The 288,358-nt window shown below is 44.0% G+C and overlaps 1 protein-coding gene across 8 annotated transcripts; it reads right to left on the bottom strand.

The window, feature by feature from the left end:
* Positions 1 to 71,201: 71,201 nt before the first annotated feature.
* On the bottom strand, positions 71,202 to 275,832 carry ZNF462 (zinc finger protein 462). Of its 8 annotated transcripts, XM_085641289.1 has the most exons (15): positions 275,439 to 275,752; positions 175,206 to 175,366; positions 168,290 to 168,544; positions 160,298 to 165,660; positions 135,422 to 135,580; positions 118,779 to 119,038; positions 117,982 to 118,100; positions 115,875 to 116,060; positions 108,103 to 108,174; positions 91,082 to 91,331; positions 89,084 to 89,220; positions 82,390 to 82,613; positions 79,358 to 79,544; positions 75,789 to 75,903; positions 71,202 to 73,212 (listed from the first exon to the last, which is right to left on the bottom strand). In XM_085641289.1, exons 3-15 carry the CDS (start codon positions 168,510 to 168,512, stop codon positions 73,005 to 73,007), a joined length of 7,503 nt encoding a protein of 2,500 aa, XP_085497415.1. In that variant the 5' UTR covers positions 168,513 to 168,544; positions 175,206 to 175,366; positions 275,439 to 275,752; the 3' UTR covers positions 71,202 to 73,004. The 8 variants fall into 8 exon arrangements, with proteins under 8 accessions (XP_085497415.1, XP_085497412.1, XP_085497413.1 ...); XM_085641286.1 differs by lacking the exon at positions 175,206 to 175,366 and having other exon boundaries at positions 275,439 to 275,832; XM_085641287.1 differs by lacking the exons at positions 175,206 to 175,366; positions 275,439 to 275,752 and adding an exon at positions 274,265 to 274,948.
* Between the last annotated feature and the right edge of the window lie 12,526 nt (positions 275,833 to 288,358).

Below are 288,358 nucleotides of genomic sequence, written 5' to 3'. Positions count from 1 at the left end.
CATACATAGTGTGAGTTCAAGTATAGTGGAGTAGTAAGGCTAGACTAGGTGGATAATACTCCAATGAGACCCTCCCCTTATGTGAGTTACTATTTGGAACAGCTGATCTAGCTGTGGCTCTTTTTCTTCTTTTTTTCCTTGTGTGTACACATAACACTATTCTATATTTGCTTATCTGAGAATTTCTCCTGGATTTGAACTGTTTGACTCACCATAACTGACAATACGGGCTTAGCCTTCGATGAGGAAATGGTACAGGGTATTTTACAAACACCATCATGCTAGACACTCATATTACACAAACATTATCACAAACAGAGGAATGGACAAAACTTAATAATCTAAAGAAACATATTAGGACAGCTTTATATGCTGCAATACTTACTGAGTATTTGAGAGGGGACATTGCTCCAAAGGAACTGATTGTCTCTAATGTCCCCAAAACTCTTCTAGACAATAACGTCTTAAAAATAAATTGGTCTAAAATTGCCTGGAAGTGCACAAGAGATTGGTTGATCTTATTGATCAATACAGCTAAGGAAACAGAAGCGATTCGAATTGTGGAGATCCAGACTCTAAAGAACCAACCTAAATGTTCTATACAGATTACAGCTTATAAGAAGAAACTAGAAGAGATCACTAGAACTCTCAACGAGACAAAAGAAGATCTTATCCGGTATAAAGTAAGCAAACTTAAGAAAGACCTACAAAGGTTTTCCCTTGAAAAAGTATACCCGTGTACATCTGAGGATTACTAAGCTGAACAACCAAAGAGAAACAGTCGAAGAGAAGCAAGAGGCTGGCGATGCGAAACAGATGAATGGACATCTAACTCGGATGAATGGAGTGACTCCAATGACTCGACATCAAGTGATCCTGATATCTCATCCATGAATAAAACATGAACAGCCAGAGGACGAGTAGGACCACACTTATTTTCACAGCAAACACCTTGGTGGACCCCACAACCGTGGGGTTATCCATCACACCATTTCCATACTGTCCCCTATGGCGGCCATGGATGCCAACTTTTTGTTGGACAGGACAGTGGCCAAAGAGGTCAGAGAAGAGGGAACAGAGGCCGTACAAATGAGAACTGTATGGATCAACAAAGACCCCATGTACAATGGGATCCGACTCTGGAACAACGCATCACCAGGAGCATGACACGGGACCTGATGGCATCTACAAGCAAAATGATGACCTTGTAGGTAATTTGAGTAGTAAAATCTTGACCAACATGGAAATCAGAGTCTTAGACAAAGGCCTAGGTTTTGTTCCAACTCATTTAGGTGATGATTTTACAACATACAAGGAGCTAGCCCAGTTTTTTCGGAAGATAAGGTTATCCTTTTGCTTTGAGAAACAGAATACGAATGCAGTCGATACAACAAGTACAGGCCTTAAAAACAAGTACAAATCCATCCCTTCCCTCCAACAAGTCCCTTCAGAGGGGACTACATTTGAAAAGACAGTACTAAAAGATTTTAAAGCCCACAAGAATCAAGGTAGACAACCTTTTTTAATCTAACAAAAGAGGAGAAACTGTGTCTGGAAGAACTTGGCTCTGATCCCACCATCATTATTAAACCAGCAGATAAGGGTAGGGGCCAATGGATTTTTGACACCTTGACTTAAAGTACAAAGTGTCTGCAACAATTGACTGATACGAAATACTATAGACCCATACAGCGAGACCCCACATGAAGATTACAGAGGGAGATTACAGCCTTAGTAGACAGAGGAAAGGAATCGGATTGGATTACTAAGGGTGAAGTTAATTTTCTCATTAAAAAACATCAGAGAACTCCTGCTATTTACATCTTTCCCAAAATCCATAAAGCACAGAGACCACCACCAGGTAGACCTATTGTCTAGGTTCAGTACTTGAGCCTCTGTCTCAATTTGTGACTGTTTCCTCCGACTGCCCGTAGCAGTGATGCCATCTTATCTACATGATACTAAACATGTCCTGCCATTTCTTAGTACGGTTGATTTTGATCCTGACAAACATCTATTGGTCACGTTCGATGTGGAAGCTTTATATACAAATATTCCGCAGGATGACACATTGAGTATGATTAAACATCTGCTGGAACAACACCCTTGAGATGATCCCACTCCTATTTCCTTCACCATGGAATGTGCCACGCTTGCAATGAAAGGGAATTTTTTCTCCTTTGAAGATCAATTGTATTGGCAAGTGACTGGCACATCAATGGGCAGTACCTGTGCTCCCAGGATGGCAAATATATACATGCAATGGTTTGAGACTACATACATTTACCTGGTAGCTAATCCCTTCCAGGTGAATCTAAAACTATGGAAGAGATATATTGATGGCATCCTGTTCATCTGGGAGGGGGACCGCATATCTATGGACACATTTTACACAAGGCTTAATACTCTCAATGCTAACCTAAAATTCACATGTGAATACAGCAAGAGACAACTTCCATTCCTTGACCTTTTCCTTTAACTTAAGGATGCAAAATTTACACCAAATTGACCAAAAACCCATGTCACGAAACTCACTACTCGTTATAAGAGCTTCCATCTATGCGACAACCTTCCTGTGGGTCAATTTCTTAGATTGTGAAGAAACTGCACAGAGATACATAAGTACAAACAACACGCTGACAATCTTAATGAATATCTGTTAGCACACCAATACCAGTAGGGCGTCTAAACAGGCACGTAACAATAATTGACATGTCCTTTTGGAAACATACACAAAATAAAAAACTGGGAGATTGGTTTGTGTGAGGACATTTAGTCATCTTACTGATACAGTTAAAAAAGCCATTAACAAGAACTGGCACATTCTCAATAAAGGGAATAAGTTTTGTGATAAATCATTGTTTTCTCAAAAACGTAGTAGCAATCTAAGTGACATCCTGATCCACACAAGACCTAGAGGTACTAGGAATCACGCATCCCATCTGACATTGTGGAGAGGTAAGGCAGTTGTGGGCCACTTTCCATGTGGATTTTGTTCGGTGTGTGGGCTCTCACAATAGGCGAAACAGTTGGATCTAGGGATGAAGACCCCGTGGTTACTGACAAACCACACGAATTGTAATTCATGGGCACTATCTATTTAATCAGGTGTCCTTGTAATTTAGTATATGGTGGCATGACCACTCGTACGGTGAGAAGTAGGATTATCGAACACAGGAGTTCAATTAGATGTAAAAAGTCTAACACTAAACTCACTAGACACTTCTTAGAAGCAGAACATACTGAGCATGACATCAACTGGGACGTTCTTGACAAACCCCATTACTCTACAGAAATGGGTCCTCTTGACAAAACTCTGTTCCGGAGGGAACATCGATGGGTGTTTAGATTGTGAGGTCACCAAAGAGGCCTTAATGATGACATTCCTTGGTGTTCCCTCTGAATGAGAACATATATGGGATCTGGATAATCACATTTTGCTGCTCATACTTCACTCATGACAATTAATCACTGTAGCACCTTTTTGACTTTACTGAGATTGAGGATGAAGGTGTTACCACTAAGAAGCATTGTGACTTTATCATTTAACTTCTTTGCAATATATTGGATCTGAAACAGTTAGTCACTACGTCCCCATGTAATTTTTGACATTATGTTTATGCTACACAATGTGAACCGTCACAGGTGTTGTTAGATTTATACACTTCTAGTCTCACTATTACATATAAATTATGTATATCTTGTTGACCTCCATATATATTTGACACTATCATCAATAGGTTAATGATATCAAGTATGCTTCATTCATTTCCTTAGATGCATATTTACCAATCACGTTCTCAGAATCAATACAATGAGAACTACAACTCCCATGAATACCTGGGTTGTAGTTCCGAGTTACAGAAGTATACGCGGAATGTGCCTCCGGTACGGCATTGTCACCAACCTGACGGGTCCAACACTCCGGAGATCGAAGCCGGGTCGATTTTCCATGTCTGCCCCGGATGTCAGGCGGAAAGGAGGAATTTGCCTCTTGAAAATAAAGTACAAAGACAACAACGTACTCGCCGAGTGGTTGGTTGGACGCTAATACTTTCGGTTGGTCACAGGCATACACAAATGGACCCCATTGATTAGGTCATCCCCAGGGGTCATTCCCACCCACTAGCTCATGCCAGGCATACATCTGGTATCTTCATGCACCCACTTCGGCACTCCTGGACCTGAGGAAGACCAGGAAAGGACAGAACCTTCTGTCTATGACCTCAGAACAGCCCTAAAGGACTGGACCTGCTCTCCCTCTTGCATTCAGGACAAAGAAATGTACCTCAAGGGTCCTAAGGGTGACCTCCTCTTCAAGCTACAGGCATATAAATAGCTACAAAAGGCTTTTCCTTCAAGTACCCAGGTGGTCAGTGGAAACTGGACCTGGACAAGACTCTGCTTGCCAACCTGTGGGTCTCTAACGGGAGACATCATTTACAACAAATGCACTACAACGCATTCCACTACAAATGACTGCATTGTTACAAAGCAAACTATTACATTGCAAGTTATTACAACGACTTGCTGTAGGGGGCAGAAGGTGTTGGATTTACAATCCAACACCTTCCCTGCTGTTGCACAAACTGGAGTAGGAATAGTAAGTTATACTATTCCTAAGTCCAGCGCGCCCCCTACAGCAAGTCGTTACGACTTGCGATGTAATGGTTCGCGTTGTAACAACACGGTCGTTGTAACAACTGCGTTGTAATGGAATGCGTCGAAGCACATTCATTGTAAAGAGATATATTCATCTCTAACTGCCTCCCCTGAGGTTCTGGGGGCTTTGAAAGTGTACTCCTGTGGAGGATTGGGACTTAAAGTACTAAAGTCGGTGAGTAAAATCTTTGACAAGGACAAGCCTGGTTGGTGAACGCGACCCATGCTCCATCGTAGCCAGTGTCAAATTGAACGTAGGTCCCGAGCTACTGCAACCATTGACTATAATTGGCACTTTGTGCTTCTTGGCACTAGTTCTGACTAAAACTTATATTTCCGGTTCCCTTAGGTTATATTTGGGGATGGACCACCCCATGTTGAAAGACCACGCAGAGGTGTTCACGACGTGCAACCTGTGAATAGTTGTCTGGGGTTCAAGGCCATGACGTGACAGCCGTAATCAATAAAAATGGTCCGGACCTAACCTTATGGTCTTTGGCCAGGCCAGGGTATTACTAAACCAAGCCTGTGCTTTTTTTTCATTTTACCAGGCGTGTGGCGTAGCACCTACACTCTGTGGCCACACAGCACCTTTATTGGATTTTTTGTCATTTTGGTATCATTTTGTTTAGTAAATGTTTCTCTATTCCTCTCAATTCATTTTGGGATTTTTATTGTTTTCCATTTTGTCTTTATTACTGTTTCAGCACTGCATAAACACTTTGCACATTGCCTCTAAGATAAGTCTGTATGCTGTGTGCCACAGCTAACAGGGGGTTAAACTAAGGTTTATTTATTGACTTTAGTGTTTTTACCCTAACAAGGACTGTAATCATTACTTAAGACAGGTTTTTACCCCCCCCCAACTAATAATCCAATTTCTTACAGATTTAGCTTATCTTGAACACCAACTAACTGTGAAGTCAAAGAATTGTATTAGAAGCAAAGTGTGGCACCCTTAGTTGGTTTAACTGGTGGAAACGCCTGTGAAACCATGCCACATGTGCAAGGCCACAGGAAATCAGAATCCTCCCGTTCCCATCATAGTTAAGCCTGGCATGAGAAGTCCCTGGGTCTCTGCGAGAGCAGGTTTTGGGAGTCTTTCTGGTGGGTGAAAAAAGCTGTTGGTGGCAGCTGATTATTTAAAGTTCCCGGAAGTTGAATTCATGTCTTCTACTTCTGCAAGTGACGTTTTCCTGAAGCTGGAGAAAGTAGCGGGGCTCATGGCCTGTTCAAATAACTAAGAACGGACAATAGCCATTGTTTCAAGCCCAGGAAATGGCAGAGAATGACGATTCTTATAGGTTAACTGATTGAAGAATCGAGATTTTATTAAAGACAAGGAGGCTAGCATTATGCATTAAATCTTTTATTACTTCTCCTGAGCAGCAGCAACAAATTCAAACCTTCCCAGAATGGAACTCAAAATGTCCTAAACACAAAAGAATGTTCATGCCCTATAAAGAGTCTGCATCCACCATTTGCTTCCTCTTTTGTTCAGCTTCCTCAATAACATAGTATAAGCCATCCATCTCTTGTGAATAAACCTTTAATCTGTAAGAAAAATAAACAAACTAAAATGAATCTTATTCACTACGAATAACATTTAAATAAACTTAAATGACAAATCATCTCAAAATGATCGATATACAAAAATACAATAAAATAACTCTTTCCAAACCCTCACCTCATCCCATGGGAAGTGTGGGTGGGATAATTCTAGCCTCCCTGTCTTTAATAAAATCTTGATTCTTTAATCAGTTAACCTATAAGAATAGTCAGTTTATGGCAAGACAGAAGGCTAGCATTATGCATGTTCAAAGCTTCTCAAAACACATTTTGAAACATGATCAACTTTTCTAAAATAAAACTTCCTAAACGTCTCTGCAGAAGACCAATCTGCTGCCCTCAAAATATCTTCCATCCTACCTCCCAATATGCAAACCTTACTAGCCATCGCCCCCCTTGCACTATGAGCAGTAAATTTAGACATGTCAACACCTGCCTCTTTCATAGTTGCTTTAACCCATCTAGCAATAGTCACATTACTAACCGGTTTAAAGGGTTTCCATACAAAATCAAGAGTTAATCCAATCCATCACTTCTTTTTTCCAGCATTCGTGCCCCATACTCTTTCATACAATGTACCACACAAAGCTTAGATGAATTATCAAACCTTGGATAAAAAATTGATTCTGTCATAGTCTTGGTTCTCCTGTATACTTCAAGACCACACCATCCGGTTGATACAAACGTCTAGACCACTCAAGAGCCTTAACATCTGACACCCTCCTGAAAGATATTAAACAGAACAGAGTTGCTAGCTTCCGAGACAACTGCTTTGTCTCCATATCCCTATTAGGTGGCCAATTCTGAAATCATTTCAAAACTAAATCCACATCCCATAAAGACTTATACTTAGCCAAAGGTGGCCTCTTTAAACGAATACCCTTCATAACTCTACATACTAAAGGACTTCTACCTACTGAATGAACTAAAGAGTTTCCTGCTGCCACAGTCGATTTATAACAATTTACTGTTCTAGAAGATATTCCTTTCTCAAATAAACTTGCTAAAATCTTTGCAACTTTTACATCAACCGCCTCCAGTGGATCCAAATCCCTTTCCATGCACCAACCACTCCAAATTCTCCATCCACCTCTGTACCTCTTCTTTGTCCCAGGCCCTCATGACTCATTGAGTAATTCTGTAGCTGACTCCGAAAGTCCTGACACTCCTCCTGAACACCTGATATCCTCCAAACTAGAAGGTTGAGAAAACCTGAATCCACCATAGGATGCTCCATCCCATCTACTCCCACCAGAAGACTTTCTTCCGCTTCTATCAGAAAAGAATCGTCAACAGTCAATTCCATAACTGATGGGAACCAAGGTTGACATTTCCAGAATGGAGTCACCAACACTATTTGACACCTCACTTGGACCAAAACCTTTTGAATCATTGCAAATGGGGGAAATGCATACCCCCTTCATACCCTACCAATTCTGATGAAATGCGTCTACCGCTATTGCTCCTGGATCTGGCCTCCAGCTCACATATTTCTTCAACTGGTGCGTCAAACGAGACGCAAACAAATCTACTTCCAACAGTCCAAAAACCTCTACAATTTTCTTGAACACATCATTGTTCAGCATCCAGTCGCTGTAATCTACTACATTCCTTGAATACCAATCTGCATTCATATTCATCCTCCCTGGTTAATATTCCACCTTAAAATCTTGCTTGTGCTCCAAACAAAAATACTAAATTTCTTTCGCCAATTCCGTCAATCTTTTTGACCTGCTTCCTTCCAACTTGTTTACTTATGTGACCACTGTAACATTGTCCATACGCAAAAAAGAACTGAATTTCCCATAAAATCCTTCTGAAAGCTTTGTAAAGCCAACAAACCTGCCAGCATCTCTAAACAATTCATATGTTCTACTCTCTCGTCCAAAGACCAGACACCGTCTGTCCGTTCTGTCAAAAAAGATGCACCCCAACCTAGATTGCTTGCATCGCTCTCTAGCACAAAATCTGGCTGTGATCCAAAAATTGCTTTCCCGTTCCATGCCTCCAAATTCACCTTCCTCCAAATTAACTCTACCTACAAAAGAGGATTATTACCTCAGCGAAGGGAGCTCCCGCTGCTTTGCTGGATGAGCCTGTCGTCACGCTGACTCTTCGCTTCAAATAACGTTATAAGATGACTGCCAACCTTTGACTCTCGCAGCAAAACACAGCCCAGCACTGGCGTGGAGCCGCGAGGCGAAGCTCCGGACCTAGGAAGCGGCGGTTCCCCCAACGCTGAGCGGCAGTCGGGGGACATTCTGTGGAACTGGCCTTCCCCATTAAATTTCGACAGTATATCGACAGCATATCAGCGCGAAATCACGCCTTGGTGACTTTAACTGCCTTGTGAGGATCGTGCCGCTGGATTGTTGCTGCTGCCTTCCTCCCCCATCTCTCACCCATTTCTCACCCCATTTCTCACCCACGGCTCGCCGGACCTGGGTCCCGCAGCACACTTACCATCAGCGGGAGCCGGAATACGGAGAGGGGCCGTGACCTGTAGGAGGACCTGGGGTGTGTCGTGTGGAAGCTGGGCTGCGAGCGTGGAAGCAGGGACTCCATCTCCCAGGAGCCCCTGTGAGCCCAATCTGTTCCACCCGGGCCGCTCTCCCTGCTTCCCCCGCCCACCAGCCCATTTTCCTTCCTACTTTAACAAGCCCTTACCCCCGCGTGCGGGAGAAGCGCGAAGTCCGGGCCAAGGGCGGGCCCGTTTCTGACCGGTCAAGACCGGACCGGGCCATCCCTCTTTGCCTCTGGGCTCCAGGTCTCTCATCTCCATCTGAACTATGTCTGGCAGGGAACTTAGAAGTAAGTCCTCGATTGTTGGGGGTTCCATTGCGGGAGGCATGGAAAAATTCCTAACTAGAGCAAATTCAATAGTGTCCAAAGAAATCTTAGTACTGGAAAAACGCATGTCGCAAGAACTTACTGCAACTAAAAGATCTTCACTGGGACCAATCGCTAATGCCATAACGCCGGATAGACACTTGCCTACGGCGGATAATGCACCCTGTATAAACGAGCAAGATAGCACCCCTGGCGGGGAGGAGAATAACTCTCAGGATCTGGACCTTTTGGTTAACGAAATAATGCCAGAAATTGATTTAATCCTCGACAACGTTGTGAGCTCACCCATCACTCCAGGGGCTGCCCCCAATAATATTATGCATCTAGGGCCTAGAGAAGGGACTATCCCAAAAAGGAAAAGAGTATATAACAAGAAAGAGGGAAGTCTAGCGAAGGTTGCCAGGCAAAAGAGTAGTAATATCAAACCAGTAAGGCCTGCTGCTGGGCTACAAGATTTGGGCAGTGGATTGGTAGACTTGACTTTGCCCCCTCCCGTTACCCATATCCCAGGCCAGCATGGTACTGCACTGACCCTTGAAAATCTGGGAGCGCTATTTAAATCTATTTTATATCCCCTAGAGGCCAAATTGGAACAGATTGAAACTAGATTGGCTAACATTGAGAGAGTAACGTCCACTTTAGTAGGAAGACCTACTCATGCCAATATTTCCAGTACAATTATTCCTGAGGGTGCTCTCCCCCCCTCAGCTAGTAGTATGCCTATCCCCAGCTGCAGATTGTCTGGACCACTGGGCTCTAACCCTCTTCCCTTGGTACCTCCTAGGCAGTCGCCGGCCTGCTCCCTGGCAGGTGCCAGAGGCAATAACAACCCGGGGGTTACAGTTACAGACAGGGGTAATAGTGCACCTCCAACGTCAGTGAAAGATATCAGGGCTAGTAAACCCCGAACCCCGGACCTTCCCCCTGAAGCTAACCGCTTTATGGTGGTCTTGGCGGGTGTCCCAGCCCTAGAAGAAGGGGAAGATGAATCATTTACCTCACTTAAAAGCAAGGTTGTCAAATGGCTTAATTGGAACAGACCCCTGCCAACCCAGCTGTCTAGTGAGATTGTAATGCTAAGAAGGGTACCTTGGGTGGGAAAGCTGGCAAAAACTATAAATGGGGACTGTATAACAATTAATTTTAGGGACCCCAGAACAGTCCACCATATTTGTGCCGGTTTTAATAGGTCTTTTGACTCCACTATCCAGACCCTGCCGGTTTCTTTCTTTTACCCCCCATCCCCGACGACCTATGGGAGTGGCAAAAACGAGTGGACCAGGGTCAACTATAGGGGCAGATACAGGAGATATCATGGCGTTCCAGGCCCTATGCCATCTAGAGCCATGTTTTGCGATTACAACCGTTTTAGCTGCCTTGATACAGTCGACTGACTACCCCAGGAAACACAGCCATCTCTTGGGGAGGGGAGCACACCCCTGAGTGTAGAAGCTTTAATAGGAAGTACCGATCAGTTAGAATTGGCCCGTGCGGAGTATCTGCCAACGGCTGGTGCTCGGCTAGGGCCAAACACCCAGTCCCAATTTCCCTCCGTGTGTGCCAGTCAACTTAGTAGCTTGGCGGCCACTAAGGATTTGACATCCCTCAGTAGTTCCGTGGGGGATATCCTTGGATCTGATGCTGTGGATTATGGTGCAGGGTTTATAATCTTGAGTTGGAATATCGCAGGTTGGCGTAAAAAGGAGGAGGCCCTGGGGTGGAGGGAGACTGTTAACAGCCAGGACATACTCTGCCTCCAAGAGACCTGGTCCACAGAAGAGATTCTCTTTGATGGCTTTGTCTCTTTTAACTGCCCGGTGCAGGCATCAACCATGGGTAGGGCCAAAGGCGGTCTTGTGATCCTTTTGTCCGTAAGCTTCCCGGTGCAAGTTAAATCTCATACCATTGTAGGATCCCATTCACAGGTCCTCTGGCTGCAGCAAAGTGGGGGCCGTGATGTCCTGCTGATTAACCACTATAACAACATGTTTGATTCCTCGAGCTCATTTGTTGTCAATGAACTTGCAACTGTAATTGATAAACTATGTAGGGCTAACCCGGTTCCATTTGTTATTATCTGGGGGGGTGATTTTAATATTCCTACATGTACTTTCTCTTTTTCTAATGCCTGCGGATTTAATGGGGACCGAGGGGCCGACCGGGCTCATTTTGTACATACACCTTACGGAGAGTTATTAAATGCCTTATTGCTAAAATTGGATCTACTTGTTCATGTGCCCGCTAATTATAGGGAGGGCAACCCGGTCCCAACTTTCGTAGGGAGGAACTCAGCCTCTGTTATTGACCACCTGTTGGTTTCGGAGAACATCAGCTCCCTCTGTTCTGTCCCGCAAATTGTAGACCTGTCCCTTAGTGATCATAACGGAATTACTTTTACCACCTTGATTTGGGTGAGGAAGGTCCAAGTTGCCCGTAGGACAGTTGCTGAATTAATCCCTCATAGGCCTAATGGATGTAGAATAAAATGGTGCAGTGGCAATTCTGAGAAGCTGATGTCAAAAATTGTGGCTGTAAGTCTCCCTGAGCTGCAGCGCTGTTTAGATGATAATACAAGTGCGGCAAGCATTATCGTTGACTTCGAGGAAATTAATGCCATAACTAAAAAACATACTTACTGCCCCCAACAGGCCCAGGGCTAACGTGGGATGGTTTGATAGGGCTTGTACGAAGTCCTTGCAGGAACTAAAGAAAGCCCTATGCAATCACCCCAGGGACAAGTGTGTTGTTAAATCCCTCAGAGCAAACTATAAGGACCAGCTGTCCCGTAGGAAGCATGAATTACGGGAGGAAGCCTGGGATAATTTCTCCAAAGCAGCCGAATTGCGGGACAGCAAACTCTTCTGGAGCACTGTGAATAGTCCTTTTCTGCATCAGAAGGAGGCTTACCCAGTATTGTCAGCCCAGGTTAGTGAAGAAAACTGGGTTGTGTTTTATAATAGTATTTTTAATCCAGGGGGGGGGAACTAGTACGTGCCCTAGAGCAGCAGCCCTTGGTCCAACCCTTCCCCTAAATATTACAACTGACGAGGTAGTTACTGCCATCCAAAACAGCAAGGGAGGAAAGGCCCCAGGGCCTGATGGGGTGCCGATAGACCTTTACAAAGCTGACACTCTTTTGTGGGGCCCCCTTCTGACCAAAGTCTTCAACGCGGCAGTTATGGTAAGCACCCCTCTTACATGGGGTAAATCAATCATTATACCAATCTACAAGAAGGGCGATAGGAGCGAGGGAAAGAACTACCGCCCTATCTCCCTTCTGGACTCCTCCCTAAAAATTATGAGTAGGGTTCTCCTACAGCGTCTGGAGGAATGGGCAGAGGTCAATGGTATCTTGGCTGACTCCCAATTTGGGTTCCGTAGGGGCCTTGGTACCGTTGAGCAGTGTGTTAATTTAGATCTTATCATAGGTAAATACACCCGAGCAAAACAGGGCTCCTTATTCCTCTGCTTTGCTGACTTGTCCAGCGCTTTCGATTTGGTGAACCATGCCCTTCTGTGGACCACGTTATTAAACATGGGTGCCCCACCCGCAATTATTTATTTTCTGGCCAGACTATACAGTAAATTATCGGCCAGGATTCGTTATGGCCAAGCGGGTGAATACACTGATGATATTGAGGTCAAATCAGGTGTCAGACAAGGCTGCGTCCTTGCCCCACTGCTCTTCTCTCTTTTTATTAATGACATGGACTCTGAATTGAGATTGGTCTCCGCTGATGCACCACAAGCCGAGGGCCAAGCCATTCCTGTACTGCTCTACGCAGACGATACTGCTTTATTGTCTAGAACTCCAGTCGGTCTGCAGAGATTAATGGATAGTTTTTATAGTTTTATCCAGGGGAGGAAATTAAAAATTAATAACTCCAAGATGTTTATTATGGCTTGTGGCAAGAAAATAAAAAACCTGAGATCTTTCCAGTTTGTGGACCAAAAGATACAAGTGGTGGATACATTTTGCTATTTAGGCATCACTCTCAGTAGTAATGGCATGTGGACACAGGAGATTTGTAACGTTAAGGCCAAGATGGGCAAAGCCATTTCTGGTGTTTTTAAATTTGCCTCAAAATTAGGAAGCCGGCGTCTTTGTGATATGTTGCACATTTACCGCCTTAGATGTGCTTCTGTGGCCCTCTATGGATCAGGGGTTTGGGGTCATTGTCGCCATGGAGACCTCCAGGTGGAGGAAAATAGCTTTTTAAAGAGGCTTCTCTGTCTTCCAACTTCAGCCTCCACTGGACTGTCTCACCTTGCGGTTGGGCTGGAATACCTGACTGACCTTACGGGGCTAGGCCCACTAATGACCTGGAGATCGATTTGGGAAAAGGAGGAAACTGGCTTCACTAGGAAAATTATCCAAGACTGCCTCCGTTTGGATAAACATAACCAGATCCCATGGCTTAATTACGTGATCTTATCCTATAGAGAGATATTCGATATGAATGTTTTGGTGGACCCTGCCAAGGCTGTAGATTCCTCAAAAAAGGAGTTAAAACTTATTTACTTGGGGATTAAATCCAAAGTGCGTAGAGACATAACCCGCCCGATGGCTACTCACCAATTTCACTACTCGCTTAACCAGGCAAGTTTAGGTTTCGCCAAGTACCTCAAAGTGGTCACCAAACAATCTCATCAGTTTGTCCTCACCAGACTACGTCTAGGTATTGCCCACATTTTAGTGGCCTTTCCGTTGATTAATAATTACACGGCAATGCCCTGTCCCTGTGATGGGACTTCGAAGCAGAGTACCGAGCACTTTTTGCTTCTTTGCCCTCTGTATTTATATCTCCGAATTGCCTACCTCAAACCACTTTTTAAAAAATATTCAGTGTCTAATGTCAGATCTGCGATGAGCCTTCTTTTTGCACTTGACGAACCGGATGTACGCTTTTTTACAGCGACCTTTATTTTGCAATCTGTGTCTGTCAGGAAAAGTATGATCTACTGAATTTACATGTGAAATGATATTCGTAGATGTTGTCCATCTGGCTCACCCCCCCCTTCCTGCCCCATTTTTCTTATCGTTAACCGAATGTATTGTTATTTTATCATTTTATGTATTGTATTGTATTACTGATGCTATGTGCTTTTATGACTGTTTTTAAACAATCGAATAAAGTTTTGAAATGAATGAACTCTACCTTCCCTTCTTTGTTCAAATAAACTACATCCCCGTACCAAGAACCTTCTGCCAACCTCTGGGGCTTCAAACGCTAAAGTGACCTATAATGAAGAGGTCCTGGAAAAACAGCCTGGATCGAAGATGACAAACGTCCAATTACGCGAGCCAAATCTCGTAATTTTACTGATTCCTTCTTTGCCATAGATGCCACCTCTTGCTTTATCTTCTTTATCTTCTTCTCTGGTAAACGTAAACAATTCTCCCTCGTGTCCACCTCAAACCATAGAAACTCCATGTTCTGTGACGGACACATCACAGACTTTTCCACATTTATCACAAAACCTAACTTCCTCAACAAAACTGTTATCACTTCCAACTCTTCCAGAAAATTCTCCACATCTTGATTCATCAGCAAAATATCGTCCAAATAAATAATTATCCTCATTCCTCTCTCTCTCAGATAACCAACCACTGGCTGCATCACCTTTGTGAAACACCATGGTGCCGTCGACAAACCAAAAGGTAGGCATTGAAATTTAAACAATTGGTTCTTCCTTCTGAACTGTAAATAACGCTGAATTTCCCTTGCCATAGGAATGGTGAAATAAGCATCTTTTAAATCTATCTTCACCATCCAATCCAGATCCTGTTACAAATCTTTCAGAAAATGAATTCCCTCCATTTAGAGATGTCGGTAAGGTACAAAATAATTTAGATTTCTGAGATTTATCACTGGTCTCCATCCCTTTTCCTTTTTTTCCACTATAAACAATATACTCACAAACCCTTTGTCTTTTTCCTCCACTTGAATAATCATATTCTTTTCCAACATCTGTTTTACCTCCTCTTGAATTACCTTTTGCAATTCCTCCTGAAATAGGAACTCTTTTGGCACTTCTAATTGGAATGGATCTGCATCGAACTCTATCACATATCCTGACACCGTCTGTAGAACCCATGCGTCTGATGTTATTTCTCTCCAAATCGTTTTGTAATACTTCGATCATCCCCCTACCCTTATAGGGGTAAAACCAAAAACATTCCTCGTACTCACCTTGAATTGGTCCTTGTCCATGACCAAATTACTGTCCTCTAGAGCGAACTCCTCTCCTTCCCTGACTTCTTCCTCTCGGAGGATAGAATTAGCTATATTCAGGTTGTCCTCTGTATCCACCGTTTCCTTGATATGTAGTGTTCTGATACTAGGCTCTAAATCCTGCTCGGCCAGTAGTTTGCCCTCTCCTACTGGCCCTACCATAAAAACTATTATTTTGAAACACTCTTCTCATAGAAGATTCCGTCTTATCCAGACTTGTACAAGTCTTTACGCATTTTGATAAGGATCTCACCAGACCCTCTCCAAATAATAAACCCTTTGCTTCTTCGGTTGACTCCTTCTTAGCTAACTCGCTCAGCTTAGGGTTAATACGCATCAATAATGTTCTTCTCCTTTCTGCAAGAAGGGCAGCATTTGCGTTGCCCAGAAAACAAATTGCCCTCTGACACCATCCTCTCAATAATAACAAATCCACCTCTTTTCCCTTCAAAAAACACTCCTAAACAGTATCAAAAATTCTAGCCAAAGGCCCCAGTACATCCAGCCAATTTGTCTTGGCAAATTTTAAGCGACTTCTCCAACCTTTTCTTGGATCCTTGCCCATTTTAAACATGTAAGTTATCAAATCTGGATCCATAGAGTTACGGTCACTTTGCCGTCAATTACTGGTCTTGAGCATTCTGCTCTGATCAAATTGCATTCCTCTCTCTCAAGAGGCTGTCGCAATCTTAATTTAATATATTCTGACACATGCTTCATGGACCACCAATACTCACCCCTTGGATGCCTTATCTCTTTTGGATCAAATAAATTTTCCCCAAAAGGGTCTTTTATACATATTTTTGGCTTATCTTCCGAACCTGTATTAAACACACTTTCCTCCATCTCATATTCATCCTTGTACTCCAAATCAAGTGCATATTCATCCAGATTTATACTCGATCTTCCCGTTTGATTTTCTATATCATCATAATTTTCTTCCATCTCAGCGTAACGCTGACTCTTACTTGTGCCGCCAAGGACACCTTAACTCTGCAAGGCGCCTTTTTTTCTCCAAATGTCTTTTCTTTTGAATACATTTTCCTCCTGGGCATCTACTCTCAGATTCATTGTCTGAGACTGCAAAATATTCTTCATCATCTACTGCTTTCCTATCTCTTTTACCCAAACACTGTTTAAAAGTCTCCTGTACTACAGCTTTAACTTCCTCACTTACCATCTTTCTCAATTTCTCTTCTCTTGCCTCCTCAGAAATCAGACTATTCTCCATCTTCCTTAAAATTAACTTGAATTTATTCTAAATATTTTACCCTGCTTCAGACTCCTTCTTTCTTGTCTTTCCAAAAAATTCCAATCTTTATTCACAAACGATACCTCCAATTCTATATTGCTTTTATTTTCCTTTTGGTTAACTACTCTTTCCCAAACTAACGACACCTATTATAACTCTTTTGCCTCAAAATCTCCTTTCTACCTCACACTTAACTAACGACCGCAACCAGATCGGTAACGATCCTCCGAAGCCAAACTACGTTGCTTAGCAACCCTGCGCACACCGCCCTTTGAAAAAGGCTTCATTGTTTCTTTTACTACAATTTCCTCTCGAAATAAACGTGTACCACACATAACGATGTGGATCAAAGACCAAGGTCGACTACCTCAAGCCTCCATTTTCTAACCAACTCTTCCAACTGACGCTCGCGTGCTTTTTAATCTCTTTATTCATTTTAAGCACTTTTAATAAAAAAATTACAATCGTACTTCACACGGTTTCACTCTTAATCTTATTTCTATTCAACAAAACTCTCCCTTACTTGAATGTTCAAACCTAAAAGGAAAAAAATATTATAACTCATTCACACGAGTCCATAAACAATTACTCTATCTGTAAATTGGGTTAAACACACACTTTCATCATTCATATTTACATTCATCTTAAACACAAAAACATATACTTAACTTGCTCAGAAGCAGCAACAAAAGAGGAAGGAAATGGTGAATGCAGACTCTTTATAGGGCATGAACATTCTTTTTTGTTTGTGATGTTTTGAGTTCCATTCTGGGAAGCTTTTAAGGTGTTGTTACTGCTTAGAAGAGGTTATAAAAGATTTAATGCATAATGCTAGCCTCCTGTCTTGCCATAAAATCTCTGATCGTGCAACATTGTGCAATTAAAAAATGACTTCTCATTGGTCCCAAGGTAATGGGGAAGTAGAATGGTTCATGTCAATCATAAAAAATGTATTCTGGATTGCGCATGCCAGTCACCAGCCATTGAAGTGGGCCATGAATGGCCGCCCCTGCTTCCCTCTTCATTTCGTGTTAAAAGACATTATCAGTGCGCACTGTCATTCAAGTCAATAGGCTTAATAATGAAAGCATATTCACGGAGGTCAAGTCCGAATAGCACTACATAAACTGACAAGGGGATGGTATAATGGTGGGATCACCCTTCCTCTTGTAAATAAAGGGACCCCCTCAAAGGCACTTAAGGTCTAGGAGTAAGAGGGGAAGGTAAACAATATGACAAAGCTATAACTCCTCTCAGACCTCTATTTCTTTTACCTCAGATTGAATCTGTGCATGGGTTGACCATTACTAGTATTGCATAGTCATTTTACATTTGAATTCATTAATACATAAACTTTTTGTTTTTTATAAAAATATTCATTTTTTTTTAGATGGGGACAGTGGCCGGGATTAACAAGGTTGATGTCTTCGGAACCGGACTGACTCGTTTTGACTCCAGTTAATGACTTGAACAGAATGCAGTAAATACGGAGGGTTGTGGGAGGACGAGGGGAGCTCTTTCCTCCCTTAGGGTACTTTTTGTAGATTTTGGGTTCGGTAGGGCGACAGGCACACTGCAAGTTGGGTGGGCTTTGTAAGCTGCAGCAGGGGTGCAGGGTGGGGGGGATAGTTGGGATTTTGGGTTCGTTGTTGGGGGGTTTGTTTATGCAAGGCGTATTGACTATTTTCAGGGCTGTTCCATGGTGGCTCTTCGGGTGTGGGGTGGGCCTCCTTATGTTTGGGGATGGGGGGTAGGGGTTTAAGTGTTATTAGCTGGAATGTTAATGGTTTGGGGGATCGCATTAAGCGCGGGATTGTTTTGCAATTCTTGAAACGGTCATTACCGGATGTCGCCCTACTGCAGGAGACGCACCTTATAGGTAACATGTGCTATGCTCTTAATAGGAAGGGTTATAAATTCGTAGCACATTCGGGATTTTCCTCTGGGTCCAGGGGTGTGGGCATCCTAGTCAGAGCCTCGCTACCATTTGAGGTGGACTCCACCATTGTAGACGATAGGGGGAGGTTTGTGGCGGTGGCGGGGCGGTGGGAAGGAAGGAAGAACTTTGGTTTTAGTTTCGGTTTATGTCCCGCCGGCCCTGCAGGCCTCCACGTTTACAGATCTGGGTAGGGCTTTGCTGGATCTCCCGGGGGGTATGCTTGTGGTGGGGGGTGACTTCAATGCTGTCGGCTCTGGGCTGCTGGATAGATACCCGCCCAGAGACACGGGGGGGGGGCTCAGAAGTGGCTTCCAGACTTTCTTGACACACTTGGCCTGATAGACTGCTGGAGGCTCCTGCACCCCACACAGAGCCAATACACCTTCCACTCCGGAGCGCATGGTAGCCTCTCTAGGATTGATTACCTGCTCACTCTGGCTGCGCACGCCTCAATGGTGTCCGAGGCCAGGCACATGGCGCGTGGTATATCGGACCATTCGCCAGTGTGGGTCAGGCTGGATGTTGGCCGTGAGGGAGGGGGAAGAGTGGCTCCTATTAACCCTTGGTACTTCCGAGACCCCAAGATGCGCAGCGCACTGGTGAAGACAGTTAAAAAAATTTTCAAGGATAATCAGGGATCCGTGGATTCGGCAGTGTCGCTGTGGGAAGCGTTCAAGACCGTGCTGCGCGGGGAGGCTCTCTCCCTTGTAGTGGCGGCCAAGCGGCGGAGAGATGGCGAGGTATTGCAGGTTGAGGAGGAGATTGTGGCTTTGGAGGGAGCGCTAGAGGAGGAGGTTACAGAGGCCTCACTGCATGAGCTCAGCTTGAAGCAAGCCGAGTATAAGGACCTGGTGACGAATGTCGCTAAGACCCTCAGTAGGGAACAGCAGGGCCGTTTGTATGATGTTGGTGACAAGGCCGGGAAACTCCTAGCTTGGCTGGACAAAAAAGAACGGGTTAATAGAGTAGTGCCGGAGTTGACGGGAGAGGGGGGAGAGGTGATTGTGGAACCTGAGAGGATTGTGCAGTGCTTCATGGACTATTTCCGTATGGTTTATACCTCAGTGTCGAATAGGCCGCCCGAGGACTCGCGTGACCTCTTGCGTGATATTGCTATGCCCTGTCTTTCCGATGTAGATAGGGACGATTTGGACGGAGACATAACGGTCGATGAGGTGGCGGGAGCTATCCGCGCGCTGAACTCGGGCAAGGCCTCGGGCCCGAACGGCTTGCCAATTGACCTGTATAAGCTGTTTCCGGATATGGTTGCCCCTCACCTGCGCGCCATGTTCGTGGAGGCGCGGGGGAGTGGGACACTCCCGTTGGATCAGCGACTGGCGACGATTGTTGTTATACACAAAGATGGTAAACCCCGAGATAAGTGTGCCTCATATAGGCCTATCTCCCTTCTTAACGCCGAGCCGAAGATTCTGGCTAAAGTCCTGGCGGCCCGATTGGTCCGGGTGATTGGAGACTTGGTCCACCCTGATCAATCCGGTTTTATTCCGCATCGTAACACCGCGTTAAACCTTCGGCGCCTTCATGGCGTGATCGCCAGGGCGGGCACGCTGCGTGAACCAGCCGTTGTGGCGTCTCTCGATGCCACGATGGCCTTTGATACGGTGGAATGGGCATATTTGTGGGCGGTGCTGGCCAAGTTCGGCTTTGGCCATGGCTTTGTGAGCTGGGTGAGGTTGCTGTATGAGGGACCCCTTGCGAGTGTGGTGGTAAATGGCCGGGCGTCGACTCCGTTTCAGCTTGGGAGGGGCACTCGGCAAGGTTGCCCCCTGTCGCCATTGTTGTTCGCCCTCGCCCTTGAGCCATTGGCGGCGTGGATACGCTGGAACCCGGATATACGGGGACTTAGATGGTCGCCCGAACACGAGGACCGCATTTCGCTATATGCTGATGACATCCTGTTGTATCTTGCCTCGCCCAAGAAATCACTGATAGTGGTCTGTGACGTTCTTACATCTTTCGGTAGGAATTCGGGTCTCGTCATCAACTGGAGTAAATCGTATTTATATGTTCTGAGTGGCGAGGTTCCACCGATCCCGCGAACTTGTTCAATCCAGATCGCTCAGCAGGGCTTCGTGTATTTGGGGATCTTTATCTCCACGGACTCCGCTTTGCGGTATGAGAGGAACCTGTTCCCTCCCTTGGCGCGACTGCGGCGGGATGTAGAGGGCTGGCGGAGGCTGCCGCTCTCCCTCGTTGGGCGCGCTGCCTTGTTCAAAATGATGTCTCTTCCCCGGTTCCTCTACGCATTGCAGAATACTTTAGATTGGGTACCGGCCAAATACTTTCGGGAGATCGAAAGCCTCCAACGAACGTTGTTGTGGGACGGGCGGCCTCGAATAGCGATTGCTAAGTTGACGCTACCATGGTATGATGGGGGTATTGCGCTTCCAGACATCCGACGCTACTATTGGGCCACCCAGCTGAGCGCGATTAATCATGGTCTCTATGGCCCTGCCCTCAGCCCTGGTTATGCCATGGATAGGTGGTTGCTGCGTGGTGGTAACTATCACAGGGCGTTGTACTCGCGGTCTCTGGACTCGTCCCTCACGGGGCCTACTGGGGTGGCGGTGCGTGTGTGGAAGATGGCAACTGACTCGCTGGGCTGGAAGGATAGGCTCACCCTCGCTACCCCGTTGTTTGAATCTGAAAGATTGGGCAGGCTTTGGCATACGAAAGGTTTTGACAAATGGGACCTGATCGGCATCTCCAGGGTTGGAGATGTGCTGATTAAGGGGAGGGTGAAGTCCTTTGAAGAGTTGCAGAAGGAGTATGAGCTGGGGGCTTCCGAGTTTTTCCGCTATGTTCAGGTGCGTCATGCCCTCCGGTCAGTCCTCGTGGAGGGTGAGAAGGTGCCTGAGTTTTCTCCTTTGGAGGACCGGATCCTTGATGGCCATATGCCTGAGAGCACGATCTCGCTCATCTACAAGAAATTGATAAACGTCCGGGCGGATGCGCTTCTGGGGCTGCGGGACCAGTGGACTAGGGATGGACTCGAGTTGGATGATGAGGATTGGCAGTCTGCTGTTTCCTCTCCCAAGGAGGTCGCGATCCCGTCGCGTCTGAGGTTGGTGCAGCTCAAAATACTGCATCGAGTGTATGTGACGGGGCCAAGGCTGGTTCATATGGGTTTCTCTGAGGAAGGCCTATGTAGGAGGGGATGCGGTATGGTGGGTACCTTCCTGCATATCATCTGGGAATGTGGTGTCATCGCGGAATTCTGGAGGAGAGTCCATGCAGTGATGGGGGAGGTGACGGGCATTGCTATGCAGCCGGAAGCGCGGTGTTGTCTCCTGAATGTCTGGGGGCCCACTGATCACAATGCGGCGCAGACCCAATGGGTGACTCTGGGTAACATGGTCGCTAAGAGAGATATAGCGCGATTGTGGGGAACCGTGGGGCCCCCCACATTGACCGCGTGGAAAGAAAATATGGATTGGAGTATGCTCAGGGAGAAGACAGTGTATTGCGCTAGAGGCCGCCCTCGGAAGTGGCACGCCATCTGGGGGAGGTGGAATCAATATAGGGGGGGAATATGTCTTGCCCCTGATTTGGATCCCCCCGAGGAACAACTTTCTTCTTGATATTCTTTCCAGCTCAGTATATAAGATGTGATGATTAATTGACTGCTTGGGCCTCTGCTGTCCCCCTTCTTTCTCTTATCATAGAACTGTGACTGTTAGATGATTGGGGTCTGACCTCCCCTGTGGGGCTTTCACCATGGGCACTCAGTGTTTTTGCCTTGCTGGGGTTTGTTGTGTGTTTGTGTGTTTATTTAAAAATGGAATCTTTTCACTGCTCCTTTAATGCAATGTGGACGCTTCTTTGTCCTTCTCTGTCGAAGCTGCCGAACCTCCGGGTTGTCGGCTGAATAGCTGTGTCCAGACTCTTGACGAAATAAAGGTTTTTTAAAAAAAAAAAAAAAAAAAAAAAAATATTCATTTTATTTATTTATTCTCAAGAATTCAAATTTTTGTAATAATTGTCCACCAGATAACGTCATTTACTGATGCCTAACATTTCATTTTCTATGTTGATAAACGTACAATTTTTGAGACAAATTTTTTTTTATATCACTGTTATATAAAATCAAAACAACCCTACTCAGCCAAGACTACAACAGCACTCACAAACACACTCATAACTCAGTTATACTTTCATTCGTACATGACACTTATACTATGTGGGTGTCAGGAATATCAGAATGATAAGACATCTCCAATAGTTGATAGTGATGACAAAACTCTTAATGGGGCTGGGCGCACGTGGTCTACGCGCGTTTCGGTGGGATAGCATGGAATGAAACCACCTTCATCAGGACCTCGCCCACCTAGGGTATGGTGTCAACAGACTTGTACTAGGTAGGGATACCTAAAAACACAACAAAAGGATATACATTTATTTTTAAATCTACTCATGCTTGGACATTAGACTTATAGTTTTAGGTGATGTATCAATACGATGTGGGTGAAAGCCTCGAAGTAGAGGAAAGAAAAACCTGCATAGCTACACCCATCATACTGTGCATTATAGTCATAATTCAGGTGACCAGGTAACCTTTTTGTGTCCCTAGAGAGAAGACATAGCTGTGCACTATCGATTACTTATAGAAGATATCTATTCTATAATGAACTATGACAGTACACTGTCCCTTACTGTGCAATGGTCAAATGTGTTAACCATTGGACTACTACCATGCAAAACGTATGCGTGGCATCCCCTTTTCATATTTTTAGATCAATTCTGCGCTGATGTACAACAAGTTTCTGGTCTTCTTATGAAATTATACCAGCTCAATCGACATCAAGTCTTGCAACTTGCTTAGGTATCATTACCTTCTTACCTCGATACTTCTCTCCTGAGTATGTCTACCAATGTAAGGTGTCTTTATGACAAATAGACTGCATACAAACTGTTTTTTACGTTCATACCTATTTTTTCAGCATTGACGCTTGCCTTTGCCGCTCTAGACACTACGTGCCATATTGCTGCAGTTGAAATTTCGATTAGGAACATCCTATTTGACCATTGCACAGTAAGGGACAGTGTACTGTCATAGTTCATTATAGAATAGATATCTTCTATAAGTAATCGATAGTGCACAGCTATGTCTTCTCTCTAGGGACACAAAAAGGTTACCTGGCAAAATAACTCTTGCTTTCAAATCTTATTTTCCACGGTTCACTCATTTTTAAATGCATGGATCACCTGAATTATGACTATAATGCACAGTATGATGGGTGTAGCTATGCAGGTTTTTCTTTACTCTACTTCGAGGCTTTCACCCACATCGTATTGATACATCACCTAAAACTATAAGTCTAATGTCCAAGCATGGGTAGATTTAAAAATAAATGTATATCCTTTTGTTGTGTTTTTAGGTATCCCTACCCAGTACAAGTCTGTTGACACCATACCCTAGGTGGGCGAGGTCCTGATGAAGGTGGTTTCATTCCATGCTATCCCACCGAAACGCGCGTAGACCACGTGCGCCCAGCCCCATTAAGATTTTTGTCATCACTATCAACTATTGGAGATGTCTTATCATTCTGATATTCCTGACACCCACATAGTATAAGTGTCATGTATGAATGAAAGTATAACTGAGTTATGAATGTGTTTGTGAGTGCTGTTGTAGTCTTGGCTGAGTAGGGTTGTTTTGATTTTATATAACAGTGATATAAGAAATAAATTGTCTCAAAAATTGTACGTTTATCAACATAGAAAATGAAATGTTTGGCATCAGTAAATGACGTTATCTGGTGGACAATTATTACAAAAATTTGAATTTTTGAGAATAAATAAATAAAATTAATATCTTTATAAAAAACAAAAAGTTTATGTATTAATGAATTCAAATGTAAAATGACTATGCAATACTAGTAATGGTCAACCCATGCACAGATTCAATCTGAGGTAAAAGAAATAGAGGTCTGGGATCGTCCTTCCTGACATTCAAAAATAATACTGGGCGGCGCAACTGACTATAAAAAATGGCTGGGTTTTTCCGCCCCTAGATGAGCACACATCCAATGGACAGACTGAGGATGCACCCAAGGGGACACCTTGGTGCTCTTTATGGTGCTATTCAAAAGCACAAGTTCCACAATCCAATGACTGTGGTGGTACACCTTTGGCACACAAAACCATGAAAGTGTTGGGCAGGAAGGGCAAAATCCCGAAAGCGACGCCCCTCTGGGATACAGCAGTATTGGGCTATTTAGGAACGCAAGCAAGGTTTGACAGGTGGGATCTCATCGGCCTCTCCTAGGTTTGAGATCTATGGACTCAGGGGGGATGTCATCCCCTTTGTGGACCTACAGTGTGAGTACGAACTAGCCCCCTCTGAGACCTACCAGTACTTACAAATACAACATGCACTTAAAACAATGCTGCCGAGGGGGGCAGAACTCCCTGAGTTCTCGCCCTTGAAAGACAGATTGCTGGACAAATGTATGCCCCTCAGAGCCATAACCCTGACATATAGAAAACTGATTAACAAGTTCGCTGGTGCCTTGATACCTACAGGAACAATCGACTCAAGATTTACATGGCCTGGATGATGAAGAGTGGATGGAGGCCTTAGGGGACCCAAGGGAGGTGGCCATACATGCAGGGTCTTGCCTTGTCCAACTAAAAATACTACATCACTCCTACTAAGCACAGCACACCATGTTCAAAATGGGTAGAGAGATGGATGAAGGTTGTAGGCATGGTTGTAAGCAAACTGGTACCTTTAGTCACATACTTTAAGACTGTCCACTGGTACAACAATTTTGGGACTCGATTGTGAGAAATAGGGGTTCCCTGTGCAAATACGGTGTTACTACCTCTGCTAAATGGTGTCTACTTAACGTCGGAGGGAAACTGACCTCACTCGTATGAAAGGAATATGGGCTACATTGGAACTGAGAGCGAACAAAAGAAACATTGCACGCCTCTTGGGGTGGACCAAACAGGTGCCACAACTACTGGATTTGAAGAGGGATATGGACTGGTGTATACTAGCAGAGAAAGTGGTGTATGAGGGTCGGGAAGGCCCCGGAAATGAACTAATGTTTGGGGACGCTGGAACGAATATCGAGATTTTATATGTGACTCATCTGGTCCAAGCACTGAGGAAAGGTCTATGTATGAAAACTTTCGATTTACAACTATTGTCCACGTAGTGGATGAGGTGGGAGGAAACGTTCCTACTGATGTTTTCTGAGATGTTGTTTTCGTTTTTTGACTGTCAATGCACAACCAGATTTACTTTGTGCTTCCTACAATAATAACAAGAAAAAGATCTATTAATAACATAAAAGCATATTCATTATTAATATTTTGTCTGTGCAAGGTATACCCTTTCTCGACTTGGTTCTCTTTCATTGCCAGACTAGTGAAAATAAATTAAGGAACTGAAAGCCACATGGCTTGCTTCAAATGCATGTAGGAAGGCGTGTCCTTACAAGTAGCAATTTCTACAGTTATTAGCAAGATTTGTCTGAAAATAGTGCCTTTGGTCTGAAGATGATCTTTTCTGTAACAGTTCTGAGTCCCACTTGCTAGACTACAGCCTGGCCTTGTTATAAAATAAGATCATGGTAAACAATTAACCATGATCAGATAGCAGAAAGTCGCCTTTAATATGAATTCATTCGCTATTGTTTTCAAAGTTTCAAGTTAATTATTTCCACTAAAGAAACCTTCATTTGTAATTCTTGGCCATGCTCGTTTCGACTACATCTTTTACACATTTAAAGTGTTGCTACAAGTTATCAAAGCAGCACAACTTATTTTTCTCAAGTTAATATTCCATAACTTATTGGTATTCGTTTTGCAAACCGGAGAAGGAAGAAAAGCAGAGGAGAGTTTAGACCACTGAAATCCTAAGACTTGACTGTCTGAACTATTTTTCCTAAGACTTGACTCCCTGAACTATTTTCCGAAGACTTGACTCCCTGAACTATTTTTCCTAAGACTTGACTCCCTGAACTATTTTCCTAAGACTTGACTCCCTGAACTATTTTCCTAAGACTTGACTCCCTGAACTATTTTGCTATCTCGAGTAATTTAGCAAGATACAGTGAACAGTACACAAAACACTGCAGGTAAAGCAAGAAACAGGATATATTTTTTTTTGTCACAGGCCTGAAGCTCACCAGCATTTTAATTAGTTCACATTTCTGTCATCCAGCACTATGTTATCACTTGCAGAAGGATAAAAGACTTTGCCAGACCTGCCAGAATTCTAATAGAAGATCTGAAGAGTAGTACGATGAACACATTTCCAGGAGAGGCCGGTGCAGGTAAGAGCGGTGGGGTGGTAGGGCCGGGTTGGGATTTCAACAAACGACCAAGAGGGAAAATCAATTGTTTATTTAATTTTCATTCGTGGTCAGCTGTCGAATTACCAACAACCCGGCCCCACCGCTCTTACCTGCATGGGCAGCTCCTGCACATTTCCCGGGAGAAGTTGGTTCCAGTACCTTTCAAGCATTACCAAGGCTGAACGAGAAACCCACTGCTTTGGATCATGCAATCCAGTGGAAAGCAATACGAGACAGACATGTTGATCCCAGTTACAGTAATGCAAGTTAGGAAATGTGTATTGTCTGTGCAGTGGCTATATAAATATAACATTGCCAGTGCCATCTTTGTAGATTTCCAATACAGTACCTAGGAGCGAGTGACAAGTTCAAAAAGCAATTGCCTCTGGAAAGCAGTGAAGTTGGGCAGAGTCAACAACATGTCAGGCATCCCAGACACTTTACTAGTCCTATTTACATTTCAGAAACCCCCTGGCCTGCTGTGGAACTTCTCAATGAGAACCATGGTGAGCCCAGACGACACCAAAGGCACTCATTTCTGTTTAAATGTCCACAGAGTGAGGAAGTGTCCCTTGTCAGGTGAGAGGGGCACATCCAGGTCTGTTTTTCTGGTGTTAGTAGTTCTGCTTTTCCTATTACAAATCCATACCTAAAAGTAGCACATTGCAAAGCTCAAACAGACATGTACGAGTCTGCAGACACATCTGTACGGCTAAGTTAAGGTTGATGCATCTTATGGTACTCTTTGTAAACCAACCTCTTGTTCATCCACAGTGAGCCATAGCTGTTCACTGCTCTTTTGTTACTCTTTTGGAAGCAGAGCTACCATGATGCCCCTTTGTTTTGGCTTCTTTAGAGATGGGCAAGCCTGTTTATTCATATAGGTGGCTGAGCCACAGCCATAGGAAACCATTGACAACTTTGGCATGCAAAATGATGGAAAATATAGGAAGACTCCTTAAAATTAAAAAAAAAAAATCTTCAATATCTGTATATGTTTCACATCAATACATTAGATAAGATCACTGGTGTGACATTTAAAGTTTCTGAATATGAAATGAGAAACATTCAAGAATACCTTTTTGCCCTAATGACATTATCATGAGTCAACTAACAAAGGTATTGGTTTGTCATGTGCCCTGTATATACGTCCAATGTTGTAGTTATATGTGTTTATGTTACTATCGCTGCTTTCCCCTGCCTTACCAGACTCATTTTCAGATGGCATTCCCAAATTATACCATTTTGTGCACAATTTGTCTTTATCTCGGACAGTACTGAAGGTTTTCAAACTATGCATTATGGTTCATAAGCGTATTTCCATTCCCTTTTGCCAATAACCTCTGTTCGCTCTTAAGTTAGTTTTAATGCTCCAAGTCAAGGCCGTTCAAGCCATTTCAGAATATGGTGAAGAGAAAGAGGGGTGGCTGGTGAGAATGGAGAAGTGCTGTCTGGGAGCCTTAGGGCCAATCAGGGGTGCCGGAGAGGTGCATCGTTTTGCACCCTAGATTGAACACCCAATGTACTCTTAATATCAACTTTCCCATATTCCTTATCTCCCAGTTTCTTGGGGAAATAATGTCGAATTTCCTTGTTCACCTTTCTCATATTCTATAAGGAATAACATAGCGTATACCATCCTTCTGTTCTTTAGGGAATAATGCAACTACCCTATTAGTCTGTTATGGTGAAAGAAGCAATCTTTTGCTACTCAACCTTTCTCCGGTAGGGTATAATTATGCCTTTCACTTTTTGACTTTTCTGCTTTGTAGGGAATAATACAGCCCTTCCTTTTCACTGAAAAATTCCAGATTAAACCTTGTGGAGGCCCCTAGGTAGTTGACATTTCGCCCCCCTGCAAATTATCTCCTAATATCTTTTTAATTTTACCAAGATCAAACCAATATTATTTTCATCCATTGTGGCGGGGCCCCTAAAAGGAGTGGGGCCTATAGGCCGGTGCCTACTTTGCCTATTTGCGAATCCGGAACTGCTTTTCAGCCACACAATATCAGTTCTCTCCTAGAAAAAACATTGCTTATATTAATGACTTAGAAACAGAACACAGTACTGTAGCTTCTACACACACATTGCCTAGCAAAACTTCTAATGTAATTACAAGCAACATATTTTTAGGATCCATCACTTTTAACTCCTCTGATTCAAAGATATTTTAAATGTTATTTGTACACTAGTGGCCAAAATATCTTCTTGGAGGTCATTGAAAGACCTTAGTCCGAAATACTCTTTCAGGGTTACATGTTTATTGGATGTTAATTTAATACCAAATTATTCCAGTGTGTTTTCTCTCACACTCTGCATAAATAATTGACCATTTTTGGGTGACAACAACACATTTGTATACCCACAAAGTGCAGGATATCTACACAGATATGCTACAGAGGTGGTCAGCATCTACTTTAAACTCATTTAGCGTTGACCGTCGATGCAGTGCAAGTCAGAGATGAATATTCGGACAGCATGTTTCTACTGCCATGTGAACTGAGCCCCTGAAAGGTAATTCGTAGGCGAGGTACCATGATAACTGCCCAGTGTAAGGGAGAGGTATGTGCATGGAATGTGTTGTTTTTAAAACGTTTTAAGCAGGGCACAAGTCCTTAAAAAAGAAGAGAGGGGACTAACCAGGTTAGGCAGTATGCAAGTGAAATCATGATGCGTGCTATCACAGTGCATGATGTCACGATGCGTGACATTGCACGTGATATCACAGGAAGTGATCTCACTGGAAGTGACATTACAAGAAGTGACATCAGGTATTAAGGCCTCACACATATGTTTATCAGTTATATCATGCATACATTTAAGTGCATTATGAGATTTAACAAATTAGATTTGTCGTTGGGGTTGTGCCAAAAAAGTGGCGCAATCCCGAAGCAAAATCTGGGCTCAACTAATACATTTCTTTTTCGAACCCTGCCACAAAGGAATTGGCAACAAGGAGAAGCATGGTAGTAAATCTGTTATGCTTAATTGGTTGCAAAGTCTACATTTTAAAATATTTGATTGAGTTAAGGCATCTGCTGTGAAGGTACCCAGTAAATCTCAGGGAATAGTAATAATGGTGCGATAACTCTGGTGGTTAATGCACTTGATGGAGAGATCTGTGTTTTGTGAAGTTGCAGATTTGAATCGAAGTAGTAGAGAAGGAAAATGTGTTTCCTGCAAAGCATATCATCTAACACGCAGATGACAGATTTTTATTTTATGTAAATAGTAAAGTGGGTCACTGCTTTTAACACAGAGATCCTTTTGTTACCTGCAGTTCATATATTGCAATCCTTCTAAAACAAACACAGTGAAGTATGAAGGACATGCGACTCCTACACCTTTTAACCCTCACTGTCTCATATAACCCATCTTGTACATTGATTTACACATGTACATGATTTATTGTCAATGTATAATGTGTATGTTGCGTAAAGAGATCTTACACCCTGCATTGGGTTGTATAGCACTATAAAAGAAACAAAATAGTGCTATTGAAATTGTTATTTGTGTAAATACAGGGACAGACAAACACACCTGACATTCTTACAGTGCATCCATCTATTATATACAGGGACTGAACAAAGGCAAAAAAAAGCATGCCTCGCTTTAGTATTTGTGCAGAGATAACAAGCTGTGTGCCTTTGTTTTCCCTCCATGGGATTTACATTTATGTGTGAGGTTCCAGGCTGCCTCCAGTCAGGATATTCCAAAAGGAGGCCTGATGGCCCCAAAACTTCGGACCAGCTGGAGGTGAAAAAAAGCTCCCTCGCTGCCTGCACATTGCTGCTGGGAATCGAAAGCAGAAAACGTGCAGACACTGCTGAACTTGTCCTGGTGTCTGAAAATGACACCGGGACAAGTTCAGCATATTTCCATGGGGCCTAAGTTCTTGGCAGGGGGGACGGCGTCCATCCACTCTTTTTACAGGGTACCTGCATGTACCACCGACTTGTGCCCTGTTTAGAGGTCTGCCAGCCAGAACCATAACAGAAGTTGAGCTCCCACCAGCTGGGAAGAACCCTATACCCGAGTTGATGAACCTGGCGGATGCAGGTCCCTAGAGGGGAAAGCAGTGGCTAAGCGAGACCTATTGCAGGCCCGGGGTAGTCCCTGAGTTTGCGGGGGGGGGCAGATACGGTCGACAGAAGACTTGCTATCGGGGAGGGAGGCAGTGTTAGTTGACAAACGACTTGCTCACCTCTGCCGCCACCAAAAAGAGTGTGGTGTGGTCCGCCCCCCTCCCCCCCCGTTACGCCACAGGGGGAAAGACGAGCTAGCACTAGTACTGCCAGTCAGAGTGAATGTCTGACTGTGAAGTGTCTGGTTGGTCTGGAAACTGTTGCATGGGCATCGCCCTCAGTATAATTTGAGAGCAGAACCTGTGCCTTCTACCCACTATCGTGATTTTGAAATGTGAATGGAGATTTGTTGCCTGATATGGTGCAGTGTATCAGCGTGATTATATTGTACTGATATTTTGGAAACAATATAATTCCTGCTACATCACCAGCACCCTGCCACGGGGCAAGCAGTGTATTGGAATATTTACTTTGTGCTGGGTGATGTAGAGGCAGATAATAAAAGGGGTGACCTTGGTGAATCCTGGGGTCTCACAATGCAAACAGCACTGTGGGTGTTATTTATTGCAGGGCTATAAGGCCGGACACGACCGGATCCAAGAAGTCCCCATCGCAAAACGTTTTCAGGTTACGTCCCTTTCAATATCCAGCCTTGCCTTTCACCCACCATAAAACCATAGTTGTGTGCTGCCCCTTTTTCGACCCTTCACTCTATGCTTATAAATGATTCCATTGTTTAGCTTCACTAATTCCAAGCATCACTAGCTAACATGACAGTACCCATTGTATTTCCATGCAGTTTCTGCATTGAAACACATTTTTGGCTGCTACTGAATCTCTGGTATGTAACTCATGCTGGGCATAAATCTGCCATCTAGGGTAAGAAGATTGAACATTTTCTAATGTGGATGTTAACTATAGGTGTATACTATAAAGGGACTACTGTATGATATTGGAAGGGTAGCCACAATGTCAGCACAAAGATCAGACAGTTTTTGAAACTTCCTGTTTGGTTGATCAAAAAATGGCAGTGCTGCTTTCTTCAGGATTCCTCACCAAGAGAAGGAACTCGCTTTATGTTTTTTCACGCGTGTAACAACATTGTCTAATGAGGGTTGACAAATACATGTTTTTGGAAGCAGACTCTGTATATGTTAGCCAGTATGTGGTTATACCGTACACAGAGTTCAGGGGGTTCCCCAAAAGTGTACAGGGCTTAATGTAAAACTCAAAGTGCTCTATTAGTGGTAGTGTGGGCGAGCAGCTGTAGGCCTAACACAGAGGATTGTAAGATATTTATTGCACAACAACATTGACTAATAATGGACACATAACTCGAAAAGGAGATCCACACCAATTTTAGAAAAATATACTTTGTATTTTAATTTAAGACCAAAATCTTCACAATAAGGTAAGGGCGTTTTTAAAATTAAATACTTTTCACTTTCAAAAGTTGACACTAAGAACAATTTCTGAACAGTTCAATGTTATCCTATGGGGAAAACAATATTGCGGTTAAACAGGTAAGCATCACACTTACAATACCAGTCTTCGGGACCAAAGGTAGGCAAGGGGCAAGGGTCAGGTGAGTACCAAAACTCCACCACAAATGGCACAGGGGTGGCAGTGTGCAGAGGTCAAAACCGGAGTTCAGCCCAATACGTTTCAGTGGAGGCGGGGTGCTCGAAGCCACACTGCTTTGCAGGTAAGGAGATTGGGTGCAGGGGCCAAGCATTGGGGGTTAGAGCAAGCACCGGGCGGGGAAAACAAAGCAGCACCAAACATACACCACCAGTGGCACAGGGGCAGCCGGGTGCAGGCTGCAAATTCAGCGTCGGGCGGCCAATGCTCTTCAATGAGCATTCAGTTGTTCACTTGAGCAGGCATCATGTTTAGATTCTTTGATACAGTCATTGTACACAGAGACAAAGAGAACAGTGTACGAGACAATCACTTTAGAGCTGCAGATATGGACTGTATGTCTATATGTCACAACTTGTTATTTGTACAAAAGCATAACCTGCAGAGTTTTCAATACTGTTGGTACATATTTGTTGTGATGCAAAACAAATTTATAATATGTTGATTGTAACTAAAATGAAAAACTTCAATAAAAAGATGTTTTAAAAAAAAAAAATGAGCATTCGGCTGTTGGCAAGTAGGCTGCAGTTGTGGCACTGGAGGTTGCAGGGGGGGGACCACGGACAGCAGAGGTAAATAGAGGTGTAGGGGGTCATAGGGACACCATTGGTTCAGCTCACAAAGGCCCAGGGGCTTTGGGTGCAGGGGAGCCTTTTGGCGTCAGAGTCTTCTTACCGGAGCCGATTGCGTTCAGGGGGAGCCTCTGGATTCACACTGCGGGTGCCGTCGTGGGGATCAGGAGGGGTCATCCAATGCTGGACTACAGGTCAGGATCCCTGGGAAGACTTCAATGCACAGGTGAGCCACTAAGACTCGGGATGTGGGCGTCGGGTACATAGTGGGCAGGAAGCCGCTGTCCTCGGGAGATTGTTTTTTTTTTTTTAAGGCAGCGTCCTCTCAGGGTTTTCGGAGTTTGCTGGCTGCAAAACAGGTCGCAGGTTCATCTAAGCTGGAGGCAGGCCGGTACGGCATGGGCCAAGGTAGTCATCGTTTTCAGTATTATCTGCAGGGATGTCTTAGGTCACAGCAGATCTAGTTTCCAGGTCTGGGGAGCCACCTAAATACTAAATTTAGGGGCATTTTAGGGGAGTAGCCGGTAGGGCCAATGTGCACCTTGCCTGGGGTGACTACACCCACTAATATGCCACCCTCCTGTGGGAGGGGGCATAGACCTAGCCCTGATTGGATGGGTCCCAACAACTTCAAGATGGCAGGGACTAAAGATGTGCTTCACCTCGCCTCCCCCACCTTATGAGTACAGTTTGCTCCACCTCCTATTCTTCTAGGTTTTACAGACGGTTTTCCCACCCAAAGTGGGGGGGTAAACCGGGGGCTGCCGTCTGCTTCTACCAGCAGAGGTTAGGGGTTGCATTACAAAGATGGCAGGGCTTTGAAGCTTCCACTTCGAGCACTGGTCCATATTAGGAGAGGAGGTGTGACTCCTCTGCCCAGGATGTGCATTGTTTCTGGTCCCAGAGAGCAGAGGCTCTCCACCCAGGGGTCCAGAAACATGGCTTGGTGTGGCAGGCTGCCTAAAGCCAGTCAGTGCCAACACAAGGGGTTGGTAGGTTTTCAGGGGGCACCTCTGAGTTGCCATACAAGTACATTGTGCAATAAATCTCACCCTGGCATCAGAGTTGATTTATTGCAAGGAGTTGTTTGGTACCAAACACTCCTAGTTCCAGTGAACCCATCATGGGACTCTGAAACTCGAGTAGTCGAGTTTCCAGCCTATGTACTCCTCATAGCTTCCCTGGCACTTACAATATTTAAGAATTTACTTAAGTATTGTAGGAGTATATCTACTCATGCAGATATGCCTTCACCTTGGGTATAGTGCACCCGCCTATAGGGCTGTGAGGCCTGCTAGAGGGGTGAATTACCTATACCAACAGGCAGTGCTGCCTGGCATGGCACCTAGGCAGGGTGCCATGTCGACTTTGTCGTTTTCCCCTCAGAAGGGCATGCAAGCTGCAATGACAGTGGCTTGGTTCTAGTGAGGGTGATCCCAGGGGACCTTATTTAGCTACCAGGATCTAGGTACTCAGGGCACCATTTACTAGTGATTTACAGGGAGGCAGCAGTACCAATTGTGGATATGTTTTAGGGAAGAAGCACTGGCATAGGGGAACTGTTTAGCAGGGTTCCTGTGCACCAAGAACAGTGAATTTAACCCAAATCTCTTAACTGGGGGGAGAATGTATGATTTATTCAGCATTCTATCCATCATTTGTTTGCGTAGCACTTTTCGCCTTAAGTGGGATGGGTATACCCAGACGTGGGTCACTTACTCACTGTGCCACTGGAATCAAGCTAGCCTGGCTGATGAGGAGTAATACCCCGAAACCAGCCCCAGGATGCTTGTTTCTGGTCCAGGGAGGACCTGGCTTGGCAGTTCGGGCTGGACTGTTCCAATGAGGAACAGGGTCAAGACTGATTTACATAAGGCTGGGTCTAAACTGGGGTGGCATGGTGAGCAAAATAATTTATCATTTATTCAGCATTCCATTCATCATTTGTTTGCGTAACACAACTTTCTAAAGGTGGCATTTTCAAAACAGTAACTAAACATCTACTCATTTCCAAACTGAAGTTTTGCATTATAAGGTGTTATAATGTAATCCAGTGCTTTTTTATGGGAGGGACAGTCATGCCACAGTGAAAACTACCTTGGAGATTTATCACTGCCTGGGCATGTAAATCTTAAGTACACCTGTCCTACTTAATACTATCCATCCTGCTCTATGTGCATTTAGGGGGTCTACCGTAGGGGTGGCTTATAAGTATTAAAGTGGCAGGTTTGGGGTCTGGTAAAAGGTTTAGTGTGCCAGGTCGAATTTACAGTTTTAGAACTGCACACAATGGGTACAGGGACAGGTCTGAAGACATGCTTTACATTGTCAGTTTAGTGGTTGCACAATAAGTGCTCCAGTCCACTAGTGATATTTAACTTACAGGCCTCTGGGTACCATATATTAGGGACTTATAAGCAAGTTAAATGTGCCAGTTAGGTTTATGAACTACTTCGACAAGATTTTAGGGGTCAGAGCGCACGTGCTGGGGCCAGGTTTGCAAGGAACTAGTGGACAGAGGCCAAAAACGAACAGCATCAATTAAAGAAACGGGGGTGATCATGCAAAAAAGAGGTGGTTTCTAACAAGTGTATATCATTTTTACCATGTTGAAAGGAGCAGCACAAGCACTTTATCACTGATTAGCAGGGAAAAAGTGCTAAGAATTCTATAGCCACGAATATTGGGTTTGGCAAATAGAATCTAGGGTGACCCTGTAGATAGGGCAAATTTCCACATATTCACTTGGGGGAACCGGCTCTGCCGAATTATCAGTGTGTGACCTCGAAAAAGGTGCCAATCATGTACAATGGTAAGCTCATGTCGGACATCATACAATGCATCTAAGATCTACCATCGAGCTGTGTTCACAGCAGCGACTATTTGCAAGCCAACATTATAGCTGGTGGCCTCTGCAATAGTATCAAATAACATGGGTAAGGGTTGTGACCTTTCCACCCCATATCTAACATACCGTTTGGTCTCTTGAGCTACCTTCTCTTCGTCGAGGTTGACATGACAAATAGTCTGCTGGATACAGAGAACCAGGCTTACATATTATTTGAAAGAGTACTCTTGTAATTGAAGCACACACTTTTGAATGCAAGCATGGCGTTTTGATAAGGAACCCTGGAACAATTGGACCAGTGGTGTTTGTAGTCGATGTGTACCAAAAACCAATGACCATATAGCTATAAATGGAAATGTCAGCATCCCTAGTTTGTCTCTGTCAATCTCGAACTATCTGTGAATACCTTTGTTCCGTAGGCGTGTGTGCACTGCTGGCATAGGGAACATGAACCCACTGCCCACACTCCTGTTTTTGCTGCAACACAGCTACTAACCCAGTGTGACTGGCATCCACTCGAAGTTCTGTGTCTCTAGAAGCATCTGATGACAGGGCCTCTTTAGTGCCCTGGAAGGCAGCATCATGGGTGTCGGTCCATGCCTACAATGTGGATGCCTTGGTAAGGACTCCGAGTAAGGGACGTCAAATCTTTAATGAAATCACCATAGTGATGAACCATTTCAAAAAAGTATCTGACTTCAAAGAGCAGGTCATGTCTGCCTAATATCCAAGACTTTAATGTGGTCTGGGGCTACCCGATCAGCTGAGAAGCAATAGCCAAAAAAAGTATACTTCACTGCAGGAATTCACACTTTTCTCAGCGCAAGTTGATGCCACTCTCACACAGACTTTGTAGTACTTTTCAGAGCCGTCCATGGTGTTTATCCATCAATAACCCATTTAGGAGAATGCCAGCACTGATATTTATGACTCTTTGGAAGTCCTGCCATTACTTGTTTTGGAATAGCTCAGCTTCACTTGATATTACAAAGGCAGAGGTCCATGTGAGTTGAAAACATTGTGACGTAACATGCTTGGAAATCCAGGAGGATGTGATAGTAACGGAACTGAAGGGCCATTTTACAGAACCACCCTGCTCTGCTTAATTCACTCACAGTACTACTCACTGTAGGGGTGAGGTGTCTCACCCACTTTATCACCACGTCCAGAATGAGCATGTCGACAAACAATCGGACTTCCTATGGTTGATTGTGGGTTACTACAATAAAGGACACACACAGGGTAGGGTCATCCACCTTCTCAATTATGTCATCTTCTTCCACATCTCAGCTTCCACTTTTGGCTTCCACTTTGGGGCAGTAGGACGACGGGTTATGCTGACTGATCAATGTGCAGCTTGAAGGACCCAATGTCCATGATAGACGCTACCGGCCTCTCTTCATCCTTGACCTGACATTTCAGAGGGGACCAGGTGTTAGGTTGAGTTTGATCTACCCTGCCGCTACTTCTAATTACCCAGGTTACCTTCTTTTTTGTACGGATAGCTGGAGGCTAGGCGTTCAGCTGTAGATGTCGATTTTGGTTTGCAGATGCAATGGCACACTTGTGCAAAATAGTTCATTTTGCCGCGCAAGTAACATTGCTCTGCTTTGACTTGTGTATGGCCGCCTCCTTGTGGGATGCTCAAACGATCTTTCGACCAGCCTAAAGTAAATATGTCCTGCAGTGATTTATTTTGGTTCTTGGAGTATTTGTTCTCTCAATTTCACCGACGCACAGCCCTGAATGATTTGCGCCGTTACGTCGGTCATTTTAAAATGTACAGGTGCTCGCCGATTCTTTGAGCCTGGTGTAGAATGCATCCACCTAATCTTTTTTTTGTCAGACTTTGTGAAACAAGAAAAGTTTGTAGTCTGGATTGGCAATGGGTTGAAAATGGTTCCCATGCCCTGTGACAAGGGTGGCACAAATATATGGTGGAGTGGCATCAGGGAGCATGCGGGACAGTTTGCAAGTGTATCTTTTGATTATCTTTAAATGTGGTGGCAGCAAAATATAGCTCTACCCGTTCTATTCACAGCCGCCATCTGGGTGTTTGTGCTGATGGGGCCCTGTGAGGACAAAAGATTAGCTGGCCGAGATATTAGCCATTCTGTCAGCTAGTTGTGACGTCACCTTGTCATGATTTCGAATAGGTTTAAGGAGGGAAACTGAGGTGGCCTCACATGCTGTAATAAAATGAAATTGAATCTTACTACAATAATCCTTAACACACTTCCATTGCAGAAGTCAAACTGTCTAATCTAACATGGTGGTCTATGTGGACAAGAATGCCACATAGTGAAAGTGAAAGCAAAACGACAGATTGCAAGACTTGGAGATTGTGTGGCTGCAGCCATTTTGAATCTTCAGTATAAAAGGAGAATTCAAAGAGAATGAAATTACTTCCCAAACTTACTGCTGAAGTCTTGGAACGCCTGGAGAATTTGAGCCACAATTTTATCTTCATGTTGCTTGGATGCCTGTTTCGCTGGTCACTACTACTGGTCTTGGGAGTCTAGTAAGAAGATGTACGTTCATCCATGGCTGTTTTCTCGACTTCAATGATTTTTTGTAAGGATTTGCTTACGGACTCTATGCACCCTATGGAATGAGCATTGCTGAACTGGGAGTTATTTTATATAAGTGTCAAGCCTATCAAAGCCTGAACTTTCTGCATATTAATCTTGTGAACTTTACTTGGTTTTGAGTGCTGTAACTCATCCCGTATGAATGAGTGACATTTTGTTTGTTGTTCTAGAGAGTGTTAGAAGTAGGGTGAGATTTTTCTAACAAGCATTTTCATAATTTGTCTCTATTCAGGGTGTCAGCATCATAAGTCACAGTGATAGTTTATTTATAGATATACTATTGTGGTACAAGAAATTTAAGGAGCATTGCTGAAAAGGAGGTGTTGGTAAACCAGGTATTAGTCTGCTGTACAAAATGCAATATTGGAATTTAGCTTATGGTAGTAATAACAAAACTGATAAGTTACGTTTTCTGTTGTAGATAAGTATACAGAAGTTGTGTTTAACAAAAACTATCTGATATGAAGAAAGACTCGCACAAGCTATTTTATTCTCTTGTCCCATTCGTTACTTGTGATTTACATTGATACTGTGTTGGTCTGGAATGCCTTTTGGGAGAGTTGGAACAAGCTCTGGTGTATTTATGGTATTCTGGCCGAACAAAGACATCTGGTAAGTTCCCAGAGTTTCGTGGCACCCCTTGGAACTCTGGTTAGGTCCCACCTTGGGAAACTTGTTTGTTTGATTCAACAGTTAAGGGCCTCGTAGTATATCACCACGCTTCGAAAGCAGGGTTCAGGTTCCTAGATCACTGCTCACGCACAGTGGGTTGTAATGCCAGCAGACCTCCTCTTTTCTCATGCATTAGTTTTCATTATGCTCAGGAGCTATCCCAAATTGGCCTGATATTAAGGCAGGTTATGTCACAATATTCTCTGGTTTCTTTGTTAGTTTTGGGGAAAGGTCAACACCGGTTTAGGGTCCTTCTGGTAGTAACAACACCCTGTTCAGACCTGGTTTGTAGTGTCAAGAGCTCAGGGCACCCACTGGTGGCTGTTCCCATCACTGGGTACGTTCTGGGTGGTCATTGGGCGGTGTCTTGACAGCCAACTTTTGCATTGTCTCTGCCCAATTACACAAAGTTGGTGGATCAGTGGGAGGCATGGGCCAGCACTTCCTTTATTCTCTTCTGAGTGGCAGCATGCTTGCACTCCATTCACAGTGTTAAGGGTCTTCCTTTGTGCCTCTACTATTGTTGGCTGTAACCAAACCCTGCTAAGGCCTGATTTGCAGTGTAAAGTGTTTTGGCCCCCCTTGGAGCGGTTTCTATCACCAAGTAGAGCTTAATATAGCACAATGAGCATGGAACCAATGTCTAGGTGTGCCCATCATACCTAGGGCGACTACCATGCCATGGGCTGATTTTAAAGATTTGCTTAAAACTATCTGGTAAATTCAGAAAATTAAACTGAAAGTCTAAACTCAGTAGCCATGCTGCTAGTTGAAGTAAATCTCAGTTGTGGTGTAGGGTCTGTCCCTTTTGTCTGGAGAGTAGTCAATGGCCTGGCTTGTATTTTATCTGTACACCTACAAACACAGCAAAGTTTGAAGAAATAAAAACATTTCTCCAAGTTAATGCCTGCCTCAGTGAGGTGTTATTTTTGGCACAAAGCCATGTCTACAATTGTTAGTAGATAGGTCTTTGGTCAAAAACAATCTGTGGTAGCGTGAGAATACCCAAGGGACGCATACAAACATGGGATTCATGAAAAATTCGACGACAAGAGCTAGAAATTCCAGCAGTAGGTCACTACACCACAAAAGAGGCACACCAAGCTTGTAAAGGTAATACATCTGCTGCTGAGCACCAACTGCATCAACGTCAGGAGATGAACTCCAAAATCACCAGATTATGGCCTAAACGTTGTAGGAAGGAGAAAGCAAGAAACAAGCAGTCTCATCGTATGCCCCCAGCATCACAATACTATTATTCCTTCTACCATATAAGAAACTCAACACTCACCTCTTCAAGAAACACAACCTCAGTTAGGCTGATTTTTCACCCCTTCTACTAGCTTTACCATCTCCTTTTGACATTTCGCCACAATGTATCCCGATTGGGGCTTGTCCCCTTTACAGCTTTCTATTGCTAGCCAGCTAAGTGTTTGTGCTTTAGAACACCAAAATGTACGTACATACAACTCTGTAAAGCTGTGCCTAGTAAAGAGACATGAGCATTCTGAAGTCTGTTGCTCAGAATTATGAGTTTTCAAATAACATCCCAAAATATAATGCACATGGACGTCTAAGAGACCCAGCTCTGGTGCTGACCCATCTGCATATTTTCGATTGGTCACGATCAGCACTGGTATACGTCCTTTCTATAATGTGGGTACAGCAGGTCCAGATAAGGGAGTGGTTGATTTAAGGCAGTTCTACCTCACAGTCACTGAACACACAAACGTTTCTTGCAACTGAAATTGTGGGACCTCTTTAATGCCATAAGAAAGCACAACATGATCAGAAAGAGAGCCAAGGAACCCCAAAATGGCATAGCCTTGGAGCAGTATACAACACCAGTTACCATCAGTTTTGAATTGGGCTTTGAGCGGCTTAACAAACTGTCAGATAATGAATTGAAGGCAAGAGGATTGAAGATTGCTCCATATTGGGGACTGCCCTTGACAAACATGTAACAGAAAAAATGTTCTATAAATAGAGTAAGCAGTAATTACACCTGGCAATCTGTGTGAACCAAGGCTTAACTTGAGATTCCAATAAGGGAGCACTCTTAGGCTGGTTGCCTCACTTACACTACAGGCAATGTCAAGATATTGATCAAATCCACAGCCAATTGGAAAATGTAACCAAAATCTATTTTTCCTTGCAAAGTATTAGTACAAAGAGACAACACTTGGGCAATTCTCCCTACCAGAATGAGCTTTATCTCCTAGCAATTCTGCGATAATGGAGGCAGAGCCTTCTAAAATTCAAGGTGCCATATCTGAGGATGCCAATATGAGGGGCAGCGCTACTTCAATATCTTTTGGAGTTATATATATTGTTTAACAGCTGAATAAAGAATCAGATGTTCTCACAAACATTTTGTGGGTTAGTGTCATATCTCACGGTGGTCTCCCATGAGGAAAATATAATTGAAAATAAGACATGTGCCCCTAAGAATGTTGATCAACTATGTCACGATGACTCGATCAACATTGGCTCCAGTGTGCTGAGAACAATAAAGATAGTAGTAAAGTTATTGTGAAGCCCTGGGAAAGGGGGGGGGGGCTTATGCCCAAAAGGCTAAATAAACAAACATTTTGGAAAGGTGCTTCTAAATGAAGGGAAACAATGTGTAATGTTGTGCTTACCGAAGCCTCAGCAAGTAACAATCCATCTAATGGAGAGGAAAATGTGGAATCTGCAGTAGAGGAACCTGGTGTAATTATCAGATCTGAGCCCCCAGTAAATATTTGCATTGATCTAATGAGTTCAAGTATGAGTCTTCGGCCCCTATGTATATAATCTACCTCTAGAAACTGCGAGCCGAGGTAAGGGGAGAGGCCATTAAACTCTAAACAAGTCAACATGGCCATTTAAAAATCTGTCCTAATGCTACAAAAAATTGTTACCTAGGGCAAAGGACTGCTTTTAAACTTATGGCCGCTTCCGAGAGTAATGCGTCCATTACTATTGATAATGGCATTACTCTTAGTCCTACTCCCTCGCCTCCCTTCAAGGAGGCGAGTGAGGGACGGGAGGTAATGAAGCTGAACATTGCTCCTTTCTAATACATCCCATATTTCAATTTCCAGAACAGTCAATCCTGATTACTTAGTGCAGATTTAAAATCAAGTAATATTTATTGCATGAGAGTAATTAAGTCTGATGATATTGGTCAAGTGTGCTTTGTTCCCTGTCCTTTTGCGACATGTACTATAGTTAAGCTTACCTCGTGTTTGTAATAAGTCTCATTGAGGAGTGCATCAAGGCCTTACATGTACTCGAACATGACATTCTTTCTACCTATGTTCCTGATGCAGTGGAAACATTTTTGTTTGGAAAGGAGCCTAACCTCTTAGCTGGGGATTAATAAAACGGCAATATTAAAGTGTCTCTTCCCAGTGGTATCAAAGGTGGGGATAAACCTATCCCAGTCATTAGTGTCGGAGGTCGAAATTCAAATGTTGTCCAGTGTTGGTGAGGTTGGAGGGCACAGTGCAACATCTTTAACACTATGTTGATTCAGTATTTGAGGAAGATGGTGACGCTATACCTCTGTCCAATACTGCCCATGAATTTCCAACACCTGGTGGGACTGGCTGGCTGGCACTCAGCCAAAAGAGTGTGTGGTAGCAAGAATATTTAGATCAACCTGATGAGGGTGCATTTATTTCAATTCATGGAATTCAGCAAGCCAGAGTGGCATATGCACAGCTTAGAGACGATGTCCTTTCTTAGTCAAACTGATTTGTGTTTACTGCACAAAACTTGGGAATATGAGTTTGCAACACTGGAAGATTTTCATATATTGTGAAATTCTGCTACTCCCATGGTGTGGAGTCACCCAAAGAGTGGACTACTAACTCATTTACAACAACCCTTAGATGTGTTTGTGTGCTTTGAAACACCACTGGTGTATTTTCTAACTGTGGCTATTACTTTCAGTACTCAGTCATTATACACTGCTGAATAGGTGATAATCAATTGTTCCTTATCCCTGGAAGTCAGCATGATGAATCAATATATGCTGAAGTACTAGAGCTGTGTAATTGCTTGGAGCATACTAATTTGATTGATTCTGTGATATTTAGGGTCAATTTTAATGTCCGTTCTACACCAACTGCAATTCAGCATGAGGCCATTGTAGAGTAGTTTGACTTCCTATGTCGCTGAGGTTTATTAAACCTAAAAGTGATAGAAGAGGAAGTAAATTTATGTTATGGCCCCTACGTAGTGGAGATTTATTAATGGCCAGATAACGTGCGATGTTCTACGGAACATAAGAAAACCTGGTGCTGTGTCAAACACAATTGTCTTTAGATTTGTATCATGGCAGACGTTTGTAACCAGGAAGGAATAACAATTCATGAATCGGTTACAGAGTGATAGTGGTCACAAGTAGTCAAGTTGGATGTTGGCTGGGGAGAAGGGGAGCTGTAAACCCTGGGAGGGTTCAACAAAATAGTGATAGTTTCCGGTAGTGGTTTCATCTGGCAGTAAGGAAGAAGCAAAGAAATTGTCTGATGGAAATCTGCAGTTGTAGGAGGTCTATTAGAATGGCTCAAGTAGATACGGGTTTAAGAGTAACGGGGCTAAAGGAAAAATGTGAAAAGAAATTCAAGTATTGGAAACACAAATTAAGAAAGCTGTTTTGGCAGGTGGTCACAGATGTTTTTGATGGTTAGCAAGTGGACCATTCGAATATAGGGACCCGCTCAACTAATGGGTTGGATTTTTAGCAACCTTGTTCTATGTTAAAATTGTGTACACCCAACTGGAAGTTGCTCTTCTTAAATCCCATCTGTTAGTGTAGAGGAGGGCTCAATTGGAGAGATTATCCTGGACCTTAAGAACATTACGGCTTGAGGTTTCAAGGGATCATCCATTTCATCAAGTACGCAGCAAGTGTACTGCTGGGTGCCGTTGCTGACAACTTTACTTCATGCTTACCATAAATTGGTAAATTCCCTGAAATATGGAAAGGTGTAGCGTTCAGTACAAAGGGAAGATAAGACTGGACTACTACCAATGCTGTGGCCATTCGCTAAAACACCCACAAAGTCCTTATGAATTATCTAAAAGAATGAGTGGGCCAATGTCAAATTTTCCCGAAAGAGTAAACTGGGTTCTGGTAGGTGTATCAACAGTGCAGAATGCGGCGGCTCTTAAAATGGTGACATCTAAGGCAGTCCATGGCAAGACTGGATCGTAGCATTGTGGATTAGAGCTTCCCTACAATGTTTGACACCGTGGACAGAATAAACTGTGGGAGACAATAATAGTCTAGGGAGTTACAGGGTGGCTTGACCACATTATTAGAAAGCTTTAGAGTTACACATCATTTACACTGAGCTTTGCAAGCACAAAAAAGAAGAGTTCTGATTCTTTTGAAAACCATCTAGTTGTTCAATAAAGCTGTGTCCTTGCCTCACTACTATTTAGCATTTAAGTATCCTTGTAAATGAAGAAGGGAATGCAAGATTTTCGGATTTTGGGCTGCAAACATGTAGGGTCTCTGTTATATACATTGGCATTATATGGCTAGACAGGACCCGATTAGTTTTCAATGGGGCCAAAGCTTTCTTAAAAGCTATGCCAAGAATAACAACCTCCGAGTTTAATTGGGAAAAACAAAGGTTCTCTTTTCTGGGTGCAAACCAATTATATGAAGAGGGTACTTGGGCACCATAAAATTAATGGTTGTAACAGCACATAAATATCTTGGTACACAGTTGGACCAAGGATTGAGCTGGACCTCAATAATTGTCAAGAGACTATTAATGGTTGCTACTGCATTGAATCTGAACTATGGTGATTATTCTTTTTTAGCAACCATGAAGCTGATGTTTGGTGAAAAATTATTGAAGTGCCAAACTGAATTTAAGCTGATATTTGAGTGATAGGTCACGCAGGTCTATGGGGACTTATTACTAAAAATATTACCTTGGTGCCAGGAGATTGCAGGTATGGCTGTTATGTATGTAGAAGCATTCCACATTGACAGCCTTTGTTGGCATTGCTGCTGGATGACATGCCTGACAAATTGAGTTACTGCTAGTAATCTTGCATATGGAGGCCACCAATTGTCTGATCTGGTCACTATTACTACACGAATAATAATGCAAGTAGCTCTGGATAAATTTCTTTGAACGTAAGTATCTATTATTGCTGAAAGGTTTGGGGACCCCCGGTTGAGGCAAGAAGACCTCTTGCCTTCTGTACTGGTTGATGTGCAATGGAGTGGCAAGCCCTGCTGTTCTAACTCTTACCTACACAATAATGAGTTCGTTAGACAGTGCCTGTAAGGAACCAAGTCGAAGGCCCTGTCTGATTTGTCAATGGCAGTGACTGAAGGCATCCAGAAACTAGAGTTGCTGCTCACAGATGTCCTGAATACTGCATACCCTAAGTTGATCATGGCTCACCTGACACAGTTGTGTGTCAGATGTGCTGAGTCGACATGCCTGGTGCTGCTGCACTGGTAGCTCAGTGTGGTTGGTTCCTGTATGCATCATACTCATCCACCTCTGCTGCTTTTAGTGGCGGGAGTGTGATGGCTTGTCCCGGCAGGGAAGAGGAAGTGTAGTCACCATGCTGCATTGCTCTCAGCGCTCAGGAGACATGCAATTAAGGTTCAGGGCCTGAGGTCTTACTGCTTGATGCTAACTCTAGTTAAGGCTGCTAGCAAAAGGATCCTTCTGACCTAGAGTCTTGTACTAGGAGTGGGGTTTCAAATAAGAAGCCTACTAGGCTCTTAAAGAACTCTGTCTGCTCTTCAGTGACAGTGACAGTGATTGAAAACTGCTGAGCACTCAGGAGAAAGATTCAGCTCTGAGGAGTTTATGGCTGCCTCCTTATTTACGTTTCAGCAAAAACAGATCGTGAAATTGATCCCAACTGGAATCTTCATGATTACTCTGTAACACAGTAAGTCCTGGACCTTTTCCAGTTTTCTGAGAACCCAGAGCTAGTTATCTTCAAAGATAGTGGCAAGGTGCCACTACCCATTGCAGTGTTCTGCTTCTTGGGATCTCCTTTCCTCTCCTGTTTTGTGGGAGCAGTACTTCTCCAGCACAGGCATCAGTGATTGTCTCAGGTGAGTTGGACTACTGCAGCTGCATCACTGGAAAAGGCAGGGTGAGATCATTCTCCCAGACCTATAAGAGTCTGTCAATGTTGTTTCCTCGGCAGCTTCACTGTACAACACCATAGGGGGAGTTTGCGGAGAAGCTTTTTGCACTTTAACATTTGTGGGTGAATCTGGAAGAATGTTGCCAAGATCTTGACCTGAGCTTTTATATGATCTTCAGAAAGTTGTACTGTAACGTTTTGGGAATTTTTCCAGTTTTTATGACTTGAGGTGGTTTATGATTGTCCTAATTTTTCATTTAAAAAAAAATATAGGTATTTCATAGTTTGCAGCCTTGAATCGGGAAAATTATTATGCCTATACCAGGTTCTTCTTGAAAGAGGGATAATAAACAGTGCTGCCATTGGTGACCTAAAGTTCCTCGTTTGGGTGCAGAATTTTAATTGTAGAAAAATCAGTACATTGATATTTATTTCTCTGTGGGATATGCTGAGGAGGTTGAAAGGGATGCATCTTACACCAGGAAACCGATGTTAGGCCTTGAGGACAAGTGTGATGTGATCGTGTCTATTCGGGCAAATAACTCACTTAGTGGCAGCATTCTGAATTCCTTCAAATTTGTTGTTTAGATGCTTTGCAATCCCAATTTATAGCCTGTTGACCTGCCTATGCGCAGTTTCACTAGGGATGTTGAGGTACATACCCTATGAGAGTAACCCAGGTAGGGAAAGAACAGTCGTAATGGTCTCACAATATTGAAGATGCTTTTTGTCACATTGTTGACCTGGCCTTTGAGTGGGAGTTTGGAGTCTATAATTACATCACATTCTTTACTTCTGCCACCATGGCATGTGAAGATTCCATCTCCTTAGACTATGCTGCAGTTAGGCGATAGGTTTTCCTTATTAAGCTAGTTAAAAATGGTCAAGAGATTGTGTCACACCCAGTTACCACTTCTATTATTGAGTTCAGCTTTCCTGCGATCTGCCGTTTTTTTCCAAGTTAAGAATTCCATGGGTGTTGTCAGCGTTTTAGTAAAGTAGAAAAGAGTCGATAAATTCAGGGTGATGAGCAGAGTATACACTTCAAAGAAGAGGTGCAATAGTTGAGCCCTGAGTAACATTTAGTGAGGATGGTGCTTATAGGAATGGAGGCAGTGATGGCAACTTAAGTTATAGCTGTGAATTAGTACTGATACCATGTAAGGTCCGCTTCCTGTGATCCTTCCTTTAGTTTTATCAGTTGAAGTTGGTGTGTGGTTTTGAAAGCTGCTGAGATGTCAAGGGAGGGTGCAGCAACTCCGATTCCTACTGTATTCTTGAGATCTTCCCATCTTGCGATTAATGCTCCTTCAGTACCTCTGCAAGGTTGGGGACTTCCCTGTTGGATGAAGAGGAGATCATTTTTCTTGTGGAAAACTGAAATCTAAATGAAGGCTGCTTTGTCAGTCATTTTATCTAGAAACTCTTTTTTCGATATACAGGTTCGGTTTTAGTTTGGTCCAGTCCCAATCATTGCTTCTTCAGAATCGGCTTTGTGTAGGATGTTTTTAATTCAACTGGCAAATTTTCTGGACATTAATGATTAATTGATATTTCATTGATTAGTTCAGTGGAATAAAGAATGTTTTGCTAGACGCTGGGATGTTTTTGTGATCAAATGCTTTAATGGAAAGTCTTACAAGACTTGCCCATGCCCAGATAATCTCAGTTTCCAACTGTGCCTGGCCACAAAATCAACTTGCAGCCTCCCTCCCCCCCAACATGACGTGTTCAACCAAAAAATAGATTGGCGTTTCATGTTATCTGGTTTTCCTTTAAGTATATATTTCATTCCAGGAAATCTTGAAGATCAGGTGCATCCATTTAAATGCGGACCAGGGAGATATCTGGAACCAATGTACATCCTTCACTGTAGGTGCTGCAATGTCCATGTCGCTCTCTCCCACCAGCAGAAGTGCTAAGGAGGTTTGCAATGAGGCATGTTTGTCAGTAAAAACTGCTGTAAACTGAGACAAGCCCTTCCCTATATCAACAGGTGGGGAGGGGAGTCCGGCATATACTATCACAGACTAACTATACTGGGTAATTTGTGAAGGCAATGTTGTCTGATAGGGATCTGTGTTTCTGCACTTATGTTGCATTGATGTTGAGCTTGAGTTGTACCACACTGACTGTGCCAGCTTGGGAACGTCCCTATCCGTAGACATTTCTTACCTAGCCGGGGATAAATTACGATTTACTTGTGTTGTCAGCAATCTGGGGTTTGAATAGGAGCGCCATGATGTCATACACCTACTTGAACCATTGCCTCCTACCCACTTACAGTCTGTTCTAGATTCCTTGTCGTTTTAGATGAGGATGTTGCTGCATAGGCTGAGAGGGGGCTCAAGATTAGGTTCTTGTGCTTCTGAAGGGGGCTTAAAGGACACTGCATCCACAGGTGTTCTTCATGCCACACTCCCAGACCTAGAGCACCAGCTTCTGCTCTAGATCTTTATTTATGTACAAGTAGACAGTCCGTTAGAATCACCTTCTGTTCTGACTCTAAGCAAGACATCGAGGTGTGCAGGTATGTCAAGAGATGTGGAATCTAGTTATGAGTTTGACTTGGTCTGTAAGGAGCCACCCTTGAGACCCAAAAAAACTCTTCTGCATGGAGAAGTTGAAAGTTTAGACTTGAGAGCCTGTGGTGGTACAGGGAGTTGAGAGACTGGATGTATCAGCCTTTATCTATTCTATTCACAGGGATTTCTTGAGCGCATCGCCACCTAGAAGGGCTTTCCAGCTCTATGACAACCAGGTATCACACAGAGAAAATGTATGTAAAAAAGTAATGTTTTTAACATTTCCCTAAATGCTAGTTCAGATTTGGTTTGCCTTAGACTCTGAGGGAGTGTGTTCCAAAGTTTTAGTACTAGGAAGGATCTTCCTCCACTCTTAGCCCTCATTATCCCGGGGACTGCAAACAGTTGCTGAGTGTTAGAACAAGATACAAGAAAAAAAAAACTTAGGTGGCACATCTTTCTCTGTTCAAGCAGCCAAACTATCGAATTCAGTACCTCCAAACATAAGATACACAGATAACTATCTTATCTTCAATACACCACTCAAGAGTTGGCTATTTCTGGGAGAAAAACAATTGGAGGCAAGATGGCGGCCACTCCATTGGTCGAGAAAGCTCAGGGCCCGATTCACAGAATTAACTTAAGACAAAATCCTAAACTTACCACTTTTGGTATTCACAGAATGCACTTACTACTTTTGGTAGGCCGGAGTCGGAGCTTCCAGCCCGGAGGTGGAGATTTTGGCCATGGCTAAATCTCCACCACTGGCCGGAATCCCCACCTCCGGGCTGGAAGCTCCGCCTCCGGCCCGGAATTTCCGGCCCGAGTGCGGACGTAAAGTTAGTAGTCGTAAATCCATTCTGTGAACACCAAAAGTAGTAAGTGCATTCTGTGAATACCAAAAGTAGTAAGTGCATTCTGTGAATACCAAAAGTAGTAAGTTTAGGATTTTGTCTTAAGTTAATTCTGTGAATCGGGCCCATACTCTCTACCTCCGGGACAACACCCCCCCCCCCCCCCCCCGCCCCTGCTATGCCAAAAGCCAACACTGAAAATTACCTGTCAGAGTGGCTGGAGAGTGCCCTACGGCTATGATCTGGACCGCGAATGCAATGTATCCGCTTCTACGATCGTTGCTGACACTCTGCCTTCATTGAAATTCCTCTGGTGGCTTACAGCTGGCGCTCAGTGTGTCTGGGGGTAGAGCGTGTTTCCCTGTGATCCTGATGCCCGCGCGAGGTGCAAAAGCTCATGGCTTGGTAGAGTCTTCCGTGTCAGCGAGAGGTACTGCCGGAGAGCTGCGAGGAGCAGGAGGCACTAAGATGAATTCAGAAAATGCCTCAGAGAAGTCTGGCTCTCTGGATCACTGCATGACAATTGTCCTGGCAAAAATAAACAGAGCCAGCCTGTGGAGGTGGATGGGGGAGCAACTGCCACAGATGTCCAAGCTTCTAGTGCAGGCACCCCGCGGAGTCGGCATGCAGAGCCCTGCTTGCTGGATAACAACTCTGATGGGAGCAGTGTGGTGAACGTTGTCAATAGGGGCCATATACAGAATGCTGGGGAGGTGCCCGAGCTTAGAGTGGTTTTGGAGAAAGATGGGGGGGCATAGGTGGAGGTAGTCTGGGATTAACCTCTATTCCACCGATCCTCACGGGCATTGAAACAGCTGGAGAAGTTATAACCCCGGATGCGCCCTCAAGAGTACCTGGGAAGAAGTTTAAAAAATCTAGGTCTAAAACTGGGGACCAAAGTTGGTCTGATCACAGCAGCGGCTTTAACAATTATGAGGTTTTTAAGGAGACAGACTGGGGGACATGGTTTTTTCTCTTTCAGACCCCTCTAATTCATCCGAGAATGAGACCCCTGGTGGCGCTGAGTCTTGGGCAGGCGGAGTGTCATTGTGCAGTAATGAGAGTAATCCGAATAGTTTACATCTTGAAGATGAGACCTCTGGGAACATTGACATTGAATCTCGTACAGTGCGGAAAAAGAGGGAGCTGCTGGAGGTAGAATCTAAAGACGCTGCTGGGGGACTTGCATGGGATTATTCATTCTCCTCTGCTCTTAGGTCTGAGGGGGGTTGTTGAGACTATGCATACTACCCCAGGCCCACTGGCAGCCACTGAGGAGATCTTGCTCTCCGTCATTTATCAGAGCATTATGGCACATAGAGAGGAGACAAGGATGGAGAGCCAAAAGAACCCAAGGGGCATGCCGCAAACTACAGAACTCTATTCGGTGTGTCGCTAAGTTGTACTGTGAATTTACAGAGAGGATCAGTGAAGTGGAGACGCGAATTTCAATGCTGGAAAACAAGCTTGTAGTTCAAAAGGCTCTTATGGACTCTCTAAGGACTCAAAAGGATGACACGCAAAGGAAGGTGGTGGATTTAAAGAATCGCCTTAGGAGAAACAACCTTAGAGTTCTTGGCATACCCGAGGGCATGGAAGGGTCTGACGTTCGGAAATTAATTGTAGAGCCTTTCACTAAGCATTCACGGAGCTTACGCAATGGACTTGGGATTTGGAAGTTAAGAGATTCCCCTTCAAACAGCACCAGTATCCAGGACAGACCGCATCTAAGCCTAGGGCAATTTTAATCTGTCTAAATAATTTCTTAGCTCGACGGGCTGTTTATGATCTCGCACAGCCAGACAGGAAAAGGGCAGGAAAAGGGAATGAGTTTTTTGTTAGGCCTCACTTTTGTCATGCAACAGTCGAGAAGCACTGGCATTTGCGGCAATTGATGCCATTATTACAGGGTAAAGGGGCCCAGGTGTTTCTATTTAATCCGGCAAAATTGAAGGTCATTTGTAAGGCTCAAACACAGTTTTTCTCTTCTGAGGTGCAAGCCAAGGAGTATTTGCAAACGATTTAGGCTCAATAAATGGGGACAGACTTGGTTATGGGATAATTATCTTAGGGTTGTGTTGGGTGCTATCGAGACTCGGTAGGAGATGTGCAGGAGGGGAATCGGGGGGGCAAGGAGAGCTTCACTTCACACCAGACCCCTGGGTCCCTATGCCTCGGTAGTTGGTTGGGAGGGGAGTGGGATCTCACAGGGAGGGTGGGGTGGTAGAGTGCAGTAGGTTCATCAGGGTGGGTGGGAAACAGGGGAAGGGGTCAGGGGTTGCACAGGTGGGCAGGGTTGGGTGGGAGGGAGAGGGGGAAAGAAAAGCCACGTTGGGTCAAAATTAATGCAAGATGTTTATTTGCAGATCCTCATATTGCCGATTTTCATATTAGTCAGCTTGAAGGTATCAGATGTGCAGATTCACCTCTTGATCAGACGAGGGGAAGGTTGATGGCTGCAAGGCAGCGTATTTGTTCTTTTAATGTGTCTAGCTTGTATGATAGGGCTAAAAGACAGAGAGTAGCGATGGAGTTGAGAGTAATATTTCCTGGGATAAGCAAGGGATTAGTCAACAAGCAACAGGGTACCACAAACCAAGGGGTGGTCATTTTGGCAAAGTCAAACATGCGTATAGTCAGTAGGATACTGGCTGATAAATATGGGCGCTGGGTGATTGCGGAATGTGCCGCTGGCTCTACTAATATGCTCCGTTTATGGTTCAAATCTGGATGAGGCACAGATTTTGGATTTTCTCAATATAGAACTTGCATCCTGGCCTACCCCTTTGGTTCTTTGTGGTTATTTTAATACACAGTTAGATGGCCCAGAGTTACAAGTGGACGATAGTCAGTATAGGGAAGGAAACCTAAGGTATTCAGGGAACAACAGCAACTTTTGTCCGATCCTGGATTCATTGATGTTTGGTATATAATGAGACATCCTGACCCTGGTTTTACATATTTTTCCCTATCCTCATAATAAGTGGGTCAGACTTGATTATTTCTTTACATCTACAACAATTGCAGTAAAGGCTTAAATCTAGACTTATCCGAGACTGACGTCCGATCACAGTCCTTTACTGATAGATGTTCCGGATCAGGGCTTCTTTCAGCCCGAAGATCTTTCTCCTTCGACAGGAAATTACTTGTAGATGATTTGTTTGTTAGTCATATCAAACAGTGGATTATCCAGTTTCTGGAAAATAACAGGAATCCTGCTTCCTACGCTGTAGTATGGGATGCCTTAAAGGCCGGGCTCAGGGGAGGAATTTTGAGCTTTGGCATTTTCAAACAGAGACAATACAATCTTCTGATGCATGGTCTATATGACAATCTCAGAAGGGCTGAATGCAAACTTGTACAGTGTTTGCATGATAATGTGTCAACTATTGCGATACAATCAGAAGTTGCCCGATGTAGGGCCAGGATCAACTCACATTGGTCAAAAGAGATTGCCCTCAAATATCACGTATATAAGAAAGAGTGCTATGAGTTTGGCAAAGCAACAGGAAGATGTCTGGCGAAACGGGTCAGGTCCAAGGAGGTGGAACGAGGGATAGCCTCCTTGGAAGAGGTGACAGGGAATTTGGTTGAAACACCCTCTGAGATTCTCACAGTATTTAGATCCTTTCATCAGGAGTTATACGCGGAAGGTGGCAGAGGTGGGAGTCTCACGACCGAGGTATTGTCGCAAGATTTGTTTAGCGAGACCATCACTCGTATGGATTCCGAGAAATTAGATAGCCCCATTACATTGGAAGAGTTGGAAGAAGCAATTAAGTCATTAGCGATAGGTAAGGCATCTGGCCCCGATAAATTAACTTTAGAATTGCCCACGGTCTGCACGTAAGGAGGAATTTGGCCTCTCGCAAAAAACATTCTTCAAATACTTACAGGTTAGGGATTATTTTATACGAGGCAAGAAGTTAATAACATTGCCAAACTCATCGGAAATACTGGCCGGAATATTTACACGCACCGGTCGGGGGGTATTTGGCTCAATCTATCAAAAATTCTTGGCCCAGGCTAACGGTGATAGCTTACATATCGTAGCTTAACTTAGACGTGTCCTACAGGTTGAAATAGCCGCTGAGGATATTCGGGAGAGTATGGAAGTACTTGACCAAGGGGTAACATCAGTTAATTTAAAGCTGCAACAGCACCGGGCTGTATATATGCTGTACTACACTCTGGTGGTTATATCTAAGTGGGCTTCTGGTAATACGTAAAAATAATTTTGTCCGAAATGTCGGCTACACGCGGCAGACCTCAAGCATATGTTTATTGATTGTCCAAAACTTGACGTATTTTGGAGGGGGGGGGGGGGGGGTGGTGGTGGTCACTACTATTCTCAGTCCACTCCTGGGCCCTAATTACTAGCTCACTGAAAAATAAATTTTTCTGGGGATCAGAAGTGGGGCTGTTACTAATTGGAACTTCCAGGCAACTGTCATTATTGTTTGTGCCAGTTTACGTATTGCTAGAGCCTGGGTAGATGTTACCAGTCCAAGTGTTAATGAACTATGGGCTCTACAGGTTTATGAGATAGAACTTGCTCTGGCTAAAACTAGGGGACCGCTTTCCTGGTTGAAATTTTATTGGACTTGGACTGACCAGTTATGGGAGTAATAAAGCGTTGGTAACCCATTACGGAGGTTCATTTTCGTCTGTTTTTTTTTCTCCTGGCTTTAAAGGTATAAGATCTTCAATTTTTTTTTTGTCTCTATTTTTCTTACTTTTTATTTCTTACTTTGTTTTCTTTTTTGTTTCTCTTATGTCTACCCATCTAACGTCATGTATATGTTTGTTTCACTAATGCCAAAAAAAAGAAAGAAAAAAAGGAATTACCCAAGGTCTTTTTCCAGGAATTGAAATCAGACAGGTTAACCTTTCAGGAGGCTCGGATGGGGCAGGCACCATCGTCTTGGGATTCTGCTAATATCATCTTTAAAAAGAGAGGCAAACCATCTACTGTGCTGGGTTCATACAGGCCTATATCCCTTTTGCATTGTGACGATAAAATCTATGCAAAAATCCTGGCTACGCGTTTAGCCACGGTAATCACCCCTATGGTCTCAATTTGTTAGCACGATTTTATTCTGGGAAGAGGCACGGTCAACCATATCGGCAGGGTGGTGACCTTATTTGACTTGGCCAATGTACATCAGTCCCCGCTGGGGCTGGTACTACTTGATGCCGAAAAGGCATTTGACAGTTTCTCCTGGGAGTTTTTATGGGTGATGCTTCTATGTGTGGGCTTTGGACCTGGTTTCATCAATTCAGTAAAAGTCATGTATAGGTCGCCTATAGCTCGAATTTGTGTGATGGGTTTAGAATCTGAGCCAGTTATTTCTAGAGGGACGAGACAGGGATGTGCATGTTCTCCCTTAAAGTTTGCTATGTATATTAATCCTTTTTTGGTCCTGTTGAAACGCAGTACGATTATTAAATCAGTTCAATTTAGGCAGAAAGATTACCGAGTTTTTGCCTATGCAGATGATGTGGCCATTGTTACTCCAGAACAAGCTACAGACATGCCCGAAAAAGAGCAGCTGGCTTCTTTGTTTGGGCAATTTTCAGGGTATTAAATTAAACATTGCAAAAACCCAGATTATTTGCACAAACAAAGCTCACTTTAATGATCCAAGAATTGCTGATGAAGTGATATATTTAGGCATTAAAATCAGAGTTTGTCTGGACGAACTGGTAGAGGCGAATTGGGATCGTACGTTTCTCTCGCTGGTCTGGAAAAGTAACGTTTTAAAAATGAATGTTTTACCCAGGGTGCTGTATTACTTCAGGGCAGTACCATTAGAGCTTAGTAGAGTTAAGCTCCAAAACTTACAGTCAATATGTTGCAGGTTTATCTGGGCCCAGAAGAAGAAACCCCGCCGGGCATTGACACTCGTGACGCTGCCTAGAAACCGGGGAGGTTGGGCAGTCCCGAATTTTGCTTTTTACTATTATGCATGCTTTTTGCGGAATATGAATATTTTATTAACTGGTGAAGGTATTAGAAATGTGGCAGAGGCTCCTTCTATTTATCAGATGCTGCTCGGTTCAGAGGCAGAGAGGTGATTGATTAGGATGGTGAAACCAAGCTATTATAAGAAGACGCGCTTTAAGGTTCTCTGGACAGCTTTCAAAGTTTGGAAGCAGGCCCGCAGAAGCTTTAAGAGGGACAGAACTGGTTACTATACACCTGTTACTGCATCATTGTTATTAGCTTCTATTTTCTGGGATACCACGATGGCTAGATGGAGACATAAGGGGATTTCTATGATAAAGATTATATTTGTGCATTCTCAGTGCTAGCTGAGAAACACCATTTCCCCAAAACAGTTTTTTTTAAGTGCCTGCAGGTTCTGGAATATCTGCAGAAAAAGCTACATCAGGTAGCCGTAGTCAAAAATACTTTGGTCAAAGCAATCAGCCGCAGAGACAAGATCGGTAACTTATATAAGTGCTTTGTTGAAGGAAGATGACCTGGAAGTTCAAAAGTTTAAATGGAACATTATTTTGGGTGAAGAGGGTGGAATCCTGCAGGAATCTATCGAGATGGCAGAGGAAATTTTTGATCTCCTCCAGTCTTGCAGTTGCAGCACTTTAAAACTATATACAAGTTGTATTACACTCCGGCTAAAATGCGCAAATGGGGTGGAGCAAACGGTGGTAAATGGTTTCGCTGTCAGGCTGATTTGGCTGATACCCTCCATATGTTTAGGTCTCGCCTGCGAATGCAGAGCATGCGTTGTTTCGCCTCGGCGAGATCTATTGTTGTTGCTTCTGTGTCCGGGCTTGTGGAAGTGGGGTTGGAGTCCGCCCTGTTGGCATTAGGCCCCGGCCACCCTGCCTGCATATTTTGCGAGAGTCGCTAATGCTTTTCATTAAGCATTTTCCGCGTTTTTTTCGTTAGTAAACCTCATGCGGTGCCCTCCGCGTTTATTTGGTTAGTAAACCTCATGCTGTGCCCTCCGCGTTTGTTTGGTTAGTAAACCTCATGCTGTGTGTTTTCCCGTCTGTGTGATAGCTTTCATCTATTCTACATAACAAAAACAAGCATTTGCAATGCAATAGGTCTGGCAGTTACGCAAGTTTAAGCTACTGGCATTGTAAATGACAATGCCTTTTATTTATGTTTTAAACCGAAAACAAAAAAAAAAGGCATTGTTATTTGCAATGTTAATAGCTCAGACTCGCGTAACTGCGAGACCTATTGCATTGCAAATGCTTGTTTTTACATGTTCTAATCAGTCAGTCAGTCAATAGGCTTTATTTCGATAAAATCTTATCTTAAAAAGCAATACATACAATATGGTAAAAACACAGAAAAAAGCCATAACAATGCAATATAATCGATAAAATATACAATAAACAAATGGCATTAATAAATTACCTAAACACACAAATTAAAATCCTCCGATTAAACAATTAATTTAAGCCTTCTTGATCTAATCACCCAGACCCAATTTAAAAACTTTGCCATGCCACACACAATTAAGGGCCGTGTGTCTGACTTCAATATTCTCAAGGCTACCATTTAATGCCTAGTACCCAGCTCCTTACATAATGGTTTTAACCACCTAGATCTAGGGGTTTTGTAAGCAGGGCACTCAAACAATAGATGGGCAACCGACTCAGTCCTCTGCGAACAGAAAACACACAAGGGACTAGTTTGAGCCGGGATTTTCCAGCGGGCAGTCAGTTCTCCCACTGGTAGGACACCAATTCTAAATTTAATATACAAGGCCCTATCTCTGGGTTTTGAAATTATATCGAGATAGGGTTCCCGAAAGGACACGTCCTTAACCAAGATGAATTCACTGGAAGATCTACATAAATTTGGGTTAGAGTTGTTCCTACCCACTACCCAATTCCAAAAAATCTTCTTCAAGGGGGATTTGGGAGGGGCAGACCTGGAATACCATGACTCCCAGAGACCCAATTCCCCCAGCAAAAATTTGACATCCCTTAACCACCCAATTTTTGACCAACCGGGCAGCGATAAAATCTCCCTCAGCCCATCTGCATAACTCACTAATTCAGGGACTCTCCATAGGCGAACCCAAAGGAGAAAGGGGCGAAGCCTTGCCTGTTCGCTAATAGAGCGGCAGCCCATATCCATAAATAGAGGCAAGGACGGGGTACTATAAGGGAGGGACAACAAGTCTTTCAGAAATTTACTCTCTGAACGTGCTAGCAGGTCAGTATTCTGCAAGCCCCATAGCTCAGCACCATACAGGGCCGCACTAACCCCTCTGGCTGTGTAGATGTCCAGCACAGGAGCGATAGGTTTTGAGGTGGATAATCGTTGTTCTTTAAGAAGAGCCCCTACCACCCTTTTTTGACTGAGCAACATCTTCTGGAGATGGGAAGTCCACCGCATAGTATCAGTGAGACGAATGCCAAGGTAATCAAACTCCTTGACCCTTTCCAAAGGCACCCGATTTAAAATTGGAGATTTTCCAAGCTTCTTCGGGGGATTAAGGATCAGATATTTAGTTTTATCTGTATTAATTTGAAGACCCCATTTCTCACAAAAAGTTTGGAAACTGTCAAGGAGACTTTGTAGGCCCAACGGGGATTTGGAGATGAGCAGGGTGTCGTCGGCGAATAGTAAGGTGGGTATTCTCCTGCCCGCCAGGGATGGTGAATCGGTACGATTTTCCAACAGATGCTCCACCACTCCGTTCACATATAAGGTGAACAGAGTGGGAGCAAGCACACACCCCTGGCGGACACCCCTATTCACCGGTATTCTAGCGGTCTTCTCCCCCTACTTACCCCACCTCACCTGCGCAAAGTTACCTGTATGAAGCTTCATTACCAAGGATAATAAATATGCGGGCATTCCCATTTCCGACAAAACCTTCCACAAACAGCCCCGAGGGACTAGGTCAAATGCAGACCGTAAATCAATAAAGGCAAGATACAAACTGCCTTTGGCCAGGACAACCACTTTCCAATACAAGAGCATCAGTCTAAATGTCTGCTCAATAGTCCCGGTGCCTAATCTAAACCCAGCCTGTAGGTCTGAGAGAATTTTCTTGTCATCTATCCACTGAAGCACTCTCCCCAGAACCACCTTCGCGCCACTTTCTGGGAAGAATCAATTAGGCTTATGGGCCGGTAAATAGCTGGGTCGTCCCGCCCCCTTTCTTGAAGATCGGAACGACCTCAGCACCCATCCAGGAATCAGGAAGAGCTGCACCACAGTACGATGCATTTAATAGTGATGAAATAAGTAACCCCCACTCCGTTAGGTTAAGACGGAACAGATCCCCCGGTATCCTGTCTGGGCCTGATGCTTTATTGGGGACAAGAGAGTTAATAACCTTCTCCACCTCCTTGGGCGTAAAAGAAACATCTTCGCTCAACCCGAGAAAGCTCAGAGAAGGTAAGACAATCATCCCACTGGTATCATCCTGGGAGGAAGTATAAAGTTTGGAGAAATGGTTAAACCACATCTCCTCAGAGATGTTACAAGTTAACAAAGAGTCAACCGGCCTGTTCCTCGACCTAACTAGGTCCCAAAAGCCCCTCGAGTCTCTCCCAGCACTGGCCATTTTCAAATCACACCAGAACTTATCGTCCAACTCTTTCTTAGCAATACTGATAGCATACCTATATTCCTTCCTAGCCACGCCAATCCACTCAGAACTCTTAGACTTCACAGCTTCAATTAGGACCCTTTTCGCCCTCCGACATTCCTTGGAATACCATCCATGGTTGCCCCCAGATTCCCTACAGACTCTAGTTGAAGAACCCTTATTCCGTATCACAAATAACTCTCCCAGGGCTTCAATAGTATCACAAAAAATGGAGGAAACGCCAGAGTAGGTCAGGGGGCCGGTTCCTAGATTTGATATAGCCTTAGTCAAGGTCAGACCTATTTTCTGAACCTTCCCCTCGTCCAAAATAACCTTTTGCCATTTAAGACGCCTCCCACAGTTTGCTGGACAGACTTCCCCAGTTGACCGCAAGACTGGAACTTCTTGAGAGCAAGTAAGGGCTAACAGCATAGGGGAAAGTGACAAAGAAAGCAGGTTATGGTCGCTGTCTATAGATGGAAGGATAGCCATGTCAATCATATAAGCCCAAAGCTTAAGGTCCAGTAAAACATAATCTATTCTGGAGGAATAGCCGACCCTGTTGAACGTGTGTGCTTCACAGCGGTTCAAAGTTGTTCTGCCATTCGCCGCCCTTAAGCCATATTGCAAAACTAGGGCATTAAGTTGCATGGCCCGTTTGGACCACCTTTTTATAGGTGCTATTGCTAATGGTGGAATACCCCTCCTCAGGTCCTCCTCTACAATGCCCAGGATGTCGTCTGCAGCAAGAAGCTCAAAGGTGCAATTAAAATCTCCAGCAACCAGAACATGCATGTCAGGACTACACCAAGTAAGTTCGTCTTCCAGCCCTGATATAATTGGCGATGACATACCACTATTGCCACCTCTAAATGTTAAAGATTTCCAGGGACCGCCCTCTGTGAGATCCGGTAAGGGAAATTCTCATTAGATCAGGGAACTTGGAAGCCCTAAACCTGATCTGGAGGCCCAACGCAATACTAACCCAGATGAGCAGGCCACCCGAAGGGCGACCTCTCCCTGAGATGGAGGAAATTGCTGGAATAAAATAGGTGGTATAGCCAACCTTATAACAAGGCTCCAGACACCAAGTCTCTTGGAAGATACATATTCCAAAAGACTCGATGAAGATGTTCCAGTCCGGAAGGGCTAAATTTCTGGCATTGCCAGCTATGTTCCTTAAGTCGCATTTGGTTTTATCTTGAACCACTTGCAGATGTTGTGGGGCCATACTGTGCCCAGCGCGGGACTCACATATTGTGCCCACAGACCCTATCAACATACAATTGTTCTCTAAGTGGCAATAATCCAGTACAGCCTCATTCTGTGTACCAGAAGAAGGGGAAGACAGAGGAGCATAGGAATTGGAAGACGCCATTAAACCCCCTAAATGCATCAAACTACGGCTTACAGGAAAAACAACTGGGATAGCAGCCCTCCCCGCAATATGCAGGACTTCAGGTCAACAGCCCCGCCTCTGCCAACGAGGACCTGTACCTGAAAACTGTGAGAACAAACTATGGGGAGGAAAGGTAGAATGGGAATACAATTTGTCCCTTCCCCCCCAGTTCGGAGTGCTATCTGGCCAAAGGGTTGCTTGATACGGATAGAAGTAATTCAGGGTGTGGGTGTTAATTCCTGAGTTACCTTCCCTGTAAAAATGGCTGCAGATGATGCTGGCTACCCTGGGATCTATAAAATTAACTATAATGCATTCACCCCTCAGATCTTTGGGCCTGATTCCCAGCCAAGTAACCCGTCTTACATGAAGGATCTGACCATCCAAAAAGCTAGGTAGCGGTCTATTTTCCCTCAACCAGAACATAGTTTTGTTTTTTAATTCATTATACGATTCATATTTGCCAGCTTAAAGCACAGGGACCCCAGTTAGTACCACAACAAAGGGTTGGCAATCGGGTGGTAGATTGACATGGGGAATAATGGTAGCCCCCTCCTCTTCCACTAGCTGCGTATTGGGGGGGAAGAACTGAGATGGAGCTTGACCCCCCATTACCTCCCGTATTGATGTTAGCGCTAGAACTTCGCACAAAGCTAGGCTTATCAGGACACTGAGGCCCTTTGGCCAAATAAGGGGGGAAGTTAGTATTCATAGGGACTGAAGATTGTGCAGGGGTACCTAGAGCTACAAAGTCAGCATTCGTGTGTGAACCAGATGGACACCCTAAGGTAGGTACTACTACACATGCATTGGGAGCCCCCCACCCCCGATTCCCCTGATATCGAGGTAAGATCATTTACCTGTACGGGAGATGGAATTTCCTGATGAATTATATTCCCCGCCAGCCCGTCTTCCTGCATTTTAAAGTGTAATTTTATTAGGGTTTTGTGAGAAAAAAAGTTGTCCCTGGTGGTCTGTTCGAAACTATCCAGCCGCTCTGTTAAATTCTTTACTCTCTCCAAAACCGGAATAATCATAGATTTTAATAGATGCTCAATCTGAACTAAAGAGGGAAGCTCAGACTGAACACCCATATCTAGACTAGTCTGTGGGATGACGGCCCTCGGCCCTCCTAATAAGCCAATTGACTTGTCACCTGATAGTCCTTGCGGGCCCATAGACAGCTATCTCTCCTCCAATCCCCACCCCAAAGTGTCCAAACCCCTCTTTATACAAATAGTTTTTGGTTTTTTAGCAGGTTTACGGTTCCTACCCTTCCTTGGACTTGAAATACGCTTCCTCTTGGAGGGAACGACATCAGCTACCTTTGCTGGTGCTGGTTCTATACTAACAAGAGGAATTTTTTGTTGGGCAGAACTAATCAGGGAAACAGGGCGTGCAGAGGACTCAGCCGACCTCACATCAGGAATAGTGGCCATATGTTCTTTGTGCTTTAGGGATGGGGTGAGCCTGTCCAAGCTTTCCCTCATGGCAGTGACTCTCTGGCCCACATCCCCCAGAGAGTCCACAACCAAGGGCTCAGCTACATGAATGGGAGAGGAAGCTAAGGCCAAGGGCCCCAAAGATGATCGTTTATGAGTGAGAGATTCGCGAGAGAGACGACACTCAGTGATTGCGATCTCTTTGTCGAGAACCGAAAAAGCCCTAGTAATGAACTGATCTATGGTGCCGCTAACGGAACCACCCACCCTCCTCAAACCTTTTCCTGAGCGTGTTGTCATTGGCATGCACAGACCGTAAATGAGTGTAAACAGACCAATGGCAGTCCCTGAAGATGGAACAACGACACAAGCCAGAGGTTAACAAAACTCTAGTACAGAAAATAATAAACCTTAGAGAGGTGGCCCAGCCCTACCCCCTCCTGCCCCGGACGGCCACAGACGGCCCGCCCTTTGCCCGCCGCTCTCCCGCGATTCAGGACCGTTAAATGGAGTGCAATGCGGTCAGTGGGCGGGGCAGAGCACGAACGCTGACCAGGTAGTATGGGTCACGCAGGGACTCCTGGTAGATGGAGTCCCTGCAGCGTTCCAACGGCCCGCACCTAGCCCTGCGCTCCCCACAGCACACCAGCAGCCCCACCGCAAACAGCGCCTCCCTGGCTGCTCGAAGCGGCACCCGTGCAGCGGCAAGGCGTAAGGGTAAAGACAAAGTTCAGTCCGGCGAAGATCCCCAGGACCGCAGCAAATAGGTAAGCTCCTCCTCAACGTCAGCAAAAGAGAGTGTTCTAATCTAAATCAATATATCTGGGGAATGGAGGGTTTACTAGCCAAACTGATCGGTGTAGAAATTACGATTTCGCCCATGGCGATGCTTTTGGGTTTGTTAAGGGGGTCTGTGACAGGTCGGGCCGAGCAGCAAGCTAGGTATCTGATATTTATGGCAACCGCGGTGGGCCGACTATGCATAGCCTCTTCTTGGCTGCAAAGTGAACCCCCGTCCTTTGAGATGTGGAGAGCAAGATTTTATGCTATTTTTAATCTTGAGCACAGCCTATACTCTCTTAAAGGATCCCAGAGACACAAATTAGGATTAAGGATTTGGGGGCAACGCTAGATTATATGAACCCCGAATTAAATTTGATTTTAATACCTTGCAAGTATTTATTCTTCTGCTGTGAAAATCATTCTATCTGTGTAGTTTTTTTGCGAAGCTGAATACGAATCTCTATGAACTTTTCAGTATGTGGCATATTTGGATGATGTGCTTGTGCACCAATTGGGATTTTTTAAATGTAATTGCATTATTTAATGGCAATAAAAAATTAATTATTTAAAAAAAAGAGTTGGCTATTCCCTACATAAGCTCTATACTCAAACACAGATGTACAACATATCCCTGTGTATATAAACATTTAATTTGGTTATATGTATGTAACTAGATATGTGTATTTCTTGATCTACATATGTATATGTACTTATGTATCTTTATATTTATTACTTTACTCTTACTGTTAACAAAAAACGTTGTCTCTCTCCAATGCACAACCCTATATTTCACCCTATACCCTATAGGATCTTCCCTCCTTGACTCATCCCAAAACCGATTTTACTACTATGATCGCCCAAGTACATTTCTAGACATTCTTCCCTCCTGCATCTCTCCTTATATATCTTACTACTATGATCTCCCAATAAACACTTTGTAGACTCCTCCCTTTTCCACCCCCACTTTCCTTTTCAATTCAACTGACGGACTCACATGTCCACTGCTCAAATTTCACTATATTAATCCACCACTAATCCATTTTGGGTTCCGGAGTAGTGTGTTAATCGCCAAAAAGCACTTTCACGGCACATCAGTGGTAGAAAGCGCTATATAGATACAATTACAATACAATAGGGGAAGACAAACTGGAAGCCAAAACTGGAACAGTTGCACTGATAAGGACAGAAACACCCACCAACCCTAACACAGCAACAGCCTCCCCAAAGCCATCAAGAATTTCAACAGACAGAGGCAGACAGGAGCAGATTCACATCTGCCCTTAAATGCTACCACTAAATGATCTGGACCACCAAACGTGCCACTCTGGTGGGCTGTATCAATGCCAGCACCAACAGAAGCAAATATATCTTCGCCATTGTGAAGGATTTCACCTCACTAGCAGCTTCCGTCAACTCGATAACCCCCTTGCAGGACCAATACAACAATCTATTTTAATGCAACAAAATCAGCGCCATTTACATCAACTTCAACCAGACCCGAAATGCCTCAGAGTCTCATTCACAGTACATGACCAGTACTCACCCCAGAAAAAAACACTGCCACAATGCAGTCCATCCACTCAATCAATCAATCACGGATTTATATAGCGCGCTACTCACCCGTGAGAGTCTCAAGGCGCAGGGGGGGTGGGGGCGGATGTCAGTTGAAGAGTCAGGTCTTGAGGTCCTTCCTGAACAAGTGCAGGGTCAGGGAGTGTCTGATGTTCACAGGGAGCTTGTTCCAGGTCTTGGCTGCGATGTGGGAGAAGGCTCTCCCACCTGATCTGTTTCTGCGGATGCGGGGGACCTCTGCCAGGGCGAGGTCGGCGGATCGGAGGTTCCTCTTGGGTGCGTGGAAGGATAATCTTTTGTTGAGGTATTTAGGTCTGATGTTGTTGAGTGATTTGTAGGCCTGGGTGAGGAGTTTGAAGGTGATCCTCTTCTCCATGGGAAGCCAGTGGAGGTCTCTTAGGTGTTGGGTCATGTGTTTGTGACGTGGTGTCCCGAGTATGAGTCTGGCTGCGGCATTCTGGATGGTTTAGAGTTTGTTTAGAAGGGTTCTGTTGATACCGGTGTATAGGGCGTTGCCGTAGTCCAGTCTGCTGGTTACGAGTGCGTGGGTGACGGTTTTCCTGCAGTCGGGGGGGGGGGGGGGGATCCATTTGAAAATCTTGCGGAGGATGCGGTGAAACTGGTGGAGGCGACGGCGTTGATCTGGCGGTTCATGGAGAGGGAGGAGTCGAGGATGATGCAGAGGTTTCGTGCGTGGTCTGTGGGGGTGGGCGGGCTCCCGAGGGCGGCAGGCCACCAGGTGGTGTCCCAGGCGGAGGTGCAGGGTCTGAGGATGAGGACCTCGATCTTCTCAGAGTTCAGCTTCAAACAGCTGTCCTTCATCCAGGCTGCCACATTCTTCATTCCTTCCTGAAAACAGACTCTGGTGTCTTCGGGCTTCTTCGTGAGTGAGAGGATGAGCTGGGTGTCGTCGTAGGATACAATGCTGAGCCCATGTTGTCTGACGATGGCGGCGAGGGAGGCCATGTAGATGTTGAAGAGCGTGGGGCTGAGCGATGAGCCTTGGTATCCTTGGGTTCGGAGAGGAAGGGAGGGAGTCTGATCCTCTGGGTTTGGCCGGAGAGGAAGGATTGTATCCAGTCGAGGGCGGTTCCTTGTATCCCTGCGTCATGAAGTCTGGCTGCGAGTGTGCGGTGTGAAACTATGTCGAAGGCTGCGGAGAGGTCCAGGAGGATGAGAGCTGTGGTGTGTCCCTGGTCGAGTAGCATGCGGATGTCATCGGTGGCGGTGAGGAGGGCAGTCTCAGTGCTGTGGTTGCTGCGGAATCCGGATCGGGAGGCGTCCAGGATGGAGTTCTCTTTAATGAAGGCGGGTGTTTACGAGTCTCTCTGTGACTCTGGCCGCGAAGGGAAGAAGAGAGATGAGCTGGTAGTTTTTTAGGTCTGTTGGGTCGGCCGATGGTTTCTTGAGGAGGGGTTTGATCTCCGCTTGCTTCCAATCGTTTGGGAAGATGCCGGACCTGAAAGAAGCGTTGATGGTCCGTCCTAGTTCTGGTGCGATGGCAGCGGCAGCCCTGTGGAATATGTGCTTTGGGCAGGGGTCCGATGGCGCTCCTGAGTGGGTTTTCTTCATGGTCGCGATGATGTGTTCTATGGTGGCGAGATTCCAGGTTGTGATGGATGGCTTATTGGCGGCGAGGTGGTATCCGGCATCTGTTTGTTGAAGTTGTCGTAGAGAACCTTGATCTTCAGATGGAAGTAGGAGCTGAGGTTGTCGCAGAGTTCTTGGGAGGGTGTGATGTCCGTGGCTTCGCTGGGTGGTTTAGCGAACTGCTGAATGACGTTGAACAGTTCCTTGGCGTTGGTCTGGACTTTGTCTCTTATGAAGGTACGTTTGATATCTCTTATGCACTGGTGGTATTCCTTCATGGCGCTCCTGTGATTGTTCCGTGCATCCGTGGTTTACTGGTTTCGCCAGGTTTTCTCTAGGTGTCTGCAGGAGCGTCTGGCTTCTTGGAGGAAGGCGACGTCGGGTGACAGGGTGTCTATCAGGTCCCAGATCTCTACGGCGTGTCGGTGGAGGGAACACACGTTGAGGAGACTGCACGTTAGGGTTTCAGCGGTGCATGAATCATGCCGGCCTTTGGCAGTTGGGGTGGCTTTGTCGACGGTGAAGGAGATGCGGCAGAGTCTGCATTAGAACTGTCCGTGGGTGGTGATGGGCAAGGATCTCTCGTAGTCGGTGAGTCCTCCGGGGTTGAGTGAGTGGAGTGCCGCTGAGTCCCAACGGCGGGGTCCCAGAGATCCAGGGTACCTGGCGCTAGCCACGGACGGTCGCAGACGGGCTTGCCTTAGGTGCGCGTCCGCTGCGCGAGCACGCAGCCGCCATTATGTAGGGGAGGGACGAGAAGCTGGGAGGCGAGAGCGATGCGGTCAGGGGAAGGGGTCACGGGAGAAATCAGCGGGGGAAATGGGGGAAACGAGTGGAAGAAGGGAGAAAAAACGGGCACAACAGTGAGGCACAATACCAAGATTAAACAGCAGTCAGGCACAAAGAAGTAAAAATAAGGGCACAGAGTGGAAAAAACAAGTTTGAACAGCAGTCAGGCACAAAGAAGTAAAATTAAGGGCACAAAGCGGAAAAAACACGTTTGAACAGCAGTCAGGCACAAAGAAGTAAAATTAAGGGCATACAGCGGAAAAAACAAGTTTAAAAAGCAGTCAGACACAAAGAAGTAAAATTAGGAGGAACAAAGCGGAAAAAACAAGACCAGAATCAGGGTAGATTCGAACCCTGCAACGGTGGGGCTGGCAGGCGACGCAGAGCAGGCGACTCAGGGGCCCCATTACATCCCTGCCCCTACCATACCTACTCCAGAGGACTGCAACCAATGAGGGCCATGCTCACATCCATTTTGAATGCCTTCACCTCTTCCGGGACTTTCCTAGGCGCTTGGAAACATGCAAATGTCCTCCCATTGCTGAAGAAAATGTTCAACGCTTGCCAACTACAGACCAGGAACTGGGCTGTGGTTTACCTTGGGAGATCCTTCATTTAAGTAAATTTTTCTGCAGCCAGAGTACATCAACATGAAAACTGAAACCCTTGTGCTTGCCAGTATCAAACGGTACCAGTATGCTGACTTGTACTCTCTGCAAAACAAGACCCCTTTAGCTATGTGCTATTGTAGTAAATGTCTGTAGTTATACAGCCATAAGTTTTACTGGGTTTGACTCCCTAAAGCTTTATGGCTTTGAGATAGAGACACTGCATCATATAATTATGAACTGCTGTACTTTTATGGGGTTTGACATGATGTTATCATACCTTTGCCAACATGTTGTTTAACTAAGAGTCTTACTACAAATGAAATGAGCTTGTCAGCCTTTTGCCTATTGTTTTACAATTTTAAGTGAAACAACTGCTGAAATGTAATAGTGTTTTGGGAGCCAATATGTTTATATACGTGGATGTCTTGGTCAAACTATAATTATGGTATTATTTGTATAACTACGTATGAGTTATTGATTTTATGTAGTGGCTGTCGGTAGGGAACAGTGACAGGAAGCTGGGGTGTTTAGAAGAGCCGGCAGCCTCTTCTTTGTCCTCGCCGTTTTGGCTCCTGGCAGCGTCCCAGGCCCCAGGTTCCCCTAAGCCAATTACGATGCTGCTGTCACCATGAAAGCAGCGTCGTGATTGGTCCGAGCGCCGCGGTTCGGCATTCAGATGGGGACTGGGAGGCTGTGCATGTTCTACACCCAAATTGTACAATCCAGCCAGTGGAGAACATGAAAAATGCACATGATGGTTAGGCTGGCCTGACACTCCTCCTCCCTCAGTCCCTCTCCCCATGATGAGCTCAGGCCCGCCCCAACCTGGCTCGCTTTTTCCCGAAGAAGAAAATGATAATACCGTAACGCTAATAACGTTGTATTATACATTTCTTTTCTTCTTTTCTTATACCATGTGGGGAGACACTCCTCTGCCTTATCGGAGGAGCTGCCCCAGATTTTATGATGTCTTAATCGTTTACACAAATTTGTTTTTAGACCACTGACAAACATTATAAATTGAAACAATAAAAGAGTAGGGCCAAGGCACTGTATTCATTCCGTGTGTGTGTCATCTGCAAATATCTACTCAATTAAGGTGGGACACAAGGTCTACAAAAGGATTTCTTCTCTTTTAAAGATTCAGCCATCATTAGGCCCTTGTCCAAAATTCCAAAAATAACACCGATATCATGGAGGGTTCCTGGAAGATTTGGTGAGTCAGAATCAGGGAAAAGTGAAAAAACTGAAATATTAAAGCATTTAGTTGATTTACAGAATAGATGGGTTTTTAGAGCCTTTCTTAATATGAAGTGTGATTAAATGTTCTTGATGAAGAAGGGAAGAATGTTCCAGATCTGAAGATCAAGACTAAGGGATGGGCCACGTGGACAACAGTGTTTGACCTTGGGTGTCAGGAACAGAAGCTGCAAGTTAGAAGACAGGGTTCTTGTCAAAAGTACCAAATGAAACACTCTAAAAGGATCATTTAGTTAATTTTGTACAAGACCTTCTGAGTATGTCAGAGAACACTGAAGAGAATTCTCTGGTTGACCAGGAGCAAGAGAAGTTACCATCTGGGTAGAAGATGTAGTCACATTTCATTAGACTGCTAGCTCTCTGCGAATTAGCCAGAGCAATATCAGACAGGCCAAGGTAAACAGTGATGCAGTAGTTTATTCTAGATAAAATGCATGCCGAGACAACCTGCGGAGGAAGATTATGAGGAAGAAAGAGGAGAATGTTTCCCAGAAGGCTCAGTGAACAGAAGCAAGATGAAGAGATGGCATTACTCAGGGCAATAATAGAGGTTTTAATCTTGTAAGACTCCTAGACACTTGACCATAGATGTGTGGAGGGGGCATCTCAGAGTTATGTCAGGAAAAATGCCTGCCAGAAGGATTTCACTTTTGAGGTTTTGTGATATCTAATTTCGAACTTCAGCTAAGCAAATTGGTCAGAATGGCTGTTGGGTTATGTGCAGAAAGGTAAAGTCCAACAACTAGCTGTGTGAAACATCGAAGCATTAGGACTGAATCAACTGCCCTGCATTGCAAAATTAAATAATGAGAGAGAGAGAGAGAGAGAGAGAGAGAGAGAGAGAGAGAGAGAGAGAGAGAGAGAGAGAGAGAGAGAGAGAGAGAGAGAACCGACTGAGCCCATCTATCATGGAAAGAAGAAAGAACAGCCTGTAAGTGACTACACCATGAAGTCGAATCTCAGAGAAAGGCCTCGAAAAGTGTCATGATCCACTATATCGAAGGCTGCTGAGATGTCAAGAAGGATTAGAGCGAAGGAGTTACCATTAGTGAGTCTAAGTTTATCAAGTGCAAAAGTGAGGGCAGTTTCGAGTCCTCTACCAAGGCAAAAGCTCCTTTGCAAGAGATCAAGGGAGTTAGACTATTCCAGCTTTCTCTTGAAAGTGGGATAGCGCTCTCAAGGGACTCCATTCACAGAAGAAGTACAGAAGAAATCTGAGCTATGGGGGTTTCTGGGTACAGGCCATTCCCCTATTCATAAAAGCTTGGGTGTATTTTAACCAGATTAATGCACTATTAAAGAAACCGTATTCAAGGTCCTTTCAGGCATGTCAATCCTGCTTAATTCTACTGTAAAGTACTGCGGCCCTCCCAGCTCAACAAGCCAGTGAATTTATGAAAGATATCCTGCTTGAAAATGCATCTTCAGTGCTCGACTCGGGAGACTGTGACAAATTAATACTTACATTTTAGCACTTTTATTTTAAAACTTACCTGACTAAAAGAATATGATTCATCTTGCCTGCCTTATTTCTTCAGATAAAGGGCCTGACTAAGATTGAGTTTGATTTAGTTGCAAGGATACTGGGTGGCCAGAATCAATATGTTCGGATGATATTCACGCACCTAAATCAGGCTAATCTGAGGTATTGTTCCTGGATTAGGGAATAACATGTGGATCTGGATTTACTGGATCCTGTTCCACATGTGGAGTCCCCATCTAAGCACAATATTCTCCCATTTACCATCTGCTATCAGCAAGCGGTAAATGGGTGCAGGTAGGAGGGGAGGGTCTGTACAGGATAATTGGGGTGGAGAGGCTGGGTGTCAGCTGGCACGGCATGCTGTAGACTGGCAACAGGGAGAGGTCCATCCTCCCAGTGCCGTAGGAGGGCCTTCGGCAAGGGCCAGGATGCGCATTTGGCTGCAGGCCCTGTCCAATCCATGTGTTTTGATGAAATCAGGCCCAGTGTTCTGAAAAAAAAAGCAACATGCCAGAACACAGCACCAGTTATGATCGAGCACATAGGTATCTCATCTAGGTATACCACTGCATCCAACTCCTTGTCGGGGTCTCTGTGTTGTGTATGACACAGGAAATTACATAGCTGTTATGGGGGCTGGTGGAAACATCAAAATATATATTTATTTATTTTTAAGGGAAAAGAGAAAGTCCTGACTCAGTCTTAAATTTGGGAATGAAGCATAAGATTGAAGAGCTGGGCATTACGTCCGAATGTTTGTGCAAGTGAGGAGATGTGGTGACAAAAAAAGCACACTTTTTGAAGCAATAACAAAAGTACTACAGCATTACAAGTCAATTATTGGCAAGAATTATTGGCATAAGTGTCTTGGCAAGACCCTTATGAGGAAAGGAGGACAGATATGCAAACAAAAAACATGGTGCATTGGTAAAATGATAATGGCCCCATATTTTTATTAACAGGTTAGCAAAACAAAGTTTAATAGATTGCAATATTTACAAGTTGTTTAAAAATAAAGTAGTGATGAAAGAATGTCACAATCATTTGTATAGTTTTTGGTAAACTTTTGCAAACACTGACTCTTCGACAGGAAACAGTGTATGCATATGAAGATTATGCCAATTGAAAAAACAGGAGTGCCCAGGGTTAATCTAAAATGTGCCATACAACCAAGTGTCGTTTTATAAAGCAGATGCTCATTTTCTGACCCTGAAAAAAGATCAATAAAACAAATTTGAAAAAACTAAAACATTTAAATAAGCATGCTTTTTCAGCCAGCACTCACAAATGTGCTTTGCCTGGGAAGATTAAATGTATCTTAGCTGTTGGGAGCAACGATCCATTATTGCTTACTTTTTCATCCAACCGACACCAATCCAGTCAATATGCACTGATGAGGCAAATCCTGCATTTTTGTTCTTGATGACAAAACCACAGATTTTTCAACATCTATCTATACTTTTTAACTGTTAACATCCTTAACTGTCTGGTTAGCATAAAGCAGAGGCCTAGCAGCAGTCTTTGTGGTGAGATCAAATGTTATCTTGATTTCTAGGTAATATGACCATGTCCTCCCATTTTATAGAAGTATTTTTTACAGACTGTACCCTCCCTGCTTTGCATACGGAAATAAGTCACAAAGCGGTCATGAGGCCTCCGCTGCTCGCACCTACGCACTGCATAGGTCTGCCACACAGAAATTAGTTTATTCATTAAATAGTTTCATTTCATCCATTTTATAGGTGTTCCCTCAGCAGTCACTACTCACATCAAAGCAAAGAGTTCTGTGAGAAAACAAAAAAACAATACGAAAGCTAGGCTCTCAAACAGCAACGTTTTACTTCCATACCAAAAACTTGAATTGTGCTCTACTGGCGACATCTCAGGCTAATCAGAAAATAGAGTTTCGAAACCTGAAACAGGAGACAGCCCCGTCTGTCCCTTGTAATGCGCCTTAGAAGTCGCCAATCTGAAATGGTTAATTCCTAAATTTGAAGTGGAAACACAAAGTAATGGATGGAAAGAAGGTCATTTTCACCACAAAAATTATTCAGTAAGTTGTAGTCCGCTTGTTTTTTGCTTTTCATTTTTTTTAATAAAATAATATAAAAAAAAAAAAATCACAGTATTTTAAGAAATAAAACCCACGTTGTGGATCCGTTTCTTTCACGCCAATGTGGGTAGAAGTTACCATGCCAAGGAGGATCTACATTTTTCCCACAGCGACAACAGGTAGTACTGAAAAATGTAGTCTTCCCTTGGATCATTTTGAGGTACTAGAACAGTTTTGAGTTTTAGTTCATGTTGTGGTTCTGGTGCTTTTGTTTCTTCATACAACAGTCTGGAAAAGCACACCATTATTAAAATTACTTTAAAAAAAAAAACACCTTTGAAAGGTCTCAAGGTCAGACGTCCTTCTCAGAGTCACTTGCTTCCCCAGGCAGACAGTTCTTCCGGTTAGGAAAATGATCCGAAACCCTCTTGCAAAGTACAATGTTTAACGGAGTTGCCTTATAAGGTCCACATGAATTAAGTTCCTGTCCCAGGTGTCAGCAAGTATAAAATTATAATAAACCGATGTGGTGAAAACCAGGGAGTCAAATTATTTGTTAAATAACTTTACTATACATACTCCTTGGAGTACCAGTGCTTTGAAAATAGATCTTTTGTCCTAAAAGCAGCTTTGTTTCCTTTGAGTTTGTGCGTGCCCCGAACAATTATTCACATGGGCTCATTCTGTTTCAACCGTTGTCTCTGTCAAACCTATGTGAGAAGTATTTGCGGACCAAGACAACATGTCATTCTGCATGGTGTAGGCCAACTCAATGTTTTGCCTCTCCTGTCTTTTATCCAACACAGGCACCTTGACGACTACCACATCTTTTTCTTTTAGTTGTAGATCTTCAGTGTGTCCTCGTCTTTTGCTATCATTCACAATCCTGCAAAAAGTTTGTTTAAAAAAGAAGGAACAATGTATTAGAACAGTAAAAGCAAAATGATTTAACAAGTTCCACTGAGATCACTTGTACAGTGTGGACACCAATACACATTTACACCACTGATAAATATAGATGGAAATGCATGTGCTTACCATGGCATTAATGGGGCACAGCAGAGATAAGCATATGTTAGGTTACTGGCATTTTTATAATCCTCACCAACACTGTTATGGCACTGGATCAAATTCTCTATCTGGGAGCCCTTGCAAGCTCAAATGGGAGTCCAATCAAACAAGCAGGGCTTTTGTTGTTTGGTTTGTAACTAGTTTTTTCAATTTTTAGCTCGGAATTGGGTTTTGCAGCTTATGTGGAATGGGTTCAAACAAGAAATATCTTGCAATTTCAATGTGTATGGATGGTTATTGTGTATATATATATATATCTCACGTAGGATTCGCCTCAGCAACAGCCGTTCAGCTGCTCCCAATCCTTCACGGAAAGACGAAGAGCGGACCCAAGGTTCTTTGTGCAATTCAGTATATGTTTATTAAATGCCCAACATGTCCGCTATAACGTGTTTTGACCCCCACTCGGGCCTTGATCAAATGACGCGTTGCTTTGAAACTGATCAACATTTAAAGTGACAGTGCAGGAAGTTACGTGATCAGCTGAGGTGACAAATGCATAAAAATGAAAGAGTTACTCAGTTCCATTTAAGCAAGAGGTTCACAAAGTGCAAATATGCATTCAAATAAATATCATAATAAATACATAAATGTATAAATATATGGATAAAAAATGCATACATATAGAAAACGGACATGGTATTAAAATTCATGGTATAAACAATGCAAGGTTTTACAATAGTAGAAAAGGCATTTAAAATCTGTTAAAACACACCAAAGTTGGAGTTGTAAAAAGCTAAAAATGCTAACAAGTACTTTACCAAATTACATCAGGAAATTAAATACCATTGTCATTATTGCACTGTTATATTGTACAAGTCCAACTACATGAACCTAAATATTGGTACAATCTTATTGTGTCATGAAGTTTCACTCCTTGCCGTTAAACGTAGTCGGAATCACGCCCAAGTGGGCTGAGACAAAGTTATACAACATTGTAATCACCTCAGTCTCAATTTTGATCAGCATATGCGAGTCACCCTGTTGACCCCTAATCAGTGCAAAACATAGTGCAGAGTGTAAATTAAATAATTTAAAAAAATGTTACTGAACAAGGACGAATTAACATTTCTCATTTAAATAGTAGAATAAGATGGAACAAATTCAAACTAATAAAGATGTTACCTAATATCTCTGGAAAATTATTTTCATAAACATGTATAGAAATCTTCACTGGCGTCCAACCCTGATGGAGTCTTGGTGTCAAGCTCTAACATACATCTTGTTTCCAAGAGGCGCAATTTGGCTTCTTGGTTCCCTCCTCTTTTAAGGGGTGGGGATTGTGTCTATTACAAAATACTGCAAATGTACAGGGTTGCTCGCATGATGTTCCTCAAAGTGCCTGGCTACAGGGTAGGCTTGGTCTTTATTGTTGATGGCCCTAATGTTGTTGAGTATCCACTTGTGAGCTGGCAGCTTAGTGCTGCTGATATAGCTCAACCCACAGGGACACTCCAGCACATAAACTGCAAATTCTGTTTTGCAAGTCAGTCTTTTGTTAATAATTATTGGATCTGACTTGAAAGGGATATTGTAATGAGTCTTGTTACATGCAAATTTGCATGCCTTAGAGTTTGGAAATGTTTTTAAGCCTTTGCACATTGTAAGCCAGTTGGTAGGTGGTATATTTAAACCCAAAGGTTAAAGCTAAGTTATAGTTAGGAAAACTTTATTTATAGTTGCTATCCAACCAAAATTAAACAATACAAACATTAGAAATTCTAAACTCAGATATAACTTACATTTCGAATTTACATGCCACCTTCAAATTATTATAAGCCGTGCATCTCCCCACACAGTCTTGTGGTCTAACTCGCTACAATACATTAACTATATCTCGTACACTCACCATGCACTGTACTACCGTGCCCTTTTATATTCTTTTTCTAAATATATTCTTTTTCTAAATTTATTCCAGGAATCGGGGACAGAGTCCTAAGATAGTGGTGCAACATTTGTCTCTGGGTTGCGGCCAATCAATAGATTCCTGCGCTTTGGCTCAGGGATCCTTTACGAATAGTCACAGTCAACTGTTCCTAGCGTGGCTTGTTCCATGGTTCCTCCGCAATGGATCCGCAAATGGCCTGTGGTGTGTAATACCTATATTTTTTATCCTCAGTTTCTCAAAAACTACTGAAATGAATCACACCAATTGCACTCTTTCTGGACTAAGAGCCAGCTTTCTGCTAAATTTGGTCTAATTCTGTTCAGTCGTTTTGGCGGTAGCTGGGTCCAATTTTCTTAAAAAAAAAAATGTTTTTACTTCTTCTCAGTTTGCCCAAAAGTAAAACTTATGTAGAATTTCTGTAAAATATTTTGATTGAATAACCTGTTAGTAATTGCAGCAATGTTTGCCCTGTGCACAGATTTTAATTTCCACAATACACTTACATGCCATGTCTTAGCACATGACGTTCCCATTCGGATCCAAGCGCAAAGGTTCTTCCACAGAACTCGCACGGAAATCGCTTGGCCTGAGGAGGGTCTTCAGTACAAGGAAACTCCACTGGGGATAAAAGAAATCAGGAAAATAAAGTGTTTATGCACATAATCTTACGTAGTGCAGTCTACATTATTCTTTCTCCATTTCACCTAAAAATAGACCTCATTCAGAAATGTTTTTGCAGTCGTAAACAGCATCTACAATTGCAAACACTTTAAATAAGTCACACATTTTATTCTGGAGACTCTGGATTTTTCTACGCTTAAATCCCACTTGTTAAGTAGAAAATGTATCAGCAAGGCAGGTTTTTCATTTAAATTAATTTGGTATTAGGGAGTGGGAACATTCCCAGGGGAAGGGTGGCCCTAAGCAATGTGGGAGAACACCCAAAAGAGTCATACTTCTGTAGTTATTATCAAACTTTGTTAAAAAGATTAGCAACTAATTTGCAAATGTAATTTTTAATGCCAAAAAAAAAAGAAAAAAAATGTTGTATACAATTTGGTGGAAAAAACACACATATCCGGCATGTTTGCAATGTGAAAAGGGATTTCTACACTGGGACACACAATTATCAGGTGGTACAAAGATTAAGGCCCTGTTCAGGGAAAGATTCCAATCCCTGTGCAAACCACTGTTTGCACTGTGATTGGAATAAAGAGTTGTGTGATAATTTACCCTAGCAGTTTTCCCATGATGAATTCCAGCAGTTCAAACCTGTTGAAATTTATCAGGCAAAAGGTCCGTAAAAAGGCATACCATGCTGAACTCAATTAATTAAATACCAATTACGCAAGTTATACCTCATTTGCAAGATATAAATGTCAGAGAGGAGGTATTAAACACATGTAGTAAACACCTCATCCTGGGGTAATGGTATTTACCACTTTTGGTACATACCTCATCCTATTTCGCATAAGTTGTAATGAGGGCCTGAATGTGCAGTTAACTATTTCCACCATGTTCCCACCTGCTCTGGCTCTGCGGATGCGCGGGGGTTCGGCGACGTAGGCGGAGCAGAGGTTTCTCTTGGGTACGTGGAAGGAGACTCTTTCGTTGAGGTATTGGGATCCGGTGTTGTGGATCGATTTGTAGGCATGAGTGGGTAGCTTGAAGGTTATTCTCTTCTCAATGGGGAGCCAGTGGAGGTCTTGCAGGTGTTGGGTGATGTGTTACTATCGTGGGATGCCGAAGACGAGTCTGGCTGCGGTGTTCTGGATGGTCTGGAGTTTGCGGAGCAGGGATTTGTTGATTCCGGTGTAGAGGGCGTTTCCGTAGTCTAGTCTGCTTGTTATGAGTGCGTGGCAGGTGAAAGACCACTCATGGAAATGTATGACTTGCATAGAAATGATTTTTGTGAATTCCCCAAGAATCTGAACTCTACTTAAATTGTGAGAGTTATATTACTTAATTGTGAGCATTTACAGCCAACCAAGGCAGCAATGTAGCCATGTAGCCATCGGAAGCACATGTTTGCAAATTCCATTAGCAAAAGCATATTGAACTAAATGAATTTCACTCAACAGAAACTTGTGTCTTTTTTACTACATTCTTTAATTCCCATCATATCAAAACTCTGCAAAGAACTTCACTGGTAGGAGTCTCTCTCCCAGGAACCTTTCATTGGGGGTTCCCTTGTTTCTTCCAGATCCTGTTATTCTCCGAAGAGATGCATTTGGTCTTAGCTGGGGAGCAACTTTGGAAAAGCTCTCAACTCATGGCCACTGATCGAGCAGGTCATTAAGACTTTTATGCCATCTCTCCAAGGACATTTTGTAGTCTGTGATAGTCTGGACAGATCTTTAATAGTGACCACTGATGTCTATTAAGTGTTTTTGTTAAGTTAGTGAGTAAAATATATTTATTTTTATTGGACCAGAATTAAGAATCTGTCTGGTCTGGAAGCACGGTGAGCCCAATGGGTGTTGCTTGCCTGTCTGTGTCTGCATTCTTGTCTCACTACCATCTAGAGTTGGGTCAAGGGAGGAGTAATCTTGCTATGTGTTATATTATGTACTGCCTGGAGGGGGCAGTAAGCATTTTTTTGGATTGATGGTTTATTTGTATTAAAACTTGGTTTGTTATGACCCCAGCGACCTGGTGTTCTTTGACAGCACATATGTATTCTTGGTCATATCCTCATGTTAGTTACGACTCGAACAAGGAAGCAGATGAGAAGGTGGTGCTTCCAGTACTTACAGGTAATTTCATTACTCCAAAATTACTTACAGGTAATTTCATTACTCCAATTCAATCTTCTTCATCCTACTAATTATGATGACTGGACATAAAGCGGTCTTGAAGCTCAGGTATTCTACTTTGAAGTTGTTGTTAGTAGAGAGATGGTTTATAGGATGTCTATAACACTAAGCCTCTTTTTTGAGGAATTAGGGGCTTGTGGTTAGGTGGTTGGCAGACTGCATGTCATGGGGGTACACACACACCTCATGTTTGTAAGGGCTGGGGCGAGGACAATAGAATTGGATTAATGAATTTTCTGCTAAGTAATGTAAGCATTACTTCAACATTACCACTTGTTCTATACTCCATTATAGCTCCAATACCACTACAAGTAAGCTTTTCTAAATGTAATAACATACATTTTATTGATTTTAGTGTTAGTATTAGAGTAAGATGCCAATTTTTAAATTTGGATTAAGGATAACATTAGCATTAGGGTAGGATAACTTTGTAACGTCAACCTAAATTAAATTAAACAATGTAATTAATGATTAACCTAAGGGAACCATTTTTTTAAACGGTAATTCAATTAAACTGAATTTGATTTAAGGGTATAGGTAGCGTTATTATTAGAACATGTTTTAGGGTTAATGCTAGCATTAAGATCGTGTTTACGGTGTTAATCTAATGGAAGGTCTAAATAATGATCTCCTAAGTAATAGTCATTTCAGTGTTAGAGATAGAGTGTTGTAGTAATAGTATGCCAGAGTAAAGGTATCAAAGTGGTGGTATAAGACAAATTGACTGCCTAGAAAAAGAAATATCCTTCCAGGGCTGTGAGAGGTTTCATTGCCACTGCCATTTTTTCCCTCTTTCTCTATAAATCCTGAATTGACCATCAGCCATGCCAACAATTTTTTACAATTGCATCTTCAAACCACATAGCTGCTCTTCCCATCATGCACCAATACTCTAGTGCGCCTCGATTCTGCAGTCAGAGTTGCATGACGAACCTGTTGAACAATGCATGCACGTTTACCCGGTGTGTGCAATGCAGCACGACATAAGTGTACTCACACTCTACCCATGCACAAAAAAGAAATTGATCACATCTAATTCACCTTATGTAAGAGAGAGAGAGGTTATACTGAGGACAAGAGTGTGTGGAGTTATCCTAGATGTATGATTGTATGAAGAGAATAAGATGGTGTTGCTCTTGTCAGTCATTTATTTAGCAAATGTACTTTTTAATCATATGCAATTTAGTTGGAAAACGATCCCAGATTCTTTAAAATTAAAGTTAAATGTAATTTCTGCACATCTCCTTCCGACTTACCAGTCTCTTCAGCCTTGCTAGTTTCTTCTTTTTCTTTCACTTCCTTTTCTTCTTCTTCCTTTTCTTCCTCATATTTTTCTTCATCATCCTTCTCTTCCTCATCACTGCTGAAAGTCTCTGTTTTTCCCTTCAATTGCTCCAGCTGATCCAAGTTAACTTTGCCAACCATCTCAAAGTTCCGACTGACCTAAAAACAGCAGCAGACTTTAAATATAGAAAGGTGTGTGTGTGTGTGTATTTTCATGAGATATCTATCAGCATATTCGTTCCTGTCTGCTCCAGGCCAACTTTTCAATTTTATTCTTGCAGTTCACAGCACCAGCTTACCCCTCCATGTTCACCAGACTAATGTTTCCACTCTACTAGTGGACAGTTGTGTTACAGATCACCATACTAAAATAATTAAAGTAGAAATATGTCAGCGGTGATCACCTGTCATGAAACAATGGCACTTTAACGTCCATATACAAGGTACAATGTTGCACGGGCTTGGTGATCTAATTCAGTAGCGTGGTGTTAGGGTTTTGATGTGCCTTTACAAACGGATGTTCTATGTGCATAAATATCTTTTAAGTTGTGGTCAATTTCCAGGAGAGTAGTTAACTGGAAACAAGTAGAGGAAAAGAGGTAATTCCACTTTCTTGCAAGCATGTCATATGTAGAAAAGGGAATGCCTTGTTTCCAAGTCTTGGAGGCCTTTAAGGCAGTTTGGTAGCTATCACAGAGCCATTGCTTAACAGGGAGGGATGATCTTTTTCCGGTGTAATCACTCTGCTTCCATTCTAACCAGTGGTTTTGAATTTCCTTGAACGGAAGGGCTAGTCTACAACCAACTAATCAAATATCATTGGACACTGAAAAGACTCTCCTAGGCCTCGTTTCATTACCTCTCATTTATGGTATGCCTCTTTCGTACAATGCATTGTAGTACCTATTGGTCCAATGGTGCTAGCAGCAAGGAACTTCAGCCAATGTGTATCCCTTTGCTTATTTACTAAAGAGACATTTTCAGAAGCCTACAAAACTAAGTAATCAGTGCGGGGAGCAATAAACTAGAGAAGCCAAAACATGGCTTGCTGTGCGGGAGAAGTTTTCTTTATGCACACCAATAAGACTTACGCACGAGTGTGGACACATTGTGTTTGATGCACTACAACTTAAAAGTAATGGAAACAGTGGGAAAAAGAAAAAATCAATTGCTCTGTACAAAAGGTGTATGTGAGGGGCACATCAAAACTCTGGAGAAAAAAAACCAGACCCCCAGCTCTCCTATGAGAGAAATCTGGCTGTCCCTTTGGATCGCCTTCGTAATTGCGTAAAACATTGGAGAGCACTGCCGCTCTCCTTGCTTGGGAGGGCTGCCCTGTTTAAGATGCTAGCTCTCCCAAGATTTTTATATTTCCTCCAAAATTGCCCATACACGATTCCCGACTCCTATTTCAAAAATATTGAAAGCGAGATCCGCTCGCTATTGTGGAGTGGAGGTGTGCCTCGCATAGCGCTGCATAAACTGACGGAAGGGTGGTATGATGGGGGTTTGCACTTCCAGATATAAGACTTTATTATTGGGCCTCACAACTAGTGGCTGTAAAACACTGGCTGTACCGTTCTCCGACAGACCCTGCCTATATGTTGGATAGATATCAGATGGGACGAGGGGGGTGTTGGGAGGCACTATATACAAAACACAAAAAAAGAGGTATCTGGGCCATACGGTGAGAACTGTGGAAATTTGGCACCAAGCTACTAAACGTCTGGGTTGGACAGATGTGCTGACTCAAGCTACACCCATGTGGTCCTCTCAAAAACTATGGCTCCTCCGTCACCAACCAGGATTTGATAAGTGGGATACAATTGGACTTTCTAATTTAGGTCCTTTAGTAAAGCAGGGTAAAATCCTCACATTTAGTGAATTACAAGTGAAGTAAGAACTAGTCCGGGGAGAGACTTTCCACTATTTGCAAATTCGCCATGCACTCACACAAGCACTCCCAGACATGGGTAACATGCCGGAATCATCCCCCTTGGAGGAAGGGTTGCTTTTTTAACCTCTCCCAGACAAAGCTAGCTCACTAACAATGGATCAGACTATAAAAAATGTATTTACGGTGAGCAACACAAAATACAAAAGCATAAGAATACCAGTAGGTAGCCAAATTATACACAGTATACAAAGCAGAGGAAGGAATGGCAGAGGTAAAGATCACAGGGAAGATGAGGGCAGATTGCATTTGTGGTAAGCATACCGAGTAGATATTTATATTCAGGGCAGTATGGGCGTTCGTCACTGGTCAAAACCATGAAGTAAAATCACAGGAAGCTAATTTTAACCATTTACCTGGAATAGGTTTGAACATCCTCTTTAAATACACAGGCTAATGGTTATCTCCTGTTAAAGTGATCTTATAGCACGCACTGTCACCTCAATGAAATCTAATGCACTAGGATACTGCGCTAGGATACAAAGCAAAGACAGAAGTCAGATTTTGAAAGAAAAGATATGTTTTTAGTTATTTGCGAATAGATAAGGGAGTGTGTTCCATAAGGTGTAGACTAATACGTAGAAACAGGCTCTTTTAAAGCGAGGTGTCAATAAAAGAAGATTGTAAGAGGAGCAGATGGACATGACAGGATTAAACCTCAAATTTAATAGTTTGGGAAAGCTGGAAGATTGACGAACAAACACTTGAATAGAAGGAATAATACCTTTAAAAGGTGTGCTGCTAGATTAGTAACCAGCGTAATGTGTGCAACATGCAAACAGAGTTACTACTTCTCTGGGCAGCTGTGAGTGCATATGAACATTTTTCCCAGTCAACAACCCCACAGTTCTTAATACTCATGTGTTCTAGACCCGCTTTAACCTGAGCGCCTTAAGAGTGGTGGAGTTCCTTTCACAAGTGTACAGTTACTTCCTTTAAGGACTACTATTGGATTTAAAAAAATGTGTGTGTCCTTACACAGGCTGTAAAAAGGCTACATTTTGTCAACAGAATGGGGGGAAAGTAGTGTGGGTAGAAGGGAAGGCTTACCTTGTGCTCGTCCCTCAGGTGATCGTCCAGCTCCTCGCTCTCCTTGGAGTCATAGTAACATAGCTGGCACTTGTAGGGCCTGAGCTCATTGTGCTTCTCTATGTGCTGCTGCAGGGTCTCGTCACTGGAGCAAGTGAAGGTGCATTTGTCGCAGCGGAAAACTACTCCCTGCAGGTGCTTCGACAGCTTAGAGCGGCACACTTCAATGGGAACTACTCGCTCTTCTGCGAAGGGGACAGGCGACAAGAAAGATAAATGTACTGTTTAAAAAAGATGCAAACAGAGGGTGCTCACACAACCCCACACCCATAACATGAAAGTCTGCATGCAATCCAGGATAGTTAGACTTCTTCAATTAATAAAACCAGATCAACTATATCTCTATGTAAAGGGCACACCATTGGGCAATATGTGTCCGAAAACATCTATTTTATTCAGCACACATATAGTGAGCCTAGCTACTGAGCACTGTGTATGCCACACAGAACAGTTAAACCAGAACACAGTGTAGTAAAGTGTGGTGTAAATAGGCTTCACTTTATTTAGGTCTTTCAACTGAATAATGTTTTCAAATGAGGGAGTGGGGTAATCCTATTCCGTTTAGCTTAGAAACCCGGGGATGGGTTTATTTAGAACTGGAATGTAAATCACATCTCTCAATAGTCAGCTACACTCAAACCAGAGTAGGACTTGGATTAACAACTGCATGAGAATTTGTTTACCGTTTACACAAAAGACAAACCCATCCTCGAGAAGGATTAACACTGTGCAACGAGGAGTTTGAAATAGCTCTTTATACAAACCAATTGCAACTTGCAAACTAGGCTAGAAGCACTACTATAGGTTCTCTGAATCAATGTAAACCAGAATCTGTCCTTGTTTTTCTGCTGGTGGTAAGATGTGGCAGAGAAACCCCCACACAGGGGACAATACCTCGCAACAAACTCAACAATCAGCATCAATGCAATAATCAACGTATTTTGGTCTCAAAGGAAGGCATTATCACACAGTGAAAATTGGCTTTTTAGATTCACTGCAGCATTAAAACTCACATAAACAGCATCTATTGGTGCTTGGGAAACCAAATGTGCAGGAATCTGCATTTGGCGTGATGACGAAAGCTGAGGACAATTTATAATTGTGCCTAACCTACTGGGAAGTTATCCTCCTTTATTCTAGCAAATATATGGGCCCTGTGTGTATATAAAAAACTATGAGCACGATTCACAAAGGCAAACTTGGACGTTTGGTCTAAACTTAGACCAAACATCTAAGTTTACGACTTTGTGAATTCCCAAAGTGCATTTATGAGTAATATCTTTATGTCCGCACTTGGAACATAAAGATAGAACTTGTAAATGCCCTTTGTGAATTTCCTAAGTCGCAAAATTGGACGTTTGGTCTAAGTTTAGAACAAATGTCTAAGTTTATCTTTGTGAATCGGGCCCTATATTTATAATTCAGAAGGAAATGGTACACCATAAACATTTAATAAAAAGCATTTTAAGGGAGTTCTGATGTGACCATTCCAAAAACACAACAGGAAACATTTTAATTTGTTGAACTCTCATTAAAATGCAAGACAAGCAGTGGAGAATCTTGCAGACAGCTTCACATCACTTCTTGAAGCAGGAATAGTGCAATATGAAACAATATGGTTTCTATTTAGTTTACACTAAAAAGCAATATTTTCAGGTCATCTGGCAATATAGCACATGCAGGTTTGGCTTTGCAGAAGGAAAGTAGGAAATAAGCTGCTTGCAACAGGACAATGTGTATCCCTTTCTAGCAGACCAACTTCGAGTTAGTTAAACGAGTCTGGTGGGATTAAAGCACAGGCCAATCTTGCTCCTAACCAACTACCGCAGTCCATGAAGACTTCTAAGTCACCCGGGCTTTTCATTAGGTAAACAGAATTCCGTGTGTGGCGCATTGCATCATGCAGAGCTACTCACTAGAGTGCAGGTTTTATAGGACATGTCCCTGTTTCTCATCGAATTATGCTCTTCTTTAGAACCAGCAATGCCTTTCTAAACAATGTCTTACATTTTAGAAAGAAAAGTTTGTTCTTGTCAAACACGTACAAAGAAGTGTGAACCGGCAATTTAACTAAGATCTTTGATATTTGTGAGAATTATTTTTTTTACAAACCGATTTATCAAGTTTATTCCAATACTAAGCAGCAAAGCATAACCATCACTGACACTCACATGCCAAAACTATGACTATGAACTACAGCTTGACGAGTAGTCTATAAAGTTTTTCATGTCAAATGTAAAATAGTTATACTGGGCTCCCGGTCCCCCAAAAATAACCTAATATTTTCTCACTATTATGCTAAATTTTGAGAGCAAGTTGGGGCATGAGGGCATTTCCTATGGGAAAAAAAATACGTAGGAAAACTGTTATTTAGTTATGCTTTTCAATTTTTCACAGAACAAAATATGTAGTATCAGAACACCATAAGAAAGAAAAGCGCTGATCGTTTTTTTTTCCTGACAATTGAACAATATATATTGTAAGTGAAAGAGTCAAGAGAGCTGAAGGAGCTTTTAGGGAGTGGGTATATTATTCACAACTTGGGAAAAAGAATTCATCCCTACTTTTTATTTGCTCAGATTACCATATTTAACGGTTCAGCCACTGTAATGATATTTAGTTGGATCTCAATCTAGTACCTCTCCATAGCAATGAGCTAACGGCATATACATTGAACAATCATGTACTAACAAAAAAAAAACTCAACACCGTCATAGTGACAGAGAAATCCTTTTTTATACGTGACCCGTGTCTTGCAAATTTGTTCATTAAAAGTCTAGAATATAACAAATATAGCAAAGTCATTCAGCAACTGATCCCAGAAAAGATATGACCAATGGGGGTGTGATGGGCATGAAGGTTTAAAGATTAAAGGAAACAAGCTATGGCAACACGAATAGGTCTCACACGTGACACCTACTGTATATGTCTCACCCGTAACACATACTGGCTTTGCTAAAGCTTATTTTTCCCCCAGGTGGCCACCACGTGTGCACAGCATGCTCATCAGCCATCGTGTAATGGTTTTGTTATGTTAGGAAAATCATTACAATACGGCATCCACGCATTCCTATGCATGCACCACGGCCATCTGAGATTTTTCTTACACAAATAGGAAAACAATTACAAGATGGCCACCGTACAGGTTATGTGCACACATGGTAGCCACCTTACAAGAAGTTTTTTTTTTTTACAAAAACAAAAATCATTACAAGATGGCCACTGTGCAGGCATGCACACACACACGATTATCTTGGAATGGTTTAAAACACATTTTTAAGCTGGTGCCCGTCGATACAGCAGCAGGTGGGCAGGTGGGGTGAATGGCCACATTGTGGAGCAGAAAGCGGAGTCATTTTTTTAAAATATTTTTTTTAACAGAGTGGGGTAGAAAGGAGCAGGGAAGCAGAAAGACACAGAGTGAGAAAACACGGTACCTAATGCACTGCAAGGTCTGAGGTCAGCTGTGGATGGATTCACTCATTGAATCAAAACAGGAGACCAAAATGCTCCTAGGCCAGGACCAAAACAACAATAGGGAAGAAAGCCATAGAATCAGAAGCTGGACACTGAACAAGGCAGTTTAAATTCTATAGCTAATTGTGACTTGCAGAAGTGGACTATATTAAAGTCCTCCAAACTAACCCGCAAGGTGTAACAGATCTCTTCTGTTATACCATAACCGTTCACTTGGGGATGGCTGTTTTTGGGGCTGCACAATGCTGGTGATGGACATTCAGCTCTTGATAAACAACAATGGATGATTTACCTATTTAACTTCACAGCAACACTTTGCACTTCACCAAATTATAATTTTGGCCAGAAGCATCTAATGAATTGATTTATGAGGGTAAGTTTCCAGGGGTAGTAAACACTATATAAATGCTGCAATGCAATACAATACATTACAATACAAGAAAGTTAATCTAATCGTGAGCAAGGGGTGGACACAAAGTCCTCTCTAAGTATACATTAGATCCAGCTGGTCTGTTTGCCAACAGATAGCTTATGTTGTTTGTAGGGGAGGCCTAAAAAGGACACAGCTATGAGAAAAGAAAAAAAAAAAGGTGACAACCTTAATTCTGAAGTGCTCTTTTACTCAACTTCATAGGACTACTGCATTAAACGGATACTTCAACACAGAAGACCACTTTTGAAACTAGTAGTTGTAGGTTGAATGTAAGCTGTCCCTCCCTATCTGTCCTGTTGCTGACATCTCTTCAGGTCACCTATCTAGTCTTGCAATTTTCAAAGTTTGTGTGGTAGTCGAGATTGGATAATGATATAGTGCTATTTGGAAATCTGATGATCACATTTTTTTTTTTAACTCCTATCCCTTAGCTTAGAGTTCACTATGCATTATTTCGACATCCTTTTTTTCCATGCTTGATTTCATGAACATTTGATTTTATAGGGAATTTAGACTATAATTTTTTTTGTGTGCAAATAGCGACACTATCCAAAGTGTCCTTCCAAGGACTTCTGTCCCATCACTGAGGCACAGGAGAAGACATAATGACCTGAAAAACTGATGGCAAACATGGACGTACCCCTGGCTGCAGCCCATTAATACTATATATTCCAATCAGCCCCATGCCTTCCTGAATACAAACATATGTTATGTGGTGGAAAGGGACTAAAGCATGTTTAGTAGAATTAGAACCAGCTCAGGATCTGTACTAAAAGCCACTAATGTATGGCAGGGCTCTGGTAAGCCTCCTATAACAAAAAGGGAAACCATGCAATCTCTTCAGAAAAAGCCTTCATGAAAAACACTGATGCCCTGAAAGCAAGATAGATAAGGTAAGGTAATTTTTATTTGTACATGATTAATTAAAACCTTTACAACACAACTAAAACATTGCTAAAAATTACTAAAAAATTCATTTTTACGTCTTTCTAAAACTTAAAATGTTACTTAATCTCAGTTTTTAATCATCATTGTAATTAAGAGTTCGATTGCTTCAGGGAGGCATCACGGAACTGTTCAGTCTGACTTTTGTTGATCCGCATTCGGCATGTTCTTTTGTCTTTCTGCTACTAATTCAAAGAACTTTGTGACCCGACAGTTCAATTTTGTTTTTGTTTGGTTAAAACACAATTTGACAGCTTGCTGCATGTTCGAACACCAGGCAGTTTAAAAGATGGACGTAAAAAATTGTACCTCAGGTCCTTTAATTTAGGGCAGATGCAAATTGCGTGAATGATATCTTCTTTGCCAGCTTTGCATAAGCAACACTGTTGCGGGCAGTTTTTTCTTTCCCAAGGCGGCAAGTAAGGGGCAGCTGGAATTACCCCAAGGCGTAATTTTAAAAACTTTTCTTTTGTTTTTAGATTCATTCCAATGTTACGGTATGCTTGAGGTTGCAGTGTTACATAATCGCCAAGTGTGATCCAGCCATGCGCTGTTTTGGATAATGTCTCCTTATCCTCAATAGAGGAGATGATTTGTGCTGATTTTTTCACGACTTTTGTGAAAGAAATGAGATCAGTAGGGGTGCCCCAGAGGTCTGACAGTCCCAAGGCTTGGAGTGAATCAAATAAGTAATCTCTGGCTGAGGATTTTCGGTGTCAGAGAAACTCTTCCCATAGATTTGAATTTAAAGAGCCGGCCTCAGCTCTACGGATCTTGTGCCAGCCAATAACACACACGCTCCGTCTTTCCAGTGTTTGTTTTAAAAGGCCAAATTCTAGCCGAATTTGCGCTGGAAAAACGTATCTTGGCAGATTGCCCCTGTATGATTTGGCTATCACTATATCCAACAGTGTAGCGTCTTTACCTTGAAGAGGTTCACTCCCATATGTAAGGGTTGGCAGTAGCTTTGCTCGCAGAACCTGGAGCAAGGGGTTAAACGTTAAATCGGGAAGTGTAACCTTTAAAGATTTTATAGCCAGGCAAGTCACGGTTCCCTTCCCTCGCAAGGACTCTAGTTGGGGTTTGAACGAGTATCTGTGGTCCGAAATTACTCCCAAGTATTTGTAGGTAGTTACGAGATCCAGCCCTTGCCCATTTAGTTGCCAATTGAGTTTCCTCTTTTTTCGTTAGTTCACTGCCATGACTTTGGATTTTGGCCAAATTTATTTGCAAGCTGTTCCTTTCCGAGATAGAATCGACCTGTTACAATAGTTTTGTAGTTTGATATGTGGTATCGATTAGGCATACTCCTGCCATCTGGTGGTTGGGTGGCGAAGCGTATATACCTCCAGAGGGCAAACATTAATTTACAAAATGAAACAAATAATTCTGGACCCAACCTACAGCAGCATGTGAATCTGTAGAAGATTCAAGCCGCAAAAAACATATTACCACTGGCTTGTATTTTAAACTCTATGTGTGAATTTCTTTGAATGTTGAAATACTAACTTACTGATACACACACACACACAAACAAAAAACCTTTTACTAGTTTAAACTAGAGACTTCAGGACAAATACTTTAGCCCTATCGCATACACGTTCTAACAAAGATTGTTAATATGTCTTTTCTAATATTATATAACCATTCTTAAATAACCCCTTTCATTACAAAGATGAACTGTTAATATATGGTCATTCGCTCAAGAAGCTGAACAATACAACATTACGTTATCGAAAGAGGAAGGCCTTGTCCAACAATGGTCATTTATGAGTAAGGTACAAAAGCACACTTTCTTACCTCTGTGTAAGACTATGTGGTCAATCATGTTGCGCTTATATTTGGTGTGGTAAAGGCAGAGGGGGCAGCGTAAATCTTTGGGTCCCTCTTCAGGAGTCGACGAATGCCCAGCATCGACATGCATAGTAAAAGCAGACCTAGAAAGACGTTTGATGAAGACAGTTTAACAAGGCCCATCTATAAACCCATCCATTTCACACAGTTACCACAAGGATGTCTGCAATCAGGGTTGGATTGGGATCAAAAATCGGCCCGAGCACACCAAAACAAAGTGGCCCACATTTTCGTATTGCCTTTCCGCAAAACACTGCTTCAGTGAAGTTTTATGAAAAGAAAGGGGGTGGGGGGCATGTTTCATTAACTTCACAGATTACTTCACACGGCTGAGCTACACATGAATGCAAGTGAGACCACTTCTGCTAAGGCCCCCTGCCCCCGCTCAATCAACATACATGAATGGGCCAGCCCAGCGAAAGAAAGGGAACGATATCTCCACCCATCTGCCTCTAGAAAGGCCACTCAGGCACACACTAGGCTACTGGCGGCATCCTAACAGCACAGACAGCCCACAGCTAGTACTCGGCTACCGGCCCTTCGACCATTTCCCGAGTGCCCGCGTTACCAATCCGACCCGGTCTACAATGCTGAGTACGCATCTATACCTCCATTCGGAGTTTTCAACAAATGTGCAATAGCTGAAGGGAGACAGACATAAATAGACGTTTGGTTTGGGTTGGGATAACTACTTTCTAAACCTGCTTTCAAAAATGGCAAGATAAGTTCGCGATCTGTAAAAATGCCAACTCTGAATATGTATGGGAAGGGACTGAAACAGTAAAACACTGAGACAAGCATCAGATTAAGCTTAAAAGACGCAATAACACAAACAGAATTAAACCTCCAAACTGAAATGAGAAACTACAGCGAGGCAAGTTAACAATCTTTGGATGAGGGTAAGTTGAAAAAGTGTTTTTTTCCAAAAAAGATGGTTCAAATAGCAGTTCAATTTGTGAGATTATTAATTAATATATTTTTAAATGGATGAACTCCATGCAAAGGCACGTGGATGCTGAAGCCGCGGAGCAGTTGTGATGCAACTATGGAGTACTGCCAAAAAGATTATGGAGTGGAAACTCCTGTGGCGATATATGTGCATCATTTACAGGTCTACTGTGTTCCAATCCTCCAAGAGCCCAGTGCATCGCTGCCCCCCTTAAGAGCCAATATCTCTATGCTTTCACCCCAAAACTCATAGAAGAGGCATAGAAATATCCTTAAATATTCGAAGATGGTTTACTTTTTTAACTCAAATCCTCCAAAAGTCGGGGGAAGTATTTATGAGCACTGCTGTACTTTCGGCCAATAAGATGAAAAATACATGCATGTCAGTACATACACACAAAATATTTTGGCAAGTACACTGGAGGCTATGGGGCATTAATCGACAAAGCGCTTAAACAGACAAAACACAGGTAATAATTTCTTTTTTTTTTTTTTTTTAAACATTGGGATCGGGGAGGGTGAGTGGCTGGAATCTCCTTCACATGGCAGAAGAAGAAACAGACACTTAGCATTTGCATGAAAAATTCCTTAAATGAATAGGTGTAAAAGCTACAGTAGTTACAAATACACTGGCATTTCCTGTTGCTGATAGGCTATAAGATACTTTCAAGAACTGACTGGTTTGTGAATTACCACGATAAAGGCAAGGCGGCCAATCCTTGGAATTTCCAATACAAATAGCACATTGTATGCGGACGCTTGCTACACTATCACTACCATGCACTCATACTACTAAATAAAATAATAATAAAACCATACAAGGAGAAGCACTTGATTAACTTCAGAGATCAGAACAAAGCTTTGTGCAGAGAACACAACTAGCAGCAAGTTTTTAAAATATTTGTCATTTGCCAGAGACAGCTTCTGCGCAGAAGGTCCATCATGGCCAGACTGTTCCGTACACCATCCAAGAAACAGATTTACCTACAAACTTACTTAAACGCTGTATAAAAAGGGCATTCTTTGCACTTGAACAGCTTCTTCCCTCCATGCTTGTCTCGGTAGTGACGCCTAATGCTCTGGATGTAACCGGAGGAGAAGTCGCAGAATTCACAGTTGTGGACAGCTTCCGGTTTCTGGTCACCTTTGCTCCCAGGCCCAGGATGGCTACTTTTTTTAGCCAACACCGTTGACTGGTAATGATTCAACTGCTGCTGCACATCAGGAGGCTCAGAATAAGAGTTGTCTGTAGAAAGACAGAGGAAAACTGAGTTTAGTTGACATAATTCCAAGGTCTGCAGCGTCAGTAAATTAGATTAATTCATAAAATGACAACACGCCGTGGGTGTCTTCAAGGCACTGAACACTTTTTATTTCCATAAAGACTTATTTTTTGCTTTTTATTGTTACTTTTTTTCTTTTTTTTGAAAAGCACACTTACAACCAGTGTCATGGCTCGATGGGGGACTGCAGGAGGTGACACCCAGTTAGCTGACTCCAGCAGAAAATAAAGGCTGGACCCAGTCTTTACTGGTCAGAAATTTGGTGAGGCCTACCTTGAGCTTGAGAACTTCAGACACAAAGTTGAAAATACCTCTGAAAGCTCCGCTTGCCCACTAAATTCAAATAAAAGTAGACATCTTTAACAGAAGTTAACAGAAGTTTGAGGAAGGTCATATACGTGTTGTTCTGTGCATTGCACTGTATTGCATTTGCATTTATTTGCAGTGAGACTAGAGGCAAAAGAAACAGAAAATAAGCCATTTGTCTTCGCCATAAAAATTAATTTTTAATTTTTATCACGCCTGTCTTTAAATTATCACTGGCCAACCTGAAAATGAGATAAATTACTAATTTGTCACATCACTCCAATAACGCTTAAGTATAGGAAGTTGATGGGGGTTGTCCTGCAGCATAAAAACAATAGACTATCTTAGTTTGGGAGCATACTATTAAAATAAACAAAGACTGTAATCTAATTATTCGAAAGCAGGAAGCAGATGGATTTCAAAGTGATCTGCTTAGGGTCAGGTGATCTAGTGTTTGCTTATTTCTGATGGCTAAAAGCATGTAATTGGCAGTATCGGGCATCGAAGCACTGGAGCTAAAGCCCCTCTGCGGATGACTGAGCGGATCACTGCCTGCATTTTCAAAACAAGCCACACATCACAATTTGAGGGGTGTGCAAAGATTTTTTGCCACTTTAGTGAAGATCTAGGGAAAACTTTGCACATGCACGTGAAAATCGAGACTTTTGCTACAATTTATGTGCGAACACCCTTATCACATATAACACGTGACTAAATGGCTCTGCATAAAACATTCAGCTAGTGTACATTTTTTGTGCAAGGCAGTTGTGTATAGAAAACTTACACAAAAAGTAAACTTGGAGAAAACTTTTGCCCATTTGCCAACTATGTTCCGTCAGTGTAAGCATTATCTTTATGTGTGGAGAAAATGGTCCCAGACTAAGGTATACCAGCAAACTTCGTAATGAGGCAGAAAAAGGGGGAACTTCGGTGGCAGAGCCAAAAAAATTACAAACATCTTTCCGCCCCCAGGTCAGAACAATAATATTACCTATTAAAAAATCACCATCTCAAAAGCAACGGATGAGCAGGATACAATTACTGCACGAGGAAGTAGGGCAACTAGCGGAAAATAGAGTACACCTCTTTATGGAATCAACAGCATGTGAAATCAGTATCATAATGTAATATTGTTTTATTTATACACAAATCCACTCCCAAGGGCATAGACCAAAGTGCTGCATCTGTGGACATCAACATGTCCGTGTCATGAACCGATTTGTCCATGCAGGAGAGACAAGCGTCCAGACGTACAAACATTTTACGATCGCAAACCCTGCAATGTGCAACATTACAGGGTCTCAGATCACAAAATGGCTTTTAAATCAGTATTAACCCATTTTGCAAGTCGGAAAAATCTTTCTGACTTACAAAATGGGTTTAGAAACCCATACTAAATAGCAACTGCGAAGGGGGTGAATGGTGTGTTCTCTCCTAACTGTGATTGGATGTGGCATGTATCATGGTTGCAAACCACTGATCAGATTCCGACACCTCAATGGAGGGGGTAACGGATTAGCAAAGGGTAAATCCCCTCTTGGGGACGCCTTTGTGAATGGTGTTGGTAAACCTCAGACCACTGCCTGCACCCTCTAAAGATTTACCAAAAAAGGATACATATTTTTATTTTATTTTTAAACAGTACTGGTTTGTTGTCCTTGCAAGCCACAACCCGTAAGCTTCTAGCCAATGAATAAAACTGCAATGTGGCACAGACTGAAAGACCAAATCAAATGGCTTGACTAGTTAAACTGAATGATTAGCACTTTGGAATGTTGGAAGCTGCACTGAAGACAATGGAGAGGCTGAGGGCCAATAACTACTGCAACGTAACTTCTGCTCCGACATTCCAATGAGTGCCCTTCTGTTTCCTCAGTTTAATTTAGAACATTCTTCCCTCAGCGGGTCGAATGATCTGCTAGCATTCTATCTCTAGGCCTGAGATCGCTAAATGTCCATGCCTCGCCTTATAGCTCCTTCCCCGCGGTTAGGGGCCCAACACTCGGCCCTCGTAGCCCTAAACAGCAGGCTAGAATGCTACTTGTAAAAATTCCAACTAGATAAGAATCGAAGCCTTTCCAGTCTTGAACACAGAAACCAGCAGTGTGCTTCACTCTGGGAAAGAAGGTTCCTCCTCAGTAATCTCCCGGGGCTTATTCTGTTTATTAAGAAAGATGTTCCAAAGCCAAACACCCAAAACGAGGGAGGCAATACTTTTGCTTCCAGAGGTTTTTTTTTTTTTTTTTAACAGGCACATGAGGATTATAGAGGACGTTTGCGACATATTCCTGCTTTTGTCACAATAATTTTTTCATAGGTTTCATGGAATAAAAACTGAACAAACACGGATCGGGTGACCGAAGCATTTCTGAGCTTTAGTCACAACTCGAGACCTGCATCAATCCATCACAGGACAAAATGGTCCTGGTTTCTGATGGAAACCTGGGATCCATCTGCAGTCACCCTGGAGCCACTAATAGAAATAACAAACAGAAATCTGATTGCAAACGGCCTGATGGGTAAATGGAAAGCCTGTAGTTCGAGATGGATGCTTTGAAATGTCTGTCCTTTGTCAAGTTAATAAGATTCATTAAAGTGGTTACGTTCATTTTAAAGGGCCAATTAAACCCCTGGAAACAGAATACAGATGAATAACAATAACAGAGTTCGTTGAAATTAAGAGTTTGAATCCTAATTAGGACTTAAAAGATTCTATGGCTCAATTTGGACTGTTCTTCTTGAGTCCTCCATAGATGCCATGTAGCACTAGCCATGTGCGACACCTTCAGACATTCCTGGCTGTTCACCCAACAGAACGGCATTCTGGGACTTGAAGTTTCGCTTAATCCTAATTAAGAGCTCAAAATCTCAGCATGCAAAGTGCAGTCTGTGAAAAGCCAGTCCTGGATGAACATGTCACACAAAACATGAAACTACTAGGTAGCTCTGAATAGAGACGCAGAAGATACCACGGCCAATCCAGTGATACCAAAAAATGCCCACAAACAAGGCCGTAAAGAAAATCCCATGTCATGATTGGGACAGCGATGCAAGTTTTTCACCCAGAAGCATTTCAGCACACCTCCAGCAGGGACAATTCAGAACATCCTCTACCAAACCAAAAGAACAAAAACAACTAAGAACAGAAAAAAAGAGCAGGCCCGCTTGACTTCTTCCAGCCCGCTGCCCCAGAATGGGAGGATACATTCGTGCATGTTGTTTAGCAGCTGTCTGGGGATGGTGGATAGAAAGGCGCTGAGGATGAATGCAGCGCAGCTGGGCCTCAGCGCAGTCTCCCAGATAAGCAGACAAAGGGCTTTTTCTTGGCCTTTCCTAATGAAAGGGCTGCAACTACTCACATCTTCCCGTGACTCTGAAAGCCGCATTCATTGTTCAGAGACATGCCAGGTGCAAGCCACCAGCGAATGTAGGGGAAGGGAACAAGATTAACTTCCCCTAAGTACCACCTACTGTCTGTGCCACATAAGAGCACATGCCAAGGACAAGCAAACGTTTGACAAACGCATCCCTCTTTCCTTGCTGGATAAATGCTCCAGAGAAATGGATGTTTTCAGTCAGCCAACAAATTAAGCTTCTGTAAATAAGATGCACTTCATACCTACAACATGACGCTTGGTTAAAGTAAAAGTAGGCGGCCAGAACTCCATATTACTGGAAGGGATCATTAATGACGTTGGCCTACAGCTGAATTTCGACAGTGGAAACATATTTTGCTATATTTTTAGTTGTCTGCCTTCATGGCAGAAAACTGGCCCATCTTTGATCTCTCTGTGATCACATTCAAGAGACCATTTTGATCCCAAAGCCGGTGCACAAACATCGATTCCTGCATGCCATACCCAGTTATCTCAAAATCAAAAGTAATCCACCGGAATATTGGACTAATTGATGCCCGCAGTATTTCTAATTCGGAGCCACATACTGGTGCTTTAGTATCACCCTTCCACCGCAGCGCCCTAGCGATACACCACCAGTACTATACTAACACATTGCTAGTACCATTCTAACTCTAGTACCACAATGCCACCTCAAAGGACTGCACATTCGATCTCGGCACCACCCAGCGCACTCCACCACCACACTTCCAATCACAACACCATGGTCTTATATCAACATACAACTCATCAAAACCAACCATACATGATTACAGCCCTCCCTCCCTGCACAACCATTCCAGCAGTGCACTACTATACCTACCACCACACTATTACCGAAATGTTACCAAACTATCACGCTTGGCTCTGCACTCCCCACACCACCACGCAACCATCGCCACAACTACCTACACAGCACCTTCTGCTACTACCGTATTACTACACTCAGATGCACAACGCCCTGAAACATGGTCCCTGCCCAGCAATACGCTAACACTGCAGCTCTCAAACCAAAGTAATACCATTCACCAGCAATCCATCACCGCCACACCCTCAACAGCACTTCCTGATTAATGCACTATCACTGCCAAGTTACACCATAATCAGCCGTTTCACAACACCACCACCTTAGCACTTCACTACTACTATGCTTGCCACAACAGGACTCCTACCACTGAACCACACTCAGATCCAACCCCAGCAAAACTACAGCAACTGTAACACTATCACCAGCATCAGCGTATGAGTGCAACACTGCCTACAACTACCCGTCTGCTATTTTCTTTCACCACCATCTCATAGAAAATTCCAAACACATGCAGAAATACACACCCGCTCCCCAGGATCACTCTACTACTCATCAGGAACTTCTACCAACCAGAACCCACTCCAAGAAAACATAACATTGACTACATGAAACTTTCTATCAATATACAAATGTTACCCTACATCACAATACAGACTCTTCAGTCACACAGCACACCACACCAACCTCTCACACCTAAGCACAGCTCAGCATACCTCACAAACTAGATTAAGTGATCTGGGAACCTAAATGAAGCATAGGTGTTATAGAGACAGTTAGGAGACAACAATCCTGTTCCTGAGCCGCAGCATCCAAAATGATGCTAATTTAGAATCGTAAATTGGATCTGCTTGAACAGAAATTGTCAGTACTGCAAATGTTCTGTACTAGCCAATCTTCTAACAATGGTGGGTTTATGGTTGTTCCAAGATGGTCCCATCTTTAACAGTGAGTGAAAACTTCCACAAACACTTACGATTTGGGGTATTCACTTCCTTCTGCAAATAGATTTTAAACCCTGAAAGGGAAGGACTTTGCTACCTCAGGTGGCCTTCTGTGCATAGACATGTGCACTACACTTCTACATGTATTTCACAACTACTTTCCAGTGGTGTCTTCTGCAATGCATGTGTACTATGTCCCACTTCAAAAGTGTTACATCATATCCTTGGGTTCAAGCCCCTTCTCTTACACCTGTAACTGGGCAATGCCAAATAGAACAACAGCAGTGCAAAGATGACTCATGAAAAACTTTCTTGACAACATTTGCACGCAGTATGAAGGTTAGTAGAGCAGGACTGCTCGCTCCACGAGGCTCAAGATAAAAAGCGAAACTCAGCAGACTGGAAAACCCCTTTTCAGACTGAAACCCTCACCAGCAAATATGAAACCAAGCCATCCTCTTGAAAAACACACAAGAGCAACAGAGGCTCCATTGCTCCTCAGTCAATGGTAAAAAAGCGAATGCTGGCAAGGCAAGCACAATAAATGTTGTTGGCATGCAAAATGGCCGCATACGGGCAGAAATGAGATCTTCATATTCTACTGCCATGTAAGGATCTTCAGAATTCTTTCAGCACGTAATTATTTCTTGACTAAGGTGATTCAGAATTATTTGGGTCGGAAAGTTAACACGTCTGGAAAAAAAAGAAAACAATTTGGACTCTCCTCTGTGGCCACAGTAAGGAAAACCACAGGGAAACCTCTAACTAACACATTTGGGTGGGAGTAGGGAGCTTGAAAAGGGTAAAGCTAAGGAACAGATATCTCTGATTAGACCATTTGGATCTATTTTTTTCCTCTCAAATTTTGTATCTGGTTTTAATGCTGATGATGGTGTAGGGTTTCACTTGGTTAATTAAGAGAATCTCCTCTACTGAGTTACGGTTCATGGTCTATAATCACGGAAGATGCGAGCAGGGACACCCTTGATCAGATAAGGCATTCAGTTCTTTCTGTGAAGAGCTTGTGCCAAAGAAACTGTTGGACCGTTGAGTAAATTCAAGTACAACTGTTTCGTATTGCAATTGCATTCATCTATCGCTTACCATCCCGGAGTTGTGTGCTACTGAACAACCCGGTTAATGGTCAACCTTGTGGTCATTATTGCTGTAAATTTGTTTTCAAACAAATAACAGCACTTTTGACTTAATGTTTAAATTCTGTACTGCAAGTCGAAAGAGGCACAAAAACCACGCCTCCCGGTACACAAAGGCAAATACAATGAACCCGCTGCAATTCCAGTTTCTAAATAAGATTCTTCAGGGGGGGCAAGGCCAACTGATACCAGCCACGGTGAAACTAGAAAACAAGGTTCTGCAGATTCACGCCTCTTCTCGAGAAGCCTTTTCCAAGTAATTACTTCTTGGTTCTGTGAACACTGGCTTCCTACCACAAAGCGATGCAAGGTGATTGTCCAACGATTTGTATACCTTCATTATTATTTGCACAGTCATCAACTTGTCTGGAGCAGTAATTCTAGGCGAACCTGCAAGTCTTTCTCATAATCCGGTATGAGCACAAAGAAGACTCAGAAAATCAATTTTTTTTCCCTCTGTTGGCTGGCCAGGAGGCGGCTCTGTTTATTCATTACTTTCTGGAACACGTTTCTTTCCCGCTGTTTCTTAATGTGGGAGCTGGCTTTGCCCTGTGCATCACCTGACTGGCTTTGGCTCAGGATACATTGTTCATTTACTGTTATTTCATTGTGTACATACAATTAATTTAAAAAGCTTGGGTTTTTTAAGCTCTTGGATTCTCCACAGAAGACATTTTAGAAAGGACAGGAGATGGAAAAGGGAGAATGTGAAATCTTAAAAACGTTAAAAAAAAATAAAAACAAAAAAAAAACTACATTGGGATGCTTTTAGCTGTAACCATATTTATAGCATTTCAAAATAGTCGCCGAATTCCTGCAAATAAAAACCGTAGGAGAGAATAAGCAAGGACAACATCAAGCCAGCGGAATAGGAGAAATAATAGGTAAAAAAAAAAAATCAGTGGTGGCTACGATAGACGAAATAACACATGTCGGCTAGAATTTCATAAGCATTCCATAGAGTACACAGAATTATATTTAAAGAAATCTACAATGACAAGTCTACCTAACTGCAATGAATGAGTGTAGAGTTCAAGGGAAAGGAAACAAAACCATAGTACAGTGTAAAGTTCAGAAAGGCAAATAATAAATAGATGCAGATGTGCCTGCATTATGATAAACAATGATCTCTTGGATAAAGTCACTACCAGTGTGCATCACAAAGGTGAATTTCCATCCTGCTTCCATAATTCCATAAAAGCTGATGTGCTTCAGAAACCCTTTTGTCTTTGGTACCCTACTATTCCCACGGAATTTCACCTTCTGGTAGACCTATTCCAAGACATTCTAATTTGCCATGAGCCTGGTCTGGGTGAGCAGTCAGCGCCCTGAAACATCCATGTTGCTATACAGAATAAGATCTGGCCACAACTGACAACAGCCTCTTAACTATGTTCCCTGGATGTGAAGGTCATACAAGCAATATGATCTTCAGTATACAATCATCATTCACATGCAATTGTCACACAAAGAGAAAAGACATTTCAGTGCAAATACAGTATGTATTAGCTGGAGCACCAGGGGAGGGTATGAAGGGTTTCATTACTGAGGCGGGCTGCAAGCATCCTTCTTGGCTAGCAGGCTGAAGCTGCCACTGTAGCAGGTGTACCTGGGCAGTGCTGTCAAGGAAACCCGAACCACATTTGCTAGGCCAACTCTCCAGATGAGAGAAGAATACGACCCGCTTTAAGTTTGCAGACCTGAACTTCTTTGTAGCCATACTGAGGAATGCTGAGTCCAGCAAGTCACCTCAAGCAACCAAATTTTACGTATTTTATGTATGGCAAGAGTCGGACTGAAGTACCAAAAGCAGTCCTGGCAAAAATGCTTGGACCAGCTCCTTTCCCAGAGTCTCCTTGGCAAGCTCTCTCTCTTTCCATCCATCCTTCGTCTCTCTCTATTTCTCTCATCTCTCTTCTCCTTCTCGGGTGGCTTTCTTTCTACCTTCTTACTCCTCTCTTGAACCCTCCTCATGCCTGCTGCAGTAAACCTCGGGGAGCTGGGGAAAGTGTCAGAGGCACCAGGAGCGTGCCTGGGTTTTCAAAACCGACCCCCAAGGACTCCAACCCACTGGGGAAAAGCCTGGTGGAGTTAAAGGCCTGCCCGCTCCTGTGTGTGGCTGGGTGAGCTATTAAAAAGAGCTGAATGGAAGAACGTGGGTATGGCCAGGCAGAATTGTTGATAGTGGAAGCCTACATTTTTAAATTCTTGGGACGTGATCTTGCTGGCTGTGATCCAACAATATGCCCCCATGAACATGTAAAACAATAAATGTGAATTTTCATAATTAATCGAAAATGTAAGTGACATATTGAGTCAGGGAAGGCAACTGCTGAAGTGCAAAAAGGAAGTACCGGTATACCTGCTTGCAGGGGCGGGTCCTCCATTAGAGCAGAGGAGCGTTGCCCCACTAACTAAAATGACCCCAGACACTGCCCAGAGATGAAAAATAAAATGGTAATAAAGTTAATTTATCATTTTATTTTTCAGCAACCCGTCCCGAACAGAGTGTCAGGACCGGGTGGGGGTGGGGCCTTCTGAGTAGCAGCAGGGAGGAGTGGTGGGCTGCCTGTGCACTGAAGTTTGAAGTGCACGTCTCTTAGGCTGGCTGTCTTATGACTGCCAGCCAGAAATGTGCACTTTAAACCTCTCAACCCAGCTGTCTTAGACAGCTGGGTTGAGAGCAAGCACAGGCCTCAAGTGCTCCCGCTCCCTTCAATCCTGGCACTTCTCTCATGCTGGTTAACAGTATGAGTGCAGCACCAGGATTGGTTAAGGGAGTTGGCTGGGGCCCGCACTGGAGCCTGGATGAGAGCAAAGAACAACACCGGACCAGAGAGAGGAGGACGTGTCATGCAGCAAGCAAGTTAAGTGATTTTTTATTTTATTTATTTTACGTGCCCTTACATACAACGTGCATGTATGCGCCCCCACCACCCATTTTTCCCGTTTCACCACTGTCTGTATTTGCCAGCCGCCACTCTCTGCCTGTGAACAGGACGAAGCATCTGTGCAGGGGGCAGATTCACAACGACGCATGGGTCCTTGAATAACTACCAGAGTGTAGCAATTGTGAAAAATCACTAACCCCGTTTCTTGTCCAGTGGAGATGGCTGGAGTTATACCAACTTCTGTATAGCTCTGACACAACATCAAATTAAACGTAAGACACTGATCCTTAGACTGCATATGCTGTTAATGATCAAGTTATTTATAATTTTTGTACTGATCCTTATTCTGAGACAGAGTTGCCTTTTAATGCTTACTAATTTTACATTGTTGACTGACAGTAACTACTATGTAATGCCACACCGTATACAACTACCACAAATTATTTAAAAACAAAACATCATTCTTGGTGATACCATAGTGATAAGGAAAAAACAACGTCGTCCACAAATTTTTCAATTTTTCTGGAAATAGCCCAGTTTGACGGGAGAAGGACCAGCCTGTGTAACGCTTTTACATTTAAGGGGACATTCAATAAGAACTATGACTGAGCGAGGATGTTCCCAGATGAGTCAGAGTGATCAGAGTAAACCATAATGACAATATAATGTTCTCAGTGCCTTAGAACAGACAAAAGAAAAAGTTCACCGCATTAAGGAAGAAGTTCAGAGGGCGGTAATAAGTTGTCCAAAAGACAAAAATGTGCAAGCACAAACATATCAAATAACTAGACACTGCATACAAAAATAAAATGTGCACCATAGTGAAAGGGAGGTTAGCACCAAGGATTAATACCTTAGACAGAATCCACGGGAAAAAAACATTAAATTGCTTTTATATATTTCAATGTAGGTGACCAGCGTACATACTACAGGAACTTCCCACGTTAGAGTAGACCTCAGCTATCTTCTAGCGGGAGCGCCCGCCTCCATTGGAAAAATTGAAACATAGGGCCATGAAAGCCAGGCCCGACTGAAGCAGACCCTTGAGATATGGGGAAAGATGCCAGTTATGCTAAAATCCTCAATCATGAACTAAATCCGGTAGGTCACAGCCCAATCACAAGCACAAACTACTGATGATTCTCAAAGTATAGTGTTACCGAAGAGGTTGACTGCAACTTGAAATAGGGGAAATGCACTATTTCCCCTTCTGTGCTTCCTAAACTCGAAAAGAGATTACGCTTTAGGTTGAAGGACTAGAGCAAAAAAATGGGTGAATTGACAAAAACGTTTTCTTAAGCTTGTGGTGGTCCAACTCTTAGTATTCACCGTAATTCATCCAATGTATTTGCACTACAATTGGCAACAGCAATGTTGCAAATTTCAACTGATGACTGCTTTGTGGAAGGTAGAGGAATGCCTGTGAATAACTAGTGTACAAGGTGAAATAACTCTACGAAGCACAATGCTTCTGCAATTACGCGTAATTACACATACGAGTAAACAGTCCTTGCCAGTCACCTTCGACAAGGAGGCACTCCCAAATTACAGCAAACAAGTCCAGTTAGGTGCTTCTTCATTTTTTTCTTTGTTAAATTCATTCTTTACATAATATCAAACAAAAGTCTCAATTGAACCATTAGGTAAACACTTTGAGATTCCTCAGAGCCCTGAGTTTTCAAGTATGAATAAATGGCCGTCTATTCAACTTGCAGTACAGAACAAAGTGGCCACAGACAAAGGGGAAAGAATCCGAAAAATAAAAAAACAGAAGTTAAACATCCCAAACAGCCTGACCATATCTACATGTAGCTCAATAAGGGGGACAAAGGGAGAGAAGATCTTGATACATGTAATTTTGTTCTGGCGTGGTAGTAGAGATGGAAGGCACAGTACTATACAGCACAAATCAGTCACCCCTTTATCCCTAACCGATTGCGCCCCAGTACACAGAGTATGATGATGCATCCATTCCTGCCAGTGGCGCACTCGTCCCCAAGCAACTGACAATGTGTTGTGGCCCGTGGAGCCAGCCCACTACTGGTAGCACTGGGGCCACACCGTGCCAGAGGCCACTAGAAGACATCCGAGGATGCGTGCAACCCGTCCTATTACGCTGCGTGGTAGCATAGTAATGGGCTTCAAATGTTGCTGGGTCTGAAGGCAACAGACTGCAATAAGACGTAGGTTTCAGCCCTATCATTACAGGTCAACATGTCTACAATCCATATCTTCACTGTGGTAGCTGGGCATCTATAGCATGACATGATGGGCCATATTTTTCTGCTTTTCTCATTCATAATTCAATCATTATTTCTCATTCATCAAAAATCATTGATCTCCTCATAGCCACAATATATAATTTACCTTCTCACAGCCGACACATGTTTTGTGGACTTCGACTCTTCCAAGGATCCTCCGTAGTACCAAAGTCTAATGGTCATCAAACTGTCACAGTACTGGGTGTATTCAATTAGCTTAGCTAGTGCAGTTATCTTAGGAAAAAGTTAGTATTAAGAGTCTGCCTGAACTGTTAAGAAAGTGATCATTTCCGAGCAGTGGGAAGTTTGTTCTAAAGTATGGGTGCATAAACAAAAAAACGCACGTCTACAGTTTTTTCTTTGAGAGATATCAGATGATAAGAATGGTGGTACTTCAGTTTAGTAGCAATTGGGCAAACTTCCTTCAGGCTGTGATCAGACTGTTGCTGTTGAAGGGTGCTAGTGATGATGAGTAAACTGTTGCCTCTGTAAATGTGGCTTTGTACCACAGCCTGAATGATTCCTTAGAAAGTCTGTAGGGAAGACAAGTGGCTTAATTTCGATAATGTGACACAACTGTGACATGTTGCTCTCGAGGTCTTTAAAGAAGAGCTGGTAGTCTAGCATGCAAGAGATTTGATGAGTCCATCTAGAGCGGTCATCTAGTCATGGCTGTACGTGGGTTGTAAGGCGAAACGTGGAGAAGAAACACTGATTAGCTGGAATTTAGATTTAGGGAATTAGAAGGCATTTAGTATAATCAAAAGACAAGAGCGTAACTGATGTTCACTGGGGAACCTGCGGGAACAATGAGCAACAGAAATGGGACTCCGTATTACTGACAAGGATTGGGTCGCAAATTTAGAGCGCATCCCATGCAACTCGAAAAACACCCAAATTAAACCTATTCCGTATTATGTTTGGCATAGAGTGTACCTCAAACCAAAACGCATCAACCTCATTCCCGGCGGCCTAGGCAGCACACCATCGATACACCCTGTTGAGTGCTGACTTCTATCATGATGTGGGCCTGTCCCATGCTTTCACAGTATTGGGAAGCAGTCACATACGTTCGCTGTACCACAGAGCGTTCATCTTATAACACCTCCCTATTGCCTATTGGGACTCTTCCCCAGACCCAAGGTGAGAGCCATTACGCCCAGATACCTCGATCTGGCTTTGGTATTGGCTCGCTGCCGGGTTGCCATTGGCTGGAAGGACTCCCCGGGGACCCAGACTGCTGCCCTGGCATGCTGAATTATTAAGTTGGGCGGAATGTGAAGAGGTACGCCGCGGCCTCAGGGCTGCAGATCATGTCCAGGCCTGGGGAACAATAGTGCAGAACTGCCCCCTGATCGATTATATGGACAGGATCCTCTCTCCCCTGGAAAACGAAGTTGAAAGTTATGACAAGACGTGATCTCCCCTAGGTTGAGTCTAGCCCATATCACACCCACCCTGGAGTTTTCACCTAGACCCTGTCCAAACCCTAGAGCTAAAGTAAGTCTTGCGTGGAAGGCAGATGTTCGAATGTAATTGTAGTGCCATTACTCTTTCTAGACCAATGCCTACGAAGAGTAGGTATGTGATGTACAATAAGAAAATATCTTTAAAAAGAAGACTTTTTAGAGTGGAATAATTTGACATTTTTGTAGTGTGGGGTAAATGATTAAGTTATATTTCGAGGTGAGAAGTATTGGAAGGCAGGAGGATACCATCCTCGAAAGGGTGTGCGTTAGGAGACATAATCATTGATATGGTTGTCAGGGCAGTGCGTTTACTGACCATTACCCAGCAGAGGACATCAGATAGTGAGAATCTGGCCTAAAACATGACCACAAAGTATTTTTGGGGGCATTTCATATTAACTGGCCAGAAAAAAAAAATTCCTTTCTCCTCTGGAAAACATTTGAGGATTTTGAACTGCATCACTTTACTGTGCTCCTTGCAGGTTTCTGATAGACCCTGTGACTGTGTACCACACAAAACTAGTTATTTTGTAGATGCTACATATACATTGGGGTTTTGGAGCCAACTGTGTTTTCTTTACATTTTTATAACACAGATGCAAAATGCAGAACCAGGCTAACTTCTCCAAAACAAATACAACAGAGACAGTAAATCCTCCGAAATACTAAAATGGTACTTTTTTTTCGATAAACACATTTTCTGCTAACACTTGCTGAAACCTCACTCATCCGTGACGCCCAAAAACAATTTATTTTAGAGATTGTTATGTTAGAAGGTTCATACACACGGCACATTGCTATAGCCTCCTGTTGTTTTAGACTTGTTTGTCCACGTTTGTCCACTTGAACCAGGTTTACAAAAGGCCAGCACATGACTAATGTATTTTGAGTTTTGTGTGTAGCACCTGAGGATGTAACTTGTTCCTTATGTCTGGGATGCAGTGCTGTGAAGTGGTCAACCGCATGGTTTTGTCATTCTAGTGGTTGTGAGAAATTTTGTGCTGCAGGTTTTCGATGTACTGTTTACTAGTAGAGCAATTAATGGTGATGTATATGTGTTAATCATTCACTGGATTTTGGGGCAAGCGTCTGGATTAGTCACTTGCTTATAGGCAATTATATAGGGCAAATCTAGACAAAGGACCAACTGAGAGCTCTAACTTTACACCAAACGAGTAACCCAGACAGTGACAGTAGCTGGAGCAAAATCGTTTAAAGACAAATATAAAGCATATGCTGGACATTTACACAAAATTTGTGGAAATGATAATTGCTACAATAATCTGGGAGGCGGACAGAGTACTGTACTAGACAAGAGTTTATAACCCATCCCCTTCCCCCTTCATTCGCACAAAGCTAAATGGCCATACGTTTGCCCAACTTACATGGTAATCCAGCACTTGGGGCTGCTGTCCCAAAAAGAGAACTTGCCTGTCTTGGATCATCCTATTTTCCGTGTGCCTCCCTATCCTCCTGATCCAAAATCTTATTTTAGATCACAGGGTATTTTGTTGTGCTGTAAGCAAATAGTCCTAACTAAAGTGTCTCCCAGTAGGGAATGATATTTCAGTGAAATAAAACCACAAGAGTTTGTAACAGAGGAGCTGCACTCTGATAGTACTGCTGGTAACCTGGTCACCAATATAACACAGATTTAGGAAAAAATTAGATTCTCATTTTACAATCTTAGACCAGTCGTCCAATGGAGTAATTCTACATCACTAAATCCTGCATATAATGTAGGACATCTGGACAGTTTTATACTTTTAAGTCATTTTCTTATTGCACAAGAAATGCCGGTCGTATATAAGATGGGCAAATGTAATTTCAACTTGTAATTACAATGAAGCCTTCTCTTAAGAAAAAGCTTATTTTTCATCGAAACGTGCATTACTGTGCAATGTTTGTCATATATTTATGGATACTTTCTTGTTGATTTACTTCATCGTTTTATGTTCGCTTGCGACTTTTCACCCTAGTGTTCATTAGAACAATATCTATCCAATTAGTAAAAAGATTAACACTATGGTGTCCTGAAGAGAGGTAAATATGAGGCTATTCATGCACAACTTAGTTTCCCCATTGAAGATCTCATGTATCACTGCAACTAAAAAACAAATGGCAGCTCATGTAATCTTTGACTTGGCCCAGAATGAATACATTTTTGTACTCAAACAAACATCAGACTAAATCAGCAAAACGAGGAATCTGTTTTTTTAACAGCTGTCCAGAAAAATATTTTTTCTCTGAGCAGTAGAAACTAAGGACAGGTCTTTGGATGTCAATGCCATGTTGTCCATATAGCTTGGTTGAAGTCCTGCAGTCTTCCATCAAAAAAATACAATAAGCTTTGCAAATCAGAACTAGCAAACAAGAAAGCAATCAAAGCAGTAGACAATGCATGCCCAGAAAACGACTGATGGGATAAGCCGGCAAAAGCATTAAGAGGTAAGGCAGAGTCTCTAGCTGTGATAGCAATGAATGAAGGAGAAGCTTTCTGTGGAGTAAGCGTAGGAGTTACAAGGATAACGAAGGGAAGACAGCTCTAAAAGATGACAGCTCAGTGTAAGCAAAGGCATTAATACAAGTCCAGAGGGGATGAAAGCCATTGAGTCAATAATGAAGGTGAATTTAATGCACACAGCTATCATAAATTCCAAATATTGTATTGCAATCAAGCTGATGGAAATGACATGTCTAGAAACAAATCAACTGTTTTGCACCAAGAGACTGCAAAGATCTTTTCTCTTAAAACATTAAGCTAACAATGCAGCAGTGCTCCTCTGGTTGAAACGAACAGCAACAAAGAAAGTCGGTTACCCTTGCCCAGTTTTTAGAGTTTAACTGATGCACACATGGCGACAATGCAACACTTGAAGAAGGGTGCACATTGGTTTCCACTCGGAAGAAAAATTGCTCGGTTCCACATTGCCCCATTAACAATGTGTTGAACTCCAGGGACTTGCATAATTTTCAACTGGGTCACGTCATTTTGATTTACTAGCCCAGTCAATGTTTTACCAGCCCATTAAAAAGATCTACCAGTCATGTCCTTGAAGTTAGTGGACTCTAACCAATATACAAATCAGGGTGCAGCTTTACTAGCTTTGAATTAGATGGAAAGTAGATATTTCCAGGGGTAGGCCAGCGTCTTCACAATCACGATGGAGCAAATCTCTTAATACTTGTAAACTAGCAAAAAATTCTAAGGGGTTTCGCAAAGACATTCACACTGTGACAAGCTGAAATGTTATAACTAATGGGCACTTTGCCACCCAAAAAATTGCTTTCACTATATGAATACATTTTAAGGGATTGTTGAATTTAAATGCAAATGAGACTTAATCTGCACCAAATGTAAATTGAACGAAAGATGCACGCTAATGTATTTGAGTATAAAGCTCTAAAAGTGCACAAGGTAACCTCCCATGATTTGTGATCACCATGATCTCAAAAAATTGAAAAGACACTCAGTTTGTACCGTGCAAACACACCAACAGTGTACCAACCTGCGACAGTGTTGTGCGTCGCCTTCCAGGACTCTCGGGCCCTGCGCTTCCTCTGCGCAGAATAGTAGAAATCTTGCAAGAGATTGAGAAAATGCAGCAAAGTTGTTGCCAATGGAGATGCAAGGTATTTTGCCATAGTACTACAATTGCTAAAATATTTCGGCAGGGTAAAGAGATCACATTCAACATTTCTAAATTACAAAAATAACATTCTGAAAATGCTTTGCCTCAAAAAAGACTAGAGCGGAAAAGGACTGTAACGAAACAGTCGTTTTCTTTTGGTCTTAACTGCTTGCATGCAGTGCAACCGATCATGAATTTTCATATTATATGCATATTCTGGTCATCACCATTCAACAATTGGCCCATACCAGATGAACTAGGGAAATTGACTTAATTGGTGGGGATGGGGGTGATCAACATGTTGGCAATATCTCTTTTGGTCGCACAACATACATAAAGGAGTGCACAATATCTCCTCACAGTTGTCAAGCTCCATGTAGTTTACTTCAAAGACCTAAACTGGGTACATTCGTAGAGAAGTTAACAAACACATCTCATGAAGTTCTTTCGAAATGCATTAATACTATATTCCTTATTATCCCAAACCATCCAAAAATGTGCTTAGCCAACTTGGAAGCGAGTTTTACAAATAAAGCTCATCTATTGACTGCTGTGGTACGTACACATTGTAAATGAACAAAGATTATATTGCAAGCAACGCTGGGTAGTGATTTAGAAAACTATACAGGTATGGTCATGGCCTCTATCCACTCACTCTTTTTTACCTAGTTTCCTCAGTCTATGAGGTGCACCTAAAGTTAGGGATCATTTGAGAAAAATATTAATGGATTGGGGCTCCCTCAAGTTAACGTGTGTGCAGATTACGCTTTGAAGAGTGCATTTGATGTAAACAGAGAGGGCGTTTATCTAAATGTATTGCACATTGGGAATTGTACTGGGGCATGTGAGGTACAGGAATGGGCCATTCTTCTGGTCTTGCCTCTCCTAGCTCCTCTTGACTCCTGCAGTGTTTCGCCAAAACTTGCAAAGTCTCCTTACTTACTTCCCAAATTTCTGCAGTTACCCTTCCCCACTCCCTACTTAATCCTGTAGCAGTCCTTCCCTGCTTAGTTCTTTAGCATTTCTTCTTGCTACTGTTTCATCACTCTTGCCTCTTGCAACACATTTCCCTAGGATTCTGCAGAATTTGATATTTTCAGTCCCCAGGAAAACTTCCTTACCCACATCTGCTAGCTTTCTTTGCAATCTGGGACTTGTGGTCTAGGTTTTATAATGTGATGTGGAAGATTACAAGTGAGAACAACATGAATCTAGGAAACTTGGAAGGACAGATTACCCCAGGCCATTTAACACCCCTTATTCTATTCTCTTGCACTACCCCCTCCCTCCAAGCTTCACCTGCTCTTGACTCATGAACTAAGTTCAGCAGCACCCCGCCTCTACTGGCTCCTGCAAACCCCCTTCCTTCAGTCTCCTGTAGGGCTCAATTACTCAAGGTATCTGCAACACTTCCTTCCAAGGTTGCCATTTTTCTCAGAGAAAACACTGGCCAATTTCCACAGCTTTTGGGGTTTTGGAAGAGCCACGAGCTGGTACTGGAACGACCGTTTGTGTCGAATCCTTTTAGACTGAAAGACAGGTGATTTATATAATATTGGGCTGAGGCAGGGTCTTCAATATGTAGTATGGCAGTCATTTCACGTTAACGACGGACCACAAACCTGTAGTGCTGGATTCTAGGGTCAGTTCCCATAAGTGATAGTGAAGAAATAGAGGTCCCAAAAACATGCTGCGGGTTTTGAAGTTGCATAGATGCACAGTGCATATGCCACCAACTGGTGGCAACAAATTCAGAAGCATGTAAGACAAAAAAAGCACAGCTTCATGTGAGGTTTCTGTTGAACCTGCTCAATCCCTTCCCTATTTTACGTAAGCCCACAGGCCAGAATAAGAGTTAATGGGCAGATATTGCTCTTGATCCCTACTGGCAGGAGCACTAAGCAGGGGTGCGCCCTTTCGCCAATTATCTTTGCCCAGGCAATAAAACCCTTTGCCTGCATTAGTGGGCAATACCACCACATGCAAGGAATCCAGTTCAATATGCGTAGACTTGGTATTTCATTATACGCAGATGGCATTCTGCTGATAATAAATAACCTTGGTAATCCCTTATTCCCAGTAATAAATTAAATAATCAAGTTCGGGATCGCTCTTGATGCCTTTTACTGCTACTACCACTCAACCACATCTGACTATACCTTGCAGTGGCAGACAGTCTACCCACTACCTGGGTATCTGATCTCACAGTGATCGGAATGTACTGCTTTGTGAAAACTATAGGAAATGTATAGATAGGCTAGAATAGCAGATTGAGGGCTGGATTAAACTCCCAATGACACTGACAGGTATGATAGGTCTCATGAAGATGGTCATCCATCTAAAACTACTGTTCCAAAACATTCCCACCCAGTTATCGAGGCCTTTCTTAACCCATCTCCGATCTCTCTTGATCGTACTGGAACGGTATGGCAGAGAGCCTAGGATTGCATGGTCCAAGTTGCAGCCACCCTATAGCCTATGGAGTTTCAAGCACCCAATTGTCAAGCATATTATCTGGTGGAACAGGCGCAATCTGATCCTTACTTGCTATAGGACACTCAATAGTCTCCACACCGCTACTCAAAGGTCGGACTGATTGCCCCAATTCCACTTTGTAATGCTGTCACGCAAAGGAGCACGCACCTAAATGCTGAAATCCACAACAGAAAATGAACTAATTGCCTGTTCGACGCCTTGCCAATTTGTAAAATCACACAGAAAAAACACTCCCCACTAATGCCACTGCTACGTAATCCATGATTAGAGATAACCACTGAGCCATGGGTAATTGGGCATTTACAAGCTCACAGGTTCCGCACATTGGGTGCCCTGTTTGAGAATGGCAGGTTTCATTCATTCCAAGAGTTTGTGGAGCTGAAGCAGGCTAACTTCATATAAATGTTAGTGGACAATAGACTCCGTAGTGCCCTTGAAGAGTTATATGCATTCTTCGGAACCTCAGGAACTTCCACTCCCACCAATGCTGCTTACAAATCCTAGTCCAGCTAAAATGGTTAAACGGATGTACGACAGAACGAATAATAATAGCATACACAAACCTGAAATTAAGCCTGGGTGGGATGAGGACCTTGTTTATAAATTACCAGATTCACAATTGTGTTGTCGTTGTGAACAAACCAAACAGGTCTCATCTAATGGCATATTAAGACTTATTCAGTTCAAGTTTCTTCACAGAGCTTACTATACTCTATGGTGTGATATGGGTAAGCCAGCGAGTCAAATTTTTGGAGAAATAATGCCCCTAAAAACTTTTTTTCTTAACATATAACCCACTCTTCCCCCTAATAAACACATATTGGATAAAGCTTCCCCAAGAACAGAGGCAGATGGTGCCTATAGACATATCACTCATGCCTGTAATGGCTCTCCTGGAAAATGTCAAAGACTCTGCTAAGCCATATCATAAGTTTATGGCAATGGCACTCATGCTAGGAAAGAGGAGTGTCGCTATGGCATGGCAGAAGAATTCTGTCCTAACGTATGCTCATTGGTTAAGTGATCTGACAACCTGCTCATCCACTACGAGACATTGGGATCTCTGTTAACACATGCATTCGCCCCAGAGATATATGGGAACCACTCTGCACTTACCTGGCAGATCTCCAGTGGAATCAATCACATGCTGGGGATCACTGTCCCCTCAGCCTATTGAAGATGAACTATATGATTATATCTCTGACATCTAAAATGTGATGCTTCTGTTTCCACCTATGTAAATACAACATAATACTGCCAGTTACACTGATCACAATGTACACTGATTAAAATGTACACTGATTGCTATCTACAAGAGTCTTTATCGGATTGTCTGTACAAAATGGTGTATCTTACGCCTAAGTTTTGGTTTAAAAATAAAAAAAAAAGTATTAAAAAAGAACATGCTGAATCACTAGAGCAGCTGCAAATATTTGCCTCAGGCTAAAAAGCTGACAACTGAGTATACAAGCAGGAGTGTTTGCCGGGAGAAGATTGTTGTTGGGAGGTCTCAGACTGGTAATAGCACATAAATTGATGCACAGAGTTCTAGACTTTTTAAGCAAGTACTTTTCCCTTCTCATTTAGACGTTCACTAGACAGCATTTTGATTAGTTTTATCATCCAGTTATTGCTGTTTTCAGCTCACATTTCCAATACTGCCAGGCCGGTGAAATACTAGTCAGCTGGCTACCCTATCCCCTTTTTGTAGTCTCCTCTTTCTCGTTACCTGCTTCTGTCCTTGGGACCCTACACTGCTCCACTGATTGCTCACTCACTCACTCACTCACCACCCCTTGCACGGGTTTGCAATACGAGTACACCTGGAAGGAAAGAACTAAAAAATAAGCCTATTAAGCAATAGGAGGTTCACCGAACACAATACAGATAAGTCCGTTGTTATTTCATCAATCTCTTCTTTTATTTAAAAAAAAAATTGTTCATAAAAACAGGCAACGCGTTTCGTTCCACAAAGATAGAGCCTTTTGGAACTTCATCAGGGCTTTCAAATAGAATTATTATCAGAACACCCAATAATCGGATACAATAGTCCTTTACAAAGAGTAGGTTATTAAAAATTTGACAGTTGGATGCAACCACCATGTTTTCAGACTGAAAATACATTTTCAGAAAATGGCTCGCAATGGCGACTTGGGAAAGAAGACCCAGCTACTTATTACGGTGGCCGTTTTTTTTTCATCCCTTACCACAAGGATTATTGTGTCTGAGCCATTTTCTGAAAAATGTATTTTCAGTCTGAAAACACTGTGGTTGCATCCAACTATCAAATTTTTAATAACCTACTCTTCGTTGATATGTGGTAAAGGCGCTACATATTCTCTGGCCCGTACCATTGTCTGTTGTTTTATCAACAATTTTAATTCCATGCATTGGCCATTTTTTTACCTTTCAAGGAAACAGCTTCTTTGCACTAGCCAGCCCAAAATAAATATGTAATAATAAAAATACATAAAGTGTAACATGTGTAATAGGGTCTAATACTGCCATCTCACGATTGCCATGGCATCGACAAACAACCTGATGTCACCTACTGATGGCAATATTGGAGGACCATATTACATGATATAACCTTAAGAGGGTTGTGATGCCCCTCCTCTCAACAGAGGTAATAAACCCCATATTCAGGGGTGTGGTGCATATATATATCCACACACTGCCTCCCTTACTCGCAGACATGCACACCGACACCAGATGCAAATGGTAGAAATGCTTTTATTCCATGTGGTGTCAGCGTGCCTTTCTACGAATAAGGGAAGCAGTGATATATATATATATATATATATACTGGGTGTAGTTCTAGTTAGGTCGGCGTTTCCCTAGGAATACTTGTTCAGGTTTTTTTTGGGTTTTGCAAACAACTTAGACACCGTTTGATGAATCTTCAAGAACAATCACGAAAATTTAACTTTACGTTAAAAGAAAACTAGAAATTCATTGGAAACAAACAAAGGTTAACGTGACTTTCATGGTAGGGATCATAATTATATCTTACTTTACATTAAAAAAAACAACTAAGAAATTCACCGGATACAACAAAGGTTAAAGTAAAGTTCTAGTTACGTGTAAATTGCAGTGACAACATAACGCGTTAAACTAAAAAAAACATTGAAATTCACCAGTTATAGATACTCAAGTAACTATAACTCGTGCCCTAAGGTAACTATAACTCGGGCCCTCTCATGCACAGCAGAATTACCCCTCATATGACATCATGCATGACATGTTCTACATCATCACTGATACCATCACTGCAACAATTGAAATGACATAATTGATGACCTAACTGAGCATGGAAGGTTCAAGATGACCTCTGCCTTGAATTTGCTCTTGAAGTTTGAGTTGAGGGGTTAGTAACTGGATAGTCTACAGAATAAGGGATTATTCAATGGGATGGACATGAGAATAAGGGATTGGTCAGAGTGGGATGATTCAGCATGAGTGAAGTGTATATGAGAATGGTAGCTAAGAATCAGTCCCCACAGCTACCAGTGGAGCAAATACAGATGTTAAAGAGAGCAGTGTGTTGCGATCTAGGGCCTTAGACTGATTTAGTGGGTTGGGCTGATATTTAACAAAGTATCATATTCCATAGGGTCTAGCAATTGCTTGGAGCGAGACATTCAGAAATCGCTACATTTACACTTGCAGGTGAATGGAAAAAGATAGGCAGGTACTCAACATAGGCACAATGTCTTAGGCAGTAGGCGGTGATCTAATGGGGCTCACTCAACGGAATATCGAATCCATCATGATTCGGGAGGTGCGAGTGGTGTTAGCAAAATATATATGGTTAGCATGGGAGACAGCAGCAATGGACCTCCAATATACTGGTACTTTGAGTCATGCCAGTTCGATACTGCACAATGCAGATGCCTTTGGAATCTTATACCAAGAATTGAAATTGTGCACCCCTCTTAACCGGTCAAGATTTACTGAAGTGCTAAAAGGAAGGATTCTAGGGCCAGTTTGAATGCTCGGATAAGGATTTACAAACATGATGGCCACCAGACTTCAACTCAAAGAAAACCTAGCAGGATGGCCTGGACACCCAGGTACATATGTCATATGTCGACAAAGACCACGTGTGCACTGGCTAATTAGAAGAGCATTCCTACAAAAAATAGTTAATTTCGACCATTACATTTAGATACAAGTTAAACATAATGTTAATCAGTTAAAATGTAAAGTAGTTTTTTTGGAACAAGAGTCTTCCGGAAGTGCTGTGTCTTGTACTTCATTCAAATTTTGGTAAAGTACAAAACATTTGCTTGCCCCCATTTTAAGTGGCCACCAGAGCTATTTATACGGTATTTTAAGCTGGGTTAATAATCTAGATCTAGTAACTTTATTCTCTTGTACAACCAAATTAAATTCTAGTTAAGAAAAGTAACTACCTTTGCTGTGGGCACTGGACTACGGTACAGCATTCTGTTGTAGAACCAGTACCTAATTTGAGCCGGTTACGGGAGGGACCTACCAGCACTAAATTTTGGGACCGGCACTTACTTTTCCTCATAAGTTTTTGACCCAGGGAAAAAGAGAGAAAAACCAGAAAAAGGAGGGGAAGAAAAAGATGGAAAAACAGTATCAGAGGGAGAAAGCAGCAAAGTGTGTCTGGTAGTGGATGAAACAGACAAGGTGAAATCAAGACTACGCAGTCTTAATATTCAGCAATGCAAACATCATTCAGCGCAAGCTGTGCTTCTGTGAAAAACTTTGGGGACTGGCACTCATTATTTTACAAATTTAGCACTTTGTAGGACATGTGCTTTGAACCTTGGGATCATCTCACCCCTAACGCACGGGAGTGGGCAAGGGTAATCAAATGCTTTATGCATATGCAATATCAAACAAGAGGTAGATAGAAAGCCCCACACCCTCGTTGAAGGACTTTCAAGATGTACTTTAGACATAGCAGGGAAAAAAATAAGTATTAAATAATTCTGCCAAGGAGAGTACGGTGGGGGCTTTATATATACTTGTTCTGTTCCCATGCAAATTAAATACAAGTTTCCAGAGATTAATTAACCAACTACTACTACTAATAAGGACATTATTAATGCGGCAATAAAAATGGCAAGTACTACACGAAACAATTCAGACAGAATACTTGGCTTTTGATTGCTTCTTACCCTCACATTTCTCATCATCTGCCTCATCATGGAATGGGGAGTGGAGGCTGCTGGAGGACGTCTGATGAAAAGAGCGTAGTCTAGGAAGAGCCAGTGCTTTCCCATGTATTTTCAGGGAATGTTCCTTTAGTTGGCTTATTGTCATAGTGGAGAAGGAGCACAAGGAGCATTTGTAGGCATGTTCACCTTAATAGAAGAGAAAACACGAATCACAGTGGCTCAAAAGTAAATACATGATATTTAGTATATAACTGTACATTTCATTTACCTCAAAATCCAGTTATATCTTAAAGATGTTTATATTGCACAGGGTGCTTGATGAAACATTAATAAGCCACAATAAAATAATAACGTTTACATGCTTGCTTTGTAGAATTTGTGACTTTGTTCTTCAAAAGCACACATATGAACTTCATGTGAGAAAATAGCTATAATAAACATGTACTACCTGTCTTAATTACATCACCTAATGGCTCAATTAGAGGTTGGACAGAGCTGTATCCCTGGCAGGGATATAGCTCTACCGGATCAAAAGTGCCCCTCTGTTCTCTACTTAAAAACCGTGGCTGTGGGAACACTGAGCCTGAATTTGCTAGACAGAAATGTTGGCAGTAAAATGGAATGCAGGTTCAGGTATGAGCGCTGCACAGCCCCACCTCCTCCTACCCTGATCCAACTGTATGGGGTCGCCGAGTAGTTTCTCCTGCTACAGACACTCTCCCTGCTCACTCACCCACAGGAATCTGCCCATACCCATTTACCATCTGCAAGTGGAGAAGGGAAGTGGAAGAGGGCATATTATTTCACTTGGATTCGGAATCTATATGCTGCTTTTTCCACACTATACTCATGCCAATATGTTACTTAGAATTCCTGGAAGAATAACTTAACTGCACAGTTACCGGGGTGGATTATCAGCTGATATTGGTAATTCTAGACCCGACAATTTTGCCGACCATGTAACTTAGTTAGGCCCTTAATGCTACTATGTTGTTACAAAATATGGAAATATTTTGGCAACTATGCTTGCTATTGCAAAAGATGGTGTAAATGAAAGCCACTGGACATATATTGATGAGATCTAGATTTTAAAAAAACATCTCAAAAGTGAAAATATGAACAATAATTATTTTAAAACACAAAACAAGTGTACTAGGTTTGCCTGCACTTCCTCCTCAAGATTTCTCAGCCTCGGCTTTAGCCTCTCCTAGAGAGGTGGCAACCAGAGCACGTTTTTTTTCCGTGCAGCTGAAAATCCTACACAGATCATACATATCCTGTAACGATCATACATATCCTGAAATGTGGGAGTGAGGGATCCTTCTTGCACATCATTTGGGAATGCCCAATTATCCAGACCTTCTGGGGCAAGGTTGTAAACTGTATCACTATTGTATGTGGGGACAACATTTATGCCTTCCGCCAAATGGTATCTGTTGAATGATTGGGAGGCCGCAAATTTAAATGTTGTGGAATAAATGTGGTTGACTCTTGGTATAATGATTGCCAAACGAAATATAGCTCGTCTGTGAGGAGCAGAAGAGGCACCGCACCTTAGTGACCGGAAGAGAGACCTAGACTGGTGCATTGTTGCAGAAACATATACAAGAAGGAGTTGCCATGAAAAATGGGAGAAAATATGGGGAAAATGGAATACATAAAGTAGGAAGCCCATGTGCTGGCCCCACAGTATTGTTTCCTAGAACTAATGAAAATGGCTTTTTTTTGCAACTGAACAACATCGCTTGTACAGGGAATCGTAGATTGGGATGGTGTGGTAGGTACAAGTGCGTGGAACTGTACCTATGAAACCTGTCTGTATTTTAATGGTGTGCAAACTGTGTATTGTGATAATAAGTGCCAAATAAAAAAAAGATGTAACCAAAAAACAAAAAAAAGATTTCGCAGTCTCACCAGAAACCCTCTGCAAAATCTATCACCTTCATTAAGAAATGAAGCATCATCATTTTGTTTCCAACTTGGCTCAATCAACTTCAGAGGACGTTCAAATGGGGGTAGTGGTCCAAACACAAAAGCACGACTGGCTAACCACAAAGACAAAAATAAATTGGCATCAACAAATGCAATTTTAATCATAGGTACTTACCAGGATGTGCTTTGAGGACGTGAGTCTTCAGACGACTATTGTAAGATGACTTGAAAGGGCAGAGTTTGCAGCGGAATGGCTTGTGATGGCCATGATGAGTCTGCATGTGGCGTTCCAAACTGCAATAGTGGCAGACGAAGATATGTTTGTGTTACAGAACAAAACACTTGAGGCCAAAATTTGAAATATTTGTTCCTTTTTCTGTGGCACCCAGTGTTTTCATTGTCTGAAAAGCCTCTGCACTATCAAATATGCTTTTTCAAGGTCAGATCTCCAGCTCAAACAATGCATCCAGTTAAAAGAGGGTCTGTTGCAGAAGGAGGTCAAAGTAGAAAGGAACATAAACTTTAATATCTAAAGGGCACTGCCTAACTGGAGATTTTTTTACATCACAGATTTAGTTCTAAAGTATTGAACCCAATGGTGAGGCGGGATCAGCATTAGAGAGCGGGTTGGCAAAGACTGATGCTGACAGGACGTTGAAATGCTGAGGCAACGTTAACTACAAAATGAAGGTTCACAGTATGAATGAAATATATTTAACAAAACAGGAAAATATAGGTTGTGAATGAGAACGATGAACAGAGCATTCCCTACATGATACATACTGCATAACATTTGCAATGACTTGAACTCCTATTTAATTAGAGTTATCAATTTATGGAATTACTGATGTCCCATCTAGTGAAAAATGTCCACGATAATTGTTACAGCAGATACAGAAAAGGACAGCTACACCTTTACCACAAACAAAACAAAGGAAATAAAAAAGTATATTATGCAATGACAACACCTACTTGTGTCTGAAGGCGGAAACAAAGGAGCAGTACTGACAGCTGTATTTGTCTTCACGGGTAAACATGGCCAATGCCAAATGGCTCCTCTCATGAGAGCGCAGTCCCTGCATGGACATTAGCACTCTGTCGCACTGGGAGCAAGGGTAGCCATCTTGATGCAGTTCTTCCAAGCTGCCGCTATCAGCATCTGATTTTCCTTCCACCGAGGCCTCGAGTTCTTTTACAGGATCGCTATCTACAAAATCAGAGGCATCAAAATCCTGCAGAGAGAAAGAAACACCTCAACAATTTTTCCCTACTCCCAGTTTAACTCACAAGATTAACACCAGAACTTGATTTACAACTTGGGAGTGAGTGCCCCAGAACATGTAAAATGAGTGCGATAATCAGGTAGGTGTCCAAAACATGGTTTAACAGGAGCAAAACACAAACAGCAATGCCTTTGCAACAAAAAGAACAACGATTTGCTGTAAGAAGGGCATCCATTGGACTATAGATGTATTTAATGGGTACCTTTTTGTAAGAATAGAGCAAATGACCGAGCTATGCAATTCTTGATATAGACAGCCCAGGATAGCACTGGTGTGCAGGCGTCTTTTATTCATGCAGTATCAAATGCGAGACAAGCTCCACAATGCTTATGTGGAGGAAAATTTCAAGCCTTAAAAGTACACAAGCTTCATTATCATAAATTATGGTTTATTGTGTTAAAGGACTTTCCATCAAGCACATATCTAGCAGGAAAAACCATCAAAAGTAATTTCTTCGTCAATAATTTTTAGCAAGGCCACCGCAGGACATTAAGGTGTCATGAAGTAAATATCTTAACAGCACCACTTATTATAGGATTGAGTTTTAAGGGAGAGTTGTTGCCATACTGTAGAAAAATGTTGCAAATGATATTCAATGTGCAATTATAGAAAAATTAATTTTGTTTGCATATAGACCAAAATAGTATGATCAGGCACACTTCTGGCGAGGAACAGAACAATCCAACTAGTACTAGCCTTTACTTTTGCATGCATCACATAAAGAGAAAACTACCTTGTGCTTTTGTAGTGTTCTCTCACTTGATGTAGGAGAGGGATAGAGGAACACCAAACACACATATCTTGTACTAACTTAACAGAGTATTTCCTAGTGACTCTATTGGCACATTAAACCATACCTTTGGCATTTTTGTTTGTGATTGTCTATAGGGTTTCAATATATTTCTCATTTGTATGTCTCTCTCATTTCTCTCCCATTGCATTGTGTTGTAGCACTTCTATAGTGATTTCCTTCCCCACCGATAGGCACTAAAGCACTTATGGTTGGCTGAGAAAACATCTACTTAATTTGTTGTATAAGGTTGGAAGAGGATGTTGGTTGAGCAACCTTTGAGCAGTAGGATTTAGTTATGTGCACGATGCCCAGAGATGAACTCCAGACTTAAGAAAAAGGCATGTAGCAGCGTTTTATGCATGCGGCATTAGGTGACTAGAGAGGGAGGGAACATTCAGCATTCTGTGTACAAAAACCAGCGTTATTTAAAGCCAGAGACCTATTTGAATCCTGATTTTTGAAATAGCCAGGTCTTTGTCTTTCTAAATTCAAGTCTAGTGTTGATGATACTTATTCTTTTGTAGGAGAGTGTTTCAGAGCATGTATGCCTAAACAGAGAAGGAGTTCACTGGTGTGCTTGGTTATTTTTTTTGAAAAAGGGATATTATCTGGAGTGGAGCCATTTTGGATCTTAGGTTTCTTCTTTAGCTGCATAGTTTTGAGTTACAATAGAAAGAAGGTGAGCCTTTTCCGAAGGATGACCAAGTGTGTAAAGCACATTCTTTATGAAACTAGTAACCAGTGTAAAGTTTTGAAGTCCGCCATAATGAAGTTGTGTCAGCTCAGGTTTGCTACTTGTATGGTAGAGACGTTTTAGATTTGTTAAAGCATCCATATTAGGTTTTTGAAAGTTAGGCATTCACATAATCAAGAAGTAACTACACTAGGGATAGTGATAGCTGAATCATGTGGTCTCTCTGTCGCTTCAATTCTTTTGATGTGGTGCCTGGTGGGCCTAGAGCCAAGGGGACATTGGGGTCATACATTTTCCATAATCCACAAGTGAGTATTTCCATGTTGAATTAGTTGACTTAAAGTATGTTCTTTAGCATCCAATGGTGTACTCCCCAACCAGCAATCACCAAAGCCGGAGGTCTAAAGGTTTTCTCATTTTAAGATGCTGCGGATATCTTCAGCATAGCTGAACCATACAAGTGTAAAAAAGTTGGCAAGGTTATAAAGTGGGGGCAGATTTACCCTGAAGAGGAGAGCGGCAATTGTTGACCCTTAGGGAGCACCTACCCGTCAGGTGAATAGCATTTAGCATAATTGTGTAAAATTGGAACTGCGGGCCAAGTTAGGGACATACAATTTTATCCAACTGAATGTGGTGCCCTTGATTCCTACATCATTTTGTATTTGAAACAGTAGTTGGTACTCTAGTATGGTGAAAACTGATGACAGTTCAAGCAGGAGGAACGCTGCAACTCCATTATATTTTGAGATCATATGGAGATCAATGCCGATTCAGTACTCATTTTAGGTCTGAAACCATGTTGTTCCGTCTAAAAAAGACTTTTTTGTTCAATGAAGCTGTATATTTGAGAGAAAGCTAACTTTTCAATGAGTTTACCTAGAAATATTAAATATTGGTCTATCATTTGTATGGTTGGACTGATTAAGTCCGTTCTTCATGAATATGGCTTTAACAAAAGATATTTGTTGTTCGCGCAGAAACTCTCCAGTTGATAGATAGTTAATGATAATCACACTGGCCAGAATGGCAACTGAGGTTTCTTGAAAATGCTCATATATATGTTTTGAGTGCAAGGGTCTGATAAAGATCCTGCTGTGTTTATCGCTTTGATAAGTTCACTTTTTTTTTATCATAAGCTCATCTAGGATGTGCTGTGGAGGAATAATGTTTTCACAAGTTTGCAGTTGGGGAGCAGTTAACTGCCTGTTTTTAACAGAACCCGGGCTTCAATACTATCTGCTTTTTTTGATGAAGTGATTGGCCAAGTAGCTGCAGAGTTTCAGTGTTTCCTATCACATTTGAGCCGTACGCCAGGAATTTAGCTCAACAACTTGTCTTCTGGATCAGGCTGTGCTACCAGGGCGATACCTCTGTGCGATGGTGAGCATCATCCTTTATTGAACTTTGTACAAGAGCCAGAGCTCATGTGTCCCGTTGAATCCTCCTTTGCTGTTTTACCTCTGCACATAAATCCCTGCAGTCTCCCTTTGACTAGGGTGCTGCATGTGTGCTATTTTGAAGTGGTGAGCCACTGTATCTGGGTGGCAGTACCTCTTACACTGGCAATCCCACTCTTTCTTTATTAAATCTATATTTCCTCCATTGAACCTATTTGCCAATGAGTCTTATTTATTGGTAACTTTTGACTTGGGAAAGGTTGCGGTTTTATTTTACATGTTTCACTGTGTGTTAGGTGATGATGCAACATAACAGAATGTTCAGTGATGCTTTAATATGTGACCGGTCGGTTGAGACTCTGAGGCAGGAGATACCTAAAGCTGTATTGGTGGTTGGGGCGTTACATTCTCTTCAACAAAATAAAGTATTGGTAGATGTGTATCAGAACTCCTGCAGTGGACTACATAATTTCCTGGGTGACGAGGGTGGGATAGGTACACAACTCAACATCTGATGTTTACATGTTACATGCATCTCTGATTCTTAAAAGCTGCGTGTTTGGAAAGATGTCCATTTAAATAAAAATAAAAAAAGCGACAAACTTTTTCAATCTGTCGGCATCAGAGTGGTGCAAGCCATTTTCACTTTTAGAGGTTCACAGGACATGTTATTCCTGGGTACAAGGCTCGTCTTTTAAATTAAACACATCATGCCTGCTTCTAATTGTTATGGTTCCTAAGCTTGAGGGGATATCTGGGAGGTAGCATGTATGCTTCCTGTGAGAGTCATGAGGAGACGCGGGTGTGAGCACAAGCACGTGGCTACGCATAGCAATGCGGATGGTATGTTGCTAAGTAACACAGTTTGATTGTAAACTGCCTCCGCAGGATTACTCACACCATTCGCAGGCACGCCTTTGGCTAGAGAAACTTTTTTTTGCCTTAGGACCGATCAACCCAGCAAGTGCCTACGAATACATGTGACCTGCTTATGGGAGACCCCAATAGTATGTATGTGATTGTATTCTTTTGAGGTTTTACACACCCTTGTATTGTCCTGAGGAGGCCATGAACAGCTAAGCCGAAAAGCATCGACTATACTTATTCTGAGAAGCCCGCTGCAAAGATCTTAAAAGGACAATTTGATTGTGGACAGTTGCTCCTCATTTACTCAGATGATGGACACACAGGTTTTTCTGACTGTCTCAACCTTGAGGGGACTATCTTTAGACGGTTCAAAATTGGAAATTCTGTAATGATTGTCCCCAGATGGAGGCATGTTTATGCCAGGATTGTGTATAAACGCTTTTATATGATTGTGAGACTTAGTTCTGATATCTCAAATACATTATTGTTGTACATGTGCTACTAATTATAGATTTTCTTTTTTAGAGGAATACAGCAGGAGATCTTTATTTAATAACATCCAAATACCATATGAAAAATTTTAATAATATAGCCAAAAACAAATGGGGTGTTATGTTTGAGGAGGAAAAATTTGGATTGGTCCTTCTAGAGTCCCTTTCTTTAGTTTTGTTGTAATTGTGACGTCAGGCATCATCCATTGAGTCCTTGGGGACATAGTTCTTGGGAAGACGCGAGTGTGCACTACGGTGAAATGCACACCTCTTTTCATGTTGATAAAATACTATTCTCGGGAAGAATAGGTAACATGCATTTGGCGCACACCTTTACAACTTCAGAAATAACAGTCCCATATCTTTTAAAGAGTATCCCACTTTGTGGTAATACGCACACCATATTCTCTGCAAAGTTGACAGTCTCATTTCAGGGTGAAATCTTCTCTAAGTCTCAGAATCTATTGTGGTGAAACATTCACCATGAGAACGCAGGTGGTGAGGTGTCTATTTAATTAGCTTTGGGTATAGAACAGCGCACCCGTGTAATGCGAAGGTTGTTTTCAGGTACCATATTGGGTACCACCATGAGTTTAAAGTGCTTTCTTCATGTAATTTTGTTTTGTTATTATTATATGCACACTCTTTCCTTGTGGTACTTTATACCAGGTTTTTGTGTGAACACCACTGTGGTACTTTAAAGCAAGCTTTTATTGTAAACAACATTGCATCATACAGAAAGTTACAATTCCTTAATTTTTTTTTATCCTTACCCGGTGAACCAGCTCTCAAATGGGCTAAGTAGAAAAAGGATTTTGAGCACTATGCTAGGGTTTGTGGAACCTTCTTAAGTGCTGTGAGGAAGATTTCCTTATTGCTCCATTGTTTAAGGTTCTGAAGGACAAGAAGAGTTTAATCATGTTCCCAAACTAAAAAAACGAAGAAGCAAAGGGACTAAATGACTATAAAATCTGTTTCAAGAATCTTGACATACCTTATTTACCTAAGGTCAGCACAATTCTAGAAACTTATCACTTTAGCAAAAGGATACAGAGATCTCAGGAGTAAGTAGAAAATGATAATACAGATTTGAACAAACTGGCTTCTACTTTCAAGTTTGAAGGGAATCTGGAGGAACGTATTAGGAATACATGTATGTTGTGCTGCAGTACAGAGCTAGTTAGGGAAGGGGTGTGGCAGAAAGATGTCCCTGAGTTTTAGGAGGATTATAGTGACTATGAGAATAATCTAGAAGAAATTTGAAACATTTCACTGAAAAAGAAAATGGACAGTTTATAGAAAAATCTTTAGAGTTAAGTGCTTTAGATGTGGTGCTCCTTAGTCATGTGGTAAATTATAAAGGTTGCCCGGTGTTAAATGTTGTGTGTAAGCTATGTGGAAAGAAATGTCATTATGGAGAGAATTGCAGGTCTAAGTAAAATGAGATAAGAGAAGTAGATGTTGAAGACATTATGAGTGGCAGTGACTTGGACCATGGTGAAATTGTGCTGAAAGTGAGTGGTTGTCAAAAGAATTGTCTAGATTTGGTGAAAGTCAATGGTTTGGAGGCATTGATGTTGTTTGATTTAGGGGCAAAAATTATGCTGGTTCATAAGATGTTTTGTGAGTAAACTGAAAGGCAATGAACTCTTTAAGAGGTTATTTCAGCAATGTCTGCTGGGAAGTAGTTTTGGTATGAAGGAATAATCCAGAGTGAAAATGTCCTCACTCTCCTATTCCTCATCAGCTAAACAAGTTTTGCTAAATGTGATTTAACCACTGAAAAAGTGTGCCTAATGTTTGCCACTTCATCCAGATGTTATTGTAGGACGTGTTGGAACTTCAGTTCCCTTAATCTTCAGAGCTTTGACGTCTTTTTTGCTTTTGTATTCTAGAACCAGAATTGTCTTTCAAATGTGTCCCAAGATTGTGTGGAGGTTGCAGTTTTGGTATCCCTTTGAAGGTTGAAGACTTATTTACTGCATTAGTGTCAGGTCTTTTCACTTCTAAAGGCCTGTGCTCTTCATCTTGCGCATGCATCCTCAATGCATCTCCACTGACAGCGCAATTTCTAACAGCCTTTTGGAGCATCTCAGGCCACACAGAAAAATCAGTTATATTTTTCAGAGCCATGTACAGCTTGTGATCAGAAAGTGCATTATCAGCAATTCAACATCTTTCCATGCAGAGAATCTTGCCTCTGCAGCCTCTTAGTTGTACCAGAGACTATGGCAATAGTGTACAACAAACACCAATGCGTATGCATCTGCAGTGTTCTGGATCAAAACTCACTGGTAGTCATGCACCCTTCTTGACCATGCTGTTAAGGTAAGGTTGTTTTTATTTTTCACAGTTTCCTTTGGTGAAACATGGGATAGAACTAAAACAGCTTTTTTTGCTCACCAAAAAATATAAAAGTGCTTGAACACAAATATTCTCACCAATTTTCTAAACATACAAAACCGACCTAGTGCCCGATTAATTCCCAAGAAACCTGCAATGTACAGCAACACTGAACTCTAGTCTTCCATCTTGAAACAAACGGAAAATACTCAGTTTGTCCTCCTCGACGGACCAAACAGAACAATAAACAAACAAAAACACCTAATGAATGCCCTGCTTCATGAGACATCATGGATCACCGATCAACATCACAGTGGAGGTATTAAAGCAGATATAACTAGTGCCACAATGTAACAAGCATTTGCAAAGCCACTAGGCGAGCTATTGGCTTTTTCAATGTTTTTTGCCATGCTTTCTAATTCAACTGCTTGTCAGTAGCTTATTACATCTGGTTGTGTTAACTCCTCTTTTCTTTTAGAGGACATACAACTCTGTTTCAAGTCCTCCCTATATTAAAAAGAGAGGTCAAGCTTTGAAAAATCCCAAGTGTCTCAGAAAACATGAAGATCGAAAGAGTGAAAAACATACATCAGTTTGGGTAGCATTTTCATCTTGACCTAGCCACACAAAGTACATATGGTTCCAAATCTGCTGTCTGTCTCCAGTTCCCTAATCAGCCATAAGAAGACATTTTGAATCATATCTCTGTGCCACTTGTTGGGGTTTATTTACATGTCCTGAATTGTTTCTAATGTTCACTTAAACCTATACCTTTGCTGCAGCCCATCTACAGCCTATTGGTATAAGTTGAGATTTACGATATCTGTTTTGGTAAGTTATCCTTACTTAACAGTTTTCTATATAGCAGAAACTGCTCCGAATGCTATGAGCATTGTTTACATGGAAGCAGAACAAGAAAACATTGGCAAGTAGAACACATGGTAGAAGATGAGACCAATTGAAGCTCTTGTAGGTAGGCACACAGAATCAGAGTTACAGATCAAAAACTATCTTGTTATATGAAGCGAGTTCAAGAGAACTCAGAAGGCCGTATTAAATTGGTCAATGAAGAAAATACATATTTCTACTAGTTATGACCACAAAATGCCATTCTGGAGAAGGAATGCTTGATAGTTTGAGTTTGCTTAAATGTTGGTGTCTTCTGGTATAGCGAGCCCTTGCTTCCCAAACCCTGTTGTTCTCAGGATACAGTCAGTGGGATGCCCATGTAAGGTGTACTTTACCTTTCATATGCAAGGTGTTATACAAACGGCAGTCTGTTTTTAATTCCACTCTTGTTTCTACGGATAACCAGTGTTAATTGTCACAGGATTGAGAAACTTGGTTGAATTTTCTCTTGGCCAAAATAGGCCTGGTTGTTTAATAACAGGCTGTTCTCAATAGGTTGATTGATGACTGGGGGTTGGCAGTCAAAACAGCAGTTCTAATGTATCCAAGGTGGAAAGAGGTTCTTGATTTTCTTTAATAAATGGAAAAAGAAATAGGTACATTTGTTAACGATCAAGAATAGTGACAGGGTATTGTCAATTGTGCAACCAAATAATTTTCTTCCAGAAACTGATGCGGAAAACCCTAGTTTCATATCAGTCATCAATGCCAGGTGAAATCTAAGTGATGACAAAAACATTGTGTTTTTGAGGGATTTACATCAGAAGCTGCCAAACATCCACTACTGAAGATTTATGAAAAGCAATCCAAGAGAAGAGAGGTCATAAATAGACAGCATCTTTTGGTATAATTCAGTGTCATTAGTGTACTGATGAGTGGGAATTCCAGACTTTATGAGACATATACTGAATGGCTCTATGATTAACTTGAACAGTGTCAGAGAAACTGCACAGGTGATGTTTTTGAGGGATGTATGCCAATTCTCACCATTTGATCACACTTGAAAAGTAAGAGGAAAAGATTGTTAGAGTATGATTCCTGTGTCCCAATTGTGTGAAGCAGCATCCGATGATAAACGGTATCAAAGGCTGATGACAATCTATTAAGGTGACTAGCTGTATCATCATCCAGGATACAGTGACTATCATCTAGCACATTTAAGTTTGAAGTTTCAGCACTGAAGCCAGCTCTGAATCCAGACTGCCGAATTTCAGCCCTTTAGGAAGTGATGAAATACTTTTGGTCTGGTCTCCAAGTTCAAACATGAGCCCAAATGAATAGGTCCATCAGAAATAACTATTTTGAATCAAGTGTTAAATCACTGTTTTCTTTTCCTTTCTTAACTACTGTATACGTAACATTCCTTGCAGTGAAATGGTTAATGGATCTTGAAAGATGAAATTATCTTATTATCTAACTGCTGTGTTTCTGTGATGAATAAGGAATGCATGCCCTAGAAATGGAACAAGTACACAGAGATTCAAACCTGTAAATGTGTTCCAGGTTTAATCCGTTTTAATCCACTTTTCCAACGATCAACCTGAATAACTCTGTTACACAGACCTTCAAGTCATCTCCTTTTCCTCTGTCCTAAATCTACCTCACCAAGTTACTGTCACTCCTGTTTTCCATTTGCTGTGCACATAGGTCTGGGGATTTGAGTTTGTAGCACTTCACTGATACCCTTTGATGACTTTTTAATTTGTTGCTGTATGGTTCCCAATTAATAGAGTATGGAATATGCTACTTACCCGTATGCATCTGTTCTTGGCATGTAGAGCTGCAGATCTACACACTGTGCATAGATTGCCATCTGGTGTTGGGACCGGATGTTTGCACTTGTTTTTGTCTTGGAAAGTCTTTGGAAGTCACGAGGTATGTGACTCCACCTTTGGATCATAGCGCGCATGGGCATCGGCTCCATCCTCAGATTGTTTTTCGCCAGCAGGGAAATTATGGAGCTTAGTAAGAAACGGGAAAGATGCCCATGTGTGGTGTATCTAAGTAAGATAATACTGGAACAGATAAAGGTAGCCGGGGAGGCGGGTGGGCGTGTATAGATCTGCAGCTCTACATGCCAAGAAAAGATGCATACCGGTGAGTAGCATATTCCGTTCGAGGCATATGAGCTGCAGATTACACACTGTGCATAGATTGTAAAGCAGTATCCACCCCTAGCGGCGACCACCAGTATCTGTTGCAGTAGTTTGAAATAGTGTTTTGAGTATAGCCTGGCCCACCCTAACCTGTTTAGTTTGCACATCAACACAGTAGTGTTTTGTGAATGTATGCGGTGTAGACCATGTAGCTGCTCTGCAGATGATATCTATAGGAATGTTTCCTAAAAATGCCATTGAAGCCCCTATCTTTCGTGTAGAGTGGGCTTTAGGAGGAACAGATAATGTACGTTTTGCTTTATGGTTACAAATCTGTATGCATTTGACAATCCACCTAGCTATCCCAGATTTTGATATGGGGTTGCCTTTGTGTGGTGGTGAGAAAGACACGAATAGTTGTTTGGTCTTACGAAAGGGTTTTGTTCTCTCTATGTAGTATAGTAGTGCTCTTTTGACATCTAAGGTGTGAAGAGCTCTTCCTGCGACTGTTTGTGGCTTCGAGAAGAATACAGGCAGCCCTAGAGATTGATTGAGGTGGAAGGGAGAAATGACTTTAGGGAGGAATTTAGGATTAGTGCGGAGAACAACTTTATTAAGCTGCATCTGGAGAAAGGGTTCTTGATTGGTTAGTGCTTGTAGTTCACTAACTCTTCGTAGAGGAGTAATGGCTACGAGGAAAGCAGTTTTCCATGTTAAGAATTGTAGCTCACATTTATGTAGAGGTTTAAATGGAGGCCCCATTAGTCTTGTGAGAACGATGTTTAAATTCCACATAGGGGAAGGTGGTACCCTGGGGGGAATTATTCTCTTGAGTCCCTCCATAAAGGCCTTTATGCCAGGCACTCTGAAAAGTGGGAGGTGCTGTCTATTTTGTAGATATGCTGCTATGGCAGCAAGATGCAATCTGATAGAGGTATAGGCTAGGTTGCATCTTTGGAGGTGTAGTAAGTAGCCTATGATGTGTTGGATAGACACATCTAGGGGATTAGTGTCGTTGTTATGGCAGTATACTACGAATCTCTTCCACTTGGCTGCATAGCATGCTCTAGTGGTAGGCCGTCTAGCTTCTTTGATGACGTTCATACAGTCAGGAGGAAGGTTAAGGTAACCAAATTCTAGGATTTCAGGAGCCAGATCGCTAGGTTGAGCTGAGCTGAGTCTGGGTGTTGGATCTCTCCATGGTTCTGGGTTAAGAGGTGTGGAGAGAGGTGTAGTTTTTGGTGCGGAACTACTGAGAGTTCCAGCAGTGTGGTGTACCATGGCTGTCTGGCCCAAGTTGGAGCAACTAGGATGAGTGTTAATGAGTGTTGCTGTAGTTTGCGCACCACTAGCGGAATGAGTGGGAGAGGTAGAAAAGCATACGCAAATCTGCCTGACCAGTTCATCCATATCGCATTGCCTTTGGACAATGGGTGAGGATACCTGGCGGCGAAGTTTGGGCATTTGGATGGCGAGGAAGTCTATCTGTGGTTGCCCCCAAATCTGAAAAACCGGTTGAAGAACTTGTGGATGAAGTTCCCACTCGTGGATTTGTTCTGTTTGACGGCTCAAGAGATCGGCTATTGTGTTGTGGACGCCTGGGATATGTTGGGCTAGGAGAAAAATGTTCTGAGGTATAGCCCACCTCCATATGCTATGTGCAAGTTGAGAGAGCTGCAGAGAGTGTGTCCCGCCTTGTTTTTGGATATAATACATGGCTGTCATGTTGTCGGTGCAGACTAAGACAGTCTTGCCTGATATTTGTTTTCGAAAAGCTTTTAAGGCTAGTAACTCCAAGTGGTTGATGTGGAGTAACTTTTGTTGAGGTGTCCACCTGCCCTGCATGGTGTGATGTAGTAGGTGAGCTCCCCAGCCGGAGAGCGATGCGTCTGCTGTCATGACTATTTGAGGAACTGGCTCGAAGAACGGTCGTCCTTAGGAAAGGTTCTTGGTGTTCCACCACTGCAGAGAGCGATGGGTACGACCGTCTACCAACACCAGATCTGTTAGCTGACCTTGAGCCTGGTTCCATTGGCGTGCTAAGCACTCTTGGAGAGGACGCATCAGGAGTCTTGCATGAGGCACTATGAATATGCAAGAGGCCATCATCCCTATGAGTTTCATGAACACTCGAGCTGGAAGAGAGTGTTGCGGCTGGAAACTGATGAGAAGAGCTTGGATGCTCGCTATCCTGGTGGGACTGGGATAGGCGAGCGCTCTTGAGGTGTCTATTGTGGCACCGAGGTATTGTTGCGTGTGGGACGGTTGCAGTTGGGACTTGGCGTGATTTATTGTGAACCCCAGGTTGTGAAGTTGTTGAATAGTGGTGTGAGTGTGTTGTACACACTGATTGTACGATTTGGCTTTTATAAGCCAGTCGTCTAGATATGGGAAGACATGTATGTGTTGTCTTCTTAGATGTGCTGCCACTTCTGCGAGGCACTTGGTGAACACTCTTGGTGCTGTGGTGACTCCGAACGGGAGTACTTTGAATTGATAGTGCTGACCATCCACTACGAATCTGAGATATTTTCTGTGAGCGCTGTGAATGGGAATGTGGAAATAGGCGTCCTTGCGGTGTAGAGTAGCAAGGAAGTCGCCCAGGGAAAGCAGAGGGAGGACCTGCTGAAGTGTGACCATGTGGAAGAGGTCTGAATGTATGTATAGGTTTAGGGGTCTGAGGTCTAAAAGAGATCCGTCCTTTTTTGGTATGAGAAAATAGAGGGAGTAGACTCCCTTTGTTTTGTTGGTGCAGGGAAACTGGTTCTATTGCACTTTTTTGTAGGACGGAGATTACCTCCTGCTTTAACAGTAACAAATAGGTGTTGCTCATCAAAAGGCTGGTTGAGTATAGAACTCTGTACTTCCGGTTTAAAACCTGATATACATAACCAGGCATGCCTGCGCATAAGGACACTGGTGTTGATTGCCCTTGAGGCTGTGTCTGCTGCATCTAGGGTACAGCGAATGGAGATGTTAGTGATGGTCTTACCCTCTTGGATTAGTTCACTGGCCCTGTTTTTATATTTGTCAGGGAGGTGCTGCATTATGGACTTAAGTTCGTCATAATGTGCCCTGTCATACCTGGCTAGGAGCGCTTGGGTGTTAGCAATGCGCCAAATATTTGCTGCCTGTGACGCTGTGTTTGCCAGAGGCATCTAGGAGTTTCGATTCCTTGTCTGGTGCGTCACCTGATGTTTGGGAATTTGCCCTCTTCCTGGCATTAGAGACTACTAGGAAGTCTAGTGGTGTGGGGCCCTTAATGTATACTGGGTCAGTAGGGGTAGCTTTATATTTCTTTTCTATTCTTGGGTTGATGACCCGAGCCCTGACGGGGTCTTTAAATATCTCTGGTGCGTGCTTAATGACCCCTTTAAGCATGGGCAGTGTTGAGGTGGACCTTTGTGTGGTATCAAAGGTATTCATAAGAAAATCCTCCTCTACTGGGTCTGTATGCAGGGCCACCCGTGGTATTGGGCAGCTCTTTGAAGGAGCTGGTTGAATCCGATATTGTCCTCTGGGGGGAGGGGGGGGGGAGGCCTGGAGGGATAAATATCATCTTTGGGGTGTAAGGGACATCTGGGACACTGTAATCATCCCAGAGGTCAGGGGAGCCAGTAGGAGTAGGGTCCCCAAGGGGTTGATCGTCTGCACCTCCCCCTGCATCATCTGAGGTGTTATCATCATCATCTATTGGAGTAGGTGATGGTGTGGGAGAGTGGTGTGGAGGTGGAGGAGGAAGAGGAGAAGGAATCCTTAATGGAGAGGTAGCAAAGTCTCTCTTCTTTGGTGGCGGTGCAGGCATGTCTTTTCTTGATGCTGAGCATTAAATGACCAGTCTTAGGATCCTTCATTAGAGTCTTTTGGGTAGGATCTGGTCGAAACAGTTCATCTGTGGGAGACAGATCCTTCGGAGCCGAGGGCTTCGGTGCAGTAAGTTTTTTGGGCGTCGACTCGGTAGTGGTTCTAGGCTTGGAACCGTGTAGTTTTGAAGTGTCTTTAAGAGTTGGAACCGGTTGCTGTTTTTTCGGTTCCGAGGTCTTCGGTTTGGAAGTATCTGGGCCTTTCGGCGGGCGTTTTTAGTCGGCTCTGAGGGTGTTGTCGGTGCTGAGGAACTGGTGCTAGCCTTCGACGCCGAGTGCTTCGATGTGGGAGCAGCGGTCGGCGTGGATGAGGTTGATGACGCTTTTTTCTGCGGTGCCGGATGTTCGGTACCGAGGGTAGGCTGACTCGAGCCCAAGTCGCTTAAAGGCTTACTAGGCTTCTTTACCGGGCCCGAAGGCGGGGCATGGGAAGCAGTGTCTCGGCGTGCACCTGGGCCCGAAGGTGGAGGTGGTACCGAAGCCTTTTTTGACGGTGTCGACGGGGTGGGTAGGTCGGGGTCGACGTCTGTACTCACGGCCCTTTGAGCTGGAGTGATGTCTTCGACGTCGGAATCATCTGCTTCGGAGGCGATGATGATGGCTTCCTCGACTCGACCTTGCTCTGGAACATCAACGCCCTCTTGACAGATGTCGTCGGTGATCGTAGTTGATGAGCGCGCCATTGTTCTTCAAGCTCGTCGGTCCCGGATGGTCTTTTTGGAGCGGAAGGAGGCACAAGCTGGACAGTCTCTGGCCTCGTGCTCCGGTGAGAGGCAGAGGTTGCACACCTCATGTAGGTCGGTGTGGGGAAACTTCGACCCACATCGAGGACACTTTTTAAATGGCGTCCTTTCCATGAGCCGGAGATGAGGTCCAGGTAGGCCCGAAGGCCTTGTCGACGACCGGAATCGAAGACTTCGAAGTTGAAGGGTCGCGTGTGGCTGGAAACGCGATCGAAAACAATACCGTTCGAGATGGGAAGGATTGCGCGTCGAAAGAGAAAACCGTTTACGAACTGGAACGCGAGAACACATCCGAGCACGATGGCAGAAAAAAAACAATCTGAGGATGGAGCCCATGCGCACTATGATCCAAAGGAGGAGTCACATACCTTGTGACTTCCAAAGACTTTCCAAGACAAAAACAAGTGCCCAACACTAGATGTCGACCTATGCACAGTGTGTAATCTGCAGCTCATATGCCTAGAATCTTTTGTTTCTACTACTGCTTCATTTAACCCCTTCAGTGCCACGCCCTTTCCCCCTCCTGTGCCGGGCGTTGCACTAGTGGGTGGGGTTCATGACGAGATAGTCTCGTCATGGGCACAGCGCAACCGTGCTCCATGACGAGACTATCTCGTCATGGGCACTGAAGAGGTTAAATCACTTCTCCAAGCGTATTGTAATGTTTAGAAGGTTAGTTTGAGCTCCCCTAGGTATTCTATAAAGTTTGCCTTTTGGTTTTTTTCAAGGATTCCTATTCTAGTGATCCTAATGCTCCTCTTTTCTGAGACCAGCATTTAGTCTTTATTATGAAGGATTAGTAGACTTTTAAGGAGTTTGATTTGCTTTTGTTTGTCATCGGTGATGCAATGTCCTTTGAAGTATAAACCCTTCCTCGACAAGTGTGAGCTGATCATCCATTCTTTACTTCCTCCTAATGGGCGGTCAATGTGAATCCTAACCATTAACTTTCCTCCTGTATAGCGATAAGCACCTTTTCTACTCGCCTTTATTTCAGTGCATTCCAATGCCTTCTTGGGTGTCCTGTACATCTCAGAGTGTTGGCAACACCTGTGGTGGCATTGCTGCCCTTGTCTCCAGGAAGCACTAGGCTGTGCCCGAGGACTCTAAGGTTCTACTGCGATCCCTAAAGACCTCTAATTGTCACTCACTTCACTCCTCATATACTGCTTTTCTGGGACCTCCCTTTTTCACCTTGTATTGCTCCCTTAACGTTATTTCCCCTCTGCATGTACAGTTTTTGGGTCCCTTCTCCAATTCTTTGGTTCCACCTCCCCTTTTACTAGGTGCTGATCCTCTTAAGCTTCTCCACTCCTGCATCATCTCTTAACACCTCTCCCATGTAATTCAATGAGGGATCCAGATTGAGATCTCAGTCCACTTGGGTTTAGTAATTTGTTGTACAGTCCAAACCCATTTACACAACATTCCATACTTTAGCCACAGGTATCAATGGGACTTTTCCGGCTCAAATCTTTATGCAAGGCCTCATAAGCCCTCTGCTTCAGTGCTAGAATAACTTATTTTTTCTGCTTTCACCATCCTTTGGGTCCTTGTCCATAGATAAAGTGCACTCCTTATATGTGTGTCCATCTGAGTGAGGCCCTCTGCTTCTAGTTTCAAAGAATGCACTCAGCTACCATCTCACAGGTTCCCACACTGAGATTACGGCCAGGGGTTGGAAAGGTGTGAGGCCAGCTGCTCCTCATTCAGCAGATGCCCATGTGAAGAAGAATCGGTTTCCTCCACAAATCAGGAGACCAAATGTGTTCTATACCTATCTAGAGCTCACAGGAACTGCATCTGTTTGGCTGTCCTCCAAGGCTAAATAAAGTTTTTCCATCGTGCCTGTTCTAATCACAAGGCCACATACAATAACAGTACCATCATGGAGTATGTTGGTTGCTAAAGTTCCAGTCAACACTTACTCACGCATCTGTAATTACTACTGAAGATGGTCCATCAAAATCATTTTGAGGAAGATCTTTACTGCAAAAACAATAAACAATTACCCTTTTTGTGACGCATAAAAAGGAGGGTCGTCCAGTCAAGTGATGATAAAAAAGATAAAAGAATGAACTTGGCTGGCATTTGATCTTCCATTCTAGGTTAGTATAATTTATAACATCTCACCTTAATTTCAGCTGCCGCTGCTGGGCCATTTCCATACTGAACATGCTTACGGAGGTGATTACAGATGGCTCGAAGAGTAGGATGTACCTCAACACAAAATTTACATTTGTAGCCTACAACAGTCTTTTCTTTACCAGGCTTCAGTGCGTCATCCAAACTCTGTTGAAACAAACATATATTTTAATAACTTTGAAACTCAACACTATCTAGTAACATTAGAAATGTTGCCTGCAAAAGAATTATGATCAACACTTGTCATCTTTCTTGGTCAGCACCAAATTAGGTTCAATAATTTATTTCTTAAAATTCAAATGATACAAAACAGGACACTAAGATAACACATCATTACTCACCTCAGTACTATTTAGACATCTTGTTCAGCCAAATGAATGCCAGCATTACTCAACACCTCAATGGGTTCTATGTAAGACAGTGGGTAATCTATTCAATGTATTAAGTCTTACAGAATGGACCACGTTACTCATGTGTAACACCGCTTTCACTAATAAGGAACTCAAAGTGGAGAATATCGCTTTTGTAATAAGTTATGGTCAGTAAGAATTCCGTAACTTATTTAAATTGACCGAAAAGCTGTTGACATTACAACTATTACTTGGCCCTATTTAAACTAGGTCGCATGTCATGTTGCTTACATTATACTATCATAAAAGTAATCTGCTTTGGGATAAATAACACATTGCAATACAAGCAACGCTCAATAGTACCAATAAAGTCCAATATTGTGTGGAACAATTAGACTTTAAAGTGGAGCACAATTCACAGCCAACATAGTAATACAAGCGAGAAATTGTCATCTTCATGAAAAGCTTTTCTTAAACCGCTGAAAGTATTATATAAGAAGAAGCACAAATCCTCGTCAAAACAGGAATGAGAGTTATTTGCATATTCAAAGTATGCACACCCTTGCGTCAGCTTTGTGGGTAATTTGATTCACTCTTCTATTCAGCACCGTCCACAGATGGTAAGTCCCGAGGAAAGTCAATGCTAAGCTGAAGTGATTTCTAAATACTACTTGAATGGATATGCATTGTGCTCTACAGATGCCACTCAGAGTCGTGCTTACAGAATTACTAAATGACTACTTTACCTATGGCCTTTACTTTGGAAAGGTATAGAGACTGCCTTAAATTTGGCACACCTGCATTTTTTTCTATGGGCGGTTAAAGAAGAATGTAACCACTTCTTTGCACGATGCATCCATTCTGATAGTGAAAACATTAAATCCCTGATATCCTTCGAACATGTGATGTAAAATTTAGGTACTCTACAACTGAGGTCCTATTATCAATTTGGCCCTAGGGTTGCAGTGATCATGTGTCCCCACTTTGTTGCACCTCCATGGAACTTTAGTATTACAGAAGGTGTCACAGACGCTTGTGTGGCCGCTTCTGCAAAACAGATCACACCGGTGCCTGAACTCAATAGGGAATTACACCATGTATTTGGACTATCTTTTCTTCTATTCCCACACTGTATTACAGGTGCAGAGGCAGAGAGACAGCCAGGAGGGATACAGACTGTGCAGCACGTAGAGACAGGGCACAATCTGTGTGCAATTCGTTATCCCTATGGACTACAGACCACCCCTGGCAGGTGGATTCTTGTCCCCGCCCCGTTTCAAAGAGAGGACATGTCACCAGCAAAGTGAAAGGTGGAAAAGTATATTTAAATAGCTGGTGTGCCCTTCACTAATGCAATAATCCCAGGGCAAGCATGAGTTTGCAGCTGGCCAGGGCGCAACACAATTTTTGTGCTATAATGCACAGACCTCATCTGCACCCAGTGTACCCAGTTAAAGGTGTGACATGGCTCAGAGAAGAGCAGTGTTTCCTATTGGTGATATGGGCCCGGATGTCTATGTAGCTGCTTCTTAGCACTCTATTCGATGTGGGAAGGGTAAAACATGGAAGAACGTATTGGCTGGCTCATGCAAAAGGCATAGATAACCCTATAGATGAAAGAAACCAAGATTTTAATATAATAGGACTATGAATTGTGTAAAAATACCCTTCAGGAGCCCAGACATGCTTAAAGAGGATAATGTTACTTACTCAGTAAGCATCTGTTCTTGGCATGTAGAGGTGTAGATTCACATGCTTTGCATACTCCTGCCAACTAGTGTTAAGTCCGGATGTTTGCAAGTTGTTTTTCTTCGAAGAAGGCTTTCCTAGTCACGAGGTAAGGGGACTCCTCCTTTCGGTGATAGTGTGCATGGTCATCGACTCCATTGTTAGATTGTTTTCCCGCAAGACGGTGAGAATGGAGTAAGTAAGTGTAGCATAGAGGAGTCCATGCGCATGAATGTATAATTAAGTAATGCAACAACTACAGGTATCTGGGGAGGTGGGTGGGCGCATGTGAATCTACAGCTCTACATGCCAAGAACAGATGCTTACTGGCTAAGTAACATTATCTGTTCGAGGCATGTGTGCTGTAGATACACATGCTTTGTATAGACTATAAAGCAGTATACTCCCAAATCAGTGGCTAACCTGTAGATGGTGCAGTTGTTTGAAATAGTGTTTTTAGTACTGTTTGGCCTACATTAGCCTGTTGACGTGCTAACACATCTACACAATAGTGTTTGGTAAATGTGTGTGTTGTAGAGCATGTAGCTGATTTACATATGTCAGCTAGAGGGATGTTGCCTAAAAAAGGCCACTTATACCCCTATTCTACAAGTGTAATGCACTCTAGGGGGTATGGTTAAAGTTCTTTTAGCCTTAATATAGCAAGTTTAAATGCATTTCACAATCTATCTGGCAAAACCAGACTTTGAAATAGGATTGCCTTTGTGAGGTGGAGCAAATGCAACGAACAGTTGTTTGGTTTTGCGAAAGTCTTTTGTTCTATCTATGTAGTATAATAAAGCTCTCTTAACATCAAGCGTGTGAAGAGCACGCTCTGCCACAGAATCAGGTTGAGGAAAGAAAACTGGTAACTCAACCGATTGGTTTATATGAAAATCAGAAACTACCTTGTGAAGGAATTTTGGGTTGGTATGAAGACCTATCCCATCTGTATGTAGCTGAAAGAAAGGTTCTTCTAATGTAAATGCCTGTAGCTCACCAACTCTCCTCAGTGATTTGATAGCAATGAGGAATGCAACTTTCCATGAGAGGAACTGTAAAGGGCACTTGTGTAATGGTTTAAAAGGTGGACCCAAGAGCCTTGTGAGAACAATGTTGAGATTCAATACTGGGGCAGGGGGAATCCTTGGTGGTATTACCATTATTAAACCTTCCATGAAGGCCTTGATTAATGGGACTATGAATTTTGACACATGTTGTCTATTTTGTAAGTACGCAGCTACTGCTGCAAGGTGCAAACGAATAGACGTGTAAGCCAGACCTGTTTGTTGCAAATGTAACAAGTGACAAATAATGTTTTGTATAGACGCATCTAAAGGATTCATTTTGTTGTTGTTACAATATACAGCAAATCTTTTCCATTTTACAGCATAGCAAGCCCTGGTGGTAGGCTTTCTTGCTTCATTTAGAATATTCATGCAGTCTGGTGGTAAATTTAAATAACCAAACTCTATGACCTCAGGAGCCAGCTTGCTAAATTCAGTTATTTGGGATTTGGATATCTGATTTCTCCATGGCTGCATGTGAGAAGACTGAAGTTTAGGTGTAGTTTCTAATGTGGCACTAGTGACAGTTCTAACAGGGTGGTGTACCATGGTTGGCGACCCCATGTGGGAGCTACCAGAATTAGTGCGAGAGATGTTTGCCTGAGTTTTCGAACCACCCAAGGAATGAGTGGGAGAGGCGGAAAAGTGTAGGCAAGTGTCTCTGACAAGTTCATCCATAGGGCATTGCCCTTTGATAGCTGGTGTGGGTACCTGGAGCAGATGTTTGGGCATTTTGCGTTTTCGGCTGTGGCAAATAGGTCTATTTGTGGAAACCCCCAATGTTGGAAGTAAGGTAGGAGAACTTGGGGGTGAAGTTCCCACTCATGAATTTGTTGTTTTCTCCTGCTGAGGAGACCGACAATTTGATTGTTTACTCCTGGGAGATGTTCTGCCAGAAGATAAATCTTGTGATGGATCATCCAATTCCAAATGGCTTGAGCTAGTTTGACAGTTGGTGAGAGTGTGTCCCGCCTTGCTTCTTCACATAATACATTGCTGTCATATTGTCCATTCGCACTAGGACAGTTTTGGCTATGAGCTGAGTCTGAAAAGCTTTTAGTGCTAGGAAAACAGCGAAGAGCTCTAGATAGTTGATGCGGAGAGTCCTGTGCTTGTTGCTCCACATGCCTTGTATTGCGTATTTTTTAGATGAGCTGTTAGAGATGCATCAGCTGTGAGCACGATTTGTGGAACATGGCTGATGAAAGGCCAGTCTGCTGATAAGTTTTGTGGGTTCCACCTCTGCAGAGAGCGATGGGTGAGGCCGTCTACCAACACTAGATAGGTCAATAGACCCTGTGATTGATTCCACTGACGTGCTAAGCATTCTTGTAGGGGGCGCATGTGAAGCCTTGCTTGGGGTACAATTTCGATGCAGGACACCATTATTCCGAGTAATTGCATGAACACTCTGGCTGATAATCCTTGGTTGGGTTGAAACTGTAGAATGGTAGCTTGAATATTGTGTATTCTGGCTACATTGGGAGAGGGTAGAGCTTTGACTGTGTCTATAGTAGCTCCTAGATAAGACTGAATCTGTGATGGATGCAGGTGAGATTTTTGTGCATTGATGGTGAAACCCAGTTGATGAAGTAGATCTATTGCATTCTGTATGTGTTGCAGACAGTTGTGGTAAGTGCTGGCTTTGATAAGCCAGTTGTCTAGATAGGGGAAGACGTGAATTTGTTGTCTTCTGAGATGAGCAGCAACCACTGCCAGGAGTTTGGTAAAAACTCTGAGCACTGTAGTCACTCCGAAGGGAAGTGCTTTGTACTAGTAATGCTTGCCTGTTATCACAAATCTCAGGTATTTGCAATGAGCCGGATGAATTGGAACATGAAAATATGTGTCTTTTTAAATCTAGACTAGTCATAAAGTCTGCTCTTTGTAAAAGTGAGAGCACCTTTTGAAGTGTCACCATGTGAAAATGCTCTGACAGTATGTAGTGGTTTAGCTCTCTCAGATCTAAAACAGGTCTTAGGGAACCGTTGTTTTTGGGAATGAGAAAATACGGAGAGTAAACCCCGGAGCCTTGGTACTGTATGGGGACTGGCTCTATTGCCCCTTTTAGTAAGAGGAACTGACACTCTCGTTTTAGCAAGTGTATGTGTTCTGGGGATAACTTGTGAGATCATGGTGGAATGTTTGGGGGATTGCTGGTAAGCTCCAGGCAATAACCATGTTGGATAATTCCAAGAACCCATTTGTCTGATGTTATAGACTGCCAAATGGGGAGAAATTGGTGGAATCTTCCCCCGACAGGTGTGGAATAATTGGGGGGAAGCGTAGGTAAGTCACTGCTTGTTGGGGGAAGGGGAGTTCAGAGGAGTGTTACCCTTACCCCTACCCTGAAGTTGTTGCCCCTATAACCTCCTCGAAAAAACACCTCTGAAGGAAAAGGACTGGTTATTACCTTTGTAAGTGGAGGTATTTTGATCTGGGGTGTGTTGTTTTTGACCCTCCTCTTTAGAAGGAGCGACAAAAAGAACCTCTGTTGGATGCAGTTTGAAGTGCTCCCATAGATTTAGCAACTTCAGTGTCCTTTTTCATCTTTTCTAACGCCTGGTCAACGTTAGGGCCCAAGAGGTGTTCCTTATCAAAGGGTGTGTTAAGTATTGATTGATGAACCTCAGGTTTAAAACCTGAGATCCTTAACCAAGCGTGTCTCCTGGGCATGATGCTGGTGTTAATCTCCCTAGCTGCAGTGTCTGCAGCATCTAGAGCACATCGAATAGAGGAATTAGAAATGAGCTTACCCTCATTTACCAAGTCATGTGCTTTAGCCTTATGCTCATCTGGGAGGTATTTGAGAATTTGTTCCATTTCATCCCAGTGTGCCCTGTCATACCTAGCTAAAAAGCCTTGGGTATTTGCAATGTACCATTGATTTGCTGCTTGAGCAGCTATGCGCTTACCAGAGACGTCAATTAGTTTGGACTCCTTATCTGATGGAGGATCATCCCCTGAAGTTTGAGAATTCGCTCGCTTACGAGCGTTTAATACCAATATGGAATCTAAAGGCAATTGTCCTTTGATAAAGATGGGGTCTGTAGAGTTAAGATGCGGGCTCATGCCTTTAAGCATTGGGGGTGATTGTGATGACGTATGTGTAGATGCTAGTGTCTCAAACTAGAAATCTTCTTCTAGTGATTCTTTGTGGAGCTCTACCTCATGGTAATGTGCAGCCCTAGCAATGAGTTAATGGTGTGATGCATTGTTGTCTGGAGGAGATGGGTTGGTTGGGTACAAGTCGGATCGGTGTCACCTGGGGGATCCAGTCTGTAATCTGTCCATGGACCCATTGGAATATTTATTCCCCCATCATCTGCATCATCATTGTCACGATGAGATGTAGGAGAATCTTGAGGTGTAATCTGCAAAGGATTCTCAGGTGGTGACGGAGGTGCTGGAGGTGGGGGTGATGGAAAATGAAAAAGACTTGTAGCTATAGTTTTTTTCTTCAAGGGGATTTTGTAAGTAATGTCCTCTTCTTGAAGCTTGCGTTTCTGAGGTGATTTTATGTGAATATGACCACTTTCAGGGTTAATATGCAGTCTTTTTTGCTATGGATCGGGTGTTAATAGAATAATGTCCACTTTTGGATCAATCAATCAATCAGGGGTTTGTTAAAGCGGGACTACTCACCCATAAGGGTCTCAAGGCGCTTGGGGTGGGGGCGCAGGGGTGGGGTGCAGGTTCCATTCCATCAAGGAGTCTGTCGAAGAGCCAGGTTTTGAGGTTTCTTGCGAAGATGGGGAGAGATGTTGTCTGTCTGAGGTGGAGCGGAATGGCGTTCCATGCTTTGGCTGCGAGGAAGGAGAAGGAGCTGCCTCCCGATCTGTTCTTTCTGGTGCAGGGGACCACGGCGTAGGAGAGCTGGGCTGATCGTAGGGTCCTTTGGGGTGCGTGGAATTTGAGTCGGCTGTTCAGGTATGCTGGTCCGGTGCCATGGACGGCCTTGTGTGCATGGGTGCGTATCTTGAAGGTGATTCTCGCCTCGACGGGGAGCCAGTGGAGTGTGCACAGGTGCTGGGAGATGTGGCAGTGTCTTGGTAGGCTGAGGACCAGTCTTGCGGCAGCGTTGTGGATGTTCTGTAGCTTGAGGGTGAGGTTTTTGTTTACTCCGGCGTAAAGTGCGTTGCCGTAGTCGAGTCTGCTGGTGACCAGGGCACGACTGACAGTCTTTCGGTGTTCGAGGGGGATCCATTTGAAGGTCTTACGAAGGAGGCGGAGGGTGTGGAAGCAGAAAGATGAGACGGAGTTGATCTCGCGATTCATTTTGAGCTCGGAGTCCAGGATGATTCCCAGGTTGTGTGCATGGTCCGTGGGGGTTGGCGGGTTTCCGAGGGCGGGGGGCCACCAGGTGTCGCTCCAGGCATTGGGGTTTGGGCCCATGATGAGTACTTCTGTTTTGTTGGTGTTTATTTGTAGGCAGCTGTTTTTCATCCATTTGGCGACGGCTTCCATGCCTTCTCGAAAGTTGTGTCTGGCGGTGTTGGGTTCGTTGGATAGGGAGAGGATGAGTTGGGTGTCGTCTGCGTATGACACAATGTTGAGTCCGTAGGTTCTGGCTATGGGGGCGAGTGGAGCCAAGTAGACGCTGAAAAGCGTCAGGCTGAGGGAGGAGCCCTGGGGGTTGGTGTAGGGTAAGAGAAAAGGAGGGGGGGGGGGGGGTCTGATCCGCTGTGTTCTGCCGAAGAGGAAGGCGCGGATCCAGTCGAGGGTTTGTCCTGGATTCCTGCATCGTAGGAGCGGATCCAGTCGAGGGGTTGTCCTGGATTCCTGCATCGTAGAGTCTGCGTATTAGGGTGCGGTGAGAGACTGTGTCGAACGCCGCTTAGAGGTCGAGGAGGATGAGGGGTACTGTTTCTCCTTTGTCCAGTAGGGTGCGGATGTCGTCTGTGGCGGTGAGGAGGGCGGTTTCTGTACTGTGTTTTTTTCTGAAGCCGGATTGGGAGGAGTCGAGGATTTTGTGTTCTCTGATGAATGTGGCGAGTTGGCTGTTGATGGCTTTCTTGATGACTTTCGCTGGGAACGGGAGCAAGGAGATAGGTCTGTAGTTTTTGATGTCCGTGGGGTCCGCTGTGGGTTTTATTTTAGGAGGGGGTTGACTTCAGGGGGTTTCCAGTCGGCTGGGAGCGAGGCGGTCGCCAGGGAGCGGTTGATGATGTGGCGGAGCATGGGTGCGATGTGTCGGCGGCTCTGTTGAAGATGTGGTGGGGGCAAGGGTCCGTGGGGGTCCCTGAGTGGATCGACTTCATTGTCTTCAGTGTGCCTTCGGTGGTGAGGGCTGTCCAGTTGTCAATCGCTGGTTTCCGGGTGTCAGGGGTGGTTGGTGAGGGTACAGTGTGTAGGTTGTCTTCGTCAAAGTTGTCGTAGATGCTCTTGATTTTGTGGTGGAAAAAGGTGCCGAGTTCGTCGCAGAGGTCTTGTGAGGGAGGGATGTCAGTAGACTCGCTGGTGGGTGCTGAAAAGTTCCTTGCTGTTGTGCGCGTGGGTGGAGATTCTGTCTTCAATCGCTTTTTTCCTCGTTTCTCTGATGAGTTGGTGATGGGCGTTGGCTCTGAAGATGTTGTGGGCTTCTGTGGATTTGGTGTTCCTCCAGGCCTTTTGGAGGCGGCGGCAAGTGAATCTTGACTCTCAAAGTTCGGTGGTAAACCATCTGGCTTTCTTGGTGCGGGTATTGTAGTTTTTCTTGAGGGGGCTATGGTGTTGGCGTTGTCTGAGATCCATCTATGCAGGGTTTGGGCTGCGGTGTTGGGGTCGTCATTTTCCGCGATGGTTGGGGTGGAATTGTTGAGTGAGGAGGTGAGCTGATCGTCGGTGATTTTGGTCCAGTTTCTTCATGGGAGTGGGTGCTGGTGTCTGTGGATGGTGGGTGTTCTGAAGGTGAAGTGGACGCAACGATGGTTGGTCATTGGAAGTTCGGTGGTGCGGCTGAAGGTGATGAAGTTTCCTGTAGTGAAGAGGGGGTCGAGGGTGAGTCCTGCTGAGTGTGTGGGCACAGTCACGATCTGGTGGAGTCCAATGTTGTGGAGGTTGTCCAGGAGGTATGTGGTGTTGGGTCCAGCTGGTTGTCGAGGTGGAAGTTGAGGACTCCGAGCAGGGTGTAGTTGGTGGATGCGATGGCCTGTGGGGAGATGATGTCCGTGATGGAGTTGGTGAAGGGTCCACGGGTTCCAGGGGGTCGGTAGATAAGGGTTCCTCGGAGGGTGGCAGTGGGGCTGGCCAGTATCTTGAAGTGAAGGTGTTCCATCAGTTCGGTGAGCTCGTTGGGGAGTGTGCTCAGGCAGATTTGTGGACGATGGCGATTCCTCCTCCCGGGGGGGTGGAGCGGTCCTTCCTGGAGATCTTGTATCCTTGGGGGATCACGATGGCGATGTCCGGTCCCGAGGTGGTGTTGGTCCAGGTTTTGGTGAAAAACTCTGCGTCCGGGGTGTTGCTGTCGAGGAGGTCCCAGATTCGGTGGCGTGTTTGTGGAGGGATCGGACGTTGAGGAGGAACATTGCAGGGTCTTTGGTTGGGTTGTGTTCTTGTGGGCGGGTTGTGCAGGATTCGTGTTCATGGCGGTGCTGCAGGTGGGCTGGCAGCGGTGACTGCTGAAGGGCCGGTTGGTGATGCTAGCTTGCAGTTGTTGTTGCAGCCTGGGTTGAGTGCGTGGAGTGCTGCTGGGTCGTGGCGTTGGCGAAAGGGCGCAGACGGGATTACCTTTGGCGCACCTGCGGCGCGGCCGCACAGCAGCCGCCATTAAGTACGGGTCGGGGAGGGCTGGACAGCTGGGAGGCAGGAGGGGGAGGGGAGCTGGATTGGTCGTGCTAGGGGGGAGGGGCCGCGGGGGCAGCAGCGGCAGTAAAGAAACTGGCAGGAAAGGAGGAAAAGTAGTTAGAAAGGGAAAAAGAGAAAACAGCAGAAAAGTGCAGAAAAATAAATTAGGAAAGAGGGTGAAAAGGAGTGAAAAAATGGAGTGGAGACAGAGGTCCACTGGACCACCATGAATGAGGCGCAGGTGAACCTGCGGGTGAAGGAGGGCCTCGAACATTCACACTAGAGAGTGCAGGGGCTGGGGGAGGCCTCACTCAATGTTGGAGCTCCGAGGGTGGGAGAGCAATTTCACTAACAAAGAGTAAGTGGTCTTGTCCGAAGGGGAATCTTTATTTTTCGGTGCCGAAGTTTTCGGTCCTGGTTTTTTCGGTCCCGCAGAGGCTGGCCTTTCAGCGCGGAAGGTTTCAACTCGGAAGGTTGCTTTGTTTTCGGTGCAGGAGATTTTGGCTCCAAGCTGAGCTTATGCTTGCAACCAGAGGCTTTCGGCTCCGAGGAGGGTTTTTGTCCACTATGTACCAAGCCGGAAGGCTTGACTGGTGATTTCGGTGCCGGGCCCGGGGGCGGGGCACGTGAAACGTCGTCTCGGTGACGACCTTGGCCAGAAGGCAGAGGTGGTGCCGAAGCCTTATGTTTTTTTAAGATAGTTTGTCGGGTCAAGGGGTCTTCGGTACTTATGTCACCTTGATCCTGCATCCGTTCTTCGGCATCGAGGTCAATCTCGAGTTTCGAGCCTGAATCCTGTTCGGAGAAGGCTTCTACCTCCTTTGCCGCCGATACCTCGATATCTTCTTGGCCGGAGTCTTCACCGAAGATGTCTGGCGTGTCAACGATACTTTGATGCTGCATCTCCTGACATCGAGCCAGATGATCGCAAAGAGACTTCTTTGATCAAAACTATCTGCAATTGTCACAATTTTCTTCTTTATGCCCGGGTGACAAGCACATGTTGCTCACTTCGAGTGAGTCGGTGCACGGATACTTCGCGTGGCTCCAAGGACAGAATTTAAACGGAGTCCGATCCATCGACGGAGAGCACTGTGTGACCATGCGCACTAGCACCGAAAGGAGGAGTTACCTTACCATGTGACTAGGAAAGACTTTTTCGAAGAAAAACAACTTGCAAACATCCGGGCCTAACAGTAGATGGCAGGAGTATGCAAAGCATGTGTATCTACAGCACACATGCTTTGAACACAACAGTTGCAAAGACTATTATTGCTTTTTACAGAGCCTTATCAATATAGCCAAAACAATGTTGAGATCCTCTTTGAGGGAAAGAGAAAATGTAACTACAGTGGACAGGAAATGGAAGAATGTAATGCAAGGTAATTTGTCCACTCTTTCCAAGTAAGATGAGAACCTCTGCTAGGATTCTGAGAAGCTCCGAGGTACTCAAAAAGGATGTCTACAATACGAAAATTGTGCACAGTCAACACTGCTATTAGAATGATGCTAAAATGTAGCTTCTCTGCCTTACATTTTTAATTTTCTCCATCGCTGCATGATCAGCGATGGGGAAATGGAAAAATGTAAGGCTTTCAACAAAGTTCCTCGATCCCGGTTTCATTCATTTTTCATTGCTGGGACTTGGCTGCTCACCCCAACAGTTGCTGCCATACTACTCAAGCCACACTAAGAACAGTTCAAATGTGATCACAGTCCAGAGCTTCTCTGTGGTGTCCACCAGGAATTCGCCGTGTAGGGGGCTACTATTTTAAAAGCCTGAAAGACTATGTAGCCTCCTTAGTATCACTTACTCCTCCCACCAGGCACTTGCCTGCACTATTTGTGGTATCATCAGCACCTTCTGCTTCTATCACTTTGCTCCCTCCTCCAACATCTAAGTGCTTTTGGTTTCCCAGGCTTGCTTGCCTATGTGTCCATGGACTCAACTGCTACACATGTCTCCTCTCTGACCATGTGCAAGATCTCTGCTCTTCCTTTGGCATTTAGGAGGAACAGGTCTGGAACAAGCCAGCAACTGTGGTAGCTCTGTACACGCTGGCGTACTTTTCATTGGAGTCTATTTATGCTCCCGGAATTTCTCCAGTCACACTGGGCACTAGAAACTGAATCTGCATTCCATAGAATAATAAGTGATGAACATGGTAATGCACAAAAGTACCTATTGCTATTCATATACTAGTTTGAACACTAATGCCACATTCAGCATTAAGTTTACATGACATTCAAAAAGTGACTGACTGGATTAGTGTTGCTAAATCCTGAAACGAAGGTTAGGTTCCTTATGGGCAAGAAAGTGTAGACACAAGACCAGCAAATAGAAAACAAATTAAGAATATCCCTGCACTACAGAAGTAAGGGTCCTATCAAGTCACCTTAAAAAATGTAGAAAGGTCCTAGGACTAAAGAAAAACATCCTTACACAGTGCAGCATTCAGGGGTTGAGTTGGTAGATGGAAAAATAGCAAACTGAGACATAGCTGCATAAGACCCTAAAGATTTTTCCAGGATTTGTCTGGTCAAACTAGCTTCTAGTCCTTGAAACATGATGTCAGGGTACACAACAGCTTGAAAAGGTAAACAGTCAGAATGGAAGATATGTGTATTTGGTTTCTTTCTGATCAATATGCATGAACAATAAAAGTAAAGTTTCTGATTGCTCCATTTTATAACTGATTAATTTGGAATCAAATATACAGTCATTGCTATACTGGAGTACTGTTCCTCTTGTTGAAGAGAGCCATCAAGAAACTATCAACACTTTCTACACTTGATTCCTTTTGGACTCATCTGCTGAACACTTGGTCTGTTACACATTTCATTGTAACTTACATTTCAAGATTGCACGCCTTATCTGATAGAGACATGATCTAGCCGAGGATTCCTTACCTTTAAATTTTGCTGGCGTAAGATTGGATCTAGGTGATTTTTCTTCAAGCAATACCCTTGCGCGCTGGTAGGTAGCATCAGTCGGCTCTGCATGACGTCGCCCGTGTCGTCTCTACCATTAAAACGTTTGCATCACCTTTACAGGTGCCACCTCAGCGCACTGATGCCCGTTACTTTCACGACTTTCCATGCCAAGAGTGCGAATACAGAGTACACTGACAATGCTATGTTTTGAACAATTAGGGACCTAAAAGGGAACAGGCTTGACTCTAAAACCCTGTCTGGCGTGCCGGGAAGATGGGTGGGTCGGTAAGAAATCTGCAGCTAGATCATGTCACTACCAGATAAGGCATTATTGAAGGTAAGTAACTTTTCCATCTGATAAAGAAATCTAGTGGCAGATTCCTTACCTTTGAATAGATACCCTAGCAATAACATCCCCGGAGGGACTGCGGACAAGTTTAGACCAAGAAGTCCTGCAGGACAGAGTGGCCAATAAGGCCATCCCTGCAGACTGGACTGTTCAGGCTGTAGTGCTTGGTGAACGTGTGCAGTGATGCCCACATTACTGCCTGTTGTTGCAATGCCATGGTCGCAGCTCTGGTAGAATGAGCTCTTAGGCCTTCAGGAGGCTGATTTTTGGGCAGAGCATAGCAGCTTTTAATGCAAAGTACAACCCATCGAGAGATCGTCCTTTTCTGCACCACACAACCCTTCTTTGCTCCCAAGTACCCCACGAAGATTTGGTTGGCCACCAGAAACTCTTTTGTGCGGTCAAGGTCAAACGACAAAGCTCTTTTTGGGTCAAGACTGTAAAGTCCAATTCTTTAGAGTGGTGCGGAGGAGCATAGAAAGTGGTCAAGGTGACAGACTGCCCCCTCGTGGATGGTGTTTCCACTTTCTGTAAAAAAGAGGCCATAGTAAGAAGCACCAATTTATCAGAGAAGATGGTCATATAAGAAGGCTTAGATGACAGAGCATGCAATTCGCTCACCCTCCTGGCACACGTTATTGCCACTAAAAAGGCTGTTTTGATGGTAAGCAGCCAGGCAGTTGTACAGTTTCAAACGGAGTACACATCAGGAAGGTGAGAACCAAATTAAGGTCCCACTGAGGCCTAATGAAAGGGGCAGGTGGAAACATATGTGCAAGCCCCTTGAGAAATCTATTTATAATAGGGGACTTATGTTTAACTTTTTTATGGTTAACTTACAATAGGGGATTTAAATAAAAAGGGTTGGTCTGGTAGCCTCAATAAGGCAGATAAGGCCGAAAGGTACCTTACTTGGAAGGGGGGCGCCTGTCTGCCAAAATAACAGACTTCAGGAGAAAGGTTGAATGCTATCAACTGCCACTGCTCAATCTCCACGCTAAAAGGCGTAAAGTTGACAGGTTTGGGTGGAGGACCCTCTCCTGCTGCTGTGGCAGAAGCTCCTGAAGAAGGGGCAGCCCGATAGGAGGATCAATGCTCAACTGGAGAAGCTCAGGATACCAGACTCTCCGTGCCCAGTCCGGAGCCACAAAAATTACTTGGACCCAGTCACTCCTGATCTTCTTTAGCGCTCTAGGCAGGGGTGGTATGGGCAGACAGACATATAGAAGGCCTGAGCTCCACTCAAGACGAAAAGCGTCTCAAAGAGAGTGCTGCCTCGGAAACTCCAACATGCAAAACTGCTGACATTGCGCGTTCGCGGCAGAGGCAAAAAGTGCTAATCAAGACTCTCCTCACTGTTGCGAGAGACCTTGCATCACCCTCGGATAGAGATGCCATTTTTGGCATGGACAGCTGAGTTGGTCTACCCTGCCGTTCAGAGAACCTGCCAGGTGTTGAATCACCAGGGATGTGCCCTGCTGTTTCAGCCATGTCCAGAGACGCAGGGCCTCTGGAAAAAGAGTCCATGACCCCAGTCCGCCCTGTTTGTTGCAGCATCACATGGCGGCGGTGTTGTTCGTGAACACTTGAACCAGCTTTCCGTTGACTGAAGGAAGAACGACTTTCAATGCCAAGTGAATCGCACGGAGCTCCAGCAGGAGGATGTGGAGTCCGTATTCTGCTAGAGACCAGAGTCCTCCGATCTCCACCTCTCCCAGATGGCCTCCCTATCCCAGGAGTGATGCATCTGTCACTACTGTGTTATCTGGGTGGGGAAGGGAGAGGGGTATGCCTCTGACCAAATAGTGGTTGGTCAGCCAGCACTGTAGTTCCTGCACAGTTCTGGACCATGTTGGAGAGATTCCCCTGATGCTGCACCCACCGAATTTTCAGGTACCACAGCAGAGCCCTCATATGCCATCTGGCATGTGTCACAAGCAGGATGCAGGGGGCTCTGCAGCCTCAGAGTCATTCTCACCAAAATCCAGGATGGAGGCTGAAACATCTGTATCATAACCGGAAAAAAACTGCAGTGTCCAGAACAGCTCTGATGAAAGGGAGCATCTGAGAGGGAGTTAGAGGGAGTTAGGTGTGACTTCAACATGTGGATAGTGAACCCCAGATAATGCAGTAGGTTCACCGTAGTCTGGAGGTGGAAGACGACAGCCTGGGGCAAGCTGGCCTTTAACAATCATTCATTGTGATAGATTAAGACTGGCACACCTGATCTACGCAGATGAGCTTGGACTACCGCTATCACCTTGGTGAACACCCAGGGGCGTTGGTAAGGCTTAAGGGGAGCAAGGTGAAGTGAAAGTGCTCGTGGCCTACCGTAAACCGCAGGTAGCATCGATGGGCAGGCAGGATGGGACTGTAAAAATAGGCGTTCTGCAAGTCCAACTCCAGTCTCCTGGTTCCAGGGCAGACAAGATCTGAGCTAGAGTGAGCATTTTGAACTTTTCCTTTTTGAGGAAGTAGTTGAGGGCTTGCAGATCTACGATAGGGTGCAGGCCTTTTTCTTTCTTCTGGACCAGAAAGTAACAAGAGTAACAACCATAGCCTACTTCTGGTGCCGGAACCCTCTCTTTGGCTCCTTTGGCCAAAATAGTCATGACTCCCTCCTGAAGCAAAGTCAAGTAATCCTCATCAACTGGTCGTAATTTGGAGGCAATGAGGGAGGGGTAGTCTCGAAAGGGACAAAGTAGCCCCTTCGCCTATCTGATAAACCCACCTGCTCTACATGATATTTTGCCAGGGGAGCAGGTGATGGCTGATCCGGCCATCAACTGGCCGCCCATGATCTTGAAGGGCCAGACTAGGAGGGTTTGGAGGCTGAGGATAAAGGGGAGTTTGGTAGACTGGCCTGACCGCTGGCCGCCTGACCAACGGGTTTGGAACTAGCCACGCCCAGACCACACAGAGTTTGCTGAACTTGCGCTGCCTTGTGGCTGAGGTATGGCTGGCGTGGCTCACAGGCAAAAAGCAGACAATGGATGTGCGGCCACTGAGAGGCCTAAGGACTTGGCCATAGTCTGCGAGCGAGTCCTTAAAGCACTCTAGGGCCCGGTCTGCTTTGTCTCTGAAGAGACGGGTGCCATCAAAGGGCATGTCCATGAGGGAAGCCTGGATCTTCTGAGAAAAGCCACACATTCTCAGCTAGGCGTAGCGTTGAACAGCTACTGTTGATGACATCGCTATGCCCAGCGAGTCCGTAGTATCAAGCCCACAATGAATGGCTAATTTTGCCACATCTCAAGGAAATTTGAGTCGCCCGGTGCAAGGCGGTCGTGGTGAGCGATTGTCCTAGTCACAGGAGCCCCTGTGCTGGGCTTGGACCAGGTTCCCAGAAGGACATCAGTCAAGGCCTCGTTGAATGGCCAAAGGGTTCAGAGGAGGAGACACCCGGCTGCAAGACCTCTGTCAAGATGTTAGTCTTGACTTCCACTGAAGGGAGCTGAAGGTCCAGGACTTCAGCTGCTCTTCTCACCACCTTAACATATGAAGCTCCCTCCTCCATAGCCATGGTAGGGGGAGAAAGCAGGCCAGAATCTGGAGAGGTAGCCAGTCCACTAGCCTCAGCCAATTCCTCACACCAGTCCGGTTAGTGTTCAGGCTAGTCTTGTAAAGGGCCCAGTGACCCCTCCCAATTTTCCTCTATTCCTAGCCCTTCAAAATAAGGCTGAGGAACCGACCTAGGACCCAAGTCTGCTTACGCTACGAAACAGGCATCAGTAGGTACCGGAACAGGCATCAGTAGGTGCTTTTCTGGCTCTGGGTCCTCAGGGATAAGAATGGGGCTGGAGCCACCGGGGGAACTGTCAGAGTCAGGTGTCTCGGCTACGGGGAAGGTCGCCGTGGCGTGACTGACGTTGGTCCGGATCCACCACTGGATCAGGGGAGGGGAGGGAGGTGGGGGGGTGGCTATGGGGCATCAGCACCGGGGCCAGCGGCGCAGAACCTGATAGAGCCCACTCTAAACCCCTGGGGCCCAAAGGCACACAGGGAGGGTCAGGCCGCACAAATATGAGGTACATGGCGTCATAAAATTCTTTGAGCTGGGCGAGGGTTGCTCCGGCTCCCGGGAAGGCATGGAAGCGCGGAGCCAACCCAGGCACAGGTTCCACATGTTGGCCGACAGGAGGGGAGAAGTCGAGGCATGCTTCGACTTCTTGTGTTTCTTATGCCTCTTACCTGACCTATTCGATGACTTTGAGTGGTAGGATGAGGACTTGGGACTTCTAGAGCGGTGCCTGGACCAGGACTGAGAACAAGGCCTCCGGGGTGAACGACACAGTGCCGAGCCGCAAGCAACTTTAGGGACTACTTCCTCAAAGCTTTTGGAGCCATGGCCTGGCAGTTTGAGCACGACTTCCGAGTTGTGGTAGAGCCTCAGTCACCAAAGACAAAACAGGTGTGGATTATTCACCGACATGGCACGGTGTCAGGAGCTGCATGGTTCCAATCAATCAATCAGGATTTATAAAGAGTAAGTAATCATCCAATAGGGTATCCACACGCTTGCAAGTCCCTTAGGGTTATTCATACAGCCAGGTCTTGAGGGTCATTCGTAATTCCAGAAGGGAGGCGATAGGCCAGAGGTGCGTCGGGAGGCTGTTCAAGGTCTTTGCTGCGATGTGGGAGAAGGAGAGTCCTCCAATTCTGTTTCGGTAGATGCAGGGAGTATGGGCAAGTGAAAGGGAGGCGGAGCAGTCTTCGATGGTTGATGGAAGTTCAGGCAATGGTTAATGTAGGCGGGTCCTTGGTTGTGTAGAGACTTGTATGAATGGATCAGCAGCTTCAATTGGCATCTCTTCTGTATGGGAAGCAAGTGGAGTTTCCAGAGGTGGGGTGTGATGTGGGTTCGTCTGGGAAGGCCGTGGAGTCGGAGTGTGGCGTTCTCTATGGTCTGAAGTCTCTGTAGGTGTGCGGCGATTCCTACGTAGAGGGCATTGCTGTAGTCCAGTCAGCTGGTGATGAGGGCTTGTGTCACTGTGCGTTTCGTGTGTAGCTGTAGCCACTTAAAGCTTCAACGCAGCATGCACAGAGTGAGGAAGCTGACGGAGGTAACATCGTTGATCTGTAATTTCAGGGTGAGCTTGTCAGTGATGATTCCGAGGTTTCTGGCGTGACTGTTGGGAGTGGGTGCGGGTCCTAGGTCTCATGGCCACCAGGAGAAATTCCATGTGTTGCTGCTGTTGTTTAAGATCAGTATTTCCGTCTTGTCTGTGTTCAGCTGCATGCAGTTGTCCTCCATCCAGTCAGCGACATTTGTCATGCATTTGAGGAATTTGGTTCTGGTGGTGGTGGATGTGTTGGGTGTCACCTGCGTAGTAGATTATGTTGAGACCATGGGATCGAACGATTTTGGCCAGCTGTCTCATATATACGTTGAAGAGCATATGAGCGATCCTTTGGTTTCCGAGGTTGAAGATGTGGTGCGGGCAAGGGTCTGTGGGAACTCCCGAGTGGATGGGTTTCATGGTGGAGGTGGTATCCTTGGTGGAGAGGATGTTCCAGGTGGTCAGTGTGTGGTTCTTGCCAGTTACGGTGGTGGAGTATATGTGGAGGAAGTCCGTAGGTGTGGGTTGGGGTTTGAAGTTTCTGTATATGGTTGCAATCTTGTCGTGGAAGAAATGAGCGAGGTTGTTGCACAGCTCCTGTGAGTGTGTGATGTTGTTTTTGCTGGCAGTCAGGTTGAAGGATCCCTTAATGATGTTGAAAAGTTCCTTGGTGTTGTTGGCACTGATTTAGATGCATGCGGCAAGGGAGGTCTTCTTTGTTGCCCTCAGCAGGCAGTGGAAGAAGTTGAGGGAGGTCTTGAAGGCGGCCCTCTCAGAGGTGTCCTTGCTGGTGTGCCATCTCCTCTCCAAATGTTTGAAGTCTTGTTTCGCTGTACTGAGTTCTTAGGTGTACTAGCTGGCCTTTTTTGAGGATTCTCTCTGGATTGTGCTCTTGATGGAGATGATGCTGTCTGCGCAATTGGTGATTCAGGTTTGGAACTCCCTGTTCGAGGTTGGTGGCGGTAGCAGGGTTGGAGGTATTGAGGGCACTCATCCATCGGATCGCTGAGATTTTTATCCACCTCCGTAGGTCATCTTGGGGGTGGCGGTGCAGGGGCTGGAGATGTTGAAGTGGAAGATGGAGTGATTGGTCCATGTGAGTTCTGTGACATGGCTGTATTTGAAGCGGTTGCTAGAGGTGAAAATTGGGGCCAGCGTGTGTCCCTGGTGTGTGTAGGGACGTGGATGATCTGGGTCAATCCGCGGCTGCCCATACTGTCGATGAGGTATGCAGTGTTTTTGGTGTTGGAGTCATCGATGTGAAAATTTAGGTAGACAAGGAAGATGTAGTCCTTGGAGTCTAAGACTAGAGTCCTGGGGGTCAGTATGCGAGGGTACCTCTGATGCATGTCTTGGTATCCATGTGGAGCTTGAAGTTAAGATGTTCCATGGGGGTGTGGCGGTGGTGTTGATGGTGGTGGTGCACTGTAAGGTCTTTTTGTGGAGGATGGCTGTTCCTCCTCTTGGCGCAGTCCCGGAGAGTGATTTTATATCTATCGGGGAGCACTGTGGCAATGTCTGGGGCGGATGTGGGGTTGAGCCAGGTCTCAGTGAGGAAGACTATGTCAGGTGTGAGGGTGGCGATGAGGTCCCATAATTCAGTGGAATGCTTGCATATTGAGTGTGTGTTGAGAAGGGCGCATGTGAGTTGGTATTTGTGTTCAGGTGGTGTCTGTGGTGTGTTCGGGTAGGGCTGGTGTGTGTGCAGTGGCAGGTGAAGTGGCAGTGGGTGCAGGTGATCGTTCCTACTGTGGCACATGGATCAGCATTGTTGCAGTGTTTTTTTAGACCTTCACTGGCTACCTGTCAACAGGAGAATCACCTTCAAGCTTTTCATGCACATCTACAAAGCCCTCCACAATGGCGGACCTGCATACCTCAGACATCACCGCTCCACCCAACTGGCCCTGGCCACCTTCCCATGGATCTGCAAGACCATGGCTGCAGGAAGATCCTTCTCCGACCTCGCTGGGAAGACCTGGAACTCCCCTGCCTCTGCAACTCAGGCAATCACCATAGCTCTATTGCACAGTGACTAAATTAACGGGAGTTCATCTTCTCTTTTCAGAGCAAGAGCCCTCTTATACACCTTATATGTCGTTCATATTTCACTTTCTTTTGTACATGGTCGATTTGTGGCCCTAAAATTACCTTTATCAAACTTATTGCCAACATAAACAATTACCTTCCATTCTTAATTTCTATCAGAATGATGCCAAAATGTAGTTTCTTTGCCTTACATTTTTTATTTTCCCACCCTTGCATGTTGAGATTGTGCACTTACTTTCCACAATGTTACCCAACCCCAGTTTCATTCACTTTGTGTTGTGACTCAGCAGCTCACCAAGACAGTTTGTGCCTAACTACTCAAACCACACTAAGAACAGTTCAAATGTGCCCAGAGGCCAAATCTCCTCTGTGGTGCCCACCAGGAATTCACCATGTAGGGGGCTCCTATTTTAAAAGCCTGAAAGATTATTTAGCTTCCTTACAATCACTTACTCCTCCCTCCAGGCACTGGACTGTCCATGCACTGTTTATTGTATTATCAGCCCCTTCTGGGTACACTCGATAGGGCGCATGTGAGTTGGTATTTGTGTTCAGGTGGTGTCTGTGGTGTGTTCGGGGTAGGGCTGGTGTGTGTGCAGTGGCAGGTGAAGTGGCAGTGGGTGCAGGTGATCGGTCCTACGGTGGCACATGGATCAGCATTGTTGCAGTGTTTTTTGAGACCTTCACTGGCTACCTGTCAAAAAGAGAATCACCTTCTAGCTTCTCATGCACATCTACAAAGCCCTCCACAATGGCGGACCTGCATACCTCAGACATCACCGCTCCACCCAACAGGCCCTGGCCACCTTCCCATGGATCTGCAAGACCATGGCTGCAGGAAGATCCTTCTCCGACCTCGCTGGTGAAGACCTGGAACTCCCCTGCAACTCAGGCAATCACCATAGCTGCCGCTATTCAGGAAGTACCTCAAGACCTGGCTCTTCAACTGAACCGCAGACCCAGCAATCCCCCACCCAATGCCTTGAGACCCTCACTAGAAGATTGCAATTGATTGATTTGTTGCAGCGTCCAGGTCAAGGGTGCTGAGCTCGGCAATGGTGTATCCAGGCGCGGAAGGGCACAGACAGGCCCGCTTTCGGTGAGCTAGTTGGTGCTGCAGCCTGAATTAAGCAGGTCCTGGGGTGGGCAGGGCTTCTGTTGGCGGGAAGAATGTTGAGTGGGAAAATCCAGTCGGGAAAACTCCAGCTGGAAAACCTGGGTAGCTGCAGTGTCTCTGGATCAGTCTGGAACAAGCAGAAACTGAAGATCACAGGCAAGTGGCAAGCAAAGTGTTCAGGTGCCTAAGATTCAGGTTTGAATCCAGAAGTCTTCTTTGATATGTTGGCAAAAACTACACACCAATTTGTTTTCAATAAAACGACAAAAAAAGCCTGTCAAAAAGTGACAGAGGGTAGCTCTGTTCACGGATTTGCGCTGAGAAAAGAGGTGACGTCAGCACGCTAGGGTGGCACCTACATGTGTGACGTGGATGTCACAACGGCGAACACGACGACGCAAACGTCACGCGGAGCCGACCGATGCCACCTACCGGCGCACAAGGGTATTGCTCTTAGAAAAATCTTACAGATCCAGTCTGAATCCTGGGAAATTCAAAGGTAGGGAATCTGCGGCTAGATGTCACTTTCAGATAAAAGTAGCATTAGTGATTGAGTAAAAGATTTAAAATACTAGACATGCTTAAAGACCAGCAGTTACAAAGATTGCTTATCACAATACCTAATCAATATAGCCAAGAATCTCCAGAGCGGAGGTCATCAGGGCCAAGCCAAGGGAGACCTTATCCAATGAGCTTACTAATTTACATAAACCATCTGGAATCAACATTACCAGAAAACTATAATGATTATGCTACTTTGTACTTCCTCTAAATGTCTATGAAAACATTACACAGACATTTGTTAATTTACCTTATAAGGAAAAGGCTCCTTCATTACATTTCTACTGAGGTGGAGGTCAACACCTTGATTCACAAACTGAGTCAACTCTAACATTTAAAAATGTAGCTCACATTATTTCATTTTAGGCTAAACCAATACCCTTCTAAAGCTAAGCATCCAACTTTATGAACACACTGAGCTCAGTCAGGTCACCTATGAAAATATATGCCACCATACAAAACATTGTGGAGGGAATGTGGAACATGCATGGTGGTAGAACTATGAGGGGTTGTGTTGTGCACTGATTTTGGTCAGAAACTCCGGGCCTGACTTTGTGAGCATTAATACTTTCCCTTCATAGTTTATCCTTGGGTTTATTGGCTCAAAAAATTAGGTATTCCCACAACTGCAAATCCTTTCAGATGTCCTACTCAGCTGTCATCTCTTTCTGTTGAGAGGTCTCAAACCAGAAAGTAAGATGTGTTTTCCCTTATATTTTAGATTCTCTTTTGAGCCACTGCTCTCAGCAACTCCTTGTGCTTTGAAGGATCCTGCAAGTCCATTGTGCCACTCCTTCCTCCCTTCTCACACACACTGCCCGTTTGATCAACTTTTTTACTGACTTCCTAAACTTGAGAGACCACTGGTAAGCATAATAAGTATGTTCAGCACTCCGTTTACATTTTGCAACTTCTCCGCCCTGTATTTATGTATGAGCTATTTATACAGTCCAAACCTAACCAGAAGGCAGCAGAGCACTGTACAGAGTTCAAGGCAAATACAATGTAAATGTGTAAATGAAGAGGTAGCCGATTTCTAGGAGCGATAGTGAACTGAACTGACACTGTATCATGGTGTAGTGTTATTTAAAGGTATGTTCAGCTCTACATTAAATTAGACCAGTGTGAGAGCCCTCCTGGTGAATCTGGTGTTCAATATCCTAGGTGCATAGATGGAGAAGGCCTGTTAACTAGTATTCCTTTTATATCACACTTCTTTGTCTACAATCCAATGGTGTACTGGCAGCAATTGTACCATGATCCAATGGAGATGGCCATAAAGTCAAGATTTGTTTTTTAGTCTATTGCACAGTGGCTAAATTAACGGGAGTTCATCTTCTCTTTTCAGAGCAAGAGCCCTCTTATACACCTTATATGTCGTTCATATTTCACTTTCTTTTGTACATGGTTGATTTCTGGCCCTAATAGGACCTTTATAAAACTTATTGCCAAGATAAATAATTACCTTCCATTCTTAATTTCTATCAGAATGATGCCAAAATGTAGTTTCTTTGCCTTACATTTTTTATTTTCCCGTCCTTGCATGTTGAGATTGTGCACTTACTTTCCACAAAGTTACCCAACCCCAGTTTCATTCACTTTGTGTTGTGACTCAGCTGCTCACCAAGACAGTTTGTGCCTAACTTCTCAAACCACACTAAGAACAGTTCAAATGTGCCCAGAGGCCAAATCTTCTCTGTGGTACCCACCAGGAATTCACCATGTAGGGGGCTCCTATTTTAAAAGCCTGAAAGATTATTTAGCTTCCTTACAATCACTTACTCCTCCCTCCAGGCACTGGACTGTCCATGCACTGTTTATTGTATTATCAGCCCCTTCTGGGTACACTCTATAGGGATCCTCCTCCATCATCTAAGTGTTTTTGCTTTCCCATGCTTCTTTGCCTATGTGACCACTGACTCAACCGTTACACAAGTTTCCTTTCTGTCAAAGCTCAAGGCCTCAGCTCTTCCTTTAGCATTAGGGAGGAACAGGGGTCACATAGGTCTGTGGTACCTCTGTACCTGTTGACGTACTTTCCATTGGAGCCTACTGAAGCACCAGGAAATCCTCCAGTCACACTGGGCACTAGACACTAAATGTGCACTCCGTAGAATATTAGCTAATGAATATGGTTATACAAGCAAAGTACCTTGTGCTTATCTTACATTGGTTTGACCAGTGACACATTCAGCATTGGCTTTACATGACATTCTGGAAGAGACTGACGGGCCTGTGTTGTGAACTTCTGAAATGAAGGTTAGGTTTCTTGTGGATCAGAAAGCGTAGTCCCAAAACCAGCTAAGGGAAAACAAATTAAGAATATCTCTGCATTACAGAAGTAAGGGCCCTATCAAGCTCTTAAGAGACCAGCTTAAAAAATGAAGAAAAACCCTAGAACTGTAGTAAAACACTATGCAGTGCAACAATCAAGGTAGGTGGAGAAATAGCAAACTGAGGCATAGCTGCGTAAGATCCTAACGTTTTATCCAGGATTTGTATGGTTGAACTAGCTTTTAGTCCTTCAAACATAATGTGAGGGAGCACAGCAGCTTGGAAAGATAAAGAGTCAGCATAAAAGATATGTGCATGCAGTTTCTTAGAGATCAACATCATAAACAATTATAGCAAAGTTTCCATTTTATTAGTGATTAATTAGGAATCAAATATACGGTCAGTGCTATACTGGAGTGCTGCTCCACCTGTTGGAGAAAACTAACAAAAAACTACCAATACTTTGTATACTTGATTTCTTTTGGACTCATCTGCTAAACACCTGGGCTGCTATGCATTTCATTTTAACTTACATTTTCAGGCTTCACTAAGACTCAGTGATAAAAGTAGGATTAGTGATAATTCAGACTCACAAATGAGGGTCACTTACCTTCCCTAGTTTGAAATCTGCAAAAGCACCACCTGTATATTTTTGCTTGATCAGAAGTTGTTTCCTCCTCTCCTGTCGTTTTGCTCGTTTTTGGAACTCTTCGTTGTGACCATTTAGGTGCAAAGTCAAGTCTTCTATGCTGCTAAGTTTACTATCGCAGTGTTTGCACTGGAACGCACTGTTGTGAGATCGAGTGCTGTTGTCCAGTATGACAAAGTCCTTTTTCAAATCTTTGCTGTGGTGGTCAGTGTAGTGCATACAGAGGAGCTCAGCTGTGCTAAAGGATAACTTGAAGCACTTCACACATCGATAGGGGAGCAGTTCTGACTCCTTGGGTTCAGGTTCTGGCTCCTCCACCGTTTCAACATCCACATCATTGCTCTCGTCTGGAAGGCTTGGCGTTTCGTTTTCACTCGCATACACTGCAGTGAAGTAACCTTCCAACTTGCTTGCATGCTGCTTTTTGGGGAAGACACCAGGGTGGCGCTTCATGTAATGGGACACAATACCCTTTTTACTGTAAGACTGGAATGAGCAAAGGGAGCATTTCTTTTTTTCAACAGCACTCTTCAGCTCTTCGCTTAATTCAGGTGAATCATCCTTTGGAGGAGATGGAATGATCACTTTGTGCGGCTTATCACTCACCGTTCTTGAGGCTGCTAAACAGTGGGTATAGTACGCATCAATGTCATGCCGTTTCTGATAGTGTGCCGCAAGGCCTTTTCGAATAGGGTTGGTGTATGTGCATAATGCACAAGAGAAAAGGTTATTCTCCCCCGCTGGCTGTGCTCGTACATTGTTGTGTTTGATACGGTAGTGTCTAGCAATCCCCTTTCTGGTGGAGCAGAAATACTTGCACAACTGACATTTGAACACAGTGTGAGAGGCCAGAGGTGAAGTGGAATAGGGGGGATCACGTAGGTCAATGTCTATTTCGTCCGCTTCCGCATCAGGTTCCGGACTAGGCTCTTCTATGGCAGGTTCCGGCTCCACCAGGGCAATTTTGGGGGATGACTTTGAGTACAAGTCAAACTCTGGCTGATTATGATATTTTTCATAATGAATTTTGAGTTTTTCTAAAGTGCCATGAGTGTAGGGACATATTTTGCATCTATATGCACCAAAACCCTGTTTAAAAATCCTATTTGAGTCCTCCACGTCATTCTGTGATGTGTCATGTGGTTGTTCCACATCATGTACAAAATCCTCAGCTGTGACTTTGATAGCCGGATGGCGTTTTTGGTAGTGTGTGAGAACGCCATGGATGCGAGTGTTAATGTATGGACAGTGACGACACTTATACACAGATGTAGGGTTTATATCTATGTCTTGTGCAAAATCTGCAGCCTTCACTTTCATGCCTGGGTGCTTTTTGCCATAGTGGGTTAGAAGGCCATGCAAGTTATTGTATTCAGAGTGGCATACAGTGCATTGGTAAGGGGAGGAGGACAAAGCAGGATGCATAGAAGACAAATGGACTGATGTTTCACGATGAACGTTTAAATCCTCTAATGGCTCTTCTGCTGGAGTGTGTTTCTGTGCAGAAGCAACCTGAGCTTGTATAGATTCCTCTGTCTGAACACAGGGCTTAGAGGAAGGATCCTTATTGTCCTTGATGATATCAAGTAACACAGATTCATCACCATTCAAAGCCCAGGGATGGAAAGACTGGTAGTGGTTTGAAATGTCCCAAATTGTGGAGGCTTCAAAAGTACATTCTTTGCATTTATACGTCTTTGACTCTGCCGGAGCTGCCTGGGATGGAGGGGACTGGTCTGGACCTGCCCAGAGCTTAGTAGCCATATATGTGTAGTCCACATAATGCTCGGGATGTCGTCTTTGGTAATGTATAAGCAAACCGTTAGGCTCTGGACTTGAATAAATACACCACTCACAGTGATATCCAGCCTCTACTAATCCATCTAAAAATGCCCAACGCATTATGGAGGTAACTGTTGCCTTCAAGTTAGGGTGATCTTTCTTCATGTGCTTTTTAAGCGCATAGAAATAGGGTGAAGAATAGGCACACTGCCTGCACTTTAGACTCCTAAGTTTAGATTTTTCTCGCCCAGTGCTAGAAGCAGCTGATTGAGTGTTGCCAGCATTTTTCTTCTGTCCCCGGTCGCAGAGACTTCTCATTTCACCTGCATGTGCTCTCACCAAATCTGCATTCATCGAGTAATCGTGGTGCTTTTTTTGATAGTGGATGAGTACTCCTTTGACTGTCTGGTTTCCATAATCACAATGCTGACAAAAGTACATCAAATTTTCCTGAGACACAGGAGGCTTGGGCTTAGGCTTGGGCCCTGGTTTCTTTGGTGGAGGCTTAGGTGGGGCCCCTTCGCCTCGCATCATGGCTGCTGTGGGAGGAGCCTGCTTGATGTATTTTGCAGTCACCTTGATTTCGGGATGTCTTTTCTGATAATGGACAAGCACACCCACAACTGAACGATTGCTGTATGAACAATGTTTGCAGTAGAAGAGCTCATAACTATAGTCAGGCTGTGACGAGGGTATTGATGCGGGTTTGGGAGAAGGAGCGGGGCTAGACTCCAAAGCCATTTGTGAAATCGCAGCAGCCTTCTCTGCAGACACCATACGCATTGTTTTCTGAATACGGAAATAGGAAGCCTTTTCTTCTGGATGTTTTTTCTGATAATGCACCAACACCGAATGCATATTTGGGCTTGCAAATGAGCATACATCACAGTCATAAACTACAACAGTATTAAGTGGGGTCTCCTTATGGATCTCAGTGTTGGGCTCTGGGTCTTTAGAAGGAGCTTTACTAAATGATGGAGGCGTATCATTTCCACCGTGGGCAACAGGTGAAGATGTTGCCATATTTTTAGGAGCAGAATTAAGGATTTCTCTTAGTGTCTGAGATTCCGAATTTAGATCCTCTTGTTGCTCTGAAACATAGCTGGAAAAAATCATTGCATTGTTTATTTTAACTGTAGGGTGCATTCTTTGGTAATGGGGCATCAGACTTCTAACATTCGGACTAGTGTATGAACAAAAACGGCATCTATATATTAAGTCTGACTGATCAAAGTTAAGCACATTCATAGCTTCGGGGTGATGCTCAACATAGTGCTGATGCAGATCATCAAAATTGGTATAGTCAATATAACATTCTAAACAGCGATACACTGCACTGTGATCATTGGGATCCAATATGTACCTAAAACTAAATTTTATGTATGGATGCATTCGCTGGTAGTGAGTACTCACACTCCTAGCTGACTTGTTGCTAAAATCACAGTGTTTGCAATAATAAAGATGACCAGACTCTTCACTATACTCTGCATTTTCACTGTTGTGTTCAAGTCCGCCATAGAGTCCGGACTGGTTGCCTGACAAACTCTCTCCATGTTGATCCTTGAGATTCCGGTAAAAGTATTCCTCCTCCTCCAACTCTTCCTCTTCTTCGTCCTCAGATATTGTCAGCTCAATTTCAGCCCCATTGGTAGAAGTGTAGTCCTGTTGGGTATTTCTGAAATTGGCCTCTTTGCTAGATTCATTGTGACCTCTGGACCACATTGGCTGAAGTGCATATGACTCTGGAGTATTCAAAGGCTGCTCTGCTGGTTCTTCCTCTCTTTCCAACTCTACTTCTATCTCCACCTCATTCTCTTCTTCATCATCCTCTACATTAATAATGGGTTCTTCTTGCTGTTTGTTTTGGCTAATCTTACTTTGAAGGTTACTTGCTATCTCATCAATTCTAGTTCTCTTCTTCACTGGTGATAGATCCAGAGGGAATTCACCTGACACCTTTCTAGACGTTTTGGCAATAAAATTATTTTTAGAAGATAGCCCAAGAATTGAGGTCTGGCTTTTCTTTACAGTGTTGAAAGGTGCATTCATCTCTGCCTCACTGTCCTGTGACACACTTGCTTGGTCATTTATTTTTGTCAGGTTGTCACAAAATGAATGCTTATGTTGCTGGTGAACTCGTAGACCTTTCAAAGTAGTGGTAGAATAGCTGCACATAGAACATTTGTAGGGGTTATCTGTAAGAGATTCGTACATTAGTCCAGACTTTTTGCCATTTACATTTCCAACCTCATAGCTTGCTGAGCTATCACTCAAAGAAGGAGGCATGCTATCCGTATGGGAACTGAGGGCATCCCAGTCTGCCGTTCCACCCGTGTGGCACTGTTTATGGGCTCCAAGCTTTATTGGGCTTTTGCAGGTGAATGGGCATTCTTCACATTTGTACACCGGGGTCTTACCAGAAAGGTGAATGTTCTCAATATGACGAGAGATGCTACGCCTATGCATGGTAAGGAATGGGCAAAAGGGACACTGGAACCTGTTCATGTACCTTCGGAAAGGAATTCCTTTAGTTTCCAAAAGTTTGTTATTTTCAGATCCTAAAAGAGGCTCATCAGTTAACCCTGAAATATCGTGATCCATGGAACTGAAGCCATTTTCACCATCTATTTCATTAAGCTCGTCATCTGAACTGGAATCATTTAACATACTGTTTGGGTCCATGTCGCAACTAGGGTCCATCATGTCAGTCATTCCATAAGGGTGTTGCTCCTCCATAGTCATCATGCTATCATTGTAATGGGACTTGGGTTTCACGGATGTGTAAGGAGAAAACTTAGAAGTACTGACTCTGGGTGCTGCATTCCCCACAGAGTTTCTGAAATGTGGAGTCTGAGCACTGGACATCTCGTGTCCCACAGCATTTTGGGGCATATAGTTAGCATTTGAGGTAGGGCTCTCAACACGTTTTGGTGTCAGATCATGCACATTAGTGCCTTCCTGCTGCCTTAGACTTGACAGAATTTTAACCATGCCACGATGCTTTTTCATCATATGGTCACACCAACGTTCCCTTCTTGGAGTTTGATAGCTACACCATTCACAACAGAAGTTGCCCCTTGATTTTGTTAAAGGTTTGACCATGGATTCTAATATACTACGTTCGACTACTTCAGCTGGCAGCTCCTTAACAGCTTCTTGCACAGACATTGACACAGTCTCGGCAACAGCGGCAGATATTGTGGATTCTTTCAGGCTGCTTTTGTGGTACATTTTTTGGTGCTTGAGGATTCTAGCACGCCTTGGCGACTTGTAAGTGCAAAACTGGCATGAAAATACTTTCCCAAAACCTTCATGCATCATAATATTATAATTTGGAGAATTAACAGAAACTGCTCCAGTGGCATGACTGTGGACCTTTCTTGTGTGCTCTATAAGTAGGGTTTTGGATCTGAAGTAGCGAACACAATATTTGCACTGGAAGAATTTGTTTGTTGGTTTTGAATGAGCAGAAGCAGATTGCCCGTAGTATCCAGAGCTGTGCGCATAATAGGCATCATTCCCCATCTGAGCTGTGTTGTGTTCTACAAGATAAAAAAAGAAAATTAGTGACAGTGATAAACGTACATATTTCTCACAATTTTTAGAAGAAAAACATTCAGAAGAATTTGCTGATTTTCTTTTCACTGGTATTTCAAAAACTGGAAAACGTGTAGATTTTATGACACAGAAGAGAGGCAACAAATTAGTACCTATTCATCACCCCGCGGTGAATTGTAATACTCTAAATTAAAAAATAGTTCAATGTTTTGGTGGAGATTTGTATCTGTGATCATATTCAATAAGTAACATTTTGATAAATTGTTTTTCAAAGACCTAAAATAAACCTAAAGCTAAGAGCATAAGTGAAGACCCTATTTAGTTTATGAAGCTGACCACATAATACGCAAGGCAAAATGCTTATGGCACCAACTGAGTGTTGCTCCCTCGTGCCACATTGTTTTTCCCTTGTAATAGCCAGAGGAAGTGAGGAAAGGCTCAAGAGCTGAGTGGCCACACCTCTTTATTTTCCAGGCGGCGTGAAGAATAGGGATTGCCCAGAGTCACTTGTGGACTTACTTTCTTGCTTCTTTCGGGGCTGGTCTAGTATTGGTTCAAACAGGAGCAACACTTGCCTGCGCTTCAGGGCCTAGTTTTGGGGGAAACACTATGGAGGACAACACCAGATGTTTACTACTCACAGTGTTTGTTTGCTACTCAGGCAGGCGCACAGTCTAGGTTGCATCGCCACAGAGTGCCTTTGGATCGCAATCATTACCTTGTTGAATAAATCTGCAACATAATCGTCCTATAATGGAAAATGGCGAGGTCCCATTTATTTTTGTCCAAATGTAATTTAATTCATATATTATCTATCTTACCTGGCTATGGAATAGCTACGCTAAGCTACTTACACCTCTTTAGAACATTATCCAACACTGCATTGTTGCGTAACTAAGATAATCTAAACATTATAGGCTCAAATTTTAAAATACATACATCGTTTAACAGAAGATACAGCCCTAGCCTAGAAAAGTATTTGTTTATTAGAAATACATGCCACATTTTCTTTGAGCTTTTGAACCATATCTTTTTAATAGTTCCTGGCAAAATACAAGCTTCTTAGCTCACCTCCAAGAGGGGCACAACAATAATGCATAGGGCCTTTGAGTTGTGTGTTTAATTTGGGACTTTTTTTTTTTTAATAGCAATCTTTTCAGTGGAGCTTACACTTAGAGGATGGATAGTGAACATCATCTTTGTTGCCACTCTACAGATTAGACTCAAAGTGGCCCTGTCTGCTTTTGATCCAGCTCTGAGAGCAAGCAAGTCCACAATATGCAGTTTTCTGCTTTTGTTACAAGTATGTTTCTATAGGCTGGTGGTTACTTTGGTCCAAAATAGGAGGGCAACATGAATTATCAGCTTACAAAGGAAACTCTTGTTTTAGTGGGGGGAATTTATAACTATTTTGTAAACCTTTACAATCCTCCTGTCCTAAGCATCCTTATAATTTTCCCCAGAATTTTAGAACGTAAGCATTAAGTATGGTGTCAACATTCATTTCTGCCATATGCTTGCTTTTTCTCACCCTACTTCTGATTAATTTAAACACTGCTCGCACAACTTTCAGAAAATGCAAATGTATGTTTTTATAAACTTTTTCTTTTTTATAAAAGGTATTTTTCCCTGAACTTATCACCATCTCCCAAGTCCACCAAAAATGGAGTATACGGATTCACCTTCTAACACTTAGTGCATACCTAGGCAATGAGCATTCAGGTGAATCTCCGGAAGACTGGATAAGGGCACCTGTTTGTGAATTCCCACAATGATACATCTGTGTGAGTGTTGTCATACTATCATGTATTAACCTTTTTCCTTAGTTCTATCACCACTTGGCCATTCTCTGGGAAAGCCCACAACCTATCTTCTAGATGCCGCTTGCAAATGCTAAAAATTCATGTGTGAAGTCATTTTTGCATGCAGAAGCAATAACACTTCATGCAAAACTGGTTTTGCTAATCAGCTGGGGGGCTCTGCATGCAGAGTTTTGGAATATTTCCATCATCAAGTTCCAGTAGCACAAAGAAAAAGATTTGTGCCTCGAGTCCATAGTTTTTTTCATTTCTTGATGATTTCCTGAGTCAAAGAGAAGAGGAGGTTCGACCAAGATCACATTTATTTTGTTTCTTTTATGTAGCACTGTAGACCAGGAGGTAATTAAGAGCTTTATATCAGAGAAGACATCCCCTTGCAATGAATGACTACAAGTACAGGCAGTAGGGCCAAGTAGAAGGGGAAAAGCGTGAGAGGAAGAGGGAAGAGGGAACGGAAAGGGGGAAGAGGGCCGGGTGGAAAATAGGAGTGGCATTATTTCAGAGAGTTATAAAGCAAACAAGATTGGTCACTCAGTCAGGAGCTTGTAGAAGAGGAACTTCTGCGAAGATCAGGAGATGGTTCATTCCAGGGAGCGTGACTGAGTAACTTTGACTAAATACCTCAAACAAGTCCAATCCCTGAAAACCTGCTTAAGTAAAAGAATCAAACATTTACTTGTAAAAATTAGGACTCCTGCACCCAATATAAAAATTATGATTTTGCTACTGAGTCTGTCACCCACAAACGAATGCAACAAAGATGACAATGTGTATGTAATACAAGTAGATTTACCAGTTGTTTCCTCAGTGGCCACAAACTCGTTCTTAATATGCGCAAATTGCTCGTCCATCTGGTTGTTAGTGTTGAGATCCCCACCAGATCCAGAGAAGTTGGTGTTCTCCTCAGTAACATCAGTGGGCTGCAGAAAGATCGTGTGAACATCCTGAATATGGACTTTCAGTTCCTCGTGGGAATGAGCTCGAAAATCACAACCATCACACTGCAGAACCTCCATGATCGCTGATGATGTTTTCACATTAGAAAGTTCTGAAACACATAAAAGAGAAAACATAGTTTTTAGGCTGTCATGGGTCAGGCATGAACAGCTCGTCCAGTCCAATGTTTTTCCTTTGCAGCTTAAACGTTGAGTTGCACTAAGAAAGGCAAAACTACAATTTCCAGATTAAAAATAAGTAAATAGCATTTGGTGCATTACTCACATATGACATGGGGCAAACAGATCTCGTACAAACACGGATAGAGAAAAGGGAACAAGATATTCAACAAATACATACAATCAACATATTGAACACAGGCACTATGACATGTGGGCAATAAATGAGACTACCCAACTATAGGCCCGATTACGAGTGGGTCGATTAATTTCGACCCGTGTACAAACCCATGTTTATGTAGGGATTGAAATTACAAGGTCAATCCTGTCGAAATTTAGCAGGGGAAAAGTGCATGGTATTTACCGTACTCTGTGGATTTTGGTGCGTTAGACACCAAAATCTGCATGTAATTCTCCACAGATTTGTAATAGCAACTATTTACCGCACCCGATAAATAACACACCCCATGGTATCGTTATTTATTAGGTGCGCTAAATAGCACCAACACTCGTAATCCAGGACTAATCGTCCTCTTCACCCAATGATTTACAAGAGTACTTTTAAATTTAGACTATTTAAGTCAGACTCACAGCAACATTCGGGCTTATTTCGGTGAAATTCTTACATGGCGATCTGCAGCACAGCAGAAAGCAAAAATAGAAATAGAGGAAAGTAAACCACCTTGCCATAAACGCAGTAAATACAGGAGAAATTCAGTACAGTCATGTATCCCCGAGGACTCCTCTTCAAGTTCTCTCTGACAGAGGAATGCAGCCAAATTCTGAACGTCACAACAACTCCTCAAAGTAAATCCAAGCTACTTGGTACCTTCTGACAGTGTGTACAGGTAAATAGCTGCAAGCCAAGACGAATGCTGCTTGGATCATCACCAGATGCATACAAACACCACTTTTGGGGCAGTGTCTTGTCTGAACACCACTGTAACAAATTACCTCAATCTGTAACAGCAAGAATACGGATTTTCTCCTCGTCAGTAAGATTTCACATTTGTGACAAAATAATTCATTTACATGGAAATGATACAAAAGGCAAATTAATTCCCAACTCTTTCATAATGAAAGCAGATTGCAAAACACATGTACTTCCAATTAGCACACGTTCCAGAGGGTTGCATAGTTCATAGAGAAAAGTGCACAAGCCTACCACAGTTTTCACATTATGGAATCTAGGAATTTTCAGTCATAGGTATCACATGCAAGTGTGCACCAGTGCCAGTCACGATAACCCAAATAGTTGGTTAAAACACATTTCATAATTAAAGAATCTAGACAAGCTGGCACACATATGCAACAATACATTGGAATAATTTGTGGGGAATTCTTAAGAACTAAGATGATCTTTCTACTGGATTTTGATCAACCTGAATCCAAGATCTCTTATGTATTTTTATGTGAGCACTAGGGGTTGCTATCTGTTCTTGATCAGATCACTGCAGTGCCTCAATCCCCCCCACCCCACCTACTTCTTCCCCGCAGCCCATTAAACCTGAAAGCAATTTTTCCATGGTGCAGACAGCTCCAGCACTGAGGCGCAGAAAGACAAAGAAATCATACCAGACACTTCTCACTACCCATCCCCCAAGCTCAGCCCTTTCATTCTCTGAGACAGGCGAGCCTCGGCTCTGCAGAATGTGTTTATCACACTGCCAGGCTACAGGAGCTCCAGCGTCAGTTAGAAAGCTTCCCTAGTTCTCTGATCTTTGAACAGCAGCCATTTTAGCTCCGCAAGCCAAGCTCTTAGCTTTTAGCCCGTCATCAACATTGAGCTCCTGCTCTCACACATCTGAGGTAGCATGTTAGATACCAACTGGTAGGACACACTAAATCAAGACGGCACGATGTACCTTTTCTACCTTTCATCAATCTTAGCTTCATGTTGCAACAAATGTTTGAATATCTATATTGAACAATGTGATGTCCCATTCAAACCTATCTTCCCTCTTTTCCTGCTTAAAATTGAAAGTTTACCTTCTCTTTTGAAAATTGTACAAGATGATCGTAAATTTGCAAACATACAACACCAAACATTTACAAATCATAGATCTAGTCCCTTCTCTCACAGGTGAGGACAAGGGGTGCCTTGCTGAGGATAGTCAGCAACATGAACAGAAGAAGAATATTACACATCCCAACTCAGTGCCGTAGAGAGAGGTATTAGTCTGCCCACTGCTCACATTTCTGGTTGGAACAAATTTAATTCAGTGGCATTTCAAGACTAGACTAGAGCATCAAGAAAAAGAAACATAACAAGTCCCTTCCTCCATGGCATAAGAGTGAGTTTCAGCTAGACTTGTTTTTACATCTGACAACACTCTGCACACTGGCACTTGCTGAGTCATGTTTCCCACTCTAAGAATGAGCTGACTTGACCCAGCATGCTTAGTACAGCTGGCTGAAAAGCCTGGACATGATGAAGGGCAACCACGGTGCACGGGTACAAAGGACAAAGTCATGCAATGGCAATTACAACATACCACTCCATAAGAAGGGCGAAAGTCACAATACTTGCAATTCATGAGCTTATCTCACACAGGTAAATGGCACAGTCAATACTACAAATCCTGAATGACTTGGCCCTTCCTGTAGGACACAATAGACTGTCTAGTAATCTTGACAGAGTGGGGGGGACTTAGCCTACTTGTTGAAGTCACTTGTGCAAAGGGCTTGCTGTTGCTAAGGGAAGGCTTAAAGAATCCTTAAGTGTGGGAAGTATTGTCAGGATAGGTTGTTCACGGGCATTTCTTGTCTTACAACATTACTTTATAGACCACCTGTAGACCTCGTTGACAGGACAGCTCTCAAGATTAGTAACATAGGATGGTCTCACCTAATATCTATGTATGACACAAATTCTGAACATAATACTGTTGAGACTTTAAAGATAATTAGATACAGTTATTAACACAAACACCATCTCCTATGAGGAAAACTATTAAAATACACTTTACTTAGCTAGTCAAAAGATAGAGGAAAACATATTCTACGCAATATCTTCTCAAGAAGCATGGAACAAAAATCAAATGTTACCACCAACTTCTGCAACAAGGAAAATATCTTAAGAAGCACAAAATCATCTTAGTGCCCTGCTAATCCCATTTAAGTATGAGTTTAAGCATTTGATAATCAATCTTGCATCCAAACTGGTCACTCTTGTGATTTTGTTTTTTCATTCTGATGGAGTGAAATCCTCAAATTATTTCATGTTTTTTATTTATTAAAACAAATGCTCTCTACATACACACTGTTGTAGACCCATCTATATTCGACTACACCAACAAAAGATTTAGGAGACTCACATAAATTAGTCCATCAAATGGCATCTCCCTTAAAAATCTTTTTGAGAGCAGGTTCAGGTTTGTATCCTGGATTGCTAAACATTCAACGTGGTGTTTAGGAGCCGCTTGACTCCAGCAATGCAGTCGTTCTATGTGTAATAAATCTCTCCTCTTCCATTGACACAATTAACCATGGTGTTTAAGTAGATCACATTTTGCAGGGTGTCAAGAGATGTTTGAGATTGTTCGCCATGCATCATTTGCATGAAATCTATGGTTAAATCCAAGATAGTATTCAAATGGGTTAGAGTCTGATTTTGAGTCTAGTGGTAATACTCAGATTTCTGGAATAGTTGCTAAACCAAGGTGGCAATTCACAAGTGGATTTTTCTCCAGTTTTTTGTACATTCTTCCTAAAATTTTCACTACCACCCAAATAAAACGCAGCTCATTTGTCTTCGTAGTGGCAGGGCAGAACAACTGCGTGCATGCAAGCCCTCTTCTCCCTGTATATGGATGGCAGGACAGTTGCTACTCAATACCATAGGGGGAAATGGGCAGGGAAACTAGGCAGACTGCACACAAACACATTCATCCAAACATTTACAAAAAAAGGAAATGGCACACAACAAAAAGTAAAAGTGGAGCATCACCACAATCTCTATACAGAAGCAAACGCCAAATATCTGGCAAACATTTACAATTTAGACTTATTCGAAAAAGAAATCAATAGACTTTTTACAAGATTCTTATAGAAAAATAAGCTACAGAGAATTGGTTAAACAATAAACAAAAGCCTGTCAGGAGGTAAATTTGCACAAATTATCAAAATAACATGAGATGTACGTGTGAGTTGTCTAATGATGAATTGGCCCCGTCCAACTGTTAAAAATGAATTTGATCTAGAATATATCCACATACATAATTAGAGAAGAGAACCTGCCAGTGAAAATAAATGAAGAAACCAAACATTAATTGATAGTCTTGATGTGGAAGAATCTGCTATTCAAAATGGTAACTAATCTCCAGACCCTTCCTGCTTCAGGACCTATTACCAGAAAAAGAATACCTCAAAATATGTATCCCTCACAAAATATATTTATTTTAAATCCACAGATCTTCTACCTCCTCACCCATCTCAAAGTCAGAATTTGTTTACAGCGCAAAATTGATCATTTAACATCCTGCCCGTTACTGGAAAGTCAAACTAAACAAAAGGTCCATTGATCTAGGCGTGCCAGCCAACCTTGCAACTGTTGCTGATTATATGGAATAACAACAAAAATATAAACCAAATTAGGAAGTCTTAAACATTACATATGATCAATAGAATTGGAGCGATAGCTAGTTGATTTGGAAGACTGGATTCCGCGATACAACCTTCTTCTATATGGGGTCTTGAAAGGTAGTGGAATAATGTTGCACCTGGACTTCTTGAATCAAAGTACCAACAAATATGAAGATTCAAACATTACAAAGTATTAAAGATCTAAAGAGCATGTCAGCAACCCACTGGACTTCGCAAACATAAAAACCCAGAGACATGCCTTAATCACTATCAAGAATCTGATGAGATTTCAATAAATATATGAAATCATTTCTTGGACAGAAAGAAATTACTGAAGCATCTGTACAAGTCCCATCAATCACACCTTGTGATTTCTGCAAACGAGAACGAAAATTAAAGAGATTGTTGATCTTCAGCCTACCCTAAGTGAGTGAAACAGTAAGTTTATGGTATGTAGCTCTGGACTCATGAAGATACCAAGGCCATGCTGTTCATTAACCATTGGTAGCAGAAAACATTACCTCAAGTGGTTCAAAAACATACAGCAAACAAAAACAGATATGGAATACTGTGAAACTGAGAATTTAATATATACATGTTCTGAAGTAAGGCTAGAGAAAGTGCAGGCATCATATCCAAAAACAATATTAACATGACAAATACTGAGTACCACTAACAATAAATCAAGCATATTCATGAAGGATCCTATAAACAATCTTCAGTCACTCAATCAACACTTTCACATCTGCCCATCCACATCTAAACATTTACATTCACTTTCACCCTCATGTCCTCATTAAAAGTCAACTGTAACTTCTACACAATCCAGCTTTCTACCTGCGCTCACAGGCTAAATCAAGCTTTATAACTTCATGCATTTTAACTTAACAATTATAAATAACTGTTTCCATTGGGTCATTAGACTAAAAGTTACACATTATAGATACCTAAGTACCAATTTTTAAATGTCAACATGCTTTACTATTTAATACATTTTGGATATGCTGACACAGGTTACACAGATAAGAATACCAAGGGCTAAATTCTTGGTTTTACAATCCAAGCTTTATACTTAAATTTCAAAATATACATGGTTAAATACACAGATTCCTAATCAGAAACAAACTTAGGTTTAGACTCACAGAAAAGATGGATAAATTAGGTGGTAGCACTGTTTTAATTCTAGGTCTTTATCTGAGTTACTTGTCTCAATAAATTTAACTCCGTTCTGGTATTTCAAATAAATGACCCACAGCATCAGAGCGCTATCCGGCATGAGGGGAAAACTCGATTAGCAGGTGTGATGAGTGAAGTGTTAAGGGGTGGTTCAATCCAATTAAATACATCATCTTTGATCAAATTCATAGGGAATGACATGAATTAGGTAAAAAAGGCACTTGTTGATCCCTATGAGATGATTCACTGATTAAAAGCAAGAAAATGAGTGACTTTTGGCAGGATAGTATTGCGCCGTCGCCTAAATCTAAAAATTAACCCATCCTACAAGAAAATACTATAGCTTTATAGCCTGTGATATGGGCTCTACCAGCTACAGTGGCTCTATAACAAGGGAGAGCACCTTTAACGACTGGTACAGCCTGAAGCAGAAGGGCTATAATTCTATTAGAAGTTTCCACCCATTGATGGCATAGGCTTCCATATTAAATACAGAGAAACAAATATTGGAACGCTACCAAGTTCTAATGTAAGGATTATCATGGAATGGGTTGAAGAGCTGCAAGGTTTCACAGTTCAAACACAGAAGAAACAGGTATTTACTCAGACATCTAAGTAGCAAAACCTAATCGTTCAATAGATGTGAGGTAATAAAGAAATGGCCCTAATTGAGGAATAACTAAAAATATGCATATGAAACCAATGAAATAAGAACAACCAGGCCTACAACTACTGCACAAAAATCATATTGCAACAAATATGACGAATCCCTATGAATCACATACAATGCACAATATGCACTGTCTAGCATGCTGCTATGGGTGCATCGCATACCTTGTTTATCTCGAGGGAAGTAGCATCATAAAGGTTCACCAATCAGTTCTCCAGACTCAAGCAGGCACAAGGCTTTATCAAGCTGGAGATCACAGTCCATTTCTTTTCATTATTAGTAGTAATCATTATCACGGGATGCTTCTCTTTATATTGCTTTCCTTCTACAGAGAAAAAGAGATGAAACAAATAGGACTGTGCCCTACATTATTGCAAAGGGTCTTCATACATCCAGCAGGGCTCTCAAACTGTCTAACTTACACCCAGGCTACACAGTGTAACATACCAAGCAACAAATGGGAATTGCATCAAGCAGTCAAACCTCTTCGCCCAATCATGCCAACATTACGTTTTCAGTTGAAGCTCATTAAAAAACATCACCCTGGTCCAGACGGATCCACTGATTTCACCCTTTTGTTGACACACACTTGATAGAAAAAATATAGATCTAAACACTACCATCACACATCTAAACACTACCATCACACATCTAGTACCTCATCATTTCATTCAGAAATACACCCTTACCAAACCTGTATGCTCGAGCCTGTTAGAAATATATATTTATATATATATATATCCTAAGTCACGGTTAGCCTTAGTTCACTTGCAGTCTTTAGCAGTTGAACTGTTTATTTAATGTTGGATGATATGTGTCCCTTAAACAGGCTTTTCTCGATTTCCCTTTAAAGCTTTTGGACATTTCTCAAACTTCCTCCTCTTGCTGCCAACCTGGTACTTCGGACCTTGATAATATTCAGACAGCTTGTACAATCAGGCAGCTGCAAGCCCTGTTACAGTCTGCGCTCCTCCTCCCTACACACACACACAATACCCATTAGGGCAGCAACTACTCCAGAAAACTCCTGCAACAAATGACCTCAAGACGTGTTAGAACAGGGCGGCTGTGTTTCACCCCGTCAATAAATCTTTCACTGGTTTAAAAATGCCTTACCACCTTAATGCACAATTTAAGAAGGTGATAAATACGTGCTCTTCCCTCAGGTCAGGAGGTAAAGGAAATAGCCGAAGGAAATTGTTAAGTTAACAGTCCTCGGAGCAGTGGTTCTGCAAGAAAAGGTCTGGTAATGTTCAGACGGCTCTATTACAAGGAAGAGCTGCATAAGAATCCCATAAGAAGGATTGCTTCCCCAGATAGCCTGTGAAAACAGGTATTGTGTCATGAAAGAACTTGGCAGACTAGCATGCGCTTTCAAAAATATAAAATGAACAAAATGTCCTGCTTTCTCCTTAAAGTAAGGTAATCTTTCCAGTGGATTCAGGTCAAGCTAACAGCAAAGACCTTTCAAGCATTTCTGTGTGAGCATCAGTGGTTGCTAACTGCTATGGATCAGATTACACCAGAGCCTGAAACACCACTCCACCTCTTCCTTCAGCACAGTCCATTGGATCTGAAAGCACATTTTTCCATGGTGCAGACAGCTCCTGCATTTAGAGCGCTGACTCGCAGGGGAAAAAAAAGCAGACCAGCCACTTCTTACTACCCATCCCCCAAGCTTAGTCCTTTCTCCCAGACCGGCGAGCCACGGCTCTGCAGAATGTGTTTATCACAGAAGAGGCAGGAGCTCGTGCGTCACTGAAGCTTCAAGCCTCCGAAACCCTCCCTAGTCATCTGAGCTTTGAGGAGCAGCCATTTTAGCTCAGCCTGTCCATGTACTGAGGAGATCAGAGCTTTGAGCCTGCATACAACATGGAGGTCGCATCCATCTGATGTAGCAGGGAAGATACCACTGATAGGAGAGGTTTCTTGCAATAGGTGATTTACGTTTTTCAACATGGATTTAGCTGCAGTCTTGAATTGTCAGTTATGCCATCTACAAATATTTAAGACTGTGAGGTACTCTTCAGCCCATCTTAACATTAAATGCTTTCTGTGCTCCCTTTCTAACATGGAATGTCGTTCATTCACTCTATCATTTATAATCCTATGGTGATCTAGGTGTGGAAATGTTTATTGCTGTAAAAACAGTCTGTGACAAGAAGAGCAAAAGAAAGCTGCAAGTCGTAAAGCAGTTCCACATGTGAAGCAACCCTGAGAAGAGATTAAAATCATACAATCGAGTAATGCCAGTCAAATCACACAAAAGACCCAACAAATTAAGGAAGATTGGTCCTAAGAAAGATATCCTTAATATTTGGTGAAGATACCCTTAATATCTGGTGTAGGCTTTCAAAGGAGAAGTGGATGGGTGGAAGTCCACAGAAAGCCATCCCTGTTTGAGGATCCTTTTAAAAGAGAGGGACACAATTTATTTTAATGCTCCAAACGTACAACCTTTGAGATGCATGGGATAGAGGAGGCCCTACACTGGTTTTCCCACCCCATAAGGCTTAAGGGTATCTTGACTTGTACCAGCCAATCAACTGTTCTTGGGGTACTGTAGCTGCAAACTAGGAAAGATGCCTACAGACCATTGCCACTAATCTAAATTTATTAATCTCTGGTAACACTGTTTTTTCTATATGACTATATTTTTTTTGCAATTATTACCATGATCGCCATGAAATACCGAATACTGGGATAAGTGTGGAGGAAGATCGATTGTGATCACCTTTTTTCGTTACAAATTGAATGTAATATGAAAGGGAGATGATGGTCTTAGAAAAAAACTACAGTCCGCCAACCACCCTCCTCTATCTTATTCTCCTCCAATGGCTGTGTAAATGGAATGCCCCTTTCTTCCTGCTAGAAACGTGTTCCTGGAGTTACCTTAATATAGTGTAAACTAACTACTAGCACCACCAACACATGCTGGGAGAAGTACAAGCTTACTCTGCCCAGCAACAGTTGAGAAACCCAAAAATGCAAAACCCTGCTTTAGCCATATAGGTTGGGATGTCAAACTTTTAGTATGGATTATGGGTGGCAGTAACCAGCTGCAGAACATCCCCGGAAAGCAAATATATACCTCAGCTACCCAGTAACTTATTGGAGACCTGCACCATTGCCAAACCAGTGTTGACCCTGTTCAATTTCTTTCTGGATATTGAACCCTTAGGTTACCGCTTTCCTTTGTGCTAGGGACAAAGCCTCCAAGAGTGCTGTAATGTTCTGCTGCAAAACGTGTTGCTATTGCTGTCAAGACCTCATAAATGCTTCAGTCTGCTACAGGAGTCCAAAGAAGCCAACAATCTATAAAGCCTCTCTACTCATCATCAGAATTCGGAAAGGACAGCCCAGGGCACCAGTCTTCAAGAGCATACAAGTATCATGAAACAGTGATTCTGACAGGCTTATTTGTATCACCAAACCTGTTATTGTCTTTGTAGCACCCAAACCCTTTCAAACTTACCACCCCTTGTTCCCACTCGCCTTCACCTGACATAGCACGTTTACTATCCTCAAATCAAATCAAATTTGACCCGGGCAAGCAGAGGAGGGTATGTTTGTTTTACTGGACGCACTGCCAAGACCCTACACCTGTGCGCCACCTCCGCCCTGACATCGGAGGCATAGCCGATCGATTCACTGGGTTGGATGATCATTTTAACTATAAACAAGTAGGTACCTCCCATTTAGAGGGGGACCTTTTATGAATATTTAATTGTGGAGTAGGCTTATTACGCTTCTGGTCCTGAAGAAGAGCCATGGATCATTTAGCGACCGCAGAGTCACGAAACATGTTGACCGTTATTTTATTTGACTTATATAAAATGAGCTACGTGGGGTCAGTATAACCCCTAAACAGCACTAACCTATCCGGTTTTGTTTTTTAACCTGGCAGGGAAGTAAGGGCCTGGAAAACACTGGGAACATCGACACCAGTTTAGGAATAGACTCCGAGTCAGACAAATGGGTCATAGAGGAGTCCTTCAATTGCTGACTGTGTGACTTATTCCCAGAGTGGGAGAGACAGGAAGATAATGAATTGATCATGTTCTTCTTATGTGCATAACGAGACCAGCCTATCAATTTTGTCTTGCAATACCCAAGGACGGTAACTTGGAGTGGGAACTGGACCAGCAGCAGAAACAGGCACGGAAATGGAAGCAGACACAACCCAGAGACTTGGAGAATGATCTGCCTCGCTACATACAACTTTGTCTAATGCTCACTGACATCCTTTGTTTGCACCAGAGACGCACAACTTTGAGTCATGGTGGACCCTAAACACCAGAGAGAGAAGTTGTGCAAATCTATGACTGGCATCTGTTTCCTCCAGTTACAGCACTGTTTGAGGTGTATCGTCTTCAGGAAAGACATTTCCCTAGCACACCGTCATAAAAAAAAGAGAATTTGGGGCTGGTAAAACAGCAACAAACAATTAGGGAGTAGAGCTCTGGATCTGCAAGCAAGAGTGGGAAAGAAAGGAACTGACAGTACACAGGGCTATGTGTGGGTCAGTTCGGGGGGCAGTATGATGCTGTCGATACAGGAGCAATTGCTAAAAAAGCTACAAATTCAATCTAGAACCTGGGGTAAATTCACAATTATCACCCAGGCACCAAAAAAGGCCAGGAGGGGGAAACCATAAAGGTACCAGATGCATAAAATGTAGTGATGCATGGTTACCTCAAAGACTTCTTTCCACACTGGGAAACAAGCCAGGGCAAAGGCAGAACAGAAGATTAAAAAAGGAAAGTATTCAGGGGTGCTGGAGATCTGATAAGAGAGAAAAAAGAATCCAGACTGTTATTAAAAAATCCAGGCATGATATAGTGGAAAGGAGGTGGGGTTAAATTCCACTGATACTCTGCACCTCCCCCACTGTATTTTGCTGAGCTTTACTATCTGAATACTACAGCTGGCCCTCTGGCCAACAACACCAAGGAGCTCAGGCTAAACACCTATATAAAATCTGCAGTCAAATGGATCAGAGGAAACCCGTCCTAATCACTTATATTCCACAAGCGTTACCCAAACAAGTTTGATTCAATGCTACCCTAAACGTTAAAAGTTCAATGCTGCCAAAGTCTCCCCTAGCCCATCAGGATTATTTAGCATTGTTCGGGTCCCAAAATAAGAGATTTATGAACGTGCCCAAGTCTTAGAAATCTGGATCTTCACCTTGTATAACAAAATAAACTGTCCAAATCAGGGGTCTCCTACTATTAGTTTTTAAACCTGCAGTTGTTAATCTGATTATTTTGCACCCAGGCTAAACAAGTTGACACGTGTAAATCAAAGGCATCAAAGTCATTGCAAATTGCAAAGATACAACCAATTTAACAAATTGTGCTGGTGGCCATGGGTGACATATCAGACAATGGGTGGTCCACACTCTACTGAGAGAAAACATATTTGGCCAGTGCTATAAAATGTGGCCTCCAGTTAAAATAAACATCTAAAAATAGATATGTAACCCAGAGTCAGACTGAATCGATGACTATCTTTTTCCTAGTTGTACTATGTATATTCAAAGAAAATCGCAATAACTGAAACCCATTTCTGAAAATTCAAGTAATCCACCTCCCATTAATTTGTACAGTTGGGTCAAAAATAATAGAAAACAAGCAATATTAATTTGCTTCAAAACTATTTTTAAAGAAAAGAAAAAAAATAAAAACACAAGAAAAAAAAACCTGTGAACTTTCAGTGAATCCTGTTAAGAGAATGTAGGCCACAATTTACAAATATAATTGTAACTTAGGACTCTCGTGAGTTACAACAGCCTGTTTTTCAGGTATGCTGATTCAGGATATTCACCAACAGTCCCCAAACAGGCATAACTTTGGACTAAGTTAAGGCACAATCTTACGTGTGTGGAATCCTTTAAAAAGGTCATCTTTGGCTGTTTTCATCTGCATAAAAGTCTTATTCCATGAAAATGTGTAAAATATGGCAGTTTCTTAGGAAACGTACACAGTTTAAAATAATATTCTAAAACCTTTCTTATCATATTTAATACATTTTCATGACATGAAAATGTCATCCTCTACCCCTCTAGTGAAAATTGGGGTGATTGGTGCTCCTTCCCACATACTTGTATCAGGTGAACCTGGATCTTCCATTTTTAACTTGAATGTGGGAATTCCGCATAAAATGTTTGTGAATATCAAAAACGTTATACCCGAGTGGGTGCGGACCACATTTGCATGGAATTTCCCCATTAACTCCAGTCTTAAGAAGAAACTTGAGGATGCCTAATTTACCCAGATGTAGGTACATTAAGCATTCATAATTCATTGATTTACACCAATTTGTGAATATGGTGTAACTTATGCAAGAGTAAATTAGACCTATTTACAGATGTAAAACAATCCTAAATCAGAAAATATTCTCTCTAGATCAGGTGCTTGGTTTTAATGTTAAAGAAGGTAAAGATGTAAAAGTAGACAATTGTGAATAGTGGAAGGGTAGAGAACGTGTGAAGATGAGAAATGGGGAAACAGAAGGGGGAGACTCCGTAAAATAAAGATGATAAAGGAGAATGTGGAGGGAAATAAACTATTTTTATACACTGCTGAAGGAGGGTAAATTGGAGATCCCAAAAATATAACATGGATGAAGGGGACAAAGAGGATAAGGGAAAGAGCATTAACGTGGGAGGTAACAAAGCCGTGGTAAGGAAAGAGGTAATTCAGGGGTTCCCGAAAACAGCAACTTGACAAAAAAGGCAAAACGTCACCCAATGACAAGAGAATCCATTTTTAAGACTAAGGTATTTACAACTTGAAAAAGCATGTATCAAAGACAACTCCATTAATTGGTTCCCACCAAATAGTGCATGTCATTTATTTTGAAAATTTCAATTAGCCAGTTTAGGTGAAACGATTTCTCGGAATTATTATTCTATGAATTTCTTTTTATATGTAATCACATACAACAGTTCGGAATATGCAGTTGGATTTATGAGGTACTCATTATTACTCCGGAAACCACGGCACAAAGCTATCTCATCATCTCACTGAAAAACACATCCATATTATATGCTGAACCTTAAAACCAGTACAATTATTCTTTTGTGCAATATTCAGGAATGCTCCATTCATGGTTAACCATTGTCTCATTATTACTTTATTCACATGGCGCAGTAGTCAATAGCAACCTAAATAACTTTATAGCATGCTTTTATCAAATATCAGTCTTCCCCCGAGTCGTCTCTAAAAAGCAAACAGACACTTCATTCCTGTAAGTTTGATCCTTGAAAGCTCCCTTGACAGCTTTGACAATTAAACAACTACAATGATCTCCAATCTAGATCTAGTACACAAATTTAGGGCAGCACCTACTGCAAAATAACTGGTTGAAGCAAATTAATGAAAATGTTTTAAGAGAAGAAGACTGGAGACTTTCACCTACATAAGCTTTTAGTGGTGATATAAAATATTCCACTAATAAAAACAAAATGTAAAAGGTAAAGGTCATTCAACCTGCTAAACACCAGAGAAAGCTGCAGAAACATGCCATTTCCAAATATAGATATTTAGGGTGGTACAATAAATGGTAATGGGTGAAGGGATGTAGCCTCCTTCAGCTCCAATCATTGCTACAGCAACAAAAGGTCTGGTATTGTTCAGTCAGCGCTTACAAGAAAATGTTGCATCAGGATTTCTTGAGAAGGAATGCTCCCAAGGTAGCCTGTTAAAAACAATGAGGCATCTAAGAACAAAGAAAGACTAGCAGACGCATAAAAAAATAGAACAGAACTAAGTGTCTTGTTTTTCTCCTGAACGTAGATAATATTTCCACAGGATTATTATGATCAGCTCAGAACCATGAACCTCCAAGCATTTGTGTGTGAGCACCAGGGGTTGCTATCTGCTCTGTATCAGATTACTGCAGTGCCTGAACCCCCACCCACCTCTTCCATCAGCACAGCCCATTAGACCTGAAAGCAAATTTTTCCATGGTGCAGACAGCTCCTGCATTTAGAGCACTGAGGCGCAGAAAAAAAAGCAGACCAGCCACTTCTCACTACCCATCCCCCAAGCTTAGTCCTTTCATTCTCCGAGCCAGGCGAGCCACGGCTCTGCAGAATGTGTTTATCACACTGCCAGGAGACAGGAGCTCCTGCGTCACTGAAGCTTTAAGACTCAGTAAGCTTCCCTAGTCCTCGGAGCTTTGAGCAGCAGCCATTTTAGCTCGGCAAGCTCATGCACTGAGAAGCTCTGAGCTTTCAGCCTGCACACAACATGGAGACCTTGCTCTCACCTCTGGTGCAGCAGGTAAGATATCACTGGTAGGAGAGACGACTTTTTGGGATAAAATGTTTAGATGTACCTAGTGGGGTGTTTGTTTCTTTCATTTCTCAAACGTGAATCAAAAAATAACCATGAGGTCCTCTCCACCCCCACAAAAGCGATTTGCTTCCTTCCTCCATGTAAAGAAACGTGTCTTCATGAATCTATCAGACACGGTGAAGGGAAAAAGTATGTTGCAAGTTCCAACTCGACCCCCTGGAGTCAAACAACAGTGTGACCTTAGGCAGAGAAGGGGGAAAGGAAAAAAACGTGTCTAGAATGCCTGTGATCTCCTGGGAGGCGTTCTCCTCCTGCACGCAGAAGACATACCATCTGACACGGCTTGCCAGAATCCAAAGTCTAATGACCTTTGTTAATCACCAGCCAGTCTGTCTGCCTCAGCAAAGCCCTGCCAACAGACACACCCTTCAACACAAAGGCTGCAGCCATTCCTTTTAAATGAGGTTCTCTGAAAGCTTCATTGTGCAGCTCTGAGGAAAAAGGCCCTCCAACTGTAAACCGTTCACGCTGCAGGACAAAAATGGGCTCAACAAGGTAGCCTTTGGATTGTACAGCCTACTAGATAAACACAGGAAACAAAGCGTCCTACCAAAAAAGAACTCTAACTGGCAGTGATAACAACAATTAGTGTTCCTAATTTCAGATAAAATCAGATGTAACCGTTTAATTACTACCCAGATACAACCAGTTTCTTACAAAGGTCTTCCAAGCTGATCAGAGCATGAAGGTTTGAAATGTGCAATTAATTACAGTAGATTTTGAGTAAGACCTCTCGGAATGTTCCAGCTTGTCACATGGGCCGAGTGTTATCTTCTACTCAGCAGCACATGAAAAACGAGATTAATCTCACAGCAGCATGAACCAGTGTCAGTTCAACGGTCTTCAGCTTTGTTTTAACCCATGAATGGTCAGCCTTGATTCGACTTAGCTTGTGAAGGGGACAGTCTGCCTTAGACCTTTCTACAATTTCCTGACCAAGGCGAAAATGGAAACACAAAACCAGAATAACTAACTACAAGGGAGCATCTAGAATTTCTGAACGCAAAGGGATTCAAAATTGTACTAGTTCAGGTCGGGGAACAGAGAAATAAAACAAGCAAAATAAGTCCATGGTGTCCACCCTGTGATGGGATGAGACTCAGCACATAAAAAACTGAAAATGAGAAACATACAAGTATATTTCTGATAGTTTTTTTTATTTTTGCCAGACTTTATTTAGGTTAATAAACCAGTGCAGCTAAAAGAAGACAACTCCTGAGACCAGGCAACTAAATTTATGTTGACTCCTGACGTTGTTCATTAAATTATTTAGTTAGTAGATTGCCGCACGCAGAGTGTAATTGCCAGAGCCTGGGTGATTTGAAGTTGGGAGGAGTCAAGTTAAATGGTGCATTAAGGCGATATTCTTGAGTCACTGCCCATATAGGAGTGGAATTATATTGAGAATTAGTTGTAAATGAGCTGGAACAGTTTTTCAGACCTTTTCCTGAAACAGAAGACGTCTATATTTTACCCTAGGGCATGGATTCACTACAATTCACAGCCTCAGGCCCATGTGTGCCCCCCTTCAAGACTTGTTGGGTATTGAGAAGTGTTGCTACTGAGTGTACAGTTGTTCTGGGCAGATAGTGTGCCATTAATTTTTTTCGCATATCTTGGACCTCTACCCGTATTCACATTGTGCAGAATGCAAAGACCTTTAAACTTGAGTGCTGCATTCACTGGAAACCAAAGTAATTTATTCCAAGCTTGTTTTACGTACCATCACACCTCCAACTTTAGGCCTGGCCTAGACCCTGGTAAATGGTGATACACTGGTATAGGTGCATCATGACTAGGGCTTTTGAGAGATTAGCCCAGTTTTGGATTGGGGAGTGGAAAATTCTAGAGGTATGGAAAGCTGCAAGCTGATGCCTTTTCACCACTATCATTGTAAATGGCATTTATTTGCAGCTCACTACTCCTGACGAGGCGTTGAAGCACTTTGTGGCGAGTAGCACGCTATTCCGTGATCCAAGATTAATATAATGATTTGGGGGATGAAGTAGTGCTCAGGGTCTGCTATATATATCCCAGTTTCCTTATTTCAAGTGCTGAGTGGAGTTTGTGCTCTGAGGCTAAATGTCACTCCATGCAAAGCAACAGATTTTGTTAATCTCCAAATCAGGATTGCAGTTTTGCCTCCATTCAGGCATTGGAGACTTTCACCTAGCTGATCACACAGTAGAAGCACTTCCAACTTGAACTGGATTGGACTATCATCACATACATAAGTTCGGTCAGAAGACATAAATGACAGTTGACAACCAGGCACAATAGGGATGAGACCAGAGGCCCAAGGCATGGCAACTACAGGATGACTTTTCCATTGGTCCAATAAAAACATTTTTGCTGTATTTGGAGAGTAGGGAGTGGATCCATTCTGGAGCTGGATGAGCAACTCTAACAGATTATTTGGGTCTACAAAGTAGTATCTCACAAACTACAGTGTCGTAGACTGCTAAGACATTGAGTATACACGCAGATTTTTTTCTTTTCATTCAAGGCGGCATTTTTTGTTTTTTAAATAGAAGCTTTGAAGATTTCTGTGCCACCTGGGTGATAGATTCTAGACTGGTGGCCATGTATGAAGATGATTAGTTCAACATACTCCAGTAGATGTCTTGTGACCTTGCTTTCCATATTCTTACCGGGTAAATTGATGTTCTGCTGTTGTTTATAGAGAATATTTAGGTAAGCTTATTCTTCAGCAAAGGCTTTATATCCGGTCAGGAGAACATCTACCTCGAACGAATGAAGGATTTGCTTCCTGTCGTAGGTATGCAGGGCTCACACAATTGACATTTTTGTCTTTTGTGTCGACTCGTAAAATATTTTGCCTTTGGAAGGAAGTTAGTGAAGGTGGCTTGAAGCAGAAGTAGATAACAGGAAAGTTAATCAGTGGATAAGGACTTCTGGAAAGGGAGTCCTGAATGTTCTTTGTACTTGAAAAATAGTAGGAGCTCATTGTGGAGCAAGCAGATTGCCGATCAAGTTTCTGTGCAGAGCCTTTGGACAGCCAAACTCATGGTTGATGTTAAAAGCCTACCTAGTTTGGATTGAGGCTTCACTAAAGCATTGGCGAGACATGTCTTATGGAATTTCTAAACAGCTTTGGGGTTGTTCTTTCTAAACCTCTTGCAACAGAGTTCTTTTTCATATGCCATTCATGTTTTTCTAGTGTCTTTCAAGGTGTTGTCGTCTATGCTTCAACTTGGCCAGTTTACCATTGTACTATGTATTTGTGGCTTTGACCCCTGGCTATAACGTTCTGCTTACGATTGGAGAAACTAGGGCCTGTAAAAAACGAAATATTGTGGTAGAGATTTTCCAACAGAACATCGTGACTGAAGACATTTGAGGAGGTAAACTTGGTTGTACTTTAGGTTGTCTCCAATTCTTCGAGGCTTATACCTGTGCAATAGGATGCCAATCCGGGCTGTTGGGGGAAAATAGAATGGCAGGAGAATGGAGAAATAGTACAGCAAAGTTGAGATTAAGGAAATGAGAGTATTCAGACAACATAAACTTATAACCAGTTACACGTGTCATTCTGTAGTTACAATTATGTTGCCATTAGAGTGAATGTTGGACTCTTGTTAAAACACATCAATGTTTCTGCGCAAAATAATGTTGGAATAAGTGCTCTGATCAACCTATATTTATTATGTATGCCCAGCAAATAAAGCAAGGATATTTCCAATCCATAACTTTCAAATCCTAGCTCCTTTCAGATCCCTCACTACAAGCATCCCACCATAACAAAATTGTAAAGAAATTCCAACATTGTAGAGCCAAAAATGAACATGCTACCCAAAAACTGAAATTCAGTGGAAGCTCTCCAAAAGCAGGTAAGTTTGTAATGTGAGCTAAACAACAGGTGGTTGAAGTGGTTTGCTTACAAAGTTAATTTCTAAGGACCACACTATAAGTGGCCTTTTAATTCCAATGTGATCTGGGTATGGAAATGTTAGTTGCTGTAAAAACCGTCTGTGACAAGAACAGCAAAAGAAAGCTGCAAGTCGCAACGCAGTTCCACTTAGCAAAGCAACTCTGCAACCCTCAGCAGAGATAAAAATCATACAATCACGTAATGGCAGTCAAATCACAGATAAGACCTTACAAATTCAGGAAGATTGGTCAAAAGACCAAGATATTCTTAATATCTGGGGTAGGTTTTCAAAGGATAAGTAGAAGGATGAAAGTCCACAAAACGCCATCCCTGTTTGAGGATCGCATTAAACACACACACAAACTGCAATTTATTGAAATGCTCCAAACGTACAACCTTGGTGATGCGTGGAATAGAGGACGCACTATACTGGTTTTCCAACCCCATAAAGATTGAGGGGATCTTGACTTGTAACAGCCTTTCAACAGTTTTTGGGGTACAGTAGCCGCAAACTAGAAAAGATGCCACCAGACCTTTACCACCAATCTAAATTCAGTAATCTCCGGTAACTCTGTTTTTTCTATATGACTAGATGGTTTTTTTTTATTATTCCCATGATCGTCATGGAATAATGAACACTAAAAGAAGTGTGGAGGAAGATTTACTGTGATCACCCCTTTTTCTTGTTATTACAAACTGAATGTAATATGTAATATGTAGGGGAGAGGATGGTCACAGAAGAAAATAGGGCCATACCACCACCCTATTCTATCTTATTCTCCTCCAATTGCTGTGTGAATGGAATCACCCTTTCTTCCTGCTAGAAAAGTGTTCCTTGAGTTACCTCAATATAGTGCAAATTAACTACTAGCACCACCAACCCAGGAAATCCAAGAAATAGCAATGTTATTTGAGAGCATTATGCTATTCACTTATTGAAAAGAGGGTGTACAAAAACAGCAAGGTGGAGACGCTTAAGATTTGTAATTTAAAACAATGTGTTTCATTGAAAAGTGGTGAGGGTCAGCAAGCTAGCGAAAGGTGGAGATGGGGCAAACAGACCAGAGTAGAGTAGAGGTAACTCAGCTTGCAAGGATGAAATTCCTCAAAGGGAGATGGAGGCCACCTTAAAAGGCAGTAGTGTTGCCTGTTCCTCAACTCCTATCAAAGAACCTTCTAAGAAAATAAAATGTTGTGCTCCTTTTCTCTTCCATTTAATTCATCACAACCGAGCTGTCCGACCAGCACAACTGAGCTTCTATTTCAACGTTTTAGCACAAGAAATCAATTACAAGTTATCAGGCACTCAGTTTGCTAATAGACAGTTTAATAATTTCCATAATGAATAAAACGTCATTGTACAATAATAAGCAATTAAACGTCCATGGAAAGGTAAATCTCCCAATAGAAATCCATGCAAGTCCCCTAGCTGAAGACTGAGCAAAAACACCTCATATTAACAATGCCCAGGTGTGGTTATTGGCGAGCTTTGAAAAGCAATGTCTAATCCCAATTAGATACTAGATCTCTGTTGAGTGAATGTCTTTGAGGATGGAGTGAGAAAGATACTTTTAACCCTATGCTGCATGCACAGGAGATCTGAAACTCTCACAGGGCATTTCTGATTTGTGGTTGCCAAGAATAGTTAAACCGGGTTTTGAATAGTGGCAAATGTACATGGGATTAATTTCTTTGCTCCAGCAGATGGCCTGTCTTCCACTTGCAGTACGATTCTCAGATGGATGACTGCTCTGACTAAATAGGTCACAACACAAAGAGGCGGATTGTGAGGGCCGTTATTTTATTTCTGCAGAAAGACCCTACTCAATTTTTTTGTTTAGTTTGAATAGCCAAATACGAAACAGGCGCACCAAGCTGACAGTATCATGCTTCCAGAAGGCTGTGTTCACATTCTATCTACTCCCTCGTCACCCACCAATAAATTAGCAAAAATGTTTCCACTAACCAAGATAGCGCACAAGCTTTTTGCAAATTCACTCTCTTCTTGCTTGGTTGGATGGGAGTCAAGGTAAAAGGCATAAAGTGTCCAATTCAGATCACTTCTGAAGATGAGCCTCCATTGCACAACACCTCTTTCCTACAGGGAAACATTACATGCTGAAGGCCCAGGTTTTAAGTAAGCTTCCTACTACGGAAGGCCTAAGCTTTTCATGTGCGATAATTGAGCGATATGTTCAGATGCCGTAGGAGGAGTATGTGACAGAGTAGGATGCTACATTGTCCATCACCTTCACTGCGGATAGGTTTAAAGATGTGCCCATACTGTCTACAAGTTAGCATTATTATTTTGAAGGAAGGAAAGCTGCTGTTGTAGAATTCTCTTAGGGAGAAGGATCTTCCTGTATATAGGTAAAGAACGTCTTCACATTAGTGACGCAGATCGCTTTCAAAAGAGGCAATGGAAATAAAGCCCAGCACCTCCTGCTAGGCCTATAATCGATTCACTGTAAAAATGAGGCTGACAAAGTGCATGTGGGCCCTACAGATCATTTAAAAAATAATTTCAAAAGCTGACACTGTCACAGATTGCTGAGAAAGGGGGCAGGGAGAGGAGAAACTTATAACAAAGATTTGACCCACCTGGGCATTATCTTAAGGTATAGAATAGCTTGTGTCATGAATACAGGTTTTCTTTGAGGGTTAGACTTCTCAAACCACAATGGTAGTTTAAACAAAACGTAGCTACAATTTATCACTTTCCCTGATAGAAAAAAACCGAACCGAAGTTCAGTACACACATGAGTGAGTAAAAATGCATGGAACTAAAAGGTCAATGTTGCAATATTATCTGCCTCCATGTTAAAAAGCTATGTGATCCATAGGTAGGTGAAAGTCAATTTAAGTGCACAAAAACATTTGTAGGAGTAATGCCACAGATCCTAAACGTATTAAATACCAGAGATTTTTAATGCCAATCTTGTTTAAAACAGCAACTCCCTTTAATGTCCAGCATATAATACAACAATAAAATACTAGGCTATTTATTTAACTGTGTTGCTCAACCCAAGTCACATCTAGTTCTCTGCCACCAGAACAGGAAGACGTTTGGGTGAGGAGGAAACGAGAGTGGTCAAAATGCAGCAGAGCAGTTTTTGTTGATATGTCCTGCGATTGACCAACTGAGGAGATCTAGAGAGAGTCACTTGCGCTGCTGGCTTCTGATGTTCAGCAGCCCTGAACATCTCAAGAAATGTATTCATGGCAGAACACAAAATAGAAGGCTGGCACCCATTATCTTCCTGTTGCACTAGGCGTCCTGAAAAAGTGTCTCTCCTTGAACCAGTGCCATTATTTGTTACATAACCAGCTTAAGCTAAATGCATCAAAAACTAAGATTCTCACCGTGGAAAAAGGTCCATGCACCACCTCAGCCCTCAACAACCTAAACAAGTAGTACCTCCTCCAACCAATGCTAGCAAGAAGAATCCTGAAGTGTTTATGGACTCCTAGCTCTCGTATACCTTAGAAAAGCCAGATTAACAATACTTCTTTTTACACTATGAGGATCTTGCAACACTTCCCCCTGCCCAGTGGTTTCACATTAATATTGCTTTAGTTGACTAATGCCTACAGAGTGCCAAAGGAGCACAACCTGGTCGTCCAGACGGACGTAGACTTCTGTGTAACCTAAACACCACCACAAGCATTTTACCTCATCTTCAAAGCAAGACCACGCCATCTCTGACCTTCAAACTTTATCAGTTCCCCACGACCTGGTTGATCTTTGCTAAATCCTTCTGCATTGCACATTCAGCCCTCCATGGTGCTGGGCCACATGTTCTGCAACAAATTCCTCCAAGACCACTGAAGAAGGACCCTCGTATATGGAAATCCTACAAACGATACACTGTACCAGAGTCTTTTCAATTGGAGAAGGTACTCATCAATAAGAGCCACCTAATCGATCTTGCATTGTTCAGCATTATTGACATGAATTTGTGGAGCACCAAGTCCAGAATGTTACGTCCTGCCTTTTACACCACACCCAAACCTTTCCAAATAGATCATTCTATGAAGATTGACATACCAGGTAGGTTTCCCACAATTCTTACAGGTAGTATACAACCACTGTGCTTTGTGATCACACCAGTGGTAGTAATTTGCAATATTAGTGACAAAATATAATAGAAAAGAGTGACACACTAACCAAGCCTCCATGCAAGCGCAAACAACTACTCAGACTGAAAACATTTACAGGAACTCATGAACACAACAATAATCTATCCATGCCACACTCAGCCACACTGCAAAGGACAACCAGAACTGATTAACACATAAGTGAATTGCTAAATATGCACAAGCACGGCAATCAGAACACTTTAAACATGTATACATCACTCTGGCATATGGAAAGATTAATTTCAATCTCGTTTCTGGTCCCCACTACAATTTGAGGGGAAAGGAACATAAACAGAGATCATTCAGTCAAACCATACATCTAACACCAATAAACTTGAACCAGTAAGAACACTGAAGGCAAGTGCATAAACTCCGAATTCCCATATACAGACAGGTATGTACGTATATACAAAAGCACACGTGCACTATAACCTCTTGATTATTCATATCAGAACTGTGTACGCTAAGAAGTACACTGAAAGCATTGAAGTAAATCCCCATCACAGGCACAAACGAACTCACTGGACAAGTATTGTAATTCCCCAAAACAAGTCAACACTTTGATGTGCATAGGATATACCAGAACTGATATTTCACAAGCAGTACTGGATGCCAAGGCCACTGAGCTCCTCTGCTCCAACACATTTTTTTTTATAAACATGTGCAGTATTTAATTCTAAATAGAATTCCAAAGTCCAAAAGACAGTCATGGCGGGGCCCTAAAACACACAAATCAAGCACAGCTGGAGAAGAAAATCAGTACCATTCTTTGTATCCCAACTGGTACAGAAGCATTAGGGAACAATTACTACCTATTGAAATGCCAGTTCCACACAGGATGTCATACTCAGTGCCTAATTTGAGCCAATTGTTGCCAGTGGGGCCCACCAGTACAGACATTTTACTTCCCTGTCAAACATTGACCACCAGCAAGACAAAGAAAAATACACATTGGGAGATAAGTAGGAGGAGAAAGATGTAAAAACAGGGACATGCAAGAGTGAGACGAAGGAGCAGAAAGTGTTTAATAGTGGCTGAAAGAGTCAGGAGGTCGAATGAAGACTAGGCAGCCTTGGTATTAGGTGCACCGACATTTGAAAGCACTGGTCTATGGATTCCAAGCAGAGCTTAGGGCACAGGGACTCATTCTTTTACAAATCATACACTGGTCATACTGAGGACGCAGAAAGCAACACTACAAGCCTGAGAGGCTTCATTCACATGGCCCAATGATTTTAAAATAAACTAAAGAAGGTCTTGTGTACAGCAGTCACTCACATACTAAAAATGTACTCTTCCCTGCTCATGGACTAAGTTCACCAACACTTAAGAGGGACAAAATGCAAAGTCCTGTCTGTCTAGCAAACCAGGCTGTACCTTCATGAAGAGCATGTACACAAAACACTGCTCAGCTATCTTAAAAGTGCCTCTCTACATACTTTATGATCCACTTCTGGACTCATCAACGTCATCCTGGATCTCATGAAAATTGATGGTCATCGCATGAGCTTGGATCCCTTTAATGGTTTCCACCTTCTTTTTTTAAAGCAGCATACAATGCAATTCACAGGTGGGTTTGAGATGCTGGACTGGAAAATGCCCCTCCACATTCCATTCTGCAAGTCATGCCAAACCGTCCTCACAATAAACGGATGCAACCAAACTAAGATTTAACCGCGCGCTGTGGTGAGGGGATATTTTCCAGTTCCAGTAGCTAAAGTTAAAGTTACCATGTTACCTACGGACCAAAACTGAAAACGTTGCAATAGAAAATACGAATACTTGTTCATGAAATATAATTTGCGCCACCCCTTTCAAAATGTTATAGTATGGTGAAGGGAGCCTAAAGAAGCTAGAGCAATGCTACATATATGTTTACATTAATTCAGGCCTGCACAGTTAAATTCTGTGGTTCTTTAAAATTAACATTTACTTGCAATTCACACGATTTTCTGGATGTGCTGTTTAAATATTTTGTCAACATTGTACCGTTTAGCCAGTCCACAGCAAAATAGCTATTTTCCTATCTGTAAATGGAGCCTTTCAATCTAGCAACAGTTAGCAGTGGCATTCTTCTGTCTGCTATGTAACATCTTATAATATAAACAGCAAATGTTGTATCTAGTACATGAAATAAGCCAAGCATGTCTCTAAACACTTGGCTTTCCTTATGGCAATTCTTTTTACAAGCAATTTTTAAGAGCCAGGGTCAGCATACATCTTTGTGCTTGAAACACCCAGTACTATGCCATTTTTTTTCAATAATTAGAAGTTAAAGTGCCACAGCATTTAGCTACACTAAGAATAAAAAATTCAATTTTGTGAACAATGATATGAAAAGCAACTTACTCAAACATTTATCTGAAATACTTCTAGTGAAAAAATACATTATGAAATCTTTTACTAGCAGTTTCGTGGTGATGTAATTTCAGAATTTTGATATTCTAACCAGTTTCTCTTTTGTCCATTTATCTGCCAAATCTACGCTGAAAAGTGATCGGTTTTTGACAATATTCTCAAGTATGGCAACATCAGCAAATATTAGTTTAACACTTCAAATGCTACTGAAGTTTGCATTGTCAACCCCTCTGACAAGGCAAACGTTGATACTCCCAGAGGCAGATTTTTTGCTAAGAGAACCAGTTTCAGAAAGTAGGGAAGAAAATTGAGAGTGGCCAATGTATAAATATGGAAACATTTCAAAACATAGGTACGGGAGGCATTGGTAAGAACTCTACAATCATACATTTCAAATCTGAATTGAATTATAAATAGCCAATGGCATTCGTGATGAGTTATGTGAACCTCCTTTTCCTTTAGAAAGCATCTGGAAAGTTCTTAAGTAGAGCATGCAGTCTGTAGAAATGTTGGAGTACTCGGAAAATCATGGCTTCAAGAAAGGCGCAGGAGTCGGGGATAAATAAGGTGTGGGAGATGACCATCTACGATTAAATCTTAACAAAACGTGAAATCTATTCTCTCACACGTTTAAGTATCCCATAAATAGCCCTAGACCAAGGAATTATTATTCTGTGTCATATAAAAAAATGTTTAACTTGAACACCCAGTCCAAGGGCGGTTCTTACAGTTGCCATGTGTTACAACTAAACAGCCTCTAAAAAAACAAGTATACATTTTATTGGTGGACGTCCTCAAACACCTACATAATTTCAAGGGGGCAGTAAACAAGTAGCTCATTAATTATTTGGCACCTAGACACCTTCGGATAGTAGTGCGCCATACAAATAAAATTTTCATTTCATTTCAACCCATCGTACTTACTGCTTGCCAAATTCTAAGACCATATCAATACCTTCAGAAAAGAAAACGTTCGCCCAAGAATTGGTCTACATCTCTCTCAATTCTATCAGACAGCAAAATGGAGAACCTGAAAAGGCCAGCAGGAGCTACAAGTTTGCAAAAGGCTATGATACAAAGGGACGAGGTTTGGGGCAAGACAAAATTGCACCTATCCTTAGTGAATTTTTTAGCTAAACAAGCAAGGTGCTGCAGACCGGAGATCCAAAACCCCTAAATCTCCTAAGACAAGAACTGTCTCAATTAACTATAAGCAAAACACAATGGTCCAGCACTCAAATTTCAGTCAAGGTACGCAGGAAGTATTTAAATTATAGTATTCATTTATAAATCACATTTCATCAGAGCAAATAGCAGTTCAGCAGAGTTGTTTTCATCAAATTCTTTATTCAAAACTTCCTTCCAGCAAGATAAAAAGACTGTAGCCAACGCGTTTCATCCTCGCGGACTTCTTCAGGGCAAAAAACACTTTTTCTTGCGGTCTGTGCTGAATTCATTCATAAATATGATTTCTCCTTTTAAAATCTGATAAAATCTGAATGTATCTGAAGACTCAAATGTCGTATATGGTGGCTATTTTAAATTAGATTGTTGAGTTCTCACGGTAGGGAGTTAGTCAGTATCAACCGTCCTCCGTTCTAATTCCTGACTTGTTTTAGAATTCAGTCAGCCAGCACGGTAGCGTGGCATCAGTCTTGCTCAGACATAGGCTATTTAACCCAAAATACAGTCACATAACACATACATACATAGCGACCTTGGAATGGAAATACAGTCATAAACAACTTTTTGTCCCACTTTGAAATAGAAGGAATTCAGAGTCAAAATAAAAATGGTTTGAGTTCATAAAAAAGTGAAATATAACGTACAACACCTCATCAGGGGTAGCAAACGCTACATAAATGCAAACCTTTTCCCCTCTTCTATCTCTATGCTATCCTTCTCAATCCAAATAACTAACATATCCACCACTCAAAATACTTTCATATGTCACTATACTAATTTACCACTAATACTTTCTGTGTTCCGGTGTAGCGTGCTACTCACCGAAAAAGCACTTTGACGCCTCGTCAGGGGTAGAAAGCACTAAATAAATGCAATTACAATATAATTTAATGACTAATATCACTTTAAAAAAGACAAACTGCATCTATTTTGGATTCTGTGAAGCTACTGGATTAATCATTTTTTTCTTAGTTCACATATGCTGGAGCAGTCAGTAAAAGTAACTAACGGTAGTGACTTTTGTACATGGCTAGTCCTTAGTCTGACTTCCTACAGATAAACAGGAAACCTTGCTCACATGTCAGGCTGCTAAAACAACACAAATCAATGGGAGTGGAGGCGCATGTGTCACTGCTGGACTGGTACCACTAAAAAGCCCACTAGCTCCTAACATTCACACCTTTTGTAGTTAGTTCTGCATACAGGCACCTTTCCTTCAGAGTACAGAAGAATTGGAAAACATTTTAAAGAGGGATCATAAAATAATTACTAGATGATTAGCAAAACAACAACTTATGTAGAGTCTCGACAAAGGGTTTATGCTCCAGCAACTCTAATCCACCTTGGAGAGCAGGTATTTTCAGCAATATCAACGGTCCACATGGATTTATGCCATTCCATTTCAGAAATACTATGTAAATGATTCACATTTAGATTAACTGTGTGCACGCTTATCTAATGAATGGCCAAATAACTTGCCAATGCCTTGACTTTAATGGGCAAAAGTTGGACATCCCTTCGAGAAAATGTAATAAGGTGAATGTAGTGAACCATGGGGCTTCCATGCAGATAACCTTCGAGAGGGCAGGGCATTGAGAATTGATGGCTCTTGCTGCATGGAAGAGGATAGCAGAAGGGATATCAAATCTCTAGAGTTCTGTTGTTTAGAGAAGTAGCCACCATGGGTGATGAAGAGACTATTGGAACAACATGGTTTTGTCCAGTACAAATGTAATTTATGGAATCTCTGTATATGCAAATAATAGAATGTCTTTGAATCATGGTGTAATTGATTTGGAAAAACTCAAGTAAGACTCACAAGGGGAGCAGTCTGACCAGGGCCTTAATGTTATGGTCATTGCAGCCACAAATATTCTTGGTGGGCACTGGGGAAATGGGAACATGAACAAATGACATCTCTTGAAGTCTCTCACTAAAGACAGAGGGAGAACTGAGAAAGCCCGTCTGAAGACGGTAGAACTAACTGTGAGAATAACAGCTGGTGCTGCGGGAAGGTAGCACTAGCTGAACCACAACAAAAGGAATGAGTTCGGAAGTCAAGCCAGTGGGTGCACATATGCCTCAGCGCCAATTCAAATGTGTAATTCCTTGCTGTACAAAAGATGTTTAAGTACCCCGTTTGGGTTTTCTTCATCCGCTATTCTTTTGGGTAAGGTGACTATCTCAAAATTCACCAAAATATTCATGAAATATATTGTATCCAGGAAATTCCAAAACGTGAATACAATCTGCTGAGTACAAGTGTTTGCAGCTGTAATCTTAAGGTTGAAGAGGACTCCATCCTTGCCTATAATGTAGCAGAGGGATTTTATTTAGTTGTTGCGAAGCAAACAGTGATTCAAAGACAGCTAGTATCTGCATGCATATCATCAGATGATCGGACATACCTGAGACACAGATTCTTTAACTAACTGCTACTCTTAGAGAAGACCCCGACGAGATTTATTCTCCAGATCCTACCATAGCACACTATGAAACATGCATGAATACTAGCGTGCTCACCAAAGGATCTCAGACAATAATGTAGTGAAGAAGAAAACTGATGTATTTAAAACTTTACGCTTAAACCCCCCATTCCCCAACTGTGGTTATATTGCAACCTTTGGTAAAAAGGGAAAAGATTTATAAATTATTAATATTTGAAGTAATGATTATGTAGAACTCTTGTCTTTAAGGACACCCAGAAAAAGCAATTAAAAATGTTTCCAGCCTAAAAAAAAGCCATGCTGCAGACCCATAGAGCCATTGTGAAAAGGACTTGTGTATTACTTAAACTGAGAAAAAATACCTCAAAATGAGATCACTGTAATAATCCTTAAGGTACACTCTGTACCAGAATGAGCATATAACAAACATTCTGAGGCCTCTTTGGATACAGATACTTACTGCCAAACACTTGGTAAATAAATCTAATTTCCTTTTCGAACACAGCTCTTTCTATTGGCAGCCGTATGACAATAACACTGTTTTGCCTTGGGCAATACAAAACATAAGTCTCTAAGTGTTAAAATAATCTACTCGGTGCATCCTTTCAATAGACGTCCGCAAGTGAGGACAGTCAGTCACTGGATTACTTTTGGGTGGGATTTAAGACAAGACCAAAGAAAATTGGACAAACAAGCTTATCGCCTAGTACCCTTGCTATGTTACTCACTAATGGAAATGATACATGAATCCACATTTGAGGGTGACAATGTTCAATTCAGGGTAGAGACTATAGAACCTTTAAGTGTTATCTGGCCTACAGAAGCAAGGTTGTTGAACATTTCAAGGTAGATCCATCCCTTCTGAATAAAAGCAGCTACACAAATTGCTCCAGTTCTGACAGAGCCTGTTACTTTGCCTGACTATGCCCACAAATCAGCCCTGTTGTGTTCTGTGGAATGCTGTGCCGTCAAAATGCATTTTGAAAACGTTAGGTTCCTGTAATCCTCTTACGCAAATGGAATGGAATTTGTTTTTCTCTGCCCAGATCAGTCAGGCATTAAGATACAGGAAATGTGATGGTTGATCTTGGAAACATTTGCTGCCAATACACCAAAGTGCTCTTTAAAAGTACTGAGATGCTGTTAACAGTGGAACAAGAAAGTCCCACAAAACTGCACAGTAGGATTTGGAGAATAGGCTCCTTCAAAGTTTCGAATTAGGAAACTTAACTGCTTTACTAAACTGACTTCTGTGCATGTTCAACTCGGTTAAAAAAAAAAACACACTAGGCTCATCTTTCATCTTCCCGGGGACCAGGAATGTTTAAAATCTCAAGTGAATTCACACTACCAGTTCCTTAAAATTCCTTGAATTATATTTCATGTTACATTTAAACCCAAAACAGATACGATTCAGCTATATTTAATGATCTAAGATTGGTGGATCAATACCACATCCAATTTTCTTCTCTGGTGCAACAAACCAGAGGCATTTTAATTGGAAGACGTATATTTGTTATGATACAAAATAAAAGTGTTTTATAAAATTTTTGGGGCATGACAGCCAGAAAGCCTAGACATTTGACATATTCGCTGATTACTGGAATGCCTCACCGGCCCCACAACTCGACTAACACGGATGGGTTAAGGGATCTGAAAACAAGAAGTTTAAGTGTAACTTCTTGAAGAAAAATAAAGTCAACCAGGTTGTCAGAGACTACAAGTTGTTCTGTCAGGTTAGAGTAATTATGCCAGCCATATCTCATTCTTTGCTCCAAGTTACTTGTAATTCGGAATTTCAAACAGCAAGTATCACAGGACATAAAGATAATAAAACAGTGATGGATCAACTACTGTCGCACAACCTGGCACAGTTTCAGGACTCAGTGTTTTATCCAGTGCAAACCGCATACTGTCCTGAATACACGTCAGTTCAAAGTCTCTGCTTTTAAAGGCCTAACTCCTAAGAAGTCACTTTCTAAAACTACTTTGACATTCTACCACTGGACAAAGTCTATAGCATGCATTGCAAAGTATCCTAAAATGCATATTTCTTCAATATAGCTTTTCTAGACCGGTTTGTTTTACTACCTTCTTTCCCTTTGTTATTTGCATATGACTTATCAGGTAATTCAAGCAGGTATTTGGGATTCTGGGCTCATTGTTATGTATCATAATAATGACTTTATGCAACGGCTAGACAGACATTACAGACCTGGGTATGAGACCTTAATTATATTTAGCACAACACTTTACACAACCTAATCATAAAAACACTGAAGTCAATACTCATTCGGAATTCCAAACCTTCCATTCGGAATTCCAAACCTTCCCCTTAAAGCAGATTCCAAGTACAACTCTGTTTGCTAGTAAACAACAGGCTTTCTGACTTCCCAACGAGCTACAGTTCCCACAAATGATGATCCCAGCCTTACTGTAGCACATCCTTCATATCAGAGAGCGTTCCAGGAAGCATATGGCAACATAAATAGGTCAGACACTAACCAAACAACAGGAAACTACTCTGGAGAGTACACTCCCCGGGGAATGCATAAGGGACTGGCGCCTGTGAATTTCTCTTTCATTCTTTTAGCAGAAAAAGCATTGAACCTAGCGATTGTCCTAAAGCTGCAAAGTCCTTAGGTCCTCAGCAAAACTATGATTCATAATGACCAGAATTAGCAAATTATTTTTTCTTTTTTACGTCAAATATTGCCACTTAATCACTCCATGCTGATGTAATATTGAATTCTGTAAATATTTGGCTTTAGGTAGCAATGAACTCCCCAAACCTATTCCAGAGGATACCTAGATTGAAGGTGAAACCCTGGGTGCTGGTGGGGGCAGCAGATAGCCTCATAGTGCTTTTGTAGTGAGCTGTTGCCTGGATGTGGGCAGTGTGGCCTACTGTCAGGGAAGAGAACGGCCAGGGTAAGGTGAGCTGGTTAGAGATAGGGCCCGGTTCTATAAAAAAAAGGGAAGCAGCAGCTAGTTTAGGAGGCTGTGTTTGCTCCTGAGCTTTTGAGAGGCGTGAGCTGCCCGGCAGAGCGACCAGCCTATGGCGCTGGCAACGAACCTCAATCAGCCAGAGCATAGAAAGAACACTCGAAGGTGACAAAAAGGACCCGAGATGGAAGCTTGCACCGCAAACCTCCCCCATTCCCTGCATGGACGATAAATTGAATGTGGTAAGTGGGTGGCATATTGATTAAATGAAGCAGTGAATGAGACTGGGACTGCGAGGACGACTACAGGCTCATGAAGCTCCTAACGGGCAGATGATAGTAAAGCTGACTGGCAAAGTTTCTGAAACTGTGCTGTTACCAGCTGGGGGTATGAGAAGTGCCTGCATTGTGGATTGCTGACAGGACAGACAACTGCAGCTACTGTCTCTTACCTTGGGGTTGTGGTGTATAAGATGGCCAAGTGAGCTGCTGAGCCCTCGCGTAAAAAAGAATCCATCATCTTCTGCTGCTTCTGTCCATTGTAACCCCATTGCAAGGCTTAAGGTGATGTATTGTATAAGACTGTCAGAGTTACTTGCAACGCGACAGAGGCATTTGTTTACAGACAGTGGGGAAAACAAAGAGCACTGCACAGACATTGCAGAGACAGAAGGGCCACCAATGTACGCAGATAGTTTATACACTGGTCCTCCGGACAATCATCACATAGAGGGATTATTGATGAAGGCCTCAGGGAGCACAGAGAAGTTTGATACCATCCTGGATGTCATTGCTGCATCTTGCGAGGTTTTAGAATCTAAGATTGACAGGGAAGCCTCTGATCGGAGCTTGGTCAGAGCAGATCAGAACAAGCTGTTGGAAAGGGTGGTGGAACCAGAATCAGCCATGGCAGCCATATAACAGGGAAGGAACTGTAGAAGCAGGCTGCAGATTTCAAGTCCAGAATGGTGGTGCTGAAATAGAGAGTAGAAGAGGCAGAGCGCTCCTCTTGAAGGAACAATATTAGGATCACTGGGTTACCTGAATACACAGAGAGTCCATAGAACTATTCTTAGAACAATGACTTGTGAAGCAAGTGGCCCCTAGGTGATTTTCCAACTTTTTCACCATTGAAAGGACGCACACAGTGCAATCAATGCTTTAGAAACTGGGACTTCCTCCCGAGCCAATTTTGGAAAGGTTACTAAACTACAGGGAAAGAAACCATGTTGTGCAACTGGCAAGGAAGAATGGTTGTTATGAAGTGGAGGGGAGCACAATTTTTTGTACCCGAACTATACCATCTGGGTCCAATGACAGTGAAACTCCTTCTTCAATGTTAAGTGCAACCTAAGGACACTTGGTCTCAATATAGACAGTCGTATCCAGCTAAACTTTGAGCTGTAGATGGTGGGAACATTTTCAAAGTAAATGTGGTGGCACTGCTAGAAAGACTGGCAGTAGAACAGAAAGTCAAACTGGATCTGCTCCTGGGGGCAATTAACACTCAACAGAAAACGCTCCAAGAATAAGAAAACATCAGAACACCATACATCTTCAAAACAAGCCAGGACCGATCAGCAGAGGATGGTTACTGATGGTTATTTGGTGAAATTGCACCACAATTCCCCTGATGACCCCTCAGGCAGTGTAAAAGTTGGTTTGTGTCCAGTAATACTGAATCCGAAAGTGAAGGAATGCCAGTGGGGACTACTGGGTACAGATAACGACCCGTTATAAAAAAGGTTATGGACATTGTAGCAGAGTTGCCACCATAAATATGCTGAGAAAATTGCAGCTAAAAGCTACATAAAGGAGGCTTGCAGCATTAGATATACAGCTCTACTACCTGGCTTACCGAATGCAATGGATGGCCAGACGGCTATCAGATACAGCTGGCATGGATTTAAGTTATGGGATGTCTGGTCGGGGAGGGTCAAGATATGCTATTTTGTTTGCTTGAACCTCATGCCAAAAATGTTAAAGACTGATGTTAGTCGTGAGTCGTCCAGGATGTTATTGCACACTAAATGTAAAGCGCCTTTCGCGCCTGTGTTGCTATGGTCACTACCGGTTTTCCATAAAACCCAAAAGGATAACCATAGGTGCATGGGAAGCTGCTGAGGTACTGGGGGTTGGGAAGGCTGTGTTTCAGATGATAGAAAATACATGGAGCTAAATGACTGAACTCCTGGACACACACATAGTGCAAGATATAGTAATGAAACTGGGCAACTGACACAACGTAGTGTCTCAAATATATTAGCCATTAGTGGACATAACCAAGATCAGTGTGACAGTGCAAAGTGAACACTAGGAGAAAGATGTGAATGGGCCATTTCGGTCAGAGCTTGGAGAATAATTGTGGCATAAAACGTATCCGAAACGAAAGTTCCACGCTTTTAAAATTTACATTATTTCAGCGTATGAATCTCACGCCCAACAGACTTCATCAAATGCTTCCTGGGGTTTCAGATAGATGTCCAAGGTGTTGGGTGAGTGTGGCTGATCTCTTGCACATGATTTAGACATGTCTAACACTGGCACCTTACTGGACAAGAATACCTGAAGTTAGGAGAGGTTATTGTACTCTGGCTGGAAATGAGCAGTGGGTCTCCCTTTTGGGTCTCCTTCCCAGGTCAGGTCTGCATAGAGCCAAGAGAGAGAAAGCAATGTACTGAATGAGTGGAAGTGATCCCTCCCTCAACGGGTGGAGTATTGAGTTTTGAAGTTAGGAAAAGGCTGTACTCACAGCGCTAACTAGGCTGGCGAAAAGAGGGGAATAACAGCATAAACATTAGTGAATGGGATACATTCGTGATGAAGGGAACCAACAAAAACGATGACACACCCACATGACCACCTATATGGTCACTTGCAGAATGTAGGGACATTTTCGGAATGTTCTTATTACTCATCCAGGAGCAAAGTGGGTGTGAAACGTACATGAATATTACACGTAAACACCCGTAATACAGGCTGAGACAAAGAAGAGTGAGATGTTGGAGGTGGATAAAAGCAGATGTTTTTCACTGATGCTTAATGTTTGCAGTGCTTTGATCCTGATCTTCTATATTCATAGGCAAACGTTTTGAAGAAGTGCAGAACAGATGCAACTAACCTGTAAGCAATTGCTGCACAATACAAAATGAAATCTGCTCATCTGTTTTATGTAAATATTTTTAAAAGTTTATTAGGAACATTTAAAAAATAAAATGTTAAAAAGCTGACCCAAGATTAGCACTAATAGATTTCAAATAGTTGCACAGGTGGACAAGCGGATGAATTTGACGATTGTCAACTCAGAATTGGCAGTGCTCAGAGTTAAAAAAAAAAAAAAACGCCTCGGGCTGACGGTTGCAAGCTATCTTAGTTGCGGCCTACAATTTCCTTAGAAAAAACCTGCATTCCACTACAGCCTGTTCACCAGTGATCTTTACTGGGACAAATGGCGCTCTAATGAGACTTTCAAAAATGAAGACAGCAGTGATGTCCTAGAAAGGTGCCACCTCTCCCATCCACCTCGTCAACCCTCCTCCATGACATTGGGATTCCATTGGAGCTCCAAGATGGTGCCTAGGAACACTCACCGGTGTCAAATGACTTGCATCTGAAAGTTCATTATCAGAGTCTATAATCTCTAAAACCACGCAAGTGTGATGGTGTAGAGTAGTACAAGACAAACAATCTATAGTCAAGATAAATCTCAAGGACTCTCTCTGAATGGGAACAAAGACCCTGGTTTGCTTTGTCTGAAATCACTGTGAATTGAATAACTGTCATGTACAACTAATCTTGATGCAAGGGCGAGGATGTCTCCTGCAATTCAGTGGACTTGGAAAAGGAATGTCTGGATCACTCTCTACCTTAATAAGACTTGTGATCCTTCCTTTTCATCTCAGGTATGTGTTCCCCTCAAATCAAAGCCGCATAAGGAGAGGAGTTAATCCAAGCAGAAGGCATTTTGTATATTTTGAGATAACATTTCCAGTAATGTGGGCTGAAGAAGTAAAGACGTTGGGGAGTCCTTAAAGATCTGGGGATGGAAGTTGTATTGAAATCCTACTACACCACCTAAGCAATGAGAAAAAGATTACCTCTGTGTATGGGACTCGTTAGGAACTTATTCAGGGTGCAGACAGGAGCTTACCAGAACTGCATGACATGTTGGCAATCATAAGACAATCAGGGAATGAACACTCTGCACTAACACATTCGGCTTACAAACTAAGTCAAAGCGTAAGTGTGTGCAGAATAAGTCTAGATCTTTCAATATCTTCTCAGCATTCATTAAGGAAATTAATCTGTTCATCTCTTTCCAAGATGACAACTGGTTACATTTTCTGTCTTTCTCTGAATATCCCTTGTAGTTCTCAGTACTCTTCTCTAGATTGGGACTTGGTAATATCCTATTGTTGGCTGAAAATGTGTCTCTCTCAGCTCACTACAGAAATCAAGAAAGGTTTACTTTTTAACTTGCCTATTACTCAGCTCCTGCTGAGATGACTCAACAGGGCAAGCAAGTCAGAGCTCCGGCAAAAGCCCAAGGGCAAACCAATTGGCCATTCGCTCCTGAGAAGGATGTCCTGAAAAACACCATGATCTTCTGCAGAAGTTTTAGAATCTAAGAGGTCAAAGGAAATTTTGATTACAATTCAACATGAGGCTGTCCCCAGAGCATGGCCCGACTTTTCAACCAGGATGTGCACTGTTAGCATCTAGAGTTTTCAGAGGGACACAAATGCATTGATAGTAGGGAGCCCCTGCCACGCAGATTGACTCAAGGACTTCTTGGAGAATTTCCCACTTGTGAGGTGAATAGGGTTTTTTCTCAGGCTGTCTTCTTGCTGCCCCAACTATTGTAGGAGACTAGAAGAAACATGCTCTGAGAGATGACCGAATCCCAACGGTCTCCAACAATCCAGCAGATTTGTACAGAGTGAGCCTCTCCTGGATGTAGGATGTGATGGTGTCAATGTGGGTCCTCACAATTCTGGTCAATGGTATGATGGTTTTGAGGGCATAACATGCAATTTTTAGAGCCAGCACATACACCTGGAGTGACACATATGATCTGTCTTTCAAGGCACTCAATAAGAGATGCTCCAAACTGAATTCTGATGAGCTGGTCATGACAATAAGTTTCTGCTTTTATAGCAGCATCACACCACAAGGTTGGGCTCACTATCTCAAAGTAGGCTCAAGAGTTGGATGTAGCAGGATAGAGTTAGGCTGGCTAACCAACATCTAAACCAAATGCCCTTCCAGGTGAATCTGTAGAAAATGCAAATCAAGGTTAGCAAGGGGGACCAGCTCTGTACGAGATGTTTTTGGTCCCAGAAGCATCTGGAACCATCAAGTTGATATCGCCTGGTGATCCAGAAAGTGGTCAACAATCTGGTGGATGATCAACACACCAAGAGAAGGAAGGCCTTTCCAATGTTCTATGGCTAAAATGGCACAAACGACCGGAGTTCTCCTTAAATTCCTAAACAAATGCCCTTAATGGGGTAAATGAGGATTTTGGGGTAGTTCCCAGAGTACTTAACAGCAATCAGAGGGCCCGGACAGACTCTGCCTGGGAGCTGACTTTTTAAACTTCGTTGCTGAAGCTTTCATGAGACAATCATCACATTAAGGTTAACAATGAAATTTCTGTAGCCAGAGAAAGTCAGTTACTGTGGCCAGGATCTTGTTGAGCACACTGGGAAACACTTTTAGTCAGAAGGGCAGCATCAGGTTACTGCAGCGTTCCAACAGTGGAGTGGAGGTACTCTCTGTGCTTCTGCTATACCAAACTGTTATGGAAACACGGAAATAGGCATCCTGCTAGCCCACAAAAAAATAGGCAGTTATTCTCGATAGCTGACTGGATCACAGCCAACGTATCTGCAGTTCTGCCGAGGAGTTACGAATTAGAGATTTTACAGATCCAGCCAGTGATGTGGTTCTCCAGCATCTCCTTTACAAATAAAATATGTAGCAACCCAGCCTTTGGTTTATGAGGATGGCACTGGTGCTACTGCTTATATAAGGATGAATTTCTTGACACTGTGGATGTTTTTAAGACATTAAATGGGCCAATGCCCTGCCTGCATGGAGAACATTGGAGCTGCAGTAGTAAACAGTCATCCTAAATTATCAAAAGGACCGCATGTATCAACGTAAATTAGGGGTCAATGGTCATATCGGAGAGAAAGTTTTACCACCTACCCCCACTGATGTGGAGTGATCCAAAAAGGGTGGCAAAACCCTTGTACTCATAGGACTTGTTAGTCTCTGTTTAAGTCTGAGAGCTAGGCTTGCTCCCTGCCCTAAAGCACCTCCTCGGTCTGTGTATGTAAATGAGGATCTTAATACAACTGTCTGAAGCTCGGAGTAAAAGGAATCTCTGACCTTAGAAAGACTGAAAATATTGTCTGTAGAAAAGAAGACTGTGGCCAGCACCAAAGGATAGCGTTCAGTGATATGACCATACCCATCTTGCTCTCCTGGAGGATCTCAACAGTGGAAGAAATTAACAAGAACTTCCCATCAAACAAGAGATCAATTACTTTTCCCTGTGCCTCAGACTCAAGTTCCGAAGAGTTGTTCCAAGTCTGTCTGCACGTGAAAAAGGCCCGAGTTCATTGTCTAGACAATAGAGACAATAAGGTCCAGCAGTTTCTGCTTAGAAGCTTCTTACCTAGGTTAAGCATGGACCTATACTTAAGTTCTCTTATGTTAGGAGACTTTTATATAGCACTGGTACAACCAAGGGTCTCTTGGCTCCAAGACATGATCGGATAGCAAAATTATGTAGTAGTCCACTTTGTGCCGTATGTGTGTATGTATGTGTGCATGCATGTGTATACATATGTATGCATGTGTTATTTGTATAGTGAAAACCTAGGCAATAGGCATCTGAGCGCTGTACAGGATCAAAAGCCTACAGTCAACAAGTGATAGTAGAGGGAGCTGGATTCCGGGAGTAGAGATGTACTTCATTTTGATGTAGTGTTCTTTAAAGCTGTGCATTTCACCGCTTTCCTAAACTGGAGCAGCAATAGGGCAGTCCTGATAGATATGGGCATGCAGTTCCAGAACCTGGGTACATAGATAACACCTGTTACCTTGTTTTTTTTGTTCTTTTTTACACTTCTTAGTCTCGTCTAACAATGCACTGCCAAGAGCGACCAGAGATGGTGAGCCTGTCTTCAAAATAAGTGGGTGTGTTGAACAGGATGGATTTGTAAATGACGTATCTGGTTTTAAAAATGGCGCAGGCTGGCCAAGGGAGGAAATGGAGTTCCATTAGGATGGTGGTGATGTTAACATATATCTTTCGGCCCAGGATGAGGTTTTATTTATTTAATTATTTGTAGAGTTCTATGTAGCGCTGGCTAGACCCAGAGGTATCAGAGCGCTTTACACAGAGGTGGACATGAAAGTTACATTAGTTACATATGCACAGATCAAATAAATAGGAAAATGAGGAATACAAAACAACAGCAAACAAGTTAGCCAGTGATGGCTAATAAATAAAAGAACAATAGTAATGAAGCGTTAATATAAATGCATTAAAACGGTGAACAAAAAGGAGGTGGGGGACGGGAAATGTGGCTGTAGTGGGAAATAATTCAAAAGAGTCCCGCAATACCCGCTATTAAAAAAACTTTAATATCAGGTTCCCAATCAAGTCATGTTGGCAGAGCCTTGATCTGGTCTGGATAACGGCTGCGCAGCACCAGGGGCCTGCCACACTCACCGAGTTGGAGTGATCAGGCTGCGGAGAGGGACAGTAGAAGGAGACAAAATGGCTGTCAAGTACTAAGCCATCCCCACCGATAAGATGTCTGCAATGTTCTAGATGGGAGAGACCACCTTAAGGCGCAGAAATTAGGCTGCTGGTCCAAGACCGAGCCCAGGCTGCATGCGGTGATCCTGAATATTATCGCCACTGCCGAGATGGAGGACGTCCCGAAGGGGGTCGACGTGATGCAAAAGATGGTCTGGCGACACCAAGACATAGATCAGCTGCATGCGGCGATCTTTGTATCTGGTCAACGCCGTCAAGATAGAGGACCCAGGGCTCGGTCCCAATATATCACCAGTACAGAAAGGAGGAATTGCAGATCTACAGGCAGTCACGGGGTCGGGAGGGCAGAAGACAAGAGAAGTCTCTGCTCTCACTCGGTTCGTCGATGGAGACACTCGGGGACACAGGGCAGCAGCGTCTCTGTAGTCAACTTACAGCTTAGTCAGGGATAGGCCCATGCAGCAGCCTCGGTTGGGGGAAGCAGCCACGGGGTCGGGAGGGCAGAAGACAAGACATCGCTGCACTCACTCGGATTCGTCCAGGAGAACGCTCGGGGACTCAAAGGTCAGCAGCATCAAGGCATTCACTTGCTGCAATGTCGGGAAAGAGCGACTCAGGCGATAAAACAGCAGCCCATGAAGGAGAGGGAAGAGGGAGACGTAGCGGGATGCAGAGAAATCGTAGCCATGTCCGGAGGGTAGGTGACAGCCGGAGGGGTGATGCCCAGCCCATCTCCTCTCAGCTACCTAGGCAGCTCCACCGTGCAACGGCCATGTTGCTTGGGGTCTGCTATCGGCGGTCTTTCATGGTTACTCGGTAGGTGCTGAAGCTGGCCTCAAATTCAATCGGGGGATTGGAAAATCACAGGAACGCAGCACACAGATCCCCGGGGGTGTAGGTGGTCCGAGGGAGGTTGTTTCCAGGGATTAATGCCAAAAGGCAATCCTGGCCGGAGCTCCTTACCCGTCGGCCATCTTGGGACTGAGTGGTTTGCTGAGAGGTTTGCTGGAGGATGTCCTAAAGAGGGGTCAATGAGGAGTCTGGGAGGCCATGGAGCAGAGTAATACCATCATCAACGTTAATGATATTTCGGGGCAAAGTGGCCAAAGAGCTTCTTGGTGCTTTCTCAGCTTTTGATCTCTACCAATTAGTCCAAGGGCCCACCTATACGGCCAGTCACACCATCCATCTAACTTTTGCACAACAGTTTAATCGACTCAATATCTCCCAATACAGCTTATCTGGATTGATGAATGCAATTAATAGGCCTAACCATAATAAAACCTGCTGCACTTTTTCAACTCAATAATTGTACCGGCCTTGGTCTAAACTTGACCTCTCTAATTTTCTTCTGTCTCAGACAGAGACAGACGGACTCCTCAAGAATATGTAAATACTAATATGAGCTTCTGCAATAATTGGATTGAGAAAGCTTTTGGAAAATGTCCTCTCTATGAAAGTTCAGAAAATCCACAGGGTATCTCCTTCAGCCCCCTGGTACACGGAGGAACTTTCTTTGTCCACTGAGCTAAATGGGATATTCAAAATCTCCTAGATAGGTTTCCATGTTTGTTCCTACCGATACGAGTTCTCTGAAGCTCAAATAAGAGTTTAAAGGATAGGTTTTAAGGAGGCTTTTTCTCACAAGGGAAAATCCACTACTATGTCAAAGTGGCATTTTTTATCAAATGCCTCAATTTAAAATAACCTAATATTTTGGAGTTGCTGCCTTATAACTTTAAAAGCCTGACCCAGATGAAAAGACTGAAGATGTTTGCTGCCGTTTGAACGTAGTAAAAGACCAACCTTTACCTAAACTTCTAATAAATGGCCACTTTTAAGAAACTGGTTTCCTCTCAATATATAAAACTGCCTCCACGTGAAACAAAGCACTGATGAACTCCCACGTAACACAGAACGACTCACCTGCCACCAATATATATTTTTTGTCCGTGGGGCACTTTGGCATGAATTGTCAAACTTCTAACAGTTCAGATCAAGAAAAGAAATAGCTATTCTTGCTAAGCATAAATCAGCTGGAAAAAAATCCAAGGCGTAGGAATGTGCAAGATGAGAACCAGAAAAGGAGACGGGCAGAGAGAAAATTCCTTAGGGTTTCCTGCTCTGGCATGAAATGGCCGCTTCCCCTTCACTCCCTCTCTGCCTGCCAGCTCCTGTGCTTCATGTTGACATTACACATCCTGCAGTGCGATCCTCCCCCATGCTGCTGCTTGCCCAACAGAATTATCTCCTGCGTCACATCAGTGGCAGGAGAAGTGCTCAGCTTTCAGTACCTGAGGAACCATTTCAGAGCTCCTGACAAGCAGAAAGGACTGTTTTACCAGATAATAAGACCTGGTTGTGTGGCAGCCTCAACAATACTTTGCTCGAACTGCCCTTCTGCTCGCCAGATGGTCTCATCTCCCCTGGGGTTAAAACCATTACACTTATCTTGAATACAGTCTATCAAACCACACGAAGATTTCAGACCTTATTCGCAAACAGAACAACTAAAGCGAAAAAAAGGCCCAGAGGCAATTTGCTGTTCCCTACCTGAAAAACCAGGTTCTACATTTTACTCTTTACAAAGCCCCGGATCACACAAGCATTTTGTTTACAGCGAAAACAAAGGCGCAACTAAAACAAAAAAGGCATTCTCCTCACTGAAATATCCCAAACCTTGAAAACAATATTTTTGTCCAGATCTTTTAGTAGGTGACACGTGTGCACATTGATAAAAGCAAGGTTTTCAGATCATTCAGGAGTCTTCTGTTTTACAAATCTACTTTTTACAGTATGTAACCTCTGCATTACTCACAAATAATCCTTGTCCTGGGCGTCTTTCTTCTCATCACTAGTCAAAATATTTTGCCCAATGACCTTGATGAAAATTTCCACATGGACCAGTGTCTAAGTGTCAAACGATCCCAAGTGCAACCATGACAAACTTACTCATGTGTATTAATAGACACCAAGAAACCATTTCATCTACTGGGAAGGAGTACCTTTCCACTGATGAAGGTTTTCCACTCTATAAACCGTCTCCTCTTACAACAAGAAAAACTATTATAGATGGTGTGTATACAGGCTTGTTCTGCCTTGCTTTTTGCAATCACTTTTTATTTATAGCATATGTGCAAACACTCTGGCGCACAAGGGATAATTCCCAGCAAAGATATAAAGAATTTAAGACAGGCACTAATATTATGCTTCTTGTCATACTTTATATCTAGTAGCAGCAAATAACACAAAGAAACTCCCAATCCCTGCAGTCCTGCGAAAAAAATAAGAAAAAAAACAGGAACAAATGCTTAGCACAGGAGTACCAATTCACAGCTGTAGCCCCCTCTAGTCCTCGCCCATGGCTACTTCTCAACATTTAGGTCTCTCCAGGCTCTCTGGAACAAACAGTCATCACCACACCCTCATGAAATAAAAATGATCAGTAGATGCAAAGATGCCAGCAAACAAATGACCAATCTCTAACCCCTCTTTCCTCAGCAAGATCACAGAGAGAGAGGTCAGGAGACAATTTCAAGAATAAGTGGAATCTAACCATCTTCTCCAGAACTACCAGTAATGTTATAGGCTCTGAGGGCCATCAAAATCAGGAAGATCTTCCTACTAGCCATGGATGAGACAGGAAACAGCCCTTATAGTCCATCAGTCAGTTGTTTACGACACTCTCGACCACATAACTGTGTTGGAAAGGCTGGCACAATGGGCCTAGAAGTATTTGCTATGGCATGGATATGTCAAAATGCTTCGATTGGTCTATTGAATCATACACGTGCCTTTGTCTGTGCCAAGCATCAACTCTCATGTCTGTTTAGTGTCTACCTCTGTCCTCTATTATAGCTGCAATAGCACATGAGCTTCTTCATTAACACAGCTGAAACACAAATCCACTTCCATTTAGAAAACAAACCAAACAACACTTCCAACATCAATTTGTGCTTGTAATATATGTTTTTGCGGGATGATGGGGAGCTTTTCGTACATGAACATACCAAAAACTCAGCTCTTTACAGCAACATGGTAAAAAATATCAATCAGCAGCTCTTTTGCTCCGAACAATACTACCACTACTTCAAGCCCATCACCTGGCTGCGGCAACAAGAGCATTGGTCATGGCACAACTGGACTACTGCATCGTCATCCATACTGGCCTCTCCAAGAAAGACATCACCCCGCTACACATGCTAGAATTTGGTACCCAGAACCGTAAACCTCTGTAGAAGCAACAACTTCACACCCAACCTTAAAGAACTCCACTGGCATTCACCAGATGGCAGGATAAAATGTAAGGTTGTCTGCACCGTCCGCAAAGGATACTGGGCCAAGGCCCACAACAACTAAGGAAGCTCACATCTTCACTATACCTTTAAATATTTTCCATAAGTGTCTATTAATAAACTATCTTTCAAAAGGATAAAGCACAAAGGCAGATCTTTAAGAATACAAGTACCTTGAACATGGAGTACCCTCAACCCCATTCTGATGATGTCGGAACCAAACTCTATGCATTTTAGGAAACTTATAAAAACTAAAGTAGTACAAGCTTTTAATGGGTGCCACCAGAGACCCAAGTGTTGCAACTAAATAACATATTTATGGCTTGTATCTCACCTAATAGGACTAGAACTATCCCCAATTTTATATAAATGCTTCTTGATGGAACCATTCCAGTGCTTTGACAAACCCACACAGCTACATGTAGCGCTTACGCCGTCCCAAATAAATTAATTTTCAATTAATTATTCAAAGCCTGTGTTTGTCTATCGGTTTGACCCTGATTGGGTTGAAGCGGCAATATGAAGTTCAGAGACGTTTGGAAATAAAGACGAATGGCAGTTATTTTTATCTAAGAAAGAAGTCCATAACAATTATCACTCTACTTTACAAATCAAGATTTTGCAGTATCTCCTTAAGTAAGTAGAACAGATTAATTGCAGGTTTATTGCAGCTTTACTGGTGCCAAAGGCCACTTGTTTTATTTGCACTGGTTAGTAATGATCTATTTCTACCCTAATACCTTCCATAAAATATCCAATTCCTCTTGTCCCATACTGTAGCATTACCCAAGGTTTCATCTGAGAAATAAGACGACCTTTGACAGGCTTTTGCAAAGGGTGTGATCTATTTGTTTTTTAGCTTTCAATCCAATTTGTATCCCCATTCGCGTTCTGCTGCTTTACTGAAGTGTCAGTTAACGTGTTCACTGCATGAAATAAGTTACTTCAGTCAGTATAGTCGACCACATTACCTCCTTGTCACAGTCCTTACACACATGAGTAATAGCTCCTCCCCACAGATATCCCAAGCTGAAAACTCCCTTGGTCCCATCCCTACCCTCCAGGCCACTCCCACATCCTGTGACACATAACCCCTGAGCTACCACCAAGCACAAGAAGCCGAAACAGGGAGGGAGGGATGGCAACCCCTGAGCTACCACCAAGCACAAGAAGCCGAAACAGGGAGGGAGGGATGGCAACCAGGACTGTGACGGGGAGGTCTACGGCTCGGAGTAATGAATATTACTGATAAGTAACCGGTCATAGCTTTGCATAAACAACTACCCAACAATGAGGTGCAAATACCCGACAAACGAACACTTCGCTTACCTAGCATCCTGGACACAGACAACTTTGAACTGAGCCTTGAAAGGAAACAGAGAGATGCCAATACTTAGGCACACATCAATAGGCTACATAATGAAACTGAATAATTATTGAACTGTAATCGGGTGTTCAAAGAAAGTCCGTTATAAAAACTGTATCACAGAACCCACGCCCTCAAATTAAGCACTTTATTCATTCTGAGGTTTTCCTAGAAACTGCATGCCCCCAATTCCACTATTCCACTACTGCAGTATATTTGTTTTGGCTAGCATTCATTAACACAGTAGACAAAACATTCTGTTGAAGTACACAACTGCCTGAAGGTCGGTGGAGCAGGCTTCTATCAGCAAGAAGCATGCCGGCTGTGCTGATATGGATTCCAGCGGATCCACAAATGGAGACCAATTACACTAAATTTAACAATTTGCAACCACTTTAAACTCACCTTACCATGGGATCGCACTAGAATGGCTACACTAACTAAAAATTAGATAGTAAGCATTGTAATGAATCGATGCTTCTTTTCGACTTAGACCAAACTATTTGCAGTATCTCCCTAGCTGCACCGGTTCACCACAGCTTTTAAAAATATCAGATAATGCTTTCACCCAACATACCTCTGCTTGCTTTTATACTGTACCAATAAGTGGGTGACATACATTTCTTACAAGGCGGTAGCACTAACCTTTAACCCCCTGAGAGCCACCAACCATTATTGACCACCGGCTGGCCTATTAAGGAGAGCTAAATCTGTTTGGACTGCATCAATGCATATGGTTGTAAGATGACTGGTAATCTACTAGGAGGCCTGAAGGTGCCCACTCATTCTTTCAGCGAAAAAATCAAAAACATAAGCCAACAGTCTATTTAGTTTACCACTATATACAGCTAAACGCTGGTAAAGTATTCTGAAATCTGCTGTTCTGACTTCTGCTGCACCTACACCAAGGTACACACCCCACACCAGCTCTCCCCTTCCGTTATTGGTGGTTTACGTTTTTGCAATTTAAGGCCCTTTGTACAGTAGCACAGGGTAGGGCTTCCTGCACACATTTTTTGAGTTCAAGTTCTTTTACAACTCTTCTGCCAATGACCTCTGTTCCAGGATTGCCCAGCAGATTGAAATGTTGCTTGAACACAAGGTTCAACTTGATAGGAAAACCTACTATGTAAGCATCCACCCTTTATAAAAGACAGCCTTCTCACGTGTAAAGTAAACCACTGAAAGCCTCCCTTACCTACCAAATGCAATAACCTAGATTTTGTAATGCCAAGCACCTCTGTTCTGAACACCCGCTATTATATTTCAGTAGGCCCTGTAGTGCCAAGAAGCCATGAATACGAAAACCATGTGCTCAACAAATTATATAGCACATATTGTAAAAAAACTCAGTAACACAAGGTACTCCACGGACACTGCTAAATAAAAAGTACATCCTGGCCTGTTCCATCTGGCAATGCAAACCCAAGACCTAAAGCTCAAAGCATTCCTATACATCTAACAGTTCTTTAAAACAAAAAGGGTTTACATTGCACAAGATGCAAAATTAGTCTTATATGGATGACAGGAAAAACTGCAGTTCTTAGCCAGGCTTGTTTCAGAGGTCAACACATTTTGATCTCTCACAGGGTACCAAATCAGTAGGTAGTTATAGTTAGGACCATTTTTCCATAGGAAAAGTTTTGGGGACTTGCCTATATCTTTGGAAAACACACTGAGATGATGGACGGAGTGCTGAAACTTTTCAGACGCTCATCCCAGTCACAGATCTGGGTTGAAGCCATCATCGTTCTTTAGCTCACTTTGTCACCCCAGTTCAGACCCAGCCATATGCAAATCAGTCTTGACCCTGTTCCTCATGGGAACAGTCCAGTCCGAACTGCAAAGCTAGGTCTTCCCTGGGCCGAAAACAAGCATCCTGGGACTGGTTTCGAGGTAACACCCCTCATCCGCCAAGCTAACTTGAATCCAGTGGCAAAGTGAGCAAGGGACCCACGTCTGGGCATACCCTGCCAACTTAGGGTGAACAAAGCAAACACAAGGAGATGATGGTAGGAGCGCTGACATTTTTCAGACACTCACCCCCAGTCACAGATCTGGGTTGAATCCATCATCGTTATTTAGCTCACTTCGCCACCCCAGTTCAGACCCAGCCATATGCAAATCAGTCTTGACCCTGTTCCTCATGGGAACAGTCCAGTCCGACCTGCCCAGCCAGGTCTTCCCTGGACCAGTAACAAGCATCCTGGGACCGGTTTCGGGGTAACACTCCTCATCAGCCAGGCTAGTTAGAGTCCAGTGGCAAAGTGAGCAAGGGACCCATATTTGGACATACCCTGCCAACTTAGGGCAAACAAAACAAACACACAAATAAAAAAAATAATGGCACCTACAGTAAGCCATCTATTGCACACGCACTGGCTCGCTTTTGCTTCTCTATGTATAATTCATCCATTTAAATGTAACATGCACATTTTGACCTCTTTATCAACAACACAGACTCTCATGCCTAAAATTACCTCTGTTCCAATGTTACTCAATGGGGAAAATGAATTTTCCCATGTTTTTTATCATTTCCCTCTTTCCTGCTTCGAAATGTTGGCATGTACGGGTATCAGCACTATGCTTTAAGGTTTTCACAATAGTTAGACTTATACGAGCTTTCAGAAAAGTGTGCATCAGCTGGCACCTGCTGTGCTTTCTGATAGGGGTGAACAAGCTCGATTTCTGTCTAATATTTGATCAATTAAAATATCAGCACTAGAATTAAATTCACACGATTTGAGGCCCTTTTAAAGGGAAGAGCATCACAATGGAAACGTATATCAACATTAGCTGAATGCAACAGTATTTTACCAAGCAGATACCCTAAAGAAATTAAGCTGGGATGTAATCCAATAAATTACTTTGAACAAGTCAGACCTTAGAAACCAATTCCATTTCCTATTTTGCTCAGAAAAGACAGAGTAACTCACAAAATTACCTAATTTTACATCTAACTCAGTCTTTGATTTGCATCGTCGAAACCCACAATTGGTAGAAGAGGAGGAAAATGTGATGATCTGCAACCAAGAGCCCCAGGTTTAAATCCCAGTCTCTGCACTTGCGCAAAATGTGTGATCATGTGGCAATCACCCTATCTTCCTTTACTGCAGCTCAGGAACAGAGTAAACACCAGTACTACATCCGATGTAAGAAAGTGGACCTTTGTAGCTCAACCTTTAGGAGATGTAATTGCAGAGTCTCTAACATCCAATGATCAATTTGTTTAGAAGTGTGAAAACGATTGCCAGATGACTCCATCTCATCACAGTCGCCTAGAACTGTAGTGGAATAGGTCCAATTAACGTGAACTTGGACTGCTTCTCCTGGAATGCAATGTGCTCTGTAAATGGAAGCAATATGAAGACTTGATATATGGGCTCATCTAGCAAATCTTGTGTAATGCAATTTAGAAAAACCCTAAAGGCAAAGCAGTTTTGAAATGCAGATGTGTGCAGCTTCTTCTGAGAGTCGAAATCCTTGCTTCTCTTGAGACATGCTCGCCTTATTTGATTGTAGCACAGCTCGTGGAAGGACATTTCATAACAGAAACACAATCCACTCCTCGGCCAAGCTAAAAATAACAAACCCCATTCCAGAGATTCGAACAGCCCTTCTGATGTTACACCATGCAGGATAAGGAAATTCAGGTTGAAATGGATGCTCAAAATAAACATGTCCACGACAAAGGCGGAAAACCTTCATGCAAAGTCTACAATAGCTACTCCAAACAACGTCAGTGAGCAGACTGCTCCGAGCTCAGACAAGTATGAATAAGCAGGAACAATTTTCATAAGGGTGAGGATTTCAAGTACAACTTTGCACGTCAATCCATGTAACTACCAATCAATTACGAATGGCTCTTGTAAAATCCGTTTCTTAGTTTATAAAAATCCGCTTCTCCATTAAATCTTTGAATTTCCAAAATTTCTAAGAAACATTGTATATAAAAAGAACGAAATAAAAAATACTGTTAAGTCTCTATGATGCAAGACACGTCTTCACAACTGTATAAATTGCCACATAAAGTTAGCCAATATTTCCATGAATATGGCTTTTTTTTTTAGTTAATGCTCGTTATTAGCCAAATATAGTTAAGGAGTCAGGGCTGTCTGTTTGACAAATGCTCCAGGAACTGCCCATAAATAGGGACAACAGAGGTGCTTAATTAACATCACACATTTGCCTACAGAGCAAGAATGCCTCAGTAACACCACAACCAGAGATGCTGTATACAATCTACTCGATATTTCCACACAGTGGAACACGACCTTCCCGTGAAACAGACCAGCATTGATGGAAACAGATTCTCCTGCAACAGAGTCAAAGCGACCGCCTATGAACTACAAAATTGGAAGGATGCACATGCGCAGCCTCGTTACTAAATGTATTCAATGAGGCATAGTATGAGATTCCATTGAATAATTCAAATGTGATGGATTGTATCCCTTACCAGACCCCTGGATGCTTTAACTCGCTTCTGTCTGAGCCTTTTATGCGAACGGACCTGGGCAGGCTGGTTCCAGATTCCATGTTGGTCACCGTGGAGTTCTGTATGGCTCACCATAGTCACTTCTCCTGTTTAATGGCTATGGGCAGAGACTCAAGTACCTTCTCAGAGCCCTCAAGCTAAAGTCCCATTCTAATGCCAATGATGCACAGGTTTACCACGTTTGTGATGTACAAGCTCAACTAGCCACCTTGTTGAGTGGATTTGCCGCTGTACAGTTGTGGATGACCCAAAACAACCTTTAGCCTAATGGAGGGGCGACATTCTCCATGGCAAAGTTGTTGCTTTTACTGAAGATTACTGTCCCAATTCTACCTCCTTTGAAGTAATTATACATATTAGGCCAGGCAAAAACTAAGTTTGTTGAGATGTTCGCCTGTGGATACAAATGCCTTTCTAAATTGAATGTGCTTGAATATAAAATGACCCTATATTGTTCAGGGAGACAATGCAGTGGTAATAGGACCGCCATTACTGCCACAATGGATTACGCCACTAGTAGTTTATGGAGAACTGAGCTAAAAAAAACACGCCTGCTTGCTTAGAATACTAAGAGAGGGTTTACTTAGTAGAGTTCACTTTATTTTATGTAGATTGGTCTTTCCAGTGTGCGACTGCAAGTAACAGAAAAGAAGTACTTGGTGGTGAAATAGATCACATGTATTGGGTCTCCAGGGCTTTCTGGCATTTCAAGTGGATGCCCTCTAAATAAAGGCTGGTTTATTTACGGAATTAAAGCGGGTGGAAAGACATTAGTTCCCTGCGTTTGAAAGGTATTTCAAGATTCCTTCTTTGAGGAATAGTGGCCCACAGTCAACATAGGGTCTGTGTCTGATGCACAGAGTTAAAGTTCAATTTGATTTCATACTGGAAATCGAGGAAAAGAATTCAGTTCCAGCAAGATATCATGGTTTTTCAATTCCAGTATGATTAGGGCCTCCATTGCAAACTGCAGTTAGCTGGATCAAGTCCCATGTAGACCATGTAGGCATTAACGATTCCGGTTGCACTGAAGGCATGAATTGTGGCAAGATGGTGGGAGGAAATATAGTAAGGTAGGACTCGCCAAAGACGTTTCAGCTGGTAGAAAACCGATTTTTTCAGCAATGTGCTGCTGCTGATTTTGCAAACTATCAGCCAGTTTGTCTGGGAAATGGAGCATAGAAACTGGCCTAGAATTCAGCAAATCAGAAGGCTTCAGTGTGGGCTGTTCCAGGAGAGGCATTACCACTGAGGTCTTAGTATTTGAAGGAGACTGCTCAGACATTAGAGAGCAATTAATCAGATGTAATGACACGGTCATGATCACGTCAGGAAATTCTATAAAGTTCTACCTAAGTAAAGACTGCTAAGTGATTTTAGAGGACACATTTTTAATGAACATCTGTCAAAATCAATTTTTGTAGGGGTTCAAAATGCCCAACCGGAAGGCAAAATACCAGAATGACCATAGCTAACAATTTAGTAAAAGTTCTTTTGTTATGAATATTTCTCACAAATTTCCCCGTATTACTGATAAAAGTACCAGCAGTTTATTATTTTGAACTTATTTTGGCTGTAAGACCCAAAAGATTACATCCATTCTATTCACTTATAAAGGCGGTAGCATACACTTATCACTAAGCCTGTTCTATACAGGGGGGTCTGCCTTTTCCTCAAGCAGCACAATAGAAAACCATTTGTGGATAAAAAATAGTGCAACCCGATGATGCAAAAGAGATAAAGCAAGGTCACAGTCATCTGAAATGTATATCTAGCAAATGTCCCGTTGGTCGAAATGAACTCTTAGTATTGATTCTAGAAGTAGGTGTGATAGTCTGGATTTTGGCTTATCACATTGTGTGTTTGGATTCTCTAGCAGCAGCTTTTAGCACATACCGAGTACCTGCCATGCCATCAAGTCAAGAATGAAGTAAAGAAAAGAGGTAGGCGTTGAAATGTACTGTCATAAAAAAGAAGAACCAGATTTGTTGGATAAAGATACCATTAGGCTGTCAATCCAAGGAAAGTGGGATTGAATTTGAGATTTAGATCACTTTTCGAAATAGGTATTTCCACAACAGAATTTTGCTATGGTTTTAGAGCTAGGCGGGGCCAGATTAAGCACAATGAGAAGGTAATCTTAGATTAGTGAGGATTATTCTTTTTTTTATTTTTTATTTCATGACACTAAATCTGAGCTTGACTTCAGATCTCCAAGTGATTAAAGGAATGTTTAGATCTTTGTCAATTATAGTCTTGCTGGACAAGAGTGAACCTTGGAGTGCAAGAAAGAGAGGTAAATATTTCCTGCCTAAACCGAAGAAATAGCTGAATATTACAGTTTGTAATAAGCACAGACCAAAGGCTTATGATGTTTACTTGTATAACGAAGACCAGTCAGCCCCCAAGTTACTTTGAATGGGTAGACTGAATGAAGTTTAACTGCCTGAATCTTTTGAGCATGCAGTCCTTTCGACAAATGTTTCAGCTATGTCAACCATTTTCTTCTTGTGTTACGCTGAAGGTCTTCTGGCAATGTTGTCCAGATGAGCAGCATATCTATTGAATTTCGAACTATGACTTTCTACCGAGCACTGAAAACATTGTGTTAGAACTGGGGTCACCAATTCCGACGTGGTAGCTTGGCGCGAGGTAGGAAGGCACCCGAAGGCAATGTGTAAAGCAGTTGTGCAGCACTCACTCACACGGATCCAGTATTGCGCACACAATGAAGGACACTACACCAAGCTGATTTGTAAAACATGATTCTTTATCTATTTCAAGTCATGGCGAATCAATTCATTTCAGGAATAATGCAGATAATTTCAAGGCAACACTAAGTTCATTCGAGTCTCTAGATCAGTGAATCTCAAGGTAGCAATTAATTCATTCAGGTAAATAGAGCAGAAAATCTCAGGGCAACTTTGAATTCCTTTCGGCACAAAACAGGCATAAATTCATTCAAGGGGATAGCACCAACAATCTCATGGCAACAGGTAATTCCTTTTAGCCCCCCACAACAATTGCAAATTCATATAGGAACATCAGAGCGTGCATATCACATCAAAACATCCCTTAGGTAGAGAGGAAATGAATGCAACCTTTCTGAAATGTTATCAATCCAGGCGACATCACTGGGGTGCACCTTCAGTAAGGGCAGCACTTTGGGCGGAGGGGCGCAGCTTCTACAGAAGACCCTGCGCAGTGGGGATCGTACTCTGGGCAGTTGTTAAGTACCCTAAATCCCCCTCAAGCTGAAGGTGATGCAGGCAGAGTCTCAGCTAAGTTGGGCAGCCCCCTCCCTTGACAGTGATCGCTTGTAACGGTTATCCAGGGGCGTGGATGCAGCCCCTGCTCCTCTCGCACTCACCAGTCACTCTTGGAGGCAGTTCCGTAGTGCACCGGAGCTAGCGAGCGCCAAGCGCCCCTAACCCCAGGCGGCTCGCTCCTCTCCTCACTCGGGGCATCGCCTGGGGGGGAGGCAGAGCACTCTTCGGGCAGGTGGAGACCTCCTCAGGGCTCCGGCTCTGCCGTCCCGATTCTCAGAGGGCTCCGGGCTTCCTCTGCTGCCCGGGGCCCAGGAGCCAATCAGGTCGCAGCTTTGTAGGGGCTGGGCAGCGGGAGCCAATCGGATAGCGGCTCCCAGAGGGCGCGGCCACCGGAACCAATGGGGCTGCGCCTGCCACTCGATGCAGCCGATGACGTCACGCCCCAGGCTAGTGCGGCCTTTCTCCCTGCCGCTGCGGCCCTCCCAGGCTTCGGGGGCAGCAGCGGCGGTTCTCAGGCGAGGCAGCGCTGGGGTCAGTAGGCCCCGGGCCTGCGGCGGTGAATCTCAGGCCCACGGTGCACACGGCGATAGCGCCCAACCACGGAACCCACGTCAGCGGCGCCTTCACTTCCACAGCGCCCGGGCCGCAGCGGTGATCCTCGTCCGACGAGCGCTCCCGGAGCCCAGCGCCAGTATGCAGGTACCGGGCGGCGGCAATGATGTGGGGCAGGCAGCGCTCAGCGTTCACAGCCCTGGAAGGTCTCAAACGCAGAGGGGCACAGCAGTAGGTCCGCTAAATCCTGGGCTGCGGCGGTGAAGGCTCACAGAGCTTGGACTTCCCGGCGCTTGGGAATCATAGCAGGCAGGGGGAGACACAGCAATAATTCGGGGGTGTCATGACGCCGTAGCGCTGAGAGGTTGCACAGCACTTGAGAGTCTAAACATGCAGGGGCACAGCAGTTCCAATCATAAAGCGCTAGGGGGGGGACGCAGTTCTGGCAGTTTAGCGCTAGATGGGCACAGCGCTTTATCGGCAGTTCCTGATTGATCAGCAGCGCCCACAGCAGGCAGTCCCCTCCTTCTTTACAGCGCCCAGGTGGCACAGCGCTTATCTTGTGGAGAGTAGATGGCTGGTCTCAGTTGCAGGTTCTTGAGGGGCAGAGTAGGGGTTGAATTGGCAGGCATAGAAGGGCAGGATGGTTCCCTGCAGCACACTGGAGTTGGTCCCCTGGGCTCCCCCTCACTGGGCAAGATCAGTAGGCAGGCAGAGTCCCTCATCTAATTTGGGTACAGCAGGGCCTAGACTCAGTCAGTCCCAGTAGTGAAGGTTTCTCCCCTAAGCCCAACCGCCTACGCTCCGGCAGAGGTTCCCCCAGGTCCAGTGGTGCCCCAACTGACTAGTTCAGTTTCCCTTCTTTCCTCTTATACCCCTAGGTCAGGTGACCCTCCTGTAAAGGCGGCAAAGCATAATCCCTCCCAGGGCTGGAAGGTTCCAGGAGCTTTCACATATCTGTTTATGGGACAAAAAGGCGGGATGGTAAAGATACAGTATCAAGATGTCCAAGCCAGCTCCTAATCACTAGTGCGTGTATGCAATGGCCACTCCGCAGTAGCAGGGACCTGTGGCAGCCATGTTATCAGGAGAGAGCACCTGCACCTCACCACTGTTTGGCAGTGGTAAGGCGCCCAGAGACCTAGGGCTAACAAAAAGATGGTGGCAAAAATGAGGCGATAAGGGCCAAAAAAAACGGGGTAAGACCACCCTAGGGCTGACAGGTCTAACACATTGCTTTTTTAAGTAAATTGTGGGATGGCAGTTATGTTGCAAGCAATGTATTGAGCACAACAAACAGGACTGGACTCTACCATTTTCTGACCATGCCTTGCACTGTTTGGAGAATGTCTTTTAGCTTTTCCAAAAAGACTTTTTTTTTTTTAATGAAGCCGATGAAGTAAGGGAAGTTCTTTCACAATGTAGCTGTCAAGACTGAATAGGTAAACTCTCCCAATTAGGACAGGGGAAACGAGGAACCTTAATCAGTTTCACAGAGTAAGTTCTTATGGTCCTAGTTAGTTGGTTGATTTGGTGAGCCCGGACACTGCAAGGCGCAATGCACAACACACGGCATTCAATCGTTACTGGCCATCTACTAGGTACAGGTGCTATCAATGTGAATGGGTTTAGCACTGTTATAGTAATAACAATTATGGCATCCAATGAGCTATGTTCCATTTCTACCTGCTACACTGATGGTTCTCTTGAGGTGCTCTAGCCCACCTATCCAGTATCTGCTACAGCTGCCAAGAGCAATTTAGCTTATACTTGGTACTCTATGGACATAATATAAAAAAGATCTGTTTGCTGGGGGGGAGGGGGGGGAGGAGTGATCAAACAAAAGTGGATCGAAGGCAAAAAATTACTTTTAAACGGCTCTGACATTAAACAACGGGCATACTCAACAGATCTCTATATGATGACGAATGAGCACGGCAGACCGCACTTAGGGCGGATCCCTGTCCCCACAAGAGGGAGCATTTCAGGGCTAAATGAACAATACTTCACCTTTCAGAAGTAGCGGACACTTCTAAATTTCATATCAGGTTGATGTCTGGAACGTATGATGAAGCATATATTCTCAACTTCCCCTAGTTCCACACAAAAGAGACAGAGGTCTACACGATTGCTATAGTTCTTAGCCTTACATCTTGTAAGAGAGCCGCTTATATGAAGACCATGGGCATCACGGAGACATCACTTTTACCAGAGAGGGTTACATTTTCTTTGTATAATGAACCGTGTAAAAACAAAAGGATGGTGGTTCATCGAGCCTTCACCATACGCCTAAAGTTATGTGTGGTGCATCACAATTATAAGGCAGGAATACAGGAGCTGCATCCACAGCAAACACTGCATTTATGTCTTCTTGTTTTGGCCTATATGACTTCAACATGAGTCAAACAAGTCATGCAACATGTGAGGGAGGGCATTCCATTGTTTTGGATGTGTGCAAGATGGTCTGTCTGATCTGTTCAATCTGGAAGGCCAACTCAACCTATGAATATATAATTTGATTCCAATAGTTTACTTATAGTGGTGATTATTTGCCCATTCCATATTAACAAGTTGTACAACTGTTTCATGTATAAACCCACGAGCGGATGCATGGCTATGCTTGTGTAAAAGCCCACAAGTGGTGGTGATAACCATGCACAATTTTCAATCTGATTTGACAAATGGCTGTGTATAAACAGATCAAAGGAGAGTAATTCTTTGTACTTTAATGGCAGCCTGAGGCCATCTCATGAGGTTTTATGAAGATGCAAAGCATCACTTTAAAAATAGCTAACAAATAAAAGCCTCAGTTACATGGGGTTATGATAAGCCTCACAGCTCACTTGAATGGGAGCTACTCCTTTTAATAACAGCTGTTCACATCTATACTCCAATGTCCTATCGACAGCAGCAGCTGGTGTTTCTCTAGTACCCCTGTGCTTAAAAATCTTGTTTACATTTTCTGAGTTTCTCTATGGAAGAGAGAAATCACCCTGAAATAGTGGCTTAATGTAATTAGATTCATATAAATAGTTGATAAGTGAAAAAGGTTTTACTTCTCGTTAAATAAAATAATACAATAGACAGAAAGGAGTTACAGAGGACATGGTCTAATGCAGGATTGGCTTAAATTTACATTCCTTAAATCCTTCCTTTCTGTTTTCTGGGAGGTTGGTAGGCATTAACCCAAATCATTAACTTGGACTGCTTCTATCTTGGTGGAGAATTTCTATTGTAGAAAATTAGCTTGCTTAGATAGCTATGACAAGAAATGCTATACTTGCAGAACGTCCACTCCTTACTCAGGACAAATTTAACTAGGTGGCAAATAAATCCCTTGTTAGCTACTTCTTCTATGAAACAAAGGCTTTGCTATCTTTGCTTTTTCCAGCCATCATATGCTCTCAAAAGACCAGTTCTCAATATCCAGCAGTGCTCAACCCCTTCATCAAAGCATAACCCAACAGAACAGAACTATTTTTTAAAGACAAGGGTTTTTGCATTTCCAAATAAAATGCAATATATCTTCAACTGATTTAATGTATGGTTTCTTTTGTGATAATTGGTACACTATGAAGTAATTTTAAAAAACTAGGGAAGGAGCATGGCCTGGGAGGTCAAGATGGAGGCAGCTTTCTATAGCACTCCATCCCACGCCCCTAGCATCCGTTGCAATCCTGTTCCCGGCCTTCCCATGATGATGTCTCCTCTTGACAGGGAAGGTGTAAATGAAGGGAGGAGAGGATGCCCTGGGAAGCCTCCTCCAATTACTGCCTGTATTCAATTGAACAGGCTTACAGGGACTCTTAGCCTTACTCCAATGGACAGGCAAAAAAAATGGCAGTTGCGGGCCACAGTGGCTCTAAAGGGGGCTTGTAAGCCCGGGGCATTCACCCTGCGCTGCGGAGCTCACCTAAGGAGGGTGTCAGGTGGTGATGCGGGTGGGTAGCCCCAATCCTCTCCCGTTGAGCCTGTAACCTGGGGTCCCCTGCAGGGTGAGTGCTTCTCCTGATGGCACTGGGAAGGAAGGGGGCAGAGGGAATGTTAGGCTAGTGAGGCTTGATGAGGTCTCGCATAGGAGAGGGACAGGGATTTTCCTACAATTCTGGGAGCCATCCACAGCAGAGAGGTAAGTGCCTCCTTTGCTCTAAGGACTACGCCAGACATGAAGCCCTGGCAGGTACTACTCTGCCTGGCACATATCCCAGCACAATAACCAATGCTGACACGAGTTGGAGAGGAAACAATTCAGCAAGCCGACTATTAGTGAAAAGTAGCATGTGATATGGCTCAAAGACTAGAGCCGAGATGGATCAGGAGGCGCTGGATATGCAGAGGGCCCCATGGTCCAGCACTGACAGGTGCTTGATCCCAGGACCCAACCAGGGGTGAATCTATGTTTGATCTGAACCCTGTAAGGGGGAGAGCTCTCTTGGACCCCTATCACGCTCTCTTACACCACCCAGACCATACCATAATTTTTGAGTCAAGGAGGCCACCCCTCTTACCTAGGCCCGTGGCTTTATGATACCAATCATGTGGGAGTGAGGCGACCTGGATGCCCATGCTGCCTGTGGCTCAAAACAATTCTGTGGGCCAAAACAGCATTGCCACACCCTTCTCCACACAACACCTGGCGAATACCTTGCTCACAGCGGCTAAAGGCAAAAACTGAAGCGACTGGCTGGCTCCCACCATCTCTTGAATCAACTGAACGATCCAGCTTGAGATGGAGTTACTGGCACATTATGATTTGTGGCTGAGTCCTTGGTGGCATGGAGTGATACGGATAAATTCCTCCATGGTTGCTTTACTGTTCCAAGCAGTCTCTGTGCCAAGATCACTGTGGAGCCTGTGCTGTGACTCCCCAAACACAATCTTGGACAGCTGTGATGCTCCATGTAGAGCCCTTCCCCATCTACTTCACCTGAGTACTCTCAGCCACTGCATGGCATTCCCAGAGGTGACCTGCTGTGTGGTGTCTTGTGGAGGGAGACTGTTGGGAATTCTTGGGGTATTGTGTTTCGCTGAGCCTGAAGCCTGGTAATGGGTGGCTTTGTGCCCTGCTTACAGCCGACCCGTATATCAGTGGGTTCTGTAGACCCAGCCGGACATTGAACTCATTGCTTGGACATCCCAGGGGTAGAAGGTGCTTTCACCACGGGAAGAGACAGTCCGACCTCCTCGCAGGCAAAGACAAAAATGGACAAGTACACTACCCTGCCATCAGACACGCCTAAGCCGAATACTAGAGTTTCAGAGTCAACCATCCCCTGTATCAGCAGGCACCGATGCTATACTGGAGGCAATCCAGGCTTTCTCGGGGCCAGGATAAGAGTTGGGAATGGCCCTGAGCTGCTCCGGCACAACCTAGGCAACGTGGTGGACAGAGTCTCCAAGTAAAGCTGCATTACCAAGCGGGAAAATACTGTCACAGAAATGGAGTCCACTGTGTCCCGCCTCACCATGGCGTCCAACACTCTAGTGAAACTAGCTGAAGATGCAGAAAAGAGGACAAGGAGGAACAATCCGCAATTTACTGGCTTCCCAAAGGGAGCAGGGGGACTCATCCCTAAGACATTTTTGGAAGACTGGATCACCTCCTATCTATCGCTGGACAAACTTTCACCTGCTTCAGCCTAGAGAGGGCCCCTGCGGCACTTCCACAGCCCCCTGTTCCGGATGCTCAGACTGCCCCTTCATTGTCAACGTATTAAACTACCAGAACAGGGATGCAATACTCTAGGGCACCAGAGTGATGCAAAACTGTGATTTCTCAACTATACTTTAACTATCCAACAACAAAGTCCTTTGATGCACTTAAGCAGAGGTAGCAGACAATGAACTTGATGTACATACCTATATCCACAGCCAGACTCAAAAGTCATCAAGATTCTCGCTCTATCTTCTTTGACTCACCAGCAGTAGCCTGGGACTGGTCGTGAAAAAAAAGGATTTAAAGCTGTATACTACTAATAATGCAGCAGAGACTTCCAGAGAAGGAGGTGGTGGGAGCCTTCTGGCAGTGGGAAACCAAGAGGGTGAGGAACTGGCAATGACGAAAGGGCCACCTTCTGGAGACACCGGACTCCTCTGAAAACAGAGTAAATCACCCACAGTGCGAAATTCCAAGGATGGAGGTCGGGCTGCTTGAGCCCTCCAGGTACCAGACCTTGACTCCTGACAGAGGCCTGTCCCTTGGCCCCGGATGACCCAGTCGGTCATTAAAATGCCACATACAATACTGCAAGAATGAATATCCGACAAAATCACTGCTTCAAATTCATCCTTCTGTATCTTCAACCTTGCTAGCAACATGTTATCCTTATATACTGTACTGTATAAGGGAGGTTTGACGCTTACTTTATTCACCTATTTCGAGGGTTAAATGGGGCTAGTTATGGCAATCAATGCTTCTGTGGTGGAAATGTGGAATGGGGGGGGGGGGGGGGAAGTTGGGGTTTGCAGACCGGGTTTGTATGCGCTTATCATGTTTGCCTGCTATTTACAGCACAATACTATTGCATAGATCTTTCCCCTGTCTGTCTCCCTGGTTATTACTAATGAACAAGGTAGATTTTGGGGTAGTATTAGGTTGGATGGAAGGGATGCAATATATCTTCATCACAACGCAGATGCCCCCCTCAGCTTTCCAAGTCCACCCTGGGGATGACCTCAGAGATCTAGTGTTAGGGAAGCCACATGCCTAACTGCCATGGATGGGGATTTGAATGCAACTACTGGCACAGCAGGTGCAAGTGCTGCTAAGCCTCAAAGAAGCACTACATTGGCAGACTAGACAGCCTCCTTGGAACTATGCATTGTGTGGCGAACATGGCATCCCCGGGCCAAAGAATACAATCACACTTTGGCTGCCCACTGAACCATTTCTAGAATTGAACACCCTTTTCTGCCAGCTGGAGATGTGTTGTGCACGACTACAGCAAACATTCTCCCCAAGGACATATTTGGCATTCTCCAGTAGCAATACAAATAGGAGCCCTCTAGAAGAGGGGAAAGCCAGATGTCACATCTGAATGCTTGGTATACACCACTGACTTGCAGCATTCAATTCTTACCCTGTATACTTTGAGCGCAGCAAGGGCTCAGTAGAGTCCCCCAGAACCCGATAGACGTTTAGGAAAGCCACTCTGCATGGCAAGGCCAAATTATTTCTGAAAAGGAAAGAGAGGGAGAAAAGTCAACTTGTATCTATTCTGGAGACAAACGTTCTCAAACTTGATACCTCACCAAGAGCGAGGAAGGGACCCAGTGCCAGACTGCGACTAAGAGATCCTGCTTGTGCCACTTTTATCTGAATAATGCTAGGCAAAGGGGGGGGGGGGGGTTTGTTTCGAGTAGGTGGGTTTACAAAATGGGAGACAAAGATAGAAAACTGAACGACTGGCAGGCAACCTGAGTTGTCGCCTTCAGGGTGATCCCCAATATAGTAGATTCTGATGGGAAAGTGGTGGACAGAGCTGCAGAGATCACCTTGCCTTTGTCTTTAGCTACCAAAACCATATGCACAACAGGAGCCCACCAAATGTGAACCCCTCATGGATGACTTCATCTTAGCAACTCTGACCACACCAGGCAGCGATGAACTCGAGAAACGTCTCACAGTAGAGGAGATTCAGGAGATCATTTGTGATATATCCCACAAATCACCATGACCTCTCAAATACTACAGCAAATGTAAGTCATGTCTCTCTCCCCAGCTACAGAATATGTATTAGGAGGCGATAAAGACAGGCCGCTTCTCACGCGAGTTTGATGTGGCAACAACTGTGGTCATTCATAAACTGAGACACCTGCTAGAGAAACACACCCTCCGATCACCCAATCTCACACATCAATACATAGATCAAGATTTACCCCATTGTCCTGGCAAAAAGACTACTGCCTGTAATCACCTCCCTGGTTCATCTAGATCAATGTGGTTCATTCCCCACTGCAGTACCTGACATTGCACCAGCAAAATGCAGGTTTCCTTGGCACACGGCCTGGCACCTTTATATGCCTAGAGTTTGAAAAAGCATTTGACTCCCTTGATTGTTCCTTCCTCTTTAGAGTACTGGCATTGATGGGATTTGAACCCCATTTCTTTTCCTTTGTTAGAACGCCATATGCTCAACCTCAAGTTCAGGCAAAAGTAAACTTCAGTAAATCGCCCCCTTTTCCAATTCGCCCTGGCAATGGAGCCTCTTGTTATGCGAGTCGGATATGATGCTAAGATGTGGGTGTTCCGTTGGGAGCTGGAAATGAAGGATCGCACTGCACTCTATGCAGGTGATGTTTGATTATTTGTGGGTCGTCCCAAAGACACAGGACCCAGGCGGTTTAACTTGCTAGAGTTATACGGTGAAGCCTGCGGTTTAAAGGGCACCTGGTTAAAATAATTTCTCGGTTCCATCAGAGGAGGCGGAGAGATGGTCAAGGGGCAATCCAACCTTAGTACTTGCAAACTTCCTTTCAAACATCTTGGTATACATATAGCGTTAGAACCTGGGCTGACTTGGAGCCTAAATCCTCGCTGCTCTCATGAACATGTAAAGACTAAAGTAAGTGGTCCAGTCTTTCAGTCAACATCCTAGGGAAAGTGGCCCTTTTGAAAATGCTGGCCCTGCCATGTGTTTACAGATACTACAGAATGTTCCCCTGTCAATTTCCCAAAGCTGGTTCATGGAACTGAGAGCTATGGAGCATTATTTCATATGGCGAACCAGACCCCACGCACGGAGTTCAATAAATGCACCCAATCCACTTATGAGAGCAGCAGGAGTATGGCACACCTCCGACTATTACTGGGACTCACAATAATCTGGCGCTGCATGATTGGTTGCTTGGGACGATAAAGACCCCGCATTTTGCCAAAGCTGGGGGGAGAGAACAAACTGGGCCTAATGTACTCTGATTCTCTACCACACTAAGTCCCAGAGGTAACCAAGATAGTAATTTTGTGCTGGTGCTCCGCCCTAAACTAGATAGAATAGGATTAAAAAAACAAAAAAACGTGAATGACAGTTTTCTGGCATCCTCACTGTTAGACCTGACATCCTTGGCGTGGGTTTTTCCCCTATCTTTTGCCTCTACTGCCTGGATTTTTGATGCTGTGCTGGATATCGTTTTTGCTGGTTTAGATGCTTTGGACACTCTGCCACTGCTAATCAGTGCCAGAGTGTAAGTGCTCCCTGTGTAAAATATCATATTGATTGGATATACCTGATTGGCATATTTGTATCACCCTGAAGTCCCTAGTAAAGCGCACTGTGTGTGCCAGGGCTGGTGATGACAGATGCTACTAGTGGGCCTGCAGCGCTGATTGCGCCACCCACATGAGTAGCCCTAAAATGGTGTCTCAGGCCTGCCACCGCTGGCCTGCCTGCAGTCCCCGGACTGCCATGTCACCCTGGTCAGTGTCCCCACTGACTAGGCCTAACCCTTCCCTTTTTGTGCACATCAGTCATCCCTATGGAAGGCCCAAGGTACCCCCCTGGGCAGGGTGCAGTGTATGTAAAAGGTAGAGCATGTATTAGTGCAGGTACCATGCTCTGGTAGTGAACAGCGGCCATTTTGTGTGTTCACTGCTGCAAGGTTATCTTGCTCCATAGGCTAACATGGGGGAGGCTGGTGCCAATGGCTATCAGTCTATCTTCCCATAGGAACAAGATAAGACATGAGTGTTTGATATCCCTGAGCTCAGCATTTAATAACACATCTTTTAGGGGAGGTTGTTTTTAAATCCTGAGTTGGAGAATAGTACTTTTTAGAGAGTAGCTGTTCTCTTGTCTGACCCTTCTGTGTGCCTGGGCATGCTTGTGGATTGACTGTATGGTTTGAGAGTGACAGGGGCTGGGGATCCCCCAGGAGGTTGGCTGAGTCAGCCCTTTGCTGAATGGCGACATTTGCAAGTAGAGTGGAGGGAGGAGGTAGCACCTGGGATTGAATAGGGCTGTGCCTGCCTGCCACACTGCTGGCTCCACCTCCTGCTGGGCGGCTGACGACTCTGCCCCTCACTCTGAAAAGAAAGGAGAAGCCAGGAAAACAAAGTGCTCCAGCAACACCCAGAACTGGATCAGACCGGGCTCAGGACCCACTTGCACAAAGACTTCAAAGACTTTTAGAGGTATAAGTACAAGACCCCTGACAACAGATTTTTAGATTCTACAATCAAGAGGAACCTCTGCTGAAAGACGGACTGCTGAAGGACTAAAGGAAGATTGCCTTGCTGTGTGCTCTAAGGGCTGACCTGTTCTGCTGTGCAACTGAAGCTGAGGAGGAGAAGGGGCCTTGCTGTGTGCTGTGACCCTACCTACTTGACCTAACAAGACTTTGCTGTGTGCTGTGTCTTCAACTCTGAATCTCCAAGGGCCTGAGAAGAGCTGGCCTCCTGTTTGCAACCCAGGGATAGAAAGGTTGCCAAGACTTTAAAGACTCTGCTGTGTCCCATCTGCGCTGCTGTGTGCTGCGAGGACCGTGGACTGTTCTACCAAGCTTCTAAACATCTGCCTCGGGAAGTGCGCTGGCTGCTCTCTGTTTTGCTGGAGAGTGCTGCGCTGATTCTGGCCTGACACCGGTTGCCGCATTGTGAAGACCGACGTGCTCATCGGCACGTGTATTGCTGTGGCCGCAGGATTGAGGGCGCCCTCGTGCTAACTAGGCCGCTGTACGGCTTGGCGGCGTCACGATCGACCCGCTGACACGGGGCGCCGTGAAATATTCTGCCCGCGATACACCGCCGCGGCCCGGGGGCCTGAAACTGATCAAGAGCTGCACTTCCCCGCTCTGCGAAGCCGCGAGGAGGCTGCGACCTGATTGGTTGCTGACCGGAGGCTTGGCTGGAGGAGCCGCGCTGCGAGTGGCTGACTCCGGTGACGTCGACATCATCGCTGGGGGCTCGTCGAGGGAGCCGCGACCAGATTGGTCCATCGCTCGGGAGCTGTGAAAACCCTGCACCACGCAGCCTGAGAGGAGCGCTTTAGTTCTAAGCGCCAGAGGCACCGCTGGAGGAACGTGATTACTTAAATACTGAAAGCCTACGAACGTATCCCTTTCCTTTGAATACGAAGTCCCACGAGAGACTAGAGACTATCTTTTTACGCTCCTAACAACCTAAGAAAAAGATTGATGTGCAACGCTATGATAATTGATTTCCACTGCTGAAACTAGATAAAGTTATATTTTTGATATACTTACCTGTGTGGTCTACGTTTGTGGTGTACTAGGGGGGTCATTGTAGTTGTTAAGTGCGAATACCGTACACATTGCCTTGGGGATAAGCCTGTCTGCTCGAGCCAAGCTACCTAGAGGGTGAGCAGGGGTTATCTACCGTGTGTGTCCCTGTACCCTGACTAGAAGCAAGGGTCCCTATTTGGTCTAAGGTGCTTACCTCTGCCAACTAGAGACCCCCAGATCTAACATTGGTGGCAGCGGTGGGATCAGAACCAGTATTTGCACTTGACCTACAGTGATTCTTTGTACATCACTAGTCTAGTTAGCAGTTGCATTGCACAAAGTTTTTGAAACCTATTTTTGGAAGGCCTAGGAAGCATCATGTCTCTGAATGGAGTAGGCGAGGAGATGGAATTGCAATTTGAAGTAAAGGAGTTGCTCTCATACAAAAAAGAGCAGCTGAAGCAATTCTGCAAGCAGCTAGGATGCCCAGTTAAGGGGCAGCGCTAACAAAGAAGAGCTACAGAAAGCTCTGAGGGCCTGGTGGGAGGCCAAACATGTTGAGCCAGAGGATTTGACTGGAGAGGACGGTGCACAGGAGCATGGATTTGGATCCAGTGATTTGCCAGTGAATAGACCAGCGTCTAGGGCTGGCAGCACCCCTTCCAGTCGGGGCCTCTCTCCAGAGGAGCTGGAGGCAAATCAGAGGATTAGGGCCCATGAGATTGAACTTTTTAAGCTCAAAGCTCAAGCAGAAGAGAGGAAACTGCGCCTTGACAGTGAGAAGAAGGCGGAGGAGAGGAGGAATGCTCTCGCTTTGGAAGAGAGAAAACTCCAGTTGGCTCATGAGTTGAGCATGAGGGAGCTGGACATTAAAGCTAAACAGGTGGAGTCCAGTCCGAATGGTGGCAGCGCACAACCAGTACAGGCGGGTAAAGTATACATACCGAAAGATTTGGTGCAGAATTATCAGAGGGGTGAGGATATCTATGCATGGTTTAGATCCTATGAGCTTGCCTTGAAGATGAATGAAGTGCCTGAGAAGAGTTGGGGAGCAGGTTTGTGGAAGCATTTTGAGGCCTCTGGGAGGGATGTCTTAGCACCCTTAGAAGCAGCAGGTACCTTAACCTACCCCACCATGAAAGAGGCCTTATGCCTCAGGTATGGGCTTACACCAGAACAGTACCGCCAGAAGTTTAGGAACTTCAAGGAACTTGATTCAAGTACTTGGGTGGAGTGTGTGAGTATGTACACGCGTGCACTGGAAGGATGGATAAAGGGCAGCAAAGTTACTGATTATGTGGGGTTGTGTCACTGGATTAGTTGGGAGCACTTGAGTAGTCTATGTGTTCCAGAGCTGCACCAGCATCTTTTAGACAGCAAGTTAACTGATCCCAGTGAGCTTGCTAAAGAGGCAGACCGCTGGACTAGCACCAGGGTCAACAAAGGGGTGGTAAGTATCCCAGCCAAGGGTGGACAGGGTCCCCAGCAGAAAGGTGGGGAGGACAAGGGTAACAATAAGGAGTTCTCTAAAGGGCCCCAAAACAGTTCCCAGGAAAAGGAGTCCCAAGCCCCCAAGCCTAAGAAGTCTTGGCCCCATAAGGGCAGACAGGATAACAGACCACCGCCTACTTGCTATGCTTGTAGGGAAGTGGGGCACATCGCCCCTAAATGTCCCAAGAAACCCCCAGCACCAGCTGCTGCTCCGGTCCCAGGGTTAGCTAGTGTAGCTTTGGGAGGGGATTTGATTTCCAGTGGGGAAGAGGGATTAGCTATGATGACCCATGTCTCTTTAGGAGACCAAGAGATGGTCCAGGATACCTTGATACCCGCTAACACTAAAAAATACGGGCAAAAGGTGACCATCAATGGGAGGGAGATAGAGGCCCTGAGAGACACCGGGGCTAGTGTGACATCTGTCAGGTGTCAGTGGGTGTCAGAAGAGCAAGTCATTCCCAATGTGCTCCGCCCAGTAGTGGCAGCTGACACTTCAGTGCACCTCTGCAAGATGGCGCGTGTTCCCTTTACATTGGGGGGGGGGGGGGGGGGGGGGGAGTCTCTGGTACCTTGGAAGTCTGTGTCAGTGATGCCTTGCCGGTAGATTGTCTGTTGGGTAACGACCTGGAGAGTTCTCCATGGAAGGACGTAGAGCACAGAACTCTCTTGGAGATGTTAGGACTGCCAGCGTGGATCTGTGTATCCACACGTGCCATGACAGCCAGTAAGGGTGGATTAGTAGAACTGGAGCCTGGAACAATGGCCCAGGAACCTGCCAAGAGAGGAAGGGGCAGAGGGCGCGGGAAACCGGCCCCCACTGTTCCCACGGTCCAGGAGGAAGCAGAACCTGAGGGGAACGCCCTGGAACCTACAGGGGAACAGGTAGTCGAACTGGGGGGAATTGCCTGAGCTGACCCATTGGCAGCAAGAGGGTGGTCCCTCCAGGGAGGAATTCTGCCAGGCTCAGAAGGAGTGCCCTTCTCTCATTGGTGTGCGGCAGCAGGCTGCAGACCAGGCAGCGGGCCTAGGGTCCAAGGAACATTTGATTTACTGGGAGGATGACTTACTTTATAGTGAGCCTAAGTTTGCTGAGCCCGGTGCAGCCCGTGTGCTGGTGGTACCCGAGCGCTTCAGGAACTTCTTACTGGGTCTGGCTCATGACGTGCCTCTCGCAGGACATCTTGGGCAAGACAAGACCTATCACAGGCTTGTCACCCACTTCTACTGGCCTCAGATGAAGAAGCACGTCAGTACCTTTTGTAAGTCTTGCCAAACATGCCAAGCCAGTGGTAAGAGCGGAGGAAAGTGCGTGGCACCCCTCCAACCTTTTCCGGTGGTGAGCACCCCTTTTGAGCGGGTGGGCATTGATATCGTAGGGCCCCTGGACCCCAAGACTGCCTTAGGCAACATGTTCATCCTGGTCTTGGTGGACCACGCCACCCGGTACCCGGAAGCAGTCCCTCTCAGGACAAACACAGCACCCGTGGTGGGCCGTGCATTGATGGGGATCTTTTCCCGCGTGGGGTTCCCCAGAGAGGTGGTCTCCGACCGGGGTACCAACTTCATCTCTAGGTACATGAAGTCTCTGTGGGAGGAGTGCGGGGTAACTTATAAGTTCACCACTCCTTACCACCCTCAAGGAAATGGGTTGGTTGAAAGGTTCAACCGCACCCTGAAAGGTATGATTATGGGCCTAGCGGAGCCCATGAGACGGAAGTGGGACGTCTTGTTACCATGCCTGTTGTTTGCCTACAGGGAGGTGCCTCAGAAGTCCTTAGGGTTCAGCCTCTTTGAACTACTGTATGGCCACCCTGTTAGAGGGCCTCTCACACTGGTGAAGGAGGGGTGGGAGAAATCCAGTGTGAAAACCCCCCCAGGATGTGTTCAGCTATGTGCTGGCCATCCGCAACCAGACGCAGCGCTTCAGGAAGCTCGCTCAGGAGAACCTAGAAGCCAGCCAGGAGGAGATGAAAAGATGGTACGACCAGAATACCACTCTGGTTGAATTTCATCCTGGGCAGAAAGTGTGGGTGATGGCGCCGGTGGAGCCTTGTGCGCTCCGTGACAAGTGGACCGGGCCATATGAGGTGGTAGAGCGCAAGAGTGAGGTGACCTACCTGATCAACATGAAGACTCCTAGGCAGCCCCCGAGAGTCTTGCATGTGAACCGCCTCAAGCCCCACTTTGAGAGGTCTGAAGTGACAATGCTCATGGCTACAGATGATGGTGGGGAAGAGGATAGTGATCCTCTCCCTGACCTCCTGACAACCAAGGAGCAAGACGAGTCAGTGGATGGTGTGGTCCCCTCGCCCACCCTGAACCCAGAACAGCAGAGAGACTGTCGCCAGGTGTTGGGTCAGTTCGCCTCCCTGTTCTCCCTGACCCCAGGTGTCACCAATTGGTGCGTCCATGATGTGGACACTGGAGATAGTCTACCTGTGAAACAGAAGTTTTACAGAGTAGCTGACAAGGTCAGGGCCAGCATCAAGGAAGAAGTTTCCAAGATGTTGGCGTGAGAGGTGATTGAGCCCTCCAGCAGTCCCTGGGCTAGCCCAGTGGTCCTAGTTCCCAAGAAAGCTGCTACACCCGGTGACCCGCCAGAACTTCGGTTTTGCGTGGACTACCGTGGGCTCAATGCGGTCACCAAGACTGACGCGCACCCCATCCCCAGAGCTGATGAGCTCGTGGATCGGTTGGGAGCTGCCAGGTATCTCAGCACCTTTGATTTGACTTTGGGGTACTGGCAGATTGCCTTAACTGAGGGGGCAAAGGAGAGGTCGGCATTTTCAACACCAGAGGGGCATTTCCAGTTTCGCGTCATGCCCTTTGGATTGAAGAATGCCCCTGCCACCTTCCAGAGACTGGTCAACCGGGTACTGACCGGGCTGGAGCAATTCAGCGCCGCATACTTGGATGACATTGCTGTGTTCAGCTCCACTTGGGAGGAACACTTGCAACACCTCTGTGAAGTGTTGAGGGCTCTGCAAAAGGCAGGCCTCACTATCAAGGCCAGTAAGTGCCAGATAGGGCAGGGATCAGTGGTGTATTTGGGACACCAGGTGGGGAGCGGCCAGGTGGCGCCCCTACAGGCGAAGATTGATACCATTCTGGCTTGGGAACCCCCCCAAGACGCAGACAGAGGTGAGAGCCTTTCTAGGACTCACCGGGTATTACAGACGGTTCATCAAGGGATACGGCACCATTGTTGCCCCCTTGACAGAACTAACCTCTAGAAATCAGCCCAGGAAAGTGAATTGGACCGAGGCCTGTCAAACTGCTTTTGATGCCCTAAAAACTGCAATGTGCACAGCGCCAGTGCTGAAGGCACCTGACTTTTCGAGTGAGTTCGTTGTGCAAACAGACGCTTCAGAGCAAGGTGTGGGAGCAGTACTCTCACAGATGGACAACGAGGGCGGGGACCAACCTGTAGCTTTCATTAGTAGGAGGCTACTCCCCAGGGAACAGAGGTGGAGCGCTATTGAAAGGGAAGCATTTGCTGTGGTCTGGGCCCTGAAGAAGCTGAGGCCCTACCTGTTTGGGACTCACTTCCGTGTTCAGACCAACCACAGGCCCCTCAGATGGTTAATGCAGATGAGGGGTGAGAATCCAAAACTGTTGAGGTGGTCCATCTCCCTACAGGGAATGGACTTCACGGTGGAACACCGTCCCGGTACAGAACACGCCAATGCTGATGGTCTGTCCAGGTTTTTCCGCCTTAGTGATGAGAACTCCCAAGAGGGTGGGTAGTTCTCCCCACTTTCAGCTGGAGGGGACACGTGTTAGACCTGACATCCTTGGCGTGGGTTTTTCCCCTATCTTTTGCCTCTACTGCCTGGATTTTTGATGCTGTGCTGGATTTCGTTTTTGCTGGTTTAGATGCTTTGGACACGCTGCCACTGCTAATCAGTGCCAGAGTGTAAGTGCTCCCTGTGTAAAATATCATATTGATTGGATATACCTGATTGGCATATTTGTATCACCCTGAAGTCCCTAGTAAAGTGCACTGTGTGTGCCAGGGCTGGTGATGACAGATGCTACTAGTGGGCCTGCAGCGCTGATTGCGCCACCCACATGAGTAGCCCTAAAATGGTGTCTCAGGCCTGCCATGTCACCCTGGTCAGTGTCCCCACTGACTAGGCCTAACCCTTCCCTTTTTGTGCACATCAGTCATCCCTATGGAAGGCCCAAGGTACCCCCCTGGGCAGGGTGCAGTGTATGTAAAAGGTAGAGCATGTACTAGTGCAGATACCATGCTCTGGTAGTGAACAGCGGCCATTTTGTGTGTTCACTGCTGCAAGGTTATCTTGCTCCATAGGCTAACATGGGGGAGGCTGGTGCCAATGGCTATCAGCCTATCTTCTCATAGGAACAAGATAAGACATGAGTGTTTGATATCCCTGAGCTCAGCATTTAATAACACATCTTTTAGGGGAGGTTGTTTTTAAATCCTGAGTTGGAGAATAGTACTTTTTAGAGAGTCGCTGTTCTCTTGTCTGACCCTTCTGTGTGCCTGGGCATGCTTGTGGATTGACTGTCTGGTTTGAGAGTGACAGGGGCTGGGGATCCCCCAGGAGGTTGGCTGAGTCAGCCCTTTGCTGAATGGCGACATTTGCAAGTAGAGTGGAGGGAGGAGGTAGCACCTGGGATTGAATAGGGCTGTGCCTGCCTGCCACACTGCTGGCTCCACCTCCTGCTGGGCGGCTGACGACTCTGCCCCTCACTCTGAAAAGAAAGGAGAAGCCAGGAAAACAAAGTGCTCCAGCAACACCAATAACTGGATCAGACCGGGCTCAGGACCCACTTGCACAAAGACTTCAAAGACCTTTAGGGGTATAAGTACAAGACCCCTGACAACAGATTTTTAGATTCTACAATCAAGAGGAACCTCTGCTGAAAGACGGACTGCTGAAGGACTAAAGGAAGATTGCCTTGCTGTGTGCTCTAAGGGCTGACCTGTTCTGCTGTGCAACTGAATCTGAGGAGGAGAAGGGGCCTTGCTGTGTGCTGTGACCCTACCTACTTGACCTAACAAGACTTTGCTGTGTGCTGTGTCTTCAACTCTGAATCTCCAAGGGCCTGAGAAGAGCTGGCCTCCTGTTTGCAACCCAGGGATAGAAAGGTTGCCAAGACTTTAAAGACTCTGCTGTGTCCCATCTGCGCTGCTGTGTGCTGCGAGGACCGTGGACTGTTCTACCAAGCTTCTAAACATCTGCCTCGGGAAGTGCGCTGGCTGCTCTCTGTTTTGCTGGAGAGTGCTGCGCTGATTCTGGCCTGACACCGGTTGCCGCATTGTGAAGACCGACGTGCTCATCGGCACGTGTATTGCTGTGGCCGCAGGATTGAGGGCGCCCTCGTGCTAACTAGGCCGCTGTACGGCTTGGCGGCGTCACGATCGACCCGCTGACACGGGGCGCCGTGAAATATTCTGCCCGCGATACACCGCCGCGGCCCGGGGGCCTGAAACTGATCAAGAGCTGCACTTCCCCGCTCTGCGAAGCCGCGAGGAGGCTGCGACCTGATTGGTTGCTGACTGGAGGCTTGGCTGGAGGAGCCGCGCTGCGAGTGGCTGACTCCGGTGACGTCGACATCATCGCTGGGGGCTTGTCGAGGGAGCCGCGACCAGATTGGTCCATCGCTCGGGAGCTGTGAAAACCCTGCACCACGCAGCCTGAGAGGAGCGCTTTAGTTCTAAGCGCCAGAGGAACCGCTGGAGGAACGTGATTACTTAAATACTGAAAGCCTACGAACGTATCCCTTTCCTTTGAATACGAAGTCCCACGAGAGACTAGAGACTATCTTTTTACGCTCCTAACAACCTAAGAAAAAGATTGATGTGCAACGCTATGATAATTGATTTCCACTGCTGAAACTAGATCAAGTTATATTTTTGATATACTTACCTGTGTGGTCTACGTTTGTGGTGTACTAGGGGGGGTCATTGTAGTTGTTAAGTGCGAATACCGTACACATTGCCTTGGGGATAAGCCTGTCTGCTCGAGCCAAGCTACCTAGAGGGTGAGCAGGGGTTATCTACCGTGTGTGTCCCTGTACCCTGACTAGAAGCAAGAGTCCCTATTTGGTCTAAGGTGCTTACCTCTGCCAACTAGAGACCCCCAGATCTAACACTCACAATAACAGATTAGAGGGATTTGATCATTGGGGCCTCCTCGGGATCTCTAAGCTGGGAAATGTTTGGCATGGTAGAAAAATCAAATCGTTCCTGATCCTTCAAGAAGAATTAGCCCCACCTGAGTTTGTCATTCCTTCGCTGCTGCGACTCATACACTCAAATTATTTGCATGCGATTTACCTAACCCCCAAGAACGTACAGCGGGTTGGCAATATTCCCTCGCCCTCTTGTTGTAACATTAATTAAAGTAACTTTTCCCCAGTGGTTTGGAACTGTATTGTCATAGCAAAATACTGGTCAAAGATATATACCACTTTTTCTAGAATAATAGGTAGGTTCGTAGACCTCTCCTCAGTGTTGCTCTCTTAGGCATTCTAGAAGACGTAGGAGGTTGCAGAGGGAATTCTAGCTTGGTTGACACTGGGAGTATGATTGCCAAGAGAGCATTGCCAGTTATGGCAAATCTCCAGACCCTCCTCATATTGTTCAATGGCAGAAAGCACAAACTGTGCAAGAACAGAGGAATCCATCCACAAGGCTAGAAGCTGCCCACATAAATACAGCAAAATGTGGGGGAGATGGTGGGACTGTTATGGTTTAACAGATGGTTAAAGTAATCTGATGAAATATACCAATTTCTTGAATGAATTTCAACACTGATTCTACTGTGTATCTTAATATTAGGTTATACTAGTATAATAATATTTAGTTTGGTTTATATATTTAAAAAATGATATAATTATCTGTGAAGAAAGTTTGTTTACCCTTACAGTCTGTTCCATTCCTCCTGGTCCAGCAAGAGCTCTCTATCGGAGGAGATAAAATATTACGTGGATGCAAACAATTCCAGGTGACTGTAATATTGACTTACAATTATTTTAAAATCTATCATTCGTCCAGTGGAATTCATGGGATATTTTCAACTGTGCATCCTCTTGGATATATTCACATACATTTAACACTCTTGACTGCACCTCGGAAAAGTATTACATTATATTGTTATGTACAGTATTTGTATTTTGAGTTCATTACACTAAAAAGATAACTGCAAACAACTGCATGTTATTTTCAAAGTTGTTGATAATATACTCTCCTAAAATTTACATGTTTCCCTGAATTCCCAGGCAAGTGGTTCTACTATCCTGGCGAACATATTAAAGAATAACATGATTCACAAAACATATTTGAAGGGTTAAATTACTGATAGACCCAACACCGTTGACATGGTATTCCCGTTTGCTGAATTTGTTTTTGTTGGCCTTAGAACTCTGGGCATTTTACCACTGCTAACCAGTGCTAAAATGCATGTGCTCTATCCTTAAAAAATGATGCAATTGAACTAGTCATAACTGCACCTAACTGGCACATTTAATATGCTTGTTAGCCCCACTAAACAGTAATACATGTACCCTGGGCCTGTGAATAAAATGCTAATTGTGAACCTGTAGCCCTCCATTTGACGGACAGTATAGTTGTCTTTTAAAACATGCATTAGGCCTGGAACTGCAACCAGTAGTGCAGTTCTATACTGCCACTGCAACCAGGCAAAATACTCATTTTCCCAGGCCTAAACCTTCCTTTTTAATACCCATAAGTTACCCCTAAGGTAGGCCCTAAAAGCCTTTAGGGCAGGGCCCATGGTGTTTAAAAGGAGAACATGTGGGTTTATGTTTTACATGACCTGGTAGTGAAAATCTCTTATTTATTTGTCACTACTGTAATGCCTAGCTTTTCGATTGACCAACACTGGGCTACCTTATTACATATAATAAGTGCTAACCTTCGATTGGGAGCACATAGCAACATGCTATTTGAACTCAAATGAACTAATTGAACTAATTTAAAATCCTCTTTAAAGGTAGTCAGATTTTAAGTCACAATTCTGAAAATGTCAATTTTAGAAAGTTGGCATTTTCTTTTCCTATTTGTGCCTTCTGCCAATGTCTTGGGTCATACACCTGTGAATGGCTCTGCTGTTGGGGTTTGTGTATTCCTCCCAGACCGTGACACAAGGGGGACTAGTGGGAACAGAACGGATCATCTTGCCATTTGTGCTCTACCCTACATACACTTCAAAGGGCTTGCCTCCAACACGCACAAAGGACCCCGACATCAAACTACTGTCACCCCAGACTGGTTGGAGCCTTGACGAAGGAAGGGAAGAACTTTCCAGAATCAAATGTGGGAGTTGGACAGGGTGTTCCCCCACACACAAAGACTGGCACCTGGTATAAATAGTGGTCCTCCTGAGCCACTCACGAGTACACTCCTGAACCTGTGAATATTAAAGAATAACTACCCTGCCACCATAGGATTGCCTTGCTGCTATCAGAGGGCTGGCCTACTGCTTTAAGACTGCCTCATTCTCTGTGAAGGAAGAATGTACCCGTTCCTTTCATGCCAGGCTTACCTGAATGGTTCTAAGGGTCAGTTAACTGGCCTCTTGTTTGAGCTACAGGGACAGAACAAACTCCAGCGGCCTCCCTGCAACTGCCAAACTGACATGTTGCAACTGGACCTGCCTGAACCCTGCTAGTCTCTGTTGGAGTGAGTTCCTGATCCTCATGAGGTGGCACCCCAGGCCCTCGACCCCTGGCTGGCATCAGTCCAAACTCCTACCAGGGAAGGTGAAACCCTGACGTTTTGGACTGTTTGCATCCGCGAACTGGCCCATTCATGTCAAGATCTGCACTTTGCGCTACAGCAGTAACAGTCCATGGTGACCGCCAATTTGAAGTTCCAGCAACTACTGTACGTGATGCCCGGCATGCTCTTTGCGCTACAGTAACAGCTCGTGCCTCCCAGCCTGCTCTTCACGCTACCAAATGACCATCCACAATGATCTCCCTGCAGTCAACTCCACTGCCAACGTAACTCTTCACCCTTGACTTTGTGAAAATATCTTTTTCAGCGGGACTAACCTAGGCCCTGTATCCAACCCAGGCTACATCACAATCCGCTTGAACTTGTGACTTTCTCCTGGTCTTTTACGACTAGATGACCTTAAGTGGTGCTTTATGCTTTTAGGTGCTATAGCTACCTAAAACTTTGAAACTGCATAGCTTCAGTTTCATTGATTGAATTTTTCTCGTTCTGAGATCATTGCATCCAAGTAAAGCCTGGCTGCATTTGTGCCTAGTTAAAAGAGGGTTAAGCACAGGTTAATTTAGTGACTCTTGTGGTTCACCCTGACAAAGATTTGGTTGTTGCCTCAGTGGGGCACCCGCTCCTCAACCAATAACCTGATTTCTGAAATTATTGCAATTTAAGTTTTTGTTAGTGAAATGTTTGATTAGTCCAGGGACCTTAGAATTAGGGTCTGGGTCTCAAATAATGAAGAACTAATTTAATTAATTTAGTACACTGGCAACTGATGCCGTCAAGTTATTTTCTGAAAAAGAGAAAGCAAGGTATTAGGATTCTGCAATAATTGTGCAGATGTATCATATTGATCATGAAACGGCCAATTAAAAGCAAACATTTGGCTTCCCTTTATGAATCTGTCTTATATGATTCAATTAAGCAGTGTAAAATTATTTCACAACAGTTGTCCAGTACTCTGGCAGTTATTGTCAAATCATAATAAAGTAGGGATATGGTGTGAAACATATAGTCTCAGGCTGGGTTTGCACTGACCGTCTGCTGAAACAGTTTGAAGAGTTTGATTAGGTCAAGTTTCAATATTTCTAGGAAAGCGTTAATGTCAATGTCTAATGTGTTTTTTGTTAGATGAGGAAGAAATAGTAGCTAATGTTATCTTCCAAGACCACTGTCTCATGGTCTTTGATCTTGGCCGATAATGTAGTGAGTCCAATCAATAATGGTAAAGATACGAGTCCCACTAAATCATTATCTACTCCTTCACAGGTATGATACCCAGTAAAAGCCAGAGATTTTCACATTTTATCATATGTGATATTGCTCAGATCGTTTTCATATTAATTTCAAGGTTACCCATCTTTCAATTTATGATCCAAAAAGCAGTTTCTCATTTTCCATACGTATAATAAAGCGGCTTGTTTTAATAGGGTTCGTTTTGATAATTTTTTCAGCTGGTTATTAATAAATATTAGCTCCTAAATGATATATCTCCCCATAATGGTTTGTGCTGCATTTCTAGTGGTAATGTATTAAGCTCCATCCCTACTCCTATCAAACTCTGTCACACTGCATCCTCCTCATTAAGTGGAAGTATTCTTTACAAGCATTTTCATTGCTACAGTCTTTATTTAGTTAATCTTTTCCGATCAGTTTCTAGTCTGGGATACCTTTGATGGCTGAAAATTATAGCTACACAAGACTAGATGAGAGTCATTGCCAAGATGGAAACCTTCATCCAGCGCCACCAATTCAGAGTCGCTTAGCAGAACACCTCTACGCACAAGTACCATAGATGTAGGGAATTATTATTTCGTTCCCAAACCTATATAAAGCTTTACATATGTCCCAAAAAATGTAATCTTGCACAGACTTTTCTACCCTAGACTTCGGCCTTTGAGCACTAGACAAAACATTTCATGACAAGAGTTTGCACCCCAGTTAACAATACTCTTGTTTAGTCTGCACTGGGTGTCACTCAAGGTGGCACCTGTCACGCCAAACCTACTTTGAATTTGTCTCTATTGTTAGCTCTGTGCATACACTGGTAAAGCTAAAACTGTCTTTGGTTTGAGAAGTCTTGCAAAGAATGCAACACTAACCCCACTAACTCCCATCCTGTGGTGAAATTGTATCCCTTTAATAAAATGTTAAAAACACATTTCTGATTACACGTGTGAGAGCAAAGCCAGTTGCTGCCAATTCAGGTAATGCATTGGGGTGCAGTTTCAAACCAGAAAAGAGACCCTAGCAACAAGTGTGGACACACACATTTTTCACTGAGGAACTGCCACTGTATGCTTATATAGTTTTGGGAAGAAACTTGGAATAATGGCAGACTCTCGGGCTCCACTTCCATAAAAGGTGTCTTTGTCTGCCAGAGAAAGGCCTCTCTGTTACACTGGCCTATGCCAATTATAGCAGCACAAACCTTCAAGTAAACATATTATGAATAGAGCTTTTATTTAGCTTTTTTGAAAGGTATGACCCTCACGTATTAGAGAACTCACTTAATAGGAACTACCAATAAGAAAAGGGTACAAGAATAATATTTTCAATTAAGCTTTTAATGCTAAAGTTAAAACAGAAATCGTTCCTGAGAAACTCCACTTAAGCGCAATGTACCAGCTCAGATACAACTCAAACTGAAGTGATCTTGCTACATTAGCATAAACATTTATTTTAGTCAAGAGGCAAGTTAAGACTACTCTGTGGTGTACCAAACACCTATCTGACCCTGAGACATTGCAGGGCTTCACATATTGGGATAGAATATTAATCACAAACCTGGGTCAAGTCTAGTACTCATCTGGATTGAAATCGTTTGACCAGATGCAGTCAGACTTTGGCTTATCTGAAACTGAAAAATGTCTTTATCTACAGCCCTCCCTCGCCCTTAGGAGACACCAAGATATCATCCAAAATATACAAAATACCTCAACTCTCGAATAGGAGATCCTGGAACACCCGCTGAAAATCAAGTCCTGGCCCAAATAAATTGGTCCATTGTTTACAATGCCTGTTATGGCCTGGAACGTTTATGGGAATGTTGGGAGGAATATATAGGCCCCATGGACGATCCAGATTGGGAAGAAGTTTTGAGCAACCCTAGGGATGTTGCCATGAAATCTGGGTTAATCTTAATGTAGTACAAAATTCTAAACAGGTATTGCAAGACACACATCTATACTTTGCAGAAGCTGGGACGTGCAGAAAGCGGGATCCTAGCTCTCCAACATGGATTGGTGCTTATCCCAACTCCCAGAGGCTGCCTTAGAAATGTTTTAATATAATGTCAATGACTCTTGTTCCTGGCTAGAAGTCGGAGGGGTCCAAATGGCTTTGTAGTATCAATACCTGATGTCTACCATAGACTGCTGTTGCAAAGCTTATCCTCCGTCCCTTTTCTCTGGCTGAATATTGATTTTTGTTTGCATGAGATGTGCAATATGTTGCAAGACATATTGCTGACTGCCATTGCATCCCCTGTCTGAGGGCATCTCTGGATTGCCCTCAGTCATTTGATTATTTTGAGTTTGGTTTTTGGGAAATCAATAAAAGTGAATTACAAAAAATCTGTCCCGGCATATTAGGTGCCTAAAGTAAGAAACAACTAGTTAATGGGCCACCTACCATCAAATCTTGTTGGCTTGATGACAATGTTGAGCAAAGGTGAGTCAATGCAACATAAGGCTTCTGAATAAAGAGCAGGTTCAGCCTATCAGCCAACGGGGCAAATTGGTCAGTACAACAAAAGGTCCTATTGAACAATAACTGCTTGTGAAAGAAGTTGGACGTTCTGATGCAAAGCCGTTTCATGTGAAAAACCTCAAGGACAAATACTGCTGGTGGCGTACACAGATGAAGGAGCCAGCCAGTTACAACATGCAATGGAATGTCAATGACTCCTTCAACCAGATATCTCTCAGGGACGGCTGCCAGTACAAGCCTGCATTCCACCCTAAGGCTTGGGTTCTGTGCACAGTCTAAACTTTCTATGGATCTAACTGCAAAAGAAATCTTTTTGTTAATAACTGTGCTTCAGAAAGAAGTTGTTTACTAGCACCTTCCTGGCTCTTGTCTGTGGTCTATACGAAAATTCAACCTTGCTACTCACTCATTAGAAAGGTTTCCTGTCAGAGACAAGATTTGTACTGAGGCAACATCTCAGGACAACAAACAAGATCAAGGCCAGTACTTTTCAGTTGGAAACGAGAAAGAGCAACAAAACCATCTGCTGGAAAAAAAAATGATTGTACACCAAGTCAGTTTTTCCGAATTACCTAGACTGCGCTAAACAATCTGGGGAGACGGAGCGTGTCAGGAATGTTGCTAGGCAGGGCTTCACTTTCTGGCAGTTTTTTCCACGTTCTAAATTGCAAAGCACTCCATTATCTCACTTCTAGAGTCTACTCTGCATGAACATTCTAAAATCTCACAGAATAAAAATGAAGATCCATATTCTCACGCAACAACAATCACAATTTTCAACCACACAAAAACCATAAACCCAGACAGGTAGTAGACTGGGCAAAACTCTAACACCCGGTCAGAAAAACGCACCACAAACGGCCCCATCACTTAGTATTTACTTAAGTTGTTCTTATCCAACTCCTAGGTGCTCATCTTAGACACCCAAGAAGGATGAAAAGGAAGCCTTCTTTTATGGGATTTAACTTAGTGACCTAGAAAAAATATTTTGGCAGCATGTTCGGCCCATTGAGCTATCTTGCCCTGAAATGGATGGATGGATGGATGGATGGATGGATGGATGGATGGATGGATGGCAAAGCTTTGGTCCACACGTTGTATGACCAAGTAAAATCATAGAAGGTTTGGACTCTGCGCACCACAGTGCACATTCCCATCACCCAGCATTCATCTTGTGTTCTTGCCTCATCTCCGCAACCTATTCCTGGGAGTTCTGTAACTGCACTTTGTCTTACAGTGATTCTGCAGCCCTCCCTCATGTAACGTTAAGAACACCATTGCAGAAATCACTTCTGGTATGCCTTCACGTATTCTGGTTCCATTGCTTGCTTGATCTTTGGGCTCCGTTTACTCGCACTTTTCCCTGAAGCCTTTTAACTCCCTCCATCACCTCATAAGCAGGCAGCCAGAGCCGCTTTAGCCTGCCTGCACCCGCATTTTTTACCTTAATGAGACACCAGGACTCATTTTGCACCTTGCCGCAGAAGGCCTCCCAATTCCACATCTAACAGTGCTTGGGAAACTGCTGCTGAATTCATTAAAGGACAAGGAATGTGAAGAAACGCAATAAATGTACAATCACGAAGTCAATCTGCATGCTGAGATCTTGAGTTACGTCACAGAAACATATCCCGATTTTTCGCCAATTACTCCGTCTGCACAGTGCACAATATATTAGCAAGGCGAGTCCTGAGAACCTGAAGCTCTTGCCTCTTTCACAATCAGGACTACACCGAGAACTTGGAACGCTGCCGCCCTCCAAATGATGTAGCCGGTTCTAAACGATTCGTGATCGAGAAGGGAGTTGTAGCCTTTTGGTTTAGCAATACTATTACATTTCAACAACATAATGAATGTGATCCCCAAAATGTCCATGTCTAAACATCGAGTCGAAGGCCTCCACGACTATTAACCACGTCCAAAAAAAGCTTCCGACGTTCGTCAGTACAACCCACTGTTTGTGTCAGTTTAATCCGATCAACAGGACTCCAAAAATAAATGTTGGTCTCCGGCATTAAACGGCCTAAAACAGTTCAAGCAATTTAAACACTAGAGGGTGAAGTTAAAAAACACAACATTTTAAATAAAGGTTCCAAGCTGCTCGATTCCCCTTCAGTTTCGCCTTTAAACATTTTGTATAAATCTAGGGCATGGAAATCACTAAATAGATAAGATTAACAAAACAAAATCCGATGCGAGCAACACCTTAGGAAGTTGGAAGCTTCGCCTTGTTTGCTCGTTCTGCCAGCGGTGCAGTTCCTTCAAGACCATGGTGACTCATCAATGACTAGCGCTTCATGGAATGTGCCCGCTCATTTTGTGAAGAGGCGCTGTGCCCTCGCGGAGAGGAGCGATCCTGCCAAAGGGCAGATGGGGCCCTTAAGGTGTTAATAGGACTATCCCCTCTTGATTGGGGGTGGTCACTACAGACAGCCCCATGAGTTTCGCAACACATTAACATATGAAAGCAGGCGTCGCTTGAACTCGCCCCTCCTAGTTCTGCCACGTCTAGCTTGCATGATTGGAGATGTATTGGGAGGGCTCCATTAGCACAACAAAGCCCCACGGACTGTGGCCCTACCCACAGATCCCGTTTGGGAGATTAAGGGGGGAGAGGGGGCCAAGCCGACACCAAACTCCTTTATTGTGTGTGAAAAAGGCCGCTTTATTGAAACAGGTGCATATCACAATTTAACTCCTTGGCCACTGCCTTACAAAACTAACGCCTCGCTATACAATAACCTCCTGACCCCTTGTGTTTTCCCCCCACCCCTACGATCCCCACATCATTTCCCCCATCCCCCAAAATACAACATAACATTCCATAACCAACATATAACCCAATCCTACACCATGTAACCTTTCCCAACTCCCAAACTCCCCTGACCGTAACCCCTACCTGCCTTTAGTGCAACTGTAACTAACCAACCTCTAATCTAAACTTATCCAACCTGTCTACCCTTTACCTGTCCCTGGACCCACATTACCAAACCTCTAACAACAAACTCTAGCCAATCCCGGCCAACTGTCAACCACCCCGCTTGCACCTGCTCCAAGCGACAATACATCCAACAGCCCCTATGTACCTGTTCCAACAAATGCTGCCCCCAAAACCCGCAAAAGTGCAGACCCAAAACCCCTTGAAACAGGCCCCCTAAAACCCCTCTAACCATAGGGAGGGTGGGTGGGGAAAAACTTTAACTAGCGCACCCAGCCACCAGGTCACCAAGCCTAAAATGGTGGCTGGGAATCGCGCGTTTTGTATATATACCCCTTGGGCTACTACCCCTGGATTTGGGCTACATTTGGGCTATCCTTCAAATGTAGCCCAATTATTTACAAAATGGCCGTTCGGCCACGCCCCCCTCTCCCCCCTCCCAACCTGCCCGGGCGGCAGACCTCGCGGTGCTCGGCTGCCCCCCAGGCTCCCATTGGGAGATTAAGGGGGGAGAGGGGGCCAAGCCGACACCAAACTCCTTTATTGTGTGTGAAAAAGGCCGCTTTATTGAAACAGGTGCATATCACAATTTAACTCCTTGGCCACTGCCTTACAAAACTAACGCCTCGCTATACAATAACCTCCTGACCCCTTGTGTTTTCCCCCCACCCCTACGATCCCCACATCATTTCCCCCATCCCCCAAAATACAACATAACATTCCATAACCAACATATAACCCAATCCTACACCATGTAACCTTTCCCAACTCCCAAACTCCCCTGACCGTAACCCCTACCTGCCTTTAGTGCAACTGTAACTAACCAACCTCTAATCTAAACTTATCCAACCTGTCTACCCTTTACCTGTCCCTGGACCCACATTACCAAACCTCTAACAACAAACTCTAGCCAATCCCGGCCAACTGTCAACCACCCCGCCACCCAGGAAAAGGGGGGAAGTGTCGGCGACTGCGCCTCTTCCTCCCCTTTTTCTGCCCCCCCACGCACCGCGACCCCGCATGACCTAACGCCTATAAACTCCCAACAGACGCGCCAACACTTCTCTCAACTCCAAAAGATACAGATCCATTCCCATCCTGGACAAGTGCACCCCGTCATCCCTGAACATCTCCCGCGCATCGTATCGAATGTCCCCGTGTGCCACGCGGTCAATCCCCAAATGCCGACAAAACCTCACCATCTCCGTATTAAGTTTCCGTCGCGCCTTATCTACCGTACCTGGGTTCACCGCCCCCCTCCCACTCCTCCGGGGGACAAACTCCGTCCACACAATCGAACAACCCGCCCAGCTCTCTTTGATCAAAGCCAGATCCTTCTTCATCGCCCGCATTAGGGCCAAACCAGTCTCCCTTACCATGTCGTTCTCCCCCAAATGAAGAACCAATACATCTGGGCACCGACCCGCCCTTAAGATCCCATTCAACACGGGCACCAGTTCCTTCCAACGCATCCCCCCCCTACCCCTCCACCCCACAGAGAACACGTCTTTATTAAAACCCAACTGTTCCCCAAAGTAACTCTCCTGCGCCTGCAATTGGGCCCTCCTCACGAACGAATGCCCCACAATCCAGATAGACATTTCTCGGGCCAGGGGTCCCATAACCGAACCTGAAAAGAAAAACAAGAATGAAAACCTAACCACAACCTCTGAAAAATTTCACTGTCCTGTGTAAAGTCCCTCTTTTGCCTGTTTTACAGTGGCCCCCCACCCCCCGGCTCGCTGCGCACATAACGCTGGTAGCAATTTGAAGACCATCTTCCCAACTTCATGATTTCGCCCCTGTCCCAGCCCCTCGCATGCGCCTCCGACGCTGCCCCGATGCGAAACGAGTGCGTGCCAAAACCCTTTTCCTCGACCCCCAGCGTCCTAAGTGCTTTCCTCAGTACTGCCAGCAATTGTGAAGCTTTAACGCCTCGCCCCTGCTGATGGGAGAAGACCAGTCCCCCCAGACCCCCAGCGCACGCCCTCCACCGCATACCCCAGCGGAACGGACACACCCCCGGGGATCGCCCTTTCCTCAACGTAACCCACTTCCCTCGACTCTTCTGGTCAGTCTTTGCCTTTCGCAGCCAAATGCTCACCACCCGATCCCCAAATGATACTTCCTCCCAGGTCAAACCCCGGTCCGCTTTCGACCCCAGCAGCTCTGATACCCGAAACGCCCCAAAAAACATCCAAGACATGAGTGTGGCGAACAGCAAGGCCTCCCCACCGTCCCAGCACACCGCTGGCAGAACCCCCATCACCCTACCTAAGAGTTCCCATGACAGAGGCCTCCGCACTTTGGCCACTCTCCCACATTCCCGCGCCCAGCCTTCCAAAATCCGCGTCCCCAGCTCCCCCGCGGATGGCGCATAACCCCACAACAGTTTGCCGATGAACGCAACCCCCGCCAACTTGCCCACTATCGTCACCCTTGTCAAACCCCTCTCCACCAAATCCAGAATAAATTGCACCACGTCCTCCCGTCTCTCCGCCTCATAAGCCCGCCATCTCGCCCCTGAGTGAACAAACTCCTCCCATGCCGCCCTGTATGCTATTTTCGTTGACCGCGCCAAAGAACCTAGAACCAATTGTAGCATCCGGTATTGCCTACTTCCCAGAGTTGGCTTGGCATCCTGGTCGGGTTCCCGTCCGCGTCCTTGGCGAGCCCACGGAATCTCCCCCACTGTGAACGAGACAAGGCATCCGCAATGTCATTGTCCACTCCTGGCACATGCACCGCGCGAAACGCAATATCATGCCTCAAACAACCCAGCACAAAAACCCGCAACAGCTTAAGCACCTGCGCATCCCTCGCCGACTGCCTGTTCACCACCTGTACCACTGCCATGTTGTCGATCCTGAACGTGACTTTTTTGTGGGCTAACAAAACCCCCCACAGTGTGACTGCCACCACTAAGGGAAAGAATTCCAAAAACGCGATGCTCCTGCCGCCCTCTAACCAGTCCTCGGGCCAGGGCTCCGCACACCATCTCCCCTGCCAATACAGACCAAATCCCTTGCTTCCCGCTGCATCCGAGAAAATCTGTACGTCCCATACCATGTCCACCTCCCTCATCAAAGGCACCCCATTGAACTGGTGCAGGAAAAACTGCCACATGCGCAAGTCCTCTCTCACCCCTGCTGACAACCTCACATGATGGTGCGGAGGCCTCTGCCCCTCCAGTGCGCGCCCCAGTCGCCTGCAGAAAGTCCGCCCTACTCTGACCACCCTACAAGCAAAATTGAGATGTCCCAGCAACACCTGTATGTCCCTGACCGTCACCTTCTGTCGTGCCAACACCTCGGTCAGCAAACTCAACATGTTCCGTTTCTTTTCCTCCGGGAGGCGCGCCTCCATACGTACCGAATCCAATTCAATACCAAGGAATGCCAGTGCCGTACTGGGGCCCTGCGTTTTTTCCGGGGCCAGCGGCACGCCCATGTCCCCCATGATCTCATGGAAGCTGTCCAGACCCTGCTGGCAGTCCGCGGAGTCTGAGGTGCCGACAAAGAAAAAGTCATCCAAATAATGTGTGACACCTTGGTGACCCGTTCGTTCCGTAAACAACCATTGTAGGAACGTGCTGAAGCATTCAAAGAGTGCGCAGGACATGGAGCAGCCCATCGGCAATGCCTTGTCCACATACCAGTGACCGCCGAATTGTATGCCTAACAGATCCCAGTCATCTGGATGCACTGGCAGCAACCGGAAAGCTGACTTGATGTCGCACTTTGCCATCTGTGCCGCTGCGCCCGCGGACACCACCAGTGCCATGGCCACGTCAACCGATGAATATGACACAGTGGCCGCGCTGTCCGCAATAAAATCATTGACCGACCCACCTTCTGGCCATGACAAATGCTGAATGAGGCGAAACTGTCCCACCTCCTTTTTAGGCACCACCCCAATGGGTGACACAATCAAATTGGGCAGAGGCCACTCGCAAAATGGTCCCGCCATGCGGCCTTCCCGTACCTCCTTGTCTAGTTTTGCCTGTACTACTTGCGGATGCTCCCTCGCTGATCGCAAATTATCTGCCCATCTCCGAACCCTCGGCCCCTCGTACCCCAATCTGAACCCCTCTTGAAACCCCAATCTCAGTGTTTCCGCCGCCGCCCTGTCCGGATAGGCCCCCAGCGCCCCCACCAGCTGCTCTACCCTAACCGGAGTACGAGCCCTTCGCCCCAGCCCCCTTCGCCCCCCTCCCTCCTCCTCCCTGCTGTGACTGCTGCTGAGCTCCAGCCTTAGGGGCTCCCGCCTGCCAATGCTGCCCGCTCTGGCCCGGACCTTGCGTCCCCCAACACTTGACCAGCGGATGGCGCTTGCCGCAGCTCGAGCATTCGTGCCTAAACTTACAATATTCTCTCGTGCATAGTCCTTTGTTAAAGTCCCAGCAAGCCCCTTTATCTCCTGTCGTCCCTCTGCCAGCTCCCCCCACCCCCCCGCGGGTGGGACCCCCTCGAAAGGGCTGGTACACGAGCGGCAGCCCGCTGGCTGTAAATATAGTCTTCCCCGACCCCGCCAGGCCCATGGTATGCTGCCAGAGATCCGTATCCAACTCTCCCCATTTTGCCTCCGCATCCCATGCCATGCGCGCCCGGAATTCCTCATCATACTGAGCCCAGGCATATCCGCCCCCTGTAATCTGTGCCTTCCTAATTACGTCCATGTATTTAAACATGGCCACTGACCTCTCCGGAAACTTCTCGCAATACACGCTGGCATATATCAGAAAAGCCGCTGTCCAGTTTTCTATTGTCAGCGGCACCTTAGGCCTTTTTGCGAGCTCAAATTCCTCTTCCTTAGATCCCTCCTTCGCTCGGACCTCTCTGTGCAGGAGTTTAAGTATCTCCACATATTCCCCTTTCCAAATCCGTTCCTTCGTTGTCAACATCAAGTGCGCCCCCAAGGGCTTGGTCACTCCCATATATGGTAACCGTTTTACCTTCAATTCCTTACTTTCCAGTTTTGCCTCCTCTGCCTTTGCGTCCCCTGTCCCCTTCTCGCTTGTCCCCTCCTTCTTGGTCTGCCCGCTGTCACCCTGCCCTACTCCGTCCGTGCCCACAGCCACATCAACCACATACGCGCCTTTGCGCAGTCTTTCCCCAACCCCCCCCTCCACCCCCGCCCCCCCCACTCCTCTCGACACCATCCTTGGCCGCCCGAGCAAATGTGCATTACCTGGCGCCAGTGTCTCCGTCCGTCGCTCATCCCGACGTCCAGTCCTGGGAGCCGAGCTGCTTTCCCACCGTGATGTCCGACCCGTGGGCTGCGCCTGGCGTCGTGACACCTGTAAGAAACTAGTCACAACATTACTCGGCCCCCCGTCCCTACCGTCTCCCACCTCACGCAACTCCCCTTCCTCCATACTCTCCTCCTCATAGTCCAATTCCTCCTGTCCTGCACCCCCAGCGTTCCCCGCTGGACCTGCCACCTGCTGCTTAGGAAAACAAACAACATTCCTTTCGGTGCTCCTCCGTCGCTGCCCCCCGGGGCGCAGTAACCCCGTGGGTGTTGGGGCCGGCGAGCCCGTCTCGGGCCTACTTGTGCCAGCCGCGTCGGGATCCCTCGCCGGTACTGGGCACGCCGCCCGAGGCTCCACCCTCCCTTCTCCTTGGCGTCGCCAGGCCGCTCCCAGCCCTGCCAAGTCCGGTACCCCGCGCTGTTCCCGCTGCCTCTCCGCTACCTGCAAAGGAAAGGAATGGTCTGGTGTGCTGGGCCTACCTACCTTCCTCCTGCCATCCCATCCCCGCTTGCCAGCCCCCGACGACTCCGCGACCCACGCCTTACCCACCGCGCTCAAATCCGCCCCGTCGTCGTCCTCCCCCTCACCCTCGTCCCCGTCGCTCCACTCCCCCTGTCCACTCCATCTCACCCCGTGCCCGCTCGACTCCCCTCCGACCGCGCCACCCCCCCCACACCCCTCCCCCCTCCCTGCCGTCTCCCCCGCTCTTACGCCCCCAACCCCCGCCAACCCCTCTGCCCAGGACTCAAAGATATCCAGGCCTCCCCAGTCCCTCTCACTGCCCTCCGACTCGAATAGCACTGGGGATTCTCCCCCTGCTGCTTCCCCCTCCAGGGCCCCCCCTACCTGCTCCCACTCTCTGACAGTGCGCCCCCCCGCGCCCCTGCCCCTCTCCCAGGTGCTCGCGTCAAACCCCCCCCCGCCCCTCCCCGTCTCCCCCCCAGCCGCCACATGGCCCTGCGCGATCGCCACCCCACTGAAAGCCGCGCTCCCCCCCCTCCCCTGACCCCCCACCGTCTGGCTGACCGGTCGATCCGTGCCCGAGCCGCCTGCCCCCCCCCGCCCCCCCACACTCCCCAATACCGAGCCTTCCGACCAGGGGGCCGCGCGCCTCCGCGCTGACCCGGCCCCCGATATCCCCCCGCACTGCGCGCTCCCCCCGGGACCTTCCCCCAGCTCCTCGTCCTCCTCCACGTGTTCTCCCCGCCCCCGCGCGCTCCGCGATCCTCCCCGCGTCATCGTCAGGCCCTCCGCCGAGCAGCCTCTCGCCGTCGCCCTGGAAACGGACGCTCCCCGGCTTCCGGAGCGGCCCGCGTACGATCTAGGCCTCGCCTGGTAGGCGGCCGGAGCCTTCCCCCGTCGCGTCGCTCGTCCCCGCCCCCTCCCCAACTCCAGTCCCGTCTCGCTCCCCTCCTCCACACACGCTGACCCCGGGGCAGCGCTCCTGACATATGCGCTGCCCCTGTCACTCACCGCTCTCCTCAACGGACTCCCGGGTGGCGAACAAGCCGCGACGGCGGCCGCCACCCCCGCGGACGCGCGCCTCGCCGGGCGCTTCGTCCAATTGGCCTCCTGCACCAGCAAGTCCATCCTCCCCGCCTCGCTCAACAACCGAATAGCCTCCAGGACGCGATAGTCGCCGCAAGACATGCCGCCAGGTACGTGTCAAACTCCTTACTCACGCCTAATAATACACCAGAAAAACTTTAACTAGCGCACCCAGCCACCAGGTCACCAAGCCTAAAATGGTGGCTGGGAATCGCGCGTTTTGTATATATACCCCTTGGGCTACTACCCCTGGATTTGGGCTACATTTGGGCTATCCTTCAAATGTAGCCCAATTATTTACAAAATGGCCGTTCGGCCACGCCCCCCTCTCCCCCCTCCCAACCTGCCCGGGCGGCAGACCTCGCGGTGCTCGGCTGCCCCCCAGGCTCCCATTACAACTCACAGAGCACTAGTGTGTGCAGTCACCACCTGAGCAAAGGCGTGCAGAGCTGTGCAGGGAGTAGGGGCGGCTTCTGAACTGCACAGCCGCCCTATAACAAGAATATATACATATAAAGCAATGGGGTGAGGAGGGACGCGCAAGATGTAAACACAGGCTGCCGGGGTTACAGAGGCTTCAAAGGCTATTTTCTTGGTAGGCACGGGACGGGCCATTCGTTTTAGAGAACAGCACTTTTGACTGGTTCAAGAGTCACAGTCCTGCACAATAGGTATAAAGACCATTAAAGGTTAAAAGAAACCAGTTACTGACAATGCACAACCCTACCCGCCCCAGCGCAAGCGCACATTATGCTCAACATGTTTCTAATGAGAAAGGCTTCTGATAACCGTAACAATCTAGAAAGTATTCACGGTACTCCTAGGATGCAGACCCGTCAACTTTTCGCACGAGACAGTACTGAACCTGTAAGAGTCCGGTCTAAATTATGTATACCTTTTCAAAACAGGAAGTGGTCATGAGAGGGAGAAATAAATGATAAAACATGCATAAGCAATGGGGTGGGAAGTGGGGAGAGAACATTTGGGGTGGGAGAAAATCAGTTCTTAAAGTAAGATGAGTTTTTGTTGTGAGGATACTTTTTGTAGCATTTATTTTTATAAACTCTCCCAAAGAAGGATAGCAAGGACTCAATAGCATTTAACGGCCATAAGACCCTCGTGCATTTTTCCAAATTCAGGGCCGCAATGGCAAGCGATTAACTTGGAATTGCATGTTGGGTAGATGTTCTGAATTTTCCAACAGAACTTTTATGAAAGCCGAATGGAACTATAAAGATAATATTGTCTAAGAACCCAAGATCCCATGGCCGCACCAAAACCAGAGTGTTTGTAGGATGTCATCAATCGACTACTTCGGCCTTCTTGAAAGGTCTGAAGAGGAGCCTTAGAAAAGCAACATCTATTAAATTAGAGTAGAGGCAAACAACGAACCAAGAAAGTGGCTTTGGAGAGCGGAAAGTGCAGCCAGTAAACGAAGACACACAGAGTACTAGTGTGACGCACAATCAGCATTTTCCTGCAGGCTCCTTCGAGAGGACAAATATACCTCAGAATTCTGGGTCTGGGTTAAGACCTATGGTTATGCATTTGGCAAGTTTTCAGATGATATATAAACGGATATGCTCACATTTCAGTTCCCCGTCATTCAGACTAAAATGGCATCTCTCCACAAGTTGACTGTCAGCTGTGCATGCTGTCGCATGAAATGCCTTCTTGTAAGAGGGCCCACCCTTATGTACATAACTTTTTAAAGCAGATTTGGAATATAATCAAGCCTTATGGCTTTACCTCTGTTCTGCAATGTTTTTTTTTTTTAATGACAAACTTTTTTGAATTTCGTGGGTTATACCCGGGTGACAACATCTGGTAGACCTCAGTAAATCAAAGCAGTTCACACAATAGGAATAAAGATGGTCACCGTAGGAGTCGTACATCACTATAGCTGTTCTTCAATGTATTTTTGTTTTAAATGGTCATCATTTGTTAAAAATAAAAGCAGGATTATTAAGATAAGATTTGAATGTCTATGTGAAAGCTGCTTTTACTGTGAAAGAAATCTCACCTCATCTTGGTGCACCATAGTGTCCTGTTGAATTGACATTGAACTGTAAAAATGGAACAGAAAGTCTTAAATCTGTGTAGTAAGATTAAATACTCAATACACAAGCACACCTGTGCGCTGGATCAAATAGGCCAAACCTGGGCTGCTCCTCTTAACTTCCATGGAAACACGAATTACATTTTTTTTGTTATTTTTTTTAAATCGCAGGTTGAAACACACCCAAATACAATATTCTAGAAATCGTGTAGTAAATCCAAGACAATATTTTCATTCATTCATTTAATATTTTCAAATGGCTGCATACAGTAGAAATGCCATGTGCTAGAGTTCTCATACAATAACATAGGAAAAAGAAGAGTTTTTCGACGTGGATACATTACAGCGATTTTGTAGTACAATGAATTAAAAAGAATAAAAACGAGCACCAGCTAAATCTGGACATGCATAAAATGAAAAGCAAAACGTTAAGAATGTAGAATAAGTTTGTAGTAATGATCTTACTACAGCCACACATTTAGAATTGGCACACAGAAGAGTTGGTAAGATCTAAACATGCTTCTCCTCCAAAAACACAGCCAATCATTAAACCTTACAATGTTAATCCAGTTAAAGGTGTGAAGTAAACTACACTTATAAGAAGCAGCAAACAGGAAGTCTATTACAGAACACTCATTTAAATGCAGTTAAAGATCTTCCTGACCAAGGATTAAAAAAATATCTTTAAACCCACTATTCTCAGCACAAACTGAAAAGGTTTTCAACACATTCATTCCCACAATCCATAATTATACAGAAATTTTTACTCTTTGGGCCTACCTTTCTCTTACCAAGGACTGCTATACCAGGAGACACTTTAGTAGTATCCCTTTCCTTCCAAAGGCTAAATTTAAACTGCCCATACTTCAGCGCGCAGCATATGACCGGTCAAGACTCCAGGCATATCACATGAGCCGTTTCTTTAAATGAAACCTATCCTCCTACTTCCATTATAATGAACTCAATTTTTTCAAAAGTCAAGTCCCGAAGAATGCACAACAACATGGAGAAACTTAGGGTAACTGCAGTGCTATAGCCGACTATGCACAGCGTGAAATCATAAGTAACATCTTTTGAAAGCAGTATGGAAATCCCTGTGTTTTTATGCAGTTCTAACTTCTCATAGATATTTTGGTCAACTTCCACCTCATTCTATTCCAATCACCTGCTGATACAGAATGGAAACGCATTTAGATTCTAGTCCTGGTAATATATGTTGATTTAATGACTTGCATAGAATGCATAACATCAGCTTCACTTTCCATCCTCGGACAATATCCTGAAATAGTTTGCATGCATTCCATTAGTAGGGTGCGCTTGCAATCAGTGCCTTCAGTCAGAGCAGCTGCACATGGATCTAGCCCCATTCCAAATGTTTGTAATACAACGGATAAAAGGCACTTTGCAAAGGCAAATGGCGGCCACTGCCTTAAACGGCGTTTCAACATGAACACATTGGCAGGTTTATCCAAGCAGAGGTTGATGCAGTCAATGAATACTCAACCCACTCTTTCAAACAATGCTCACTGAAAAAGCTTTTTTCCTCTGTATTTCTTTGCCACAGGTTTGTCCCAGAGATTAGAGTACACTAAATAATAAATCTGAATCTTATCATTATTGCAGTTTGAGTCTCCAGGTTGGGTACACTGTTCATGAAGTCAATGGAGACATGATCTTCTTTCCTGAAGACATGGTACGTTCAGATAATTCTTCAACAATTTTGTGGCCTTTTTTCCCATGGAAGTGGTAGGTCAACAATGGACTAAGACAGCAGCATACATGTAATCAATATATGGACGCTTTAAGCCTTTGAAAACACGTTAGGCCAACCCCGAGACCATGACGGGCACCCCCCTTTAAACAGGTTGTGTTATGCCATCTGGAAATACTTCTGACAAATCCCACATTCTGATGTCACACCTCGTGAAGGCATAATTCGTTTTGCCAAATATAACTGACAAGTAGGAGGAGTTTTTCGGAGGAGCAACTGGCCTTTGTAAATGCTCAACTCCATTCCCTTTGCTAGGAATACATAAAATATGGTTTTTAACAATAGCTATGTGACTTACAGGAAAAATACACCAAAGGGGCACTTGGGTGCCAACTCCTAAGGTAAGAATCTGGTATTCGCATGTTTATTTTTGAATGACCACTGCATCATGTTGTTCGTGACAAAGGAGTAGAGTATGCAGATGTATGTTTGTTGCAATTAGTATATTGCACATTCTTTACACATCCTTATCTCTTCTGATGATGAAGATTATTTTCAGGTTATAGGACCAAAACAAAATGTCTCTATGTCAAAACTGTATTACAGAACCTAGAAGCCATTTTTCGGAAATGATGCATACCACTGAATGTTCTGTCTTCGAAGCACAAAAAAAATATGTTTTCTTCTGACAGTACCATTGTGGATAGATTCAGTAGTTAATACAAACGTGAGAAGAAAAAAAACACACCAATCCTCATCCTACCCAGGTTCAAAACATCCCTCACAATCATGGTGCAAACTTGGGGCCTGCAAATCAAAATATCAAATGATCCTATGATGCATCTAGAATAGTGGTTCTTAACCTGTGATCCAGGGATCCCTGGGGGTCCTTGACAGCTACTCAGGGGGACTGCAATTACTTAGAAAATTAATAAAATGCAAATAAAGGAGCAAATGGAAAAGTAAACAATTTAAAACGTTCTGTAAATGTGAAGGATTTTGAAATTGGAAACTAAAAATAAAGTAGGCATCCTCAGATTGATTCAATGAAGCAGTGCATGTGCATCAAACAGAGTTTAATAGGGATGATGGGTAGCCTCAATAGAATTTAGAACATTTCTAACATTCTCATTAAAATTTAGATTTTTTTTATATTTGTGTGTGAAATTAATAAACTGTTGCATCCATTTGTTTAATGAATTTTTGTGTCTGTACTTTTGTGAATTGTTTTGCGATAAAAATCACTTAAACTGATTAGGCCTGGCTTCCAGTCATGACTCTGTGAGGGTCCCCAGATTCCAATAGTAATTCAATGGGGTTCCACGGATTTAAGTAATGATTACTTGGGGGTCCAGATAAGTCAAAAGTTTAAGAACCACTTATCTAGTGCATTTAACTATGCTTACCTATGATTTACTACAGTCCTCCCTCAACATTTCATTCAACCTGAATTGGTATAAATGCCATATCTCTGACACAGTAGGGCAGCATAAAACATGCCCACCAGGGACCTTCACTATTCCTCACACACTATATTACGCAAACCCTGTGACCAATCAAATTTCTTAAGCAGCAATCAACCAACGGTACACAGCAAATCTCGAAAAAATAATCGTAAAAGAGAAGAGCAAAAAATAATTTCAAACACACACAAAAAAAACGGGTTTATAAACAAAATACAAAACCAAATTAATAAAAAAAATTCTAGTTTTGGAGCACCAGAAAACACATAATTGCAATGGTCAAACAGACTGTGAGGCAAGGCTATTATGTCTTAGAAAGTTAGGGAGAGAGGTGTAGGAATAGGAATTGTGAATTCATAGGCTTGTGATGATGCAAGAAGACAATTACAATGGAAGTGAGAGTCGCGTTATGCATAAACTGGACAGGATCTCCAAGGAACGCAACATAATAGAAACAGGAAGTTTCTCTTCCAGGAAAAGTGCCCTGTTGTACGTTTGCAGTGGTAACACGAAATAATCGTTGGTCCGGCATGCTTCAACTTTATCCGGTTTCTGGGCGGTTTTACTTGTGGGTCCCTTAGTCCCGATTCTGGTTCTCTTTCTCTGGTTCTGAAATCTGTGTCAGTTTTTTTAATTTTTTTTATCCCGGGCTCTTTGTCTCAGTGCTACAGAGCTGGCTTGAATGTCTAAACGTTAATCATTCACAGACATGCCCTCATTGCAGCGGCACTTTTAAAAAAAAACAATTTTTATAATAGTTAGTGCTCACGCTTCTCTGTGCTTCCAATTGCAGGTTTCATTTCCCCCCAATATTTTCCTCAGCTTTGATGGAGTGTTCATTAAGGTCCTTTGTGTGTGCTGAAGATGTTGGCTTTGGGAGATAGATTATTGTCCTGCCAAATATTAGAAACTGTTGGATAAGATGGGCGGCACCGGATGGGGTGCTGGAGATTGATTGCACGATTTTTCTTTGACACCTTCATCCACAAGGGAACTGTGGATCCGTGGAGACTTTGGTGGGGTGAACTCCTATTCTCAGCTTCCAAAGCATGACCAGCGTCCTCTGAGCAAAATGTACCCATCGCAACAGTGAGGCTGCCATGGATTCCTTATATTTGCAACTGCTGGATTCCATATATTTGAATACGCCTTACCAACGACTGTGCACTTGCCCAATGAACAAGCTTATACTGTTCCTTTATTTACACTGCAGAATGCCGCTGTGTCCTCACATCTAGTACTACACGGTACACATCAAAATTCTCTGGTATTTCCCCGTTTCCAGCAAGATCCAGGTGTAATTTATGGGACAGGTTGCTCTTGTACTACCACCTGGATAATCTTCGCAATTTTGTGTGGCCGCTGCAGAAACTGTCTTCACCGGATGGCACATTCCTCTCCAATACTTGCACAAACTGGACTCTGGGTTCTAAGGGCTCACAATTCTCTGGGCACAGTTCTGTGGGCTCACTGACCAGGTTCAAGTTGCAGGACCTTTGTCTATGTCGTGGGTGCTCTGTACCAGTTCTGGTAGTTTCTCGGTTCTGGACTCTCTGTGCTTTCACTGGTTCCAGGGTCGCTGGGCCTTTAGACCTGGTTCAAGGCTCATTGTACATTTACTGGTTCTAGGCACCTTTATTTTGCAGATTTTAGCACTCTCCCTAGGACGCCCTTTGGATTTAGGTTTAAAAACTGGACACACTGATTAGTCACTGCAGGGTTCCAGGTCTCACATTCTTTGGAGGGTGTTGTTGTGTTTCTTTACGCTTGTACTCTTGCTTTGTTCAAGTGCCCCACAGATGTAATACAAGAAACCAAACACAAGTTGAGGCTTGTATGCCTTTGATTCAGGGGCTGGATCCCTCTACCCAAGTTTCACAAGAGGGAAAGGAAGAACTTCAGAAACAGTGGCAAACGGGATTAAACAGTCAAATACATCCATATATGGCTGTTACAGTAGAAACTGTTACAACAAAGGGATCTCTTAAACTATACTAAAAGGTTTTGAGAAGGAGCCGAGAGTAAATGGCAATATCCAAATACTGATTGCTTTGCTAAATAGCCAAGATGAAGGTTATCCTGAGCTAACTAAAAACACTTTTTTTTAAAAACTGGATTATTTTCAAAAAACTTTTAGCAGATCGTTTGGGCAATTTAAAGTTTTACTTGTGAGAAATGCAACATGATCTTCGTAAGCAAAGTCAAAAGCAATAGTTAAATCCTTGAAGACATTCACCACACTGACCAAACTACATCCAGACAACTTTATCAAGTAAATCCTTTGCACCTGATAAGACAATACGCCAAAGACAGGCACTGCAATGAGGTCACAGATACTAAAATGTTTAACGTCTCGAGGGGTTTCCTCTGGGGCCTGTGGCTAGATTCAAGGGAGAGCAGGAAGGTGAATCTGTTTAGAGGAGAGCTGAGTGGTATGAATGCTAAGGTGTACCCTTTAAATGTTGGTGGGGAGCTCAGACTATCCTGGTTTGTACCTTCTGCCAGCTGTTAATGTGCACACGAGTAGGCATTTCGGTGCTGAGACACCATTCGCTAACTCCATTCACATGCACGGTTTGTGAGACTGCTACAGGTGGGGCGGATGCAGATTTCTCTGAGAAAGAAAAGGCACCGGAGTGGGGGGCCCAGTAAGTTGCTGGAGATTCCATCCAGGCACCTTGCATTAGTGATTCCAAATGCAGTTACTCAAGAGTACAGGCAGGGAATTTCCTGGCATTAAAGATGACAGGAAACTGGAGCGATATATTTTATAAGACAGGAAACTGACGTAGAAACAGCTGAGCTCATAATACATTTTACATAAAATATGACTTTAAAAGTCTACTTTGGGGACAAGATACTAGCAGATTAAAATATATGTGGTGTTAATAAGGACAAAGCAACATAGAACCCACAATGCATTCTTGGATTAACAAGGCACAATGGCAATTGAAATTAAGACCAATTATTTTATACCAGAGGAATAAAGAAAACTGAGAGTCTCATTTCCCTGCTGTTCACAGATGTTAATCGAAATGCTCCACAAAATGAGAGCACAAAGCCACTATGAGACCCGAATCTAACATTTTACCTGTGGACTGAGTGGCCCATTTTCAATCTTTATATAGTGAGATTAAGCCAACTCATTCAGACCTGGACTTGGCTATACAGGAGACGCTGCCTGTTGATCCACACTACAAGGAGGGTGATCCTCCCAGACCTAGTCAAGAGTCTTCTAACACCAATGTTATTTACCTTGGCTGAGACACAGCAAGCTATTTGTGAGCTGAAAACTGGGAAGGCTCCTGCACCAGACAAGATTCCTGGGGACCTGTTCAAATCTGCTACAGAGGTTCTGGCCTAAATTAATATTTGGATAGAAGATAATAACATATTTTCCCCATTTCAGGTGGGTTTCCACTCCAAAATAAGCACCGTTGACTGGTCTTGAGGTTTCTGATGTTGAGGTGGAAAATAGTACAGGTCAACAGAGGGAGTCTCTATCTAGAATTTACAGACCCGAGTGCTGCATTCGATATGGTCCCCAGAGTTCAACTCTGGACAGTCTTGAGGGACTTGGGTCTTCCTCCTGGGCTACTTGAAATTATTGTTCGACTCCATACTGGATATTTTGCCCAAGTAAGATGAGACCCCAATGGTGAACTAACAGACCTCATACTAGTCGACAAGGGCGTACGGCAAGAATGTGTACTCACCCCAACACCTTTTCTACTATTTATTATTATTATTTATTAATAAGTGTGTTGATTTTTTATTGGGCTGTGCAAACAACCCGGGAGGCATCAAGATTCCAGCACTATTATTTGCCGACCACACCCTTTTGGTGTCAAAAACTTCCAAGGGCCTGGAACTGTTACTAGTTAGATTTAAATTGTTTTAAAAAAGACATGGGTTAGCCATAAATGCTGACAAAACAAAATGTATGGCTATCCACCCCCTTAAACAATTCAGCGGAGGAGTCAGGCGGGGGGGGGGGGGGGGCTCACAGTAATATTGAATCCTTGGGGATAGCTGAGAACAAGTTCCTGAGGGCAGTGCTTAAACTTGCCCAAGGTACGCCCCTGTGTTTTTTTTCCAGAGTGGACCTGAATGTTCATCCAATTGATGCCAGAGTGAGGCTAAAACCCATCTTATACTCGCTGAGAGTATAGCCGGTCAATGAGCTTGAATATTTCAGGAACAGGCTTAAGGATATCCTTCTAATTTCCAGGTGTTTTGCTGCTCTGCAATGGTTAAGACATGTTTATGCAGTCCCTTTTTGCGTTGGGGTTCCTTGATTTGTGGCAATGTCCAGAGTCTATCTCCACCTCCCCCGTTAAAAAAAGTTAAAGATGCTTACTGGGCATACGAGTGGCAGAAGATGCTGACATTAACCAGTTGAGGTAGTGCAGCTGAGCATTTGTTGAACCATAAATGCGAGCCAAAGTTTGAATCCTTTTTGGATGAGACTGACCCGCAATTTACCAGATTGTTATACAGAAGATTCAGGCAGGGTACTGTGTTGCTTGTATCTTTTACCTGTAAGTGGAGGCCCCGTTCAGAGGCCAGTGCAGCTTGCCCAACCTGTGGCGCAGAGCACGAAACAAATGTCCATCTACTTTTCTTCTGTCCAACTTTCACTAGCCAACAAAGACGCTGGATTGTACCCGTGAGCAGATATCTTGGAGTACGTATCCACAAACAAGCCTGGTGAATCTGTAGGTCAGATACTAGGTCATGTGTTTTTTCTATTGCTAAACTTGTAGAAGCAATCTGGCCTATCCGTGCAAGCAATAGGTGTTAACCCTGAACATAGGAACCAGCTTGTTTCTATGATTGTTGCAATGCATGTTTTGCCAAGCTGGGCAGCTGGTCAGCAAGCTTAACCTACAAAGGTACTATGCATATGTTGCCTGAGTGTCCAATTATGAAGTTTGTTTTCAAATTTAATATGACATCCTATTTTTATATTGTGTTCTTACTTTTAAGATCGATCATGCATGGACATTTTGATTTAAATACAACACAAATGTTAAGGATTCTGGATATTCCAATGGTAACATCTCTTGTACAATGTTCCAGTTTTACCTTGTATTTGCTAAACTAGTACTGTAATGTATTTTTATTTTTGTGTTGCTTTTAAGGTCTTTGACTGAAATAAAGTATTTAAAGGAAAGGGAAAACAAAGCCAGCAACTAATGTGAGTTTAGGATTGACATAATGGAGCATATGATAATGGTGCACTAGATAAAAGCTTCATTTGATAAAAATCATTAAGGAAAAGTAGGAACTCACTGTGAAATAAAGAGAATAATACCCAAGAAACAAAAGTTGAGAGCTTGGAGAATCCCTTCAAAGTCAGAGATTTAAAAAATTAGAAGTCATCCAGATGATTCAGATCCCAGAAAGTGCTTATAAAAACTGATTCAAATTGAAGTCATTGGTGATAACATTCCTGCGTAAATAGTTCAATGTTACCATAGCATGCCCAGCAATGGACATGACTCCAATGGATAGGGCCCAATGATTACAATGCGCTTTCCCAGCATGGAAGGCAATTTTGAAGGAAATTGGGGGGGGGGGGGGGGGGGGGGAGAAAAACTCCAATTTATCTGCTTTTCGATATTCCTCTTCCCTTAATTCATCAAAGATATGAGTAAGATCTGACTACATACAGAAAGATTTTCAGGTTTATAGCATTAAAGTGCATATACTCAAGGCAAAAATAAAAGTCAACGATAAAGAGAAAACCTGCAGATGAGGGCTACGATCATCAAAATCTTTACTGATTAAATGGTGGGGGTCAAGAAACTAAGGGGCTTTGAACAGAGGCAAGAGTGAAAACAGAGCCTTAGAAGTCTTAGCTGAGCGACCAAAGAAAATGTAGACAGAGTCTTGAGGAGGTAAACATTGGAAGGATATGCAACACAAAAATCATTTACACACATGTGAAGGCCTCAGTATTTTAGTAAATCAATTGCAGCCACATGACTGAAGGACATTAACCCTCCTCCCCTGGTAGGGAAGAGTGGCTGACACAAGACACGCAACAATTGGTAACCTACACCCTCATAAACCACAGGCAGTTCTATGGGTAGAAAACTTTGAATAAGACATATCACATTGAACTTCCAAGTAGTGGGTCTTTCACACTGATGACATGCAATATTTTCAGACAGAGAAAACGTTCTTAGAAAAAGATTCAAATAAAAAATATATATCTTTACCTTAGCTCCTAGATTAACAGTTACCTAGAAACCATCTTCCAACAAAAGAACGCTAAACAAGCTGCTTGATTTCAGAAACTTTAGCTACACACCAAAGCCAGTAATATTGCAGAAGAACAACATGCTCTGCAATCTCCAAACAACCTTCAGCTGAGCCAGGAGAATACAATCGATCCCAGAGATCTAACCACACTTGACAAAGGCTGAGCAGCAATATAAATGTGTGCTTCTATGGTGCAGTTGTAACCAAACGATTCAAGATGCTACAGAGCAATTGGCAGATGCTGAACAATGAGCCATAGTGAAACTTTGGATTGATTCCTAATTGTCAGGTTTGGTGTTCCAGTATCAGCTTATTTATTGTCCACTTTAAAGCCAGGATTCCTCCTCTAAGTAACCGCACAGCATACGATGGTATTCTGGAGGTCTTCAATGCCAGCGACAATCACATCTTGTTGCATTTAGCTAAGGAAAATATTTAGTCATCTATTCACTGATGGAGAATCAGGAGTCTCAAAAATGACAGGGTGGGATATCCATATCCATGGTTGATAAGGATTTGGTTATCTACTATTTGCATAGGTGTAAAACTAGAAGCCAAATAAGCACATGAAGATAGTTAAAGGCTGGACATCGATGTTAAACGTGAACAGTAATATTGTGGATTCTGGAGAGACACTGCAGGTGATCTGGCAATTCTCTGAAGAGAAAAATACTGTGATTCTCTCATTTCTGAGACACAAATTAAATGGAATTCTTTCAATAGCTGCAGATGAGAATCTCCTCATTAGAGAGCTGTGGTTCAACGTGTCAAAAGCTGCCTAGAACCACAGCCTCATGATTGTCTGCTTCAGTCATCATCAAATACTGACACCGGCAGAGACTCTTGCTGCTGAAAAATCAGCATTCTGAAGAGCAGCCATCTACAGTGTTCTCCTATGAAGATCCAATACACACATGTGCATCACATGTCATGTTCAAAGAGGGGTATTCCCTCGAAACAGGAAAACAAAGCAAATCAAGATTGGCATGATCAACCTCTATAACAAACATCTCATTTAGAATATGCAAATGGTCAGTTCCCTCCTTTTTCAATGCTTACATGCCCTCACTTGAAGATAATTGGTTGTTACAACCTGAAATACAAGATGTAAGTCAATCACAAACAGATCCACCTCCTTGTTGAAAAAGTCCACACCAACTTTACCTCTCAGAATGGCTCATACTCCAGCATGAATGCAAGGACATTCATCCCTTGAATAAGACAAAACAATTTTTTTCTGACATTTTTCTAGGGACCACAAAAACCTTTATAACTGGTTCACCAAATGCAAAACAATTGAAAGCTTCAACAAATGTCTGCAAACGTCCATTAATGCTCTCTTTGGCCCGCTCACATCAACATAGTAAATAAATGTGCCTTGTTCATGCTTCTCTGCTTGACCAAAATATGTCAAACAGATCACAATGCAAATTGGACTGTTCTAACATGGTTAGCCCAGAATGTCACAAAAATGACTCAATATTAGCAGATTCTTTAAAATAGGCCCGCTAAATCCATTACGGAACTTACTCGATATTTCCAAACTCTACGCTGACTCTAGCATAGAAGCTAATCATCACACCACTCTGTATAGTTTATTTACAATAACCATTAAATAAATATATAAATAAAGCATTACTATCCCCGCAATGCCATTGCATAATATGCATGACCTACTGGTCACCCAGCCCTAGCTGTTCATAAAGAGATCAAAACTACATGCAGCTACCCAAGTGTGCAATGTAACAGTCTAAATGTGCCAGAAGCATGGATTTCTCTACTCATAAGCTCAGCACCCGAGAACAACTGAATTTCAGAATGGAGGAAGATCCCCAGGTTTTATGTGGCTAGTCCCTACTTGGTAAATCTGTATCTGCTGGTCCATTGGTACCTGAACCACATGACACCCTGACTGGTTATGCACCAACCTACAAATGTACTTTTTTCTGTCAGGTGTAGCCTTTTTGTCTGAACTACCTACCTCCCACCCAATCAGCTAGTTGAGTAACTAAATTGCTGTAATGTGGTGTCCAATAAATCACCAAAGTAAAACAGAAAGGAAGACTATGGGCCTGATTAAGATCTAGGAGGCTGGGTTACTCCGTCACAACAGTAATATAAATTCCATTATATCCTATGGGATTTATACTTTGGCAGATGGGATATCCTTCACCGCTGTGATGGAGTAACCCGTCCGCCGAGATCTAAATCAGACCCCAGGTCATTTTATGTAGGTTTAAATAATGGAAAGCTTGTCCAACATCGAACCTGTGAAGTTCAAGTTCAGGAGCATCCACGTTTTATGTCTTAATCTATCTGAGCAGGCACGATGCCTCAGCAAGCTGAACGCTTGCTGGTGAAACATGTTGATCTTCAAACTATGAGTTTCTATTCTGGTAGGGAAATTAAACACCATAAAATTGGGTGATAGTAACACCTTTTAAAGTATCCATGTATCTAAGCTTCTCTTAGATTCACAAACCTCATCACAAAAATGTGCACCTAAAATTCCTCTTTCATAAATAGCAATGAGTCTATTGCCAATCCCAGGATGGCTTGTTGTTAGGACTTTTCGCCCTCAATATAAAAAGAATTGTTACGCTGAACATGTCTAAAGGTGATGAAGCATGATGCCTCTGAAATTTGGTAGGATTCATCCGCAGACCTTACTCACTAAGGATCTGTGAACATTATCTCCTAGTACGATTCCTTTACCGATACAAACAGTGTTGCTCTAAATTAACTTTATAATGAGTACAAATTTTGAAGATAAGTTAGGCATTTGTTGTTGAGCTACCATTTTTCTTGCAATGGCTACACAGAGTTCGCTGTGAACTCATAAATAACCTGATTCAATAGTACTTCTGGAGCAGAACAAGTAAAGGGTTTGAAGCATCAGAAGAAATTCTGCCACATTCCCTTGAAAATGCTAAACAACAAGTGTTCTTAGCTGGCCTGCTATATACAGTGACACACCACTGACAAACTGTATATTTCCTCAAAGATATACCATTGTAAATGATAGATGATAACCAGCTCAGTGATAACCACTTAAAAAAGATGCAATCATAGGGCCCCTTTTATCATCTCAAGAGCAGGTCAGTATAGATTCCAAATGTGAAAAAGCAGACATGCACCTGCCAGCATAGTGGGGACTGAGTCAAGCCAGACATATCTGAACCATATTTAGTAGAGGCCAAAACAGAACACAGCAGAATAAATCAGATATCCAAGCACCTACCTTGTCATTAAAGATGAATTAATGAAAAGGAAATTGTTTCACCATATTATAAAACATGTGAAAATCATGTTAATGGACTTGATAAAGGGATGGATCAATGGTAGAGAGAAGAATATGTTGGAAATACTAATTGCCTTTTAAAAGTGCCAATTCTTCAACTTGTGGCACTACTGATTGGGAACCAACATCGACAGACAAGTCAACCGTGATTATTGCTTGAGTGAACTAAACATGATAAGAGTTATGTTTAAAGAAAAACAAAAGCTGATCCCAAGGTATCTGAGGCAGCATAGTCTTACATCATCCAATTACAATATAGCGTTCTGAATGTGAGACGGAGGAGACTGCATACATTTAAAGTAAAGGCAGTGGCTTGAGACCACTAAAGCTTAATGGACATGAATGGATGACAATAATAACACACTAATGAGAAACTGCCAATATATAAAAACAGAGATTGCATTGGAATATGTCTCAACAGGATCCAATCAGGAAATGTTCGGTCACAGGGGTGTGTGCTGATGGTAAAAAATGGCAAACATTCTAGAGTCTGTACAGAAATGAGTAGTTCTAGAGGACTGCAATATGCCTCAGAGTTCATGTTCTCAAATATTTAAAAGGAGCGAATGTCACGGGAAGACATGGTGCACAAGCAAGTCAGAGCATGAGCAGGAGTCAACGAGGAGACAAGGAAAACTTAGTTCAATGGTAGCAAAGTGTGCGACACCTAGACGTCATGTAAATGTTAGCTAATATCTATACTGGACAAACAAAAAATCAACAGTAAAGGAAACAGAAGTGGTACTATCCAAGAAGAGATAGATCAGGGATGAAGCACATCAGATAGTCCAAGGTGGTCAAGAAATTAAACAACAAATATTAAAGTCAAAATGATTAGGATGCCCATATTAATGATTACATTCCAGGAGGTGGGGTTGAGAAGAGGAAGTGTTGAGGAATACAGCAAGCAGAATTCACACCTGTGTTAAATGAGCTCAGGAAGGACTAAAAAATAAAATAAAATAAAGAGAAGGCTCTGGTCTAATAAAGTGATTGACGAGATGTGTAGGTCTAAATGGCAGACACACTGACAGAATTTAGAAGGAGAAACATGTTCAAATATATCTGAATGCTTCGCACAAGTCAAGACTATTAAAGGCAGAGGTTTTATGACAAGGAGGTTGTGAGAGGGAGAAAAAAAATATATATAATCACATAATAAATAATGAGATTAAAGAATTGCCTAGGTAAAAGAAACAGTGATGGTAAGTGCTTTCCCAGACATCGAAGGAGATGTGGATCCTGCATGGAGAGTCCTTTCTAGAGTTAGTAAAAAAGGGAAAAGCAGGCAGCAGTCACCAAGAAGAAACCTCAGCTAGCAAGCAAAAATGATTTAGACATTTTATAAAAGAGGTAGGCCAAGCAGATGCTAAGCATTCATAAATGTTGACAACAAACTCTTACAGAATACTTATTGCCCATAAATGTAAGTTTCCACAAAGTTTGAATTCAACTTTCTTTATCATTTCATTTAACCCAGTAGCTTGGCAGGTTAGTATTCTGGAGGCCTGTGATTTGCAAAATGGAGCCTTATCCACATTTTCTGATTTATGTGCTTTTTCCACTTCTCAGAACATTTGAACAGATGCCTAATCTGTGCAACGTTCACACAATGCTGGGTGTGGTGGAAAAGACTCTATGCCAATCAACTTTAATCAAATTCCATTAACAACAATGTTATGGATATCAAGCCACTCACATTCAAAATCAATAACTCCATCTGACATGGCCCTCCCTTCATTTTAGCTTAATGTCAGCCATATCATGAGAGACTGTGGAAGCCACTTGGGAATTATGAAAAACACTTCTTACATTGGCACAAGATTCCCAGACGTTGCCACTGATTTCATCATACAGCTTTGCCGTGGCAACAAAGAGAAGAGGTGAATACAACCTAAGCTCATCGTGTACAAGAATAAACAGTTTATTAATGCATTAACTTCATTTTGAAATCCAATGATTTTTAGGCTGTTAACTGTTCACATCTCCTGGGGTGTGGATGAATTGAACTAGGCCCAGCATCCAACCAATGCACAGATATATCCAAGAAAGAAATGTGTTACTCTTTAAACATTACAATGCCATCTTTATTAAACTACATAACTCAACATGACAAGTGTTCTTCAAGTAGCTTCCCAAAATAAATTCAAAAAGTTGTGCTTGGAAAAATGTTACTTCAAAAAAAAAAAAGAATAATCAACAAACACCTGCTTCAAATACTAGACCTTGCAATTATAGCTGTGAAAACAAAAATATCATGAAGAAACAATGAGGGGAAACCAAAAGGCTGATCATCAATTGCCATACAAAACTAATTTAAAATGACCAGCTCTGCTCAGGAAAAGCTTCCATAATGAGGTTCACCAGACACTGTTCCCTCTTTACCCCATCTCAGTTTTAATCCACCAATACAGACTGCTCTCCTCCATTTTCTGGTAGAGCTGTTACAACATGGCTTACCTGACTCAGATCACAGCTCTGCACAAGAGAGAAAAAAAACACCACCACTAACTGGGTAGTCACTTCCTCTTCTTGATTGCAAGCAGCTTCATGAAAAAGAGAAAAAAAGCAGTGGAACAAAAGCTAGCATGAAGGTCCTTCCAAATCCAGACACAAAAACCATAAAGTTCTATTAAGATGAACAAATATTGTCTCACACAGAAATCAAGCAGTGTGGACAGTTTCAAAAATGTGTTGAGAAAAAAAATCAAGCAAGGTCACCCACAGAAACACAAAACATTGAAGACAGTGAGGTGGAAGAGCTTTGTGCTTTCAGAGTCTGGAATGAAACCAAACCAGACAGCTTGCAAATGGAGGACAGCAGCAGCAGCAGGGAGATAAAGAGGGCGGAGAGGCTGAAGCTGGTGAGGCCAGTTCCTCTGCCTCTTGCTTACTCTTGGCTGGGGCAGAGTGTCAGTGAACAGAAGAGAGGAGATATGGGCACCTCCAACCACACTTCCTTCTTTTGCTTTTTATGCATGTGTGCGTCTGGTCTGACCTTCTGAACGAGAGCACAGCGTGTGCAATGGCTTCTCTTCTCCTGCTCCTCCTCTTCCAGGCAGCCCCTTCATCAGACACGCACACACCACCACCAGAGAGCCTGGAGCAGCAGCAACGCGACACCCTCCTCCTAGGAGCGAATCCGACCCAGAATCCAGCCCTTCCCCCTGCAGGACAACTTCTGAAAAGGAGGAGGAGGAAGGGGGACCTCTGAAGAATAGACAAATCCAAACCAAGCAATGCAATCGGCCGTGAAAAAAAGAGGTCACCCTTAGCCCGAGCTTTTCCCAGGGCAGTGTTTTTCTCTCTCTCCGTGTCCCTTAATGTGTTTTGAGATCCAAGTCCACACATAGACAACACACACTGCACACACCAACCACCTTTGCCCACAGCTCTACTGCTCACGGGGTTTTCGCTATACCCGCTCATGAGTCTCTGTTAACCAATTCCTCCCACAAACCACCTCATGAAACATCAGCAGCGAGAAACCCCCCAGCCAGATGAACCATCTCCCGTTTGGACATAAAAAGCCCTCCTCCTGCCGCGCTCGCTCTCCCTAAGCGCGTGGGCTGCATTTATTTATTTAAATACACAATTACCAATCGGAGATGGGGGTTAATTGCAAGGAACTTACAAGAGCTTGCCCGGGACGCCCACTGCTGCCGCTGCTCTCAGGCGGGCTCTGCTTCTCCTACCGCTTTCTCTGTAGGTTTTTTTAGCGACTCCACGCAGCTTCTCGCCGGTGCTTTGTTGTTGTTTTTAGGGCGAGAGAAGCCGCCGATGAAGTTTTGTGCGCTGGAGGCTTCTCGTGCAGGGTCTGCTCACCAGCGGAGGAGGAGTTGGATCGCCATCTTCCTCTCACTTCCCTCTCCTGCTGCTGCAGCAGCAGATGACCTGAGAGAGATCCGTCTCACTCACACTGTGCGCGTCTCTCTCCTCGCTCTGAATAATGAGCAACCAGAGGCCAGGCAGAGCGAGAGACAAGGAAGACAACCTCGCAGTCCTTCTCCTCCACCACAGAGAAAGCCAGAGCACCAGGGGGTGCAAGACTCCTTTCTATCACAGCACAACGGCGGCAGACTTGGTGCAGCTGCTGCTTGGGGGAAGAAGAAAGCCTCTATGAAGCACACAAAAGAGCAGCAGAAGAAGAGGAGGGGAAGCCAGGAGGACATGCTGGAGAACTTTTTTTTCCCCAAGCCTTGTGAATTCACACATTGCATCAACTCTGTCCAATGTAGGGTTTGGTGGACATGTTGAGAAATGTGCAGAGATGGGGTTTTCAATTCATGTTTGCTAATGCAAGATGTTTTTTTTTTATTAAGTGACTTTGCAATGGGACCGTCAATGTACACCAAGTAATGAAATTACCACCTTCACACACAATTGCACAATGCTATTAAAAACGGTCAAGCGTACACAATTGTATCTGCTGCTGCCCACGCTGGGCGTCTCCTCCCCCACGTCAGCAGGAAGCTGCTGAGGCCGGACGTTGCACGCACAGGCGGCCACGCCATGGCGACCAGCGCTGGTGCCGAGCTGTCCAGGAGCTCTCGGGTTTCTCCAGGGGATTTTGTCCCCGGCGGGCGCCCAAGGCAGAAGCTGATACGTATTTTGAAGTCTTCTCTTCACGGGCAGCCTGGTGCTGCCTTCCATTCAAGCAAAAGAATGTTAGAAGAAGGAGATAATAGCTGTGGAAAAACACACCATTGTCATGATGTCTTTTGCTCCCCCAAATTCACCCAACAACTTTATACGGCCAGGTACCTTATTTCAGCCACCCTCCCCAAACTGCATTTTGGCCACAGTTTGTTGAACAGACTTCTAGTACAGGCTCCAGTTTATGGGCAAGAGAGTCTTCTGCAACGTTTTTGTAAAGTGATTTCACGTGTATAATTGGTCTGTTTGAAACGAAAATTCAAGAAAATAATTTCACTTTTCCATATATTTATCAGATGCCCGTGTTGTGAGATCCACCATGTTCTCTTGGTTTCTTTAGTTGTAGCAACTTGTGTCAGACTGCCACGTAGTCTACACAACATAGTTTAAGTCCTAGATTGGCTCTCATTACCACGTTATAAAATGACTAAAGGCCTTCCAACCTGTGTTGAGACAGGTGCAGATGTTTTCCAATATCTCAAATTCCCATATTTTCCAACATTGACCATCTCTGAACATCAGCAACATTTACTAACCCACCATTGACATGTTTTTAGAGAAAGGGGATTTATTATCAGGAAAACATTGAAAAAAAGAGTTTGACCAAAAACCGTTGCATAATGTGCAAATATATTTTTACCTTATAGTAACAAGCATGCCGCTGGAGTAGCTCTAGGCTGATTCTGGAATATATACATGTAAATAATATTTTTTTTGAGGTATGGAGAATGGCATGTCGAACCTTTATAATGGTCACACCTTTTATTTTTTGAAACCATGTTAATCTTGTTTGATCGCTGTAGCAGGTCCTGTTAGTTGCTTCGCCTGGTTTCATGAGTTATCAGGTAGGAGCTTCAAAGCGCTTTCTTCAGTAGTTCTCCATGAAATCCAAATTTTGAGGACTATTAAACAAGGGAGACTAGAACATGCTCCTGGTTTCCTCTACCTAATTTCTACAGTTTGTCAACTTTAGTAAATTATATGAAAGGCTCTTTGTCACTGGTACACAACTTTGCAATGTCAGCAGATGTGTATAGAAGAATATTTTAAAGTGGGTTGTAGCTGTCAAGGATTTGTAGCAAGGAATCAAAAAGAATAAATGGTGCCTCTGCAGAATTACCTAAATGTAGAAATACTTTCAAGTACAACAAATCTTTTTTGGACAGTGTGCACCACAGATTTTCGTATCCATTTAGGGAGATCTTTCATTCGTTTTAGTCGATGACTCAAAATATAGTAAACTAAGGGAAGGGTTTTGGGTGTGCTGAAGTAAGCCATTGATTAATGCATGCTGTTCAAGTTACAGTTGTCAAAACAGAACATGTATTTTCTTGCCCTAGCTGGGGTTAGAAATATAGGGTTAGAGATGATCCTTGTCAGTGCGTTGCACCCCCCCCCCCACCGCACAGCTCCACCTTGTAGTGGTCTGCTCTCCAGTGCCCCAGGTCCTGAGTTCGAGGTCCTCCTCCATCCGCAGGCCCCCGCCTGCGCCTCATCCCTGGTGGCCCAGTGGTGAGCTTTTGTTCCTGTCTGCTGTTGTTTTTTTGCCTTTTCTTTTTGTCTTTTCCTGTCTTTTTCTTCTGCTTCTTTTTCTGTCCAGGCACTGCTGTCTGCTCTGTTCTTGCTTCACTCTGGTTTGCTTTAGTTAGTTTTGTTTGCTCTCCCCTTCCTGTTCTCGCCACTGCTTGCTCCCTGCGGCTCACCCCGTTCCAAGCACCGTTTTCGCTCCTCGTAGCTGACCAGCCCTCCTTCCTCTCCAACACTACTTAATGGCAGAAGCACGCAGAGGGTGCGCCAAAGGCAAGCCCGTCTGCCCCTTGACTGCGCCCAGCACCACCAACTCTGGTTCCTGCAGCTCCCACCGGTACAACGCCAGCACCCTCCACATACTCAACCCCGTATGTTCTACCACCTGCCACTTCGTTTCACCGAAGGACACCCATGGCCCGTTCACCTGCCGCAACTGCGTCTTCACCTGCCTCCGCACACCAGACCCACCGACCGCATGACCCTCAAGAATCGGACCCGACCACCTCTGCTGCATCCTACTCAACGCCCGCTCCCTCAAACAGCACTCCGTGTAGAACTGGGACCTGCTCAACTCCATCTCCCCTGATGTTGCCTTCTTCACAGAAACATGGATGAACCCCACCTCAGCCCCAGACATTACAACTCGCATCCCCAACGGCTACAAAATCATCCACATGGACCACGCCAACCGGCCGGGAGGAGGCATTGCCATCGTATACAAAACACCCTCTGCCTCACAACCAGGTCAGACGACCACTCTCCCGACATGGAACACCTCCACTTCCAGATACAGACCATCCCGAATGCCACCCTCCATGGCACCCTCGCCTACAGACCTCCTGGACCCCACCCTCCCTTCAGCAAAGCCATAGCTGACTTCATCGCTCCCCATGCTCTAGCCTCAACAAACTACATCCTCCTCAACAACCTCAATTTCCACCTGGACAACCTAGATGACCACAACTCCTCATCCCTATTTGAGTACCTTGCCACCATCGGACTCAAACTGGTCACCTCTCCAACCCACTCAGCAGGACACACACTCAACCCAATCTTCTCCGCAAGCAACAATATCTTTATCAGACACACATCAGAGCTACACTGGACCGACCACTTCTGCACCCACTTCTCATTCACCAAACCCACATTACACCACCACGCCCACCGCTATCCTTGCAGAAGCTGGAACAAGCTCACCGAAGACCAGCTCACCACCTCCCTCAGCAAAACCCCATCACCGACATCCACAGATGCCAACACCTCAGCATGCAACCTTCACCGTTGGGTCTCCAACTATGCCAACACACTGGCTTCCCTCACGAAACCCTCGAGCAAGAAGCCCGCCGAGAAAGACAGCTGGTTCTCTCCCGTCCTCCAAGAGTCCAGGCGCACCTGCAGACGACTCAAGAAAAGATGGAGGAGCAGCAAGATCTTGGCAGACCATGCAGATTTCAAAGCCACCGTCACAGCACACCACATAAAAAAATACATGCTACATAGGAACACATCGATGCCAACGCACAAAACAGCAAAGAACTCTTCACCGCGGCCCAAAAATTTGCCAAAACCAGCACAGAGACAGCAGACATCCCCCCCCCCTCTCAAGACCTCTGCAACAACCTCGTCACATTCTTCTACCACAAGATCAAGGAGATCTATGACAGCTTCGCCACTCAGGACCCATACACCCTATCTCCAACCACAGCACCAATAGCTCCAGACCCCAACAGACCCCTGCCCAATTGGACCACCCTCACCTCTGAAGACACCATCAGGATCATTAGGAGCATCCACTCCGTAACCTCGTTGAATCCCTCCCTGCCCGCACCACCTCTTCAGCAGACCTGGCACCTCCATTGCCCCCGAACTCTTCCGCACCATCAACTGCTCCATCGAGTCCGCCACCTTCCCCGAAGAATGCAGAGATCAACCCCCTGCTGAAGAAACCCTCTGCTGTCCCGGCGGATCTCAAGACCTGCGGACCCATCTCTCTTCTCCCCTTCCCTGCCAAAGTCATCGAGAAGCCAATCACCATCCAACTCTCAGACTTCATCGAAACGAACCTCATCCTGGACCTCCCCCAATCGGGCTTCAGAAGCCACCAAAGCACTGAGACCGCTCTCCTCATCGCTACAGATGACAGCCGCACCCTTCTAGACTGAGGCAAACCTGCAGCCCTCATCCTCCTGGACCTCTCGGCTGCCTTCGATACAGTCTCCTACCTCACCCTCTGCAAAAGACTCCATGACTCCGGTGTAGGAAAGTAGGAGCTTTCTGCATGGTTACCCCCACCTTTTGCCTGATTCTATGCTGTTTCTGACTAGTCTGACTGGGATCCTGCTAATCAGGACCCCAGTCTCTGCTTTCTCCCCTAAATTGGTATGGTAAGTGTTAGAACCGGGGTCTCCAGTTGGCCAGAGTCTGCACCCTAGTCCAAGTAGGGACCATTGAGTCCGACAAGGTAGCTTGGCGTGAGGCAGGTAGGCACGCACGAGGCAATGTGTAAAGTGGTTCTGCAGCACACATCGACAGTGACACAGTAAAAGCACGCACAAAAGGACACCACAACGGTTTTTATATAGGAATAACAAGTATCTTTATCTGAAAGTCAACAAGATCCGAAACGACAAGAATCCATCATATTCAATTAATGCTGCCAGTCAAACGAGTTGGTACAAGTATTCCAGTAGGGGCTGCCATTTAGCTGAAAAGAAAACATTAGGGCAAAAACAGTTCCTCAGTCACTTACGGCAGAATCAGCCCCTTTTCACAGTGTTAATGGGTTTGCTCCACCTTGGCAGAGCAGAACTTTTCATTCCGGGGAAGCAGTTCCTGACGCGATGTCTCCCCAGCCCATACGGGGTAGAGTAATCAGGTTCCCGCAGATCCACTCTCGGGAGTGCCTCCCCAAGCAGAGTCAATTCCCAAAGGTGCGTTTATATTCTCCCCATTGAGATAGACTCCCTTGTGGCAGGCCCCGTTACCCTGATGCAGTCCCTGGCAGGCTCGCTACTGATTACCACTGTCCCGCTGTTCTTTAAAGCAGTCCTAGCTGTTCCCCAGCCCGCCCAGGCAACCCAGCAGCCGCTGAGGCAGTCGTTCTTTACCTGGGGCTGGTTGGTTTCTCCTGCCTGCTCCGGTGCGCTCCTCGGCCCCGGGGCCTCTTCTGCCCACCTTCCGGACTCTCGAAGGCTTCCCCCGATGCCGCGGGCTTTCGGTGTGCGTGAGAGGGCGCACGCTTCGCCTCCTTCCTGCAACCGAGGTTGCTAGGCGACACCTCGCGCCGGCGCCCAATCTCAGCACGGCGGGACCCTGCCGTGGTGATGACGCACCCCGGGGCTCCCCAGGCTCCCGGGCCACGGCGGTGATTACGGGGAGGCCGATTGGGAAGGGCTTGAACACGAGGTCCGCGGCGGTGACTTCAGGGCGCCCAGCAGCCCCTTAGGCCGCGCTCAGGTCACGGGCACACAGCGCCGCCCGGATCCCGAGCCAGTGAGATCATCGGTCACTGCCTGATGCATGAGTCTCGGGTCCACGGCGGTGAGCTGGGCATACACAGCGCTTCACTGTTACCACAGCGCCTCACGGCGCGCACAGGTCCTGGGCGGCGGCGGTGATTATTGGGACACAGCGCTTCCTCCCCACAGCGCTTTCCAGTGACTTAGGGGCCCTGGGCAGCGTTGGTGATCTCCCAGATGACAGCGCTGCGGGGCAATTTAGAAAAGCAGATCGTCGTTCCAAGAAAGGAAATTCGTAGAGATAAGAATGTGCTGTGTTCTTCCTGCATTCCCCACCAGCCAGGGTATTAGATTATGACAGTCCTTGTGGAGACACACTGGAGATGTTACCTAAGTCCTCCTGGCAGGGCAAGATCAGCAGGCAGGCAGGACGACTCCGCTAACTTGGGGCAGCAGTTCCTGGGAGCAGTCAGGCTCAGTAGTGTAGCAATCCTCCTAGCGCTGCAGCCTCCACTCCTACAGGGAGTTATGCTGGTCCAGTAGTGTAACAATGATATGTGGCTCCCTCCCTTCCTTTTATACCCTAAAGTCAGGTGACCAAAAAGGCGGCAAGTTCTGGCGGCAAACTGGGGGGGTTGGAAGGTTCTGGAAGAATCTAGGGACTCTGTGGTGTTCGCTGTTTCCTCTGTCCTGTCTGTCTATGGGGACAAGAGGCAGGGCCGTAAGGGTTACAGTAGCATCCAGTCCCAGCCTATTCCAACTACTAGTGCGCAGACAGGACGGTGGCCTCACCGCAGTAGCAGGGGCCTGTGGCAACCATGTTTTTAGGAGAAAGCACCTGCACCTCAGCACTGTTTAGCAGCGGCAAGGCGCCCAGAGTCCTATGTCCAACAAAAATGGCGGTTAGATACGAGGCAAAAAGGGAAAAAAATGTAGGGGAAGACCAACCTAGGGCTGACAGGTCTAACACGCGTCCCCACCAGCCAAAAGTGGGGAGAGCTATCCAACCTCTAGGGAGTTCTCGTCACTAAGGTGGAAAAACCTAGAGAGACCGTCAGCGTTGGCGTGGTCTAATCCGGGTCGGTGTTCCACCCTGAAGTCCATACCCTGGAGGGAAATGGACCACCTCAACAATTTAGGGTTTTCGCCCCTCATTTGCATGAGCCAACGAAGGGGCCGGTGGTCGGTCTGAATCAGGTAGTGAGAGCCAAAGAGGTATGGCCTCAGCTTCTTCAAGGCCCAGACCACCGCAAAAGCTTCTCTTTCGATAGTAATCCACCGTTGTTCCCGGGGGAGTAGCCTCCTGGATATGAAGGCCACGGGTTGGTCTCGGCCCTCCTCGTTGAGTTGCGAGAGTACCGCCCCAATGCCATGTTCAGAGGCTTCCGTTTGAACAATAAACTGCTTAGAGAAGTCCGGGGCCCTGAGCACCGGAGCAGTGCACACAGCTTGCTTGAGGGAATCAAAAGCTTTCTGGCAAGCTTCGGACCAAATCACTTTCCTTGGTTGTTTCTTGGAGGTTAGCTCCGTCAAGGGGGCCACAATGCTGCCATACCCCTTGACAAATTGGCGGTAGTAACCAGTGAGGCCCAGGAAAGCCCTGACCTCCGTCTGGGTTTTGGGGGGCTCCCAGGCGAGGAGGGTTTCGATCTTGGCCTGTAGGGGTTGCACCTTACCCCCGCCCACCAGGTGTCCCAGGTAGACTACGGATCCCTGTCTGATCTGACATTTGCTGGCCTTGATGGTTAGGCCCGCCTGCTGCAGGGCCTGAAGCACCTCGCGGAGGGGCCCCAGATAGTCCTCCAGCTGCAGCTGAAGATGGCTATGTCATCCAGGTAGGCAGCGGAGAAGGCCTCTAGACCAGAGAGCACCCGGTTTACCAACCGCTGAAAGGTAGCAGGAGCGTTTTTCAGTCCAAAGGGCATCACTTTAAACTGGAAGTGGTACTCTGGAGTGGAAATAGCGGACTTCTCTTTGGCTCCTTCCGTCAGGGCGATCTGCCAGTACCCTGACGTGAGGTCGAAGGTACTCAAATATCGGGCAGCGCCCAGCCGATCAATGAGCTCATCCGCCCTAGGGATGGGATGAGCATCCGTCTTGGTCACAGAATTGAGTCCTCGGTAGTCTACACAGAACCGAAGTTCAGGTGTGGTGCCTGGTGGGGCCGCTTTGGGTACCAACACCACTGGACTGGCCCAGGGGCTGCTTGAAGGCTCAATCACCCCCAACTCCAACATCTTAGTTACCTCACTCTGGATGCTGGCCGTCACCTCATCCAACAGCCTATAAGACTTGGTTTTGACAGGGAGGCTGTCCCCTGTGTCCACATCATGGGTACACAGGTGGGTAATCCCAGGGGTGAGGGACAACAAGGAAGAGTACTGCTCCAATACCTGGCGGCAGTCCCTCTGTTGCTCAAGGGTCAAGGACGGGGAGAGAACCACTCCCTCCACCGATCCGTCTTTCTATTGGGACGCCAGAAGGTCCGGAAGAGGTTCGCTCTCCTCCTCCTTGCTCCCTTCTGTCACCATCAGGAGGGTGAACTCAGACCTCTCCTGGTGTGGCTTGAGGCGGTTGACATGCAGCACCCGATGGGGTTGCTTTGGGGTCTTAAGATCCACCACATAAGTGGCCTGGCACTTCTTGTCCAGTATCTCATACGGGCCAGCCCATCGGTCCTGGAGGGCGCTAAGCTCTCCGGGCTCCTTGACCCACACCTCCTGTCCAGTATCCACCTCCACAGGATGGGTATTCCGGTCATACCACTCTTTCATGACCGCCTGGCTGGCCTCCAAGTTGTCAGATGCCTCTTTCCACAGCTTAGCCATCTGACTGCGGAACGCCAACATGTAGCTCACTACATCTTGGGGAAGCCTCCTAGGAGACTTCTCCCACCCCTCCTTCACCAGGCTGAGAGGTCCCCTGACCGGGTGTCCGTACAGAAGCTCAAAGGGGCTGAAGCCCACCCCCTTCTGCGGCACCTCCTGGTAGGAAAACAACAGGCAGGGCAAGAGCACTACCCACTTCTTCCTCAGACCGAATCCCGATAATTTTTTTTTTTTTGTAAATCTTACCCAAAAAAACTTGTAAAACAAGCATACAAGAGGGCTAAGAACAACCCAAGAGAATCACATAAAAAAAACAGTAAATAAGAGACTCGTATGCGTGACCACATACGGTACAGAATCGAATAAGTTGAAAGGGATTATACTACGACATTGGAAAACCCTAAATTCAGGAACTCTTAAAATGGAAAAAACGCTGTTTGCTTTCAGGCGAGGAAAGTCCCTTCGGGATTCAATAGTACATACCCGCCCAAAGAGAAACACAGGAATAGGAGACAAAACTAACACCCTCTAGAACCTCCCTGTGGTAGTGGGACATTTCCCATGCGGTAGCTGCAACATATGTTGTCTAACAAAAGCCAGTAAAAACATTGATCTGGGATTAAAAACCCCATGGGAGCAGAGAAAATTTTCAAATTGCAACAGCCAGAACTTGGTGTACATCATGACTTGTAAATGCCAGTTAATGTACATTTTACCAAATTACCAAATACATGCAGCGAAAAACAACTGCTAAAATTAGAACAAAGATGGATTTACCGGGTTTCAAGCATTGCACATGGGCTGAACGAGGAAATTCCATGGTCAATGTTGATGTAATATCACTAACAGAAAAAGAAGCAGGATATAAGTATGGATACTGACCCTTTAAAAACAAACTGAAGGAGAAATAACAAGCGTCTCCATACTCAAATTTCTGAATAAGTATCAGCGTATATTTGAGTCTCTCATCGTTCAGAATATAATGGAGTCTCCCAATATGACCAACAACTACACACACACAGAATAAATCAGACTCATGTATGTTGTGTATTTATTATCAAGAATCCACATAGGCTTCAAATGATGTCCCTATTCACCGTGAAAGTCGCCATGAATACATACATTAGCAGGAAATAAAAGACACCGTAGATCTTGAGGCATTCACTAAAGTCCAATTGAAGAACCGGGCTCATTAAGCCTGGCGGCGCAGGGTACGCCTGAAATCTTCTGAGTTCGCCTTCCAAATTACAGAGACACGGAACACTCTGTCTGGCATAGGAACTTCAATTTATTAGCTGCAGCTAGGTACAGTTGTCCTAGAAGTACATCAGTGGTAGGTTCTCAGGAGACTGCCACTTCAATCCGTGGCTCACAGTCTTTTGTAGCGCTTGAATCCCCTAAAGCAACAACCCCCACAATGTGCAATAAAAATACAAATCATCCACAAGAAAACATTCTTTGTACAAGATACAGGATAATGGGTAATAGAAATTCCTTCCCTAAGGTCGTGTTCTCTACCCGACCCTATAGGTCAGGTGGCATAGCCATTCCTTGGTTAAATTAATTTACGACAGGACGTGTTTGCGTGTTGAAGATGGTGATTCGTAAAACAACTGGAGAGGCTGAGAACGGTCACCAAGGGTCAATAGATGGTTATCTGGGGGATAAGTTGCTTCGAGCCGGGTCTCAGAATGGATTTAGCTCAGGGAAACAGGAAAGGTCGTCTAATATGTGCAACGGTATAGAACGTGAAACAAACGCTATGACGGTTGAAGGGGCCTGAGTGAGTGCAACAGCAAAATGGTGTTACAAGCAAAGATGGGGCCGTATTTGAATTTCCTCAGGCCCTCCTTTTGCCATTACTCAGGCAAAGAAACCAGAGGCTGGTGTTAATCTGAATCGACTTCAATAGCCATGAACTCTACAAGCTGTTGTTGCAGCATTATCTTTGTGTTCGCTGTTTTCTGTGATACCGGATTTGGAACACACAGGGTGGCGCAGAGCCCACATATAGCTGGACCACATTGTAGGCAAAGGCAACACGAGAAGAGAATGGCCAAAGTCGCTCCGACAAAGGTAAGAATCTTCCATCCCCATGTAGACAGTAGTCCCCCAAACCATCCCATCAGAGACCAATTCCCTTCATCCTGGTGAACGGACTCAGCGATCTTATGTAGCTTAGAGATGGCTTGGTATACTGTAGGGGCGTTGTCTGGAATAAAAATGCAACAGCTATATCCGATCAATCTGCATACGCCCCCACGGTCAGCAAGGATGATATCTAATACCATCCTGTTCTGAAGCGTGACAAGGCGGTCAGCAGCGAGTTCTGCAGTGATGTTACTCAAAGCGCCAGCTGTTTCATTGACAGTGGCTTCTACAACTCGAATTAGTTGTCTTATGTCTCTACTGTTGGCTATTGAGCCCCAGAATGGAAGGAGTCCTTTCAAGACATCCCCGACTTCTTGTCCTGACGTGTCCTGGCCAGACGCCACCCCTTTTTTCTGTAAATGATGCTTGGCATCTGCTATATATGTAGGGGGCAACAACCAAGCGATATAACAAGTGCCTCTCCAATTACCAGGTAGAGAAGTGTAAGCCTTATTTCCACACACGAAGTATGTATTACGTGAGGGAACCATGCGAGGCCAATCTGTCCCATTCAATGTCACAATATGTTGGCAATTGCTTGTACCTTTATATTCTAACCCTCCTTTCCTAATACAGAATGGTGCTTGTCCCGGTACCACTAGAAAAGTTTGTCCTTTTCGAGAGGTTCTATTAGAGGGCAGAAAATACAAATCCGTAGATTTGGTTTGGCGATCAGGATATTCTGACTTCTCACTATCCGTCCCATATATCCTTTTTCTGTCCCGCCAACATAAATGGTATAGATGTACTCCCAAGCTCCTTACTTCTCGAGTATCCCCATCTCCAGAAAATACCCAACTGGCGCTCAATTCCCACCATGCACTACAAGAGCCATTAAATGAAAAAGGAAGGTTAATGTATGGCATTCCAGTATTCACCGAACTTGGCAGAAGACCACAAACCCAACAGTTTGTCGCATTAGTGGCCAATTGATGTTGGTGTAGCATGGAAACGAATGTGTTGTTGCAGAATTCACTCCTTCCTGACTCAACATGAGGTGGTAGAGTGCCATGTGTATGCATTTCAACCGTAACTTTGGGAGTAGGCTGTGTAAAAATTACGTGTAGTCCCCATCCTATACAAGACAATATAATACATATCAAAATCAATATTATTAAAGCCACTATAAAACGATTATGCAATAATTTACAATGCTTCGTGCTCATTGTTTGTATTTTGTCCATTCCCTTGTTAACAGTCATTTCCAGCTCTAAATATTGCCCGTGACGGGAGGTTGCTTCACTCAGCTGTGATTGTCTGTAGTTCTTTATACTTTCCTACAAGTCCCACAGGCCTAGAGCCACATTTGGGTCACAATTCTGAGACTTACGATCACGGCCCTGCAATCATGTGGAAATCGGGATAAAGACAAAAGTCAATGAAGCACTATTGAGGTATTTTGTTCAGTCTGGGCCTCAAATCGTACCTCTGGGAACCAGGTACAGTTTGTTCTTGGAAAAGGAGATGTGGTTTAGTAGTGTCCAATTTCACTGCCGGTGGTGTAGCTGTCTGGAGGACCTCGTCGTCGTCTTGTCCTGCTCCGGCAAAGTCTAGACGCGCATCGCTGAATAGTCCAAATCTTGGTACTCTTCCGGTTTCAGAGTCACTAATTTGTTTATGAACCCATTGATCATAAGGCAATGGTAGGGGCACTTTCTTGCAATATACCCCATGTACCCAGTTCTTTTTTGCCGACCACCTTTACTGCAGTACGCGTCGTCAGTAGCACCTGACGAGGTTCTCTCCAGCGAGGTTCCAAGTTCTTTGACCTCTGAAAGTTTTTGACGCAGACCCAGTCTCCCGGCCGTATGGTGTGACCAGGATCCGTTGAAGTCTGGGGCAAAGTATCTTGTACCTGTTGGTGAGGGACACGTAACTTAGTGGTTAGATCATGTAAATAGTCAATCAACAATGGATGCTCTATCTCTGAG

This window comes from Triturus cristatus, chromosome 2_2, assembly GCF_964204655.1.
Source record: "Triturus cristatus chromosome 2_2, aTriCri1.1, whole genome shotgun sequence".
Classification (NCBI taxonomy): domain Eukaryota; kingdom Metazoa; phylum Chordata; class Amphibia; order Caudata; family Salamandridae; genus Triturus; species Triturus cristatus.
This window is presented reverse-complemented; position numbering and strand designations above follow the sequence as displayed.

What these genes read in the sequence shown, in the direction of transcription:
- ZNF462 (XM_085641282.1), bottom strand. Translation starts at nt 274,875, where the DNA reads ATGAAGGGGCTGCCTGGAAGAGGAGGAGCAGGAGAAGAGAAGCCATTG. An exon ending in CCACATAGTCTTACACAGAG is followed by an intron (nt 82,614 to 89,083) that starts GTAAGAAAGTGT and finishes TCCCCTTCGCAG; the next exon opens with AAGAGCGAGTAGTTCCCATT. An exon ending in TAGCAAGGCTGAAGAGACTG is followed by an intron (nt 75,904 to 79,357) that starts GTAAGTCGGAAG and finishes TTTTATCCCCAG; the next exon opens with TGGAGTTTCCTTGTACTGAA.